Source organism: Syngnathoides biaculeatus, chromosome 12, assembly GCF_019802595.1.
Source record: "Syngnathoides biaculeatus isolate LvHL_M chromosome 12, ASM1980259v1, whole genome shotgun sequence".
In the NCBI taxonomy this organism is placed as follows: Eukaryota; Metazoa; Chordata; class Actinopteri; order Syngnathiformes; family Syngnathidae; genus Syngnathoides; species Syngnathoides biaculeatus.
The window spans coordinates 29,797,868-30,039,222 of record NC_084651.1 but is presented as its reverse complement, the minus strand read 5'-3'; the positions used below and the strand labels follow the sequence as shown (position 1 = coordinate 30,039,222).

The window sequence follows — 241,355 nt, the reverse complement described above, 5'->3', positions numbered from 1 at the left end:
CTCTTCATTCTCTCATTTTCTTCACTCATCAACTTCTCAAAGTATTCTTTCCATCTATTCGGCACACGACTGGCACAGTCAACACATTTCCATCTCTATCCTAAATCACCCTTACCTGCTGCACATCCTTCCCATCTCTACCCCTCTGTCTGGCCAACCTGTAGAGATCCTTTTCTCCTTCTTTTGTGTCCTACTTGGTGTACATATCGTCATATGCCTCTTGTTTAGCATTTTCTTCACTAATCTCTTTCCTTGTATGATTCCTGTATTTTGGTGTTCCTCCACCACCGCAACACAATCCGGAAAAGCAGTAGAAAATGGATGGATCGATGGGCAACCATGATGTTTGTCTCAACTTCAGACGTCACATTCCTTCTCGGGATTCTCCGCTGTGTGCACGGGTATTTCTGGCGAATTCAGGAATGTGCGATCAATTTTGGATGATAATCAAAAAATGTAAATGTTTCTGACATAATGGATTTTAGATTCAAATTCAGCATTAAAAACTATTATATTAGCAAAAGGTGCTTTTAATACTTAACATACCCTTGAAACATTTTTGGCCAATATGTGCCTTTTTTTTTAAGAACAGTCAAGGAGATAAACGATAAAGATCAAATTAGTAGCAATCTGAATACAGCTTCAATTAAGTTATTACTAAACCCAGGTTATGACCCCACTCTTCTGGCTAATTATTGTCGCTTATCCCTGATTAATGTAAATAAGATTATTTCAAAAGCCCTCCATGTGAGACTTGAAAAGTTATTACTAAACCCAGGTTATGACCCTACTCTTCTGGCTAAATATCGCCGCTTATCCCTGATTAATGTAAATAAGATTATCTCAAAAGCCCTCCATGTGAGACTTGAAAAGTTACTCTCGTTGATAATTCACTCTGACCAGACAGGTTTCATTTAGTGTAGAAGTTCCACAAATAATGTCAGACGTTTTGCTAAATTTAATCTGTATGTCACAGCGTAAAAACACAAGACTTAATTATTATGTCACTTGATGCAGAGAAATATTTTGTTAAAGTTGTTGTTTTCACGTGACGTCACCCGCTGGGCTGCCTCGAACGGCGGCCATTTTTTATCCCTGAGCTCCGTTACTCATACATAGGCAAGGCGGATGACAACATGTTTCGAACTGCATTTATTGAAGACGCGACCGACAGCACATCAAGCCCAGACTGACTATTAGGCTACACAGAAGCAGGAGCTGGCCGCTGGTGGAGCATCACTGGAGCAAGAGCAGGAGGTGGCTGCCACCGGCCGGGAACCACCGGAACAGGAGCAAGAGGTGGCTGCTGGGGGCTAGGCACCGCCGGAACAAGAGCAGGCACAAGGACCTGCCACAGTTGGTTGTGTGGTTAACAGGCAGACACTTGAGACAAGTCAAGATCCCCAGATGGTGTCCATGGAATCTCCATTGTGACATATCCATTAATAATTAGTACCTGGTGGCTTGAAATAGGTCCGGGCACAGTTGCTGAATAACATGCCCAGACGACCAGTCAATACGGGGGTTATATTATCTCAACCAATGGTTCCCCAAAACAAGTAATAATTCAAGGCATCAAAAACATTAAAAGTAATAAGGTCAGAGTGGGAATCTGGAAATTTCGGTTTGAGCATTTGGGTGTAATGCGGAATCTTCCCAAAGAACTGCTGTCTGAGGCATTGACATTGTGATAACGTTTGAGATCAAAGGGTCTAAGGTTCACGCGCCTAATGAGGAGAGTGTTTAGCAAGTTACCGTCAGAACCAGAGTCAATGAAAACTGTGTTTCCATTTCTTGATCTGGAGAACATAATGCAACTTGAGGAAGATTACAGGTAGGATCGTTCTGATTAGGATTCAGACTCACCATTCTGGTGCCTATGTTGACAGCACCGGCAGCCTTGACATAACAGTTACCCATGGAATGACCCAACAGCCCGCAGTAGAAGCACCCTCCTTCCCAAAGGTCGACATTGACGTACCTCGGGCAGGAGACCGATCCTGTTCAGTATCATGGGTTCAACCATGGTGGCGCTGGCCAGTGGATCGAAGCTGGCATCAGGTGTTTTGCCATGGTTCAGCTGGTCACCGGTCTCCCAGTGCATCATGACACTTCCGTCGCTGTCCAGCTCGCGATCTATGAGCTATTTGTCTAGCTTGATGGTGAAAGCAATGGGTGTCGGTTGGAAGGTCTAATGCAAGGGTCGGCACCCTTTAACACTCAAAGAGCCATTTCGACCCGGTTTCCACGGAAAAGACAACACTGGGAGCCGCAAACAGTTCTTGATATCTTGACATGATCCAAACACGTGTCCCACCATTTTTGGAACATGGTGCAGCCATAAAGTTCGTTAATGATTTGACATTTGATCATGTTTATCATTTTGAACTTTAAATATCTCGTATTTGTAGTGTATTCAACTAAATATAGGTAGAACATGATTTGCAAATAATTGTATTCTGTTTATAATGTTTAATACGTCAACCAATTACTTGAAATAAGGTTTGTACAAACTTAATTCCTCATCTTATTTGTTGTATTTTCTTTGTATGAATGGATGGCTTGGATTGTTCCCAACATCTGATTAAATTTTCTCGTCAATAAATTTGGAAATATATTTGAGAAAATAGTAGCAGCATGGTGGCAACGCTGTGGAGCATTGCCTTCACAGGTATGAGGACTGGGGTTCAAATCCCATCCCCGCCTGTGTGGAGTTTGCATGTTCTCCCCTTGCCTGCATAGGTTTTCTCCGGGCACTCCGGTTTCCTCCCACATCCCAAAAACCTTTAATTGCCAACTCTAAATTGCCCCTCGGCGCGAGTGTGGCTGTTGTCTGTCTCCATGCGCGCTGCGATTGGCTAGCGACCAGTTCAGGGTGTACCCTGCCTACTGCCCGATGACAGCTGGGACAGCTCCTGCACACCCACGACCCTGGGCGAGTCAGAAAATGGATGGATATTTCAGCTGCTGTATGAAAAACTATATGTTTTCAGTTATGACACAATTACTTTATATATATATATATATATATATATATATATATATATATATATATATATATATATATAATAGCCACACAAAATGCATGTATACTGTACTGGGAACAAAATGGCTGCATTAAAAAAAAAAAGTTAAGTCACACATTTTTTTAAACCACCTAATTAACACCAAAAGTCTACACATCAATAATAATTTTGTTCTAATGAAAATTCATTGTGTTCGGGTGTAGTTAAAAATAAACAAACAAAAAAAATATGTTCAAATCGTAGGTGGGAGTTCTGTGGGGAAAAAATCTTACAAACATAATAGTTCAGTCTCCAATTGTAATTGTAATACAAAACTTAACTTGAATTAACAGACAATGCCAGATGTAGGCAAGATACTTTAACTTGTTATACTTTAAAATGGTGAACAATATGGACCACTGTTACATGTATTTTGAACAGTCACACTAAAATGTCCATGTTCTGCATACTGTAATGAGAGTCAATCCAAAAACTGGATTAAAATCTCTGGCCAGGTAAAATGAACATGTTCTGGAAATCTCAGTACCTGATGGCTGACCATTGATCTTGTGATCTTGAACGAGTTCTCCTTGTTTTGGTTAGTTTGTGGACATTCTTAAAAAACGTATAAGATCCCGACAAACCAAGTGGTGTGTAACTTGGAAAAAAAAAATTGCGCTTGAAAGGTGCGACAAATATACAACTTGATTTCTCTAAATAAACACCCCAAGAGACACAGTGCCCTGTCTACGCTTATTATAGCGCTGACAAGGGCAGAGTTGCAAGTCGCACTGCATTTTTCAGGTGCCAACAAAGTTTGTGCACAGGGTGTGTGGTGTTGATATGGTTAATGTTGGAAGGCATTTGTAATAACATTTTCAAAGGATATTTAATACTGTCATTGGGAAAACTGCAGGTGCAGTGTGGGTGTTGAAAAACCCTTGTTGTCACACCTGTTTACGAAGCAATGAGTTGCGATGAGACCTGTATTATGAATACATTTCCCGAAGAACATTGAGTAAACCAAGTGGGAAAAATACTTGTCTGAAGAAAAAAGAAAAAAAGTGTAAAAATATATATTCAGGTCATTCTTATATAATTTCATTAATACCAGTCAAGGTATTTAAATAATTTCCTTTTGAAAAACACTTTTCCTTTTTTGAGCATTTGAATTATGGGAAGTTGTCATCAAAATGTTTTTGCTTCAAAGAAAAAAAAAATATTCCCAAGTAATATTCTTCAAACTTTTAATGCCAAAATGTCTAAACCATTATGTGTCAGAAAAAAATACATTCAGGATTTGCAACATTTCCTGAAAATGGTTCACTAAATGTTATTTTCTAGTTTATCAATTTTTTTAATGAAAACTAACACAAATGTATCTTAGTGTCTTAAATAAGAATTTTTTTTTCGGTCACTTTGTGACTCAAACTGTCTTCTTTGGCATTTATTTAATGTGCATTTAGGCCTGTTTTACTGCCACTTGTCCTATCTCCTACCTAATGCAGCTCTATGGGGGCACAAACCAGTGCAATCTGTAGGCCGGTCCCAAGATCATAAATATTGCGTCAGGAATAGCTTCATGCTTAAAACGTTGCGAAACAAATATGAGCGTTCATCGCAGATTGTAATGGACATGTTGGTGAAGGAAACAGGGATGCTGGTGTTATTCCCATTGATATTTTATTCACATATACAAACTTGTATACAAACAAGATTTGACATGGACCACTTCACTCTGAGTCCTCGTCATAAAGGATTCTCTTCTGACCGACCAGGTCACCATCAAAGGCTATTTCCCTGTGGCGCCTAGTCCCTTTAAAAGGATTCTTATGGGATCTTAATGAACATTGCACAGCACCAGACTGTGCCTTTTGTGGCTATACGGCTATATACGGTAATTGAACTTGACTTTTCCATTAATCCCACTAAAGAGAGCCTCATTATGTTGTTGCAATACACCATAGGAATCTATGACCTAACCTTGCCAGAATATGGCAGCCATTTTGCATTGACAAAACAGTAGGCAAAGATTATTTCTCAGATATTGTGCATGTCATTGCCATTATAACGATTGTATAAACATAAGAGTCTAATGTGGTGAATGATTAGTTCGGCTCATTAATGCACTTGTATTCGGAAAATTTGAAGGGCAACAAATGGAAATTGTGCAACTCACATGATTTTCTATGAAGCATTTTGCTCAATCACTGGGATTGAAAGTATTAACGTTACTATGAATTCTAAATATTTGAAGTCACCAATAAACAAGGTGTAATCCCTTTTTTTCCCCCAAAACAAAATGTCCTGACCGTTACAGATTAAATTATATGAAAATGACCCGTATATAAATTGGATTTAACAGAGGAAGGAAATACTTATTCCCCCACGCCCCCCCCAAAAAAAAAGTGTAAAAAAAATTACATACAGTGCATTTACCATTTAAACGTGACCCATTTGTATTTGAAAACCTACCTCAGCACAAACAATGGCAATTGACCCAAATGCTCATAACACAAAGAATTAAACAACGCACAGAATTAAAGAAAATCTAAGGATTGCCTCAAATAATTCTGAAGGAATGAGTTTGCACTTCACCAGTTAAGTGTTGATGTTCAACAGGCACATTATCTTTGCTATAATGTAGATCATCTCACCAGACAATAAAAACTGCTCCAAACTTGAATTTAAAGCAACAAAAAATAAATGTAAAGTAACGATGCTTGGTCAAGTAGTTGCCGCAAATGGGCTTTCTGGCAATATTCATACTACTCCAAAAGTGTGCTAAACTGTAAAACATTTTTTAGTACAAGACCAAATTTAAGATTATCATTATCTTGGCATTTGGCATGTTATAAACAAACAGAGCGCTCAAATTTAAACGAATCCTGAAAAATCTTCACCTATGAGAAAAGCTAATGTAATAACTTTATTTTTCTTTACATTAGATAACATGCTGCTCAAAAGTTAGTGTTCAGGGACAAAGGCCTCACATTATCCAGTTGCTGCTGTACATCATAAACTATATATCCCCAAATTTTTCTGAATTACTCAATTTTTAGCTCTCTCCGAAAATAATTTTTCAGTTTTAGATATTAAAAAAAAAAGAACATTTAGTGATTGATATGCTTTTTGTTCGACATCAAAACAATGCTCCTGATTGCAAAAATGTATGGAGCTGGCATTTTTCTTGGGAAAAAAATAAAAACAGCTTCCCCTTTACCATTTTTTCAGTAGAAACCTGGAAAAACAAAAAGAAATATTACGTATGTCTGACAAACAGGAATTGGAAGTGGATGTGCTGTGTTTATGCAGACTATATTGCCGGGGGTGGCACTCGGGTGGAAATGAGATTTCAGACAAAAAATTATAATGAGTGACTCAACCCAGCAGCAGTCGTGATGGATTCCTCCAGACCTTCAAATTCAAGGCGAAAACGTTGCCATCTCCAGGGAAATGCGTTGCCATAGTTCCTTAGTCTGTTTGCCTCTCTTCAGGTTCTGAAGTACATCGTTTAACTGCATAACACCAACAGGCGTGAGACAGAAAGCACTTCTAGCACTGCGGATGATGTTGACAAAGTCATCGTAGTCAGCAGGTGTCAAGTGGATGAGTCTGTGATGGATATACTGCAGAGAAAGAGATTGTCTTAAAAGGGTTGCAATGAATTGAACAAATCAAAGATACCGTGAGGAAAATAAGTACTTGAACACCCTGCGATGGCACTTTGAAATCATGGATGGGTCTGACATTAGCAGTTTATTTGCATGTCCACTGTGAGAGACAATCTAGGAAAAAAAAATCCAGAATGTACCCCTTTAAGAGCAGAGGGTGGCGGTGTCAGGCAAACTAGGAAGTAGAAGTAGGGTGAGCAGACACTGTGCACTTCCATGTTAAAAAGAAAAAAAAAAAACGTCAGGCTGTGGTTCACTGAGGTGGATCAGTTTTCATGTGCACTGAGAGTGTGCGACAAGTGCGCAATTGCGCAGTGGCGCATCCTAGAGGGAACAATGGTCAAGACTCCACAAAATAAGTGACGTCCTTCAATATCTATGTATTTCTACTCGTAATAAATTTTGCGCACGTCATTTTTCGTGCTTGACTGTGCAGATTTACGAGTGCGATGATGTGCGGGCGCATGCGCGCCCGTCAGATCACAGTGACTCTGTTCAGCTTCTTCCTTTTTCTAAAAATTGCTCCAACGCTCGATCTTTTTTCACCAAGCAGCTTGGTATTTACCCCGTAGCCCTTTCCAACCTTGTGGAGGTCTACAATTTTATTTCTGGCGCCTTTGGACAGCTCTTTGGTCTTAGCAATAGTAGTAGTTAATCTTAATGATTGTGTGGGGTTCATAGGTGTCTTTATGCAGCTTTATGCTACTTTTTAGAGGAAGACTAACAGGTCTTTGAGGGCCAATTTTTTTTTTTTTTGGATTGATTGGAACGTGTTAAAATGCTTACTCGCACCAGTAACAAATCATTAAAAAATAAAATCATACATTGTGTTTTCTGTATATTTTGTTTTTTTTAGTTTACCTCTCTCACAGTGGACATGTATCTAAAATTAAGTTTGGACATTGCATTAAACAAATTAAAAACAATGATAGAATACAACGCTTTCCAAATTTTGTTCAACTTATATTTAATTCAATACACTGCAAAAATAAGATAATGTTCTAACTTTGTTTTTAGCAAATAATTCTTAACTTTGAATTTTATAGAAGAAACACATTCCAAAACAGCTGGGGTAGGTGTCAAAAAAAGCTGAGAAGGTTGAGGAATGCTCATCAAACACCTGTTTGGAACATCCCACAGGTGAACAGGCTAATTAGGAAGAAGTGGGTGGTATGATGGGGTATTAAAGGAGCTTTCCTGAATTGCCCAGTCATTCACAAGAAAAACTGGGCAAGGGTCATCTCTTTGTGAACAAGTGCCTGAGAAAAATAGTCAAACAGTTTAAAAACAAAGTTCCTCAACGTACAAAAGCAAGGAATTTCAGGTTTTCTCATCTATGGTCAATAATATCATCAAATGGTTCAGAGAATCTGGAATAACCACTGCATGTAGGCAGCAAGGCTGAAAACTAACATTAAATTGCCCGTGACCTTCAATCCCTCAGGCGGCACAGAACCAAAAACCAACATTAGTGTGGAAAAGATATCACCGGGTCAGGAGCACTTCAGAAAAAATGTCAGTAAATGAAAAATGTCATGTCAGTGTTAAATCAGTAAGTGCTACTTAAAACTCCCCTAAGGTTAAAAAAAACATATATCAAAAACACCCGGAAATGCCACCAGCTTCTCTGGGCCCGAGCTCATCTGAGATGGACTGATGCAAAGTAGAAAAGTGTTCTCCAGGTAAAATTGTTTTTGGAAATTGTAAATGTCATGTGGCGGCACGGTGGATCAGCTGGTAAAGTGTTGGCTTCACAGTTCTGAGGTCCCGGGTTCAATCCTGGACCGGCCGATGTGGAGTTTGCATGTTCTTCCCATGCCTGCGTAGGTTTCCTCCGGGTACTCCGGTTTCCTCCCACATCCAAAAACATGCAACATTAATTGGACACTCTAAATTAAATCTAAGGTGTGATTGTGAGTGCGGCTGTTTGTCCCCATGTGCCCTACGATTGGCTGGCAACCAGTTCAGCGTCTACCCCGCCTCCTGCCTGTTGACAGCTGTGACAAGTTCTAGCACTCCCCGCAACCCTCGTGAGGATAAGCGTCAAAGAAAATGGATGGATGGATAGAAAACAAAGAGACAAAATATTTACAACAGTATAAAAACAATAAAAATAACAAAATATATATATATTTTTTAAAAAGTACAATCAAACTATGTACAGTACACGAAATATGACCAAATAGTGGAAACACTCGAAAAAGCATGAGAGAAAAAGACTTTTCAACCTGGATTTAAAAACATTCACACTTGGGGCTGACCTCACCTCTGTTGGCAATTTATTCAATTTGTGTGCCGATTAATAGCTAAATGCTGCTTCATCATGTTTGCTTTAGACGCTGCGCTCCACAATTTGACCTGAGTCGGTCGATCTCAGAGCTCTCCTGGGTTTGTATTCTGGACTGAAATCATTTAGTGACTTATAGACCAGTAGCAGAACTTTAAAATCAATTCTAAAGATGACTGGAAGCCAGTGCAAGGACTTTAGGATTGGAGTTATATGCTCTGACAGCTTTGCTCAGACCAGAACGCGAGCTGAAGCATTCTGAAGCGCTGCAGATGCTTAATAATCTTTTTGGGGAGTCCAGTCAGAAGACCATTTCAGTAGTCGTCCACATTAGCTAAAAGCATGGATGAGCTTTTCCTGGTCTGCTTGACACATACAACCCTTCACTCTAAACATGTTCTTCAGATGGTAAAAGGCAGTTTTTGTGATTGATTTGATATGACTGTTGAAAGTTAGGTCGGTATCAATGAGAACACCAAGGTTTCGGACTTGGTCTTTGGTTTTTAAAGATAGAGTCAAGGTGTTTACTCACAGCAATTCTCTTTTCTTAATTTCCAAAAATACTTGTTTCAGTTTTGTTGTGGTTTAGTTGAAGAAAATTTTGGCTGATCCAGTTATTTATCTGCTTTAGACAGTGGCACAATACCTCAATTGAACTTCAGTCATCTGGAGACACTGTTAAGTATAACTGTGTCATCTGCATAGCTATGACTGTCCAAATTACAGTTTTGAAGAATTTGACCCAAGTGTAGCATATTCAAGCTGAACAGGAGGGGTCCAAGAACTGACCCTTGAGGGACCCCATAGGTCATTGCCATTTGTTGTGATTGAGCACTTCCAATGGAAACAAAGTAGCTCTTTTCTTCCAGGTAGGACCAAAACCAACCATTTAGTACTACCCATGTTTCCAACCTGTTCAGCAGTATATTTTGATCTACCGTATCAAAAGCCGTGGTGAGATCCAACAAAACCAAAATCAACAACCTTCCTGAGTCAGTATTCAACCTTTTGTCATTTAGCACTTTGATAAGAGCAGATTCTGTACTGTAATGAGTTCGGAAACCTGATTGAAATTTGTCAAGAAGTTCATTTAAATTTAAGAAATTGCTGAGTTGATTAAAAATAACTTTCTCAAGAATCTTGGCTTTGAAAGGGAGATTTGAGATAGGGGTCTAAGTTGCTAACAAGGAATCATCCAGTGCTCTTTTTTTTTTTTTTTTTTTTAGAAGAGGTTCAACAGCAGCTAGTTTAAGAGCTTTCAGAAACAACCAACTGAAGTAAGCCATTGATTATTTGTTGCAAATCAGCAAGCACTGACTTGAAGTCCTTTGACAATTGAACACTGTAATCAGAAGTGACTGAGGCTCTTGTGCTGGCGTGAGGAACAAAGAAAGAAGAAAGAAACCACATGTGAAACTCAATAGCATTGTGTTGACAGGAGTGCGTAACAAGACCGGACGATAAGGAAGTGAGCTAGAGAGGTTGGCGGGGGAAAAAGCGAAATAAATATCACCCATGTCAAAAAGTACAGTTGGACTCTAGCCTACATTATTCAATAACATAACAGCAAGATTATAACGTGGTGTCAGAGTGGCGGTAGTATAACTACGGACTCACGGCGGGCGCGAGGGGGCAGGGGGGAGGGGGGGTGATTGGGGGGTGGGTCGAATGAGGACGACAACGAATTGACCACGACAGAGGTGTATGTTCGGTGTTTCAAGCCTGAGGATGGAATGGGACTCATCCAATTTACCAGATGCGTGGCAGAGATTCAAGCAATACGCCGAACTCATGTTCACAGGACTGCTTAAAAACAGAGCTGAAGAGGAAAAGTGCAGTTCCTCCTGCTGTGGATTGGAGATAAAGGATGGGATGTCGGCAATTCGTGGACACTGACTGGAGACGAAGGTAAGTTTCTAAAAACTTATTACGAAAAATTCTCTGATGACCTCACTCCAAAAGCAAACCCCATACATCTATTTGGTAGATATAAAGTGAAGATAAGTATTTGAACACCCTGCTATATTGCAAGTTCTCCCACTTAGAAATCATACAGGGGTCTGAAATTTTGATTGTTGGTGCATGTCGACTGTGAGAGAGATAATCTAAAAAGAAAAATCCAGAAATCACAATGTATGATTTTTTTAAATGATTTATTTGTGTGATACAGCTGCAAATAAGTATTTGAACACCTGTCCATCAGCTAGAATTCTGACCCTCAAAGACCTGCTATTGTGTCACCCAGTTGGGTGCTGATCAGGTTCGTCAGCAGCAAAATCGTGTTTGGACCCAAGATGAATGGAATTCAGATAACTTTGCTGTTGCTTTAGCAATTGTGGGAAATGGAAAGCCATTCCCAGACGGGGAGTATGCCAAAGCATTTGTACTTGTTGCCAAAAAACATTTAGACACCTTTGCATTAAGACATGCTTTGTCGGCAAGAACTGTTCACCATCATACCATCATGACGGCAAATCAAATTGAATCATGTTCACGATTAATTAAGTCTCAATGCCTGAATGAATCTTAATCTCACCATATATGAAAGACTATGAAGCCATCAGCAAAACCATGCAGCACCAGAAGTCGCATTAGGATAATGAGTACTTTTGTCATCATTAGTTAGCAACAGCGTAACAATGTTATTTAAAAGAATTAAAAGCCTGATTGTACTCTAAAAGTGTCTTACATAAATCGCAAATAAACCTGTATTTGTTTTTTTTAAATATTGTATGGCTCTTTGTGATCTACAAGCGCGGATGTAGGAGCATGCAGGTGGATTATATTTTGTGCAGACGATGTAATTTGAAGGCGGTTACTGACTGTATGGTAGTAGTAGGGGAGAGTGTAGCTCGACAGCATAGGATGGTGGTGTACAGGATGACTCTGGTGGTGGGTAGGAAGATTAAGAAGACAAAAGTAGAGCAGAGAACCATGTGGTTGAAGCTGGGAAAGGAAGAATGTTGTGCAGCCTTTCGGAAACCGGTGAGACAGGTTCTTGATGGACAGGAGAAGCTCCCAGAAGACTGGACTACGACAGCCAAGGTGATCAGAGAGACGGGCAAGAGAGTACATGGTCTGTCTTCTGGTAGAAAAGGGGAGAAGGAGACTTGGTACCGGAACCCCAAAAAAAGTAGACTCCTGCATTCCGCCTCAAGGTAAAAGGATGAAAGAGGGGATGTCACGTGGGAAATAAAAAGGCTGAGAGTAAAAGAAGAGCTACTCCAAAAGCGGGGTGCAGTTTCATGCACCATTTCTCATTGATATAGAAGCATATCCCACCCCCTTTTGTTTTCCCTGCCAGCTCCATGATTTGAGCCACCTGGTGAATATGGGACCCGGATAGCGCTATTGCTCGTTCGGGAATGTGCTCGCACAGCCAAGTCATGGTGAAGCATAGGGCGGTGGAATGTCTCACATCTTTGGTGGTCCTATCAGGAGATGACGCTCGTCTATTCTGTTGGGAAGGGAATATAGATTCTCAAGGTGAATTGATAGGAAGGCCAATCTGTGCCGTCTCCTGAGGAGTTTCATTTGGATTCTGCCTCGCGTCCCCGCCAACACGCTCTGAAGACCGCAGAGTCGCTGCTGTGGTGAGTAACTTGGGGAAAAGACTCATTGAATTTGCCGTAGGTGTCGTTGAAAAAAGTACGGTGAAGACTGAGATGATTAGCAGGTCATCTCTTGTATACTTGAGTCCAGAGACAACCCCAAAAGACAGAAATGTAAACAATACTAGGGAGCCACGTACTGAGGCAACTACGTGAGTAGGCGCTATCTTGGAATGATGAAAGCAAGTAACGATGCCATTAAAGACGCCATGTTGCATAGTGAGGATGTCACTCGGTTACACCTACCATCTCAAGAGTTTTGATGGACAAATTCTGATTTCTAAGGCATTTGAAATGGCACAAATTTTAGTTTTAACCTAAAATACTTGAACAAATGACATTTGAAGGAACTCCGGCATTTGACATCACTGACACTAAGTTTTCAAAACACCTGTTTGTACATTCCTGCTCTGCTAAAGATCTTAACTTCTACCACTCCAGGAGTTTCAGCATTGCCTCACTCCTCTATTGAAAGAACCAGGAGCTGCGCCTCTGCTCAAAATACCACTTCAATGGTTGCCTGAGGTCTTCCGGTGCGAAGGAATGGGTGAGTTATAAAAACAACCCACCCCAACCAGTGCTGTGCCTGCAAGTATTTGAAGTATTCTGACACATTTTTACTTCTTCTTCACGACGTACCTGCTGGACCACCAGCTTGTGGTCCTAAGTAGTAGTGACCTTGCTCCATACTGGTCTACTGGGCCCGAGCCCAAGACCACTCCTACCCTCCTGCACTCTGCCAACTAAGTCCTTGTGTCCAAGTGCTGTCTAAGTTTGGCGTACTCCTCTGCCAGGCTGGAAATAGGTAGGTGTAACATCCCTTTACCGTGCTGCTGAGGCACCTGGGAAGGCCAAGGCACTTCCTCACAAACGAGCTGATCAGTCTCTCCAGCTTTTCTATCTTTGAGAGTGGGATCTCATAAAGGGTTAGTGGCCAAAGGAGTCAAGGAAGTAACCCGTACCGCAAGCACCAGAGCTTCAACTTCCCAGGAAGCAGGGTTCTGATTCTTCCCAGGCAACTGTCCATCTCCTTTCTGGGCTGCTCTACTTGCTCTTTGTCGTTAAGAGAGGCATCGTACCACTGGCCTAAGCTCTTCACGTGCTTCTTGAAGACTGATGGAATTGGTTCCTCACCAATATAAAAGCAGTGGTTAGACAGTTTTCCCTTGACAGTGGAGATGCTTCTTGATTTACTCAGCTTGATCTTCATGTGAGCCAGCTCAATGTTTTCCTGGAGCTTTTTTAACAATCATGCAGTGCAGGCCTTGGTTGCGGTAAGTTTGGTGAGGTCATCCACGTAGGCTCTGACTGGAGGCAGCCTCACTCCAGGTCTTATTTGCTGCCCACCAACCACCCAGCGAGAGGCTCGGAGAATGACTTCCATGACCAGGGTGAATAGCAGCTGGGAGATGGTACACCCAGCCGTGATTCCCACTTCCAGGTGCTGCAGTGATGTAACTTTAACACAGAGCTTTTCTTCCTTCCTTCCTTCCTTCCGATTCCCACTTCCAGGTGCTGCAGTGATGTAACTATAACACAGAGCTTTTACTTCCTTCCTTCCTTCCTTCCTTCCATGAACTAGGTCTAGGTCTTCTTCCAAGTTTTCTGTCGCAACGTTGTGTGCAACCCATAGAGTTGTTGTCGTGGGACCAAGCCGCCACAGGTAGCTAGCCCCAGACTTTACAACGATGTAGACTTTACAACAGTGTACTACTCATAAAGCAACAGGCTCTATTAGTGGTGGTCAATGGAAGCCACTATGCGGCTGGCCTCATGGACAGCAACGCCACCAACCACTTCCAGTGGGTCTTTCTATGCTTTTCCTCTGCCCCTAAGGAGGACCTTGATATCTCATCTTTATCTCATACATTTTTGTTGACCATTGGACTCTCCTGCATCCCTGCTACGGGGGTTCCGTATTGGCGAGGAGATGGTTACAAGATTGTAGTGGACGTGGGTGGTAGACCAAACTGGGTTATGATGAACTGCCTAAAGCTTGATCATGTAATGAAAACACAGTTTGTATGTGGTTAATAAGGGAACATGACTGGTTCATGGCTTTCAAGAACATTCACCCATCTCCCGCCTGCATTTCTGGAGCTCACCAACAGTGATCTTTGGGTTCTTCTTAACCTGTCTCACCAAAGCTCTTCTTCCTCGAATGCTCAGTAGGACCAAGCGGACAGGTTCTGGTTCTCCCAAACGTCTTCCAGTTAAGGATTATGGAGATTACTGTGCTTTTAGGAACCCCAAGTACACCAAAATGTTTTTATAACCTTTACCAGGTCTGTACCTCGCCTCAATTCTGTCTCTGAGCTCTTCAAGCACTTCCTTTGACCTCATTATTCTCATTTGCTCTGACATGCACTGTGACCAGAAATGTCTTAAGAAGACAGGGCTGTGACTTTACTAATCAAGTTCAATCATTATAATCAAACAGCTGGATACCAATGAAGGTGTAGAACCATGTTAAGGATGATCAGAAGAAATGACCTGAGTTAAACTTGTGTCACATCAGATATTCAGAAAAAATTATGGCTGTGTAATCTTTCAGTTTTTCTTTAATAAATCAAAATTTTCATCAATGCAGTTTTTTTTTGCAAATATGAGGAGCTGTGTGTACGCTAAAAAGGGTTAGGGTTAGAAAAATGAATTTAAATGAGTCTAACAAATCGCTGCAAAATAACAGAGTGAACAAGTTATGGAGGCCTGAAAACTTTCTGTACACACTGTATTTATAGATTATTCTTGGACAAATTAAGTGAAACCATATTGAAAATAAGTTCTCATACCTGAAGGTAGAATTGTTGGCAGCGCTGAACAAGCTGGTGGAAGGCAGGTGTTCGGAGGTGAACATGAATGTGAGCGGGATTCAGCCTCTGAAGAGCTTCCATGATAATCTCCTGAAGAACAAATGGACTGAGGACACCTTTAGCTGCTCCCACACAGAACTGGTATACGTAGTTGACTCCTAAAAGACAAAAAAGAAACTATTATCCTAAAGAGAACAGAGGTGGACACAGTGAACATGAGGAAATGCAATGTTTTTAATAACTGCCAGTTTAATCCATTGAACTACTGTAACATGTAAGATACTCCACATAAAATTGCCAGAACAACTAAATAATGATTATGAGGATGAGCACATAGTGTCCTTTCAATTATCTACAGTATCTATAGTTGAATTTCTCTGAAACAAATCAGATGATGAGTATGTTAGTCTATATTCCCCATCTTCTTCTTCTTCTTCTTTTCCTTTCGGCTTGTCCCGTTAGGGGTCGCCACAGCGTGTCATCTTAGCCTATCTCCTGCATCTTCCTCTCTAACCCCAACTGCCCTCATGTCTTCCCTCACCACATCCATAAACCTTCTCTTTGGTCTTCCTCTCGCTCTTTTGCCTGGGAGCTCCATCCTCAGCATCCTTCTACCAATATACTCACTCTCTCGCCTCTGAACATGTCCAAACCATCGAAGTCTGCTCTCTCGAATCTTGTCTCCAAAACATCCAGCTTTGGCTGTCCCTCTAATGAGCTCATTTCTAATCCTATCCAACCTGGTCACTCCGAGCGAGAACCTCAACATCTTCATTTCTGCCACCTCCAGTTCAGATTCCTGTTGTTTCTTCAGTGCCACCGTCTCTAATCCGTACATCATGGCCGGCCTCACCACTGTTTTGTAAACTTTGCCCTTCATCCTAGCAGACACTCTTCTGTCACATAACACACCAGACACCTTTCGCCAGCTGTTCCAACCTGCTTGGACCCGTTTCTTCACTTCCTGACCACACTCTCCATTGCTCTGTATTGTTGACCCCAAGTATTTGAAGTCATCCACCCTCGCTATCTCTTCTCCCTGTAGCCTCACTCTTCCCCCTCCACTTTTCTCATTCACGCACATATATTCTGTTTTACTTCGGCTAATCTTCATTCCTCTCCTTTCCAGTGCATGTCTCCATCTTTCCAATTGTTCCTCTGCATGCTCCCTGCTTTCACTGCATATGACAATATCATCTGCGAACATCATGGTCCAAGGGGATTCCAGTCTAACCTCATCTGTCAGCCTATCCATTACCACTGCAAACAGGAAGGGGCTCAGAGCTGATCCCTGATGCAGTCCCACCTCCACCTTAAATTCCTCTGTCACACCTAAGGCACACCTCACCATTGTTCTGCTGCCATCATACATGTCCTGTACTATTTTAACATACTTCTCTGCCACACCAGACTTACGCATGCAGTACCACAGTTGCTCTCTTGGTACTCTGTCATAGGCTTTCTCTAGATCCACAAAGACACAATGTAGCTCCTTCTGACCTTCTCTGTACTTTTCCACGAGCATCCTCAAGGCAACTAATGCATCTGTGGTACTCTTTCTAGGCATGAAACCATACTGTTGCTCGCAGATACTTACTTCTGACCTGAGTCTAGCCTCCACTACTCTTTCCCATAACTTCATTGTGTGGCTCATCAACTTTATTCCTCTATAGTTCCCACAGCTCTGAACATCCCCTTTGTTCTTAAAAATGGGAACTAGAACACTTTTCCTCCATTCTTCAGGCATCTTTTCGCCCGCTAGTATTCTGTTGAATAAGTTGGTCAAAAACTCCACAGCCATCTCTCCAAATTGCTTCCATACCTCTACCGGTATGTCATCAGGACCAACTGCCTTCCCATTTTTCATCCTTTGTAATGCCTTTCTGACTTCCCCCTTAGTAATCATTTCCACTTCCTGGTCCTTCACTCTTGCCTCTTCAACTCTTCCTTCTCTCTCATTTTCTTCATTCATCAACTTCTCAAAGTATTCTTTCCATCTATTTAGCACACTACCGGCACCAGTCAACACATTTCCATCTCTATCCTTAATCAGCCTAACCTGCTGCACATCCTTCCCATCTCTATCCCTCTGTCTGGCCAACCTGTAGAGATCCTTTTCTCCTTCTTTCGTGTCCAACCTGGTGTACATGTCTTCATATGCCTCTTGTTTAGCCTTTGCCACCTCTACCTTTGCCCTACGTCACATCTCGATGTACTCCTTTCGCCTCTCCTCAGTCCTCTCAGTATCCCACTTCTTCTTCGCTAATCTCTTTCCTTGTATGACTCCCTGTATTATGGGGTTCCACCACCAAGTCTCCTTCTCCCCTTTCCTACCAGATGACACACCAAGTACTCTCCTGCCTGTCTCTCTGATCATCTTGGCTGTCGTCGTCCAGTCTTCCAGGAGCTTCGGTTGTCCATCGAGAGCCTGTCTCACCTCTTTCCGGAAGGCCGCACAACATTCTTCCTTTCTCAGCTTCCACCACATGGTTCTCTGCTCTACCTTTGTCTTCTTAATCTTCCTACCCACCACCAGAATCATCCTACATACTACCATCCTATGCTGTCGAGCTACACTCTCCCCTACCACTACTTTACAGTCAGTAACCTCCTTCAGATTACATCGTCTGCACAAAATATAATCTACCTGCGTGGTTCTACCGCCACTCTTGTAGGTCACTATATGTTCCTCCCTATTTTGGAAATAAGTGTTCACTACAGCCATCTCCATCCTTTTTGCAAAGTCCACCACCATCTGCCCTTCAAAGTTCCTTTCCTGGATGCCGTACTTACCCATCACTTCTTCATCGCCCCTGTTTCCTTTACCAATATGTCCATTACAATCTGCACCAATCACAACTCTCTCGCTGTCTGGGATGCTCAGAACTACTTCATCTAGTTCCTTCCAGAATTTCTCTTTCAACTCTAGGTCACATCCTACCTGTGGTGCATAGCCGCTAACCACATTATACATAACACCCTCAATTTCAAATTTTAGTCTCATCACTCGATCTGATACTCTTTTCAACTCCAAGACATTCTTAGCCAGCTCTTCCTTTAAAATAACCCCTACTCCATTTCTCTTCCCATCTACTCCGTGGTAGAATAATTTAAACCCTGCTCCCAAACTTCTAGCCTTACTACCTTTCCACCTGCTCTCTTGGATGCACAGAATATCAACCTTTCTCCTAATCATCATGTCAACCAACTCCTGAGCTTTTCCTGTCATAGTCCCAACATTCAAAGTCCCTACACTCAGTTGTAGGCTCTGTGCATTCCTTTTTTTCTTCTGACGCTGGATCCGGTTTCCTCCTCTTCTTTGTCTTCGACCCACAGTAGCTGAATTTCCACCGACGCCCTGCAGGGTAGCAGTGCCGGGGGCGGGCGTTGTTAACCCGAGCCACGACCGATCCGGTATGGGATTCTTTAGATGAACGCTCATATTTGTTTGGCACAGTTTTTACGCCGGATGCCCTTCCTGACGCAACCCTCTGCATTTATCCGGGCTTGGGACCGGCCTACAGATTGCACTGGTTTGTGCCCCCATAGGGCTGCATTGTCTATATTCCCCATATAAGAGAATATTCTTAATGAACCAAAACTAAAAATTCAATGCACTACAAAATACGACATAACGAACCTCGCGGTATTCCTCTTTTCTCCTCTCATTCATGCAGTCAGAAAAAAGCAAGGTAGCAAATACTGACCATGTACGTTATGGGAGTAGTGACCGCAAACATACTAAACTGAAGCTGTCTCGTGAAGTATAGAAAGATGTCAATGATCAATGATCAGTTACATAATAATTTAAGTGTGGTAACAACATAAAATGAAACATCACAGTTAATCATGTACAGTGCCGTGAAAAAGTACTGGTCCGCTTCTCAACATCTTATATTTTTGTATACTTTCAAATGTAAACAGAAACATACCACCCAAGTGAACTTAAATCAGTATTTTTAAATGATTGCATTGTTAAAGGAAAAATACATCCTGTATATACAAAGTTAACAGGTTGTGTTAAAAAAAAGTAATGACCCCCTAAACCTAATACCTTATTTTCCGGATGAAAGCATGCACCGGTTAACAGGCCACGCTCAATCAATCTTTGTTCACACCAAAGCTTCAGTCTCGCCAATTCCTGTCGATACACAGACTCGTCGCCCTCTTTGCTGAGGTCGATGACTCTGGTTTCATCTGCGAACTGCAGGAGTTTGACAGTCAGGTGGCTCGAGATTAAAAAAAAAAAAAAAATCCATTCATCCAACCGCTTAACCAAGGTTTGGTCACGGTGACAGATGTCCAGGAACATCAATAATTCCCTCTCCCCAGCCATTTCATCCAACTCTTCCTGGGGGATAACGAGATATACCCAAGTTAGCCGACAGACAGTCTCTCCAGAGTGTCCTGGGCCATTCCCGGGGTCTACTCCAGGAACACCTCACCAGGGAGGTGCATCGGAATCAGATGCTCCAGCCACCTCATCTGGCTCTAGTCTGAGCCCGGACAACATGCGGAGGAAACTAATTTCAGCCACTTGTATCCGGGGTCTTGTGCTTTTGGTCATGACCACGGGTGAGGGGAGGAACATAGGTCGACCTGTAAATGGAGAGCGTCGCCTTTTGGCTTGGCTCCTTCTTTACCACAATCGATCAAGACCAAGTCAGCATCACTGTAGATGCTGCCCGTCAATCTCCGAATCTATTCTTTTGTCATTCGTGAACATGACCCGAGAATACTTGAACTCCAGTTGGGGCACGATCTCATTTCCAACCTGGAGAGGGCGTGCCACATTTTTTTGACTGAAGACCATGGTCTCAGATTTGAAGTCATGATTATCATCCCAACCACTTCACATTCCGCTGCAGACTGCTCCGGTGAAATTTGGCAATCACGACTTGAATGAAGCTGATAGAACAGGGGTCTCAAACTCAATTTAACTGGGGGGCCACTGGAGGCAGAGTCTGGGTGAGGCTGGGCTGCATCAGGATTTCTACAAGAAAAGCTGTGATAAGAACATTCCGATGTACGGAAATATCTTTATTTATATATTTAAGATGACTCAGAGAATCGGGTGGTGGAAGTTGAGAAAGGAAGACTGTTGTGTGGCCTTTCAAAAAGAGGTGAGACAGGAAGAGCTCCTGGAAGACTGGAATAGTACTGCCAAGGTACTCAGAGAGGCAGGCAGGAGAGTACTTGGGGTGCCTTCTGGTAGGAAAGGGGAGATGGAGACTTGGTGGTGGAACCCCAAAATACAGGAAGTCATCCAAGGAAAGAGATTAGCGAAGAAGAAGTGAGACATGGAGAGGACTGAGGAGAGGCGGAAGGAATACTGTGAGATGCGACGTGGCGAAGGCTTAACAAGAGGCATATGACGACATGTACACCAGGTTGGACCCGAAAGAAGGAGAAAAGGATCTCTACAGGTTGGCCAGATGTGCAGCAAGTAAAGGTGATTAAGAATAACGATGGAAATATGTTGACTGGTGCTCGTAATGTGCTCAGTAGATGGAAAGAGTACTTTGAGAAGTTAATGAATGAAGAAAATGGGAGAGAAGGTAGAGTAGAAGAGGCAAGCGTGAATGACCGGGACGTGGCAAGGATTAATAAGGGGGAAGTTAAAAAGGCACTGAACAGAATGAAAAATGGAAAGACAGTTGGTCCTGATGACATACCAGTGGAGGTATGGAAGCAATTTGGAGAGAAGAAACTGTGAATAGAAACGATCAGGGTTTTTCCTAATCAGAAACCCTGGATGACCAGCCTGGTCTGTTCATACCTCATGTGTTTAGGTTATGTGACAGAAAACTTTACAACACAGCTCAAGCAGAAATGAAAAAGCAAAGCACAGCAAATTTATTTACATAGCGCATTTTATAAAAAAAGGTAATGCAGCACTATGGGGGCACAAGCCAGTGCAATCTGGAGGCCGGTCCCAACTCCGACTAAATGCAGAGGGTTGCATCAGGAAGGGGATCCGTCTTAAAACTTTGCCAAACAAATATGAGTGTTCATCTAAAGAATCCCATACTGGATTGGTCGTGGCCTGGGTTAATAATGCCTGCCCCAGCATCGTTATACTACAGGGTGTCAGTGGAAACTCAGTTACTGTGGGTCGAAGACAAAGAAGATAGGAAAGTGGAAAATGAGTTGGTCCTGATGATATACCTGTGTAGGTATGAAGGCAATTTGGAGAGGTGGCTGTGGAGTTTTTGACCAACTTATTCAATGGAATACTAGCGTGCGAGAAGATGCCAGAAGAATGAAATGAATGGAAGTGTGCCAGTCCCCATTTTTAAGAACAAAGGTGATGTTCAGAGCTGTGGAGACAATAGAGGAATAAAGATGATGAACCACACAATGTAGTTATGGGAAAGAGTAGTGGAGACTAGACTCAGGACAGACGTATCCGTGAGCAACAGTATATAACAGTTTCATGGCTAGAAAGAGTACCACAGATGCATCATTTGCCTTGAGGATGCTTGTGGAAAAGTACAGAGAAGGTCAAAAGGAGCTACATTGTGTCTTTGTAGACCTAGAGAAAGCCTACAACATAGTACCAAGAGAGGAACTCTGGTACTGCATGCGCAAGTCTGGTGTGGTGGAGAAATATGTTAGAATAGTACAGGACATGTATAAAGGCAGCAGAACAGCGGTGAGATGTTCCGTAGGTGTGTCAGAAGAATTTAAGGTAGAGCTGGGACTGCATCAGCCATCTGCAGCCCTTCCTGTTTGCGGTAGTAATGGATAGGCTGACAGATTAGGTTAGACTGGAATCCCCTGGACTATGATGTTCGCAGATGATATTGTGATCTGCAGTGAAACCAGGCAGCAGGCGGAGGAACAATTACAAAGATGGAGGCACACGCTGGAAAGGAGAGGAATGAAGATTAGCCGAAGTAAAACAGAATATATGTGCATGAATGTGAGGGGCAGAGGAGGAAGAGTGAAGCTCCAGGGAGAAGCAATAGTGAGGGTGGACGACTTCAAATACTTGGGGTCAACAACACAGAGCAATGGAGAGTGTGGTAAGGAAGTGAAGAAGAAGAAGAATGGTGTGCTGCATCCACGAGTGCCTTGCAGTCTGAGAAATGGAAAAGGTTTTTTCTGAGAGAGGTTGGCTTTCCATCACACGAGTTTTCTGCAGTTTTCTGGCCTTATAACTTCTTGTTTAGTACATTAAGCTCATGTGTGATGTCAACAAGAAAGGCTAAGTCCATGTGACATTTTGGATCACTTAGCACAAGAACAGTCACTCCATCCTTCTCCATGAAAGCTTTCACTCATGCTCTCAACTCAAAAAAATCTCTGCAATATATTTCCCCTGCTGAGCCAACGTTCCTCAGTGAAGTAGAGCATATCCCCATATTCTGACTCCATTTCCTCTAAAAAAAAAAAAAAAAAAGCACGGACCCTTCTGTGCTTTAAGCCCTGGGATCTGATTCAGTTGATACATTTTACAACGACGGACATCACATTGTCAAACTTCAGGCCTCTGCTGCAAAGGGCCTGCTGACAATAATAATAATGATAATGCAGTGCAGAGCTATGGCCTTCTCCACACCCTCCTCTTCCAGATTCTTTTGAAGAAGTGCCACAAGTCCATTTTTCCTCCGTCATTGATGGAACTCCATCAGTTGAGACTGAGACAGAGAGGGGACGTCAGCGAGATGCGACGCATGCGCTCGGTGCGCAATGGAGGACGCGCCCCAACTCGTTTCTCATTTGCTTCAGTTACAGTACTTTGTTTATTGACTCACGGTAGCATTGCTTGTCACACACCTGCTTACGGTTACGTTGTCTATCACATTTGCTGTGTTTGTTTTGTTTTGGACTGCCCTAAGTAAATAAAAAGAGGAGACGTGGCGATGTGAATAGAACGGGTTGGAAATGGTGAAAGAAACAAATCCCACGTTCTCCTCGGGAGAAAAAAATTTTTCTTGTCTTCCTTCCTTGAGAAAGCCTACTTTAAATCTCCTAGGTTGCGGGAACCTGGCACACTGTTGACTTAATCCCCGATGTCGTTCTTCAACTGTCATCAGTTGTGTAAACGTGACGTTCATCCCTGACCTTTCACTTCACTGCGGGGTTTGAAAAAAAAAAAAAAAACATGTTTGGGGCTGTGTAATAATTCCACTTGAAGTCAGTGTCGAGTTCAAATTTCAGTTTGTATTCGCAGGCGGCCACACGATGATTGAGATCGTTATGATCAGAGTCAGCAGCTTCACGGGTCTTCCTCAACCCAGTTGGTTGGGGGAATGAATGAGCGACCGACCGACCGAGTGAATGCAGCGAGGCATTGAACGTATTGAGTGCACGAGCGAGTAAAGGCGATGAGGCATTGGATATACTGATCTTGACTGTGTCTCGAGCGCTCTTCCAATGTCGCAAGTACGCAATAAGCTCGTCAGATGTCCCGCCCTCGAGAGCCATATACCTCACCGTGATTGGTTCATGCAGCTCTGCAAACAATAAGTGTCATTCTACGGGCCACACCAAAATTAATCTTTCATATTAGGACGGGGCCACAAACTATCATCCTGGGGGCCACAGTTGGCCTGCAGGCTGTGAGTCTGAGACCCCTGACCACTTCATCTGCAAAAAGCAGAGATGCAATACTGAGGCCACCAAATTGGAACCCCTCTGCACATCTGCTGTGCCTAGAAATTCTGTCCATAAACATTCTGAAGAGATTCAATGACAAAGGGCAGTCTTGGTGGAGTCTAACCCTCTCTGGAAACAAGTCAGACATTTTGCAAGCAATGCAGACCAAACACTGTCACTGGTTCTCCAAGGGCTGAACAACCCATATCAGGGATTGGGTTAGAGTTAGTTCGGTGGATCACCCTGGATTCCTCAGTGTTGGAGGTGTCCTGTCCACCAGGCTACTCTCAGGTGGCCTCCTGGCTAGACCCCACCTCTAAATAGGGCAGTCATTTGCTAAAAACATTTAAGCTCTTTTTTTCTTCATTTATGTACACGCAGCGTACAATATTGACAAAAAATATGGACTAGCTGAAATTTTTGCAGATCAAAAAAGAAAAATTGTAATATCACACATCCATAAATATCCAGACTCTTTGCATAGTATTGAGTAGAAGCATTCTTTTGAGCTACAAAACCCATTCTAATGAAGTTGGCTGCTGTGTTAAACAAATAATAACATAACAAAATGATCATATTAAACCGATATTTAATTGAATTAATGACAAAGAGAAGATATTTAATGTTCAAACTGACACAGTAGTGTTTTGGGCAAATAATCATCCATCCACCCATCCATCTTTTTTGCCACTTATCCTCACGAGTGTCACGGGAGTGCCGGAGCCCATTCCAGCTGTCAACGGGCAGGAGGCAGGGAATACCCTCCACAGATTGCCAGCCAATCGCAGGGCACACAAATTAAATTTGAATTTTATGGCTGGAACACATTCCAAAAAAAGATGGGAAAGGTGGCAAAAAAGCAAGTTAAGGAATGCTCATCAAAAACCTGTTTGGAAAATCCCACAGGTGAACAGGGTAATTAGGAACATGTGGGTGCCATGAATTGGTATAAAAGGAGCTTCCCTGGATGCTCAGTTATTCACAAGCAAAAATGGGGCGAGATTCACCTCTTTGTTAACAAGTGCTTAAAGGGCTACTGTCATGAAATGGATGATTTTTAGTATGTTATTCAGGAAAAAACGTCAGTCAATATGGGCCCATGCGTTTTTGACGTATACAGCTTTTTGTAACTCCCGCCATGAAAATCCTCTCGAGGGATTTGTTTTTGAGAAGAAGCAGGAAGTGACGTAAAGGACAGCGGCGCCCCCAAGTGGACTCGTTTGTTTCCATTAGTTTTACCTCCGGGAAGGTAGCTTGTTGTTCCTTCGTGTTAGCCAAAACGCCGGCTCAATGCATTACTGGACATTGCTTGAACACTCGGGAGAATGGATTTACCATTCATAAGTTTGCAACAGACCCGGTTTGTCGTAAAAATGGATTGCACGGGTGGAGAGGATGAGAGCTTCGTGGGTTCCAAATAACAGGTAGGTGTGTATACAGCTACTACAAAAAAATAATAGTTTTGTGCGGACCACATAATCGGTCTCTCATAACGTAACAAAAGATCCGCGTACGAAATATGTCGATGCTCGCATTGGACGGCGTCGGGCTGCTGCGCGGATGGCGGCGAATCTGAAGAACCCAGCCAAGAATGCCTCACTCAGCTGCGTGCTCGCAGTAAACCGCCCCGGCTCGACTGTGTTGTTCATCGCGTACTGAGGCATCTATGAACAACCCCCTAAAGCAGCACCGCTCGGCTGCATCATAAGCCACACCGGCCGGCTGCGATGAGCCGCGATGGCTCATCTCCACCGCGGAAGTGGATCGGATGGGGATGTGGTTTGGCCGTGATCACATATCATCTGAACATGGCTCGAAACAATAGTGAAATATTGCCCCGAGGGCTCGAAACAATAGTGTAATATTGCCCCGGTAACTTCACTTGGTTGTGTGGTGTTCTCCTTTTCGAAAAGAGCTTCTGTGTCAGAAGGGGTGCGTTTGTCTCCCATAGTTACGGTGCACCGCGTGTTTTCATTGGCAAATGTCCGGGTGACGTCACGGATGGAGGATGCAGCCAATATAGCGAACACTTGGATATCGTAGAATGACACTTCTGCAACTTTGCTCATGGATGACGCGCTCTTCGCTCACATTAATTTTTTCGTATAGACATTGAAGTGAATAATGTTATATGTATTTTTCATTACAATATCTATTTTAGAATGTTTATCGGGATGACACTTGGGCTTTAAAAATCGTCAAACAGTCTCAGGACAATCTTCCTCAACATAAAATTGTAAACAACTTCAGGGATATCATCAACTACGGTCCATTTGGGAATGCCAAAAACCAACATTGAATGCCCGTGACCTTCAAGACCTTAGGCTGCACTGCATCAAAAATTGTCAATGTGTGAAGGATATCACTACATGGGCTCAGGAACACTTCAGAAACCAATGTCAGTAAATACAGTTCGGTGCCATATCCGTAAGTGCAGGTTAAAACTCTCCAATGCAAAGCAAAAGACATTTATCAACAATACCCAGAAACTCCGCCAGCTTGTCTGGGCCCGAGCACATCTAAGATGGACTGATGCAAAGTTGAAAAGTGTTGTGTTATCTGACAAGGCTACATTTCAAATTGTTTTGCGAAACTGTGGACCTTGTGTCCTCCGGGCCAAGGCGGAAAAGAAACATTGCACGCCACCACCAAAAACATCATATACTTTTGTGTGCCCAAAGTTCATAAGACAGCGTCAATATCTGTCTGTGTTAGTGCCATTGGCATGAGTAACTTCCACTTCCGTTAAGCCATCGTTAATGCTGAACGGTACATACAGGATTTGGAAAAAAGTGCGAGTACAAGACTGCCCTGCCAGCAGTCCAGACCTGTTTCCCATTGAAAATGTGTAGCAGATTATGAAGCGTAAATAAACTACAGCAACAGAGACCTTGGACTGTTGAACAGCTAAAGCTGTATATCAAGCAAGAATCGGAAAGAATTCTACCTACAAAACTTCAACAATCAGTGTCATCAGTTCAAGATGCTAATTGAATGTTGTGAAAAGAAAAGGTGATGTAACACAGTGGTAAACATGACCCTCTCCAAGGTTTTTAGACCATGTTGCAGTCGTAAAATTCTCCATCAATGCTTACTTGCTATAACAAAGTTTATCAGTTTAAGCATTCAATATCTTTGTAGTGTATTCAATTAAGTTTCACTTGAATTTGATTTGGAAATCATTGTATTCTGTTCTGTTGTATTCTTTGTCTTGGTCCATTGTGCTAAAGAGGGAAGTAAGTCGAAACGCAAAGCTCTCAATTTACCAGTTGATCTACGTTCCTACGCTCACCTATGGGCACGAGCTGGGGGTCGTGACCAAAAGAACAAGATCCTTGATACAAGCGGCCAAAATGAGTTTCCTCCATAGGGTGTCCGGGCTCCCCTTTGAGATAGGGTGAGAAGCTGGGGAAAGGGAAGTCTGGGTATCCCTGCTGAAGCTATTTCCCCCGCAACCCGACCCAGAGAAGCGGTAGAGAATGGATGGATGTATTCTGTTTTTATTTAACATCGTAACTTCATTGGAACTGGGTTTGTAAATCCAGTCATGAGTCTTTTTGGGAATGATGCAACAAATTTTTCACACCCGATTTTGGGATCACCTGCAATTCCTCCTTGGAGATCCGCTCCGGTTTTGGCAAGTTAATGGTGAACATTGGTGGACAGCTATTTTCAGGTCTCTCCAGAGATACTCAATTGGGTTTAAGTCGGGCCTCTCACAAAGTCATTCAAGAACAGTCAAGGAGTTGTGTTGAAGGCACTGCGTTATTTTATCTGAATGCTTTAGGCCATTATTTTGTTGGAATGTGAAGCTTTGGTAAACCCTGAGGTCCAGAGCAATCTGAAGATCATTTTTGTAGGATATCCCAGTACTTGAACACATTCATCTTTCCTTCAATTTCAACCAGTCATCCTGTCCGTGCAGCAGAAAAACACTCCCACAGCATGATGCTGCCACCGCCAAGCTTCACTGTTGAGACTGTATTGGTCGCTGAATAGTTAAGGCCAAAAAAGTCAATCTTGGTCTCATCTGATCAGATAATAATCTTTCTCACGAGTCCAATTTGCTTTTTTAACCAAACTAACGACATGCGGGCTTTCGTGTATCTTGGTTTTAGGAGAGGCTTCTGTTGGGCCACTCTCCAAAGAAGCTCCAACTGGTGGTGGTCTGCAGTGATGATTGACATTTCTAGCACTTTCTTCCATCTTCCAACATCATCTCTGGAGGTTAGCCACAGAAATCTTTAGGTTTGTCTTAACCTGTCTCACCAAGGGTCTTCTCTCTCGATTGCTCAGTTTGACAGATTGACAGGTCACTGTGCTCTTAGGAACCTTTATGTTAAGCAGAATAATTTTTTTGGAACCTTGGCTAGATCAGTACCTTGCCACAATGGTGTCTCTGAGCTCTTCAGGCAGTTCCTTTGAATACACCTCAACGCACCTGGCTGATACACTCCTTAAGGTTGAAGATCACACCACATTCATCCAGTTCATCAAAGACAGTAACAAGCTTGCATATCAACAGGAAGTGGAGAGGCTGGAGCTTTGGTGTGGCCAACCAAACCTGGAGATGAATGCACTAAAGACTGTAGAGATGATTTTGGATTTCAGGAGGCATCCGCCACAGCCCCTCAAGCTGTCCAACTGTCTTGTGTCAATCGTCGAGACTTTAAAATTCTTGGGAATTACAGTCTCACAGGACCTGAAATGAGAGACGAACATCAACTCCATCCTCAAAACAGCCCAGCAAAGGATGTGCTTCCTGGGCCTTCTGAGGAAGCATGGTGTACCACAAGAGCTGCTGAGACAGTTCTACACAGCAGTCATTAAACCAGTACCAAGTACCTCCATCACAGTCTGGTTTGGGGCTGTCACAAAAAAAGACGAACTCCAACCATAACGGAGAATCAAAACTGCTGATCGGATTGACGGCGCCACCATTCCTACCCTTGTGGACTTGCAAGCCAACCAAACTACCACAAGAACAGACAGGATCCTATCTGAGTCTCCACATCCTGGCCAACAGCACTTCCAGCTACTTCCCTTGGGTACAGTAGATGCGTCCTCACAATAGAAAACAAAACTAGCAGGCATTCCAACAGCTTTTCCCTCTTGCATTTAAATTCTGAAACAGCTAAAGTACAATTCAACTGTAATATTTTGCCAATTATCTGCCTTGACTTTGTGGTCAGATTCTGCAGGTCCGATTAGTATTATACATTATAGATTATTCGTGCACTCACTGTAGTAGTCTGACCACTCTGCACCATCTGCACATCTGTTGTTGACCAATACGAGCCTCTCTTACTGGAGTAGCAACATTTGCACAATCGACAAGGTCCCATACTACTGCATGAATAGTCACTTTAAACTTTGAACTCGCAGAAGAGCGGCTCCAACTACCGGCGACAAATTCCTTGTGTATTGTTTACATACAGTACTTGGCCAATAAAAGTTGATTCTGAGGATTTTCATTTGCTCTAACATGCACTGTGAGCTTTAAGGTCTTATATAGACAAGTGGGAGACTTTATTAATCAAGTCCAATCATTGTACTCATACACAGCTGGACTCCAACGAAGGTGTAGAACCACAATGATGAGTCGAAGAAATGGAGCGCACCTGAGTAAAATATGTGTATCACAGCAAAGGGTCTGAATACCTATGCGGTGGGATATTTCAGTTTTTCTTTAATAAATCTGCAAAAATATCAAAAATTCCATATTATCTGTCAATAAGGGGTCATGGGTGTACATTAATGAGGGGAAAAATGAACTTAGATTCTTCAAGCAAATGGTTGGTCTCTCTCTCTCTCTCTCTCTCTCTCTCTCTCTCTCTCCCCCTCTATCACTCTCTCTCTCACAGTTCTGAGAACCCGGGTTCAATCTCGGCCCTCAATGTGTGGAGTGCGGAAACTCCATAACATGTAACATTAACTGGACACTCTAAATTGCCTGTAGGTGTGATTTGTGAGTGCAGCTGTTCGTCTTTATGCTGGCAACCAGTTCAGGGTGTACCCCACCTCCTGCCCGTTGATAGCTGGGATGGGCTCCCGCGACCCTTGTGAGGATAGCTAGCTAAGAAAACGCGTGTGTGTGTGTGTGTATGTATGTATGTGTGTGTGTGTATATATATATATATATATATATATATATATATATATATATATATATATATATATCTCAGTATATTTTTTTGTTTGTTTTTTTCCCACAGAGAGAGAGAGAGAGAGAGAGAGAGAGAGAGAGAGAGAGAATGTGGTACCTCAACTTACGAAAGTCTACTTACGATAAATTCAGCTGATGAAAAACCTCCCCGGAAAATTATTGTCTTTAGTTAAGAAAGAAATTCAGGATACGAAAAAAAATGGCACTGGAGTCCCCCGAATGTAAACATCCTGTACTGTATCTTGGTTTGAAAGCGGGACAATAAAGCTGCTCTCCCTTGATTTTTATACAGATAGATAGATGGAAAGAATACTTTGAGAAGTTGATGAATGAAGAAAATGAGAGCGAAGGAAGAGTAAAAGAGGCAAGTGTGAAGGACCGGGAAGTGGCAATGATTAGTAAGGGACAAGTTAGAAAGGCACTACAAAGGATAAAAAATGAAGAGGCATTGTCCTGATGACATACTGGTGGAGGTATGGAAGCAATTTGGAGAGGTGGCTGTGGAGTTTTTGTCCAACTTATTCAACAGAATATGAGTGGATGAGAAGATGCCTGAAAAATGGCGGAAAAGTGTGATACTCCCCATTTTTACAAACAAACGCAATTTGCAGAGATTTGCAGAATTATAGAAGAATAAGGTTGATGAGCCAAACAATAAAGTTATGGGAAGGAGTAGTGGAGGCTAGACACAGGACAGAAGTAAGTATCTGTGAGCAACAGTATGGTTTCATGCCTAGAAAGAGTACCACAGATGAATTATTTGCCTTGAGGATGCTACTGGAAAAGTACAGAGAAGGGCAGAAGGAGCTAGATTGTGTCTTTGTGGATCTAGAGAAAGCCTATGACAGAGTACCAAGAGAGGAACTGTGGTTTTGAACATAGCCACATCCTCATCTTAGCTGTTATTTTTACTTACACTATTTGAAAAGAGCTATGTAGACTTTCTACATCCACTCGCACTTCCCTTCTCTTTTGCTAATAGTTGTATTCCTGATTGTGTTGATTGTGTTAACAGAACCAATACAGAAGTTACATCAAAATTAGTTTACTCTTAACTGTATGATCAATTTAGGTGATGGGTGGGTTTTTTTTTGGCTTGGGCAACTGCCCCTAAAAATGTCTGGGAATGTGACTGTGTTGAGGTGTTAATGTAAATTACCAACACTGTTGAATAACTGGGGCAAATGTTTTGAATGACTCATGCAGCATTTCTGATCCCTTTTTTTCGACTGTGTAGTTGTCTCTCCAACTGGTTCCAACCCACCAAGCACAACAGTGAGATGCCCGCTTGGGATTGGGGCAGTTGATGAAGCACTTGGCATGCGCGCGCACGCACGCGCACACGCACGCACGCGTGCGCACAAACACACACACACACACGCGCACGCACACACACACACACACACACACACACGCTTGCTTGCTTGCTTTAAAACAAGGACGCAGAGTCCTTGAAATGTGGCCTTAAATACATCTCTCACTGGTGTTATGGAAGACCAGCGGATAAGGGGGAACGCTCTCCCATCCCTGTCAGCCAACTGGCAACCAAGGCTGTTTGTTCGGGAAGGGGAGAGTCAAAACGGCCACACCAACAAGCCACCAGACAGCTGGGCAGTGGACGAGACTGGAAACTGCTGGCAGACCTGGACAAGAAGCTCTGCTTTCCAGATGAGATTGGAACTACCACCCCAATTCACATGTTGTCAGTTAACCTATCAGGAGGTTCCAAAACTATTATTTCATCATCTGAGCTTCCCCATGTTCTTTCAAGACATAGTACTTTTTATGTATGTAAACTTTTGACCTCGAAGAAAATTATATACAGTAAAACCTCTCTAATTTGCTCTTCACCTATTGCGGCTTCAGTGCATCCCAGTCTCTCCCCCCCCCAGCTATATCGGCATACAGTACGTGTAATATTATTGGAAGGCACATTGATACAAGTCAACACCCCCAGCAGGCCATGGACCCATTCAGCATAAAAAAAAAATGATGGGCTGGACGTCCCCGGTGCTTAGCATTACAGACCATTCGTTCGAGCTAAGCCAAGATGCCGACTTGTTCTGCACCAAAACTGAGAAACGCACCCAAATTAGTCCTTCTTTAACCTCCCGTGGGGTCAACCTGACAGGATAAAGCTGTGGCTGTCACAGTTGAGGCTCAGTCATCAGCGGGGAAATTTGCACACATTTAATCATTACTAGTTATTAGCCGTTAAGATATAGCCTCTCGTGCTGGTACAGTAAAGCAACATACATTATGAGGCGCACCTGTTCAATCCTGGACTTCCGTGTGTGGAGTTTGCATGTTCTCCCTGTGTCTGCGTGTGTGTAAACTTCCCTCCTGCCCGTTGACAGCTGGGATAGGCTCCAGGATTCCTGCAACTATCGTGCGGCTAAAAAAATGGATAGATGGATATATACGTGTAAGCACACAACACTTCCCGGTTACTATTTATGGTGATGCGCATTCAACTGTGACAATCCGTGCCTGCGTGGGTTTTCTCCAGGCACTCCGGTTTCCTCCGGGCACTTCGGTTTCCTCCCACATCCCAAAAACATGCACGAATTTGGACACTCTCTATTGTCCCTACGTGTGATTGTGAGTGTGACTGTTGTCTGTCTTTTCCATGTGCCCTGCGAATGGCCGGCAACCAGTTCAGGGTGTACCCTGCCTCCTGCTCGATAACAGCTGGGATAGGCTCCAGCATTCCTGCGACCCTGGTGAGAATATGCGGGTCAGAGAATGGATGGATGGATGAAAATAATAAAATGATAAAAACCGATCTATTGTACCCAATCACAAACCAGGAATTGCATGATTGAGAATCAGGGATAAGCACATAATTTGTCTTGATGCAGACAAAGTGTGGGTCATTCTGTCACAACAGTATTTATCCCAAGAAATACTTCATGACTGATGAGCTCACCTAGCCTTGAAGCGAGCCCCAGCAGCCATTTTACATCTTCAGTGTAGGGTGGGCTTCGGGAAAAGTTGTTTGGGTGGTCATTATGAGCTCTCCTTCCCAGCATCTCCAGTGCTAACATACCTGAGCAAGGGAGGTGTCATTATTATTATTTTCTTTCTTAGTATTAGTAATGGAATAGCAGTAGATGTGGTAGTAGACATAGTAGTATTATTAGTACTTTTAGTAGCAGCGGTAGTAGTAGCTGGAGTGGCAGATGATTATTTCTTCAACTTTTGTTCAATAAACTGAAAATTCTCACCAACTCTATAGGCAGAATGGAGGTAGTGCATGCCCTGTTGGCTGATTGGCTGGTGATGCTGCTCTTCCTCTACTGGGAAGGAAGTGCTGACCAATGGACTGGGCTGGGAGGAAACAGAGGAACCCTGAATGGCCTGTAAAGTGGAGCCAGCATGGATACTCCCAACTATAAAACATGACAGATGAAGAACACTGTGCTTAAAAACATTTTTTAAAAAATTATTAAACGCATACACAACACAAAAAGACATGCACACACACGCACACATAAATACACACAGTCAAACATACACACGTGGAAACACACACACACACACACACACACACACACCACACACACACACACAGACACACACATATTTAACCTGTTACAGTGGTGTTAATTGGTAGACTGCTCTCAGAAAGGTAGGGATAGGAAATCTGTGTCAGAGATGGCACAGAGATTGCAGGGAAGGTCACAGCAGTGGCTGTCATGGAAGGTGAGGGAACGGGAGCCACTGGAAATGGGTACTGGGCACCAATAAAGGCTGAGTGCATACCCTGTGGGTAAAACAGAGAGCACTGTAAAAGAACAAAATATGAACAGATAAAAAATTAGACTTCAGCTTCCTCAAATATCTGTATATTATCCTTTTAAATTAGCATTAAAAAACAATTCCCTCCACGTTTGAAGGGGACTAGGGACATAAAAAGCAGAAGAAAATAAGTATTTGAACACCCTGCTATATTGTATGTTCTCCCACTTAGAAATCATGGAGGGGTCTGAAATTTTCATCGTAGGTGCATGTCCACTGTGAGAGATAATCTAAAAAGAAAAATCCAGAAATCACAATGTATGATTTTTTTAAAGTTCAAGTGTCATCCCTTTAAACATTCTAAAATAGATATTGTAATGAAAAATACATATAACATTATTCACTTCAATGCCTATACGAAAGAATAAATATGAGTGGAGAGCGCATCATCCACGTGCAAAGTTGCAGAAGTCTCATTCAACATCAAAGTGGTCGCAATATTGGCTGCATCTTCTGTCCGTGATGTCACAGTGGGACATTTGCCATTGAAAACACGCTGTGACACCTACTATGGGAGAATGAACACGCCCCTTCTGACACAGAAGCTCTTTTTGAAAGAGAGAACATCTCACAACCGAGTGAAGTGACCGGGCAATATTATACAATGGTTTCGAGCCATATTTAGATGATATGCGGATCATGGCTAAACCACATGCGGCCAAACCACCTTCCCGTCCGATCCACCTCGTTGCGGCAGTGATAAAAACAATGCCAACACCAGCGATGACGATGCCGCGGCCAAACCGCCTCCACAACCGATCCACCTGTGCGCGGCGGAAATAAAAAACAAAGCCGCCGACGAGCGACGACGGCGTCGCGGCCAAACCGCATCCCTGTCGGATCCAATTCCTGCGGCGGTGATAAAAACAACACCGCCCACGAGCGATGACGGCGCTGCGGCCAAACTGCCTCCCGTCCGATCCACCTCTGCGCAGCGGTGATAAAAACAACGCCGTCCCACAAGCGATGACGCCGTCGCGGCCAAACCGCCTCCCTGTCCGATCCACCTCCGTGCGGCGGTAATAAAAACAACACCGCATGGCGCTGCGATGAGCCACCCTGGCTGAAGCATTGATCGGCGGACGCAGCTACTGTACCAAATATTAACATTGTTTTTCTCAGGTGTTCAAATACTTATTTGCAGGTGTATCCCACAAATAAATCGTCAGAAGATCATACATTGTAATTTCTGGATTTTTCTTTTTCGATCATCTCTCTCACAGTAGACATGCACCTACGATGAAAATTTTCGATCCCTCCATGATTTCAGTGTGCGAACTTGCAAAATAGCAGGGTGTTCACATACTTATTTTCTTCACTGTATACTTACAGTATCACCTACAACTGAAAAAAACCCGACCTGAATTATTATATGGATCTGATGTCTAACCTGGGGGTATGCAGCTCCGGACACGGGAAAGACAGCAGGTCTGGGTGTGTGCTGCAGAGGATGACCCAAGTACTGAGGGGTGCAAACTGTGGGCAGATGAGTCTGGATGGTGGCATAGGGGTGAAGGCCATGGGCATGTGGATGTGCCATTACCTGCCCTGAAATGGCATGAGACTGGTACATGTTCGAGCCCACAGAGATAACGGGTACAACAGCTGCTGCTGTGACGGAACCTGTGACGGTAATCCCAGCCACCTCCACATTGGTTCCACCATCGAAAACACCACAGCTAGCCTCTGGGGGCCTTCTGTTGATACTTCCATTGGCCCTACACCGTCCAGAAGTCTCTCTTTGCTGGTTAAAGCCTTCTATGATTGAATGTTCATACAGCCAGTACCACTGATGAGCGACCTCAAACAAGACTTCAGGATACACACCTCCACCTTTAGCTGCTTCCTCTACTGCCATACAGGCTTTTTCTAGCATCATGTTGTCCTGAATAAAAGATGAGAACAAAAAAAGAACATGAGCTGCTTTGATTTGTTTAAAAGATAGTTGTATGTAGCCCAATGTAAATGTATTATAATTGTGTAATAGGAGAAACACATATACCATATCAAAGATCCGATAAAATTAATCACATCCCTGCTGAAATTAGGTTAAATTCATATTCATCACTCAAATATAAATATATATATTTACTCGCGAACTTTAAATAAACTTGAAATTAACTTGAACACCCCTCCATGAACCATCCCCTTATCATGATGGAGGGGTTTCTGTGTCAAAGTGATCCTAAGAGCTGTTGTTTGAGGCTTTATGCACCTGGCAGAGTCATCCATGACAAATAGGTCCCTGGCAAGGGACCAGACAAAGCACGGCTCAAACACCTCTTCTAATGTTGCCAAACAATGTGACTCTGTTTTCCCTTGCCCCAACACTTCTTGATTGAGTTAAATTGTTCCAACTTCAAACTGTTCAAATCAGTGCAAATAATTTAATTCATTCATTTTCTGCACTGATTTTCAGTCCAAATATATTATTAAATTTTATTCTACACCATATATTGTGTTTTTATTCTGGAAGCCAATACTGTTGACTATTCATAGCACAACTGTTTACTTTTAATGCTGTACATTCCTTTTTTTACCGTCATGAATAAACCCCACATAAAAGTCTTTTGAGCTTGGTCTTGTCCTTTTATAGACCTGTCTATATATTTGTTTCTGTCACCTTTATTCATAGAGGATGACTATGTGGTGGGGATAATTATGTCCCCAAAAATGTGAGCATTGTTCATTTTATGTATAATGTTGCACAAAATTATATTGTTGATGCTCAAGAAATATTAAATAAATACATAGATTATTCATGTTGTCCTTGGGGGCTACCTGCTGCTTCATGGAGACATAGCTTTGTGAACGCCACCCCAATGTTGGTGAAATGCTTCTGTGGTTCCAGCTACACTAGGCAGACCATTTTGTGGCGTTAAGGGGAAAAAAAAGGACAGAAGGATATGCTCCTATATCAACGAAAAATTGTGTACATCATGGAGCTCAGCACACACTTCAGCCCAGATTTGGAGTCACTGTTTTTAAACTGAAAGTTTTTGTACTCACCGGTGTGTTTGCATCTTTCATACTCGCATAGGTTTCTATTCGTCCTCAAGCTAACACATATGCCGCACTGGTAATACTCGCGGTGCAAGTAAAAGAAGGGGGAAAAAAAACACCCGGAGTCACAGGTCATTATTCTGGGAGGCTTGAAAAAAGCTGAACTCAACAACAAACTCCCTAAATACAAGCAACACACTAACTGCCCTAAGAGGGACAGAAGACATTGATAATACGCTCAATGATGATGCATATCTTGCGATCCACAAAGCAACTCTAGGCTTGGCTGATCACTGCTTAACTCACCTAATACCAACATATTGGGCAAAAACTTAAACGTACATAGCCTCTAGTGAAACATGAGTGAAAATCTAACTTCAAGGCTGTTTAGACTCTGTCTATGAAACAAACTAGCAGCCTGGATGACTATACGGACACCGTTATAACCTGTATCCGTTTTTGTGAAGATGTTTGTGTATCAACAGGTATTTTGCACGTTCAATCACAACCAAACGTTGTTCACTACTTACTACATTGCCAGGCTATAGAGGTTGCCGACTGAAGTGGAAGTAGATCCCTGTGTAGTTGTGTTAGATACCAGCTGACGTAAGAAATTAACATTGGAAAGAGAAATTATGCAGTAAATATAGAAAAACAGTTTACCACTAACGACTAAAATTGTGTGGCATGGATTGTAATGTCAAACCAATTACTAGCGAGAATCCCCCCCAAACTAACAACAATCAGGGACTGGCTGACAACTTGACCACCTTCCTCTCCAGATTTGAAAAGGACACTTTCACTTATGACACCAACCCAGCTGCACCATCGACCACGATCACACCTATTATTCCCCACCCCATGTGTTGACCATACACAAACAGGATGTGAGATGCATCTTAAAATAAGAGCCCAGAAAGGCAAGCCCAGACCTTGTGTCCTCATTTTGCCTTAAAGTCTGTGCAGACTGGCTCGCTCCAGTATTCACACAGGTCTTTGATAGATCTCGGGAACTGTGGGAGGTACCATCTTGTTTCAAATTCTCCCAAATCATCCCAGTCTGCCAAGAAACTTACAATCTCAGGTCTAAATGACTACAGACCTGTCGTCTTGATATCTGTGGACATGAAGTTCTTTGAACACAACTTCCTGGACCACCTCAAGAGTGTAAGTGCTCTCCTGCTGGACTCCCTGCAGTTTGCCGACTGAGTAAACATCTGCAGATGACGCAGTCAAAATGGTACTTCAATTACTTCTAGGAAACCTCAACAGTGCGGGGACCTCTGGGAGGGTCTTGTTCGTGGACTTTTAACACCATCATCCCAGAACTCCTTTTCCTTCAGCATCTCCACCTAAGTGCCTCACAACTGCTCTCTACGAGTGGATCAACAGCTTCCTAATGGGCAAGACATGGCAGGTGAGCCAGGGGGACACCACCTCATCTATATGCACTACCAGCACCCCAGCCCAAGGATGTGTCCTCTCTTCACTCCACTCCTTTCTCTACACAAACTACTGCACCTCAATGCACCCACCTCTCAAACTCATGAAATTTGCAGATGACACCACAGTCATCGGCCTCATCAAAATTTAGGGGGGATCCTTCGCCACAGCTACCCCTCACGCTGTCCAACTGCCGTGTGTCACCCATCAAGACCTTCAAGTTCTTGGGAATTACAGTCTCTTGGGATGTGATGAGAGAGACCACCATGAATTCCATCCTCAAAAAGCTCCAACAGAGGATTAACTTCCTGTGGGTTCCAAGGAATCATGGCCTGCCTCAGGGGCTGTTGAGGCAGTTCTAAACAGCAGTCATTAAAAAAAATCCTGCGTTCATCCAACACAGTCTGGTTTAGTACTGCCATAAAAAAGGACACATCCCAATTTCAAATGACAAAACTGTTCGAAAGATTTCAGTATCCCCCTATCTATATGAATTGAATCCGGCCAGAACTAAGACAATGTAAAATGGCCACTGCACCAGACTATTGTTCTATTCATAATTTCAAACTGCCGTAAGACTCGGATCATTTGCACAACTGTCCCCCCCACCCCCCAAATAGCAGTAAAATATTACTTTATTGCTCAGTGACTGTATTATTATTTTTTAATGTCTCAAAACTATTCACTGCACCCAAACATTTGTTTCATTGTTATCTTTTGTTCTGAAACCCAAATATCTTCAGCCTACACCAAAAACAAAATAATTTACCTTGCCCTTCCAATACCTTTGGAGGTGACAGTTAAAGTTCATCTTCAATTTTTCAAATGAAACAAATGAGCACAGTTGACTTTGAAAAAAAATTAACCCAAGAACTGCAATTTTAAAAAAATGTTTTGTTTTAACCTGTTCTTTGCACTGCACCAAGGCTCTCTGGATTTCATTAGGATTCAGTGCATGTGCATGAGGCAGGCAACTCAGAGCCAGTTCCGCAGCTGCACGAACCATGTTGAGGTCCCTAGCCCGTGATGCACGGTCAGCCAGTGATGCTACTTCTGGAGGTGTGAGGTGACCGTCCCAACACTCCATCAAAATGGTGAGGGCAGCACTGCCAATCTCCATTGCTTGACCTGAAAACGTATGACATTAGTGTAAACAGCAAATGAGAATATCATAGACAGTGAGTTAAGAACAGATATTGAAAACCATGCCCCAAAATCGTCAAGTGATAGTGTGCACATAAAACAGCAAACTCACAAAACAAAAGACAAACACTAAATGCACTGAGACACACCTGTAATCCATGACACATGTGAGGAGTAGGTTCTTGACAGCCAGTTGGGAGAGACAAAGTTGTGGAGACCAAGAGCATACAAGCCGATCTCAAAGGCACACAAATGCAGGTTCCTGTGGGGTCCCTGGTGAGCCCCACTAACAGAAGGCTGGGTGAAGATGGAGGTAGATGAGTTTCCCCCAGCTTTAATGAGCACAGTCTTGGCTAACTCAAAGTAAAAGTGAGCTGCAGCTTCTGATGGCTGGTTCGGCACATGAGGCACATGGCACTCTGGACGACGCCCTTTGTACCTAGACAATGGGGACACAGTTAAAAGTGTTATAAAAATCAAAATATAGGATCTATCCACCCATCCATTATTTGAGCTGGTTATCCTCACAAGGGTTGCAGGAGTCTTTGAGCCTATTCCAGCTAACTGCGAGCAGGAGGAAATACACTCTGAGCTGGTTACCAGTCAATTGCAGGGCACAGAGAAACAAACGAACCTTCGCACTCACAGTCACGCCTCAGGGCAATTTAGAGTTTCCAAGTAATGCGTGTTTTTGGAATGTGGGAGGAAACCAGAGTTCCCAGAAAAAAAAAAAAAAACACCGAAGCACGGGAAGAACATGCAAACCACAAAGACAGGTCTGAGATATGAACCCTGGTTGTCAGAACTGTTAGGCAGATTCTTTAACCATTTGTTCACCATGCTCAAATTTTTTAAAGGGAAAATCCAGTGGTTAGCATTAACAATATATTTGATAGGTCATGTAATATGTACTCTAGCTTGACAATGTAACGTTAAATCCTCTCTCATTTAATAGTGTTTTGAAAAGATTTTTATCAACAAATACGAATTTTCAGGGGCGCTGCCATTCTCGCGAGTCACATGACCTACGTGGGCGTATGTGACGTGTTACGTGCTGTTCCAAACGCTCGATTACATGGGACACCATTATGCCCAGCGCTGATTTCTTGGATTTATCCTCATCTGATGAAGAAATTGTAGTATCGGCTGATCGGAAGAATGAGGAATACTTTCATATATATCCGTGAGCAGCTCTCTGCCGCTCCGTTGATAGTGAAGACGGAGGAATACTTCCATACATAGCCTCCATCTATTCCTCCATCGTCCTGATCAACCAATACTGTTATTTCTTCATCAGACGAGGATAAATCCGAGAAATCAGTGCTGAGCATAATGGTGTCCCATGTAATTGAGTGTTTGGAACGGCACGTAACTGACTCGAGAAAATGGCAGCGTCCCTGAAAATTCGTAATTGTCGATAAAAGTTTTCTCAAAACACTAGTGAATGAAAGAGGATTTAACATCACATCGTCAAGATAGACTACATATTACATGACCTATTGGATACATTGTTAATGCAAACCACTGGATTTCTCCTTTCAATACTGCAAAAATGGTTAGGAAATTTACAACAAATCTTTTGACTGTTCCCTCGCTACAAAGCGGTTCGCTTTACGCAACCTCGCTATTACACTGATTTGTGAATGTGTATTTTTTTTCCTGTGTAGTAAGCTTTTTTTTTTTTTTGCAGCGCATGATTGTGCATTGTGTTTTTTATCCTGATGCGCTACAGTTCTGCGTCCCGATTGGCTAAGGGACTGTAGACCATTGTACCGGGCCAGATGGCCGCCCTTGTGGTGTTTTGACGTACCTGCACAACGCTTTGTCGAAAGCCGCAATGTGTTGTGCTTAGGATGTGCGATCCCGCGGTGGTGGCACCCGAATCCCACTGCCGAATGACCGCACCCGATTTCAGTCCAGTTCACATTAGTTCATTGGTCATGGTTGTCAAGGGATCAAGTGTTAGTGCATCCTCCTCCTATTTCTCAACACCTGTGTTTGCTTCTTCCTCAGAAAAGAGCCATACTGCTATCATTGAACAATTATGTAAATTAGGCAAGCTGAACGCATTATGTATTATACAGGAGACTTGCCATGGATGAGATTGACCTTCAGCTAACTGCACTGAGTTCAGTATGTATGCATTGTCACAACTATAACAAAAACCTGATATTTACTGCGCAGTGTTTCTCAAGTTAAAAGTGAGCTGAGATGACCAGATTTGGGCAGACACTGCCAAAAAAATTCTAAACTACACGAAAGCTGTTGTTTATGTTCATCTAAATGGAAACAGGTTGTGCTCACTTGCCTACATGGTCACAATGACCTTCCCAATGTGGCCCCAACGTAGGTACGATGTCCCCTGGCCCGGGCTGTCTTTTTTAGTTTTAATAGACTTGCTTAAAAAATAGTTGATAAATAAGGAATAATTCATCAATGAAAATAGCAACCGACATTAAGATCACTGTATTGTAGTAAAATTACTGTTACAGATACTTCTTAGCAGCAGAAGTGGCAGAAGTGTTTTTTCTGGTTTTTCAACTCCTGCGATTTATTCAAAGCAGATCCTGAGTGTGTAGGTGGCACCTCAGGCCAATGCTCCAGCATACTAGTCTGCCATAGAGTAATATTTACAATTACCGCATGTTTGTATGCGGATGGGGATTGTGTGGAGTGGATATAACTGTCAGCGTTCAAGACGTATATAATAGCCCATGACAACACATGGATCTAGATGATCACGCAAACGGCCTCTTTTGATTTCAAAACGGTGAATTTCGCTAAAGGACTGATTTGCATGTATAAAGTATGAACTTACAGGCTTGTGAGCCAGAAATCCTACCTAATTGGAGGCAACCAAAGATATATTTTCCACCATAATTTGTTATTAAATTCTTTAAAAATCAGATTATGTGATTTTCTGGATTTTCTTTCTCAATTTGTCTCTCATAGGTGAGATATATCTGTGATGAAAATTACAGGCCTCTCATATTTTTAGGTGAGATAATTTGCACAGTTGGTGGATGATGAAATACTTTTTTGCCCCACTATAGCTATTAAATTATAAATTCAGGTATTAGAGGAAATGTGCTGTTACCGGCTGGTATCCATGCTCTTGGCTCTGGCACCTCCTCCTGCCCGGTGAGATCCACTGGAGGAGGATGATCCCAGCGAATCTGAAGATGAGCTACTAATGCTGTCACTATCTTGACCACGACCCCACGACGTTGGTGCCCAGCCACCTCGTAATGGCCGGCGGCTGAGAGTGGGAGAACTGTCTGAGGTTGTCTCTGGAGCACTGCTATCAATACTTGCCATGCCTGTCCAAAAGAGATGTGTCAATTTGTTATTCTTTGATTGGAAAAAAAAAAAAATACATCAAAAACCCAATTACCCACACTTCAAGTCAAATTATTTATTTTGTCTTTTTTTCGTGGATGAGTTAACTAACCAAAGAGTGAATGCTGGTATTTAAATGTACAACATGTAAGATCAGTACCAATAAAAACAATTGCCAGTCAGAATTTTACCAGTGTGTTTCTTCTTCTGTCGGGCAGGAGATCCCCAGCAGCGTTGGCTATATCCACAGCGTGCCCCCAGCGCCAACCGGCTCGGCACAGTGCTGTCAATCTTAAATGGGGTTGATTCATTTTCACAGTCATTTCGATTGACCCCAGTGACTAAATGGAAGCAAAAAATATGGGATGTATTATGTATCAATAGACACTGTTAATTCAAAAGCCGGAAATGTTGTATGATTCAGATTTTGATCAAATCACTCAGAAAAACCTGTGGGAGACCAGATCAAGACTTAAATTACTTCAATGAATGATTAAGACACACACAAGCATGAGATACTCATACTTTTTGATGCTACATCTTTGGGCGCCACTGATGGTACACTCATATGATGTTGGTGCAGAAAGCATGGTTTCAGTTCCCACACAGTGACAGTGTCAATAATAGACCGTCTCTATCTGTGCCCGTTCAGGGTGAAGTCCGCCTTTTGCCTGAAGTCAGCTGGGATAAACGTTGTGGCCCTAATAAGCAGGGTTGAAAATGTATGGGTGTCTTTGGGTGCAATCCTTTCTGAGAGTGGGAGGCATAAAAGCAAAGCAAAGTATATTGTGCCCGTTCAGGGTGAAGTCCGCCTTTTGCCTGAAGTCAGCTGGGATAAACGTTGTGGCCCTAATAAGCAGGGTTGAAAATGTATGCGTGTCTTTGGGTGCAATCCTTTCTGAGAGTGGGAGGCATAAAAGCAAAGCAAAGTATATCTGTACTGTGTTGCAAAAATTACAATGACTAAGTGGCACTTACCAATGTGATGATGAGCATTTCTGATTTTGCTTAAAGTGCGACTGTCATGAAATGGATGATTTTTGGTGTAATTGGTATAAACCCACAGCCAATATGGTCCCATGTGTTTTTTCACCACAAAACATAATTTTGACGTATACAGCTTTTTGCAACTCTCGCCATGAAAATCCTCTCGAGGGATTTGTTTTCGAGAAGAAGCAGGAAGTGACGTAAATGACAGCAGTGGACTCGTTTGTTTCCATTAGTTTTACCTTCAGGAAGGTAGCTCGTTGTTCCTTCATGTTAGCCAAAATGCCGGCTCATTGCATTGCTGGACATTGCTTGAACACTCGGGAGAATGGAATTACCCTTCATAAGTTTGAAAGAGACTGTTCGTTGTGAAAAATGGATTGCACGGGTGCAGAGGACGAGAGCTTTGTGGGTTCCAAATAACAGGTAGGTGTGTATACTAAAAAAGTAATAGTTTGGGGCGGACCACGTAATCGGCCTCTCTCATAACGTAACAAAAGATCCGCGTATGAAATGTGTCGATGTGCACGTCGCCCAGCCAACAATGTCTCACTCAGCCTCGTCTTGATAGTGTTCGTGTACTGCGGTGGCTATGAACAACCCTCTAAAAGCAGCATGCCTCGGCTCCATTATATGCCACCACGGCGCCGAAATCAGCCACACCGGCTGAGGCGCCGCATTCGGCGGTCACATCTTCTGCGAAGGCTGCGCGGGCGGGCTTTGCGATGGGGGCGGGTCTGAAGAACGCAGCCGAGAATGCGTCCAGGCAAAGACCGTGGCCACGGCACTTGAGACCCTTTCCGGGACTGGGCCTCGACTTTGCGCCTGGAGGCTGAGGGTTGACGAGAAGCCGAAGGAAGTGAAGACATCTCTGTTGAGTAGGAAACTCCCACACTCATGAGGAATGAGTGAATGCGCGTCTGGGTGACTGCGGCGGAACCAAACCTCGAGAATACTAGTCACTGAATACTAGTCACTATCGAGTAGACTAATAAGTCTGTAAAACTGAGAAAAGGGCAAGGTGTGTCCTATTCGTGAGCTCCGTGAAATGTGTGCATGTGTAAAAGTGTGAGTGGAGGTTCGCTACCTCATTTGAACAGGAAATTGAGTGACAACTGCTTCAGGATGGAGAGGTAAGAATTCTCCGCCACTTGTGGTAGAAGCTTGAGAATTACCTCAACCAGAACGTAATTGTCACTCTGTTCAGGGGGAAGTCAGTATAGTCACCCTAGGTGAACCACTGACTCCAACAGGGAAAAAACAAAAAGCAAAATAGTTGATAAATAGCAAAATAGTTCAAACACAACATCTGAAAAAAAAATAATGATGTGTAAGGACTAGAAGACTTGAGAAAATCTTACCACTTAAATGGTGTGGAAGTACAATAAATTTGTATGACAGCAAAGTACTTTCTCACAGCAGCAGGGAGTTCCAGGGTTAATATCGCACACCTCTGCTAGATTTAGAAAAAAAGCAAATTGTTCTCCCATTGGAAGAGCAAAATAAAATAATGAACCATTTGAAGAATATAGAATTGGAATGACTGCATGTTTTAAAGCAGGTCTCAACAGGGGGAATGGTAGCCCTGGTACAAAGGCATTACATGATCCATGGATTTAACTTGTATGCAAAAACTTTTTTGTAGGTCTTGTTTGATCTGTGTGCGATATAATCCACAAGGGAATGTGCATATAAAACGTGGTCAGTTTCTTCAAGCTACACATCCATTCATCCCGCCACCATTTTCCACACAACGAGAGATAGACGAATGATGAAGGAAAAAAAAAAGCAAAAAACACACAAATAGGTCCCTTTCAGGAGTTATTAAAAAGCCCAAACAGCTTAAAAAAATTGCAAAAAGGGGTACTTGAGTTCATTTGTTAATTGTAGGAAAGTTATTGCTTTTGAAACCATTGTTAACACACACAAAACTAATTTGTTTTTATTGGCCACTTGTAAGATAGCTGTTCTCATTCCCACTGCCAAGGTCACTGTAGTCTGGTTACACATGGGAGTGAGACTGCTGTCATAATGGTGACTAAACGGTTGAATTTTACTGTTGGGTGTTGGATGAAAACGCTATCCGTTATTTTCATTTTTCTGTTCAAGTGGTACCTGTGGGAACCACTCAAGGTCCCACCCCCAAAAAATAAATAAAATAAAATAAAAACAAAACAAATTGGATAACTACATCCAAAAAACGTATCCAAAAGATTGTATTGTTTGCACAGATAATACCAATGCTATTAATTTATAGCGAATGCAAAAAAAAAAAAAAAAAAAGTTGGGTGGATTAACTTCTTTTGAAAAACTAAAAAAACATTGTTTTCTAATGGCGTGTCACTAGGTAATTTCACATGCATCCATTTGATAGGACTAGAAACAAAAAATGTAACAAGTTACTGTGCTTTAATAACCTTATTACTGCCATTTGTCTATTCATCCTGTCTGTTTATGAATTAACATCTACTGTACATGCAGTTTTACCCGAACACCAGCATAGACTGAGTAAGAGCTGAATGACATGGACAAAATAGTACAAAGAAACACGTGGATACACCTTACACACTGTAAAGGTCATCTCAGCTGAGTCACCCAAGGGGAAAGGTGAGCAAAGTCCAGCATACGGTCGGTGCAGATTTATAGTATATGAAAATACCTGAAGGCTGGTGAAGATTTAAAAGACACTTGACTCATTTAGGGGTGACTTGGTCGACGTGACTTGGCTAAATAATATGATAGCATGTTGGGCTGCAACATTGTCAGCCGTAATGATATTTTTCTTCATATGCTACTTTTGGACACCTGTAAAGCTGACAAAAATACATAACAACAGAACCAATAATTATACTCAGTCAACTATGCCTACCACACATAAGATAAAGAGGCGCAACCTCATTTCAAATAACATTGGTAAACAACTATGCGGGAGTCACCAAGGCATGAGAGGAGGACTCCATGTGTGCCTCCCAGCGAATCAGTTCAGCACTTATTCAATTCCTTGGCAGAGTCTAATTGCTGGGGATTCCATCTTTGGGCTTATGCTAAATGAAACCCCCACTTTCTTCTCACCATTTGCTAATTTAATGCTACCTTAAACCCGAATGCCACACAAAAGAGTACGTATACTATGGGAGCATTTTAACCGAAAAACCTAAGGAAAATTTTTTCATTATGATTATCTTTTTTACAAATAGGAAACAAAACTGGTTGTTATTAATGTAGAATGCAGCTAACAAGGTAAACTATAGTTACATCACATGCATGGGCCCTGGGCCACTAATGTGTGTCATTCCAACAGAAATCCCAACACAATATACCCTGGAGGTAATGACTAAAACAACTCCTAACACCACTTGTCAGAAATGGAAACGTGTTTATCCAACAACTAAGGCAGTAAATGATAAACTGATATTATCTACTAATGTTGCATTGGCTTATTTCTCCTGTGTTAGCTTTACAGGGACAGATTTTAAGGTGGGAAGTCTCAACAAAACATGGTGTCATGATATCCATCTGCAAACTGCCCCATTGCTCCCATGCAGCGATTAGTTGTGGTAGTGTGTTGGTCAAAAGTTTTATGACACACTGATAAATGCAGCAGGAACGTGTACACTGGTATCACTGATCTTATCTGTGACTGTGTTTCCATCCAAAGCAGAGGATATACAATTGGCCGCATCCATCTTTGGACCTCCCCTTGGGTTCTCCCGAAGGCGAAGGTCCTCTTGGAAAGATGGAGATCTGACATACATGGATGCAAATGGCATCCCAACTACATACCAGATGAGTATAAGTTGGTTAACAAGATTGATGCAGGATGGGAATCCATCTTGTTATGGATAACTCTGAATGAAAACATTGACAGAGTCAACTACATGCATTACAATGTACAGAAACTAGGTAATTATACGGAAGCAGGCTTTATTGCCATAAGGGAACAACCAGCTGCAACCTTACTCATGACGTTCCAGAGCCCCATAGCGGTCGATATGCTCCTGGCCGAGAAGGGTGGCGACTGCTCAATGTTCGGTGACCAGTGTTGTTTATTCCAAATATCACAGCACCTGATGGGTCACGCACAAGAGCCATTCAAGGCCTCCGCACCCTGAACCAGATGAAGAAGCACTCTGGTGTAAACACATCAGTCAGGTCTGAAAAAATTTTGGCAAATCAAAAAATTTGGTGTTCTCTGTCCTAGTTTCTATCACTGTTTGCAGCTATTCTTGCATTGTGTGGATGTTGTTGTATTCCCTGCATAAAGGCATCACTTAACCAACTTATAACCACTGCTATTGCCCCGACAAATTCAAAATTGGCAGAAATATATCCACTATTGGCACAACAGAGTAATGACAGTGATATTGTTGACCACGATGATGACGTTATGACTTTTCTTCCAGACCTGTTCTCTGTTCCAAAAGATTACAAGTAATTAGTGCTATATTTTCCTGCGAGTGTAAGCCGAAAGGGCAATCTATTAGATGATTTAAGGATTTGAGCAAATGTAGGATAAACAGGAGGATAATGTAGAAATAATTGTAAATAGTATTAAGTTACTGCTCTGCCTGCAATGAAGAAATGCTTTGCTCTGCTCCAATTGACCCCTCCATACAGGGCACTTAACCACGCCTCCTGAAGTGACGTCACGCCACGTGCGCTGACGTCAGACAAACAATTAGCAAAAATATTGGCGCAGCAAGAAAAGAATAGAGCGAAACTGTCCGATTTACCGGCTGATTTCTCACTGCATTCTTAGCTAACAGTAAAATATCGTTGAAAATCAGACAGCAGGGCTTCAAGTATTTCAGCGAGCGGTATTTCAATGGTATTTACATGCATATCGACGGAGAAACCATTGATATTAGCGCAAGATCTTTCCGGAGTCAGAGGAAGACCGAGAAGCCACATAATATAATATATTATAACCCAAAGACGAATTCATCATTGACAGTTTCCTATTTTCGTGTTACCTATCACACTTGTGTGCAGAATCTGTATATGTATCTGTATAGCCGTTTGTGAACCGCCGTATGAAGGAAAAGAAGAAGGCGAGGCTTGATTTACGAGTTGTTTCTCTCCTTTTCTTTGTGTAACGTCACGCGCTCCCCTCAATAATTATTCTTGAATTAGTGCCGAACCTACATAAGTCCCGACCGAGAACGACAATCACGACTTTCGTGTCCTCAAACATTCATCCTTCAGTCTTGGTGTCTCGGTGCACGTCGAAGGCTTTTAGGACTCGCGAGTCCGGTTTAGCTTAGCTCCCTAGCCGCCAAACAGAGACACATTCGTGCAGTCAGATCATCGCAAAATATCGCTCAACACAGATCAAATGTGACAATCATTCACACGTAGCTATATTATGCAAGCCAAGAACTGCTAATTCATTTATATGAGACATGTATTGAAAATCAAATATAGGGCATACCTTCGTGCTAACACAGTCCGGTTTACCATAGCCGCGAACAAAGGGACACGTTTGTGCAGTCAGATCATCGCAAAATATCGCTCAACTCAAATCAAGTGTGTCAATCACTCACACGTAGCTATATTATGCAAGCGAAGAACTGCTAATTCATTTATATGAGACATGTAATGAAAATCAAATATAGGACTTACCTTCGTGGAAACATATCCGTTCCGGTTGATGGATTCAGTTGATCATGCAGTCTTCCACAAAGTTTTATCCATCAAAGACATTTTTCGTACTCGGTCTTCTGTTCCGGTTGATTTTAGATGGATTCAGTTGATGATGCGGTCTTCCACAAAGTTTGATCCATCAAAGACATTTTTTGTACTGGGTCTTCGGTTTTGGAAACGGTACGAATTGAACTCCACCAATCAGCCTTTTAGGATACCTGTCGTCACTATTATAAAGTCCGTGACTTCACCTCTTAACCACATCTATTGTTAAAGAACCCAAAAACGCAATAAAACACCAACAGAAGCTATAAAGGACCATCCAGCGTTGTCTGAGAAAACTGCGGGTCGAAAAAAGGAGCGTGGTTTATGCAGATCTCTGGCCTCCGATTTGTCAGTGTCGCGGATTGCGCAATTTCTACGGAGGGGTCAATTCAGTTATTGCTCTGTCTGCAATGAAGAAATGCCTTGCTCTGCTCCAATTCAGTTACTGTTTCTCCCTGCAATGAAGAAATGCTTTGCTCTGCTCCAATTCAGTTACTGTTTCTGCCTGCAATGAAGAAATGCTTTGCTCTGCTCCAATTCAGTTACTGTCTCTACCTGCAATGAAGAATGCTTTGCTCTGCTCTCGAAAACGTGGTAGCAAATGTAGGACAATAAGGGGCGAAATTTTGGAATAATTGTGATCATAATTATCATACATCTGCTTACAATAATGAAATGCTTTGCTCTGCTCTAGATAACGTGGCAGCCTCCTAGCAGGAGATAGCAAGAACAAAAACATCTAATCATCAGAACTGTTAGAACTGGTGCCTGTTAAAGAAATGATGACCACACAAGTATTCACCAATCTTCCACACATGCACACACACATGAACAAACGTGTACACCTCTTTTTGCTTGTCGTTTCCTTTTTGTCACATCCATGTAAATAAGGGGCGTCTTAAAACTAAAATATAGAGGTGCTCAGGAGAGGATAATCAGAGAGTGCAGTGGTGAATTGTACAAGACAGTTCCTCTCCTCTCTCCTCGCGAGACTTGAACTGGTGTCTTTGCTTCCTTTTTTGTCCTGTTTAATGAATGTCTGATTGGCGAACCTGACAAATGCTGACCAGAACGTCATGGTGTGACGGGGCTATGAGACCGATAGTTGACAACTGTTAAGCACATCGACCTGACAGTTCAGAGGGTCATGGTTCAAATCCAGGCTCTGGCTTCCCTGTATGGAGTTTGCACGTTTTCCCAAGGGAACTCTGGTTCACCAAACAAATGCATGTTATGTTAATTGGAGACTCTAATGTGTCCTTAGCTGTGAATGGTTGTTTGTCAAAAGTGCAGTACCATTGGCTATGTCTTGTCCTGGGTCTAACCCAGACATGTCCAAAGTCCGGCCCCCGGGCCAATTGCGGCCCGTGGACAAATTTTTACCGGCCCGCGGCCTCTATCATGAAATCAATAATATGCGGCCCGCCAGCACTGTTGACCACAGTATAAAATACATGTGTACAAAAAGCTATTTTTCATTTCACCAGAAGATGGCAGTAGCCCTGTGGCCGCACTCTGGCCGCCGTGACCCTTGCGTGATCGTTTCAGCCCAGCCCATTTCTAACATGGCGTCTGTAAACAAAAAAAGGAAAGTTGACCGCGAGGGCCGCCGCTTCCAGGACAAGTGGAAATTTGAGTATTTTTTCACTGAAATACGAAACAACTGTGTCTGCCTAATTTGCCAAGAGACTGTGGCTGTTTTCAAGGAATTCAACATCAAGAGGCACTACCAGACGAAACATGCTAGCTACGACAAGCTAACTGGGAACAAACGCGGTGAAAAAGTGAAGCAACTGGAAGCTGTTTTAACGGCACAGCAAAGCTTTTTCACAAGAGTCCGTGAGTCAAATGAAAATGCCACAAAGGCAAGCTACGAAGTGGCAACGCTGATTGCAAAGCACTGCAAACCTTTCACTGAGGGTGAATTTATTAAAGACTGTGTAATGAAAATGGTTGAGAAAATTTGTCCCGCGAAGAAGCAAGAGTTTGCCAATATTTGCCTGGCTCGTAATACTGTGGTACGGAGAATTGAAGACGTTTCATTAGATATTAAGAGACAGTTAGAGGCAAAAGGAACTGAGTTTGACTTTTTCTCGTTAGCGTGCGATGAAAGCACGGATGCGTCTGACACCGCTCAGTTACTGATCTTTTTAAGAGGAGTGGACAATGACATGAACGTGAGTGAAGAGCTTCTGGACCTCCAGAGTCTGAAGGGCCAAACAAGAGGAACGGATTTATTTGTTTCTGTTTGTTCCACCGTAGATGACATGATACTACAGTGGAATAAAGTCACCGGGATTATTATGGACGGCGCACCTGCCATGGCTGGCGAGCGGAGTGGATTATCAAGCCTTGTCTGTAACAAAGTCAGCGAAAAAGGAGGCAGCGCTATTAAACTCCACTGTATTATTCATCAAGATGTTCTCTGTGCCAAATATATGAAATATGATAATGTTATGAAACCGGTGATAAAGACTATTAATTATATTCGCTCCAAAGCGCTGTGCCACCGCCAGTTTCAACAGTTTCTTCTCGACATCCAGGCTGAATACGGAGATGTTTTGTATCACACCGACGTAAGGTGGCTCAGTTGGGGGTCTGCCCTGCAGCGCTTCTTCTCTCTCAGGGAGGAAATTGGACAATTCTTGACTAAAAAGGGACAACCCATGCCACAATTAAATGATCCCGTTTGGCTGGCTGATTTGGGATTTTTAGTTGACATAACGCGACATCTGAATGCGCTGAACACAAGCCTTCAAGGGCAAAATGCAGTGGTAAGCCAACTGTATTCACACATCAAAGCCTTTCGGACCAAGCTGCTACTTTTCCAAAGACACCTGTCACAGGCGCAGCCCAATACCGCACATTTCCCGTCGCTGCAGGAAATTGTGACCAGTTTCCCACAGATCAATATCAGTGCGCAAATGACAAAGTATGCAGCAGACATCTCATCTCTGGTTGAGGAGTTTCAACAGCGCTTTCGGGACTTTGCAGCTATTGAAAAGGAGATCACGCTTTTTTCCTCTCCTTTCTCCGTGGACCCTGATGACGCTCCAGACCACCTGCAACTGGAGCTCATTGAGCTGCAGTGTGACGCCGAGCATCGCAGTCGGCACCAACAGCTCCCTCTTGTCAACTTCTACCGCCAGCTGGATGAAGGCAGGTTCCAAGCAATTCGGACATTTGCTAAGAAAATGCTGAGCTTGTTTGGCTCCACATACATGTGCGAGAAGACATTCTCCGTTATGAACATTAACAAGAGCCGCATGAGGACGAGACTGAGTGACTCTCACCTGCGTGACGTCTTGCGCATCAAAACCACTGCTCTTGAGCCAGACATGGACTACATACTGCAGTCAAGATCCCAGTATCACCCTTCACATTAGTGCAGGCAAGACCTTTGTTAAGTCCTCTGAGTTGAATAAATTCTTAAATCTCAGTTAATTAATTTTTTTGTGATGGTCAAAATCACAGTTTGAATATGCAGTGATCATTGTTTTGTTTTCAGCACTTTTCCTACAGTGAGCATATAATAGTGAATAATATGTAATGTTTCACATGAACTTAGATATCCTTTATAGTTTTCTTAATTTTTTGTGGTTTGTGATTTCGGTAAAAACCTAAATGTAAAAAAAAATGTAAAAGTAAAAGTATGCCATTTGTAATTAAATAAAAAAAAATCCCAAAAAGTTAATTTGTATTTAATGTTAATGGTTCAAAGAATGTCAGGCTAAATAGTCGGCCCCCACACATTTTCACCTTACCAAATCTGGCCCTCTTTGCAAAAAGTTTGGACACCCCTGGTCTAACCTGTCTTTCACCTGAAATCAACTGGAAATCTGTCCATCACATTCGTAACACGAATGAGGATCAGCAGGATAGAAAATGGATGAATGGATGAACAGAAGACCTGATGAATGCACATATGAAACTTACTGGGATCAGTACTTCTAACAAGGAGAAGAATCAGTGGTTGAAATTAACATTTACTGACTCTGATTTTATACGGCAGGATAAGGGGCTGAAATGTTTTAAATATTTATACAAGGAAGGGGTCTTCTGCTCTTTTTCGGACCTGGTTACCAAATTTAATGACCCTCCTATAATTTTAGAAATTTTCAGATGACCAACTACCATCTGAAAAAACCCTGGGGTGAACCTTTAGAAGTCAATCCATCACAAATCCCTTCTTCTTTTCCTTTCGTGTTTTCCTGTTATGGTTCCCACAGCGTGTCATCTTTTTACATCCAAGCCTGGATTTTCCTCTCTAACACCCACTGCCCTCATGTCTTCCCTCACAACAGCCATCAAATTTCTCTCTGGTCTTCCTCTCACTCTTTTGCCTGGCAACTCCATCCCCAGCACCCTTCGACCAATATACTCACTCTCTCACCTCTGGAGATGTCCAAACCATCGAAGTCTGTTCTCTCAAACTTTGTCTCCAAAACATCCAACTTTGGCTGTCCCTCGAATGAGCTCATTTCTAACCCTATCCAACCTGCTCACTCCTCGCGAGAATCTGAAAATCTTACTTTCTGTTACCTTGAGCTCTGCTTCCTGTCGCTTCAGTGCCACCATCCTTATCACCCTTACCTGCTGCACATCCTTCCCATCTCTCTCCCTCTGTCTAGTCAACCGTAGAGATCCTTATGCCCTTCTTTCATGTCCAACCTGGTGTACATGTTGTCATATGCCTCTTGTTTAGCCTTCGCTACCTCTACCTTGCCCTACGCCACATCTCAATGTATTCCTTTGGCCTCTCCTCAGTCCTCTCAGTGTCCCACTTCTTCTTCAATAATCTCGTTCATTGTATGACTTCCTGTATTCTGCAATTCGGCACTCCCGTTTCCTCCCACATCCCAAAAACATGCAACATTAATCGGACACTCTAAATTGCCCCGAGGTGTGATTGTGAGTGCGGCTGTTTGTCTCTCTGTTCCCTGCGATTGGCTGGCAACCAGTTCGGGGTGTACCCTGCCTCCTACCTATACATCTCGTTAGCTTGTGTTACATGCTACTAAACTTTGTACTACTATTTTATTGTTTTGTGTTATATTGAATAGTGTGTGTGATTAAATTGTCTTAAACGCAATACAAGTGCTTTGTTATATTTTGCCGGTTTGACCAAGGGTATTTATTCTAAATTCACACGTAACATATACTATAAACTGTGAGACAAATTAGTCCCCCACAAGTATTATTTTTTTAAATAGCTCAATACATATCTACCTGTCATTTAGAATGTACAAAGCTCTTGTCCTTTGCACCTGTGTAATCCATTTTTCATGTCGAGTGTTTGAGGAAAATCGAGCAATACAACGAGCCAGCATGTTGGGTAACGCAGAAAAAAGTGCTACTTTCCTGTCGGTAAAACACATATAAATACAAGAACCCGCCAGTGAGGGCGTCTGCAAAAAACGCCACTTCCTGGTTCTTCTCTAACACAAATTCCTCGAGAGGATTTTCAGCGCGGGAGATGCAAAAATCCATATACAACAACATCTTGACGTGTGGTGAAAAAAACAGATGAGTCCATTTCGGCTGACTTTGTTATATTAAAAACACACTAAAATTTATGTTTTACGCATCAGTGGCCCTTTAAATTCTTCTGTATCACTTACGGCACACCTTAATGAATAAAATTGTATTTTCTGAAACATGGATGACTGCATGGATGCCATAAGCAACACACTATTTTACAAGTGTAAAGATTTGTTCGATATATATGTATGTGTCGATATATATACATTCTGTCGAGGGTGTCTGGAGATCTTCATCTCAGAGGTCAAGAACTGTTTGCAGCTCCCAGTGTTGTCTTTTCCTTGGAAATTGGGTATAAATGGGTCTGAGTGTTCAAGGTTGTCGACCCCTGATTGAGTTCTTTCTAACATTTCTTTTTGAACTCTCGGTCACTTACCACCTGTGGTGCATAGCCACAAATCACATTATACATAACACCATCAATTTCAAGTTTCAAACTCACCAATCGATCTGGTATTCTTTTCACCTCCAAGACATTCTTCGCCAGCTCTACCGTTTAAAATAACCCCTATTCCATTTGTCTTTCCATCTTCTCCATTGTGAAATAATTTAAATCTACCCCTAAACTTCTAGCCATGGTACCTTTCCACTTGCTCTCTTGGATGCACAATATATATCAACCTTTCTCCTTAACATCATGTCAACCAACTTCTGGGCTTTCCCAAAATTCAAAGTCCCGACACTCAATTGTAGGCTCTGTTTATTTCTCTTCTTCCGCCGAAGAATCCACTTACCACCTCCTCTTTATTTTTGACCCAAAGTAGTTGAATTTCCACCCATCTCCTTCAGGTTCACAGTGCTTAACCTGACCCATGACCAATCTGGTATGGGATTTTTTTAAATGAACACTCATCTTTGTTTGGCAAAGTTTTAAGTCGGATGCCCTTTCTGATGTAGCCCTCAGCATTTATCCAGGGTTGGGACTGGGCGACAGATTACACTGGCTTTTGTCCCCGTAAGGCCGCATTGGAAAAAGTCTTGTTGAATTTCTTTGTCATTATGGGGGATTTTGCAGCTGTGCTTTGTCTGGTCCCACACAAAGGACATGTTTTCCGTGGATGAGCCTGCCTGGAATTCATTGGGACACACAAACCCATCCACCATGGTAAGAACAGAATAATTTCTAAGGATAACATATGACAGAGTAATTTCTTTTAACAATATATTTTCACGAAAACTTTCAAGATAAAAGATCGTGTGGTTGTCTTTTCTAATGCCACTGAAATCATGATGTGAGAGCGAGACCGTGGAACTGTTCTCACATATTTCAAACGCAGCCCTACAAAAGTAGGGCACATTTCCCAATCAATCCATACAAAGAATAATCATAGAATGGTGAACGTCAGAAAAATTATTTGACTTTTCCATGTATTGTGTGACATCTTAACACAGCAGTTACAGTGAAGAAAATAAGTATTTCAACACCCTGCTATATTTCAAGTTCTCCCACATCGGAATCATGGAGGGTTCTGAAATTTCATCGTAGGCGCATGTGCACTGGGAGAGAGATAATCTTCCTTTTCTTTTGGCTTGTCCCAAGAGGGGTCACCACAGCATGTCATCTTTTTCAATTTAACCCTATCTCATGCATCCTCCTCTCTAACACCCACTGTCCTCATGTCCTCCCTCACAACATCGATCAACCTTTGGTTTAGTCTTCGTCTCGCTCTTTGCTTGGCAGCTCCATCCTCAGCACCCTTCTACCAACATACTCTCTCGCCTCTGAACATGTCCAAACCATCGAAGTCTGCTCTCTTTCACCTTGTCTCCAAAACATTCAACTTTGGCTGTCCCTCAAATGAACTCATTTCTAATTCTGTCCAACCTGTTCACACCAAGCGAGAACCTTAACATCTTCATTTCTACTCCCTCAAGTTCTGCTGCTTGTTGTTTTTTCAGGCCCACCGTCACTAATCCGTACATCATGGCCGGGCTCACCACTGTTTTATAAATTTTGCCTTTCCTCCTGACGGGTACTCTTCTGTCACATAGAACACCAGACACCGTCCGCCAACTGTTCCACCCCGCTTGGACCTGTTTCTTCGCTTCCTGACCACAAACTCCATTGCTCGATTCACTACTCTTTCCCATAACTTAATTGTGTGGCTCATCATCTTTATTGCTCTGTAGTTTCCACAGTTCTGAACATTGCCTTTGTTCTGAAAAATGGGGTCGAGCACACTTTTCCTCCATTCTTCTGGCATCTTCTCTCCCGCTAGTATTCTATTGAATAAATTAGTCAAAAACTCCACAGCCAACTTCCACTGGTATGTCATCGGGACCAACTGTCTTTCCATTTTTCATTCTGTTCAATGTCTTTCAAACTTCTCCATGACTAATCAAAGCCATTTCCCGGTCATTGAAGCTTGCTTCTTCTATTCTACCTTCTCTCCCATTTTCTTCATTCATTAGCTTCTCAAAGTATTCTTTCCATCTGCTTAGCACACTACAAGCACCAGTCAACATATTTTCATCATTATCCTTAATCACCTTCACTTGTTGCATAGCCTTCCCATCTCTATCCCTTTGTCTGGCCAACCTGTAGAGCTCCTTTTCTCCTTCTTTCATGTCCAACCTGGTGTACATGTCATCAAATGCTTCTTGTTTATCCTTCGCCACCTCTACCTTTGTCCTACGTCACATCTCAATGTATTCCTTCCGCCTCTACTCAGTCCTCTCTGTGTCCCACTTATTCTTTGCAAATCTCTTACCTTGGATGACTTCTTGTATTTTGGGGTTTCACCACAAAGTCTCCTTCTCCCCTTTCCAACCAGAAGACACTCAGAGCCTCTCTGAATATCTTGGCAGTAGTATTCCAGTCTTCTGGGAGCTCTTCCTGTCCATCGAGTGCCTGTCTCACCCCTTTCCGGAAGGCCACACAACATTCTTCCTTTCTAAACTTCCGCCACCTGATTCTCTGCTCTACCTTTGTCTTCTTAGTCTTCCCACCCACTACCAGAGTCATCCTACACAGCACCATCCTATTCTGTTGAGCTACACTCTCCCCCACTACAACCTTACAGTCAGTAACCTCCTTCAGATTACACTGTCTGCGCAAAATATAATCCACCTGCGTGCTTCTCCCTCCGCTCGTCAGTCACTCTTTGTTACACTCTCTGCTGGAAATATGTGTTCACTACTGCCAATTGGATCCATTTTGTGAAGTCCACCACCATCTGCCCCTCAAAGTGAGAGCGAGACAATCTAAAAAGAAAAATCCATAAATCACAACGTATGATTTTTTTTAACGATTAATTTGTGTGATAGAGCTGAGGCCCCGTAGCTCAGTGGTTAGAGCACTGGTTTGGTAAACCAGGGGTTGTGGGTTCGTATCCCACTGGGGCCTCCACTCCCTGAGAAGGGTTGCGTCAGGAAGGTCATCCGGCGTAAAAATTGTGCCAAAGATATATATGCGTTCATCTGAGATGACACGCTATGGCGACCCCGAAAGGGACAAGCCGAAAGAAACACACATTTGTGTGATAGAGCTGCAAATAAGTATTTGAACACCTGAGAAAACCAATGTTAATATTGGGTACAGTAGCCTTTGTTTGCAATTACAGAGGTCAAACGTTTCCTGTAGTTGTTCACCAGGTTTGCACACACTGCAGGAGGGATTTTGGCCCACTCCCCTACACAGATCTTCTCGAGATCTGACAGGTGTCTGGGCTGTCACTGAGAAACATGGAGTTTCAGCTCCCTCCAAAGATTTTCTATTGGGTTTAGGTCTGGAGACTGGCTCGGCCACGCCAGAACCTTGATACGATTCTAAAAGGGCCACTCCTTGGTTTGCCTGGCTGTGTGCTGTCATGTTGAAAGACCCAGCCACGACCCCTCTTCAATGGTCTGGCTGAGGTAAAGAGGTTGTTCACCAAAATCAGAATATATTGGCCGCGGTCATCCTCTCCTTAATACAGTGCAGCCGTCCTGTCCCAATGTACAGAAACCCCCCTCCCCCAATCATTATGCTACCACCCCCATGCTTCACAGTACGGATGGTGTTCTTGGGATGGAACTCATCATTTGTCTTCCTCCAAACACGGTTCGTGGAATAATGATCAAAGAATGCCATTTTGGTCTCATCTGACCACAAAACTTTCTCGCATGACTCCTCTGTATCATCGAAATGGTCATTGGCAAAGTTAAGACGGGCCTTGACGTGCTGGTTTAAGAAGGGGAACCTTTCGTGCCATGCATGATTTCAAACCACAATGTCTTAGTGTATTACCAACAGTCACCTTGCAAACGGTGGTCCACTGGATCATGGAGACCCAACGAGGTGATATCTTGCATGGGGCTCCACTCCGATTGAGATTGACAGTCATGTTTAACTTCTTTCATTTTCTAATGATTGCTTCAACAATGGACCCTTTTTCACCAAGCTGCTTGGCAATTTCTCCGTAGCCCATTTCAGCCATGTGGAGTTGTACAATTGTGTCTCTGGTGTCTTTGGACAGCTCTTTGGTCTTGGCCATGTTACAAGTTTGAGTCTTACTAATTGTATGGGGTGGACAGGTGTCTTTAGGCAGCTAACGACCTCACACAGGTGCATCTGATTAAGGATAATACATGGAGTGGAGGTGGACTTTTAAAGCCAGACTAACAGATCTTTGAGGGTCAGAATTCTAGATGATAGGTGTTCAGAATCAGCACGTCTAAATCTGATACTATGGTCCTCAGTAGCAAAATGGTGGAATGCCCTTTCCAGGTCGGGAATAAGATGCTTTCCAAAGTGGAGGAGTTCAAATATCTTGGGGTCTTGTTCATTTGTGAGGGAAGAGAGGAATGGGACATTGACAGGCATATTGATGCAGCATCTGCAGTGATGCAGACTTTGTAATGGTCCGTTATTGTGAAGAAGGAGCTAAGCCGAAAGACGAAGCTTTCTATCTACCCGTCGTTCTATGTTCCTACCCTCACCTATGGTGACAAGCTGTGGGTTGTGACCGAAAGAATAAGCGGCCAAAATGAGTTTCCTTTGCTGGGTGTCTTGGCTCTTCCTCAGAGATTGGGTGAGAAACTCCCGAACTAAGGAGAGCCCGGACGTGACCTAGTATAAAGCTCGTGCATGTGACGTCACCATTTTCATGCTGCCATATTGCCGGTCAAAAAGAGCGGTTATTCAAAGAGGTCATTCTATAGAATACCAGCTGAAAAGACCAGAAAAGATTGATGGATTTGAGCAATTAAACGTGATGGATGGTGCCCAACCAAATACATGCGACTGTGTAGCGATCACAATCTCTAATTCCCAATAAGTATTTATAATGCCAAGTTGGCTCATTTGTGAACGATTAAAAAAAACACGCACAGGGACCACACGTTAAACTTTGGGAAACTTCTCCCTGACAGACTTTTTTTAAGGGGCCACTGTCATGAAATGGATGATTTTTAGTATGTTATTAATGAAGAAACGGCAGCCAATATGGGCCCAAGCGTTTTTTCACCACAAAACAAGATTTTGACGTATACAGCTTTTTGTAACTTCCGCCAAGAAAATCCTCTCGAGGGATTTGTTTTCAAAAAGAAGCAGGGAGTGACGTAAAGGACAGAAGCGCCCCCAAGTAGACTCGTTTGTTTCCATTAGTTTTACCTCCGGGAAGGTAGCTCGTTGTTCCTTTGTGTTTGCCAAAATGCCGGCTTGTTGCATTGCTGGACATAGCTTAAAGACTCGGGAGAATGGATTTACCATTCATAAATTTACAAGAAACCTGGTTCATCGTGAAAAATCGATTGCACGGGTGCAGAGGACGAGAGCTTCGTGAGTTCCAAATTACAAGTAGGTGTGTATACAACTACGATAAACAATAGTTTGGGATGGACCACGTAATTGGTCTCTCATAACATAACAAAAGATCTGCATACGAAATGTGTCGATGTGCGCGTCGGACGGCGTCAGGCTGCTGCATCGCTTCGCCAGCGAAGGCTGCACTTTGTGCTTGCGGATGGCTGCGGCAATGAAGAACGCAGCCGACAATGCCTCACTCAAATGTGTGCGACGAGAACGCAGTAAAACGCCCCGGCTCTACGGTGTTGTTCATCACGTACTGCGGCGGCAATGAACAACCCCCTAAAGCAGCACGGCTCGGCTCCATTATAACCCACCACGGCGCCGAAAGTGAGCCACACGGGCTGAGGCGCCGCGTTTGCCTGTCACGGCTTCGGTGAAGGCTGAGCGTCGGACTGGTCACCGGTCACACTATTCGCACTCTTTTTTTCCAGGATATATATTTTTTTATGATTGTGGTAGGAGGAAACAGACCTTCTGTTTTTAATGGGAACCAATTATTGATGGTATTTTCACTCATATTTTCATTTTTTTCATGGCAGTATCGTTCTGGGCATCAATCATTCCCAGATTTGGGCTATTCATTGTCAGGTGAATAGTGGCGGTCCACTATATAAACAGGTAGAGAAAAAAATGGACTAAATCAATTCATTAACTCATTGTTAGAACACAACAGTTTAAAAAAATGGTGATTTCTCACAATGCTTACCCAAATCAGAAGTGCTCCGGGCTGCTCTGTTTTTCTGGACTGATTTCTGCTCTTCCAGCTCTTCACAAGTCAATATCACAGCAGATGAGTTGGAAGAAGCAGCCACCAACGTAGTTTCAGAGGAACCTGAAGGGCCATGTTTTGACGGGCTGCGTTGGCTGCCAGCTGCAGGCTTGCTAGAGTAGAAGGAACTCAGGGTCTGAGGTTTGTGGGTCTGACTCTCTCTGTCTAGCAATTTATCAAGTATCTGAAGATGGACGAGAGAAGAGAGGCAATACTTTCTAGATAATTGATAAAAAACAAAGTACTCAAGCCAAACATACACACTGTACATATATGTATGTAAACAGAGTAAAGAGGATACAGTATTTCCATTACCTTTTTCTATTGAACAGTTCTTTCTCTTATTTCTTAAATACGTGATTGGTGTTACAGTATTAGTTGAAATACTCATACTTTGTTCAACCATAGACTTTCAAGGAGAGGGAACCATCGTGTTAGGAAGGCTATTGCAGGTATAAAAGTACAGTCGTTAAGAATGGGGTCCGGTTAAAAGTATATTATGGCAAGGGTGTCAGCAGTGGGGTACGGGGTGAGGATGTGGTGGTTGGTGGCCCAGACCCACTGACACCTCCTGTGGGGTATGGTAAAGGCACTTACATTGGGCTCGGGGACTGCCCTGGGTTCATGGAATTGAGTGATGTCTCCCTGGTTGATTCCCCTATGACATGGGTGGGCTGGTTCAGCACCCCCTTGTGAATGGAGGGAGATAGGCCAGCCCTTCTTTAGTGTGACTAACATGCATGTAATAGTGATTATTCACCAATGAGTTCCAGAGACAAGCTATCGGCTTGAATTACTTTGCCGGGACAGCTAACGATAACACAGGTTGTATTAAGTCAAAAAACTCAAAGGCTCATAAAGGTGTTTAAATAAAATAGAAGCATTCCAGCACACCATTCATCAGTAGCTCTACCTTGTTCATCTCCCACATCAAGTCCCACCTTGTCCTTTTTTGTCCATGTTTATTAAGAACATTATACTGGCATGGTGAATGGCAAATTCGAGCACCTGGTTCACAGTTCAAATCCCAGATGTATGGAGTTTGCATTTTTTCAACGTACCTGTGTGAGTTTTATCCCACATCTCAAGAACGTGCATGGTTGGTTAACAGAAGAACCACAATTGCCCATAGGTGTGAATCTAAGCATTTATGGTTGTTTGTTTATATGTGCTCTATGATTAGCTGGCAGTTCAGAGTTTACCCCGCCTCCTACCTGAAGCTGGGATAGGCTCCAGCATTCCTGCAACCCTTGTGAGCATAAGCAGTTTCAGAATATGGATGGATGGAAAACTATACTCAAATAAGCTTTAGAATAAGTCTGTAACATAGCAAAATGTGTAAAAATTGAAGGGGGGTGAACACTTTCTGGTCGCATTGTCCAATTGGTAAGTCACTATATTGTTGAACACGCACAAGAATGAAAATCACTGTTCAAAACGCAACCGTTTCATAAAATGAATTAAAAACCAACATTAAGGTGATTAATAACTAATACACACATCATATCAATCGGAACAAATGCAAGTAAATAGTAAGATTTAGCTACATTTTCTATAACTACAGCAAAGTAGTTAACATCGCCAAAAAAATTCTGGCTTCCCATTGTCCTTTTAGCCGATTACGTTGCCAGCAAGGTTTCCTCTAATTTTTTACGTGTCTGAGTAAATACACTAAGCCCCTGAACACTCCCTTTGACCACTGTGAGCAACATCAGACGTGTGCACTGTATTTAGGTCAGTGTCATTCATTGAAGTTGCATGGCTCATTAAAAGATTCCGATTATTGTATTTACAGTCCAATCATAACACTTTTAAGAACATTTTTATTTTTGCATTTTTGTCAAGAAATTAAACAAATACATTGCTAACCAAGGCAAACCAACTATGAACTACAAATTTGAAAGGCTCCTTCCAACTTTACTTAATTGTTTTTTTTAAATTCAAAATTATATCCCCATCTATTTTCTTGGTGTAAAACTGAACTATTGTTTACACAATATCTATTGTAAAGGATGCTGAAAGCTGAATGATGCCAAGGTGGAATTTTTATGTTACACATCGTCTCATTATGCACTTACTACTTTGAATTCACATCACATTTTTCAGACTAGACTTCTACTTTCTCACACAGAAAAGAGAAAATCTAGGTCCAGTTTCACTGCTTTTTCTTCTGTTATTCACATACTCCGACAATCATTGAATCTTAAAATAACAGCTATTCTTTTTTTTACTTTCACCATTATTATTGAGAATAAACATTAGGAGAATGTCTAGCTCGTCTTCGCTCTATGTTGCCGAGACTGTTTTGCTCACTAAAGCACCGGTGGTCGGTAGCGCACAAGGACGCTGTCATTGAAAAACCACATTGATGTGCTGCGTGAATACTGCAACATCTGTAATTATGAGTGTACCCCTTTAAGAGCGGAGGGGGACGGCATCAGGTAAACTAGACGAGAGGAGGAGAAGCTTGCCAAAGTGTTCAATAAAAAGTACCTAACAGAACATAGTGGCTTCTCCTTTTTTACAGTACGTATGGGAATTGTGGTATTGGCTGTAGCAACCAGTCATCGCTCACTCATTGAATCACATTACAAAATGCCACAAACTAAATAGTTGTACGTTATATTTTTAATTTGGGTGTCATGGGCATGAGGCAAGGGACTGGACCCAAATGCAGGGCTCCCGGGCAAAGGCATAATGTTGAGAGTGGTTTTATTCCAAACTGAGGTCATACACGGTTAAGCTGTCCAAGAAGGGAGAGGCACAAAAATGGCAGGCTACAGGCAAGGTCCAAAAAAATGAACGGCGAGGTCCAATAGCTTCAAGGCAAAACTTGGGTACATGAACAAACACCTACCAAGACTATGATGGCACAGGATCGCTGTAATGCAGGCAAGCACTACAAAGTGCTTGCGTACTCACACATGATAAAGCAGTGTTCAATATAAATAAGAACTGGGAAATGCAGAAGACACACTCATGGCTTAAATGCCTGGTCTAATTATTGTCCACGCAGCACAGGTGTGGGATTGCTCCCAGAGGCAGTTTCGCCCAGCGCAGTGGCTTGGCCATTGTCCTGACATTCGGGTTAGATTTTTTTTGTGCTCAACACAGAATGTCTGTGCGCAGAGAACACAGCGCAATTGTGCATGCATGCAGTTGGGAGGGAACATTGACTACTCGGATTGTCAAGTTTGAGGAACAGTGGACATGGTGAACAGGACGTGTTCACGTCATGCCTGCATGGCCTGTTTTTCATGTCACGCAAGCAGAGCACAAAGGCATGCAATTGTGTTTTAGAATTACAACACTACTCTCTCGCTCTCATCCAATGCAAACGCTTTTCCTTGATTTTCTTGCTTTGCCTCTGTTGACATTTATTCCTTGCTAATAAGCTAGTTTTTCCCCCCAAAAAATCTGAACCAGCGACTCTTGGATACTTTTAAACCTGTGGGACTGGATTTTTCTTTTTTGTGGATAATCAGTTTTTTCATCATTATGTGAGCACAGCCTGCTAATTACCACAAGCCTCGTGTTAGCAACAAGTCCAGCTGTCAAGATGCCTCCCTTCTCGACTGAGGACTACCACGGACTACTGTAGAGAATGTCAATTCTCGAATCGAAAATCTCCCGTCTTGAAGTCTATCATGGATTACTGCAGAGGATGTCAATTCTCAAATCCAAAATCTCCCGTCTTGAAGTCTATGTGAATGTAAATGGACAGTCGGGGAATGAAATCACTTGACCTATCTCTCAAAATGGTGAGAAGAGGTGTGCAAACAGACAGCCACTTTGCTCAACAACGAGGACAAATGGGGACTGTGGAAACAATATCGGATCCTCCAGCAGTTGTCCCTGGAATTTATGGGAGCAAAGCCCAAAGATATGGCACATCTAAAAAGGAAGACCCAACATCACCAGCAGATTAATGAGGAATCCGGCTGGCCTGCCTCTAACTAGAGTGAACGGCCATGGAAGGTCGTTACAGCAAAGAGCAAGAAAAAAAAAAAGAACGTGAGTCAATGCAAAACATTGAAATCAGACTTACAAAGCGATTTGAGCCACTTTTACAAGACCCTGGGCAAGAATGCTCATCCTCCACCACCACTAGGTATGAAATTAAATCATCCATGACCACAAATATTAATTGGTGGTAATGGAGCCATCAAGAATGTGAAATGCTTGTGCAGTTCTGTGTTTTACTAATGACACGGTGTCTCATACCTCTCAAAAAAATCCTGGAGATCACTGATCAGCACCCAACTGTGAAATATGTCATTATACATACAAGGGCCCTGGATGTTCTCAACCAGCAATCAGAGGTATGAAGTGAAATTTCATTGATCTTCTTACAAAATTAGAAGGTTTGGATGCTGAGGTTTTTAAAAGCGGACCTTTCTAACGTGTACGATGTGGAGATTAACGTTGCTCGAGGCTCCGTCAATTGAATAAGTGATTAAGCGAAGTGTGTACTGCACTATCCGTGAGTTTCAATGACGATTTCTGGATTTTTTGGGAGCGTAAACATCTTTGAAAATCAGACGGTTTCTGTCTATATAGACAAGGAGTTAAGTTATTGCTCCCAAAATGTTTTACTGTGTACATTATTCACTGCCCTGGAAAGAAAATAACAAAAATGAAGGACGAAAAGATGCTTTTGTTCCTAAAAATCGCCGGAACAAGAGACAAGACAAAGGGCAGACAGACTCATTTGGGTCATCCAATCAGAGGGGCAAATGACAAATGAAATGTACCAGCAATTTAAATCTACCACACCTGTTTCCTGCCCTATTGGAGCCATCCACACATCCCCCCTATGACTAAGACAACCAAACAATTTGCAGTAGATGATGGCTCCCTCTCACCCAGCCTGTATGCAATGTTGGATTTGATGGCTAGGATGAAGACTATTGTCAACAGTGGAATTTAGTCCATACGGCAAGATTTTCCCTCTATCACTCCTCACCTGAAACCACCACATAAATCTGAAAGGCCCCTCTTCCACCCATGAAGACTCTTATCTGTAATCTGACTGATATTCTTGGGTCTTTTCCAGAATAACTCAGACCCCTATGGAGATCAGGCATTTTTCATCCCTGTAATTACAAGGGACAGAAAGTTGGTAAAACAAATAAGGTGCAAAAAAGTAGAACTTCTAACTTACTGAGGATAAAATGTGAGTCCATCAAACCATTATCTCATTTATCTCTGCGAGACTACCTCTTTTTAATATCAGGTCACTGGGTAACAAATCAATGTTCATTAATATCATCATTACAACCTATTATCTTGACTTTCTGTTATTATATGAAATGTGACTAACAGAAAGTAGCTATAATTGCATTTTAAAAGAGGCAACACCAGCAAATCTTAATTTATGAATTAGCGTCGTACGGAAAAGGGTCGTGGTATTGCTGTTATTTTAAAATCTTTTTTGAATATCTGTTTTTTTTTTTTTTGAAGGTGAGTCCAAAGCATACTCAAGGTCACATCTAAGAACTAGTAATTTCTAAGGATGTTGAAATTCTATTGATTGACATTCAGGATATGTCTACTTTTGACCATTTTTGAGTCGTTTTTAATTACAGATTCTTCCAAAATTTCAGGCAACCTCTATCTCTATTAGAAAAAGACACAAATGAGAGAACTCCAACTAAGTTTATGGAGACCGTGGCTGTGCCAGACTGTGAATGCTGAGACAGTTGATGAACCTTTGGACAATTTCACCTGGAAAATCTTAAATGCCATGAATGCTGTCTTAAAGCTAAGACCATCCTGAGGCAACTTAGAACACTGTGGAGGAGCAAAATGACGGTCAAGAGCTCTAACTCAAAGTTTAGGAATACATAATTTTTTTTTGAGAAAAACTAAACTCCAAATGGACTATGACCATTATAGACTGTCATTTTAACCAAGAGTTAGTTAGGGCTAGTCAGCAACACTTTTCTGAACTCATCAGTAAGAAGTAAGTGAGTTGGGGCATTGTCAAGGACAAGAAAACCTGCTGGAAAACCCAGAGAATGTTCTTGCTGTCAAGAACAAGTTCAAGACCTACCTTTTTAACTTAGCTTTTATGTAAATAATATTTGATTCACTTTAGCTTCCACTTTTAATTCCTGATTTTATATTCTTAGGTCTGTTATTGTAGTGATTAAGCACAGCTTTTTCTGATTTTGTTGGGCACCAAACTGCTTGTCGTCTGCTTTATTATTTCATGCTGTACTGGGCAGCTTCTGGAGGGAGACTTAATCTTGCATAACTACAACCAATCCACAAACAAGTAGGTTTAAAGAGCCTGTCACATCGAAAAGCAGGTATCTGATTATTTCTGGTTCGACCAGTGGAACTTCTGTCTCCACACCTGGAGAATCCTTTCGTCTGACAATTTCTGGTTTCGATTCTTTCTTTTTACTCCACCAGTGCTTTTCAAATTTCTCCTCACCATCTTCCTCGCCCAGCCTAGTGCCAGACTGACTCAAGTCTCCTCAACCAACCCAAGATTCTCCTCGGCTCTCGGGGAACAGCTTGCTTGCCTCACCCCAGCAATCCACCCATTTGCTGTACAGTCCATGTAATCTCCCTTGATATATTAAATAAAACATCCATTATAACCATAAATAAAACATCCATTATAACCAAACGTCTCCTCTTCGCTTTTGGGGCCACAACTACAGCAGTATAGACAACTGCAACAGTTGTTTTCTTAATTTCATCTGTCTGTTGTTACACATTCTGTACAGACCCTTTCCAAAATTTAGAACACCATGGAAAACCTTTTCATAATTCCATTCAAAAGTTAAACTTTCATAGATCAAAATTCAAAGCCCGCAATTTAAACAATTTCAGGTCTGGTTTTATTTTTCCACATAATTTGGGCTTCGAGCTCATAAAACCAGGAATTCAAAAAATTTGAATATGCTGAAGAAATCAGCCCAAATTTTGAAGGCCATAATATTTTAAACTGAGTGTCACATACAAACCAACTCCGAAACTGAAAGCATCTGCACAGGTTTCCCCAGCTGTCTTTAAATTGCTTCAGTTTGGTTCAATTACATCAGTTGGGTTTAATACAGGAAAGACTGCAGACTTGACAACTGGCCAGAATATGATCATTGATACCCTCCATGGGATGGGGAAACCACAAATGTTGATAGCTAAGGAGGCTGGCTGCTCACAGAGTGGTGTGTCCAAGCATATCAATGTAAAGTCGAGTGGAAGGACAAAATGTGCCAGGGATGCACCAGCAGATTATCAAACATTGAAGATTTAAGAATATAGCAGAAATTCCAAAATGAGTGGAATGAGGTGGGGGTCACAGCTTTAAAAACAACTACAGTCAGACAAATGTGGGAGATGGGCACCAACTGTAGGCGTACTTGGGAACTGCCACTTATGAGCTCAAGCCAACATTGCAAGTGACTCAACTGGGGAAAAGAGAAGAAGGATTGGACTGTTGGTCAATGCTCCAAAGTCCCCATTTCCAATTAAAGTACAGTAACCCTTTCATTTGGGAATCAAGTTCCAAGGCTTTGGAGAAAAACAGCTGAAGACCATAACCTGAGCTGCTTGAAGTTCACTGTGAAATATCCATTTAGTCATTTTTTGGGGTGCAATGTCTAGTAGTGAAGGTGTAAGTCTGCTTTCTTAAATCCAAGGTCATTGAAACAGTTCAACAGAATGTTTTCGAGTAATTCATTCCTTCTGGTGTGGATTAGAAAGGCGATGCAGATTTCATCTTCCAGCAGGACGTGACCCCTGCCCATAATACTTGAAACACCAAAACCTTGTTAGATGCCCAAGCGAGTGCAAGAGAGCAAGCACAGTGGTTGACCGGCCAGGCAACTTGCTGGATCGAAACCCCATTGAGAATCATTGCGGTATTATCAACAGGAAAATGAGGGGCACCAGACCCCAAAACAAAGAAATCTGGGCTTCCATAACTCTAAGGCAATACTTGAGAGCCTCAATTTCACAGTGCATCAAGGCAGTAATTAAAGCAAGGCTTCCCACACTTTTTAGCCCCAAGATCTACTTTTCAAGCAGCCAGCCTCTTGCGATGTACCAACAAGGGGAAGCTTGCTAGAACACACCTTCATATGCACATGCACAGTGACACAAAAGATGCTAGGATTGGTCAAAAACGGACACCTAGACAATCGACGCACACAATCGACATCTTGGCCACACCTGAATCAAGTCATGAGATGGATGATAGGCTGATGTCTTTTTTCTGTATTTTTTACACGCAGTCACCCAATCGACCAAAACTGCCTTGGAGATCAACTGGTAGATCGCCTTCGACGTATTGGGCACCCCTGAAGAGCAAAGGGATTCCCAACCAAATATTGAAAATGAACATTTTATTTTAAAAGAACCATATTTTCATTAATTTAATGTGACCCAAATTTTTTTTTAAACAAATATTGAGATGTAAAATAAAAGTAACTTTTTTGCTTACTTCTTTACAATATTTTTTTTAAAGCCCAATTCCTATGTGTGCAGACACTTGTGATGTCCATGTCGGTGGTCTGCAACTGTGGCTGCTGCCCTGGTCCAAATGGTTGTTACAGTTGGTTTCTTCACCTTGGTGCTTTGTGCCCACCCACAGGTTTCTCAGGTCAATTTGGTGTTGGTTTTGGACTAGTACATGTGTGAGCCAAGGTTAGTGGAGCAGGTTGGATAGGTTTAGAAATTAGCTCATTAGAGGGACAGCCCAAATTGGGTGTGTTGGACAAAAGGTTCGAGAGATCAGACGATGGTTTGAACATGTCCAGAGGCGAGACAGTGGTTATATTGGTAGAGGGGTGCTGAAGATGGAGCTTCAAGGCAAAACGGCTTAAGGAAGACCAAAGAGAAGATTGATGGATGTTGTGAAAGAAGATATGAGATCAGTTGGTGTTAGAGAGGAAGATGCAGGAGATTGTCATCTTTTTCCACGTAAGCCTTTCCTTTTCCAAAAGGAAGAGAAGATAGCAAGATGGTGCCTACCAGTGTGAGTACCTTGGGTACGTGCTCCCTATGACGTTTACGTTTGTGTTTTTCAGTCGTCTCAGGACTTAAGTACACAAGAAATGATTTGCAAACCATCAAAGAGTCTTTTCCGGACTTTTATTTTTCGACGACTCTCACCATTTTGCTGAATCTTTTTCCGGAGTTACTCCTCGGCGCACTCTACAGAGCGCTGTGCTGAAGATGGCACAGAGGCTCAAGTTCAACTAAGCTGGAGGGGACACCGACTGGCACTTCCTTTGATTTATCTTGCGAATATCTTGCGAATCTACGCTCCATATCCAACAAAATAGATGAACTTCAGCTCTGAGAAAAACATGCAAACACTTAAGACGTTCTGCTGCCCTGTGCTTCACGGAGACTTGGCTTGGTGGACTCATCACCGATGCCGTTACGCTACCCTGTTTTCATCTTCATTGGGCGGACCGCATTCCGGAGCTACCACGGATGTCAAAAGGCAGTGAAATATGCTTCAAAATCAATGAGAAATGGTACAGGGACGTTACACAGCTCAGAACACACTGCAGCTCGCTTTTGAAATTGCTCGCCGCTTCAATTTTCCTGTTTCATTCTTGGAGGTGTTTACATTCCACCCCAAGCTAACATGAACGCAGCAATGTTAATGCTCGTTGAGAAGGTAAACAAGATTCAGAAAAAAATTACCCGGATTCCCTCTTCGCTATCCAAGGAGATTTTAACACGGCTAAACTTAAAAGGTCAAGTGTCGTCCCTATAAACATTCTAAAATATTGTAATGAAAAATATGTATAACATTATTCACTTCAATGTCAATACGAAATAATAAATATGAACGTCATCCATGCGCAAAGTTGTAGAAGTGTCATTCTACAACATCCAAGTGGTCACCATATTGCTGCATCCCGTCTGTGACGTCACCCGGACATTCGCCAATGAAAACACGAGGTGGACCGTACTATGGGAGATGAACACCCCCCTTCTGACACAAGCTTTTTTCGAAGAAGAGAACATCACACAACCGAGTGAAGTTGCCTGGGCAACATTACCCTATTGTTTCTAGCCATATTCAGATAATATGCATCACGGCCAAACCGCCTCCCCGTCCGATCCACTTCCGCGATGGAGATGAGCCATCGCGGCTCATCGCAGCCGGCTGGTGTGGCTCATTTTCGGCGCCGAAGTGTCTTATCACAGAGCCTCACCGGGCTGCTTTAGGGCGTTGTTCATAGCCGCCCCAGTACGCGATGAACAACACTGTTGACCCCGGGTGCTTTACGGTGTTGTCGTCGCACGCAGCTGAGTGCTTCTTTGTCCGCAGCGTTCTTCAGAGCCGTCGCTGTCCGCAGGCCCGAGGCGCAGCCTTCGTCGAAGCAGTGACTGGCGGAAGCGGTGCCTCGGCAGGTGTGGCTCATTTTCGGTGTCGATCTGGCTTATCATGGAACCGAGCAGGGCTGTTTTAGGGCATTGTTCATAGCCGCTGCCGTACGCGATGAACAACACCGTCGAGCCTGGGCGCTTTACGGCGTTGTCGTCGCACGCGGCTGAGTGCGGCGTTGTCCGCAGGGTTCTTCCTTCGGTGGCAAGGCGATGCAGTCGGTGGCAAGGCGATGCAGGAGCCTTCGCCGGTGAGCCCGACGCGGTTCCTTTGAACCCACAAACCTATCGTCCTCTCCAAAGGTCAATAGACATTCAATTTCTAAACTAAATATTCATATAATCAAATCATTTTATTTAGTCATGATGCATTGCTACAATCTAGTGTAATTTACGCGCAGTGGCGCAGTTGAGAGGGAACATTGGTCAAGACTACACAAAATAAGCGACGTCTTTCGATATCTATGTATTTCTACTCGTAACAAATTTTACACGTGTGATTTTTCGAGATTGACTGTGCAGATTTGTGAATGCGATGCCGTGCGGGCGCATACACGCCCGTCAAATCACAGTGACTGGTTTACTAATTGATTTGATTTATTTTGACATGTGTTTGTGTGTCAATGTTATATCAAGATGTGGGCCAGAGCAATGTGTATTGAAGGAAATGTGGAAGAAGAGCGAGTTGTGCTATTGTGTTTAATTGACCCATCAGAAGATATCTTGTACTGGCCAAATTTAAACGAGTGAACAGCTCTGAAGAAGAAACAGAAGCCAGTAAAGGGCTACAAATGGTGGGAGTTAAAACTCCTTAAAATAAAGTTCACATCAGGTATTCATAGAAAATGTTACATTTCATTCATAAATGTCCTTTTCTCTAGCTAGAATCAATTCTACAAACTTGCATATTTTTTCATTCCCGTGAACGTGACGACTACGATATAACTACTATGGAGGGTGAGGGTTGTACCTGAAGCAGAAGATCAAGAAGAGAACCTTTGAAGATTGTACAACAGTTTTTTATCCTCCCTCCCCAGCATTCAAGTTTTCCTCTACTGTTTGTATAGTAATCCAAATGTTTTTTTTTTGTATTGAAGGCAGTCTGAGGAATTGTTAGAAGATGGAACACAGAAGTGTCAAGCTCTGCTCCAGAGTCTAAGTATGTGATTAACTTGGTCATGGTTATGTAATATTTATGTATGTGATTAACTTGGTCATGGTTATGTAATATTTGTGGGAATTCCCATGTTGAGAATCAGATGAAGATTTTGCACTTGTTTTAATTTTCAAACAATATTGCATTTATTAATACAATTGAAAGTAATTTGTGTGTTGCTTTCCTGACAGATGCAGTGGCAGGAAACAGGATGGGAGGAACCCAGATGGACAGTAAATGAGAGAGACATAGTTAAAGTTCACATAGTGGAATATTAGATTATATTTTATTTGTAACATACTTTAAGAAAAAAGTTATTTGTTCTACATGTTAAACATACATGGATTACTGTGGGCTGTATGACCTAATTTTTGTAATTGCTTGTAGTTTGATTGAAAAACAGTGGTTTCATAGTGCATAATAAAGGTTTCAATCTATGTTTTAATGGCTCAATTTCCTTGTAGCATGTCAATGTTCATTATATGTTGGATTGTCACGTTGATGCAATGTATGAGTACAATGTAAACGCAATGTTGTTCCAACATTGTTAGACAACCTGGATTGTGACGGCGCAATTTACAAATACAATGTAAAACCAACGTATTTTCAAGGTTAGACTTGGACGTTGCTTCACCGTTGACTGCCAACATTGTTTCAACGTTGTATGACAACATGGATTGTTGGTTGGATTGTGACATCATCACAATTTACAATACAATGTAAGAACAACATATTTTCAACGTTATACCTAGACGTTGTTTCAATGTTAAATCAACGTCTTGTGCCCGCTAGGGTGTGTTTTTGAAAATTCTATGAAAAGCCTAGATGAATTCACGGATATCGTGACTGCGCATGTCAGTTTTTGTGATGAGGGGTGTGTACCAACAAAAACCTTTTGCACGTTTAATAACAACAAGACGTGGTTTGCAGCCAAACTTAGGCAACTCAGGCAAGCATAAAAGGTTGCATAGGGGATAGGGCCTTCTACAATCACACAAGAAACTAGCTGACTAAAGAAATTCACATTGCAAAGAGAGATTATGCAGCTAAACTGAAAAAACATCTTGGCACTAATGACTCCAAAGCAGTCTGACACAGATAACAATAGCTGATTAATTACAAGCGACGCTCCTCCCAGTAGACAACAATGGCAGGCTAGTAGACGACCTCAACAGCTTTTACTCAGATTTGAAAAGGACTTTTTCACTCCACACACGCATGAAGTCGCACTTCAACATCTCTAACTCCATCGTTTAACATCCATGAAAGGGACTTTAGGCAAATCAAAGCAAAAGATCAACAAAGTGCAGGGGAAAGACCTTGTGCTCCCATGCTGCCTCAAAGTCTGCCCAGATCAACTTGCTCCTATCTTCACAAAGATCTTAAACAGGTCTCGAGAACTGTATGAAGTACCAACCTGCTTCAAACGCTCCACCATCATACTAGTCCCCAAAAAAGTAGCACTCTCAGGACTTAATGACTACAGGTCTGTTACCTTAACATCTGTGGTCATGAAGTCCTTTGAACTTTGTGCTGGAGCACCTCAAGAGCGTCACAAGTCCCCAGCTGGACCCACTGCAATTTGCCGATAAAAAAAAAAAAAAAAAAAAAAAAAAAAAAAAAAAAAACATTTTCGGACACGATCTTTGTTTTTTTAAGATAGAGTCCAGGTGTTTACGAACACCAAATCTCTTTTCTTTATTGCCAAAAACAATTGTCTCAGTTTTGTTGTGGTTCAGTTGAAGAACATTTTGGCTCATCCAGTTATTTGTGGGACAATACCTCAATTGAACTGTCTCATCACTTTCATTTGACCTTAAGTTTAACAGAGATTAGGTAGTATGCAAATTGTGTATCTTTTGTACTGACTTTGTTTATTTGATTGCTTCTTTTGGATTATCTGCAGCCCGTTGGGCAGAACATTATTGTGCTACCTGTCGGGCGGTCCCAAGGCCGGAAAAATGCAGAGGGTTGCGTCAGGAAGGGCATCTGGGGTAAAAATGTGCCAAACATATATGAGCGTTCATCAAACGAATTCCATAACAGATAAGTCATGGATCGGGCTATCTACGCACGCCCCTGGTACTGTAAATCTGCAAGGCGTAGGTAGAAGTTGAGATCATGTAGGTTGAAGACAAACAAAGAGGAGGAAAGTGCCTTAGTCGGCAGAAGAAGAGGCATGCACAGACCCTACAACTGTGTGTACTTTGAATATTGGGACTATGACAGGAAAAGCTCAGGAGTTAGTTGACATGTTGATCAGGCGGAAGGGTAATATATTGTGCATCCAAGAGAGCAATGGAAAGGGTGTAAGGCTAGAAGTTTAGGTGCAAGGTTTCAATTATTTTATCATGGAGGAGATGGGAAGAGGAATGGAGGAGGAGTTATTTTAAAAGAAGACCCACCGAAGAATGTCTTGGAGGTGAAAAGAGTATCAGATCGAGCGATGAGGCTGAAATTTGAAATTGAGGGTATTGTGTATAATGTGATTAGCGGGTATGCCCCACAGGAAGGATGTGACCTCGAATTGAAAGAAAAATTCTGGAAGGAACTAGACGTAGTAGTCCTGAGCATCCCAGACAGCGAGAGAGTTGTGATTGGTGCAGATTGTAATGGTCATATTGGTAAAGGAAACAGGGGCGATGAAGAAGTGATGGGTAAGTACGGCATTCAGCAAAGGAACTTTGAGGGGCAGATGGTGGTGGACTTTGCAAAAAGGATGGAATTGGCAGTGGTAAACACTTACTTCCAGAAGAGAGTGGAACAAAGAGTGACCGACAAGAGCGGAGGTAAAAGCATGCAACTGAATTATATTTTCTACAGACGGTGTAATCTGAAGGAGGTTACCGACTGTAAGGTTATGGTAGGAGAGAGTGTACCTTGACACCATAGGATGGTGATGTGTAGGATGACTCTGGTAGTGCGTGGGAAGACTAAGAAGACAAAGGTAGAGCAGAGAATCAGGTGGGGGAAGTTGAGAAAGGAAGAATGTTCTGTGGCCTTCCGGAAAGAGGTGAGACAGGCTCGAGATGGACAGGAAGAGCTCCCAGAAGACTGGAATACTACTGCCAAGGTATTCAGAGAGGTAGGCAGGAGAGTACTTGGGGTGTCTTCTGGTAGGAAAGGGGAGAAGGAGACTTGGTGATGGAACACCAAAATACAATTATCCAAGGTAAGAGATTAGGACACGGGGAGGGCTGAGGAGAGGCGGAAGGAATACATTGAGATGTGTCGTAGGGCAAAGGCTAAACAAGAGGCATATGACGTACTCCAGGTTGGATACAAAAGAAGGAGAAAAGGAGCTCTACACGATGGCCAGACAGATGGATAGAGATGGGAATGATGTGCAGCAGGTAAAGGTGATTAAGGAGAGCAGTGGAAATATGTTGACGAGTGCCAGTAGTGTACTCAGAAGATGGAAAGAGTACTTTGAGAAGTTCATGAATGAAGAAAATGGGAGAGAAGGTAGAGTAGAAGAGGCAAGCATGAATGAGCGGTATGTGGCTTTGATTAGTAAGGGAGAAGTTAGAAAGGCACTGAACAGAATGAAAAATGGAAATACACTTGGTCCTGATGACATATCAGTGGAGGTATGGAAGCAATTTGGTGAGGTGGCTGTGGAGTTTTTGACCAACTTATTCAATAGATTACTCATGGTAGAGAAGATGCAAGATGAATGGAGGAAAAGTGTGTTCGTCCCCATTTTTAAGAACAAAGGCCATGTTCAGAACTGTGGAAAATACAGAGGAATAAAGATGAGCCACATATGCCTGAAGAATGGAGGAAAAGTGTTCTAGTTCCCATTTTTAAGAACAAAGGGGATGTTCAGAGCTGTGGGAATAAAGTTGATGAGCCACACAATGAAGTTATGGGAAAGAGTAGTGGAGGCTAGACTCAGGACAGAAGTAAGTATCTGGAGCAACAGTATGGTTTCATGCCTAGAAAGAGTACCACAGATGCATTATTTGCCTTGAGGATGCTAGTGGAAAAGTACAGAGAAGGTCAGAAGGAGCTACATTGTGTCTTTGTGGCTCTAGAGAAAGCCAATGACAGAGTACCAAGAGAGGAACTGTGGTACTGCATGCGTAAGTCTGGTGTGGCAGAGAAGTATGTTAAAATAGTACAGGACATGTATGATGGCAGCAGAACAATGGTGAGGTGTGCCTTAGGTGTGACAGAGGAATTTAAGGTGGAGGTGGTACTACATCAGGGATCAGCTCTGAGCCCCTTCCTGTTTGCAGTGGTAATGGATAGGCTGACAGATGAGGTTAGACTGGAATCCCCTTGGACCATGATGTTCGCAGATGATATTGTGATATGCAGTGAAAGCAGGGAGCATGCAGAGGAACAATTAGAAAGATTGAGACATGCACTGGAAAGGAGAGGAATGAAGATTAGCCGAAGTAAAACAGAATATATGTGCGTGAATGAGAAAAGTGGAGGGGGAAAAGTGAGGCTACAGGGAGAAGAGATAGCGAGGGTGGACGACTTCAAATATTTAGGGTCAACAATCCAGAGCAATGGTGAGTGTGGTAAGGAAGTGAAGAAACGGGTCCAAGCAGGTTGGAACAGCTGGCAAAAGGTGTCTGGTGTGTTATGTGACAGAAGAGTCTCTGCGAGGATGAAGGGCAAACTTTACAAAACAGAGGTGAGGCCGGCCATGATGTACGGATTAGAGACGGTGGCACTGAAGAAACAACAGGAAGCAGAACTGGAGGTGGCAAAAATGAAGTTGTTGAGGTTCTCGCTCGGAGTGACCAGGTTGGGTAGGATTAGAAATGAGCTCATTAGAGGGACAGCCAAAGTTGGATGTTTTGCTGAAAAGGTTCGAGAGAGCAGACTTCGATTGTTTGGACATGTTCAGAGGCGAGAGAGTGAGTATATTGGTGGAAGGGTGCTGAGGATGGAGCTGCCAGGCAAAAGGGCGGGAGGAAGACCAAAGTGAAGGTTTATGGATGTGGTGAGGGAAGACATGAGGGCAGTTGTGGCTAGAGAGGAAGATGCAGGATATGCTAAGAGGGCAAAAGATGACACGCTGTGGCGACCCCTAACGGGACAAGCCGAAAGGAAAAGAAGAAGCCACACAATGAAATTATGGGAAAGAGTAGTGGAGGCTCGACTCTGGACAGAAGTCAGTATCTCCGAGCAACAGTATGATTTAATGCCTAGAAAGAGTACCACAGATGCACTATTTGCCTTGAGGATGCTCGTGGAAAAGTAAAGAGAAGGTCAGAAGGAGTTACTTTGTATCTTTGTAGACCTAGAGAAAGCCCATGACAGAGCACCAAGACAGGAACTGTGGTACTGCATGCGCAAGTCTGGGGTGGCGGAGAAATATACTAGAATAGTACAGGACATGTATGAGGGCAACAGAACAGCGGTGAGATGTGCCGTAGGTGTGTCAAAAGAATTTAAGGTGGAGATGGGACTGCATCAGGGTTCCGTGCTGAGCCCCTTCCTGTTTGCGGTAGTCATAGATAGGCTGAAAGACGAGGTTAAACTGGACCTTGGACCATGATGTTCGCAGATTATATTGTGATCTACAGTGAAAGCACGGAACAGCCGTAGGAACAGTAAGAAAGATGGCAGTACGCACTGGAAAGGAGAGGAATGAAGATTAGCCGAAGTAAAACAGAATATATGTGTGAATGAGAGGGGGGGGGAGTGGAAAGAGGGAGGCTCCAGGCAGAAGAGATTGCGACAGTAGACGACTTCAAATACTTGGGTCAACAATCCAAAGCAATGGTGAGGGTGGTCAGGAAGTGAAGAAAAGCGTCCAAGGAGGATGGAACAGCTGGCGCAAAGTGTCTGGTGTGTTATGTGACAGAAGAGTCTCTGCTAGGATAGGATTATAAATGAGCTCATTTAGTGGACAGCCAAAGTTGGATGCTTTGGAGACAAGGTGAGAGAGAGCAGACCTAGATGGTTTGGATATGTTCAGAGGCGAGAGAGTGAGTATGTTGGGAGAAGGGTGCTGAGGATGGAGCTACCAGGCAAATGAGCTAGAGGAAGACCAAAGAAAAGGTTGATGGATGTTGTGAGGGAGGACACGAGGACAGTGGGTGCGAGAAAGGAGGATGCACAAGATTGGCTTGGATGGAAAAAGATGACACGCTGTGGCGACCCCTAATGGGAAAAGTCAAAAGAAGTCATCTGCATAGCTATGATAGTCAAAATCAAAAGTTGAAGTTTTAAAGGAAAGCATATACAGGCTGGACAGGAGGGGTCCAAGAACTGAACCTTGAGGGACCCCATAAGTCATTGCCATTTGTTGAGATTGAGGACTTCCAATGGTTACAAAGTCGCTCCTTTCCTCCAGGTAGGACCTAAACCATTTAAGGACTGTTCCATTTAGTCCCACATCCAACATGTTCAGCAGTATATTATGATCTACCGTATCAAAAATTGCGCTGAAATCCAACAAGAAAATTGACACCTTTCCTGAGTCAGTATTCAACCTTATATCATTTAGCACTTTGATAAGAGCACATTTCGAACAGTTATGATTTCGGAAACCTGATTGAAATTTGTCAAAAAGTCCATTCAAATTCAAGATATTGCTGAGTTGAATAAAAATAACTTCTCAAGAATCTTGGCTATAAACAGGAGATTTGAGATTGCGCTGAAATCCAACAAGAAAATGGACACCTTTCCTGAGTCAGTATTCAACCTTATATCATTTAGCACTTTGGTAAGAGCACATTCCAAACAGTGATGATTTCGGAAACCTGATTGAAATTTGTCAAAAAGTCCATTCAAATTCAAGATATTGCTGAGTGGAATAAAAATATCTTCTCAAGAATCTTGGCTATAAACAGGAGATTTGAGATTGCGCTGAAATCCAACAAGAAAATGGACACCTTTCCTGAGTCAGTATTCAACCTGATATCATTTAGCACTTTGATAAGAGCACATTCCGAACAGTGATTATTTGGGAAACCTGATTGAAATTTGTCCAAAAGTCCATTCAAATTCAAGATATTGCTGAGTTGATTAAAAATAACTTCTCAAGAATCTTGGCTATAAACAGGAGATTTGAGATTGGTCTACAGCTTGCTTGCATGGAATCGTACAGTGCTCTGTTTTTGAGAAGAGGCTGGACAGCAGCTACTTTAAGAGGTTGAGGAAACTCACAAGACTCAAGTGAGCAATTGATTATTTGCTGCAAATCAGGTAGCACTGATGTGATATTGAGTCGAGACAGCTCATTGATAGTTTCAATTGGTGAACAGTTTTCTCAACAGTTTTTTGGTCAAGTGTATCAAATTCTGACAAGTTAATACAGTTTTCCCTGTGTGGCTTCAGATGTAAAAAATCATTTTATCATTTTGCTAATTTGTACTGACATTTGACTGCATGGATTGTATTTTTTCACCAAAATAATAACTCATTGCATTAGTCAGCTGTTACGTGTTCTGGATCTATCTGATTCGGGGAGGTTGTGAGCTTGTTAACCACAGCAAACAGCACATGACTGTTGTTGAGTTTCTTACTGGTGTTTTCAGAAAATTGTTGCTGTCTAGCCCTAACTAAGTCTTGGTTAAAATTACAAGGACAGAGGTCCTGGTCAATTTGGAGTTTAGTTTTTCTCCACTTGACTTCTGCTTTCCTACATTATGATTTCGAGCTCTTAGCCACCGTTGTGCTCTTCCACGGTGTTTTAGGTCTCCTCAGGATGGTCTTAGTTTTAACAGGAGCAACAGCATTCATGACATTTGAGATTTTCGAGATGAAATTGACAATTTCAACATGCGACCATGTGACCTTGAGTCCGTGTTGGACTCTAGATATGTTGAGAGAAGTCCAATATGTCTTATATTGCAGAAAATTCTTTGGATGTTTTGTCCATGTTATAATGAACTTGAACGTAAAAGTCACCTGTTGTGACAAAATAGTTGTACTCAGTACAAATAACTGACAGCTCTGAGGTGGGCTCTTCTATCTCTGGGGTTGAGGTCACTGAGGTGGTTAAAAAGCTCCTTGGTGGCAGGGCCCCGGGGGTGGATGAGATTCGCCCGGAGTTCCTAAAGGCTCTGGATGTTGTGGGGTTGTCCTGGTTGACACACCTCTGCAACATCACGTGGACATCGGGGACAGTGCCTCTGGATTGGCAGACTGGGGTGGTGGTCCCCCTTTTCAAGAAGGGAAACCGGAGGGTGTGTTCCAACTATAGAGGGATCAAACGCCTCAGACTCCCTGGCAAGATCTATTCAGGGGTACTGGTAGAGGAGGGTCCATTGGGAAATCCAATCTCAGATTCAGGAGGAGCAATGTTTTTTTCGTCCTGGCCGTGGAACAGTGGCCCATCTCTACACCCTTGGCAGGATCCTCGAGGGTGCATGGGAGTTCGCCCAACCAGTCTACATGTGTTTTGTGGACTTGGAGAAGGTGTTTGACCGTGTCTCCGGGGAGTCCTGTGGGAGGTTCTCGGGACTATGGGGGACAAAACCCCCTGATACAGGCTGTTTGGTCACTGTATGACCGCAGTCAGAGTTTGGTCCGCATTCCCGGCAATAAGTTGGACTCATTTTACGGTGAGAGTTGGACTCCGCCAAGGCTGCCGGTTGTCACTGATTGTGTTCATAACTTTTATGGACAGAATCTCTAGGCGCAGCCGAGCCGTAGTGGGTGTCTGTTTTGGTGGCCTCAGCATCGCATGTCTACTCTTTGCGGATGATGTGGTTCTGTTGGCTTCATCAAGCTGTGATCTCCAGCTCTCACTGGAGCGGTTCACAGCAGAGTGTTAAGTGGTTGGGATGAGAATCAGCACCTCCAAATCTGAGACCATGTTCCTCATTTGGAAAAGGGTGAGGTGTGCCCTCTCCAGCTTATGGATGAGATCCTGCCCCAAATGGAGGCTTGTTCACGAGAGACGGAAGAATGTAGCAGGAGATCGACTGAGGGAACGGCGCAGCATCTGATGCGGACTTTGTATCGTTCCATTGTGGTTAAGAGTCGAAAGGCAAAGCTCTCAATTTATCAGTCGATCTACGCTCCTACCCTTACCTATGGGGACGAGCTGTGGGTCATAACTGAAAGAACAAGATCCCGGATACAAGCGGCCGAAATAGGTTTCTGCCGCAAGGTATCCGGGCCCTCCCTTAGAGATAGGGTGAGAAGTTCGGTCATCTGTGAGGGGTTCAGTGTCAACCTGGTGCTCCTCCACAATGAGACGAGCCAGATGAGGTGGCTGGGGGATCTGATCCGGATGCTTCCTGGACATCTCTCTGGTGAGATGTTCCGGGCATGTCCAATCGGAAAGTAACCCAAGGGACGAACCCAGGACAAGCTGGAGAGAATGTCTTTCGGCAGGCTTGGGCACACCTCGGGATTACCTTGTAAGAGGTGGAAGAAGTGGCTGGGGAAATGGAAGTCTGGGTATCCATGCTGAAGCTACTACCCCGCGACCCGATCAGGAAAAGCAGTAGAAAATGAATGGATGGATGGAAAATATGGGACTTTAATGCGGTTTGAAATAATCTAAATGAAGAAGACTGCATCTTGCACAACTGTGGCTTTCATGATGATTAATTTCCCATTAATTCATTGTCTATCGTTCTTTGTTATAATTTATATATTCTTCTTCGCAGTACTCAACCTGAATGTCGTACCAGAGCAGCACCAACTGCCGGTGTCAAATTCCTTGACAGAGAGAGAGTTGTGATTGGTACAGATTGTAATGGACATGTTGGTGAAGGAAACAGGGACAACGAAGAAGTAATGGGTAAGTACAGCAGACAGGAAAGGAACTCTGTGGGACAGATCGTGGTGGACTTTGCAAAAAGGATGGAAATGGCAGTAGTGAATGACTTTTTCCAGAAGAGGCAGGAACATAGGGTAACCTGCAAGAGCAGGGGTAGAAGCACGCAAGTGAATTACATTTTGTGCAGATAATGTAATATGAAGGAGGAGACCGACTGCATTGTCGTGGTAGGAGAGTGTGTAGCTTGACAGCAAAGGATGGTGGTGTGCAAGATGACTCTGGTGGTGGAAAGGAAGATAAATAAGACAAAAGTAGAGCAGAAAACCATGTGGTGGAATGTGAATGTTGTCCTGCCTTTTGGAAAGAAGTGAGACAGGCTCACGATGGACAGGAGGAGCTCGCGAAAGACTGGACTACTACAGCCAAGGTGCTCAGAGAGACAGGCAAGAGAGTACTTGGTGTGGCTTCCGGTAGGAAAGAAGGAAAGGAGACTTGGTGGTGCAACCCCAAAATGCAGGAAGTCAAACAAGGAAAGAGGTTGGCGAAGAAGAAGAAGTCGGACAATGACAGGACTGAGGAGAGGCGAAAGGAATACATTGAGATGTGACGTAGGGCAAAGGTAGAGGTGGCGAAGGCTAAACAAGAGGCACATGACGTATAAACCAGATTGGACACAAAAAAGGATAAAAGGATCTTTACAGATTGGCCAGATAGAGGGATATCGATGGGAATGATGTGCAGCAGCCATGGGTGTAAAGGACCATGATTTTCGCAGATGATATTGTGATATGCAGTGAAAGCAGGGAGCAGGTGGAGGAACAATTAAAAAGACGGAAGCATGCACTGGAAAGGAGAGGAATGAAGATTTGCCAAAGTAAAACAGAATATGTGTGTGAATGAGAGGGGTGGAGGGGAAAGAGTGAGGCTCCAGGGAGAAGAGATAGCGACAGTGGACAACTTAAAATACTTGGGTGAACAATCCAGAGCAATGGTGAGTGTTGTAAGGAAGTGAAGAAAAGGGTCTGAAGCAGGATGGAACAGCTGGCGGAAGGTGTCTGGTGCGTTATATGACAGAATAGTCTCTGCCAGGATGAAGGGCAAAGTTTATAAAACATTGGTGAGGTCAGGCACGGTATACAGATTAGAGAGGGTGGCACTGAAGAGACAACAGGAAGCAGAGCTCGAGGTGGCAGCATGAAGATGTTGGGGTTTTCTCGAGGAGTGAACAAGTTGGATAGGATTATAAATTAGCGCATTAGAAGGATAGCCAAAGTTAGATATTTTGGAGACACGGTTTGAGAGAGCAGACTTTAATGGTTTGGATGGTTTTCAGAGGTGAGAGAGTGAGTACATTAGAAGAAGGGTGCTGAGGATGGAGCTGCCAGGTAAAAGACAGAAGAAGTCGAATAAGAAGATTGATGGATCTTGTGAGGGCACACATGAAAGCAGTTGGTGTTAGGAAGATGTAGGAGATTGGCTGACATGGAAAAAGATGACGCGCTGTGGCGACCCTTAATGGGACAAGCCGATAGGAAAAGAAGAAGACACTGTATGAACAAATACAGTAGTACATAGTATGAACAAATACAGTAGGACATAGTACAACCAGACTCAGGTTTCAGCGAATTAAGCACAAGCATTTTCGACCCGACTACCTCATATTGACCCAAATGTGAAAGTCCCATTTGAGAAGTTTGTAATATAGCTCTCTCTCTCTCTCTCTCTTTCTCTCTCTCTCTCTCTCTCTCTCGTGTGTCCCGATGAGTCTAGGAGCTAAGTTGACTGGGGCTTTTGTCCACAAGAACCCCACAATCATCACTTAAATAACTTGAAAATAGTGAAAATGAAACTTGCTGCAATGCAGTTTGATTAGACACAATCCTTCTGGGACAATTTTCTTGTGTAAATACTCAATACTTACAAAATACTAGATTTGAGTTGTGGATATTTCTATAATGCATGTACAATGCACTCTGTGTCCTTCAAATCATCAATAAAACATTTGCAATTTGAGAACCTAACTTTAGAATGGTTATACAAAAAGGGATCATTTACTATCAATCCATCTACCCATTAAGAAGACAACATAGAAATAAAATCAAGAGGAACGTCAGTATAAACTGTTCTTACCTTCTTCAGGTTGCTCTGGTCATCTTTATATGTGATCATGAGGGCTAGAGCAAGATCTCCCTTAACTCTTCTTGTTCCTTCACAAAGCAGAGGATGCTCTGCTTCACTTACTGTTGTCTTCATTCCTGCATAGAAAAAATATAATCAGGTCTGGACAAAAAAAAAGAAAACTGAGCAGAAGAAAGATGGGAGACAAAATAGTGCATAACAAGTGAGAGAACTGTTGAAAAATGCAATAGACAAAGCTACGGTGCGACCAGAAAGTATTCAAATCCTTCACTTTTTCCACATTTTGCTGTTGGACTTATTCTCAAACTGACAGTTTTCTTTTGACATTGGTCCACAAAACATCTCAAAATGTAAAATGTAAAAACAATTTCAGATAGTTTTATGAAGTGATTGAAAATACAAACATTCCAAAATAATAGGTACATAAGTATTCAGACCCTTTGCTTTATACTTTATTGAAGCACCTTTGACAGTATTCACAGCCACAAGTCTACTTGGGTATGTCTCTATAAAATGAGAACACCTCTTTTATGGCATTTTCTCCCCTTCTTCTCGACAGATCCTTTCAGTCAGTCAGGTTGGAAGGGCAGAATTGGTGGACAGCCATTTGTAGGTCTTCCCAGATATGTTCGATTGGATTCATGCTGGGCCACTCAAGGACATTCACGAGCTGCTCCTGAAACCAGTTTTTTTTGTTATCGTGGCTGTGCTTTGGGTCACTATAATGTTCAAAGCAGAATTGACATACTAGTCTGAGTTCCAGAGCACTCTGGAGCAAGTTACCTTGAACAATTTCCTCTAAATTTGGCAGCTGTCATCTTATTCTCTGCAGACTAGTCGCCCAGTTTCTGCAACAGAGAAACACCCCCCCCTCCACCACACAGCATGATGCTTCTACCACTGTGCTTTACAGTAGGGATGCTGTTAGCCAGGTGATGAGCAGTGCCTCCTCTTCTGTGGATATATATATATATATATATATATATATATATATATATTGTAATTCAGGCCAAAAGGTTATATTTTGGTTGCATCTGCAAATTTAGTTTTTTCAGGTTTGAGAATCCTTTTGGCAAACTAAAAGCGGGTTGCCATGTGCCTTTTTGTGAGAAGTGGCTTCAATCAATCATAAAGCCCTTATTGGTGGGGTGCCTTAGTCATGGTTGAACATCTGGATGGTTCTTTCCTTGCATGGGAACACTGTAGTTAGTTACCATTGTTTTTTTGTTCACCCCTCTGACCAAGGCCCTTTCTTCTCCAGATACCTAGCTTGGTGGGACAGCCAAATCTTGGAAAGGTCTTTCACACGGCTTTTCAGGAAATTACGTGCTGTTGGAATTCTTTTGTATTCTTCCCAGGAGATTTGCTTCAATACAATCTGGTCTCACAGGTCTGCAGACAATTCCCAATACATCATCAGATATGTTCCCATTACAAATGATGGTGAATGAACTGAATTTACCACAAGTGGACTCCACTCAAGATGGATCAGTGGAAATTAGATGAAAGTTTGAATGTCATAGAGGAGGGTGTGAATACTGATCTAACTATTGTTTGAATGTTTTTTTTAAATTTACACAAATGTTTGAAATTTTTTTTTTTGCCATTACGGGATATTTTGTTGATTTTTTTTTTAAAGAAAACGACACTCAATTCAGCTTTAAAATCAGTCTATAACAGCAAAATCTGGAAAATGAGAATGAAAATGAAGAGTTTCAGCTGGCACTTTAAATACGCTGCACCATGCATGAAATATACCGTATACGTGTGTTTGTGTTTGTGTGTGTGTGTGTGTGTGTGTGCGTGTGTGTGTGTGTGTGTGTGTGTGTGTGTGTATGTACCAAGTGCTGCAACAGCTGCCCCAAAGCCAAGCTCTTCATCACCGGGCATCTCACTGTTGTGCTTGCGGCTTGGTGGGTTGGAACCAGTTGGAGAGACAACTACACAGTCGAAAAAAAGGGATCAGAAACATTTGCCCCAGTTATTCAACAGTGTTGGTAATTTACATTAACACCTCAACACAGTCACATTCCCAGATATTTTTAGGGGCAGTTGCCCAAGCCAAAAAAAAACCACCCATCACCTAAATTGTTCATACAGTTAAGAGTAAACTAATTTTGATGTAACTTCTGTATTGGTTCTGTTGACACAATCAACACAATCAGGAATACAACTATTAGCAAAAGAGGAGAAGGGAAGTGCGAGTGGATGTAGAAAGTCTACATAGCTCTATTCAAATAGTGTAAGTAAAAATAACAGCTAAGATGAGGATGTGGCTATGTTCAAAACCACAGTTCCTCTCTTGGTACTCTGTCATAGGCTTTCTCTAGATCCACAAAGACACAATCTAGTCTTTTCCAGTAGCATCCTCAAGGCAAATAATTCATCTGTGGTACTCTTTCTAGGCATGAAACCATACTGTTGCTCACAGATACTTACTTCTGTCATGTGTCTAGCCTCCACTACTCCTTCCCATAACTTTATTGTTTGGCTCATCAACTTTATTCTTCTATAATTCTGCAAATCTCTGCAAATTGCGTTTGTTTGTAAAAATGGGGAGTAGCACACTTTTCCTCCATTCTTCAGGCATATTCTCATCCGCTAATATTCTGTTGAATAAGTTGGACAAAAACTCCACAGCCACCTCTCCAAATTGCTTCCATACCTCCACCAGTATGTCAGGACAATGCCTCTCCATTTTTCATCCCTTGTAGTGCCTTTCTAACTTCTCCCTTACTAATCATTGCCACTTCCCGGTCCTTCACACTTGCCTCTTTTACTCTTCTTTCGCTCTCATTTTCTTCATTCATCAACTTCTCAAAGTATTCTTTTCATCTATTTAGCAAACTACTGGCCTTTATCCTCACCCTTGGCTGCTGCACATCCTTCCCATCTCTATCCCTGTCTGGCCAACCTATAGAGATCCTTTTCTCCTTCTTTCGTGTCCAACCTGGTGTACATATCGTCATATGCATCTTGTTTAGCCTTCGCCACCTCTACCTTTGCCCTATGTCGCATCTCAATGTATTCCTTTCGCCTCTCCTCAGTCCTCTCGGTGTCCCACTTCTTCGCTAACCTCTTTCCTTGTATGACTTCCTGTATTTTGGGGATCCACCACCAAGTCTCCTTCTCCCCTTTCCTACCAGAAGCCACAACAAGTACTCTCCTGCCTGTCTCTCTGATCATCTCCATCCATCCATTACTGTCTGCTTAACCAAGGTTGGGTCACGGGGGCAGTAGCTTTAGCAGGGAAACCCAGACTTCCTTAACCCTCATGGCTTCATCCAGCTCTTCCAGTGGAATCTTGCACTGTTCCCAGGTCAGCTGGGAGACATCGCCAGGTCACCCCCAGTGTTTCCTCCCAGGAGGGGTCCAAGACGCATCCTAATCTGATGCCCGTGCCACCTCATCTACCATGTGGATGTGGACCAGATCTCATCTTGAGCCACTCCCACATCAGCAAGCTTCTCACCCCATCTCTTGTGTAGAGGAAAACCTATTTCGGCCATGGGATCTTTTTCTACCAGTCCCACCGCTCGTGACCATAGATGAAGGTAGGAATGTAGATCAACTGGTAGCATTATCATTTTCACCCTTACTCGCAATAACTGTACCAAGCCTGCAACCCACTAACTTTACCGGACTGTTGCCTTCTTCATTTGAAATGCTTTTCCATGCCCAACTACAGGCTTTTAGTTCTGCCTTGTTTGTGAGGGTTTTTTCCTTGAGTCTCCTCTTCAGGAGGTAAAATACATGATCTCTTGGGTTCAGGTCATTTACTCCCTCCTCTGATGAAGTCCTTTGTTGTGTTGACAGTGTGTTTTGGGTACTTGTCTTGTTGCATGATGAAGCTTCTCCCAATTAGTTTGAATGGCCTTTTTTTGTAAATTGCCAGACAAAATTATTTTGACTCCAGAATTCATCCTGCTGTCATGAGTCACATCAATAATAAAGCTTAGTCAGCCCGTACCACCAACAGCCATGACATTACCTCCACCATGCTTCACAGATGAGCTTGTGTTAGGTTCATATCCAGATCCTTTCTTTCTCAATACTTTAGCCTTTCCCTGGTAGAGGTTAATGTTGGTCTCATCAGTAGATAAAAAAAAAAAAAAAAAACTTTGTTCCAGAACTTTTGTGGCTCTTGTCTGTACTACTTTGCAAATTCCAATCTGACCTTTGATTCTTCAGTGGCTTGTGATACCTTCACCCCTGCTCTGTGGAGGTTGGCAGTAATGTCACTGACTCTTGTCATAGGTCACAATGTTCCTGTCATCAACTGATGTTGATATCCTTGCCTGAGATGTTCAACATCTGTTGCTCAGTACACCAGTAATTTCTTTTCTGGACATTTCAAGTTGTTGTCAAGTAGTGCTTGAGCCTATCCCAGCTATCTTTGGGCAGGTGGTGGAATACACCCTGAACTGGTTGCCAGCCAATTGAAGGGCACATATGAACAATCATTCACTATCACATTCACACCTATAGCCAATTTAGAGTCTTCAATTAACCTACCATGCATCTTTTTCAGATGTCTGTGGAAACCAGAGTGCCTAGAGAAAACCCATCCAGGAACGGGGAGAACATGCAAACTCCTAAATCAATATATACATAAATACATGGCCGTCAGATTTTAAAACACTTTGGATGGAATTGGTGAGAGAGGGTTACTTTTTTGAATATTGATTGAAGAAATGTGCAGCAGTAAAAAGGACACTTTTTTTTCTCCATTCAGGGCAGAAATGCTGGATCTTCAGCACCACTTGGAGTCAATGTGTACATGGAGCTGTCGCCACAGCACTACTCTGTGAAACACCGTCAAAGGCAAAGATCAGGTTTTCAGTTTTACTCAACAGACCACGCAACATAGGCAATCCCAAATGGAATGGACTATCGGAAAAATTCAACAGTTGGCTACCTACACCCCCTCCTCGAGCTGTCACCTTATCATTGTGGAGGGATTTGTGTGTCCTGATGATTCTAGAAGCTAAGTTGTCTGGGGCTTCACGCCCCTGGTAGGGTCACCCATGGCAAAAAGGTCCTAGATGAGGGACCAGACAAAGTAAGACTCCAAAACCCCTATGATGAGTACAAATGTTGGATCCTGGTTCCCTTGGCCAGACACGGGTCACCGATGACCCCCCCCCCCCCCACACACCCCCGTCTGGATCACGGCCTGGAGGTGGCGGTTGAAGGAGAGCGCCTAGTGGCCGGGCCGGCACCCATGGGGCTCGGCCAGGCACAGCCCGAAAGGGACAGTGTCTTCTAGCAATGCAAAACCATCGATCATCGGCCAGGCATGATAACTTGCTCCCAAACCCCCACACAGTATTAATCAGATAGGTATGGCCGCCAACACTGTTCACTCAAAAGCTAACGCAGCAATACATTAGGAAAAAATAGAAATGCAAACGCCATAACATTAACACAAAACAAATGTGGGTTATCGCATTGACAGTATTTGAGTCCTGGGAGAATTTTATATACGCTTCGGCCTTAGCACTATATCAAGCCCCCTGTCCTCTTTAACTCACTATATGGAATGTAACAATGACAAATCAGATGGTTTGAATGAGCTGAACATTTTGATGTATCGTGTTGAATAACATGGCTGAATGCTCTTCATTCCTGAGAGAACTGAAAGCTTTACAACGAAGGCTTGAACAATCAGTGTAGAAACTCAATAAGTGTAATGCAGCTTTGGTACAGTAACAGAAGGATTGAAACAGATATGGTTCTTACCTGGGGCACAAAGGACATCAAAAATAAAGCTGGCCAACATGAGAGGAAGGACAGGTCTGTAACCACAGTAGTTTCCATCTCTGAGTTGCTCAGCTCTTGCTCTGATAACTGACATTTCCACAAGACCCATAGGAAGTTTCTTCAACAGAGCCACAATATCTGACTCTTGGTATCCCAGCTTCACCTGGTTAATTGAAACAGACTGTCATGTACTATATGTTACATATTCAGATTTCCATTTTTATTAGTTGTGGTATAACTCAAACTCAAAAAGTTTGTCTCAGTTAAAATTTTGTGCTATTGCCATGAACAAGCAATAATCATTTGGTTACCAATCAAACACAAAGAGCATCCCATTTACAGTGCTGTGACAAAAGTATTGGGCTCCTTCTGAAATTCTTACATTTTTCCATTCAATGTTTAAGATCATCAAGAATGTGTAAAAATATGACAAAATATAAAATTAATTTTGTCATCACAATTTTTGGTCCAATCAGTGTACTGATCACACGCAAACCTGCAGAGTGTTCAAGAAATCAGTAAAATTCAAGACAAAAGATGCAACACAATGACATCCATCCATCCATCCATCCATCTTTTTAGCCACTTATCCTCACAAAGGTCACTGGAATGCTGGAGCCTATCCCAGCTGTCAACGGGCAAGAGGCAGGATAAGCCCTGAATTGGTTGCGAGCCACCTAGGGGCAATTTAGAGTATCCAATTAATGTTGGATGTTTTTGGGATGTGGGAGGAAACCGGAGTTCCCACAGAAAACCCATGCAGGCAGGGGGAGAACATGCAGACTCCACACAGCTGGGGCCAGGATTGAACCCGGGTCCCCAGAGCTGTGAGGCCAACGCTTTCCAGTGAGACAGTGCTGCCATAAAATTACATGATCAAAGAAATTCCAGAAAATGTAAGAAATAAAGAACAGGTAATTGAAATCTGTCAATCTGGAAAAGGTTAAAAATGAGATTTCTAAAGCTTTAAGATTTCAGTGAACCATATAGAGAGCCGTTCTCCTCACATGGAGAAAACATGAAAAAGTGACTAGAAATGGCCATTCCAAAAACAATGACCCAAAGAGAGCAGCACTGATTAATCAAAGAGTCCACAGAGAAACTCAGGGCAAGTTGTAAGGAATTACAGGTCTCCATTGACTCAGTTAAGGTCAGTGGTCATCACACAACAAGAAAGATACTGAGCCCAAATGGCATCCCTAGAAAATTCTAAGGTGAAAACTGCTTCTAACCAAAAGAACATAAAGGCTTGTCTTGTCTTGTTGTTGCAGAAAAACATCCGAATGATTCCCAAGATTTTTGGAAGGATATTATATGGAGTGGGGAGATGAAAGTTGAGCTTTTTGGAAGGTGTGTGTAATAACTGGCATAATTGTACCACAGCATTGTAGAAAAAGAAATCCAACCAACAGTCAAAAATGGTGGCGGTAATTTGATGGTCTTGGGCAGGTTTGGTCCTTTAGGACCTGGAGAAGTTGGTGTGACTTAGAGAACCATGAACTCTGCTCTTTACCAGAAAATCTTATCAGCTCGTAATCACAGGCTGAAGCACACTTAGTCAGTAGTCTCAAACTTAATTCACCTCACGGCCCCTGGAGGCACATTCTTGCTGAGGCTGGAATTTAAATGAGAAATCTAAAAAATGTCTTTTATATTCTTTAACAGAAAATAATAAGCAAGGAAGCTGGTGTAAAGAAGTTGTATGCAAAAATACAAATAAAAAAGCTCCATGGCAACACCACTGTAACTTTCGCTGAATGAAAAATGTTTCTCTGCTTGCATCAAGCCTGGTCGATGTCATGCCCCCAAGAGCCAGATCCCCACCATGATTGGTAGGTTGGTCACCTCCACACACACAACAGTGGAAAAGTGTCATTCATATAAAACTTTAGGGCCACACTATCATTTACCTTTCATAGTAAGAAAATATCATTTTGGGGGCCGCAAATGGCCCGCGGGCTGCGAGTTTGAGACCACTGATTTAAAGCATTTTAAGATCCCTTGGAGGAGATTTTTCTGATATTTACATTTGTTTGATGATAATAAACACTAGGTTAAGAAAACTGCAAAAATTAGGAAATATTTGAACGGGGTCAATAGCTTTTCAGAGAACTGTACCCTTCATTCTCGTTAAGATGTTTCAGTTCAGACTGTGACATACTCTGGTTGGCTTGAGCTCATGTGGAGTCAATTTTTCCCAAAGACACGTAGTGTTATAGTGACAGTGTATATTACCAAGTTAAAGCTCGCTTGCTTTTTTAACAAATAAAAACCTGAAAAGTGGGGCGTGCAATATTATTCGCTGTGGAGTTTTTGACCAACTTATTCAATAGAATACGAGCGGGAGAGAAAATGCCAGAAGAATGGAGGAAAAGTGCGCAAGTCCCCATTTTTAAGAACAAAGAAAATGTTCAGAGCTGTGGAAACTATAGAGGAATAAAGATGTTGAGCCACACAATGAAGTTATGGGAAAATGTAGTGGAGGCTGGACTCAGAAGAGAAGTATCTGTGAGCAACAGTATGGTTTCATGCCAAGAAAGAGTACCACAGATGCATTATTTGCCTTGAGGATGCGAGTGGAAAAGTACAGAGAAGGCCAGAAGGAGATACATTGTATCTTTGTGGTTCTAGAGAAAGCCTATGACAGCGTACCAAGAGAGGAACTGTGGTATTGCATGTGCCAGTCTGGCGTGGCCGAGAAATATGTTAGAATAGTACAGGACATGTACGAGGGCAGCAGAACAGTGGTGAGACGTACCGTAGGTGTTTCAGAAGAATTTAAGGTGGATGTGGGACTGCATCAGGGATCCGCGCTGAGTGCCTTGGTGTTTGCGGTAGTAATGGATAGACTAACAGTTGAGGTGAGACTGGAATCCTCTTGGACTATGATCGCAGATGATATTGTGATCTGCAGTAAAAGCAGGGAGCAGGCGGAGGAACAATTAGAAAGATGGAGGCATGCACTGGAAAAGAGAGGAATGAAGATTAGCCGAAGTAAAACAGAATATATGCGCATGAATGTGAGGGGGCAGAGGAGGAGGAGTGAAGTTCCAGGGAGAAGCGATAGCGGCTGACTTCAAATACTTGAGGTCAACAATACAGAGCAATGGAGAGGGTGGTAAAGAAGTGAAGAAACGGGTCCAAGCGGGGTGGAACGGTTGGCGGAAGGTGTCTGGTGCTCTATGCGACAGAAGATTCTCCGCTAGGATGAAGGGCAAAGTTTATTACACACTGCTGAGGCTGGCCATGATGTACGGATTACAGACGGTGGCACACAAAAAACAACAGGAAGGAGAACTGGAGGTCGCAGGAATGAAAATGCTGAGGTTCTCGCTTGGAGTGAACTGGTCGGATAAGATTAGAAACAAACTCATTAGAGGGACAGCCAAAGTTGGATGTTTTGGAGACAAGTTTAGAGAGAGCAGACTTAGATGGTTTGGACATGTTCAGAGACGAGAGAGTGGTACGGTATTATTTAGATTAACGCTCATATTTGTTTGGCACAGTTTTACGCCTGATGCCCTTCATGACGCAACCCTCTGCATTTGTCCGGGTTTAGGACTGATTGCACTGGCTTGTGCCTCCCATAAGGCTGCACGTACCTGTATCCGACAATACAATGTAATTTTCTTTTTGTATTTAATCTTCTTTTCTTTTCCTTTCGGCATGTCCCGTTAGGGGTTGCCACAGTGTGTCATCTTTTTCCATCTAAGCCTATCTTGTGTATCCTGCTCTCTAACACCCACTTTCCTCATGTCCTCACTCACAACATCCAACCTTTTCTTTGGTCTTCCTCTCGCTCTTTTGCCTGGCAGCTCCATCCTTAGCACCCTTCTACCAATATACTCACTCTCTCGTCTCCAGTTCTGCTTCCTGTTGTCTCTTTAGTGCATCTGTAATCCATACATCACCACTGTTTTATAAACTTTTCCCTTCATCCTAGCGGAGACTCTTCTGTCACATAGAACACCAGACACCTTCCGCCAACTGTTCCACCCCGCTTGGACCCGTTTCTTCACTTCCTTACCACACTCTCCATTGCTCTTTATTGTTGACCAAGTATTTGAAGTCGTCCACCCTCGCTATCTCTTCTCCCTGGAGCTTCACTCTTCCTCCTCCGCCCCTCACATTCATGCACATATATTCTGTTTTACTTTGGCAAATCTTCATTCCTCTCATTTCCAGTGCGTGCCTCCATCTTTGTAATTGTTCCTCCACCTGCTCCGTGCTTTCACTGCATATCACAATATTGTCATGAGCCAGGTTGGACCACGGCCAAGAGGGGCGTGGTTACTTCTCTGGGGGGTAACACCTCTCACCGCTGTTTCACATTGGGACAGTAATTAGACTGTGTATTTAAGTTTGAGTTTTTGTCACTAACAAATTTCTCCGCTACACCAGACTTGCGCACCTTTACTTGCTGCAATTCCTTTCCATCTGTATCCCTCTGTCTGGCCAACCTGTTGAGATTCTTTTCTTCCTCTTTCGTATCCAACTTGGTGTAATGTCGTCATTCTTTTTGTATTTAATCTATACCTAAATATACTGCATTCTATTGCTCTATTATCTAATTTTGCACATTATAGACAAGAATTTACAGTCGCTCCATTCGCTCTTTGATCATCCTTCAGCTGATCATTGGCTGAGCCTTTGCCATTTTGGTTATTCTGTGATCCATTTTGATGGTTGTCTTCCGTTTTCTGCCATGTGTCTCTGGTTTTGCACTCCATTTTGAAGTCTCAAACATCTTTGCCTATAATTTTTTGCACTTCACAAATTTTCCCCTCGCCAATCAAACTCTTAATCAAGCATGCCATTCTTCTGAATAATGTGTTGAATGACCCATTTTCCTCTGAATTTCAAGGAAAAATGCACATTCTGCTGACTTCATCCTTAAATCGGACCAAAACCTGATGCACACCTGTTTTTCACAAAATAGATGACCTCACTGATTTAATGCTACACTGCCATTTTTTAACACGCCCCTCTCAACAAATTGCCCAATTACACAGGCTTAAGTGTTTTTTTCATGAATTCTGGGTCTTGTAGGTTTTCCAATAATCTACTGCACCTCCTGGTAACTTGTTTGACAAGCAAAAATATGAAAACATGGGCTAATCAGGTGAGTCACTGGTATTATTTTGAACACTATAACATGGGCCTGCATTAAACACGTTAAATTAGAGTCAGGTTTGTATTTAATTGAAAATGAACATTTTTTTAGGATTCTTATTATTCGTGGAATATTAGTAAACTACGTTTTTTTTTTTGACTAGGTTGTTCAACAAAATTCTGCTACGTGAGAAGATGTGCCCATTCTTTTAAGGACAAAGATGATGTGCAGAGCTGTAAGAACTATCGAGGAGCTACACAATCAAGTTATGGGAAAGAGTATTGCATGCTAAACTCAGGACAGAAGTAATTATTTGTGAGCTACAGTCGATATGCCGAACAAAAAGTACCACAGATGCGTAACATACATTGGGGTGTCGATGGAGAAATATTGAAGAGGTCAGAATAAGCTACATTGTGACTTTGTGGATCTAATGAGAGCCTATGAGCACACAGAGAGGAACTGTGGTGCTGCATGCAGAACTCTAGTGTGTAGTAGTGTGTGTTGTATATTTGAATAGTTCGGGACAATGGTAACACTTGTGAAGAGAGCTGAAGGCGCTCCCAGCATGCCTCCTCCTTAATTCCGCAAAAGCATGCTGGGAGGATGTAAATAGCGTTTAAAGTGTATGTTCTGTCTCAATTATTTTTTAGTCTGTGTTTTCTTTTATTATTCACTAATTATGCTATTTTATTTGCTGTGGTGGGATAATTTAAATTAAATGTGACACTGAGTGCGCACATCTTTAGTCATAACTTGCGTACACTGCCCGTGTGGGGTGATGTAAGCTTCTTCTGCTTACATATGTAAAGTCGCAATTGTTCCTCACTTGTCAGTACCATCATATGATAGCTTGCATCCATCCATCAATTTTCTGAGCCACTTGTCCTCAGGGCGGTCACGGGAGTGCTGGAGCCTATCCCAGCTGTCATCGGGCACGAGGCAGGGTACATCTTGAACTAGTTGCCACCCAATTACAGGGCACAGGGAAACAAACAACAGTTGTAGTCACAATCACACCTAGATGCAATTTAGTCTCTCCAATTAATGCATGTTTTTGGGTTGTGGGAGGAAACTGGAGTGCCCAGAGAAAACCGACACAGGCATGGGGAGAACATGCAAACACCATACAGGCGGGACTGGGATTTGAACCCCGGTCCTAAGAACTGTGAGGTCAACGCTCTACAGCTGCGTCACCGTGCCACCTATAATAGCTTGCATAAACACAAAAACATGCATGCTAACAATGCAACTGGGGTGTTCAGATGTTCTTCATTGGTCTAGTCACACAACAACACTTACAGGATCTTGTTGTGCACTTAAGGTGTGGTCTCCATTTTGGAGAAAATTTGAAGACTTTTAACTGAACCTTATGGTCACAAAAATATGGTATGCATCATAAATAGGTATTTTAATACTGCCTCCACTATTCACAGATTTTCGTGATTTGCAGAGAAGAAGGAGGGGTGAGGAAGGTAATCCCCACGAATAAACAGGGAAGACTCGTCTTTTAGCGAGGGTTAGATAGATTCACAAAGTTTGTTTTTGTTTTTTTCCAAATCTGTTGGGCACTTTAGGTCCCGGAAAATAAAACTTGGAAATTGCATTGATTTTTAGGCTACAAAAATAAGGGGTAAATCTCATCAAACTAGAAGATAAAAACCAGACATGCACATCTTTTATGTTCATTGGACTGAGTTCAAATTAAATTTAAATCATCATGTCCAAAAACAAGACATTTAATTAAATATTTAAGGGAGTAACCTCTAAAGCTTTTGTAGAAGCTGGCGGTCTCTGAAGTTCCAAGGAGAACATGCCGGTGTTGAAGGCCAGATTATGGAGCTCCAGTCGATCACTGAGGACAGTGAGGAGGAAGGCTGCTTTCGACAATGTGTTGGTGGCTATCTGTGTCTGACGGCCTGTCGACACTTTATTCTTCTTACCCTGAATACAAAATCCAATGTGAATTTATTACAATACACAATACATCCATACATAAATGTAAATACAGTTGAAAGCAAAAGTTCTCATATCTTAAAAAGACAAATTTTTGTCACACTGAAGAAACATTTGAAGTACTATATTGCAGTATATCCACTGCTCCGTGAGCAGTCTCTTATTGTGGTGGAGGGGTCTGTGTGTCCCAATGATCCGAAGAGCTAAGTTGTCTGGGGCTTCACGACCCTTGTAGGGTCAACCATGGCAAACAGGTCCTAGGTGAGGAACCAGAATAAGCACGGCTCCATAAACCCCTGTGATGAATAAAAATAACAGCTCTACGTTTCCCGTCCCCAGATGCAGGTCACCAGGGCTCCCCTCTGAAGCCAAGCCTGGAGGTGGGGCTCGAAGGCGAGCACCTAATGGCAGGGCCCGCACACATATCACTCGCCCCGGCACACCCCAAAAGGGGTAACCTCGGTCCACCTTCCCATGGGCTCACCACCTGTGGGAAGGTTTGGGTCCAGTGTGAGCTGGACAGTGGACGAAAGCAGGGACATTGGCGATCCAATCCTTGGCTACAGAAACTGGTTCGAGGGAGAGGAAATGTCAACCACTCTGGTACAGAACGAGCCCGAGCTGGTGTGTGAGGTTGAGAAGTTCTGACTAAGTATAGTCGAACTCACCTCCACGCATCCATTGGCCTCTGGTACCAGCCTTCATGAGAGGGGTTGGACTCTGTTCCATTGTGGAGTTGCCCACGGTGAGAGGCACCAAAAAGGTGTGGCTATAAATTATTTCCCCCTGGCTTGGCGCCTGTACGTTCGGGTTCACCACAGTGGATGAGAGGATAGCTCTCTCTGCCTTCGGGTGGAGGGATGGGTCCTGACTGTTGTCTGTGCCTATGCACCAAACAGTTCAGAGTAGCCACCGTTTTTGGAGTCCTCGAGGGCACTCCCACTGGGGACTCTATCATTCTGCTGGGGGATTTCAATGCTCATGTGGGCACAGACAGTAAGACCTAGAAGGGCATGATTGGGAAGAATGACCCCCAATCAGAACCCAAGCAGTGTTCTTTTATTGGACTTCTGTGCTCATCACAGGTTGTCCATGACAGCATGTTCAGGCAAATGGGTGTACATATGTGCATTTGGCACCAGGACACCCTAAGTTGCAGTTCGATGATTGACTTTATGGTCGTGTCATCGGACTTGCGACCACATGTCTTGGACACTCGGGTGAAGAGAGGGAAGTCATCTGATCACCAACTAGTTGGGAGTTGGCTCCCACGGTGGGGGAAGATGGCTGTCTGATGTAGCAGGTGTGAGTCTTGTGTGAGTCTGCTGGGAACACGTGACATAATCCCTAGATAGGGGTTTCAACTCCCACCTCTGACGGAGATTTGCTCATGTTCTGAGGGAGGTGGCCTGTGGGACTCCCAAGGCTGAATGTTAAAAGTTGGCCAAGTGGAATGCAGCACTGGTGGTTGCTGAGGCAAAAACCGGGGCAATGGAGGAATTCGGTGAGATCATGGAGAATGACTTCAAGACACCTTCATGGAAATTCTGGACCACCGTCCAGCGTCTCAGGGAGAAGGAAACAGTTCACCATCAACACTGTGTATATATCTGGGGTTGAGGTAACAAAGGTTGTAAAAAAGCTCCTTCGTGGCAAGGACCCAAGGGGTGAATGAGATCTGCCCACAGTTCCTAAAGGCTCGGGATGTTGTGGGGTTCTCCTGGTTAACACACCTCTGGAAGATCATATGGACATCAGGGACAAAATCTTTGGATTGGCCGACTAGGGTGACGGTCCCTCTGATAGAAGATGTGTTCCAAATAGCACTCCTCAGCCTCCCTGGTAAGGTCTATTCAGGAGTGCTTGAGAGGAGGGTCCATCAGGAAGTTGAATCTCAGATTCAGGAGAAGCAATGTGGTTTTCATCCTGGCCGTGGAACAGGGGACCAGCACGACACCCTTGGCAGAGTCATCGAGGGTGCATGGGAGTTCACCCAACCAGTCTACATGTTTCGTGGACTTGGAGAAGGTGTTGACCGTGTCCTTCAGAGAGTCCTCTGGGAGGTACTATGGGAGTGTGGGATAGTGAACCCCAGATACGGACTGTCTGGTCCCTCTACGACCAGTGTAAGAGTTTGTTCCACATTGCCAGGAGTAAATCGGACTAATTTCCGGTGAGAGTTTGAGTCTGACAAGGCTGCACTTTGTCACTAATTCTGTTCATAACATTTCTGGACAGGGATTCTGTTCACAACATATGGACAGAATCTCTTGGCACAGCTGAGGCGTAGCCTCGATCCGGTTTGATGGCCTAAGTAGTAAATCTTTTTTTTTTTTTTTTGTGAAAATTATGTAGTTCTGTTAGTTTCATTAAGCTGTGACATCCAACTTTGGAGCGGTTCATACAAGTCGAGTCTGAAGCGGCTGGGGTGCGAATGAGCACCTCCAAATATGTGACCATAGTCCTCAGCCAGAAATTGATGGCATGCCTTCTCCGGGTTGGGGATGAGATCCTGCCCCACGTGGAGGAGTTCAACTATCTTGAGATCTTGTTCACAAGTGAGGGAAAAATGGAGCGAGAGATTGACAGGTGGATTGGCACAGCACCTGCAGTGATGTGGACTTTGTGTAAGTCCGTTGGGGTAAAGAAGGAGGTAAATCAAAAGGCAAAGCTCTTAATTTACTGGTCAATCTGTTCCTACCCTCATCTATGGTAACGAGCTGTGGGTCATGACCAAAAGAACACGATCCCAGATACAAGCGACTGAAATGAGTTTCCTCTGCAGGGTGTCCGGGCTCTCCTGAGAGATAGGGTGATAAGGATCCAGGAGGAGTTCAGAGTCAATGCACAGGAGCGACTGCTCCTCTGCATTGAATGGATACAGATGAGGTGGGTGAGGCATCTGAGTCGGATGTCTCCCGAATGCCTCCCTGGTGAGGTGTTTCAGACAGGTCCCACCAGAAAGAGACCCCAGGGACGACCCTGGACATGATGGAGAGACTACATCTGTCGGCTGGCCTGGCCACACCTCGGGATTACCCTGTAAGAGCTGGATAAAGGAGCTGTGGCAGGGAAAGTCTGGACATTACTGCTAAAGCTACTGCCCTCATTCAAGTTTAGAGAGAAAGTCCCCACCCATAGATACTTGAACAATTGGTAGATACATCTGAGCTGCATGCCACAACAACACAAACCTAGTGTGAGTACAGTGTCAATGCATACCATGTAATTAGGGATGAGACAAAAACCAAAATACGGATGTCTGCAGACTCTATGATGATTACACCGAGTTATTGATATGTCGGTTGCAAACAAAACAGCTCATAGAGCTGCCTTCTAATTTGGAGCCACCAGACCACAAGACAACAAATCCTGGTAAACAGTCGAGTTAGAAAAGTGAATGCAGAAAATAGATGAAAATATGACTGATTTTGTTAATAATTCGAAAGCAGAGTAGTTAGCATGCAAAAACTATCTACAGAACAGGCTTCATTAATTAACGTACACAGGAAATAACTAACTACCAGTACAATGAGTAAAAAAAAAGGGATAAAAACAGGCAGTGAAACTTTCAAAAATTAAGATCCCAGTGTTTCTACTACAGCTGTTGGTACTGATACTGTATTGGTTTCGATATCATGCATTACACCACAAGAACAAAATTCAGAAGTTTAAAAAAAAAAGTGTCATTTTTTATACATTTTTTACGTACTATTATGGTGAGTAACTTAAGAGTATTTACATAATATCCATCCATCCATCCATCCATTTTCTGAGCAACTTATCCTTACGAGGGTCATGGGAGTGCTGGAGCCTATCCCACCTGTCAACGGCCAGGATGAAGGGTACACCCTGAACTGGTTGCCATCCAATTGCAGGGCACATGTAGACAGACAACAGTCACACTCACAAGGTACAATTCATAGTCTCCAATTAATGCATGTTTTTGGGATGTGGGAGGAAACTGGAGTGCTTGGTCCATATCAGGAGATGAAGCTCGTCTATTTTGTTGGGATGGGAGTGTAAATTTGCGAGATGAATCGACGGGAGCACCAATCTGTTTTCTTTTCTGTGAATTCTGACTTGGATCCCGGCCTCCTTTCATATGCAGCGTCCTTGCATCCATGCTCTATAGACCACAGATGCTGTCGCAATCGTTGCTCCAATGGTCAACAAACTGGGACTCATGTTCCACATTAACTTGAAACACCGCTGTTCTTACGATCCACAAAGTGAGAGAATAACTAGTACAATTAGGAACAGACTGAAGAAATGCATGGAAGAAACTAACAGACCATGGGCACAATGTATTGATTTAGTTAAAACTATACATCAACATTACAAGCACGACAGGTGTCACTCCATTCAAAGCACTGTTGGGAGATCATACAAATTACCGATATTTTCCACACAATGAGAGATAGACGCATGATGAAAAACAGGACAAAAAAGGAAGTGAACTTAAATTACCAGATGATGATCTTACTTCTCAACAGGATCAGCGATTGGTGGTGCCAGGCGACTGGTTGTTGACACGCACCATAAAGAAACAGCACTGGCATGATCCAAAGTGGGAAAGCCTGTTCCAAGTATTGCTGACTACACAGACAGATGTGAAAATAGCAGAAAGAAACATGTGGATACACCTTACACACTGTAAAAAGGTCATCTCATCTGAGTTACCCAAAGGGGAAGGTGAGCAAAACCCAGCATAGGTGGGTGCAGATTTATAAAATTTGAAAATACCAAAAGGCTGGTGAAGCGATTAAAAGAGAACGAACTCATCTCGGGGTGTCTCGGTCGACATGACTCCAAAACGGTCAAATAATATGATATGTTGGGCTGCAACATTGACAGCCATAATTATATCTTTGTTCATATGGTACCTCTGGGCACCTATACAGCTGGGAAAAATACATAACAGAACCAATGGACCTTTCCGACTGGTGATCTTCAGCTCCGCCCACCTTAGCAACAGTTCCCATGCCCCACAATTTTCCAAAATGGCGTGTGAACAATACATGTTTGAAGTGGATTCTCTATCACGTATTCCCGGTAACATTGAGGTATGTTTTTTGCCAAATGCAGCAGACTTGTCCAACAAGGTTCTACAGAGTGTTTTCAACTATTTAACCCAAGAATATGTTCATGCAATTAAGATTTTGGACGGAGCAGGACACAATGTGAGGGTTACAGCTAAATGTTGGTGATCAATGCTAAAAAGGTTGGCGTCTCACAAACTTCATATTGAAATCTAACAGGATAAAATACTGGAATCGTACTACGAATGTAAAGCAGAATGAGTACTTTTTAATTGGAAAGGTCACGAGTAATATAATTGTAGTCTTTATAAGTGAGCATGCCTTGGACACTCGGGTGAAAAGAAGGGCTGAGCTGTCAACGGATCACCACCTGGTGGTGAATTGGCTCCGATGGTGGGGGAAGATGCCTGTCTGACGTGGCAGGCGCAAAACGTCAGACATTTCAACTCCCACCTCCAAAAGAACTTTGCTCATATCCCAGAGGAGGCATGGGACATTCAGTCAGAGTGGAGGATGTTTCGCGCCACCATTGCTGAGGCGGCCGACCGGAGCTGTGGCCGTAAGGTGGTCGGTGCCTGTTGTGGTGGAAACCCCCGAATGCATTGGTTGCCACCAACAGTGAGGGATGCTGTCAAGCTGAAGAAGGAGTCCTATCGGGCATTTTTAGCCTGTGGGACTCCTGAGGCACCTGATAGGTACCGGCTGGCGAAGCCGAATGCAGCTTCGGTGGTCACTGAGGCAAAAACCCGGGTGAGTTCGGTGAGGCCGTGGAGAATGACTTTAAGACAGCTTCGAGGAAATTCTGGTACACCGTCCAAGGTCTCAGGAGGGGGAAGCAGTGCACTGTCAACCCTGTGTATCGTAAGGATGGGGCACTGTTGACTTCAACTCAGGATGTTGTGAGTTGGTGGGGATAGTACTCCTCCTCAATTCGACCAACATGCCTTCTGATGAGGAAGCTGAGTCTGGGTGCTCTGAGGCGGGCTCTTTTATCTCTGGGGTTGAGGTCACCAAGGTGGTCCTTGGCTCTCCAGGCTGACTGATGGTGGTAGTTAATTTATTTTGGTGCAAGACCAGTTGTCCTTTGTCTCAGCTTTCGTTGCTGTTTGTGCTTGTAATTCTCTTAGACACTTATCTCAACAACAAGGACGGATGTGGACTGTGGAATCAATAACAGATCATCAAACAGTTCTCCCTGGAATTCTTTGAGAGCAAAGCCCAAATATATGGAACATCTAAAAGGGAGGACAGAATACCATCAGATTACCGAGAAATCCGGCTTGCCTGCGTTGCGAGCTGTGCCAACCCCAAGTGAGTGGCTATGGATGGTTGCTAGAGTGAAGAGCAAAATAAAAGGTGTCAATGGAAAATATTGACATTAGACTTACAAATAGGTTTGAGTCACTTTTCCAAGACCCTGGACAAGAATGCTCAACCCCCACCACCACTGAAACGTATGAAATTAAACCATACAAGAAAAATTGGGACCCCAAACGTTAGATGCTGGTGATGGAGCTATCAAGGATGTGAAACGTTTTTCCAATTAGATAAACACCATTATGCTCTGTTTTAACAATGATACTGTATCTGATATTTCTTAAAAAATCCTCTAGATCACTAATCTGCACCCAATTGTGAAATCTGTCACCATATACTGTTGAAAAGACACTCGTCCGGAGCATCCAGATAGAGTGAAGAATGAAGATGGATGAAAACTGATGACCCCAACGACTGAGTTGATCTTTAATTGGATACATGTTCAAAATGTCTGTGATCAGTCGTCGTTCTGTCTAAAAACAAAAGACAAAAAATGTAATGCTCAGCCTCGACCACGAGTTGGAGGCATAAGGTAGAAATGTATCTAATTTCCCACCAGATGTGGAGAGAAAGAGATGTCACTCAGCAATCAAAAGATTATCCAGTCTTAAATACAATCATGCTTGGAATAATGCTTATTTGCAAATATATAACCTGTAACACCTTAGATATTATTGTTTTGATTCAAGTAAAAAAAAAAGTCATTCTGCTTATATTAATGTTTTGAACACTCAACACTTGTGAGAGAAAAAGTAACAAGAAGATAATAATTTGTAATTTTTAATGTACTGTAATCCATTTACTTAATTCAGGATCTATTCAGAAAGTATTTTACAATAAAGTAAACAGCGTATGTTAAAGTTTAACTTTGTTCACAGTGAAATTATTTGACGAACAAACTTGTGGTAAAACAAAATGAAGTTACTGATGTGCTGGCACGTTGGGAGGGAATAACTTTTACTGAGTCAACATGTTTTCATTAGATTAGGGAGGACATATGCAGTGATGACTACCAAAAAAGGGGGAATTTTAGCCTTTAGCATACCTGTCAACTCGTACGGTTTGGCTGTAGTTCATACGGATTTTGTGGTGAATCTTACGTATACGGCCGTATATCACAAATCATACGAATTCTGAAAATTTCAGTTTGCTTTTGCCCAGAATGGCGCTAGTCTACTCTATTGTGGGGAAAACCCAAAGCTGGGGAATTCCAAACGTAGCCTGCATCAAAGATTTTTGTTGCAGCAGCCATGATGTTTAGCACAGCGACAAATGCTGATTTAGATTACCAAAATACTTTAATTTCTGGTAACTTTCCAGTAAATCCTTGGCCCGGAATGAGCACCGCCGAGCCGGACACCTCACCACAGGAAACATGGAGGCTGTGGCCAAGGAGCTGCTGGCCAGCTCTCTGCTACCTGTCACAATCGATCAAATGGTTAACGATACGCTATTGGTGACCCTGACCTATTGAGATAGGAGCTATACGGGGATATTACTTGACTGCAACAAAAAGTTTCATTTTTTTATCTTGACTTTGATCATTTGTGGCTCAACTTAATTTGACTTAGCTCGTAGCTAATGTAGCGCGCATGCTAACAAGTTAGCCGCCTGGGCCTCATTACAAATACATGTAATTATTGTATCTGACATTGTAGCTCTCTTGCTAGCATTCCAGCTCATGGTCGTATTTTTATAACAACTGACAAAAATATAATTGAATGCTGTGTTTTGACCACAAGGTATTGTTTGTCAAGATAGACGTTCCATTTACTAAAATTGAGAATGGCTTCATAGGAACAATAGGTAATGTCAGTGAGTTCATCTTTAGTTTATCATTAAGATCAGCCTCTTCCTTCACTAAGGAATAAGGAATTGATCATTGGCATTCAGTAGATATGTAATCTTTCAAAACATTTTTCTTTTCCCATCACTGATTCTCTTTGGGAATCTCTTACAAATATTTGAGGTATTGTAGCCTGGCTGATAAATAGCCATTTTTTTCATTATTCTACTTAGTTGAATTAGACATTAACTTCAGATATTATCATTATGGAGATCTACAGTAAAAATCATTGAAAAACTGTTTTTTCCCTCTGTTATTTTGACATTTAATTTGTTATATGGTTAGTGATAGGTAATGTTATAAGGATTTTTTTGGTAGTTTATACAGGTTGACGCTCCAAAAAATTGACGAGTATGCCTTAGAAAAGCGAAATGAGAATAGATGGTGAGGCAAAACAATGATGTCCGGGATGTCTTGTGATCAGTGAGGTAATGCTCGACACCTTGGTGCAACACAATATAAGAAAAAATATGAGGAATCGGGGCTTTTTGCTCTTCAGGAGAGGCGGGTTACAGAGGTCTGCTGTTGCACGTTTCTCATTTCATTATTTTTGTGATACTCATTAAAAACTAGAGGCAGCAATGAATTGGAAAAACTAACTGAGAATGGTGCTAGGTAATATCAGGAGAGATAAGCCTATTCTAGGATATTAGGCATTTGATCTCCCTCTCCTGATTCCCAAACCTATTCTCTATTCTCTATTTGATTTTCAGGAATGTTTGACCTGATCAATCAGATATTTCTCATTTTAACTAGGTTTAAGATTATTTTTTATTTATAGATGTTACACCTTTCAGACCTAAACAAGATTTCAACATTTGTCATTTTGAATGTAACAAAGTACATTTTAATAGACTTTTTTGTGTTTTACATTTCACGAAAACAATATTGAACTTTGTAAAACATCAAGAGTAAGTATTGCTTTTTTCTCAATTGGTACACTTTATTCTTTTATTTGGGATCTTCTATATTTTGTTCTCATGTTCAATTATAATGTACTTTTATTTTATTTTCAATTGTCCCTTTGCTCTTGCTAAACTGTCAATTAAATTAAAATCTTTTAGCATTTGAAATGTCTCTTCCATTTTTCCATTTTGTGCCGTGTTGTCTATGTTAAAAGATTTAATAACATATCAGCATGAACATTAAGAATTCTACTATATCTTTTAAAAGTTATTTCGGCTTTTGGACACAATAACAGACACAATAAAGACAGTCGAATTATGCCTAGGTTATTCCAAGTGGAAAGCAGGCATAATGTGAGGAAGCCTTAAAGGAGTGTGGTTTATATTGTATTTAATATCCTATGTTACTCTAATGAGTATTTTATCTAACGGGAGCAAGGTCGATGGTCCACAAGGTCTCCAAGTACCTCGGCCTATTTCTAACTATTCCAGTTTAAGCAAAGTTCCCATCACTTCCTGCTGCTCGCTGAGCGACACACAAGAGCAACGCGGAGTTTTAATCCTTTAAACAGAGAGCTGGCTCAGATTATTTCAATACTAAATGGTGCTAAAGTATTTATCTAAAACTGGGGATATCAGGATCTGGCTCATGGTGCCCAACGTGGGTATAGATAGTGTTTAGGGACAAATTAAAACTTAATTGCTGACTTAAAACGTAAAACAAAGAGTTATATTGTTTTACTTCTCAAACACTGTGAAACTCTACTAACTGATAAAATTGAGTCAGCAGACCTTGAGTAATTTAAAATAATGGCTTTGAGGAACAGTAAGCCCTGGAAAAGTACTTTTTGCCATATCTCTGAAAAAGGGGTGCCACAAAGAAGTATTACTCTTAATCTGTAAGAAGCTGCATGGATGAACTAACCAGTGATCTGCTCTGCTCGTTTAGTGTTAGATTTTTTTTCAATTTTGGCAATTGTATAAAATGCTAAATTAAAGCAAAATAGGAGAAGATGAAAAAATTGGAACAGAATTCTTGGCAGAGAGGTAAATCAGTTGAATAACAGCTCGCCCTCTGAAGAATTTGTTTACATGAAAAGATGTTGAAATTGTGAAGAATCTTGGAGAAGTTCAAGGACAGCTGCCGGGAGGACATTGAGTACAGTACGACAATTTTCAAAGGAGTTCCAATAACAAGCTGTTGAGGTGTGACGCAAGGATGGCATCGAAGGATCTTATGCTTGTAGTCCAGAAGTGAAGGAGAACCTTACAAGAGTAACTGAGTAACCAGGAACTGTAGCACATCCCTATCCTAGGTACCACAGGTGGCTTTGAATGAGAAGCAGCTGACACTACAAATACAAACAGGTTGGAATGACGACACCATCAGCCCAAGCAGCAGAAGACAACCCAGTTGAGGTGTCTTCACCTAAAGCCCAAGAACGACAGTTTGCCCGTACAGGTTCTACTCTATACAGTGGATATAAACAAGTAAGTACAATCAATGAGAGAAAGATTTGCAAAATTAAATCCTTCCACACCACCCAAGGAACTTCTGGGAAAAAGTGAAGAAAATGATTGCTGAATATTGTGTTTACTGTTGAGAAATATCCGAGAGGGTTGGGAAGAATGATGAGGTGATGTTGATGTCTCTCATTCCTCACCCTCCAGCCCCGGTAACAAAAAAGGGAAACTGCGAGTGGATCCAAAGGTGGACAGAGAGATTAAAAATCAGCAACAGGACCAAATGTATAACGGATAATAAATGTTTATTATAGATACGATCCTATAGAGAAATTACTGGCACAAGAGAAGTAGAAGTACATGAGGAGAACATTGCTAATCTGAACTCCATGGCTGTCCCCAACTGATCTACAGAATATGGACCAAAAGAAGTGAGAGGGGCTAGGCGCAAAGGTACTAAAAAAAACACGTAGGAGTGGTAGGAGATTGGCAAGCCTCAAAGAAAATAGATAAGAGACTGGGATGTGTAGAGACCAGGAAAGGAAGGAGAACTTACATTCTGAAAGCTGGACAAAAATACCACATCATACAAGAGGCATCATCTGATAAGATAAAACCAGGAATACTGTTCATAAAAAGTAAATAGGGCGATTAAGCAATTTTTTTTGATGACTGCCTCCTGTCATACTTAAGTGCATTTTACGGACCTGATGAAAAATTGTCGTCACAGAGCTAGCTGTAATATTTGCAGGAAAGGTGATCCTACACCCCTTCATGAAGATTATCCGCAAGGTGAGACAGCTGGAAAGCCACCACCATCAAAAGAAAACGATTCAAACGTGAGAATGGACAATAGTGATAGCACTTCAATGATCGTTCCTGTCTGCCTGTCTTGCACAAATGGTAACAACCATCGATTTCAGGATGGCGCAAGTGCAGCTGCCTTCGGTACCTGTTCCTTGGTATTATTTACGTGTGTGTGCTTCTCGGTCGTCTTGGGACTCAAGTACACAAGAAATTACTTGCTAACCATAAGAGAGTTTTCTCCGGACATTTTTTTGGACAACTTTCATCAATTCGCTGAATCTTTGTCTTGAGTTATTTGTCGGCGTTTGGTTTGGAGCGTTGCGGCAAAGATGCCTCAGACGCTCGCAATCCAGTACAAAAGTTAAACTGTGCAGGAGGGGACACAGACTGCTGCTTCCATCAATTAATGTCGCAAGTCAATACTCCGTAGCCAACAAAATGGATGAACTTCAACTTCAGATCAAGAACTGCAAAGACTTTGGATGTTCTGCCGCCATGTGCTTCATGGAGACTTGGATTTGTGGACACGTTCCCAACTGAGGCGTTACACTATCCTTTCATCTTTATCGGGCGGATCGCATCACGGAGCTAGCACAGAAATCAAAAGTGGTGGAATATGCTTCGATATCAAAAGAGGAGAAATTGTGGACAGTTACACGGCTCAGTACACACCGCAGCCTGTGTTAGGAGTACACAGTTGTTTTATTTTTAACTAACGTTTTACTCACAGCTTGAGTTCACCTCTTTTTCATTCCATAGGCTTTTCGCCCCAAGCCAGCATGAACGCAGCACTTCTAACGCTTGCCGAGCAGGTAAACGAGATTGAGAAAAAACACTCAGAATAATCCCTTATTTCACTATGAGACTTTAACATAGCTGAACTTAAACACAAACTTCCCAAATACAAGCAGCACAAAAAATGTCTTGACAAGGGAAAATAACATTTGAGACCATAAACACGCATATCTCGTAATTCCCTGCACTCTCCCTTGGGCTCCTCTGATCACTGCTTAAGCTACTTAATACCTTCAAACAGTAACATACTTAAAGGTCAAGTATCATCCCTATAAACATTCTAAAATAGATATTGTAATGAAAAATACATATAACATTATTCAATTTAATGTCAAGATGAAAAAATAAATGTGAGCAGAGAGTGCGTCATCCATGCGCAAAGTTGCATAAGTGTCATTCTACGACATTCAAGGGGTCGCCATATTGGGTGCATTCTCGTCATGACGTGACGTCATTCGCTAATGAAAACACGCGGTGCACCTTAACTATGGGAGACGAACATGTCCTTTCTGACACGGAAGCTCTTTTCGAAAAGGAGAACACCACACAACCAAGTGAAGTTACCGGGGAAATATTACACTTTTGTTTCGAGACATTTAGATGATATGCATTCACAGCCAAACCGCCTCCCGTCCGATCCACTTCCGCGACAGAGATGAGCTATTCCGCCTCATCGCAGCCGGCCACTGTGGCTCATTTTCAGTGCCGAGGTGGCTTATCGCGGAGCTGTGCTAATTTAAGGTGGTTGTTCACAGCAGCCGCTGTACGCGATGAACAACAACGCTGAGCCACGGCGCTTTACTGCGTTGTCGTTGCACGCGGGTGAGTGAGGCAGAGCCGAGCCGTGCTGCTTTAGGGGGTTGTTCATAGCCGCCACAGTACGCAATGAACAACACCTTCAAGCCGGGGCGCTTTACTGCATTGTCGTCACACGCGGCTGAGTGAGACAGAGCCGAGCCGTGCTGCTTTAGGGGGTTGTTCATAGCCGCCGCAGTACGCGATGAACAACCTGGCCGGGGTGCTTTACTGCGTTGTTGTCGCATGCAGCTGAGTGCTGCATTGTGGCAGCGTTCTTCAGAGTCGCCGCTGCCCTCCGCGAGCCCGAAGCGCATCCTTCGCTGGCGAAGCGACGCAGCAGCCCGACACCGTCCAACGCGCACATCGACACATTTCACACGCGGATCTTTTGTTACGTTATGAGAGACCGATTATGTGGTCGGCCTCAAACTATCATTTATTTTAGTAGCTGTATACACATCTACCTGTCATTTGAAACCCACAAAGCTCTCGTCCTCGGCACTAGTGCAATCAATTTTTCACAAACAACTGGGTCGCTTGCAAACTTATGAAGGGTAAATCCATCCTCCCGAGTGTTCAAGCAATGTCCACCAATGTAACGAGCTGGCATTTTGGCTAACACGAAGGAACAACGAGCTACCTTCCCGGGGGTAAAACTAATGGAAACAAACAAGTCCACTTGAGGGCGGGTCTGTCCTTTATGTCACTTCCTGCTTCTTCTCGAAAACAAATCCCTCTAGAGGATTTTCATGGCGGGAGTTACAAAAAGCTGTATACGTCAAAAACGTAAGTACTGTAACATCTGTTATGTGATTATGAGTGTACCTTTAAGAGCGGGGGGGGGGGGGTGTAAACTAGGGAGGAGAGTGTGTGGCTGAGTATCATGTCGTTGATGGAAAAAGTTCCATGTGTTGCTGTACAGAAGCGTACTGCTGAAATGTTCCAAATGTTTTTTTGGGCACGCCGTCTCACGATTGACCAAAACTGCCTCCATCGACACATTGAGCACCCCTGGCCTAATGAATTCATGGATATTGTTATTGCGTATTTCAATTTCTGTAAGAAGGTGTGTGTACCAACAAAAACTTTTTGCATGTTCAATAAAAACAAGCTATGGTTAACAAAAGGAATATTGAGGAATGCTTCACAGAAAACAACTCGAAAAAAATGTGGGCGGGATTACAACACATCACAAACTACAACAATAAGAACAAGATGTGGGCTGGAAACACAGACAACTTGCTGGCAGAGGAACTAAACCATTTCTTTGCCCGTTTTGAGATAGACAGATCAAACCAAGGCTCATCACAACCACGACCCATCAGCAGCACAGTGACGCTTCAAGTACATGAAGTCAGAGGTTTGGTCAGGACTGTAAACACCAGGAAAGCCGCTGGCCCAGACGGAGTGCCGGGGAAGTTACTGAAGAACTGTCCTTATCTGTCGCCGGGTGTTTTCACAAAAATCTTCAACAGATCCCTGCAACAATCAACCATTCCCAAATGCCTGAAATCTGCAACAATCATCTCTATCCCCCCAAAAATCAGCCATTGACAGTGTAAATGATTCCAGGCCTGTTGCACTCATACCCGTGATCATGAAGTGCTTTGAGAGGCTGGTTGCACGCCACATAAGGGGCTCACTTGCTACCTCACTCGACCCCTACCAGTTCCCCTACAGAGGAAACCGGTCCACCACAATGTACTGAGCCAACTGGAATGCCAAGGGAACTACGTCAGGATGCTTTTCATAGACTTCAGTTCAGCCTTTAATACCATCATCTCAGGTATTTTGGTTGACAAACTCCCCCTCATTGGGCTATGTCCTTTCATTTACTGCTGGATTGTGGACTAGATTGTGACTTCCTCACAACCCATCCATAGTCTGAACGTCAAAACGAGATGAGTCTGCCTACAGAGACAAGATTGGAAATTTGTCAAAGTGGTGTTCTGCAAACAGTCTCACACTAAACACCACAAAGACGAATGAAATCATCCTGGACTTCCGGAAGTGCACCGTCGACCCGGTCCAACTCTTTGTCAATGGGGAGTGTGTGGAGAGGGTCCACTCCTTCAAATTTCTGTGAGTCTGCATCATGGACAAACTCAACTGGACTGTAAATACCACCGCAGTGGTAAAAAAGGCCCAGCAGCGACTCCACTTACCGACAGTGCTCAGGAAGAATAACTTCGAAGCTCAGCTGCGGCAGGCTTTCTAAAGAACCACCGTGGAGAGCATCCTCACATACCGCATCACAGTGTGGTATGCTGGATGCACAACAGCAGACAGGAAAGCTCTGCAACGAGTGGTCAACAGTGCCCAGAAGATCACTGGCTGCTCTCTGCCCTCCTCAGAGGACATTGCCAACTCCCACTATCACAGAAGAGCCACTTATATTGTAAAGGACTCTTCACATCCTGGTCATCACCTCTTTAACCTGCTGCCCTCTGGAAGGAGGTACAAGTCCCACGAAACATAGACAACCAGATTGAAGGACACCTTTTTTCCCCAGAGCCATCAACTCCTTGAACTCAAAACCACTGAACATGGAATATTGTGTGAGTGCACTTTTGTGCATATATTTATTTATTTTAGCAATAACTGTGCCTTGATGTTTTATGTGTTGTTTTTATCTAAGATGTTCTTCTATTTTTATTCTATTTCATTGCACCTTGCACCGTGTGCACAGCATATAATGACAAAAGCTTTTGATTTATTGATTGATCGATCGATCGAAGGTGTTCTTCAAAGACAATTAGTGATGAGCACAGTAGTCCAGTATCAGAACACCACTCCGGTTCTGATCGGGGGGTGGGTGGGTTGGGGGGGGGTGTTCTTCCCAATCACAGCCTTACAGGTCTCACTGTCATTGCCCACGTGGGCATTGAAGTCCCCGTCAGAATGATGGGAGTCCCCAGAAAGCGTGCTCTTCAGCACTCCCTCTAAGGCCTCCAAAAAGGGTGGGTACTCTGCACTGCCGTCTGGTGCATAAGCACAAACAACAGTCAGGACCTGCAAGGCGGAAAGAGGCTACCTTGTCATCCACCGGGGTAAACCGTAACATACAAGCTCCGAGCCGGGGGGCAATAAGTATACCCACACCTGCTGGGCGTCTCTCACCGTGGGCAACAATCCAACCCCTCTCAAGAGAAGTGGTGACAGAGCCCAAGCGGTGTGTAGAGGCGAGTCCGACTAATTCCGATCTAGTTGGAACTTCTCAACCTCAAGCACCAACCCGGGTTCCTTCCCTCCCAAAGAGGTGACATTCCATGTCCGTAGAGATAGTTTCTGTAGCTGGGGATCGTATCGTTAAAGTCCCCTTTGTACACATCTAATCATTACTGGTTATTAGGTGCTTAATTATAACCTCTCGTGCTAATACTGTATAAGCAATAACATATTTTATGAGGCACGGTGGCGCAGCAATCCCGGACTTCCGTCTGTGGAGTTTGCATATTCTCCCCATGTCTGCGTGTGTGCAAACGTGCCTCCCGCCCATTGAAAGCTGGGATAGGCTCCAGCATTCCTGCGACTATCGTGCAAGAAATGGATGGATGGATATATACGTGTAAGCACACAACACTTTCCGGTTAGTATTTACGGCGATGTGCAAAGCAAACTTGGCAAAGCTCGTTTTCCTACTTCCTCAAGTGGAAGCAGACACGTTAGTCCAAGCATCCACAATCCTTTCAGAAATGGTGGCGTAACTCGCCAGGGGCTGCCTCTTAACGTTGTGCTCGCCATTTGTCATCTATCGCTCCCAACTTCACTTATTTTGTTCACGGTGATGTCCAGCGAATGAAGCTGGTACCTTGTTTTTTTTCTATGGCGATCATTTGTTCTTTGTTAATTAATCCAATGCTCGTGTTGTGTTTTTCCAACTGGAGCCACCTCGGCTTGTAGGCTCCCAATATGACAGCAAGTTCCAAGTTCATTAGCTGCCCTTGTTTGTTCAGGGCGATTGTGTGTTCTTTGTAAGCATATATCTTTGTTGGTGCCATTTTTGGAGAACCTTAGCCAAAGCTATGTTGTTAAACACAAAACACATACCGGAATTATGTACCTTCTGGGGGGGAGGGGGGTGCGTCCTCTCCACGTTCACACTATCTCCTGTAACTTCCACATGCTGTCCTCTCACAGGTCCACTTTTCCTTTATATAATAAGAGTGTCAGCAGGAAATGCTTCCAGTTGGTTACAAATTTTGGACAACGGTTCACGTATAAGGCACACCGCATTATAAGGCGCCCAGACCGTTTTGGAGAAAATTCAAGACATTCAAGTGCGGCTTACAGTCGTGAAAATACGGTAATCTGAAAGAGGTTACTGAGTGTAAGGTAGTGATAGGGGAGAGTGTAGCTCGACAGCATAGGAGGGTGGTGTGTAGGATTACTCTGGTGGTGAGTAGGAAGATTAAGAACACAAAGGTAGAGCAGAGAACCATGTGGTGGAAGCTGAGAAAGGAAGAATGTTGTGCGGCCTTTCAGAAAGAAGGGAGACAAGATCTCGATGGACAGGAGGAGCTCCAGGAAGACTGGACTATTACAGCCAAAGGATCAGAGAGGCACCCAGGAGAGTACTTGGTGTGTCTTCTGGTAGAAAAGGCCCCAATTGCACAGCCTTAAGAGTGTGTATATCAAGAATGCTGCGTCACGTTGGTGTTCTGAGAATCTACTGCACCTACTGGTAACCTAACATGTAGCAATAAAAAAATATCCTGATAATGTGGATTAATCTGGTTAGTCACATTGGACTGCTATTGTTTTGAACACTACTGTACATATAGCTGCTGAAATTATTTAGGATGTCACGACTTTACAACGCCCCTGTCTTGTCCGCCATAATGGCCCCAGCACCACAGTGTTTCTGCTTTGCTCATGCATATTGTTTATCTGTGTTTGTGCACTGGGTGTTTATTTGCCATTTTTACCCACCTGTTTAGACATTACGGCCCAAAAGTAGAAAGCTGTTTTTTTTTGTTTTGTTTTTTAGGAATACTGGGCCAGCCAAAGAAAAGCAATGACCATGGAAACAAAGCTTAACATAAAAAAAAAAAAAAAAAAAAACAGAAAGCATTAACACCGACAGACATAACGGACATAAAAACTTGGGCTTCAGTCGGATGACCATGGTAATTATTATTAAGGAGAAGGCCTATATTTTAGCACACGTGATGGGTTTCCCCCTAATGTATGGATATAGTGATCACGAAGCAACTTTTTTGTAAAGAAAAAAAAACGAACCAACGTTCTTTGATCGTTGCCGAGATGGAAAGATTACTAACATTATGGATCGAGGATCCGAATCAATGTAGGCCTAATATCAGCCTCATGATCATTAAGGGAAAAGGCAAGGTGTGTTTTTATAACTTCGAAAGAGCAGAAAGGAGAGGACGCTGAGGAGGAATTTACTGCGAGCAACAGCTATCTGCACTTGCTTACTTAGCAAAAGCTGACCGCAGCCTCCCTTCATTTTTCACCATCCCAGCCTCCCTTCGCTAATAGTAAGTGAAGCATCTTATTTTTTACTTTAATGGATTTTAGTTTTTTTATATGAAGTACCCACACCCACACATTTTTTGAGCCGCTTATCCTCGTGGTCGTGGGAATGTTGAAGCCAATCCCAGCGGTCACTGTAAATTTTGACTTTAACGGTGAAATCAAACTTTAGTCGAAATTTGAGTTAAGTCGCTACTGTAGGAATGGATCTCAGCCGTGGACCGAGGATTCCTTGTACAGTAATCCAAACATTTAGAAAAAGGAGAACAAAAACATGCAGTGAAAGTAGAACAAATAAGATCAAATTAAATTGTGTCTTATGTGTGATGACAGGGAAAAGTATTGAACACGCCCATTGGTGTTTATTTGTGTGTAATGACAACTTCAATGTCTCATGTATGGAGAAACTAGTCCCACATATTGCTCTGGTGTGATATGGCCCGTTTCCCCACACGCTTTTTTTTTTTTTTTTTTTTTTTTTTTTAAATGGCCCTTTACTTTCAGTTCTTTCCACTGATTTCTGATTGGACTAAAGCCAGGTGATTGACTTGGTCATTCTAGCAACTTTATTTTTTTTCTTTGAAGACAGTTGAGAGTTTCCGTGGCAGTGTGTTTTGGATCATTAGCCTGCTGAAATGTCCACTCCTGTTTCATTTTATTTTGCAAAGATAACAGCAGATGTTTGTCAAGAATGTCTCTGTACATTTGGTCATTCATCCTTCTTTCAATTATGAGTTTATCAGTAAGTACCATTTGCTGAAAAGCAGTCCTGAACGATCATGTTCCCACCTCTGTATTTGTATGGTGTTTTTCGGGTGACGTGCAGTGCCGTTTCCCCGCCAAATGTGATGTGCATTAATGGCATCCGAACAGTTAAATTTTGGTCTCATCCGACCAGACCATGTTCTCCCAGTATTTCACTGGCTTGTCCAAATGTTGTTTTGCAAAGATTAAATGAGGTTAACATGCTTTTTTTCCATCAAAGGGGTGTTCTGCGGTGAGAATGCATACAGGCCATACTGGTGGGCACAAATAAACTTAGACAACCATTTGCAATAAAATTCACACTGTGACTGAGCGGGAACTGAACCCATGCTGCCTGCACCAAAGTCAGGAGAGTGTCCCACTACACCATTAATGAGTATGCTATCATTATGTTTTGCAACAATTATTTTGCGGTGGTCTTGAGACAGCTCTATACTCTTCCTGAGCTGTGCCTTGACATCTTGGCAATGAGACCCTTTTGTTGGCTATCAATTAGGACAGAACCATTTTATATTCATTTGCATTGACAACGGGCTGGATTACCATTTGATTGATAGATTTCAGGTGTCCTGGGATGCCTTTTTGCACCTCCCTTTCTTCGTGTGCTCAATACTTTTTCCTTGTGTCATTTCAAAGTTTTACATAACTTATTTTGTGAATTTATTTGTATGTATGGATTACTTGGGTATTTCCCAAAATCTGGCAAAACTTAACGTTCAATAGAGTATTTGGACGTACATTTAGAATGAAACATGTTGACGTGCTATACGCTGAATATTCTACTGATGTAATTTGGACACTGGAACCTTAATTCGAATGACATCCCAAATGACCTCTCAACTGTCGATAAATATATTAAGGGGAACCTAGCTGAGTGGATCTTTTCACGTGAGGGGAAATTACTGTATTTGACCGACGACAGACCGCACCAGTGAGTAAGCCGTGCTCATTCTGTGTAGTGGTTTTTTTTTCCCCATACAGCAGTTGGGCCTGATTATACGCCGCAGCTATATACCTTGTGTACCAGTACGCTGTGAAATTAGGTATTCACACAAAGATTTTGTAAATTTTTATTTACAAATCTTGCTTCCAAACAGTGACTGTAACACGGCAGTAAAACCTTTTTTTTTTTTTTTTTTAATTAAAAACATACTAAAAATCATGCTTTACATGTTGGTAGACCTTGAAGATCCACTGGCAGACCTCAGAAAAGTGTGACCTTTGCATGCGGACAGTTTTTGTTAAAGATTTTAAATTAAATAAAAAATATATTTTGCGGCACGGTGCTGCTGTAGAGCGTTGGTCTCACAGTTCTGAGGACCAGGATTCATATCCCGGCCATGCGTGTTTGCATGTTCTCCCCATGTGTGTGGGTTTCCTCCAGCCACTCCGGTTTCCACCCACATCCCAAAAACCTGCATTAATTGGAGCTTCTGAATTGCCCCTAGGTGTGACTGAGTGCGACTGTTGTCTGTCTTCATGTTGCCTGTGATTGGCTGGCAATCAGTCTAGGGTGTACCATGTCTCCTGCCCGATGACAGCTGGGATTGGGTCCAGCACTCCCGTGACCCTCATGAAGATAAGTGGCTCTGAAAATGGATGGATGGATATATTCTGCGCTCGTGCTGCATTCTCTATCAGCACGCCAAAATCTAGCTCGGTCTACGATGCACATTTGAGGTAGCTTTGTCTTCTTCTATGCAGGCTTGAAGTAGATTCTTCTTCTTCTATGTGAGCTGAAGGTAAAGACTTTTTGTTGTACAACTTGGAGGCATCTGAGCATGCCCAAACCCAAGTGCTTTATAGGAACAAGCCATGTTTTAACCATTACATTCGAACAGGTTTTTGTTGTAATAAATGTAATAATTTTGTTTAAACTTAAAGCTGATAGCAATAAATAAATATTTTAGTGGCTTCATTAAATATGCCTCAGTGTTCACAGCGCTGGAAAAAGTAGCAACTTGTCATCCAGAAAATATACAATATATGAACAACATTTCACCAGAATCAAGGGTACTGTCTCAGAGCATAAACATATTTGAGTACACATGCATACAGAAACATACACAAGCAAACTCGCAGAATCACATCAGAAACTTCTCCCAAAAAAACTAAGAATACTGGCTATATTTCTCAGTTTGCAAGATGGAATTAATTCAGGTCACGTACAAAATTATTTCAAAAGTCAAAGGTTAAAAAAAATGAAACAAAAAAGTGTAAGATTATTGAATTCGGATTCATCAACAGAACAACAAAATAAAAATCTTTAAAGACGCTGAGAAACTTAGTGAACTTACTTTTGTCTGGGGCTGTTCCACTTTTAGGTCTGGAGGGTTTGCCAAAAGCTCATTTGCTAAATCCACAGCCAGTCGACATGCCTCGTTCTTGTATCCATGAGCATGCAGGGCCTCAGCACATGCAAACAGCACCTATTCCAAACAGCAGTATTTTAGGTCATCTATTTTTTGAATATTTTATAAAGTGGTGCCTTGACTTACAAGTTTAATTTGTTCTGTGAACACGACGTAGCTCAAATCACTCATTGTACATCAACATTTCCCATTGAAATGAACGGGAATGGCAATCTCTTTAATCCCCACATCCCTCCCAAAAAAACCCCCCAGCAATTTCGATGGTTTTTTTTAATAAGAATTTTATCATTCATGGTATTGTAGTGCAATAACACCTTGAAAGCCTGGTTTTTTTTAATAAGAATTTTATCATTCATGGTATTGTAGTGCAATAACACCTTGAAAGCCTGTGTTTCCAGTTTTAAAATATTTTTCCTGTATCATGCATTTTTTTTCCAACTACCGGAGACTGGACTGGAGAGAGAGAGAGAGAGAGAGAGAGAGAGAGAGAGACACACACCACACACACACACACACACACACACACACAAATTTTCTGAGCTGTTTCACCTCACGAGAGACGCGGGAGTGCTGGAGCCTATCCTACCTATCACCGGGCAGGAGGTGGAGTACACCCTGAATTGGTTGCCAGCCACTTACAGGGCACATAAAGAAAGACAACAGTTTCACTCACTATCACACCTTTGGGTAATTTAGAGTTTCCAATAAATGCATGTTTTTGGGATGTGGGAGGAAACTGGAGTGCCCAGTGAAAACCCATGCAGGCACAGAGAGAACATGCAAACTCCACACAGGCAGGGCCGAGATTTGAAACCCGGTCCTCAGAACTGTGAAGTCACGGCCCCTCCTGCCTGACATAAATCATTGTATTTTGCATACAATAAATTCAAGTCAAAAAATTAAGATTATTTTCATTGTCTCTCCTAGGGAATGTTGCTCAACTCACCTCCATGCGGCCCTCCTGATCTAATGGTTTGATGCCTGCAAATACATCTGGATTCTCTTGGTAGTTGTCAACCAGCTGTCGGTCAGTTCCGTCTTCCGAAGCAGGGCTCAAGTAGTAGACCTGATAGTCATCTTCAAACATAGCTACATCAATTGCATTAGCGGCTTCTGTTTCTTGTTGGGCGATTCCAAACACAGTGGGTGTACTATTGTCTGCTGCGATAGCAGCACTTGTTTTGGGAATCTTGATAGAAAATGAATTATTGCATGAACTGGCAAATGGCTGGTCGCTGTTAGATGAATCCACATCTTTGTTCTGTTCTGAGTCCGCCTCCTGTTCCTGCTGACCCTCTAATCTCATTGAAGTATCAATCAGAACCATGTCTGACTTTTTGAGAAGTAAATTGGGTGGCAGGGTTTCTACAGCATGACAGCCATCTACGACTTGGCTATGTTTAATGTCCAATGTCTTGGTCCTATTGCTGCTGTATGCATTACTGCATGACTCAGGAACCAGTGGACTCAGGATGGGAAACATCTCTGGTGTCGGGGGAAGAAATTCAAATGTGTTGCTTGCCTCAGCCCCCAAAGCCAGATTATGTCCATCATCTAGGCTGAGTTCAGATAGGTCTGGATCTAGAGAGCTATCTTCGCTGCTGGCTCTTTGCTTGGAATTTATATTTTTACATCCTCCTAAAATCCCCCCCTTCCCAAAGCCCTTGATCAGTTTCAGTTTCCCCCCAGAGGTACCACCTGGCCCTTTGTAGAAACACCTCCCACCTCCATCTTCTCGAGATAGTGAGAGACCCCCTCCCAGACGAACCAACATAGTTCCGCCTCCATTCACAGAAAAAGCCTTCTTTTTGGTTAACATTGTCTCCTTTGGTCTCACTACAACTTCTTCCTGAAAAAAATGACCACTTCCTGTTGCTTTACAATCTGGTCCTCCTGGTTCAGGAGTTTCCCCCATACCTCCTGCAGAAGCTCTTGCTGCTCTTTGTTGTTTAATTCCCCTCGGCCAGCAGAAGTTGGCAGTCTTCTTTTCAACACTGCAGTATGTGATGCCTTCCAAAGGGTAGGCCATCTGCCAGTTGAAATAACAGGACTCCACAGCAGGTTTAAAGCCCTGGAAAAGCTTCTCCAGGGACTTCCGATGTTGGCCACGCTTCACGATCTCGATAACTTTAAGGTGCCAGTTCTTCAGGTGATTTGCCAGTTCCAGCCGCCTACAAGAGAAGACAGTCTGTATTTTAAACAAAACTTCGTTTAAAATTAACTTTTAGATAGGGAGAAATGAGACAAAAATATTACATTTGTTGTGATGATCTCTGTCCAAGGGTTAACATTACTAAAACAACAGATCCAGAATATTTAACTTGTAACAGACTCAAAGGGATGCTGCCATCGAGATCGTGCCACATTACACTCAAGGAAACAGCCACAACTGTTGGAAAAATTGCAGTGCATTCCCACCCCGGCCGAGAAAAGAGCCATTTGTTGTGGAGAGCAACAAAGAGGATCTGAAGGAATTTATTTTTCCACATTGCCTTTGACATCACATGAATTGAAAAGGCAGAGCATCATCCCGTAGAAAACAGGAAATTCATTGTTTGGTATAAAGGTTAATCAGATGATGACCAAACTACCTATATACTATGTATCAATACACAATTGACTGGGTGAATAACTGAGAAGCAGTGGCCATCCAAGCTGTAGATGAAGTGGTTCAAGTTCCGCACCAGGTCCCTTATGCCGGCACGCATGTAGAGTTGTGCCAGTATTGCCATCCTGAGGACCAGGGATCCTGAGGCTGCTCTCAACCTGGCTGAGGTGGTACTTGAGGCCCTCACTCTGCTGGTATCACCCTTATTTCTGGGTGGTGGGTTGGCAGCAGTGCTGGTGGGTCTCAGGCCTGTACACTCTTCTTTTCGGGGGCACGCTGCATGAGTCAACGCCTTTCTCTCCTTCAGGTTGTGTGTCAGCAGCCTAGGTCTGGCCCGTATTCTCGCTTTGTTGTGGTCACTGAGCTACTGCTGTGGGGCAGGTGCCAATTTGGATCCCAGCATATCTGTGCTGGTTTCTGGTCTGGTTTTCTCCATGCCTCCCGACACTGTTATGTCAGTCCTCAAGTTATAATGCATCATACACTCAACTGTGTGGGGAAGGCAGGGTCAAGGTGGGGAAGACACTCGACCAGGTGTCAAAGCACTCCACCCTGCTCTCTGGCCGCCATGACTTTCTCCTGCAGAGTTTTAATGCACGACAAACTTTTGCACATTCTTGGGGTGCTGTCCCTGGAGGTGGGGCTAAAAGGCGAGCACCTGGGGGTCGGGCCTGCACCAGTGGGGTTTGGTTGGGCACAGCACGAAACGGTAACATGGGTCTCCCTTCCCATGGGTTCATCACCTGTGAGAGGGCTCATTGGGGTCAGGTGCAACATAAGATGGGCGGTAGCCAAAGTCAGAGACCTTTCTGGCAAGGAAAGAGCCTGAGCTGGTGTGTGAGGTCGAGAAGTTACGACTAGATATAGTCAGACTCCCCTCCATACACCGCTTGTGCTCTGGTACCGGTCTTGTTGAGAAGAGTTGGACTTTCTTTCACTCTGGAGTTATCCACAGTGAGAGGCACAGAGCAGGTGGGGAATACTTGTTGCCCTCCAGCTCGGCACCTCTATGTTGGGGTTTACTGTGGTGGATGAAAGGGTAGCCTCGCTCCGCCTGCGGGTGCGGGGACGGGTCCTGACAGTTGTTTGTGCTAAGCACCTTTTTGGAGTCCTTAGAGGGAGTGCTGGAGAGCTCTCCCTCAGGAGACTCCCATCGTTCTGCCGGAGGACTTCAATGCTCATGTGGGCAATGACAGCGAAACCTGGAAGCGCATGATTGGGAAGAACCTGCCCCCTTTTTGGAGTCCTTAGAGTGAGTGCTGGAGAGTGCGATCACCACCTGATAGTGAGTTTGGCCCAATGATGGGGGAAGATACCAGTCCAACGAGGCAGGCCCAAACATATTGTGAGGGTCTGCTGGCAATGTATGGAAGAGTCCCTTGTCAGAAGGAGTTTAAACTTCCACCTCCCAGAGAACTTTGCTCATGTTCAGGGGAGATGGGGGACATTGAGTCATAGTGGACCATGTTCTGCATATCCATTGGTCAGGCAGCTGACCGGAGCTGTGGTTGTAAGGAGCGTGTGTGTCGTAGTGACAATCCCCGCAGTTCCCAGCTAATGAGAACTGGCTGGCCAGGTGGATTGGCTCTTTGGCGGTTCTTTTTGTTTTTCTTTCGGCTTGTCCCGTTAGGGGTCGCCACAGCATGTTATATTTTTCCATCGAAGCCTATCTGTGCATCCTCCTTTTGAACAGCCACTGTCCTCATGTCCTCCCTCACAACATCCATCAATCTTTTCTTTGGTCTTCCTCTCACACTCTTTTGCCTGGCAGCTCCATCCTCAGTACCCTTCTACCAAAAGACTCACTCTTCTTCTTTTCCTTTCGGCTTGTCCCGTGAGGGGTCGCCACAGCATGTCATCTTTTTCCATTTTAGTCTACCTCCTGCATCTTCCTCTCTAACCCCAACTGCCCTCTTGTCCTCCCTCACCACATCCATAAACCTTCTCTTTGGTCTTCCTCTCACTCTTTTGCCTGGGAGCTCCATCCTCAGCACCCTACCACCAATATAATCACTCTCTCGCCTCTGAAAATGTCCAAACCATCGAAGTCTGCTCTCTCGAACCTTGTCAGCAAAATATCCAACTTTAGCTGTCCTTCGAATGAGCTCATTTCTAATCCTATCCAACCTGCTCACTCAGAGCGAGAACCTCAACATCTTAATTTCTGCCACCTCCAATTCTGCTTCCTGTTGTTTCTTCAGTGCCACCGTCTCTAATCCGTACATCATGGCCGGCCTCACCACTGTTTTGTAAACTTTGCCCTTCATCCTAGCAGAGACTCTTCAGTCACATAACACACTAGACACGTTTCGCCAGCTGTTCCAACCTGCTTGGACCCATTTCTTCATTTCCTTACCACAATCACCATTGCTCTGGATTGTTGACCCTAAATATTTGAAGTCGTCCACCCTCGCCATCTCTTCTCCCTGGAGTTTCACTCTTCCCCCTCCACCTTTCTCATTCATGTACATATATTCTGTTTTACTTCGGCTATTCTTCATTCCTCTCCTTTCCAGTGCATGTCTCCATCTTTCTAATTGTTCCTCTGCCTGCTCCCTGCTTGCACTGCATATCACAATATCATCTGCGAACATCATGGTCCAAGGGGATTCCAGTCTAACCTCATCTGTCAGCCTATCCATTACCACTGCAAACAGGAAGGGGCTCAGAGCTGATCCCTGATACAGTCTCACCTCCACCTTAAATTCCTCTGTCACACCTAAGGCACACCTCACCATTGTTCTGCTGCCATCATACATGTCCTGTACTATTCTAACATATTTCTCTGCCACACTTGACTTGTGCATGCAGTACCTCAGTTCCTCTCTTGGTACTCTGCCATAGGCTTTCTCTAGATCCACAAAGACAAAATGTAGCTCCTTCTGACCTTCTCTGTACTTTTCCACTAGCATCCTCAAGGCAAATAATGCATCTGTGGTACTCTTTCTAGGCATGAAACCATACTGTTGCTCCAGATACTTACTTCTGTCCTGAGTCTAGCCTCCACTACTCTTTCCCATAACTTCATTGTGTGGCTCATCAACTTGATTCCTCTATCGTTCCCACAGCTCTGAACATCCCCTTTGTTCTTAAAAATGGGAACTAGAACACTTTCCTCCATTCTTCAGGCATCTTTTCGCCTGCTAGTATTCTGTTGAATAAGTTGGTCAAAAACTCCACAGCCATTTCTCCAAAATGCTTCCATACCTCTACCGGTATGTCATCAGGACCAACTGCCTTTCAATTTTTCATCCTTTGTAGTGCCTTTCTGACTTCCCCATTAGTAATCATTGCCACTTCCTGGTCCTTCACACTTGCCTCTTCAACTCTCCCTTCTCTCTCATTTTCTTCATTCATCAACTTCTCAAAGTATTCATTCCATCTATTTAGCACACTACCGCCACCAGTCAACACTTTTCCATCTCTATCCTTAATCGCCCTTACCTGCTGCACATCCTTCCCATCTCTATCCCTCTGTCTGGCCAACCTGTAGAGATCCTTTTCTCCTTCTTTCGTGTCCAACCTGGTGTACATGTCTTCATATACCTCTTGTTTAGCCTTTGCCTCTCCTCAGTCCTCTCAGTATCCGACTTCTTCTTCGCTAATCTCTTTCCTTCTATGACTCCCTGTATTTTGGTGTTCCACCACCAAGTCTCCTTCTCCCCTTTCCTACCAAAAGACACACCAAGTACTCTCCTGCCTGTCTCTCGGCTTACCTTGGCTGTCGTTGTCCAGTCTTCCGGGAGCTTCTGCTGTCCATCGAGAGCCTGTCTCACCTCTTTCCGAAAGGCCGCACAACATTCTTCCTTTCTCAGCTTCCACCACATGGTTCTCTGCTCTACCTTTGTCTTCTTTATTTTCCTACCCACCACCAGAGTCATCCTACACACCACCATCCTATGCTGTGAAGATACACTCTCCCCTACCACTACTTTACAGTCAGTAATGTCCTTCAGATTACATCGTCTGCACAAAATATAATCCACCTGTGTGCTTCTACCTCCACTCTTGTAGGTCACTATATGTTCCTCCCTCTTCTGGACATAAGTGTTCACTACAGCCATGTCCATCCTTTTTGCAAAGTCCATCACCATCTGTCCCTCAAAGTTCCTTCCCTGGATGCCGTACTTATCCATCACTTCTTCATCGCCCCTGTTTCCTTTACCAATACGTCCATTACAATCTGCACCAATCACAACTCTCTCGCTGTCTGTGATGCTCAGAAGTACTTCGAGTTCCTTCCAGAATTTCTCTTTCAACTCCAGGTCACATCCTACCTGTGGCGCATAGCCCCTAACCACATTATACATAACACCCTCAATTTCAAACTTTAGTCTCATCACTCGATCTGATACTCTTTTCACCTCCAAGACATTCTTAGCCAGCTCTTCCTTTAAAATAACCCATACTCCATTTCTCTTCCCATCTACTCCGTGGTAGAATAATTTAAACGCTGCTCCTAAACTTCTAGCCTTACTACCTTTCCACCTGCTCTCTTGGATGCACAGAATATCAACCTTTCTCCTAATCATCATGTCAACCAACTCCTGAGCTTTTCCTGTCATAGTCCCAACATTCAAAGTCCCTACACTCAGTTGTAGGCTCTGTGCATTCCTCTTTTTCTTCTGACGATTGATCCGGTTTCCTCCTCTTCTTTATCTTCGACCCACAGTAGCTGAATTTCCACCGACGCCCTGCAGGTTAGCAGTGCCGGGGGCGGGCGTTGTTAACCCGGGCCACGACCGATCCGGTATGGGATTCTTTAGATGAACGCTCATATTTGTTTGGCACAGTTTTTACACAGGATGCCCTTCCTGACGCAACCCTCTGCATTTATCCGGGCTTGAGACCGGCCTACAGATTGCACTGGTTTGTGCCCCCATAGGGCTGCACCAAAAGACTCACTTTCTCGCCTCTAAACATGTCCAAACCATCGAAGTCTGCTCTCTCTCACCCCGTCTCCAAAACATCCACTTTTGGCTGTCCCTCTAATGACCTCATTTGTAATCCTATCCAACATGTTCATACCAAGCGAGATCCTCAACATCTTCATTTCTGCTACCTCAAGTTTTGCTTACTGTTGTTTCTTCAGAGCCACCGTCTCTAATCCGTACATCATGGCCGTCCTCACCACTGTTTTATAAACTTAGCCCTTGATCCTGGCGGATACTCTTATTACATAGAACACGAGACACCTTCTGCCAACTGTTTCACCCCGCTTGGACACGTTTCTTCACTTCCTTACCACACTCTCCATTGCTCTGTATTGTTGAGCCCAAGTATTTGAAGTTGTCCACCTTCGCTATCTCTTCTCCCTGGAGCTTCACTCTTCCACCTCCGCCCTTCACATTCATGCACATATATTCTGTTTTACTTTGGCTAATCTTCATTCTTCTCCTTTCCAGTGCGTACCTTCGTCTTTCTGTTTCTCCGCCTGTAGCCTGCTTTCACTGCAGATCACAATATCATCTGTGGACATCCTGGTCCAAGGGGAATCCAGTCTCACCTCATCTGTCAGCCTCTCCATTACTACCGCAAACAGTTGAAGCAAAAATGTGGCCCTGGGAAGAGTTTCGTGAGGCCATGCTTTCCCATGAAGAAGTAGAGTCTGGGTTATCTGAGGCAGGCTATCCTATCGCCACCATGGCGATCCAATCCTCGGCGACAGAAACTAGCTCATGGGACATGGAATTTCACCTCTCTGGCAGGCGATGAGCTCGAGCTGGTGCGTGACATCTAGACGTTCCTAATCGATATACTCGGACTTACCTCTATGCACCACTTGGGCTCTGGCACCACTCGTCTTAAGAGGGGTTGGACTCTGTTCCACTCTGGAGTTACCCACGGTGAGAGGCGCCAAGCAGGTGTGGGTATACTTACTGCCCCCCGGCTCGGCACCTATACGTTTGGGTTTACCATGGTGGATGAGAGGGTAGCCTCCCTCTGCTTTTGGGTGGGGGGACGGGTCCTGACTGTTGTTTGTGCCTATGCACCAAATGGTAGTTCAGAATACCCACCCTTTTTGGAGTCCTCAGAGGGAGTGGTGGAAAGTGCTTCCTCTGGGTACTCGACCATTCTGCTGGGGGACTTCAATTCCCACGTACGCAATGACAGTGTGACCTGGAATGGTGTGATTGTGAAGAACCCCAAACCCCCCACGATCAGAAGCCGAGTGGTGTTCTGCTACTGACTTTTGTGCTCATCACGGATTGTCCACAACAAAAACCATGTTCAGGCATAGGGTGTGCACATGTGCACGTGACATCAGGACAGCCTAGGTTGCATTTAGATGATCGAATTTTTGGTTGTGTCATCAAACGTGCAGCAGCAATTCTTGGACAGTCGGGTGAAGATAAGGGTGGAGCTGCCAAATGATCACCACCTTCTCCAAGTCAACGAAACCAATATCGAGTTGTTGGGCAAATGCCCTTATTCATCGTGACTTCTCAATTGCCAGCACCAGAACTAAATTTCTTACCCACCTCGGTGGCGCAGACAAAAGGTGAACATTTTCTTGGATATACCTACAACTACTATAGTTACTACGCAGGTTGAGTAAGGGAAAAGAACACCCACACAGTGGTTTTCAATGCTGATATCTGTAAATTTTCCCACATGACAAGGCAACAGACACACAGCAAAGACTGTGTGCGGCAAGTTATGATGCAACTTGAGTCAGGTGCACACAATATATGGGAATGCTTCCTGCATCCTGTGAAAAAGCTTGTGGCATTGCACTGAAACATATATTTATATTATGTACAGTTATAAAGACATTCATTATGATATTGCATCACATCAAGCCAATGGCCAATTACTCTTTTTCTCTTCTACAGTTGCTACTTGGATGCTCGTCATCGTCACTGTTTAAACGTCCTGATCAGATCAAACATATGGTTTGACAATTCCAAGTAGAGTTGGAAGCTCCTGTATGTCAAAAACCTCCTCCACATATTCCAACACGTTGCTGCCCATTGCATACAGCTTGGCCTTGTCAACTAGGCTGGTGGCGATTCACAAGGCCTGCAGAGGGCATCCTTCAGCGGCTGCTGCACAGAAGCCTTCCAAAGCACACATCAACACATTTAGCACCCCTGACTTACGGATTACGCTACTCCCCCAACTATTGCTTTTTTGTTAGTAGCTGTATACACACTTACATGTCATTTGGAACCCACAAAGCTCTTGTCGTTTGCACCTGTGCAATCCATTTTTCACGACGAACCGGATTTTTGGAAAAGTATGAAGAGCGAATCCATCCTCCCGAGGGTTCAAGCAATATCCAGCAATGCAACAAGCCGGCATTTTGGCTAACACGAAGGAACAACGACCTATCTTCCCGCAGGTAAAACTAATAGAAAGAAATGAGTCCGCTTGAGCGCGCTACTGCCTCCAATGTCACTTCCTGCTTCATGTCGAAAACAAATCCCTCAAGAGGATTTTCATGGCGGATGTTACAAAAAGGCATATAGCCAAAACGTCTTCTGTTTGGGGTCAGTCAGGATCACCAAAATTATTTAATTTTCTTAAATGCCACACCAATGTGGGAGAATTTGATATTATTTTTTTTCCGAGGTCAAAAGTTTATATACAATTCCTCAGTATCGAGCAGCATTTATTTTGAACTGCATGACTCAGGTCTAACTTTTTGGCCCATTCCTACTGACAGAAAGAGTATAACTGAGTCCGGTTTGTCGGTTGACTTGGCCACAAATTTTTGATGGGATTTAGATCAGGGCTTTGTGATGACCACTTTAAGACACTGACTTTGTCATCATCAGTCACTTTTAGATCATTTTGGCAATATACTTCGGGTCATTGTCCATTGTCCATAAGAGACACATGACGACATGTACACCAGGTTGGACACGAAAGAAGGAGAAAAGGATCTCTACAGGTCGGCCAGAAAAGAGATAGAGATGGGAAGGATGTGGAGAGGGTAAGGGTGATTAAGGATAGAGATGGAAATGTGTTGACTGGTGCTGGTAATGTGCTCAATGGATGGCAAGAATACTGTGAGAAGTCAAAGAAAATGAGAGAGAAGGAAGAGTAGAAGAGGCAAGTGTGAAGGACCAGGAAGTGGCAATGATTAGTAAGGGGGAAGTTAGAAAGCCATTAAAGAGGATGAAAAACCGAAAGGCAGTTGGTCCTGACGAAATACCCTTGGAAGCAAATTGGAGAGGTGGCTGTGGAGTTTTTGACCACTTATTCAACAGAATGCCAGTGGGCAAGAAGATGCCTGAAGAATGGAGGAAAAGTGTGAACAAAGGCGATTTGTGGGAACTATAGAGGAATAAAATTCATGAGCCACACAATTAAGTTTTGGGAAAGAGTAGTGGAGGTTAGACTCAGGACAGAAGTATCTGCAAGCAACAGTATGGTTTCATGCCTAGAAAGAGTACCACAGATGCACTATCGGCCTTGACGATGCTAGTGGAAAAGTACAGAGAAGGTCAGAAGGAGTTAGATGATGTCTTTGTGGATGTAGAGAAAGCCTATGACAGAGTACCAAGAGAGGAACTGTGGTACTGCATGTGTACGTTAGAATAGTACAGGACATGTATGAGGGCAGCAGAACAGTGGTGTGGTGTGCTTTAGGTATGACAGAAGAAAGTAAGGTGGAGGTGGGACTGCATCAGGGATAGGCTCTGAGCCCCTTCCTGTTTGCTGTGGTAATGGATGGGCTGACAGATGAGGTTAGACTGGAATCCCCTTGGCCCATGATGTTCGCAGATAACATTGTGATCTGCAGTGAAAGCAGGGAGCAGGTGGAGGAATAATTAGAAAAATGGAGGCATGTACTGGAAAGGAGAGGAATGAAGATTAGCCGAAGTAAAACAATGCATGTGTGTGAATGAAAGGGGTGGAGGGGGAAGAGTGAGGCTCCAGGGAGAAAAGATAGCGACGGTGGACGACTTCAAATACTTGGGGTTAAATAATCCAGAGCAATGGTGAGTGTGGTAAGGAAGTAAAGAAAAGTGGGTCCAAGCAGGTGGGAACAGCTGGTGGAAGGTGTCTGGTGTGTTATGTGACAGAAGAGTCTCTGCTAGGTTGAACGGCAAAGTTTATAAAACAGTGGTGAGGCCGGCTATGATGTACGGATTAGTGACGGTGGCACTGAAGAGACAACAGGAAGCAGAGCTGGAAGTGGCAGAAACAAAGATGTTGAGGTTCTCGCTAGGAGTGAGCCGGTTGGATCGGATTAGAAATGAGCTCATTAGAGGGACAGCCAAAGTTGGATGTTTTGGAGACGAGGTTTGAGAGAGCAGATTTCAATGGTTTGGACATGTGGAGATGCAAGAGAGTGAGTATATTGGTCGAAGGGTGCTGAGGATGGAGCTGCCAAGCAAAAGAGCAAGAGGAAGACCATAGAGAAGGTTGATGGATATTGTGACATGAGGGCAGTTGGTGTTAAGAGAGGAAGATGCAGGAGATAGGCTTAGATGGAAAAAGATGACACGGTGTGGCGACCCCTAAAGGGACAAGTAGATAAAAAAATTGTCCATTTAGAAGACCCATTTGCACCTATGTTTTAACTTCCTGGCTGATGTCTTGAAATGTTGCCTTAATGTCTCCATGTAATGTTCTTTCTTAATGATGGAATCTATTTTATGAAGAGCTTCAATTCCTGCTGCAGAAATACAGCCCCACAACATGATGCTTCCACCTCCATGCTTCACAGTTGGTATGATGTTCTCAGGTCAACAAGTTTTCCCCTTTTTTTCCTCAAGATGTAACATTGGTCATTAAGTCCAAACGGGTCAACTGTTGTTTCCTGAGCCCACCATGTCTCCAGAAGTTAAGAGTTTTTGTCTTGGTGTCTTTTTGCAAACTGTAATGTTTTTTTTGTTGTTTCTTTGAGAGAAATGGGACCCCACTGTGGAGCAGCTGTGGAGTGCTAGCCTCACAGTTCTCAGGACAGGGATTGAAATCCCGGCCCGCCTGTGTGGGGTTTTCATGTTAGTCCCGTGCCGACGTGGTTTTTTTTCTAGGCACTCCATTTTCCTCCCAAATCCCAAAAACATGCATTCATTGGAGACTTTAAATTGCCCCGAGGCGTGTTTGTGACTGCAACTGTTGTCTGTCTCCATGTGCCCTGCGATTGGTTAGTAACCAGTTCAGGGTGTCTCCCGCCTCCAGCCCGATGGCAGCTATGATAGGCTCAAGCAATCCCGCGACCCTCATGAGGGATACGGGGCTCAGGAAATGGATGGATGTTTGAATAGATGAACATGGCAACTTCAAGCATCTAAAAATTGCACCCAAGGATGAGTCAAACTTGTGGCACTCCATGATTTTGATAATGATTGATGATGATTCCTGGCCTTTTTTTGTTCCCCATAATTTCAAACAAGGAAGTGTTTCAGGTATGTGCTTAAATACACCCCCCCAGATGTGCCATCAATTAACTCATGTCAGTTAACCTAGGCTTGAGGATAACCAAATCAATGCCTTGTTGTGGGCATGACAAAGCACTGACCTGAATCCCATTGAAAATTTGTGGGCAGATCTGACAAGGTGTGTGAGCAAAGCAACTGACAAAACTGAAACAGTTACACCAGGTCTGTTGGGAGGAATCCGCCAGGATTCCAACAAATCTGATTTGACTTCAGACAGTGAGACTAAAAATGCGTGTGCTGTTGAACATGTGAAAGTCAACTTCTGGCTTTAACTGTATATAATCCAATATTTTTCAATTAAAATGATGTTGATGTAAAAAAAATCTGACCTGCAAGGGCTCATAGTTGGGTCTAGCACTGCTAACTTCCACAGTATCACTATTTCATCACACATGCTGGCACAGGCATGTGCGGCTACCTCCGATTGGCAGTTGCTCCGTGCAGTGTGCCCACTGGCACTGCTGTGGGATGCAGACGTTCTAACACTGTACCACCAGCTGATTATCTGAAAAACACAAACAAATCAGATGTGAAGTGTGAAACAAGACTGACAAAAACAATAAATGATTTGTTTAGCTCTCAAGAAATATAAAAAAAAGGATCCATCAAGTATGACAATTGTGGGTAGGACACTGAGTTGTGAAAACACTTCAGGAGTCCAGAAGATAATTCTGTTTTTCTTCCTCTACTTCCATCGCTCTTTGTTTCACTTTTTGTGTCTATTTTTAATTTTTGAGAGGGGAGTTGTTTTCGAGGCTTCATGGGGATCTTGCACGCACTTCACGTTTTATGCACAGTGACGTGGCTGCGAGGCGGGAGAACATGGGAAGTTTTGGTGAGCTCTCCAGTGTTTAACTCAGTTTCTGTTGACCCGGCGTTAAAATCAATCACTAAATACAACATTTATCCACCTACATTGGACATCCTTGAACGCACCTCGTCTTATGTACGGCGACGTGCCTGCCTATGCTAAATCAATAGCGCAATATAGCGTTTATCATCTGAAATATCAATGTTTGAGTATCCTTGCGTATTTTCCTGACTATTTCTTGTGCTATTTTCAATTTTGTGTGACAGGCTGCAGGACATGGGAAGTTTTGGTGAGCTCTCTGGCGCTTAACCCAGTTTCTGTTGACCCGGTGCTAAAAGCGATCACCAAATACATTTATCCACCTACATTGGAATGTGTGTGTATCTTTTACCACTTTTTTGACTGTTTCTTGTGTTCTTTCAACTAAACACTTTTTTAAATTACTCAACTGGACTCAGGATGCCTTCGCTACCGAATTAGCTTACTCGCCAATGTTGTTGCCATATTTCAATATTTTCCAATACCATCTAACCATTACATGAGAGCTTCACGCAAATTAATAACCATCAAGATGCCTCCCTTTTCAATTAAAGTCTATAATGGACTGGTGCAGAGGGTGTCAATTTTTGATACGAAGATCCACCTTCTTCAAATGTTGTGAATGGACAGTCGAGAAATGAAACAACTCTAGTGATGTCTCATAATGATGAGCAGAGGTGTGCTAACAAAACAGTCACTTAGCTCAACAAGGAGTACAGACGTGGAATGAAGACTCAATAACAGATTATCATACAATTCTCCCTGGAATTCATAGGGAGCAATGCCCAAAGATATGGGAACCCTAAAAGGGAGGTCAAAACCACAGCGTATTCCCAAGGAATCCGGCCGGGTGGCCTAAGCTGTGGGCCACCTCATCCACAAGTGAACGGACATGCATGTTCACTACGGTGAAGAGCATGAAAAAAGGTGAGCCAATGGAAAACATTGACACTATACTTAGAAATAAATTTGAGCCACTTTTACAAGACCCAAGGGAAGAATGTTCATCACTTAAAGGTATGAAATTGATTAATACAAGAAAAAATTGGGATCCCAATGGTAATAGTTGGTGATGCAGCTGTCAAGGATGTGAAATTTTTTTGCAGTGAGAAAAACACCAAAGTACTATGTTTTACCAATGACACGGTGACCTCTCAAAAAATCCTTGAGCTCTCACTGTTACACAGTGGGGCTTGGATGTTCCCAAGCGGCAATCAGAGGTACTGAAGCGAGATTTCATTGATCTCCGGACAACCTCCACTTGTAAGATTTGGAGATGAACGTTTCTTCAGGCTGAGTGAATTAAATAAGTGGTTAAGCAAAGTGTGTACGGCACTATCTGTGAGTTTCATTTCTTCACTTTTTGGGAGCGCAGACATCGTCACAAGGCAGACGGTTTCTGTCTAAATAGACAAGGAGTTAAGGTATTGGCTGCTAAGATTTTTTTAACCCAAAAAGAAAATGATGGAAATGTGTACATAACTAAAAGACAAAACGATGAAGCTGTTCCCAAACAATCAGAGGAACAAGAGATAGGGCAAAACAGGGGGCAGACAGACTCAGAGTCATCCAAACAATGAGAGGAGCAAATTCTCAAGGGTCAGTCTTTGGACGCTCGTATACAGCATCTATATGCTACCCTTGGTCAACAAGGAGTACAGAATCTGCCACACAACTCTGCCCCTGTTGAAGTGTAATCAATGTCGCTGCTGCTTCGTGTTCGGGCGAGGCATACTGGAAAACTTGCATCATGGCACATACGAAGGAGGCCCAGGAGTGGCACGTTACGGAGTTACGACTCCACTCTGCTGTGGCCCATGCCTCTGCTCTTCCCGTCAGGTGGGATATGACAAAGGCAATTCGTGCACGGTCCGTCGGGAAGGCGGAAGCCTCTAGCTCGAAGTGGAGGTCGCACTGGGTGAGGAAGGGTTTGACGTTCCCTGTGTCGCCGGAAAAGCGTTCAGACCGGGAGAGAGGTGTGGCCCCGAACCGCTGAAACTCCGTGAATGGCGGGGGAGTCGGAACGGACGGACAGAGGTAGGACATGACGTTAGCGGCGCTAGCCTTAGATGCTAGCCATGGCTCGAATCGGGCACAGATCTCGAGAAGTCTCTGGTTGGTAACCTGAAGAGTAGTCTCCTGCTCAGCCAGGCATCTGCACTGGATCTGTAGAGACCAAAATGCACGACTCTGTAAACAAGGAGGCAGTTAAAGGAAGGTCTTTATTCGTTCCAAGGTCATATCCCGGAGAGTCAGTCAGAGAGAGCAGCAGTATCAAGAGTGTCAAGGGGAGGCGGAGGTCGGTACACAGGGGTTCAGGATCAGGACCAAGGAAGTGCGGGACCGAGGCATGGATGGCAACGATCTGGCAAAGCCAGACCGTCCGCAGGGTCCTATATATACTAGGGTTAATTATCCCAGATGAGGCGCAGGTGTGCAGGGGACCTGCACCGCCAGGGCTGCGACCGGAAGGACCATGACAAACATACATAGAGTGAAGGTTGGTATGTGTCAAGCAGACTAGGGAAATTTTTCCTCCATGCTTTTACCTCAAGTAGACTTGATCACTATAAAGGTCTTCTGACTGGACTCCCCAAACAGAGCATTAAACAACTACTGCTCATTCAGAATGCTGCAGCTCGTGTTCTGACCAGAACAAAGAGGTCAGAGCACATCAGAATCAGATTTAATAGACAAGTGTGTAAAAACACACAAGGAATTTTTCTCCAGCAGTCGGTGCTGCCCTGCTACGACATACAGAACAAGGAACAACATCAAAACAAGAACAAAGAATAAGAGACATTTCTGTTTTTAGGGAGTATTCCTGATAAGATGTGCAAAATGTAAAATCTGTACAAATAAGTGTATTAATGTCAATTGTGCAAAGGGAGCGCTTTAAAGTGACAAATCGTATATATTAAAAAATAATAATGATAAAAAGAAGAAGAAACAATATATATTACTAATACTGATTGGACCAGCAGGATGTGAGTGAATGTCCAAACATGGCACAAGGCAGAGAGCGCAGAATGTCCCCATCCCACCATTGTGACAACACTGTTCCACAATTATTGGCACCCTTAACAATTCCCAGGAAATAAATATAATAGAAGCATTTCTGTCATTTCTACAGTAGTTTACAACATTTACCAGAGTATGTAGGAACATTTAATTAGTAATCCATCAGTTCCTGTTTCCCTGGGGTATAAATATGACATGACACAGAGGCCATTTTTCGTATCCACTCTTAAACACGGGAAAGACAAAGGAACACAGCATACAAGTGAAGGAGATGTGCGTCGACCTTCACACGTCAGGCAGAGGCTACAAGAAGATTGCCACTCAAGTGCAACTGCCCATATCCACTGTGAGAGGAATAATTAAGAAGTTCAAAACAACTGGAACAGCGGTAAACAAGCCTGGACGAGGACCCATGTTTATTTTCCCACCATGGACAGTGAAGAGGATGGTAAGAGAAATCAAAAGATCTCCAAAGCTCACTGTTACAGAATTCCAACAAATGGAAGCATCCTGGGGTCACAAAGTCTCCAAATCAACCATCACGCGCTCTCTACACCCCAACAAGCTGTTTGGGAGGCATGCACAGAGAAAACCTTTCAAAACTCAAATCATAAACGCAGACATCTGGAGTTTGCCAAGCGGTATTGGGGCTTCAACTGGGACTGTGTGCTTTGGTCAGATGAGACCAAGATTGAGCTTTTTGGTGGGTCTGGCGTGCCAGGAAAGATGCGGATGCTGAAAAGCACCTCATACCCACTGTGAAGTATGGGGGTGGGTCAGTGATGCTCTGGGGCTGTTTCGCTTCCAAAGGCCCTGGGAACCTTGTTAGGGTGCACAGCAACATGAATGCTTCGAAATACCAGGACATTTTAAATCAAAACCTGTTGCCCTCTGCCTGAAAGCTGAAGATGGGTCGTCACTGGGTCTTTCAGCAAGACAATGACCCTAAACATATGGCCAAATCTACAAAGAAATGGTTCACCAGACACAAAATCAAGCTCCTCCCATGGCCATCTCAGTCCCCAGACCTCAACCGCATTGAAAACCTGTGGGGTGAGCTGAAGAGGAGAGGACCCAGGTCTCTGGATAATTTAGAGAGATTCTCCAAAAAGGAATGGCTGAAGATCCCTCTTTCTGTCTTTTCCCATCTTGTGAAACATTATAGGAGAAGATTAGGTGCTGTTTTGTTGGCAAAAGGGGGTTGTACGAAGTATTAACACACACAATTTCTTTATGTGGGATTTTCCCCCCATTGAATCGAAGGGTGGATTTTTCTTTTTTTTTTTCTTTAAGGTCCCATATTATTGAGAAGAAAAAAAATTAGAAGCTAAAAAAAAAACATTTTAACCAGGGGTGCCAATAATTATGGAGGGCACTGTATATATGAATTTGAATGATACTGATGAATTCTTTGTGATACAATTGTATTAAAATAAGAAAAACAAAAATCACACATTGAGACCATCTGAGGGGAAAAAATGAACGAACTTCAGGGGACAAAAAACAAGGTATAAGGATGACCAAAAATAGTAATTAAAAGATGAACCTGTTCATATGTTAGACATTGCTCAGTGAGGATCTCCAGAAGCGGTGCAGCATTGCTATCTCGTCTCTTGAACATCTCCCTGACAATAGATAGAAGGTTCCAGATGCCCTCGGGCTCTCGGCCTCGTAAAGGTCTTAGGAGACAGGCCCATTCAGCAGCAGCTGGTGGCTCAGTGGATGACAGATACATGGAATTTACATCACTGAGGACATGAAGACACACACACACAGACACACACACACACACACAAAATTAACAACAAAGTAAACAAGGCTCACGATCAAAGCTTGTTTCATTGTGATTACAGGAGCAATAACGTGAGAGGGTGATGGACATGACTGGGAGCAACTGGCCCACAAAACCTGAACACCATTGTGCTTTGCACTATTGAACTTCTGTTCATCACAAATTCTCCAATGTGGACCTATTTAATCATCATGATCAGATATTATAGATACAGTTTGTGGTCCCTTTCATCGGACTTTCAACGAATTCTTCAATGTGGGTAACAAGAGGTGCAGAGCAAGCTGACACATGAGGCCTCCCTTGTGGTGTAATGGCTGTAGTGGTGGGGTGGATGTCAGTCAGAGCTGGGAAACCTAAATGTATTGTGTGGGTCGGCTAGAAATGTCTGGCAGGTTGTTTCAGCTCCTTGCTAGAGGAGAACTTTAACAAAGGTGAGGGACAAAGGGCCTCTTGTTGTTCTACCAACAACACCCACATTGCATGATGTGATGCATTACTGATGTGGCAAAACTGTTTTTGCACATACAGTGAATAAAGTAAGTATTTGAACACCCTGCTATATTGCAAGTTCTCCCACTTAGAAATCATGGAGGGGACTGAATTTTTCATTGTAGGTGCATGTCCGCTGTGAGAGACAATCTAAAAAAAAAATCCAGAAATCACAATTAATGATTTATACAATTTATTTGTGTGATACAACTGCAAATAAGTATTTGAACACCTATCAGCTAGAAGTCTGACCCCCAAAGACCTGTTAGTCCGCCTTTAAAGTGCACCTCCAATCCATGTTTAATCGGGAATCTTATGCACCTGTGTGAGGTTGTCAGCTGGATAAAGACAGGGAGCTCCACTTCGCCTCTGAGTATTCTCGGTTATCAAGGTCATTTCATTCTCAGAGCATTGATTTAAATTGCAACCAGACTGTGATGTGCACTTTAATTCAAAATTTTTCACATGTATTTGACTATTGTTTGAGATGGGAACCTAAAATGAAGAATTAATGAGAATCGGTTCTAAAGTTCATGATTCAATGGAATCGTTCACTGAATTTTGAAGCGATTCTCTATTAGAATAATGCCATCATGACAGAATGTATAATAGACATCCCCAAAGTTGACCTCAAAATTCTGAAAACACTTCTACTCATATATAAAATCAATGATTTTGCTTATACCCATATGATGAAAAGATGAAGCATTAGCAAATAATTATTCTGAAGTTAAGCACGTTTTTGGAACACAATTTTTTTTTTTCGGGTGCTCTTACCAAAGCAAAGCAATTTTTTTTTTTAAATGGCACATTTCATACACAAGGTAACTCAATGTGCTTTACATGCTCTGCACTCCACTCTTTGACCTGACACACTCAATCTCAGAGCTCGACTGGGTTTGTATTCCGTGAGCATTTCTTTCATGTATTCAGCACCTACACCATTTAGTGATTTATAGACCAGTAGGAGAACTTTAAAATCAGAATCAGAATTAATTGGCCAAGTGTGTAAAAACACACAAGGAATTTTTCTCTGGCAGACGGTGCTATCCTGGTACGACAATCAAATTCCAACGCTGACTGGAAGTGAGTGTCATGACTTTTAAAATGGAGTGATATGCTCTGACATCTTTGTTGTGGTTAAAACGTGAAGCGCTGCAGCTGTTTAATGTTCTTTTTGTGGGGTCCATTCAGAAAACCATTATAGGAGTCAAGTCTACTTGAGATAAAAGCACGGAGGAGCTTTTCCTGGTCTGCTTGACACATACAAGCCTTCACTCTAGACATGTTCTTCAGATGGTAAAAGACAGGCATTGTGATTGATTTGATATAACTGTTGAATGTCTGGTCGGAATCAATTAGTACACCAAGGTTTTGGACTTGATCTTTGGTTTTTAAAGATACTGAGTCCAGGAATTCACTAACAGCAATTCTCTTTTCTTTGGATCCAAAAACAATTGTCTCAGTTTTGTTGTGGTTTAGTTGAAGAAAAATTAGGCTCATCCAGTTATTTATCTGCTTTAGACAGTGGTACAACACCTCAATTGACCTATGGTCATCTGGAGACACTGCTAAACGTATCTGTGTGTCATCTGCAAAGCTATGCGAGTCATTAGTTTTGAAGAATTTGACCAAAGGGTGGCATATACAGGCTGAACAGGAAAGGTCGAAGAGATCATGCCATAGGTGATTGGCATTTGTTGAGATTGAGCACTTCCAATGGTTACAAAGTAGCTCCTTTCCTCCGGCTAGGACATGAACCATTTAAAGACCGTTCCAGTTAGTTCTACCCACATTTCGAAGCTATTCGGCAGTATAATGTGATCAACTGTATCAAAAGCCATCCGGAGATCCAACAAGACCAAAAATGCCACCTGTACTAAGTCAGTATTCAATCCGGCAGTCGGTGCTGCCCTGGTAGGACATGCAGAATAAACAACAAGGAACAACATGGCGACAAAAACAAGAAACATTTTTTGTTTGTAGGAACTATTCCCTTGAAGACGTGCAAGATGTAAAATCTATACGTGTCAACAATGTCAATTGTTCAAAGGGAGCAGTTTAAAGTGACGAATCGTACGGTCTGCAAAATATAAAATATGTATAAATATATAAATACATAACTAATTGTAATGTCTTTAGACAAAAGATTTATATATTTCATAAGACGTTGGTTAAAAAGTTAAAAATGTTTATTTCATGATGTGTCACGATGTGTTAAAATGTTTTAAAAGAAAAAGTGTCAGAATGACACCTCTTGACCTGTGAGGATCATTCAGTTTCTATGCGGAGTGAGTGCTCTGTATGCCAATAGAAGATTTTTTACGTTTCTCCAGTGAAATTTATAGCATATTGAACATTAAGTCTGAGAACAACTCATAACTACACTGAATGTATTCGAAACGTTTGAACCTTGGGAAACTTTCGTCTTTGTAAATATTGTATGTTCACAGTCATTAGGTTGAGGTTATGTTTTTTATTTGAAAGCTCAATGTAAACGAATGATCGTTAATACAGTTATTGTTGTGTTTAGCATAAATAAGCCAGCTACCTGTACTTTCCACAATGGCACACAGTGCACAGTGCAATGTATATTTTTCTGTATCTTTCAGTTACATTTATTAATTCATTTACCACAAGAGACCTCCATAAAAGCAAGAAAAGAACACCTTGTGTATGGAGTTTCTTTGTTAAGTTTGCTGGCTGTGTAGCTTCATAGTAACGTGTCTTGAGGACAGCACAGTATAAAGACAGACAGCACAGTGGATTCAAGCAACAGAGAGCTACATTAAGTCAACATAAGTCTACACTCAGGAAAGAACTATCTGAAAGATCATGAGCAGCAGAATGAAGTTGACACAGACTCTAATCCAGACGTCGGTGGAGCTACAGATCAACCAGGCCCTGCAGTCCAACCGTCGCCGGAGGAGCAGCAACCTTCACCTCCACACAGCACCAGATCCAGGGCCCCCAGCAGGAGGTCGCTTTCATCACCACCATCATCAGGTTTTTCAGCGACAAAAGCCTTTGCCAAACCTCAAGCAGGGAAAGCCCAGCTCGTCTTTGCTGAAAAGAGGCAACCACGATGAGGCAGAGAGCAGACTTAGAGGCAAGTGCATTAAAGCAAAAGGTTGATTTAGATGCCAGTCTCCACATTCTGAGATGTGGAAAAGAAGTAGCAGCAGCCGAGGCTGAAGCTGCAGCCTATGAAGAAGTGGTAAATCAGAGCGGAATATATCACCAATGTATGATTTTTTTTAACAGTTTTATTTGTGTGATACAGCTGCAAATAAGTATTTGAAGACCTAAGAAAACCAATATTAATATTTGGTACAGTAGCCTTTGTTTGCAATTATACAGGTCAACCCTTTCCTGAACTTGTTCACCAGGTTTGCACACAGGAGGGATTTTGGCTCACTCCTCCACACAGATCTTCTCTAGATCAGACAGGGTTTGTGGGTTCGTATCCCACTGGGGCCTCCACTCCCTGAGAAGGGTTGCGTCAGGAAGGGCATCCAGCGTAAAAATCATGCCAAACATATATGCGTTCATCTGAGATGATACGCTGTGGCGACCCCGAAAGGGACAAGCCGAAAGAAACACACACTTTCAGAGACTGATTGAATATTCCTTGCAATGTTTCATGAATATGTTGGTATTTGAAGTGATATTATTATATGAAGCAGGGAGTGTAATGTCTTTAGTTAAAAGATTTGTATATTTCACAAGATAAATATGTTAGATAAAAAGTTAGTTAAAAATTAGAAATTTTATTTCATGATGCGATGTGTTAAAATGTTTTAAAAGAAAAAGTGTCAGAATGACAACTCTTGGCCTGTGAGGATCATTCAGTTTCTATGCAGAGTGAGTGGTCTGTATGTCAATAGAGGATCTTTTGACGTTTCTCCGGTGAAAATAGCATGGTGAACATTAAGTCTGACAACTAATAACTACGCTGAATGTGTTCTAAACGTTTGAACCTTGGGAAAAATTCGTCTTTGTAAGTATTGTATGTTCACAGTCATAAGGTTGAGGTCACAATTATATTACATTTGAAAGCTCGATGTAAACGAGTGATTGTTGATACAACTATTCTTGTGTTTAGCATAAATAATAAATAAAATAAGCTTTGCACAATGGCACACAGTCCACAGTGTAGTGTATATTTTTCTGTATCTACCAGTTACATTTATTAATTCATTTACAACAAGAGACCTTCATAAACGCAAGAAAAGAGCGTCTTGTGTACGGAGTTTCTTTATAAGTTCATTGGCTGTCTAGCTTCACATAGTAACGTGTCGTGAGGACAGCACGCTAATCCTGATTGGGCCAGCAGGATGTGAGTGAGTGTCCTAACATGGCACAAGGCAGAAAAATAGTAGGTTCGCTGATCAAGAATTTAATGACTTAATTGCCAGAGGGAGAAAAACTGTTCAAATGTCTGCTACTTTTGACTTTCCTTGATCTGTACCGTTTTCCTGACGGAAGGAGATAGCCAGAATGAGTGTCTGAAAGGATCCTGCCTGCTCTGGACTTAGTTCGCGTTGCTTGCAAGTCTTTGGTAGTGGGGTAGCATGTTCCCGACAATCCATTCAGCGGTTTTGATTGTCCGTTGCAGTCTGAGTTTGTCCTTTTTGTGGAGGCCCCAAACCAGACTGTGATGGAGGGACACAGTACTGATTGGATGACCTGTGTAGAACAGTCTCAGCAGCTCTTGTGACATGCCGTGCATCCTCAGAAGCCGCAAGAACTACATCCTTTGCTGGGCTTTTTTGAGGATGGAGTTTATGTTTGTCCCCCACTTTAGGTCCTCTGAGACTAAAATTCCCAGGATCTTGAAGGTCTCGAGTGTTGACTCAAGACAGTTGGACAGCGTCAGGGCAGCTGTGGTGAAGGATGCCTCCTGAAGTCCACAATCATCTCCACAGTCTTTAGAGTGTTCAACGCCAGGTTGTGTTGACCACACCAAAGCTCCAGTCTCGGCACTTCCCTTCGATACGCAGACTCGTCTTAGTCTTTGATGAGGCCGATGATGGTGCTTCAACTGCAAACTTCAGGAGTTTGACAGTCCGATGCCACGAGGTGCATTTGTTCTTGTAGAGCGAGAAGGTGCCATGTTGCTGATAGTGCGCGTGGATGAGGTGGTGTCCCCCAGCTTTACCTGATGTTTCATGCCCATCAGGAAGTTGTAAATCCACCAGGAGATGGCAGGCAAAAGAAATTTGGAGGAGAGGAGTTCAGGGTTGATGGTGTTGAATGCAGATCTGTAGTCTACGAACAGGATCCTCCCAAAGGTACCCTCGCTGTCAAGATGTTCAAGGATGAAGTGCAGACCCATGTTGACGGCATCATCCACAGTATTGGTTCAATAGGCAAAAACTGCAGTGGATACAGTTGGGGACCTTCGACAACCTTCTGTTGTCATACGTAACAATGCGCTTTGCTCCGGCTATATATAGCCTACAGAAGGAGTGCCAGAAGTAGAACCCACGGGCCATGTCCAGCCTGCCATCCTTTTTTTTTGTGTAATAACATTAAAACTGGCCCACAACCGAAATTACCCCTGCCTCGACACATTGCTGTGAGTTTTTTCCTCATCTCTTTGCTTCAAAGGGAATGGAGTACAAGATAATTCACATTGCGGCTAGGCCTTAGCATGGGCATTTTCTTTCAGTAGAATGAACGGGCAGGATTTCTCACCAGATACTGACTCTTTCTCTGTGTTGGGGCAAGAAGGTAGTGTCTATACAGAAGAAACAGTCACTCACATGAGCAACATAAAGAGCAAACAGATAGCAATTTCTAAAAAAGTAAGTCAGTAAGTAAATAGTTTTTTGGCATGTCCTGTAAGGGGTCGCCACAGCGTGACATCTCAGATGAACGCTCATTTTTGTCTGGCACAGTTTTAACGCTGGATGCCCTTCCTGACGCAACTCCTCTTGGGGAGTAGAGGCCCCAGGTGAGATACGAACTCACGACCTCCGGTTTACCAAACCAATGCTCTATCCACTGAGTGATGGGGCCTCTTGAGAAAGCAATTTCTCAAGCCAAATGCAAAAAAAAAGACCCTTGTGTGACTATTTTGGCTTCATACCACATTGCAAGGTAAGAGGATTTAAATTATTTTACCAGACAGTCAATGGGAAGAGAAATAGAGCAGGGGTTATTTTAAAGGAAGAGCTGGTGAAAAATGTGTTGGAGGTGAAAAGAGTATCAGATTGAGTAATGAGGCTGAAACTTGAAATTGAGGATGTTATGTATAATGTGATTTGCGGCTATGCCCCACAGGTAGGATGTGACAGAGAGAAAGTTGTGATTGGTGCAGAATCTAATGGACATGTTGGTGGAGGAAACTGGGGTGATGAAGTGATGAGTGAGTACGGCATCAAGGAAAGGAAGTTTGAGGGAAAGATGGTGATGGACTTTGCAAAAAGTATGGAAATGGCAGTAGTGAACACTTTGTTCCAGAAAAGTCAGGAACATTGAGTGACCTATAAGAGTAGAGGTAGAAGCACGCAGGTTGATTACATTTTGTGAAGACCATGAAATCTGAAGGAGGTTACCGACTATATATAGTAGTGGTAGAAGAGAGTGTAGCTCAACGGCATAGGATAGTGGTGTGTAAGATGACTCGTGGTGGGAGGAAGATGAAGCAGACAAAGGTAGACAGAGCAGAGAACCATGTTGTTGAAGTTGAGAAAGGAAAAGTGTTGTGCGGCCTTTGGGAAAGACGTGAGACAGGCTCTCAGTGAACAGGATAAGCTCCCAGAAGACTGGACAACAGCCAAGGTGATCAGAGAGACAGGCAGGAGACTACTTGGTGTGTCTTCTTGTAGGAAAGCGGAGAAGGAGACTTCCAAGTCATCCAAGGAAAGAGGCTAGCAATGAAGAACTGGGACACAGAGGACTGAGGAGAGGTGAAAGGAATACATTGAGATGGTACGTTGGGCAAAGGCAGAAGTGGAAAAGGCTAAATAAGAGGCATATGATGACACCAGGGTGGAAATGCAAGAAGAAGAAAAGGATCTCTGCGGGTTGGCCAGAGAGAGTGATAGATATGGGAAGGATGTGGAGCAGGAAAGGGTGATGAAGGTTAAAAATGGAAATGTGTTAAGTGGTACCTGTAGTGTCCTAAAAAGGCGGAAAGACTAGTTTAAGAAGTTCATGAATGAAGAAAATAAGAGTCGAAGAGGCAGGTGTGATGGACCAGGAAGTGGCAATGATTACTAAGGGGAAGTTACAAAAGGACAAAAGAGGAGGAAAAATGGAAAGGCAGTTGGTCCTGATGTGGAGGTATGGAATCAATTTGGAGAGGTGGCTTTGGAGTTATTCACCAAGTTATTCAACAGAATACTAGTGGGCGAGAAGATGCCTGAAGAATGGAGGAAAAGTGTGCTTGTTCCTATTTTTCAGAACAAAAGTGATGTTCAGAGCTGTTTCAATGAAATTCTGGTCCACCATCCTGAGTCTCAGGAGGTGGGAACTGGACAGACTGATCGGTGCAGCATCTGCAGTAATGCGGACCTTGTATCGGTCCGTTGTGGTAAAGAGGGAGCGAAGTCGAAAGGGGAAGCTCTCAATTTACCAGTCGATCTACGTTACTACCCTCACCTATGGGTACGAGTTGTGGGTCGTGACCGAAAGATCCCGGATACAAGCGGTCGAAATGACTTTCCCTCGCAGGGTGTACGGGCTCTCCCTTAGAGATAGGGTGAGAAGCTCGGTCGTCCGGGAGCGGCTCAGTGTCAAGCCGCAACTCCTCTGCATTGAGAGGAGCCAGATGAGGTGGCCGGGGCATTTGATTCGGTTCCCTCCTGGACGCCTCCATGGTGAGGTGTTCTGGGCATGTCCCACTGGAAAGAGACCCCGAGGACGACCCAGGACACGCTGGAGAGACTATGTCTCTCGGCTGGCTTGGGAAATCCTCGGGATCCCTCCGGAAGAGCTCAAAGAAGTGGCTGGGGAAAGGGAAGTCTGGGTAGATAAGCGGTAGATAATGGTTGGATGGATGGATATAAAGTGATCACATTTTTAGTAGTTGTATTTCAGTGCCACTTTTCAATGATAACAATTCAACTAGCAACAATTCGCTGTCTGAAATTCATTTGGCTTGAGGTCAGAACCAAACAGCCAGCCAATCCAGTTACGCTTTCTTAGTATGTGACGTCACATAACTAAGAATTCGAAACTGCGATTGGCTGGGTGTTCGGTAACACTGCCTTGTGCCACAGACGGTGCGAATTGTAGCCGGTTCAATTTCAGACAGCAAATTAGAGCCAGTTGAATTGTTAACATTGAAAAGTTACACTGAAATACTACTATTGAAAATGTGATCACTTTACATTTCAAATTCAAATCCTGTTTTCTGTGGCATTTCAAATTCACGTCCTGGTGGCCCCTTTCTTACTTCCATACTTTTCATGTGCGCTGAATGTACGCAACAAGTGCGCAATTGCATTGTTTAAGACTACAAAAAAAGCGACCTCTTTCAATATCTATGTATTTCTACTTGTAACCAATTTTATGCATGTGATTTTTCGTGCTCGACTGTGCAGATTTGTGACTGCGATGCCGCGCGGGTGCGATAGCGCCCAAATCACAGTGACTGGAAATGCCCCCATAAACTGCCTCGAATACAATAAACGTATTCATTGGTCAAATGTGGAACAGATGCGTATCAAATTTTCCGCCTCGCTTGCAAAAGTCGGATCGGAAAATGAACGAGTGTGGATTCTGGCACAAGTTACGGTCGGAATATTGCAGAAAATCAGAAAATGTATATTTTTTTATCTGTGCAATTTAAAAAGATGAATTCCGCCTATAAACGGAAAAATCACATCAGAGTTGTAAAATATAGTGACACAGGCCGAGGTGCACACAACGGCCAGTGTCATCATCCATAACTGTATTTTTTGTAGTGTATGGAAGGTCCTCAATGCACGTTTTTGCTAATATTATACAGTTTTTTTTCTGCAGAATTCAAATCTGAAATCCGTTATGAAGGAAACATTTTTTTTTTCCCCGATTATCAGCAAAGAATGATCGCACGTTGCCGGCTTCGCCGGAAAAAGACCAAAACGAAGCAGAAACAGCCAAGTGGGAACGTGATGTCAGAACTAGTGACAACAATGGCGAACATTGAAATACATTGTAAGAACGACGATGGATTGAAAAAATATTTCAAGCGATGAATACTATTCTGAAGGGTCCCATGAAAACGGTGAAGAATGAGGTTTATAAAGGCGTTAAAGATTTTCAATTTGAGCCAGTTCGACGGCATACACGTTCGAATGCAGACGAAATAGCTGGCCATGAAGAAAGTGCAGTGCACGCAGGGAGCAGGACATGCCTTTGTTGGAAACAAAGACTGGTAAGCATTTGTGGAGTTCTTGTTTGGTTTAGTGAGTCAAATTGTTAACTACTAAAAAGTTTGATATTCTGAATGTATACACGAAGTTTTCAGTCTTGTTTTAACATTATATAAACGGTGTGTATTTAGTAGGTACGCGACCACCTGGCCGTTCATTGTACAACGCGTGTGCTTGTATGAGAAACTATCTGAAGTACGATGTGTTTACCGGTAGTGAGGTCAGAGGTCAGCCACACGTGTTTTTCAGGCACGGGAAACTAGGTAAAAGTTCACGGACTTTAATTCATAAAGACTTATATTGAAAGGTTATGCATTTTATGGTACAGTTGAACATATATTTTTGTATAGTTAAGACAATTTGCGTTAGAAATTAGACATTTCATACACTTTAACATGAATTAGAGTGTTTACAAAATTTCTCAAAAATTGGGTGATCATGATGAATGAACCTTTGCTGAGAAATGTGTGCTATTGAACCATTGAAAGAATGATCTGAGGCAGTAAAAACATTAAAGTATGACAAATTAACCAACAAAAGAAACAAACACCTTGATATGTGGTATATGTGTTTTAGGATTTGTATGAGAATTAAATAACCTGAAGACAACAGGTGAAGGCCCACAGAATTTATGTAATGTCTTTTTGATGTTGTCACTGAGAGTTGATTCGTCCAAATACCAGGTGCTCTGATCAGAGGCTGAAGGTCCAGCAGTGGGGTCTTTAAACAAAAACACAGACGGATATGTTTCATTATTTTTTTTTTTTTACTGTGAGTCACTGAGTACAAATTCATGCATTTTACCATCTTATTCCAATTGAACAGAACTGCAAGTAAACAAGGTTGAGAACAATGTGATGCTTTGGGATGTTTTACCTGGAGCTCCACACATAGTGTTGATTGCAGTAGACTGAGAGGATAACAGCTCATCAAGTAGTCGTTGGGCTGTGGGTAGAATCTCCAGACAGAAAACAAGTTGATACATTAGTAAATATCGAATAGTTCAATGAACAATTCCTATGCATGATCACGTTAAACTTCTGGAAAGCTTTTCCACAAGATTTAGCAGTGTGTTCATGGGAATTTATGATAATTTTTCATGGTGGAACAGGAAGGGGTCATCTGAACACTTTTCCAACATAGTTTGAAATGTCCAACATATTAGACCCGGAGATTCACTGAAAGGACTTGTGCATGTTTCATCATACCAAGAGATTTTTGACAGTCAAACAAGAGTGCGGATTACCCCACCCTGTTCCAACATGTCCGTGCACTGGTGCACAAAAGAAGATCCAGAAATACATGGATGAGACAATTTAGTCTGAATAAATATGATTGGGCTGCACAGAGTCTTGCACTAAAAAGCCAGGTCATTGACCAAGTCGTGTCGTGTTGTCCTGGGCTGATTCCTCACCTTTCTAAGGATCATGGAAGGTGATATCTTGCATGGGGCTCCACTCCGATTGAGACTGACTGTCATGTTTAGCTTCTTCCATTTTCTAATGATTGCTATGGACCTTTTTTCACCAAGATGCTTGGCAATTTCTCCATAGCCCTTTCCAGCCGTGTGGAGTTGTACAATTTTGTCTCTGGTGTTTTTGGACAGCTATTTGGTCTTGGCCATGTTACAAGTTTGAGTCTTACTGATTGTATGGTGTGGACAAGTGTCTTTATGCAGCAAACGACTTCACATAGGTGCATCTGATTCAGGATATCACATAGAGTGGAGGTAGACTTTTAAAGGCAGACTAACAGATGTTTGAGGATCAGAGATCTAGCTACTAGAACGCTGTTCAAATACTTATTTGCAGCAGATTCTCACAAATAAATCGTTAAAAAAAAAAATCATACATTGTGATTGATGGATTTTTCTTTTTAGATTCTCTCTCACAGTGGACATCCACCTTTGGTGAAAATTTCAGACCCCTCCATTATTTCTAAGTGGGAGAACCTGCAATATAGCAGGATGTTCAAATACTTATTTTCACACAAACATGCACACGCACACACACACACACACACACCACACACACACACACATCACAATCTAAAGCCAGTAATATTCTAATCTTAGATGTTTCCATCCCCTGGGTCTGACTTATAAGCAAGAAGGAATATCTTAACCATACACAGATTAGTTTATGATTCTTCTTTTTCCATTATTTTCTCTAGGAAATGTCGCAATTGCAAAGATCTATAAAAGTCTTGTTTAATATAAACTGCCTCTTTAGTTCCTGGAATTGTCCAAGTGCACCCGCCCTTCATAAAGATCACGATGTAGGATGAGTCCCTTTTCTGCCTATTGTTTCCATTTTATGTCAAACCCGTTGGGTGGAAAATCTGAATCATATCCAATCCATTTTATTATCCAGTATGGTTCCTTACGCTTGTTTTCATGATTTGATTCTAAAGCAACCCCTCCTCGAGCAGTCACCTTATCGTGGTGGAGGGGTTTGTTTGTCCTGATGATCCTAGGAGATAAGTTGTCTGGGGCTTCGTGCCTCGGTAGGGTCACCCATGGCAAACTGGTCCTAGGTGAGGGACCAGACAAAGTACGACTCCAAACCCCTATGATGAGTACAAAAATTGGATCTTAGTTGCCCTTGCCCGGACGCGGGTCACCGGGGCCCCCCCTCTGGAGAAAGGCCTGGAGGTGGGGCTCGAAGGCGAGCACCTGGTGGCTGGGCCTGCACCCACTGGCCAGGCACATCCTGAAACGGTAACATGGGTCCCCCTTCGCATGGGGTCACCATCTGTGAGAGGGGCCAGAGGGGTCGGGTGCAATGTGATCTGGGCGGTGGCCAAAGGCGGGGACCTAGGCGATCCAATCCCCGGCTACAAAAACTAGCTCTAGGGACATGGAATGACACCTCTTTGACAGGGAATGAGCCCGAGTTGGTGTGTGAGGTCAAGAAGTTCGGAATTGATATAGTGGGACTCGTCTCTACACACTGCTTGGGTTCTCGCACCACTCCTCTTGAGAGGGGTTGGACTTTGTTCCACTCTGAAGTTGCCCACGGGGAGAAACGCCGAGCAGGTGTGGGTATACTTTTTGCCCCCCTGCTTGGGGGCTGTACGTTGGGGTTTACCCCGGTGGATGATAGTGTAGCCTCCCTCCGCCTGGTGGTGAGTTGGTTCCGATGGTGAGGGAAGATGCCAGTCAGACGTGGCAGGGCCAAACATATTGTGAGAGTCTGCTGGGAACGCCTGGCAGATTCCCCTGTCGGAATGAATTTCAAATCCCACCTCCGAAAGAAATTTGCTCACATCCCAGAAGAGGCGGGGGACATTGAGTCAGAGTGGACGATGTTCCACACCTCCATTGTTGAGGCGGCCGACCGGAGCTGTGGCCCTCATGTGGTCGGTGCCTGTCATGGCGGCAACCCACAAACAGTGAGGGATGCTGTCAAGCTGAAGAAGGAGTCCTATCGGCCATTTCTGGCCTGTGGGCAGCTGATAGGCATAAGTGGAATGCAGCTTTGGTGGTCGCTGAGTCAAAAACCCGGGCGTAGGAAGAGGTCAGTAAGGCCATGGCGAACGACTTCCGGATGGTTTCGATGAAATTCTGGTCTACTGTGAGGGAGATAATCTAAGAATAAAAATCCAGAAATCGCAATGTATGATTTTTTTTTTATGATTTATTTGTGTGAAACAGCTGCAAATAAGTATTTGAACACCTGAGAAAAACAATGTTAATATTTGGTACAGTAGCCTTTGTTTGCAATTACAGAGGTCAAACGTTTCCTGTAGTTATTCACCAGGTTTGCACACACTGCAGGAGGGACTTTGGCACACAGATCTTCTCTAGATCAGACAGGTATCTGGGCTGTCGCTGAAAAAAATTGAGTTTCAGCTCCCTCCAAAGATTTTCTATTGTGTTTAGGTCTGGAGACTGGCTATGCCATGCCAGAACCTTCATATGCTTCTTACGGAGCCACTCCTTGGTTTTCCTGGCTGTGTGCTTCGCGTCATTTTCATGTTGAAAGACCCAGCCATGACCCATCTTCAATGCTGACTGAGGGAAAGAGGTTGTTCCCCTCCATAATACAGTGCAGTCGTCCTGTCCCATGTGCAGAAAAAAAAAACCCAAAGCATGTTGCTACCACCCACATGCTTTACAGTAGGGATGCTGTTCTTGGGATGGAAATCATCATTCGTCTTCCTCCAAACACGGTTTGTGGAGTTCTGACCAAAAAGTTCCATTTTGGTTTCATCTGTCCACAAAACTTTCTCATATTACTCCTCTTTATCATCCAAATGGTCATTGGCAAACTTAACGGGCCTTGACATGTGCTGGTTTAAGCAGGGGAATCATCCGTGCCATGCATGATTTCAAACCATGACCTCTTAGTATATTACCAACAGTCACCTTGAAAATGGCTGATTCCTCACCTTTCTAAGGATCATTGAGACCCCACAAGGTGATATCTTGATTGGGTTCCACTCTGAGATTGACCGTCATGTTTAGCTTTTTCCATTTTCTAATGATTGCTCCAACAGTGGACCTTTTTTCACCACGCTGCTTGGCAATTTCTCTGTAGCCCTTTCCAGCAGTGTCAAGTTGCACAATTTTGTCTCTGGTGTCTTTGGACAGCTCTTTGGTCTTGGCTATGTTACAAGTTTGAGTCTTACTGATTTTATAGGGTGGACAGGTGTCGTTATGTAGCTAACGACCTCAAACAGGTGCATCTAATTCAGCATAATACATGGAGTGGAGGTGGACTTTTAAAGGCAGACTAACAGGTCTTTGAGGGTTAGAATTCTAGCTAATAGGTGTTCAAATACTTATTTGCAGCTGTATCACACAAATAAATCATTCAAAAAAAAAAAAAAAAATCATACATTGTGATGTCTGCATTTTTCTTTTTGGATTATCTCTCTCACAGTTGACATGCACCTAAAATTTCAGACCCCTCCATGATTTCTAAATGGGAGAACTTGCAATATAGCAGGGTGTTGAAATACTTATTTTCTTCACTGTAAATGGGTCTCCTGCAGTTGTAGTACATCATCCTATCTTTTTTCATTTTCCCCAGTATTTTACTCATTATTGAATTAAGTACACTCTTTACATTACAGGATGTTATCCTTATTGAGGAGATCTAATTTTCCATCATGGTTCAAATATCACTTCTAAAGTTATTAACCCTCCACTCAAACAGTAACAGCATAAATAAATGAAAAAAGGAGAGAAAAAAATAGAGAAACCAAAAAAAAAATAAAAAAAAATAAAGGAGACGAAACATAAAAATTTAACATTGTATATTGAAAAGACTTCACCAGTGACTCAGCTTGAATTTCCTATTTTGAGGTCATGATTATGACCCTATAGGCGCCGTGATGTTTTATCAGCTCAGAGCGGAAGACTCTACACGTCACTGACTGTAGAGGGCCCTCCTTTAAGTATTCTGAACAGTCCATAACTTATATTTACTCAGATCTTCCCCAGTCCTATATACTTTAAGAATGTCTTAGAAGTAACCTAAATCTAAAGTAATGGTGATTTTTTTAATTTAATTTATATTTTCCCCCCGATCGCCATCACCTTGCCTCTTTACCATAAACAATTCTTTGTCCCAATAAATTTAAATTTACCGGTCAGTCCGTCTGATGATGTGTAGTTTCTTTTTAAAACCTTCCCATGTCTTCGCAGCTTGCGGCGTCCCTTCTCTCAGGATTCAAGGTCTGTTCCACACCAAGTTGTTGACTCTGTTAGCCCAGCTTACTGGAGGTTGATATATCGCCATGGACATACCACCGTCTTTTGTAGCCTCCTCTGCTGAGTTGTACGTGCATGTTTCTCCCTCGTATAATACCGTCATTCTGGCTGGCAAAGGAGTTTGGAACCGTATATTTTTCTCCTGTAGCACCCTCTTGACCTCTGCATACCCCCTGCTCTTCCTAAGTATCTCCAGTGCATAATCATGGTCCATGAAGACTTTTTTGTTTTGTTTTGAAGTCTGCTCTCTCTAACCTTGTCTCCAAAGCATCCGACTTTGGCTGTCCCTTTAATGACCTAATTTCTAATCCTATCCAACCTGCTCACTCCGAGCGAGAACTTCAGCATCTTCATTTCTGCTACCTCCAGTTCTGCTTCCTGTTGTTTCTTCAGAGCCACCGTCTCTTATTCGTACATCATGGCCGGCCTCGCCACTGTTTTATAATTTTTGCCCTCCATCCTAGCGGAGACTCTTCTGTCACATAGAACACCAGACACCTTCCGCCAACTGTTCCATCCTGCTTGGACCAGTTTCTTCACTTCCTTACCACAATCACCATTGCTCTGTATTGTTGACCCCAAGTATTTGAAGTCGTCCACCGTCGCTATCTCTTCTCCCTGGAGCTTCACTCTTCCTCCTCCGCACCGCTCACTCACTCATATATATTCTGTTTTACTTCAGCTAATCTTCATTCGTCTCCTTTCCAGTGTGTACCTCCATCTTTCTAATTGTTCCTCCACCTGCTCCCTGCGTTCACTGCAGCTCACGATATCATCTCCGAACATCATGGCCAAAGGAGAATCCAGTCTAACATTGTCTGTCAGCCTATCCATTACTACCGCAAACAGGAACGGGCTCAGCGAGTATCCCTGATGCAGTCCCACCTCCACCTTAAATTCTTCTGACACACCTATGGCACATCTCACAGTTGTTCTGCTACCCTCATACATGTCCTGTACTATTCTAACATATTTCTCTGCAACACCAGACTTGCGCATGCAGTACCACAGGTCCCCTCTTGGTACTCTGTCATAGGCTCTCTATAGGTCTACAAAAACAATGTAGTTCCTTCTTACCTTCTCTGTACTTTTCTACGTGCATCCTCAAGGCAAATGCATCTGTGGTACTCTCTCTAGGCATGAAACCATACTGTTGCTCACAAATACTTCTGTCCTGACTCTAGCCTCCACTACGTTTCCCCATATCTTCATTGTGTGGCTCATGATCTTTATTCCTCCGTAGTTTCCACAGTTCTGAATATTTCCTTTGTTCTTAAAAATGGGGACGAGCACACTTTTCCTCCGTTCTTCTGGCATCTTCTCTCCTGCGAGTATTCTATTGAATAAGTTGCTCAAAAACTCCACAGCCACCTCACCAAATGGCTTCCATAGCTCCACTGGTATGTCATCAGGACCAACCGCCTTTCCACTTTTCACTCCATTTAGTGCCATTTAGGGACTAACTGTCTTTCCTTTTTTTCCCCCCCATTCTGTTCAGTGCCTTTCTAACTTCTCCCTGACAAATCATTGCCACTTCCCGGTCATTCACGCTTGCCTCTTCTACTCGACCTTCTCTCCCATTTTCTTCATTCATTAACTTGTCAAAGTACTTTTTCCATCGACTGAGCACACTACTGGCACCAGTCAACGTGTTTCCATCACTATTCCTCTGTCTGGCCAACCTGTCGAGATCCTTTTCTCCTTCTTTTGTTTCTAACCTGGTGTACAGGTCGTAATACGTCTCTTGTTTAGCCTTCGCCACCTCTACCTTTTCCATACGACGCATTTCAATGTATACCTTTCGCCTCTCCTCAGTCCTCTCGATGTCCCATATCGTGTTTGCTAATCTCTTTCCTTGGATGACGTCCTGTATTTTGGGGTTCTACCACCAAATCTCCTCCTCTTTCCTTCCAGAAGACAACCCAAGTACTCTCCTGCCTGCCTCTATGAATACCTGGGCAGTCGTATTCCAATCTTCTGGGAGCTCTTCATATCTATCGAGACCCTGTCTCAGCTCTTTCCGAAAGGCCACACAACATCTTCCTTTCTCAACTTCCACCACCTGATTCTCTGGTCGACCTTTGTCTTCTTAGTCTTCCTACCCACTACAAGAGTCACCCTACACACCACCATCCGATGCTGTCGAGCTTCACTCTCCCCCACCACTACTTTACAGTCGGTAACCTCCTGCGGATTATATCGTCTGCACAAAATATAATCCACTTGCGTGCTTCTACCTCCGCTCTTGGAGGCCACTCTATGTTCCTGTCTCTTCTGGAAATAAGTGTTCACTACTGCCAATTCCATCCTTTTTGCTAAGTCCACCACCATCTGCCCCTTAAAGTTCCTTTGCTGAATGCCATACTTACCCATCACTTCTTCATCGCCCCTGTTTCCTTCGCCAACATGTCCACTGAAATCTGCACCAATCGCAAATCTCTCTGTGTTTGGGATGCTCAGAACTACTTCATCTGGTTCCTTCCAGAATTTCACTTTCAACCCTCAGTCACATCTGACGTTTGGGGCAAAGCCTCTAATAACATTATAGATGAGACCATCAATTTAAAGTTTCAGCCTCATCACTCGATCTGATACTCTTTTTCACTTCCAAGACATTCTTAGCAAGCACTTTTAAAATAACCCCTACTTCATTTCGCTTCCCACCTACTCCATCCATCCATTTTGTTTTGACGCTTATCCTCACGAGGGTGGTGGGGAGTGCGGAGTGGGAGTGGTGGGAGAGGCTCCAATCTCAGCCGTCAACGGGCAGGAAACGGGGTACACGGTGAACTGGTTGCCAGCCAATCACAGGCCACATAGAGACAAACAGTCGCACTCAAAATCACACCTTGGGACAATTTAGAGTGTCCAATTAATGTTGCAGGTTTTTGGGATGTGGGAGGAAACCAGAGTTCCTGGAGAAAACCCACTCAGGTACGGGGAGAAGATGCAAACTCCACACAGGCGGGTCCGGGATTGAACCAGGGACCTCAGAATTGTGAGGCCAACGCTTTACCAGCTGAGTCACTGTGCTGCCCCATCTACTCCATGATAAAATAATTTAAACCCTGCACCTAAACTTCTAGCCTTACTCCCTTTCAATTTGCTCTCTTGGATGCACAATATATCAACCTTTCTCCGAATCACCAAGTCAACTAACTCCTGAGTTTTTCTGTCATAGTCCCAACATTCAAAGTTCCTACACACAGCTGTAGGGTATGTGCATTTCTCTTCTTCTTCATCCTCCTCTTTTTTGTCTTTGTCCTACATTATCTGAATTTCTACCAATGCCTTGCAGATTAACAGTTCCGGGAGCGGGCGTAGGAAGCCCGGGCAACCACCTCACCATTATGGAATTCGTATGATGACTGCTCATATGTTTGGCACAGTTTTACGCAGCTTGGGACCAGTGTGACGGTCTCAGTGCTCCCCGTGCTGAAAAGTCCCCTTGGGATTAATGCGCATGCAAATTTTTCTACTTCCATGCCAGTATTAAAGTTCCCCATCCATGCTTCTTCCACGTGTTAAGTGGGGATGGGGCACCGTTGACCTCAATTTGGGATGTTGTGAGTCAGTAGGAAGAATAATTTGAAGACCTCAAATCCACCAACACGTCTTCCCATGAGGAAGCTGAGTCTGGGTTCTCTGAGACGGGCTTTTATCTGTGGGGTTGAGGTCACCGAGGTGGTTGAAAAGCTCCTTGGTGGCATGGCCCTGGGGGTAGATGAGATTTGCCTGGAATTCCTTAAGGCTCTGGATGTTGTGGGGCTGTCCTGGTTGACGCGCTTCTGCAACATCGCATGGACATCGGGGACAGTGCCTCTGGATTGGCAGACTGGGGTGGAAGTCCCCCTTTTTAAGAAGGGGGATCGGAGGGTGTGTTCCAACGATAGGGGGATCACACTCCTGAGCCTCCCGGTAAGGTCTATTCAGGGGTGCTGGAGAGGAGGGTCCATCAGGAAGTTAAATCTTGGATTTGAGAGGTGCAATGTGGTTTTCATCCTGACCGTGGAACAGTGGACGAGCTCTCCTCCCTCAGCATGATCCTCGAGGGTGCATGAGGGTTCGCCCAACCAGTGTACATGTGTTTTGTGGCCAAGGAGAAGGCATTCCACTGTGTCCTTCGGGAAGTCCAATGGGGCGTTCTTTGGTAGTATGGGGTACCAAAACCCCTGATATGAGCTGTTCGGTCCCTGTACGACCATTGTCAGGGTTTGGTCCGCATTGTCGGCAATAAGTCTGACTTGTTTCCTATAAGTTGGACTCTGACAAGGCTGCCCTTTGTCACTGATTTTTTTCCACAACTTTAATAGACAGAAGCTCTAGGAGCAGCCAAGGCATAGTGTGTGTCCTGTTTGGTGGCCTCAGCATCGCATCTCAGCTCTTTGCAGATCATGTGGTTCTGTTGGCTTCAAGTCGTGATCTCCAACACTCACTGGAGCGGTTCAGAAGCGCGTGAAGCGGCTGGGATGAGAATCAGCACCTCCAAAGGTGAGACCATGGTCCTCAGTCAGAAAAGGGTGGCATGCCCTTTCCGGGTCAGGGATATGGTGAGAAGCTCGGTCATCCAACTTTGGCTGTCCCTCTAATGAGCTGATTTCTAATCATATCCAACCTGCTCACTCCTAGAGAGAATCTCAACATCTTAATTTTTGCCACCTCCAGCTCTGCTTGCTGTTGTCTCTTCAGTGCCACCGTCTCGGGGTTGTACATTATGGTTTGGCTCACCACTTTTTTCTAAACTTTGCCCTTCATCCTAGCAGTCTCCTTCATCTTCCTCTCACACCTACTGCCCTCATGTCTTCCCTCACAACATCCATCAAACTTCTCTTTGGTCTTCCTCTCGCTCTCTTCCCTGGCACCTCCATCCTCAGCACCCTTCTAACAATATACTCACTCTCAAACCTCTGGACATGTCCCAACCATTGAAGTTCGCTCTCCTGAACATCCACTTTGGCTGTCCCTCTAAAGAACTCATTTCAAAACCTATCCAATCTGCTCTCTCCTGGAGAGAACCTCAACATCTTCATTGCTGCCACCTCCAGTTCTGATTCCCGTTGTCTCTTCAGTGCCATCTGTACATCATGGGCAGCCTCACCACTATTTTATAAAGTTTGACATTCATCCTAGCAGAGACTCTTCTGTCACATATCACACCGGACACCTTCTCCCAGCTATTCCAACCTGCTTGGACCAGTTTCTTCACTCTTTACCACAATCACTGTTGCTCTGGATTGCTGACCCCAAGTATTTGAAGTCGTCTACCCTCGCTATCTCTTCTCCCTGGAGCTTCACTCTTCCTCCTCCACCCCTTACATTCATGCACATATATTCTGTTTTACTTTGGCTAATCTTGATTCCTCTCCTTTCCAGTGCGTGCCTCCATCTTTCTCATTGTCCCTCCACCTGCTCACTGCTTTCACTGCAGATCACAATGTCATCTGCGAATATCCAAGGGGATTCCAGTGAAACATTTGTCAGCCTATCCATTACCATACCAAACACAAAAGGGGCTCAGAGCTGATCCCTGCTGCAGTCCCGCCTCCACCTTAAATTCTTCAGTCACACCTACGGCACACCTCACCATTTTTATGTTGGCCTCATACATGTCCTGTAGTATTCTAACATATTTTTCTGCCACACCAGACTTTTGCATGCACTACCACAGTTCCTCTCTTGTCACTCTGTCATGGGCTTACTCTAGATCCACAAAGAAACAATTTAGCTCCTTCTGACCTACTCTGTACATTTCCACGAGCATCATCACGGCAAATCATGCATCTGTGGTGCACTTTCTAGGCATGAACCTATATTGTTGCTCGCAGATACGTATTTCTGTGTCTCGCCTCCACTACTTTTTCCCCATAACGTCATTGTGTGGGTCATCAACTATATTTCTCTACAGTTCCCACAGCTCTGCAAATTGCCTTTGTTTTTAAAAATGGGAACCAGCACTCTTTTCCTCCATTCTTCAGGTATCTTCTCACCTCTTCTTTTCTTCCTTCTCTCATTTTCTTCATTCATCATCTTCTCAAAAGTATTCTTTCCATCTGTTCAGCACACTACTTGCAACTGGTTTTTGGGGTTCCACGACCAAGTCTCCTTCTCCTGTTTCCTACCAGAAGACACACCAAGCACTCTCCTGCCTGTCTCGCTGATCCCCCTGGGTGAAGTAGTCCAGTCTTCCGGGAGCTCCTCCTGTCCATGGAGAGTCTGTCTCACCTCTTTCTAAAAGGCCGCCATCATTCTTCCTTTCTCAGCTGCCACCACATGGTTCTCTGCTCTATATTTGTCTTTTTAATCTTCCTCCCCACCACCTGTGTCACCCTATACACCACCATCCTATGCTGTCGAAGGACACTCTCCCCTCCCATTACTTTCCAGTCATTTACCTCCTTATATTGTCTGCACAAAATGAAATCCACCTGTGTGCTTCTACCGCCACTCTTGTAGGTCACACTTTGTTCTGGAAAAAAGTGATCACTACAGCCATTTCCATCCTTTTAGGAAAGTCCACCACCATCTGTCCCTTAAAGTTCGTTTCCTGAATGCCGTACTTACCCATCACTTTTTCATCGCCCCTGTTTCCCTCACCAACATATCCATTACAATCTGCACCAATCACAACTCTCTCTCTCTGTCTGGGATGCTCAGAACTACTTCGTCTAGTTTCTTCTAGAATTTCTCTTTCAGCTCTCGGTCACATCCTACCTGTGGCGCATAGCCCCTAACCACATTATACATTACCTTCAATTTCAAGTTTCAGTCTCATCACTCGATCTGATACTCTTTTCAAGACATTCTTAGACAGCTCTTCCTTTAAAATAACCCCTACTCCATTTCTCTTCCCATCTACTCCGTGGTAGAATAATTTAAACCCTGCTCCTAAACTTCTAGCCTTACACCCTTTCCACTTGCTCTCTTGGATACACAATATATCAACCTATCTCCTCATCGTCATGTCAACCAACTCCTGGGATTTTCCTGTCATATCCCCAACATTCAGTCCCTACACTCAGTTGCAGAATCTGTGCAGTCCCCTTCTTCTTCTGGTGACAAATCCACTTTCCTCCTCTTCTTCGTCTTTGACCCACAGTAGCTGAATTTCCACCGGTGCCCTGCAGGTTAACGGTGCCGGGCGCTGTTAACCCAAGCCACAACCAATCAGGTATGGGATTCTTCTGATGAACGCTCATATTTCTTTAGCAAAGTCGGTTGTCCTTTCTGGTGCAACCTTCTGCATTTATCCGGGCTTGGGAATGGCCTACAAATTGCACTGGCTTGAGCCCCCACAGGGCTGCATTACTTATAATCTGAAAAATTAAGTATATATATTTTGCATTTGTGAATGTCATGCAGCATCCTCCCTTCCGGGTGCCACCTTCTTCTACGGACAATTGCAGTGGATTTTTCTGCTTCTATGGCCAATTCATGTACATTCTTTTTCTTCTACAGCCAGTTGACATACATTCTTCCTTCTTCTCTGCCCGCTAAAAGTAAAGCCTTCTTCTTCGATACATGTGAAGACTGTGCATGCCCAAACCCGAGAGAATTTTTGTGGACAGCCAAGCTTGAACCATTTCATTCAAACACGGTTTGGTTGTACTTTTAAACTCATCGCCGTTGGGGAAAAAAAAATATGTATATATCATTTAACCGCATTGGAAAACAGACTGCGGGGTTCATGCCGTCCAGAAAATCCGATCGTCTAATTTTGGCCCTAATTTTGGCCTTCTTTATGATGGAACAGTCATTTATGTGGCTTGACACATGAAGTGATACAGACTAAATTTTGCATATTTGCCGTTAGGTCAACAGTGGGCATTCTGGATGAAGACTCTAAATTTCCCTTAGGTGTGATTATTAAAAGTGTAAAAGTGTTTTTAATTTCGATTAGCCCTGAGATTGGTGATCAGTTCGGGGTAAGCCTCAGCTCCCTCCCTGGGGATGGCTAGGATGAGCTCCAGCGCTTCCGCGACCCTTGTGAGGATGTGCGGCTCAGGTAAGGTGGGATGGTAAATAAGCTTTCCACCAGTGGTATATCTATTGCATTTTACACAAATGACAAGACTTGTAGGCTGTATGTTTTCAAGGGAACACAGCGGCCTAATTTAAATTAGAACAGATACTGGAATGCAGTCATCAAAGAAACATTGTAACGGTCATCTTCAAAACTACATTTCTAAATTTCAAACCTCCAAAATTCAAATGATGGCTATGACAATTGAATTGTTATTTTTCAGCATGAAAGTTAATTCTAAGTCCTGAATCAGTTTTGCATTATTAACTGACTATCATTGGCATTCCCTGAACAAAGATGCTGGGGCAGATTTTCTCAAGCGGAAGGAAGTCCATCAATTATCAGAATACTCAAAGGCCTTCACTTTACATGACCTCGTGTTGACATAGATACAGATTTTTGGGGAAAAGGAAAAGTACCTACACGGAAAATTTCTTCCCCTCTGTTTGTCATGTGTCCAGAGTACTTTTTGTTGTTGTTGTATAATGTTTTGATTAACGGTCTCAGCACTAATAATAAAGTATGTTAGTATAAATTGATAATGGATATCAGAATCAGATTTAATGGCCAAATATGTAACAACACAAGGAATTTGTATCATGTTTACACTATACTGACAATGGTGAAATAACGATTGATGCACTTATAAAACACTGTATGGTAGACATGTTTCTGTAAGAATTGAAGTAAGTAGTAATAGCACAGTTGACCAAACAATTTATTCTGAGAATCTTATAACAGTTCTTTGAAAGCTTTCCTCTGAAAATAATGTTCTGACAGATTTCAATTTGACCTAAAAACGCATGGTAGTTGCCACTCGCGAATCGATACAGTGAAGAAAATAAGCATTTGAACACACTGCTATATTGCAGGTTCTCCCACTTGGAAACCATGAAGAGGTCTGAAATTTTCATCGTAGGTGCATGTCCACTGTGAGAGAGATAATCCAGTCAATCACATTTGATGAGCGCGACCGCACTCGCACGCCTTCGCACTCGCAAATGTGCAAATTTGAGCACGAAAAATCAAGCATGTAAAATTTGTTACGAGTAGAAAAACAGATATTGAAAGAAGTCGCTTATTTTGTGTAGTCTTGACATTAATTTATGTGTTTATTTCATAAACATTGTTAACAAAATAAGCCAGCTACTAACCAATCAGTATTCACCCGGAAACAGGAAATACAAGTTAACTGTTCTGAGTATTTTCGGAAGTTAGGCCAAAAGCTCATCTTCGGAGCTTTCTCACGTACTGCGAGCGCATTTACATTGAAAGTCATCAGCATTATGAGCCTCGCCAAAGGAAATTTAGTGAACTGAAAACTGAAAACATTTCTGGGATATAACACAGGTAATGTTTCAGTATCTAACTACAATAAGTATGAGATTGTGATTTACTTTGACTTAATCTAAGTTCTAACGTTAGACTACTCTGTCCATATATCTAAATGCGAACGGTCATTTTCCTCATGGTACACGTTCTCTTGAAGTTGAACACTTATCCCCTCTACATGCTTTAGGAAGCTATAGATCAACTGGTCGCTTTCATTAATGGATTGACATTAGATACCGCCGTAAATTACGCTAGATTATAACGATAAATCATGATTGCCGACAGGAATGCAGGGATGAGAAGGACCAATTTGGAAAAACACTGAAAATGTCTGCCTTGGGGGGGTGTTCAAAGGGCGTTGTCTGGTTACTTCTAACGGTGTAAATACAGGGCAATCATAATATTCCAGTCCAAGCAACCAAACTTCAGACATAAAAATGTACACTGGATGATATATCAAATAGGCTACTGTACTTACAAGATATACTTCGGAAATAAGTACACAAGTAATTTGTTTATATGAGAGAGCGTGAGAGACAGAGAGAGTGCGAGAGAGAGAGAGAGATCATGAAATGTAAATTTGAACAATAAAACGCGTGATCTTCAGGGCAAGTGCTGCAGATAGGCCTAATCTGATTAACAGTTGTCAATTATATAATATTTCAGAAATTTACATCCAAACTGACCTTTGTGTTTCCTGGTTTGTATATGCTCCTGGATATTTTTGGCTACCATCGGAACACAGAGTGCACAGAACTTTGCCGGGAACGTCCACTTTTTGTATGTGTTCGCTTAGACATGTTGATACCATTTTCAATCGTTTCTGCATGGTTACACTTTTTTCAGGCCATGCCCATCTGAAACAGTTTTTTACCCCGTGGTTTTTATCAATTTGCCTGGCACGATCTAATTTTTAATACTTAATAATTTTTCACTCGAAGACTTTTGCCAGACTGACAGACGTGCAAACCGCTCAATAACATATGCGTATGTATGTCTATAGGTTATAACTATACCATAGTAAACAGAATGCTTCTCTATGAAATATTATCAGAGTGAAAATACCAACAAAATACCTCAAAAATTCTGCCGGAAATCGGAATGAATGTTAATGCAAACAGATAGCAATTCCGTACACAGATAGCAATGCCGTTTTCCGCTATCACAGCTGTGACTAATTTCACGATGAGTGTTGGCGATAGATGCTGGCAGCCGATCTTGATCGCAGCCCCGCCCCGCATCAAGCTGAGCACCCCCCAACAAAAAAAATTCTCAATGGATTGACATGTTTCCTAAAAATGATAATTTCAGATGAAAAAACTCTGAATTCCACGAATCCGCAGAATATTCTCATCCCTGAGGAATGTTTGTTACAAGATATCGCTAGCTTTTTGCCACTAACACCGATTATGTAAACTAAACTTTTAGCATTTTCAAAACATTGCAGGTACAGACAGTTTGTGTTTATTCCTTGACAGGCCAGTGTATTCAACTATTTTCAGATAAAAATTTGTCAGATCAAGAATTTTTATTCTTCTTTACCTTTCGGCTTGTCCCGTTAGGGGTCGCCAAAGCGTGTCATGTTTTTCCATCTTAGCCCTATCTCGTGCATCTTCCTCTCTAACCCCAACTGCCCTCACCACATCTATCAACCTTCTCTTTGGTCTTCCTCTCGCTCTTTTGCATGGCAGCTCCATCCTCAGCACCCTTCTACCAATATACTCACTCTCTCTCCTCTGAACATGTCCAAACCATCGAAGTCTGCTCTCTCGAACCTTGTCTCCAAAACATCCAACTTTGGCTGTCCCTCTAATGAGCTCATTTCTAATCCTATCCAACCTGCTCACTCCGAGCGAGAACCTCAACATCTTCATTTCTGCTACCTCCAGTTCTGCTTCCTGTTGTTTCTTCAGTGCCACCGTCACTAATCCATACATCATGGCCGGCTTCACCGCTGTTTTATAAACCTTGCCCTTCATCCTAGCAGACTCTTCTGTCACATAACACACCAGACACCTTCCGCCAGCTGTTCCAACCTGCTTGGACCCGTTTCTTCACTTCTTTACCACACTCACCATTGCTCTGGATTGTTGACCCTAAATATTTGAGGTTGTCCACCCGTGGTATCTCTTCTCCCTGTAGACTCACTCTTCCCCCACCACCCCTCTCATTCATGCTCATATATTCTGTTTTACTTGGGCTAATCTTCATTCCTCTCAAGAATTTTTATTGATGAAAAGTTTAATACCATTTTTCATGTACCATTTCATGTTCTACTAAAATCACTTGAAATTTGAAATGATCATTTCTGAGTTTGAAATTTTTGTTTTCTATTTTAGTTATGTAATTATTTTCATTTTTAATTTAAAGTTATGTTCTATTCATCCAGTAAGTTATTTTGAGGTCTTGAGAGTCCATCCCAATCACACCCGCAACTTTTTCTGCGAGCAAGACTGACTACAACTGTACACTTTTCAAATGTGACTGGATAATCTAAAAAGAAAAATCCAGAAAGCACTATGATTTTTTTTAAACAATTTATTTGTGTGATACAGCTGCAAATAAGTACTTGAACACCAGTCTATCAGCTAGAATTCTGACCCTCAAAGACCTGTTAGTCCACCTTTAAACGTCCACCTCCACTCCATGTATTATCGTGAATCAGATGCACCGGTGTGAGGTCATTAGCTGCAGAAAGACACCTGTCCACCCCATATAATCAGTAAGACTCAAACTTGTAACATGGCCAAGACCAAAGAGGTGTCCACAGACACCAGAGACAAAATTGTACAACTCCACAAGAAGCATATCAAGGTTCTGGCATGGCCAGCCAGTCTCCAGACCTAAACCCAATTGAAAATCTTTGGGAGGAGCTGAAACTCCGTGTTTCGCAGCGGCAGCCCAGAAACCTGTCTTATCTAAAGAAGATCTGTGTAGAGGAGTGTGCCAAAATCCCTCCTGCAGTGTGTGCAAACCTGGTGAACAACCACAGGAAACGTTTGACTTCTGTAATTGCAAACAAAGGCTACTGTACCAAATATTAACATTGGTTTTCTCAGGTGTTCAAATATTTATATACTTATGTGCAGCTTTATCACACAAACAAATCATTCAAAAAAATAATACATTGTGATTTCTGGATTTTTCTTTTTAGATTATCTCTCTCACCGTGGACATGCACCTACAATGAAAATTTGAGACCCCTCCATGATTTCTAAGTGCAGGGTGTTCAAATATTTATTTTCTTCACTATACTATGAAGTCAATTGTAGGTATATATTAGGATGTGCGTTTCCCCTATTTTTTTTTTTCAGATTATTTATGCAGGCAGGCCATTTGGGTCCCCCAAAGTTAGATCTGCCGATTGACATACAAATCAGTCGGGGCAGGCTGACCCCAAAAGACAATTCGGTGGATTCGTGTTGACAAAGAAGGCTTCTGCCGGACAGCGTGGTGACATCGGTGCTGGCAGAGGCCTTTCCAAATCCTCCTTGTAACCAACACTGTAGTGAAGGTCACTGAAAGAGCTGCGTAGGTTCATGGTTCACACTGCAAGAAGATCCCGACACCTCCTATAGACCCAACTCCTCCACTTCCCTCACCTTCTACAACAGATGACTGTAAAGGTTGGCCTAATGAAGCTGAGCAACGACAGTGGTACTTTTACTTACGAAATTAATCTGTTCCGGAAATCGTTTCATCGTGTGAATATTTCGTAAGTATCAGCCCATTTTATTTGTAAATATCGTAATCCGTTCCAAGACCACTGCCCAAAATAAAACTTCAAAGTACATAATGTAAAGAATAATTTTAAAAAAAGGCATCGTCGGGGATGGAGGAGGAAAACTTTGACAGCTGTTAGAAAACACAAGTATGAACGTATGCATGCACACAACTTAATTCCACTCGAGTTTCTTGGGGCCAAGGTAAAGAAAGATGAATAAACTTGCAAAAAACACTAATGAAAAAGTTGTACTTTTCTAATGTGTGTTAGCTTATGACAGTGTGTGACAGTGCTAGCATGATTCGGTGAGTGCCCAAGGGAATCAAAAAGCATCATGGGGAAAGAGTGATGTCCCCTTAGCCAATGGGATTCCAGGAAGATGCTATGGCGATAGCCAATGGGAGAACAGCGCTATTGTGCCACACAAACCAAGATACAGGATGTTTTAGTCCGGTAGAAATTGGGAATCCAGTGATGACCCTATTTTTTCCCTTTCATACACTGAATTTCCTTCCTAACTCGAGATAATGTTTTTTCGAAGAGGTGTTTTGTAACCTGGATTTTTTTGTTACTAGAGACATTTGTAAGTAGAGGTGCCATTGTACCTGTAAGAAAACGGATTCACTTTTGGCTTCCATCAGTGCTGGCAACTGATTGTGTGCTGATAAGTCAAGGTTTGCCGTTAATTGACATGATTATTGAGACTACAGTGTGCATTGATGCTCCCACATTGAGACTTCACGCGATTCTGTACTAGATGAGACATGACGAGCTTTTTTGGTTCCATACATTCGCCACTACTTTTGTGAATGGCTCTTCCTACACCATGAATCTTTGGTTTCTATGCATAAACTTAAAAAAAATGCCCAAGGTGTATTTTTAGTCTTATTCCCCTTGTCCAGGCCTTGGTAAAATTATTAAAACCAAGGAAAGCAAAGGAGAAGACCAGTTGCATAATTTTTCATCACAGTACTGTTATGTTAAGTGGTTTTAAAATCAAGGAGTTGATGGCTCTAGGAAAAGAGCTGTCCTTGAATCTGCTTTTCTGTGTTTTGTGGGACCTGTACCGCCTGCCAAAGGGCAGCAGGTTAAACTGTGCTTGGGGACACCACATCATCCACGTGCACTGTCATCACTGGGGCACCCCAAGGTTGTGTTCTCTCCCCTCTGCTCTTCTCGCCATACACAAACGACCTCTTGGCATCTGACTGTCAAACCCCTGACGTTCGCAGATGACACCACGGTCATTGGCCTCATCAAACATGGCGACAAGTCTGCATATTGACAGGAAGTGGCAAGAGTGGAGCTTTGGCGTGGTCAACACAACCTGGCGTTGAACACTCTAAAGACAGTAGAGATGATTGTGGACTTCAGGAGGCATCCTTCACCACAGCTGCCCCTGACCAATTGTCAACAATTCTCTCTCGCTTCTCAAACAGTGCAGACGCTTTTTTTCTTTGCTCTTACTCTGCTTGCTTTGCTCCTTTGAGACTTTTTTTTTGTTGTTGATGAGCTCGTTTTCTTCCATCAAGCCATCAAGGATGTGAAACGCTTTTGCAGTGAGAAGAACACCAAAGTACTGTGTTTTACTAATGAGACTGTCTGATATCTCTCAAAAAATCCTGGAGATCATTGATCAGCACCCAACTGTTTAATCTATCATTGTACACACAGGGGCCCTGGATGTTCTCAAGCAGCAATCAGAGGTACTGAAGCGACATTTTATTGATTTCCTAAGAAAAATGCAAGGGATGGATGCTGAGATTTTTATAACCAGACCTCTCCCACTTGTACGATCTGTAGAAGAACGTTTCTTGAGGCTCCGTCAATTGAAAAGGTGGTTAGGCAAGGTGCGCACTGCACTATCCGTGAGTTTCATTGATAATTTCTTCCTTTTTTGGTAGGGTAAAAATCATTACAAAGCAGACGTTTTCTGTCTGAATAGACAGGGGGTTAAGTTATTACCTGCCAACATTTTCTACTGTGTGCGTCATTCACCACTCTGTAAAGAAAATATTTTCAAAAACCAAAGACAAAAGGATCCAATTGTTCCCAAACAATCGGAGGAACAAGAGATAAGGCGAGACAAGGTGCACACAGATGCATTTGCGTCATCCAAACCATGTGATGAACAAATGACAAATGAAATGTGCCAGGACTTAAAATCTCCCACACCTCTTCTTGCCCCATTGGCGCCATCCACACCTCAGAATCTCCCCCCTATGACTACAACAACCACACAATCCAGAGTAGATGTTGACCACCCTTCTTCTAGCCTGAATGCAATGTTGTTGAGATGAACGTAGACTTTTGTGAAAATTCCTGAAAATACAAATGCGACCACTGAAGGTGTGAAGTCCTGCTAGGGGGATCCGGGGGCATGGCCCCCCGTGAAATTTTTGAAAAAATGGATGGCTGTGGTACATTCTGGCGATAGCTGAACAAAAGTCAAAGTCAAAAATTTAAAGTAAAATTGACCAAAAAAAAAAATAAAAATTGGGCAGAAGTTCCCCAAGGGCCAAGCCCAGATTTTTTTTGCCCCAATCCCTCGATCACTGGATAGCACAAAATCACATTTGTCATTAAAATATGCATAAAATATGTCAGCTTATCTCAACACAAATGAAGTGAACTATTCAGTAAAAATACATCTAAAATTGTCCTTTTCCCCACATTATAGATATTATAGTATAGATATACAATATACATGAAAATATATACTTGGATTTCTACACCGCAAAGCAAAACATGTTAAAAAAGTTTATCTGTAGTAATTGTTTAAGTCTCAAACTTGTTACATAGCGTTGCACTGATACACTCGACCAGATTGCTAATTATCTTAGATATAAATCTAATAATACTAATAGTATAATGAGTTGCCTTTAATATATATATATATATATACACACACACACACACACACACCACACACACACACACACACACACACACACAAGCAGTCACATTTGAAAAATGTACAGGTGTGGTCAGTCATGCTCGCAGATAAAGTTGCGGGTGTGATTACGGATGGCCTTAAATTAACTTACTGGATTAATACAATATAACTGTAAATTAAAAATAAACAAATACATTACTAAAATACAAAACTTAAATTTCAAACTCAGAAATGATCATTTCATCTGATTTTAGTAGAACATGATATAAAACGGTATTTAAAATTTTTCATCAATAAAAATTCTTGATCTGACAAACTATCTGAAGAAAAGTTAAATGCACTGGCCTGTCAAGGAATAAACATGAACGGTCTATACCCACAATGTTTTGAAAATGCTGAAAGTTAACTTCAACATAATTGGCCTCAGTGGCAACAAGCTAGCAATACATTGTAACATTCCTGTCGGCAATCGTGATGTGTTGTTGTGGTGGGAGCACGGATCGCAGCGATTGCCGTAAATAGGAGGCTGGCTTGCTAGAACGCGTCTTTATGTGCGTGCGCTCGACGGATTGGCCACACCTGAATCAAGCCATGAGGTGGATGATAGTCTGTCTGTCTTATTTATTTATTTATCCATTTCTTTATTTATTTTTTTATTTATTTAATCTGTCACACTGCCTCGCGATCGACGCAATGAGCACCCCTGGTGTAACTGAATTTCCTTTGACATGGTTCATGATGCTGATGACTTTCGACGTAAATGCGCTCGCATTACGTGACGCAGTTCTGAACATGCGCTTTCGTACATGCTCCGTACGGTTGCTTTGCATTTCCTGTTTCCGGGTGGATAGCGGTTGTTTTGGAGCAGGCTTGTTTAGTTAACAACGTTTATGAAATAAACACGGAAATTAATGTCAAGACCATAGAAAATAGGCAACGTCTTGAGAGAATGCGAGGGGAGGGGCGTTATTGTTACTAGTGTGAGTGCCTCAACATGGCTACGCTCGTGAAAGCAAAACAACAAACTCAAACCCATGTTGGTTCAATGTTGTCAACTAAAATCCGGATTAATTTTAGGCTATTTTTCCTCAATTTTCCATAGGAATTTTCATGAAAATTTGAAAATCCAAAATTCTGGGAAAATCTGGAGGACTTTCATCACTGAATTTTGGGTCTGATGGATAGGACGAAGACTACTGTCAACGATGGAGTCCAGCCCATACCATGTCAAGATCCTCCTCCCATCCCCCCTCGCCTGAAAACACCAGCCACTAAGAAGCGAAAGGGCCCTCCTTCATCCATGAAGACTATCTGTAAATCTGACTGATATTTATCAGGTCTTTTCCAGAATAACTCAGACCCCTATGGAGATCAGGCATTTTTCATTCCTGTAATTACAAGATATAGAAATTTGGTCAGAAAGATATGGCACCAAAAAAGTCGAACTTCCAACTTAGTGAGGATAAAATGTGAGTCTATCGAAGCATTCTCTCCAGCCATCTCTGCAAGACTCGCTCTTTTTAATATCAGGTCTAAACAAGTGTCGTACAGGGAAAAAAGGTGGTGGTATTACTGTTATTTTTTAATCATTATTTCAATGTAAATAAATTATACTGGGTGATTTTAGCTCTTTTGAATATGTGTGTTTTAGTTAAGGGTGACCCAAAGGTTATAATTTTAACCATTTATAGATCTCCAAGACACAATGGAAAATTTACGGAGGATTTTCCAGAACGAGTTTTTGTCATAACGGGACTTCAACATTAATGTTGACAATAACACAGGAAAAATATCTAAAGAACTTTCAGCAATACTAGACACGTTTGACCTCTCAACATATTAAAGAGTCCAACTCACACTCAAGGTCACATCTTAGACCTGGTCATCTCTAAGGATGTTGAGAGTCTATCAATTGAGATTAAGGATATGACTATTTCTGACTATTTTTGTGTATTTTTTGAATTACAGATTCTTCCAAAAGTTCAGACAACCTCTATCTCTATTAGGAAAAGTACATAAATGGGAGTACTGCCACTAAGTTTATGGAGACTGTGGCTGTGCCACAGACTGTGAATGCTGAGACAGTTGATGAACTTTTGGACAATTTCACCTCGAAAATCACAAATGCCATGAATGCTGTCGCTCCTGTTAAAACTCAAACCATCCTGAGGCGACCTAGAACACTGTGGAGGAGCACAATGATGGTCAAGAGATCTAAGTGTAAGAAAGCGGAACGCAAGTGGAGAAAAACTAAACTCCAAATTGACGATGACTTCTACAGACAGTGTATTTCTAATTTTAGCCAATAATTAGTTAGAGCTAGACAGCAACACTTTTCTGAAATCATCAGTAAGAACCTCAACAATACTCGTGCTCTATTTGCTGTGGTTGACAAGCTCACAAACTTCTGAATTAGATTGATCCAGAACTTCTAACAGATAAATGCAATGGGTTTGTCTGTTATTTTAGTGAAAAAATACAATTCAACAGGTCAAATGTCAGTACAAATCAGCAAAAAGATCTCACATTTGAAGCCACCCAGAGAAAACTCTATTAACTTGTCAGAATTTGATAGTTGACCAAAAATGTAGACAACTGTTCAGCAGTGGAAACCATCAACGAGCTGTCTCGACTCAATACCATCTGACTTTTTCAAAACTAGTGTGAAGTCAGTGCTACCTGATTTGCAGCAAATATTCAATTGCTCACCTGATGAGTTTCCCAAAGCTCTCAAAGTAGCTGCTGTTAAGACTGTTCTAAAAAAACAGAACACTGGACGATTCCATGTTTAAAAGCCATAGACCCAACTCAAATCTCCTATTCATAGCCAAGATTCTTGAGAAAGTTATTTTTCATCAACTCATTACCATTAGCTCCCTGTAGATAAAGGGGTCTCTAATAGACTGCAAGGACCTCCAAATCAGGAGAGCAACACATGTCAATGATCCTGCTTTGAGAACATCAGGTATTGTGCACATAAATACAAAGCCCTCCTCTGCCATCTGGATGGCAGTACAGATGCATAAATGGATAGCACTGGTCCACGCCCCGTTTTTTTTTCTTCTGTTTGAGCTCATGAACCGTCAGTCTGGGATGAAATTGCCAGTGAGCCACAAAAACAAGGCATGACACCCCACTATTTTCAACATAAGCCTCTTTTTTTTTCCTACTTAATTTTTCTCCATTATTTTTCCTGCTTAAACAAAACCTACCCCTTTGCTCCTGAGGACCAGAGAAGACCATTCCATCCGCAGGCGTAATTCACACAATGCAATGATTGCTAAAGGTGACAACACCAGTATCTCATACTTTTGAGGAAATTACGAGCTTCACATGAAGTTTCAACGGTCCTCAAGTGCAACTAAATGCATTAAAAACTAATACACATTTATCCTAACCCAGCAGCCACACATCCTCTTTTCCATTTTTGTGCACCTGATTTTCTTTTTTTTTAAATTGAGTGGGTTTTTTTCTTGTAATCTGTAGTTGTAGCTGGGTTTTGATGTAGATTCTATTAAATTCCATCTAAAGATTTCACAGCCTGTCGTGTGTGCCAGAATTTTACTACAGCCTATGAATGTCTTGAACTCCTATTTAAATTGTAGCAGTTTTGATTTTTTTTAGACTTATTAATAATGAAGTGATATGGTCTCGTCCAGACAAAGTTTGATTTATAGCGCTTTAAAAATAACGCTAACCCCGCCAGTGGAACACTTGGATTCAACTCTGCCTATATTTCCCAAATAAATAACGTTTTTAATCAAACTATATATGCTACAAATGTTCCTAACTATGAACTATTAATTAATTGTGAAAGAAAAAATGGACTAAAATAGACTAAAATTTTACTGAATGTACATAAGATTAAACTATTCCACAATGAAATGACTAAAATGTTCGAAGACATAAAACAAAAATGGCAGCCCAAAACAACAGTACCACCTCTACTATGTAGTAATGAATTTAGTGTGGTCCTTGCAAAACGAATTTATTGTGGAATGAAAAAAAAAAAAAGTTCCCTATTGATGCTGGAAATCGGAAAGCTGTTAGTACTTGTCTACAACCCAACAACGGTAGCTTTATTTGCTTTCCAACTGAATTGTACTGAACTGAATAAAAGCGTAAATTTTATGAAAAAAAATTACCTGTTGAGGCAGCTCACTAATGAGATACTGGGCGAATTTTTGGAGCTGATCCCTCTGCAGTCGGGACAGAGACTCTGAGACTGGGGCCCTCAGACAGACAGATGAAGCCTGTACAGGAAACAATTCTTAAGTATTGTATAACAATATACAGTGCCATGAAAAAAGATTCACCTCCGTCCTGATTTGTTTTTTGCTTATCTATCACACAAATTTTTCAAATTTTAAAATCATCATCCCCGAACTCCTCTCCTACAAGCATCTCACCTGCCATTTGCCAGTGGATCTACAACTTCCTGACGAGCAAGACACTGCAGGAGAGATACCACCATCCACACACGCCAACCTTGAGGCACCCCATGGTTGTGTACTCTACAAGCTGCTCTTCTCGCTTTCCACTAATGACAGCAGCTTAAGGAACCTGAGTGTCAAAATCCTGAAGTTTGCAGATGACACCACAGTCATTGGGCTCATCATTGACTGGGAAGTCAACGTATCGACAGGAAGTGGACTGCCTAGAGCTTTGGTGTGGCAACACAATCTGGAGGTGAACAGAATGAAGTGTGTAAAAATGGTTATGGACTTCAGGAGGCATCCAATAGCTGCCCCTCACGCTGTCCAACTGTCTTGTGTCAACCGTCAAGACCCACAAATTCTTGGGAATTACAGTCTCATATGCACTGAAGTGGTAGACAGACAAACTCGATCCTAAAGAAAGTCCAGCAAAATATGTACAGTGAAGAAATTAAGTATTTGAACACCCTGCTATGTTGCAAGTTCTCCCACTTAGAAATCATTGAGGGGTATAAAATGTTCATCCTAGGTGCATGTCCACCGTGAGAGAGATTATCTATAAGGAAAAATCCAGAAATCAAAATGTATTATTTTTTTAATGATTTATTTGTGTGATAGAGCTGCAAATGGGTATTTGAACACCCAAGAAAACCATTGTTAATATTTGGTACAGTAGCCTTTGTTTTCAATTACAGAGATCAAACGTTTTCTGTAGTTTTTCAAACTGGTTTGCACACACTGCAGGACGGATTTTGGCCTACTCCTCTTCACAGATCTCTAGATCAGACGCGGATCTGGGGTGTCGCTGAGAAACACGGAGTTTAAGCTCTGAAAGGAGTGTTAATTAGTGATGCTTCCCATAACCGTTGAATACCCGAATGTATTGTATCTCATTTGTTTTATCTGGTTCAAAGACAACATTGTTGTGGGATATCTTGACTGTTATCTCACTTGTTTTTCTAGTCAAGACGTCTAGACCGTTTCACACTCACTTATCTGGTTCAAAGACGACCATTGTTGTGGGATATCTTGATTGTTATGTTTCTCAGAGCCTGAAGGACACACTTAGGTGTCAAATGTAAATTGGCTACAATTGTTGCGGCGCCAGGTGGGACGGGTAGGCCACCCGCCCTTTCTCTCGCACGCAACTGAAAAGTATAATAGAGAGATGCAGAGCACAAACAGGTAGAGTCTGCTGCGGGTTTCGTACGGACGCCCAGTTGGTTGACAAAGCGGACCTCTACCTGGGTGACGGCTCTCCACCTTCTCGGCATAGGTAAGAGGCTCATATGATTGATTTCACGCAATGTCAACCGTGTTTTGAGAACTTGCATTTGGTCGAAATAAATATGCCAGTTATTGAGGCTAAATAGCATTTGGGAACGTTGGTCTTTTGTTGAGTGTCATCTTTGTCTCCTGAGCGCCGACCAACACCGATCCTTTCAATAAAACAAGCTCCCTCCAAAAATCTTCTACTGGGTTTAGGTCTGGAGACGGGCTAGGCCACGCCAGAACCTTGATATGCTTCTTACGGAGCCACTCCTTGGTTTTCCTGGGTGTGTGCTTCGGGTCATTGCCATGTTGAAAGACCCAGCCACGATCCATCTTCAATGCTCTGACTGAAGGAAAGAGGTTGTTCCCCAAAATCTAACAATACATGGCCGCGGTCATACTCTTCTTATTACAGTGCAGTCCCATGTGCAGAAAAACACCCCCAAAGCATGACGCTACCACCCCGGTGCTTCACAGTAGGGATGGTGTTCTTGGGATGGAATTCATCATTTGTCTTCCTCCATACATGGTTAGTGGAATTATGACCAACAAGTTCCATTTTGGTCTCATCTTCACATCTCATCTCAAAACTTTCTCCAATGACTCCTCTGTATCATCCAAATGGTCATTGGCAAACTTAAGACGGGCCTTGACGTGCTGGTTTAAGCAGGGGAACCATCCGTGCCATGCATGATTTCAAACCATGACCTCTTAGTGTATTACCAACAGTCACCTTGGAAACGTTGGTCCCAGCTCTTTTCAGGTCATTGACCAAGTCCTGCCGTGTAGTCTTGGGCTGATTCCTCACCTTTCTAAGGTTCATTGAGATCCCACGAGGTGATATCTTGCATGGGGCTCCACTCCGATTGAGATTGACCATCATGTTTAGCTTCTTCCATTTTCCATAATGAGTACTCCAACAGTGGACCTTTTTTCACCAAGGTGCTTGGCAATTTCTCTATAGCCCTTTCCAGCCGTGTGGAGTTGGACAATTTTGTCTTTGGTGTCTTAGGAAAGCTCTTTGGTCTTGGCCATGTTACAAGTTTGAGTCTTACTGATTGTATGGGGTGGACAGGTGTCTTCATGCAGCCAACGACTTCACAGAGGTGCATCCGATTCAGGATAATACATGGAGTGGTGGTGGACATTTAAAAGCAGATTAACAGGTCTTTCAGGTTCAGAATTCTATCTGATAGACAGGTGTTCATATACTTATGTGCAGCTGTATCACACAAATAAATCATTGAAAAAAATTCATACATTGTGATTTCTGGATTTTTCTTTTTAGATTATCTCTCTCACAGTTGACGTGCACCTACGATGAAAATTTCAGACCCCTCCATGATTTCTAAGTGGAAGAACTTGCAATATAGCAGGGCGTTCAAATACTTATTCTTCACTGTACTTCTTACGACTTCTGAGGAAGTATGGCCTGCAACAAATGCTGGTGAGAGAGTTCTCCACATCGGTCATCAAATCAGTTCTGTGTAGCTCCATCACAGTCTGGTTGGGACTGTCACAAAAAAGGACAAACTGACTGCAAAGACAATCAAATCCGCTGAACAGATTGTGGGCATGAAGCTACCCACTTTTGAGGATTTATACGACACCCGAACTAGGACAAGAGCCAGTAGGATCTAATCCGACCGTCCACATTGTGCCCACCAGCTCTTTCAGCTCCTTCCATCGAGTAGGCTTTACTGATCAACGCAAACAAAAACCAGCAGGGATTCCAACAGCGTCTCTCTTGCAATGAAAATTCTTGAACAATTAACTTACAATTGTGCTGTAATATGCTGCCAGTTTTCTGCATCGAGTAGTTGTTACACCCCACTGGGTATTAGTATTACTGTGTTTTCTTGACTATAAGACACAGTTAAAAGTCTGAAATTATCTCCAAAATGGACAGCCCGCCTTACAATGTGGAACGCTATGTGTGTGCGCCGAGTTCCAAAATCTGTAACTGGGAGCGTTTCTTACCAACATGCTGGTATAAAGAGGAAAAGCGGACGTGTGAGAGGACAGCAAGCGGACATTAAAGGGGAAAGTGTAATTGTGGGAGAGGAAGCTCGAGGCCCACACCCCAGCGGGTATATAACGACAGTTTTGCGCAAAAAAAAAAAAAACTGTTCTGGTTAATAAGTTGGAAAATACAACTAACCAAGAGACACACTTGCGAAGCACAGTTTAAAATGCAAGCTATCAGTTGAGCACAGCAAATAACGCGGATTTTGCCATTATTCTGGCAGGCTTGACAAAAGAACTCTCACCAGTGGACATCGGTCTAAACGGGATGCTTAAAGTGAAGTTGCAAGGGGCGTGGAAGCGATGGATGGAGAACTTGCCCAGCTGTTCAATTTGGATACCGAAGATAAGGACTTTGTTGGATTTGTGGATGAGGATTAATAAAATCAAGATAAAATAATGTATGTACATTCTTAAATATTTGAATAAAGTAAAACCAAATCACTGTTTATATTATCCAAAAAGACATGAAGACATGAGGGCAGTTGGGGTTAGAGGAAGATGCAGAAGATAGGCTAAGATGGAAAAAGATGACACGCTGTGGCGACCCCTAAAGGGACAAGCCAAAAGGAAAAGAAAAAGAAGATTGTACCGTCACTCAGACGCTGGAGGCGCTCCCAATGCTTTGCGGTGCCAAACATACATACAGTAGTGTTCAAAATGATAGCAGTCCTTTGTGACTAACCAGAATAACCCACGTTGTCGATATATTTTTTTTTATTAATGATTTACTAAATGTCAAACAAGTTACCAGTAGGTGCTGTAGATTCTCAGAAAACCAACAAGACCAGCATTCATGATATACACACTCTTATGGCTGTGCGATTGGGCAATTTGTGGAGTCTGCCGTTGACTTAAACAAAAAGTTTGTTAAAAAACTTTTTGGTTTCTAGGCTTTACCAATCCTTTGAATCACTGAACTATTATTTAGTTGTTTGATGTTTCACATCTGTGTGGCATGCAGTCAACAGTCTTGTGGCACCTTTCACCTGTTATTCCGCTACAAGATTCATAATGACATTGGAAAATTCATTTACATTTTTGGTTTTGCTTCAGAAACAGGATTTTTTTATGTCACTCTACAAGTTCTCCATTGGGTTAAGGTTTGGGGATTGGGCTGGCAACTCCACGATGTGAATTTCGTTGGTTTGGAACCAAGAATTTGCATGTTTACTAGTGTGTTTGGTGTCATTGTCCTGTTGAAACACTAATGCAAGGGATGTCTTCTTCATCATAAGGCAACATTACCTCTTCAAGTATTTTGACATGTGCAAACTGATCCGTGATCCCTGGTATGGAATAAACAGCCCCAACACCATAGTAGGAGACACATGCCCATATCATGATGTTTGCACTAACATGCTTCACTGTCTTCACTGTGTACTGTGGTTTGAATTCAGAGTTAGGTGTTGTGTCAAAAACTGTATGTGGCCCCTGGACTCGAAAAGTACAATTTTACTCCCATCAGTCCACAAAATGTTCTTTCATTTATCTTTAAGCCAGTGGATATGTTCTTTGGCAAATTGGAGCCTCTTCTGCACATGCTTTTTTTTTTTTTTTTTAAACAGCGGGACTTTACGGTGGATACTTGGAACTATATTAGTGTCACACAGACATTCTCACTGCCACATTACTGACAGGTAACTCCAGACTGTCTTTGTTCATCCTGGAGCTGATCATTGGCTGAGCATTTGCCATTCTAGTTGTTAGGCAATCCGTTTTGGTGGCTGTCTTCCATTTTCTGCTACGTATCACTAGATTTGTTGCTCCATTTGAAGGCATTGGAGATCATTTTAGCTGAACAGCCAATCATTTTTTGCATCTGTTCATCAGGATTCCCCTCTCCAATCAAACTTTGAATCAAAGTACGCTGTTCTTCTGAATAATGTGTTAATGACCCATTTCTCACAGGGTTTCAAGGAGAATTGGATGTACAACGGGTGCTGCCTCTCATCCTTAAATAGGGGCCACCTGATTCACACCTGTTTATACAAAATTGACCTCACTGATTGAATGCCATACATTTTTTTTTTTTTTAAACGCACGCCTTTCAACAAATTGTCCAATTGCACAACCTTTAAGAGTGTGTATATCATGAATGCTAGGTTTTGTTGCTTTTCTGATAATCTACTGCACCTACTGGTATTTTGTTTGACATAGCAATAAAAAATATTCTGTAAACATGGATTAATCTGGTTAGTCACATTGGACTGCTATTATAGCGAACACTACACTAAATAGGATTCGAAGTGCTTGTTTTGTATCCATTTCTTTGCTCATCGTTTTTGTTGTTTTGTTGACTGGTGGTTATGCTGTTCTGTTTGCTGTGGTTTAAGGATTTTGGTTTGGTGTGACAGAGAGTGAGGATGACATGTTGACTGGTGACCTGTTTGCACTGGTGGCAGTGGGGGGAAAAAAGCATTAGCTTGTTTTTCTACTTTCTAAAATAAAGGTGTCATGGTGTTTTACTGTCTTGTGAGCACCACCATGTCTGCGCCCAATAATCCATTGAGCCTTGTGTATGTGTTAAAAACTGAAATTTCACCAGCAACAGATTGTGCCTTGTAACACGTTACGATGCGCCTTATGGTCACAAAAATATGATATGTACAATAGACTACAACACAACTCATCACTTTAAACTGCATACAATCGAAGTCTTGACATCCTTTGCACAGTTGTCATTGCACTGTCATTGCACTTAAACTGCTTTCAATGCTAGAGTACTGTGCATCCTTGCACAACTGAGCTCTTAGGAGAAAAAAAATGAAAAAAAATTCCTTGTAAATGTTGACTTGTTTTTCGTACACAAGATTTGTCATACTAGGGCGGCACCAAGTACCGGTGACAAATTCCTTGTGTGTTACATACTTGGCCAATAAAGCTTGATTCTGTTTCTTATTCTGATCAAACTAATTTTAATTTCAGAGACAACACAGGAAAGAGAAAATGTAGTTATCAAATGACAATTGAATTTATTAGGGCACAAAAAAAAAAACAACCTTCGTTGACTGTGAAAAAGTAATTGCCCTCTGAACCTAATCACGGGATGCATCTCACTTGGCAGCATAAACTGGTGTGTTTCGGGTCTTTGTCCTGCTGCATGATCAAAGAGCACTTGTGTTTGAGGGCATGAACTGATGACCGGACATTCTTCAGGATTTTATGGTACACAGCAGAATTCATTGTTCCATCTATCACGACAAGTTGTCCAGGTCCTGAGGCAGCAAAGCAGCCCTTAGACCATAACACTGCCACCACCATGCATCACTGTTTGCATAATCTAACAATAATAGATGAAATGCTGTACCAATTTACAGTAGAAATAACGAGCCACACACCTTCCAAAAGGTTTTATTTTTGATTAATCAGTCCACAGAATGCTTCTCCAAAATACTTAAGGATCATCAATATGTTTATTGGCAAATCTGGAGGAGGGATTTTTGCCTGGGATCTCTCCTGTGGATGGTATTTTTGGCCGGTGTCTTTCTTGTAGTAGAGTCATGAACATTGACCTCAATTGAGGCCTGGAAGGTCTGCAGGTCTTTTATGTGTTGTTTGGGGATGGATGAGTCATCATCGAATTTTTGTAGTGCTTTTAGTTGGTCTTCCTCTCCTGTGAAGGTTTGCCACTGTTCCCCCAGTTTGGTCCATTTGTGGATCATGGCTCTGGCAGTGGTTCACTGGAGCCCCACAGCCTCGGAAATTGCTTTGTAACATTTCCAGACTGATGAATATCAATCACATTTTTCTCATTTCTTCTTGAATTTCTTAGGCTTGGACCATGATGCATTGGTTCTTGAGATCTTGCAGCCAACTTCAGGTTCTCTGACAGATTCTATTTAAGTAATTTCTCAAGTATAGTGGTAACCAGGTTTGGCTCTGGCTTGTAAAATTGAACTCATCTTTCCCAAATTTCTGGTTAGTCATAGTGACTGTGATTTAACAAAGGAGGGAGGGGCACAGTTATCTTTTCATAGAGGATCAGAAATGATTTTTTGTGTGCCTTAATAAATTGAATTGTCATTTAAAAACTACATTTTGTATTTCAATGAGTTGTCTGAGTGATAAACCTGCTTTGACGATTTGATATTTGTGTGTGATAGATATGCAAAAAAACGGAGTAAATACTTTTTTCACGGCACTGTATTTTAATTTTTTTTATTTGTATTAAAATTTTAAAAAACAAAACAACGGTCATCAACGGCACCTCTGTTGCAACAGGTAACCATTTTTGACGGCGATAGAAGAGAGGGCTCCTCTCTGTCTGTTTACATATGGAGCAGATTTCGAACTATATTTAAAATAGCCAATTGAATGAATGACACATGAACAATCACCGTGTGTACATAGGCAAGGAAAACCAAACCAGTAAATTAAGTATGGGCAGACGTCTGCCTCATGGTTGATTTAAAATAAAAAAAAAATAATAATAATAAAAGATACTGCTACGGTGAGGGATTATAAATAAATAACAATAAATAATGATTTAATGATTTACCATCATGATGATTGATGATTTAATCATTCTTAACAGGATAACTAAAATAAAGCAAATTAGTTGTACTTTGTTTTACACTAGTTACTGGATGCACACATGGACAAAAATGTGAGTACCGCTCTGTTAATGAACGAACTCATGATAGTTGCTAAAATATATTGACAGTGACAAATAGGTAAACAGTTCATTAATTATAACCAATGAAAATCAAACTTAGCTTTTGACTTCTGGTTCAACAAAATTATATATATAAAAAAAAAACTTAAATAGGTCTGGAAAAAACACTTTTATTAGAATTAAATAAGCACACGGTCCATACATATATTACATGAAATTTCAGTACCTCCATTCACAGTATCACAGGGATTATGGACATACAGGGTTCCCTCACTAATTCGTGCTTCACTTTTTGCGGCTTCAGAGCTTTGTGGGCTTTTATAAGCCCGTTGTGGCCTGGGTGAACAACGCCCACCCCGGCACTGTTAACCTGCAGGGCGTCGGTGGGAATTCAGCTACTGTTGGCCGAAGACAAAGAAGAGGAGGAAAGCGGATTCATTGGCAGAAGAAGAAGAGGAATGCACAAAGCCCACAACCGAGTGTAGGGACTTTGAATATTGTGACTATGACAAGAATACGTCAGGAGTTAGTTGACATGATGATTAGGAGAAAGATTGATATATCGTGCATTCTAGAGAGCAGGTGGAAAGTAGTAAGGTTAGAGGTTTAGGAGCAGGGTTTGAATTATTGTACCATGGAGTAGATGGGAAGAAAAATGGAGTAGAGGTTATTTTAAATGAAGAGTTGGCAAAAAATGACTTGGAGGCTAAAAGCGTATGAGATCGAGTAATGAGGCTGAAACTCGAAATTGAGGGTGTAAAATGTGATGAGCATTTAACATGAGCGTCTAATCCTAACCCTAAACCCCACAGGTAGGATGTGACCGAGAGTTCAAAAAGAAATTCTGAAAGGAACAATATTAAGTGGTTCTGAGCATCCCAGACAGAGATAGGGTTGTGATTGGTGCAGATTGCAATGGACATGTTGGTCAAGAAAACAGGGGCAATGAAGAAGTGATGGGTTTGTACGGCATTCAGGAAAGCAACTTTGAGGGACAGATGCTGGTGGACCTTGTAAAAAGGATGGAAATGGCAGGAGTGAACAAATGTTTCCCAGAAGAGGTAGGAACATAGATTAACCAACAGGAGCAGTGGTAGAAGCACGCAGGCGGATTACATTTTGTGCAAACGATGCAATGTGAAGGAGTGTACTTACGCCTTGGATGCGCCTACAAATTCTGTCCATGAAAGTTATGAACAAAATCAGTGAAAAGGGCAGCCTTGGCGGATTCCAACTCTCACCGGAAGAGAGTCCGACTCATTGCCGGTAATGCGGACCAAACTGTGACAGCGGTCGTACAGGAACTGAACAGCTTGTATCGGGGGGTTCGGTACCCCATACTCCTGAAGATCCCCCCACAGAACACTCCGAGGGACACGGTCGAATGCTTTCTCCATTTCCACAAAACACATAGACTGGTTGGGTGAACTGTCATGCACCCTCGAGGATCGTGCCGAAGGTGTAGAACTGGTCCACTGTTCCACGGCCAGGACCAAAACCAAATTGCGCCTCCGGAATCCGTGACTGAACTTACCGACGGACCCTCTCTCCAGTACCCCTGAGTAGGTAGACGTTACCAGGGCGGCTGAGCACTGGGATCCCCCTGTAGTTAGAACACACCCTCCGGTCACCCTTCTTGAAAAGTGGGACCACCACCCCATTCTGCCAATCCAGAGGCATTGTTCCCCATGTCCAAGCGATGCTGCAGAAGCGTGTCAACCAGGACAGCCCCACAACATCCAGAGCCGTCACACTGCCTCGCGATCGACGCAAGGAGCACCCCTGGTGGAATTTAATTTCCATTGACATGTCTCATGATGTTGATGACTTTCGATGTAAATGCGCTCGCAGTAAATGAAACAGCTGTCAACATGCGCTTTCAGCATAACTGCCATACATGCTCAGTAGGGTTAAGTTGTATTTCCTGATTCAAGATGAATACTGGTTGTTTTGGAGGAGGCTTGTTTAGTTAACATTTATGAAATAAACACGTAAATTAATGTCAAGACTACACAAAATAAGCGACGTCTGTCAATATCTATTTTTTCGACTCGTAACAAATTTTACGCGTGTGACTTTTCGTGCTTGACTGTGCAGATTTGCGAGAGCGGTCGCCGCGTCAAATGTGAGCGACTTCAACTACTACTGTCCGTTTTTATGTTCATTAAAATTACTCTGAGCCAAATCCTTTGGCGAGATTTTTCATCAAAGCTGTTTTATGTCAATGGGGAAATAAAGCATGAATGACATATTTTTACATCATTGGGATAATCTTAGTGGGTTTTTAATGACGTAGAGCTACATCATTGGTCTAAAACGAGTTAGTGTACTGATTGACATCAAATAGAAGAATTTGTTCTGTCTCTATGCCTCACTCAAATAAATAGATGACCAAAAATACATTATTTTTTCGAGAAATTAAGTACAAAGGTATATACAGTAAATAAACAGGTCATTTAAAAAAGGCACAGTGCTCCATCTTGTAATCCTCGGTGATCAGTTATCCTTTCTTTTTAAACTCGCTAGATATTAGCGAGAGTGCCATTCGTTTGGTGTTTTTCTCATTAGTAAAAAGATTCCCATCCTTGACAGCTCCATCACCAATGACTAACATTTGGGTTCCAAACAGTTTGATTTCATACCTTTCAGTTTTGGTGGGGTATGAGGATTCTTGGCTAGGGTCTTGTTATGGTAGCTCAAATCAATTTGTAAGTCTAATAATGTTTTGGATTGATTTGCATTCTTTTTTCTTTCACTTAACTTTAGCACTGTACCAAAGCCGCTCACTCAGGCTTGAGACAGCCCACAACGTAGGCCAGGCGGATTCCTTGGTCATCTGCAGGTTTTGTGTCCTCCCTTTTAGAAGGCCCATGTCTTTGGGCTTTGTCCCTATAAATACTAGGTAGAGCTACTGGATAATTCCTTACAGTTTCCACAATCCACATCTGTCATCTTTGTTGAACAAAGTGGCTTTCTGTTGGCACACTTCTGATCCCCATTTTGAGACATCAGAAGTGTGGTTTCGTTTCCCAACTTTCCATTTACATCCACATACACTTTGAGAGAGTGGATTTTCAGTTCCGGGAATGACATCCTCGGCAGCAGTCCATGATCGTCCTCAGCGGAAAACGTGAGGAAACTTGGCGGCTGCTCTTGTTGCAAATAAAAGGCTTGTACTAATTGGTAGGCCACCCTCACGTAATGGTGAGAGGGTAAGTCAATTCTTTGACTGACCTTGAATTCTGATTGAGGGTAAGTCCATTCGTTGAGTCATAAGTCCTTTGTTGAGTTAAAATAAGTCAGTAATATTATTGACAATATGAATTCATTGGTAATGAACTAACAAAAAACACCTCTGTGAGATGCCTTGCAAGGTCTGGGGGCGCAATGATCCAGCATCCCAGCTGGAGAAGAGTATGAAACTAGTGGTGCATATTGATGGAAAATCATATGACCTAAAATTGATCCATCCATTTTCGTCCATTCATCTGAGCTCAGGTCACGGGGGCAGTAGTTTTAGCAGGGAAGCCCAGACCTCCCCCTATTCCAGCTCTTCCAAGTGGATCCCATGGCATTCCTGGGTAAGATGAGTGACTTAGTTTGTCCAGCATGTCCTGTGTGTTCCCCAGGGTGTAATCCTGGTGGGATGTGGGCAAAACACCTCACCAGGAAAGAGTCTTGGAGGCATCCTAATCCGATGCCCGAGCCACCTCTTCTGGCTCCTCTCAATGTGGAAGTGCAGCGGTTCTACTAAGAGCTTATCCCAGATGACCAAGCTTCTCACCCTCTAAGGGTGAGCTCAGACATCCCGAGGAGGAAAGTCATTTCTGCCACTTGCATCAGTTATATCTTGTTCTTGAAGAACCAGATGCCCAACCCACGTCATCTGGGTCCTCTCAATGCGGAGGAAAAACAGCTTTAGGCTGAACCCCTACTGGATGTCTGAGCTTCTCACAATATCTGTAAAGAAGACCCTGGAGACCCTGCAGAGGAAACTATTTTCGGTCACTTGTATCCGGGATCTGGTTCTTTCGGTCACTACACACAGTTTGTGACCATAGGTGAGGGTAGGAACATAGATCACAGGGTAAATCGAGAACTTCACCTTTTGGCTTGGCTCCTTCATCACATCGGACCGATACAAAAGATGGATCACTGCAGACCTTTAAAATATCTGCATGTCTATTTCTAGTTCCATTCATTCCAAACTCATGAACAAGACCCCAAAATATTTGGAATGGATGACCAGCGACCCAAGGAAATCAATGGGAGGCACAAACCTTTGTACCAATTGATGAAGACTGTGTTGGTGGCTAGTGACAATCTTAAAACAAGTGGAGCTCTATATGCTCAAAATAAAGATGATCCAACCTTCTTTCACATGCTCTTTTCAAATGTGTTTTACTTGTAAGCCAATTCTATAAATATGGGAGTAAATTTCAATCCAACATTAAATCCACAAATAATTCAAATCTTAAAATAAAAATCAGCCACAATGTTCTAATACATTAAAACAGTAATTTGGAGGTTGAAAAAAAAACATAAAAAGAGAATATACATTTTTCTCATCAGTTCACCGGTCTTACGAATAGATTTCTTTCAAACAATTCAGGAGCTCAAAGGATAACTCACAAAGTGCATCCAATCATCAGCAATCACGCACCATTTTTTCTTATTCTAAAAGGTGAATCAAATTTGGGACCCTCACATATATGGCACTTCAATACATCCCATTTGAAGGCCCCTGATTTTTGTTCTTTTGTGGGTAAGGAATGGGATCCTCCTCCTCTCTTTCTTTCGGCTTGATCCGTGAAAAGTAGCCACAGCTTGTCATCTATTTCCATGTAACACCTCTCATCGCTCACGGCTGTTTCACATTGGGACTGTAACACTCACTATTGCTCTGGATTATTGACCAAGTATTTGAAGTCAACCACCCTCCCAATCGCTTTTCCCCGGAGCCTCAGTCTCCCTCTCTACCAATCTCATTCACACACATATATTGTTTTACTTTGGCTAATATTAATTACTCTTCTTTCCAATGCATAGTTCCATCTTTCTATTTGTCCCTCCACCTGCTCCCTGCTTTCACTGGAGATCAAAATGTCATCTGTGAACATTATGGTTCAAGCGGATTCCAGTCTAACATCTGTCAGCCTATCCATTACCTCATCAAACAGCAAGGGGTTTAGAGCTGATCCCCAAATGCACTCCCACCTCCACCTTAAATTCTACTGTCACACCTACGGGACCCCGCCACCACTGTTCTGCGGCCCTCATACAACATCCTGTACTATTCTAACATAGTTCTCCGGCACACCAGGCTTCCGCTGCAATACCACAGTCCCTCTCTTGCTACTCTGTCATGGGCTTTCTCGAGATCCACAAAGAAACAATGGAGCGCCTTCTGACATCCTCTGTACTTTTCCCTTAGCATCATCAACCCAAATAATGCATCTCTGGTATTATTGTAGACATGAAACCATACAGTTGCTCACAGACAGTAGAAATCTTTCCATCTATTTAACACACTACTGGCACCAGTCAACACATTTCCATATTTATCCTTAATCATCCTTACCTGCTGCACATCCTTCTAATCTCTATATCTCTATCCGGTCAACCTGTAGAGATCCTTTTCTCCTTCTTTCGTGTCCAACCTGGTGTACATGGCGTCATATGCCTCTTAGTTAGCCTTCACCACCTTTATCTTTGCCCTGCGTCGCATCTCAATGTATTCCTTTCCCTCTGCATTTATTCGAGCTTCGGACCGGAAGACTGGACTACTACAGCCAAGGTGATCAGAGAGACAGGCAGGAGAGTACTTAGTGTGGCTTCTACAAGGAAAGAGGAGAAGAAGACTTCGCGGTGGAACCCTAAAATACAGGAAGTCATACAAAGAAAGAGGTTAACAAAGAGGACTGAGGAGAGGCGACAGGAAAACATTAAGATTCGACGTATGGCAAAGGTAGAGGTAGTGAAGGCTAAATAAGAAGCATATGACAACATGTACACCATGTTGGACACGAAAGAAGGAGAAGAGGATCTCTACAGGTTGGCGAGAAAGAGGGAAAGAGATCAGAAGAATATGGAGCAGCTAAGGGTGATAAAGGACTGAGATGGAAATGTGTTGACTGGTGGGAGTGGTGTGCTAAATAGATGGAAAGAATACTTTTAGAAGTTGATGAATGAAGAATATGAGAAGGAAGAGTAGAAGAGGCAAGTGTGAAGAACCAGGAAGTGGCAATGATTAGTAAAGGGGGAGTTAGAAAGGCATTAAAGAGGATGTAAAATGGAAAGGCAGTTGGTTATGATGACACCCCGGCGGAAGTATGGAAGCAATTTGGAGAGGTGGCTGAGGAGTTTTTGACTAACTTATTCAACAGAATACTCGTGGGGGAGAAGATGCCTGAAGAATGGAGGAAAAGTGTGCTAGTTCCCATTTTTAAGAACAAAGGCGATATTCAGAGCTCTGGGAACTACAGAGGAATAAAGTTGATGAGCCATAAAATGACATTATGGACAGAAGTAAGCATCTGCGAGCAACAGTGTACCTAGAAAGAGTACCACAGATGTATTATTTGCCTTGAGGATGCTGGTGGAAAAGTACAGAGAATGTCAGAAGGAGCTACATTGTGTCTTTGTGGATCTAGAGAAAGCTATACCAAGAGAGGAACTGTGATACTGCATGCGTAGGTCTGGTATGCCGGAGAAATATGTTAAAATAGTATAGGACATATATGAGGGCAGCAGAACAGTGGTGAGGTGTGTCGTAGGTGCGACAGAAGAATTTAATGTGGAGGTGGGACTGCATCAGGGATCAGCTCTGAGCCCCTTTCCTGTTTGCTGTGGTAATGGATAGGCTGAAAGATGAGGTTACACTGGAATCGCTTAGGAGCATTATGTTCGCAGATGATATTGTGATTTGCAGTGAAAGCAAGAAGCAGATGGAGGAACAGTTAGAAAGATGCACTGGAAAGGAGAGGAGTGAAGATTAGTCAAAGTGAAACGTGTGTGTGTGTGTGTGTGTGTGTGTGTGGTGTGTGTGTGTGTGTGTGTGTGAATGAAGGAGAGGGGTGGAACCGGAAGAACGAGGCTCCAGGGAGAAGAGATACCGAGGGTGGATGACTTCAAATACTTGGGGTCAACAACACAAAGCAATGGTGAGTGTGGTCAGGAAGTGAACAAACGGGTCCAAGGAGGTTGGAACAGCTGGTGGAAGGTGTCTGGAGAGTTATGTGTCAGAAGAGTCTCTGCTCGGATGAAGGGCAAAGTTTACAAAGCAGTGGTGAGGCCAGCCATGATGTATGGATTAGAGGCAGTCACACTGAAGAGACAACAGGAAGCAGAGCCGGAAACGAAGATGTTGAGGATGTGTCTGAGTGAGCAGGTTGGATAAGATTAGAAATGTGCTCATTAGAGCGACAACCAAAGTTGGATGTTTTTGGTGACAAGGTTCGCGAGAGCAGACTTCAATGGTTTGGACATGTCCAGAGGCGATAAAGTGAGTACATTGGTAGAATGGTGCTGAGGATGGAATTAACACGCAAAACAGTGAGAGGAAGACCAAAGAGAAGGTTGATGGATGTTGTGGGGGAAGACATGAGGGCAGTTGGTGTCAGAGAGGACGATGTAGGAGATAGTCTTGAGATGGAAAAAGATGACACGCTGTGGTTATAAAATGTAATTTGCAAGTAAAAGAATTTACATTCCTTAGCAGTTATAAACTATTCTATGACTAGTATGTAATACAGGGAGTCCTCAGTCTACGACTGAGATCCATTCCAACAGTAGTGATTTAACTCAAATTTCAACTTACGTCAGATTTCACAGTTAAAGTCCAAATTTACGACGACCGCTGGGATTGGCTTCGGCATTCCCGCAACTCTCATGAGGATAAGCAGCTCAGAAAATGGGTGGGTATGGGTACTCATGTAAAAAAGGTAAGGTGCAGAGTGAAGCCCTTTATTATATTTTTTTAACATTACTAAGACATTAAGTCTGTGGCATTAAAAGAGTGAGTTTTTGCAGACGTAATTTTCCATTTGTGGCAATACATGGAATTTTTAGCAAATTAGGAAGAATATATGCCTATTGTTTAATTGTCTGTGTTACTATGGCTTTTGTGTGTAAGTATTTATTTAAAGGTAAATCGCTACCGTGAGCTAATGTAATATTAGGAAGCTGATTAATAGTTCTCTCTTTTGACTGATTGAATAAGATGCAGTGGTGTTCTATTCGTTAACGAGTCGTTTTCAAGAATGAATCTTTTTAGTGAACAAAGTAAACTGTATCAGTTTATGAAATAATTCATTTTTCTGTCCGGCCAGCGCCTGCTGGCGTGTGGCTAGCAAGTTGCCTCTGAGTGGAAATGGAACTGTTGAATCGTTCTGTCACTCCTGAATATTCAGCGAATTACCAATAAGAAAACCCACGTGGCAGACTTTGGTGTCAGCGATGCTCTGCATTGGAATGCAGAAGAGTCATTCCAGCTGGCAAGAGCCTCGCTGTATGTAAGCGGACGTGAAAGGATGGCTGGTCGCTGAGCTTGATGCACCCAATGTTTTTTTTTTTTTTGTTTTTTTTTTTTTAAATCTCCCTGCCTTTCCTACCTTAGAATACCAAGAATGCATATAGTGCTTCAGTAAATGTGTTGAGCGGACGTGAACCTCAAGGATGGATCATTAACGGAATGAGGCCACGCTTAAACTATTTCATGAAAAAGAACTGAATGATTTTTTTCAACAAATCTTTTGAAAGAAGCTTTTTAAGAAACTGATTCGAGTGATTCAGTACACTCAAAGGAACTGTCATGTCCATCACTATCACGTTCTTTATTTCTAAACCAATGTGTTTTATATTCAAATATTTAATATGAGTAATAATTTTGCTGTGCATTCAGTTTCTCAACAAAATCCAACTTTGTTGTCAATAAACAGCTTAAACAGCTTGCTGGAGTTGGCGTAGCCTAACAGGCATCTGTGACCCAATAGTTAAAGGAGAAGTCCGGTCATTTGGATGAACAATGTATCCAATCGGTCATGTCATTTGTGCTGTACCTTGAAAATTTGAAGTTAATCCTCTATCATCTAATGGTGTTTTGAGAAGATTTTTATCGACAATTCCAAATTTTCATGGGCGCCACCATTTTGGCGAGTCCACATGACCTAAGTGCGCAGATGTGACGTATTATGTGCTGCAACAAAGCCTCACGGATTTATCCTTACCTGATGAAGAAATAGCGGTATCGGTTGCGCGGGTAGACGGAGGAATACGTCAATACAAATTTGAACATGTGGCTGTAAATCTTGAATATTCGGATGGTTCTTTGGACAGGAATGATGCGAGTCTGACTACGCAGAGGCCGACGTGCAGGACACACCATTCATCCATCCTATCGATTTTGGAGTGCGTTTAGGCCAGCCAGCCGAGGAATGCACTGAGGACAGAACTCGTGGCCATGAAGGATGGTAGAACCAATCAGTAAAAGGTAGGCCTTATAGTGTGGGAGAGGTAGTTTTAGCCAACAGAGTGGCCGGGGTCCAAGTGATAATGAAATGATCATTGGCTTGCTCCAAGTTAATAATGTCTCCACAATAGCGGCACGGTAGCTGAAAAAGCGTTGGCCTTACAGTTGTGAGGACCTGGGTTCAATTTGTGTGCGTGTGTGAATGTGTGCGCATGTGTGGAGAATTGTGGAGTTTGCATGTTCTCCCCCTGCCTGTGTAGATTTTCCTCCAGGCACTACGGTTTCTGGTCCTTAAATGATGCTTTTTCTTAATGCAGCCCTATGGGGGCACAAACCAGTGCAATCTGTAGGCCGGTCCCAAGCCCGGATAAATGCAGAGGGTTGCGTCAGGAAGGGCATCCGGCGTAAAAACTGTGCCAAACAAATATGAGCGTTCATCTAAAGAATCCCATACCGGATCGGTCGTGGCCCGGGTTAACAACGCCCGCCCCCGGCACTGCTAACCTGCAGGGCGTCGGTGGAAATTCAGCTACTGTGGGTCGAAGACAAAGAAGAGGAGGAAACCGGATCCAGCGTCAGAAGAAAAAGAGGAATGCACAGAGCCTACAACTGAGTGTAGGGACTTTGAATGTTGGGACTATGACAGGAAAAGCACAGGAGTTGGTTGACATGATGATTAGGAGAAAGGTTGATATTCTGTGCATCCAAGAGAGCAGGTGGAAAGGTAGTAAGGCTAGAAGTTTGGGAGCAGGGTTTAAATTATTCTACCACGGAGTAGATGGGAAGAGAAATGGAGTAGGGGTTATTTTAAAGGAAGAGCTGGCTAAGAATGTCTTGGAGGTGAAAAGAGTATCAAATCGAGTGATGAGACTAAAATTTGAAATTGAGGGTGTTATGTATAATGTGGTTAGCGGCTATGCACCACAGGTAGGATGTGACCTAGAGTTGAAAGAGAAATTCTGGAAGGAACTAGATGAAGTAGTTCTGAGCATCCCAGACAGCGAGAGAGTTGTGATTGGTGCAGATTGTAATGGACATATTGGTAAAGGAAACAGGGGCGATGAAGAAGTGATGGGTAAGTACGGCATCCAGGAAAGGAACTTTGAAGGGCAGATGGTGGTGGACTTTGCAAAAAGGATGGAGATGGCTGTAGTGAACACTTATTTCCAGAAGAGGGAGGAACATATAGTGACCTACAAGAGCGGCGGTAGAACCACGCAGGTAGATTATATTTTGTGCAGACGATGTAATCTGAAGGAGGTTACTGACTGTAAAGTAGTGGTAGGGGAGAGTGTAGCTCGACAGCATAGGATGGTAGTATGTAGGATGATTCTGGTGGTGGGTAGGAAGATTAAGAAGACAAAGGTAGAGCAGAGAACCATGTGGTGGAAGCTAAGAAAGGAAGAATGTTGTGCGACCTTCCGGAAAGAGGTGAGACAGGCTCTCGATGGACAACCGAAGCTCCCGGAAGACTGGACGACGACAGCCAAGGTGATCAGAGAGACAGGCAGGAGAGTACTTGGTGTGTCATCTGGTAGGAAAGGGGAGAAGGAGACTTGGTGGTGGAACCCCAAAATACAGGGAGTCATACAAGGAAAGAGATTAGCGAAGAAGAAGTGGGATACTGAGAGGACTGAGGAGAGGCGAAAGGAGTACATCGAGATGCGACGTAGGGCAAAGGTAGAGGTGGCAAAGGTTAAACAAGAGGCATATGAAGACATGTACACCAGGTTGGACACGAAAGAAGGAGAAAAGGATCTCTACAGGTTGGCCAGACAGAGGGATAGAGATGGGAAGGATGTGCAGCAGGTCAGGGTGATTAAGGATAGAGATGGAAATGTGTTGACTGGTGCCGGTAGTGTGCTAAATAGATGGAAAGAATACTTTGAGAAGTTGATGAATGAAGAAAATGAGAGAGAAGGAAGAGTTGAAGAGGCAAGAGTGAAGGACCAGGAAGTGGAAATGATTACTAAGGGGGAAGTCAGAAAGGCACTACAAAGGATGAAAAATGGAAAGGCAGTTGGTCCTGATGACATACCGGTAGAGGTATGGAAGCAATTTGGAGAGATGGCTGTGGAGTTTTTGACCAACTTATTCAACAGAATACTAGCGGGCGAAAAGATGCCTGAAGAATGGAGGAAAAGTGTTCTAGTTCCCATTTTTAAGAACAAAGGGGATGTTCAGAGCTGTGGGAACTAAAGAGGAATAAAGTTGATGAGCCACACAATGAAGTTATGGGAAAGAGTAGTGGAGGCTAGACTCAGGACAGAAGTAGGTATCTGCGAGCAACAGTATGGTTTCAAGCCTAGAAAGAGTACCACAGATGCATTATTTGCCTTGAGGATGCTCGTGGAAAAATACAGAGAAGGTCAGAAAGAGCTACATTGTGTCTTTGTGGATCTAGAGAAAGCCTATGACAGAGTACCAAGAGAGGAACTGTGGTACTGCATGCGTAAGTCTGGTGTGGCAGAGAAGTATGTTAAAATAGTACAGGACATGTATGATGGCAGCAGAACAATGTTGAGGTGTGCCTTAGGTGTGACAGAGGAATTTAAGGTGGAGGTGGGATTGCATCAGAGATCAGCTCTGAGCCCCTTCCTGTTTGCAGTGGTAATGGATAGGCTGACAGATGAGGTTAGACTGGAATCCCCTTGGACCATGATGTTCGCAGATGATATTGTCATATGCAGTGAAAGCAGGGAGCACGCAGAGGAACAATTGGAAAGATGGAGACATGCACTGGAAAGGAGAGGAATGAAGATTAGCCGAAGTAAAACAGAATATATGTGCGTGAATGAGAAAAGTAGAGGGGGAAGAGTGAGGCTACAGGGAGAAGAGATAGCGAGGGTGGACGACTTCAAATACTTGGGGTCAACAATACAGAGCAATGGAGAGTGTGGTCAGGAAGTGAAGAAACGGGTCCAAGCAGGTTGGAACAGCTGGCGAAAGGTGTCTGGTGTGTTATGTGACAGAAGAGTGTCTGCTAGGATGAAGGGCAAAGTTTACAAAACAGTGGTGAGGCCGGCCATGATGTACGGATTAGAGACGGTGGCACTGAAGAAACAACAGGAAGCTGAACTGGAGGTGGCAGAAATGAAGATGTTGAGGTTCTCGCTCGGAGTGAGCAGGTTGGATAGGATTAGAAATGAGCTCATTCGAGGGACAGCCAAAGCTGGATGTTTTGGAGACAAGATTCGAGAGAGCAGACTTCGATGGTTTGGACATGTTCAGAGGCGAGAGAGTGAGTATATTGGTAGAAGGATGCTGAGGATGGAGCTCCCAGGCAAAAGAGCGAGAGGAAGACCAAAGAGAAGGTTTATGGATGTGGTGAGGGAAGACATGAGGGCAGTTGGGGTTAGAGAGGAAGATGCAGGAGATAGGCTAAGATGGCAAAAGATGACACGCTGTGGCGACCCCTAACGGGACAAGCCGAAAGGAAAAGAAGAAGAAGAAGAAATGATGCTTTTTCTTACTGGGCAGAAAATGCCACCGAACATTTTGCGGATTATTTGCCATCCAGTAAGCTATTTTATCGTGTCCAATCGTGGTGGTACCGCATGTGAAGACACTACAAACAGGTGATGATTTCTTTGTTTGCGCACGTAATAAGTCACATCCGCGCACTTAGGTTATGTGACTCGCCAAAATGGCGGCGCCCATGAAAATTCGTAATTGCTGATAAAAAGCTTCTCAAAACACCATTAAATGATAGAGGATTAACCTCAAAATTTCAAGGTACAAAACATATGACATGATCTATTAGATACATTGCTAATCCAAGCGACTGGACTTCTCCTTTAATAACATTGCCTGCAACCATGGGTGACATAGGATCAAGACACCAATCGAACAATCCCCCGGATTCAGGGTTGGGTGTCCTTGAGCAAGTCAATCACATCCCAATCTGCTTCCCGGATGCCTCAGTTGTCCCCTGCTCCCGCATGTTCCACTAACAAGTGTGTGTTTTCACTGTTATGGGTAAAATGCGAACAAATTTCATGTTCATGCATGCATTGTTCATCTACAAGTTTGACCCCCACCCTTGCTGCTTTAACTGTGCAGGAAAGCTGTGTCATAATTGGTCCAAAAACTTTTAATACAAAAAAAATTGCACTCAACAGCATTGTGTCCGAACACAAAGGAACAATCAATTGGATATGAGAGATTCCTCCGCATCAAATGCTCAGGTCTTCTGGAAGATGCATCTCCGTTATCTTCTCCGGCAATCTTTTATCCACAGCTTTAAATCATCGCAAACACCGAGTTGGTACTATTGCATTTTAATTTTGCATTGTATTAATTGTTCACCGGTATGGCTATGGTGTTTTCCATCTTACGTTTGAACGACGCTGTTGTTGTTTCAAGTGTGCGATGTGTCGTTCTTTTTTAATTTTGCATTGTATTAATTGTTCGCCGGTATGGCGATGGTGTTTTCCATCTTATATTTGAACGACGCTGTTATTGTTTCAAGTATGCAATGTGTCATTCTTTTTATTTTATAGTTAGTATTCCAAGTAAACCCCAATTGGTAGTGGCAATGTATATCTTGAGGCCTCGTTTTGTAAAAATATTAAAATTAATTATCACACAGAGTGAAGGCATGGTGGGCCCACCAGTCAATTAATCCATCCATCCATTTTCTGACCCACTTATCCTCACAAGGGTCGTGGGAGTGCTATAGCCTGTCACAGCTGTCATCGGGCTGGAGGCAAGGTACGCCCTGAACTGTTTGCTAGCCAATTGCGGGGCACATGTAGACACACAAAAGTTGCACTCACAATCACACCTAGGGGCAATTTACATGGTCTAATTAATGCATGTTTTTGGGATGTGGGAGGAAACTGGAGTGCCCGGAGAAAACTCACGCAGGCACAGGGAGAACATGCAAACTCCACACATGCGGTGTCGGGATTGAGCCAACGCTTTACAGCTGTGCTACCGTGCCAGTCAATTAAAAATAACGCAAAAAAAAAAAAGGTAAATTACTAAATTAAAATAAGTTTTAGTGACATTCCAACTGTGCTCTATTTTGAGTCCTGAGGCGTACACACTTCTTCTCCTTCTTTTGGCTTGTCCCTTTCGGGGTCGCCACAGCTTGTCATCTCAGATGAACGCACATATATATATTTATTAACAAATGCAGTGTTGTGACAAAGTATTGCTCCCCTTCTCAAATCCTAATACTTTTCCATAGTTTTCATCACCTTGTTTAAACTCAAACAAAAGTAAATAGCTAACCCTCGCGGAATTAGCATTAGCTTTCGATTTGAGGTTAATTCAATGTCTCTTTATACAGTAAAGCACGGGCCAGTCACAGCTTGTCCTCGCATCGTTACAACATTCTGAGAGGATAGTCCAAAACTGAAAACGCACTTTTTGCCATTTTTGGGACGCAAACATTTTCAGTGACTTTGAAATTTCTGCTGGCCAGTCCATACGTCAGTGGGTGCCTGAGACAGCAGCATAGTGGCCCCGGGCCATATTAAAAGCAGCCACTGTCGGGTTCAGTTTTATACATTTCTTCACTTTGTGATAAATGGGCAATCATCAAAATATACTGTGATGCCAAATATATATCAATGATAATTGGTTTTAAGTATTTCACGTCAATCAGGCTTTTATAACTTACATTGTGGATCCTGAAGAGACAGAGTGCCACAACATGGGCACACCATTTTGCACCAGCACCACAGGTACAACTGCAGGAGGTGATGCGGCAGCGATCAAACATGACTGCCACATTGTAGGCGCCTTTAGACTGTCCAGACTGACTCGGCACAACTGTAGCACTGAGATGGAACCCTGAAAGAAATGACAAAAAGGGACACACCAAATACAGGGAGGGTTAGCAAAATAAAAAAAAAATTAAAAAAATCTATGGAATTTTATTTCATATGTGGCATGGTAGGACAAGTAGTTAGAGGTCTTGTGGTTGAGGAGTCAACAAGAGGGATCGCGTTGCAATGGCAGGTTTGGCCTGAAGAACATGATAATGAATTTATTTATTAATTGTAGTTGATCTATAACTATTTTGTACTTTATTCAATGTTTATAAGGATTAGATTTTTTTTTCTTCATAACAGAAAAGAATTGAGAAGCACTGAACTAAACTCATTGTCATGTTTTGCTCCTAGATACATTAAACACAATTGTAGGTAAGTTCTGAAAATGAGGAAAGACTGGGAAGCACTGAGTTTTGAATTGTTGAATATAGCTTTGGAGTAGGTATGATCTTGCAAAATGAGAGGGACTATAGCTCAATCTAAGAAAAAACACGACAATACTTGCTCGTGAGTTTCACATGTGGCTTGACTATTTCTTACTCAGGCACAAGTGCATCAATCACCTTCGGTTACAGTGTTCGTTTGTCAAAAGACTAACAAGGACCTTCAAAACAAAAGTTCAAACAATTACGGTAACAAAACATGACATCTTCCTTTAACTTCTCCTTTCAGCTTGTCCCGTTAGGGGTTGCCACAGCGTGTCATCTCAGATGACCACATATTTGTTTGGCAAAAAATAAATACATAAATAAGATGTGCCTTTGAAAACAATCAAAGGGCTTGCGGAAGACCTGAGAGTCTTGAATAACTATTCAATGCCATTGAAAGTCATACTAATTTTTTTTTCAGCGCAATTCACTTGATAGAGATGAAAGTGGACTTTCGTGAAAATTCCTGAAAATACAAACGTGAGCACGAGGAGGGTCCGTGAAATTTTTGAAAAAAAATTGATGGCGGTGGTGCATTCTGGCAAAATCTGAACAAAATTCAGACAAAATTTGAAAGTAAAATTTCTAAGTCCTGACCCAAAAAAAAAATTGGGCAGAGGTTCCCCAAGGGCCAAACCCAGAATTTTTTTTGCCCCCCATGCTCCTATCACTGGATAGCACAAAATCACATTTGTCATTAAAATATGCTTAAAATATGCCATCTTATCTTAACACAAATGAATTAAGTGAACTATTCAGTAAAAAGACATCTAAAATTGTCCTTTTTCCTATATTATACATATTACAGTATAGATATAGAATATACACGAAAATATATCCTGGAATTTCTACACCGTACAGCAAAACATGTTAAAGAAGTTGATCTGTAGTGATTACTATTAACGTTTAAGTCTCAAACTTCTAACGTCGAATTGTACTGATATACCAGACCACATTGCTCACTATCTTAGATATATATCTAGTAATACTAATAGTATAATCAGTTGTGTGTATATATATATATATATATATATATATATATATACACACACACATATATACACACACATACACACACACGCAGTCACTCACATTTGAAAAATGTACGGGTGTGCTCGCAGATAAAGTTGCGTGTGTGATTAGGGATGGCCTTAAAATAGTTTACTTGATTAATGTAACGAAACTGTGAAGTAAAAATAAAATAAACAAATACATAACTAACATGGAAAACTAAAAATAAAAACTCAGAAAAGATCATTTCAACTGATTTTAGTAGAACTTGATATAAAACGGCATTAAAAATCTTTCATCAGTAAAAATTCTTGATCTGACAAACTTTGTGAAAAAAAGTTAAATGCACTGGCCTGTCAAGGAATAAACACGAACAGTCTATACTCGCAACGTTTTGAAAATGCTGAAAGTTTAGTTCAACATAAACGGCGTTCGTGCAACAAGTTAGCGATACATTGGAACAAACATTCCTGCCGGCAATCCTGAAGTTTTGTTGGGAGGGTAGCACACATCGCGGGACTGCCGTAAATAGGAGGTTGGCTTGCTAGAACGCGCCTTTATGTGCATGCGCTCGACGTATTGGCCACACCTAAATCAAGCGACAAGGTGGATGATAGTCTAACGTGTATTTTTTTTGGGGGGGGGTGCACGCCATCACACTGCCTCGCGATCGACACAATAAGAACCCTTGTAACTGAATTTCCTTTGACATGGCTCATGATGTTGATGACTTTCGACGTAAATGCGCTCGGATTACGTGACGCAGTTCTGAACATGCGCATTTGTACGTGCTCCGTCCATGCTCAGTACGGTTAAGTTGCATTTCCTGTTTCCGGGTGACTAGCGGTTCTTTTGGAGCAGGCTTGTTTAGTTAACGTTTATGAAATAAACACGTAAATTCATGTCAGGACCACACAAAATAACCGATGTCTTGAGAGAATGCGAGGGGAGGGGCATTACTGTTACTAGTGTTAGTGCCTCAACATGGAACGTTCGTTCAATGTTGTCAACAAATATCTGGATTAATTTTAGGCAATTTTCCCTCAATTTTCCAGAACAATTTTCACAGCTTTACAATTTAAAATTCCGGAATTTCGGGAAAATCCAGAGGTCTTTAATCACTGACTTGAGAGCATGATACAATATTGTTACAATTGTGGCAAATTATTATTATTATTTTTTTTCCAAGGACAGCGATCCACCTACACCCTGTACAATCAATTATAAGTTGAGGATTTGCCTGGGCTTCATCATACATCTAAACCTTGTGTATTGGCAAGGCTCAGCATAATCAGGTACGCACTCGCCCTGGTGTGATGTTGTGCATCTGGGTCCTGTTGCATAGTACCGGAGTTGCCCTTGTTGGTCTCTGGTTATTGTCTGGTAGTTGCGCTATTGTCCAGCAGGTGTTGCGGGTTACGTCTGAAGAACTGGCTATCACTGGTCTGGATGTAGTAGCTTCAGGGTGTCTCAGCTTGTCGAGTGAGTGTTGTTGGTTTTCAGGTGCCATCTTCCTGCTGGAAACAGACGGGTATGCCAGCACGTAGCGTTGACATTGGCCTAGTGGATTTGTCGTATGGTCGGTTCTGGTTCTGTGGACAGTTCTCCCTCCTTGCATGGACAGAAGCTTTCTGAGCCACCTGAGGTCAATGTTGTTACGTTGTCGCAGGCAGGATGGAATGCAGTGTGGCTCATTAGGATCTGGGCCAGTGATTTGATGCCGTTGACAGGTGTGCTTCTATACTCCAGAAAGCAGACATATGGGTCTTTCTTATCCTCTTTGGCCTTGGTGAGGATTCACGTACCAGTTTGGACAGTTTTGTCTGCCAACCAGCTGCTCTGCGGGTAATGTGGGCTCGAGGTGACGTGCTGGAAGCCCCACAAATCTGCAAACTGCTTGAATTCTCTGGAGTTGTAACATGGCCAATCGTCACTGACAACCCGACGGGCAACTCGTCCTCTTCATCTACGGATTTCTTCAACAGTGTCCACACTACACACACTACCAAACCCGTTCTGAAATACCCGAAAAGTATTTACGGAATTGGAAACTTGAATGGGTTTAATTTTTTTACTTTTATGGTAACTCTCGTTATAACGGCTTACGAGATCCTTTACAACGTCAATGTGTTTTTGGCCGTGGAATACCTCGACATTCTTGTTTTCAAAGTTCTGTTGAATCTTTCAACTAGCGAGGCTTTTAGATCACTGGCTCTAGCAAAATGGATAATGCAAGGGTGCTCAATGCATCCATCGTGATCGACAGGAGGCAGTCTTGGTCGATCACAGGGAGCCAAAAAAAATAAAAAAAAATAAAAATCAGCCAATGTTCCCTTTAAACTGCGCGCATGCGCAATTGTGCACCGCTGATGCATTCTCTTAGTAAATATTCTGCGTTGCATGCAAAAAAAAGAAAAAATCCAATGCAAATTGAAAGTATAACATACAGCGATTCAGTTTGTGGCATTTTGCAATGTGATTCAATGAGTGACGGATGACTGGTTGTTAGATCCAATGGCACAATTCACATATGTACTGTAAAAAATTAAAAGAAGCCACTGGTTTCTTTTAGGCAGCTCACAGAACTTTCTCCAACAATGACCGCTGCTCTCCCACACTTTTTTTCCCCCTAGTTTACCTTACACCCGAACCCCATCACAACTATTAAAAGACGTACACTCAATTACAAATGTTACACTACTTACGCAGCCCATCAATGTTTTATAATGACAGCGTCCACCATTGCTGCTTTAGTTCACAACACAGTCTGGGCAGTGTAGAGCAAAGACGAGCTAGACATCCATGATGTTTACTTTTGATATTAATGGAGAAATGTAAAGAAGAAATTATGTTGTTTTAAGATGCAATGACTGTCGGAGTATGTGAATAATCGAAGAAAAAGATTTTCTCTTTTTGAGTGGGAAAGATCTGGTCTGAAGCCAAAGTAGAAAGTGCAGGATGAGATGGTATGTAATTTTAAAATTCCACCTTGGCACAGCCTGATAGCACAGACAATACAGTGCACAAAAACCTAATTCTGTATTTTACAAATACATTTATAAACAGTACATCACATAACCTGAATAACATAACATTGGGAGCATCATCATCCTCATCATCTTCATCAACACCCCCCTGCCCTCATCAGTAGCTCACGAGAGGCTGGCTGCTTGAAAAGTAGATCTTGGGGTAAAAAAGCCTGGGCACCCCTGCGCTAATGGATAGATTCTAAAACGTTGACTACATACTGAGATGTCTTTGTCCTTCAACATGCGTCAAAAAGCAATTTTAGAAAACATCTATGACTGTTAGTAAATATTTAAATCCATTATTGCATTCTGCTTATCGCATAGATCTGCCTAAGAGTGATAGAGCTTTCAATAAAAACACTTTGCTTCTGGGGAATTTCATTCAAGTGCAGTGGTCTCAAACTGGCAGCCTTTGGACCACAACATTTTGTGGCTCCCATCTTAATATGAAAGTTTAATGTTCGTTCAGCCCCCGAGTTTTACATGAATGGTATTTTTACAGTATTTTGTTCAAAGCCAACCAATCATGGTGGGGTATATGGCTCTTGGGCACGTGCAAACAGAGAAATGCTTTTCTGAGTGAAAAATACAGCAGCGTTGCCATGTAGCATTTTACGAGTAGTTTTGTACACAACTTGTTGACACAAGCATTTTTTTGTTTCTCTTTCATTCATTCATTTTCCAAGCCGCTTACCCTCACCAGGGTCGGTCGGTCGCAGTGGTGCTGGCGCCAATACCAGGTATCATCGTGCAAGAGGTGGGGTACACTCTAAACTGGTTGCCAGCCAATCGCAGGGCACACAGAGACAGACAACAACTCGCAATGACACCAAAGGCCAATTTAGTGTACCTAATTAATGTTTTTGGGGATGTGGGAGGAAACTGGAATGCCTGGAGAAAACCCACGCAGCCACAGGAATAACATGCAAACTCCACACAGGCGAGGATTTGAATCCCGGACCTCGGAACTGTGAGGCCAAAGGTCTAACCAGCTGCACCACTGTGCTGCCCCCTAGTTAATCTTAATGTGTTTAACTTATTAAAAAAAAAAGTTTGAGATTTAATTTTCTTTTAAATTTTTAATTGAAATTGGCCGCAACTGCATGTGCACCGCGACTGGATGTGCATCGACACTGCGGCCCTCCCTCAGCCAGGCGCTGCCTCCAGCGGACCGCTGGGGTCAGTTGCACTTGACAGAGTTGCTGTGGCTGTACACTGCCGTTTCTCGTTCCATCCAATCCCATTGGAACTTATTTTTGACATAGATCAATTTCTTCCTTGTCTTTCCTCGCAATCACTCACATTTGAAAAATGTACGGCTTTGGTCAGCCATGCCCAGAGATATAAAGTTACGGGTGTGGTCTGCCATTGATGGCCCCAGATATAAAGTTATGGGTGTGATTAGGAAAGGAATTTCAAGCCCTTAAAATAACTGACTTAGTTGTTATACCCAAGTATGTAGTTGTTACCTAATACTATAATCATAATTTATTGACACTGCAGAGACATACATTTTTAAAGAGATCAATAGACATTCAATTTCAAAACTAAATATTCATATAACAAAATATTTTTATTTCTTAATGATTTATTGTTATATTCTAGTGCAATTTACAGCAGTATCTATTGTCAATCCATTGATGGAACCTGGCAATCGATCTACAGCTTCCAAAAGCATGTGTTTTCAACTTCAAGATAATGCTTCCACAAGGGAAAATGACCGTTCGTGTTGAGATATAATGACAGACTAGTCTAACATTATAACTTGGATCAAGTCAAAGTAAATCACAATCTCATACTTAATAGTTGGATACTGAAACATTACCTGTGTTATATCCCGGAACATTTTTCAGTGTAACTGAATTTCCTTTGACATGGCTCATGATGCGTATGACTTTTGACGTAAATGCCTTCACAGTACGTGAAGAAGCTCTGAACCTGTACGGTTGACATGCATTTCCTGTTTCCAGGTGAGGACTGATTGTTTAGAATCAGGCTTGTTTTGTCAGCAAAGTTTATGAAATAAACACGTAATGTCAAGCTCAACGTTCCCTCTAATTTTTTACACGTTTGAGCAACACGTTTGAGCGAACACACTAAGCCCGTGAGCGCTCCCTTTGACCACTGTGACCAATATCAGACGTACGCACTGTGGTCAGATCAGTGTCATCCATTGAAGCTACATGGCTCATTCAAAGATTCAGATTATAGCATTTATATTCCCATCAATACAGAACCATTTCGTTTTTGCAAAGTTAGAATGACAATGTTAATGTTCGCTAACCAAACCAAGCCAACTATGAAAGGTCGCTTGCAACTTTGTTTCCTTTTTTTTTTTTTAACCCACAGTGATATCCCTGTCTGTTTTACTTGGTGTAAAACTAAATTATTGCTTGCAGAATATCTTTGGCAATGCATGTTGAAAGCTGAATGGTGCTACCAGTTTTAAAGGTCAATGTTATGTTGCCTCCTATATTTAAAATACAGAATTAGCTTTTTGTGAACTGTATTGTCTGTGCAAGGTGGAATTTTAACGTTACAGACCATCTCATCCTGTACTTTCTACTTTGGCTTTAGACCAGACCGTTTTTACTAAAAAAAAGAGAAACTCTCATCGAGATTCACCACATTGTCTTCTATTATTCACATACCCCGACTTTCATTAAAGCAACAGCACTTTTTTTGTTTGTACTTTTACCATTAATATCAAGAGGAAAAACAAGCAGCATGTCTAACTCTCTTTGCTCTACGTTGCCCTGACTGTGTTGCCAACTAAAGCACTGGTAGTTGACAGTGTTTGTAATTATTAGCGTACCCCTTCCAGAGCCGGAGGGGGGCGGTGTCAGGAAAACTAGGAAGTAGAAGTAGGCTGAGCAGGAGACAGTGTGCTTCTGTGTTTAAAAAAAAAAAAAAAAAAAAAAAAAAAAGGACAACAGGGTGTGGTTCACTGCGTTGGTTCGCTTTTCATGTGCGCTAAGAATGTGCGACAAGTGTCCAATACACAGAATACACAAAATAAGCAACGTCTTTCAATGTCTATGTATTTCAACTCGTAACAAATTTTATGCACGTGACCTTTTGTGCTCGACTGTGCTGATTCTGTGAGTGCGATGGTGCGCGCAAATGGCCCTATAAACTGCCTCGTATACAACAAGCGATCAAGCAATGAACAAAGGCGTATCAAATATTCCACCTCGCTTGCAAAAGTCGGATTAGAAAATGTGGTGGATTCTGGCACGGGTTACGGTCGGAATATTGCAGAAAAACAGATTGATTTTTTTTAATCTATGCATTTAAAAAGACGGAATTCCGCCAATAAACGGAAAAATCACGTCTAGTTGAAGACGAAGCCGGAAGTGACTTATTGTGCAGACATCTACAGCTGCAAAGTTGAGTGTATTTACCTCTGTCACAGGCGAAAAATGAGCTGTTTTTCCGCATGAGATAAAATGCGAGCTTGTTCTGTTGCTGAATTTTGCTCCAAAAGACCAGATTCGGCGTGAAAAATAGATTGACCAGATGCAAAGGACAAAGACCTGTGTGTGTTCCAAATGACAGGTAGGTGTGTATGGAGCTATTAAAAAAAAATAATAGTTTAGGTCGGGACTAATTTGTCCCACAGTTTATAGCATATGTTAGGTGTGAATTTAGAATAAATCCCCTTGGTCCCACCTCCACCTTAAATTTTTCTGACACACCTACGGCACATCTCACCGCTGTTCCGCTGCCTTCATACATGTCCTGTACTATTCTAACATATTTCTCCGCCCCACCTGACTTGTGCATGCTGTACCACAGTAATTCTCTTAGTACTCTATCATGGGCTTTCTCTAGATCCACAAAGACACCATGTAACTCCCTCTGACCTTTTTCTATATTTCCACTAGCATCATCAAGGCAAATAATGCATCTGTGGTACTATTTCTAGGCATGAAACCATACTGTTGCTCGCAGATACTTACTTCAGTCCTGAGTCTAGCCTCCACTACTCATTCCCATAACTTCATTTGTGTGGCTCATCTTTATTACTCTATAGTTTCCACAGCTCTGAATATTGCCTTTGTTGATAAAAATGGGGACGAGCACACTTTTCCTCCATTCTTCTGGCATCTTCTCTACCGCTAGTATTCTATTGAATAAGTTGGTCAAAAACTCCACAGCCACCTCTCCAAATTGCTTCCATACCTCCACTGGTATGTCATCAGGACCAACCGCCTTTTCACTTTTCACTCCATTTAGTGCCTTTCTAACTTCCCCCTTACTAATCATTGCCACGCCCTGGTAATTCACGCTTGCTTCTTCTACTCTACCTTCTCTCCCATTTTCTTCATGCATTAACTTCTTAAAGTACTCTTTTCATCTACTTCGGACACGACTGGCACCAGTCAACATATTTCCATCACTGTCCTTAATCACCTTTACTTGCTGTACATCCGTCCCATGTCTATTCCTGTCCGGCCAACCTGTAGAGATTCTTTTCTCCTTTCATATCCAACCTGGTGTACATGTCGTCATATGCCTCTTGTTTAGCCTTCTCCACCTGTACTTTTGCCCTACGTCCCTCTCAATGTATTTCTGCTGCCTCTCCTCAGTCCTCTCCAAGTCCCACTTCTTCTTCGCTAATCTCTTTCCTTGGATGACTTCCTGTATTTTGGGGTTCCACCACCAAATCTCCTACTCCCCTTTCCGACCAGAAAGCACCACAAGTACTCTCCTGCCTGCCTCTCTGAGTACCTTGGCAGTAATATTCCAGTCTTCTGGGAGCTCTTCCTGTCCATCTAGAGCCTGTCTCACCTCTTTCCGAAAGGGAACACAACATTGTTTCTTTCTCACCTTCCACCACCTGATTCTCTGCTTTACTTTTGTCTTCTTAATTTTGCTACCCGCTACCAGAGTCATCCTACACACCACCATACAATGCTGTAGAGCTACACTTTTGCCCACCACAACCTTACAATTGGTAACCTCCTTCAGATTACATCGTCTGCACAAAATATAATCCACCCGCGTGCTTCTACCTCTGCTCTTGTAGGTCACTCTATGTTCCTGTCTCTTCTAGAAATAAGTGTTCACCACTGCCAATTCCATCTTTTTTGCGAAGTCCACCACCATCTGACCCTCAAGGTTTGTTTGCTGAATGCCGTACTTACCCATCACTTCTTCATCGCCTGTTTCCTTCGCCAACATGTCCGTTGAAATGTCCACCAAAAAACATATCTCTCCGAGTACACAACATGCACGAGATTTGTGAATGGTTTAAGAAATCGAACAATTTTGGGCCAGTCATTTAGAAAATTTAATCGGGTCCCTTGTCCACCTAGTCTATCCGTGGGGAGTCTGTTGTTGGTTAAAAGTGATCCGCATATCGTCCAAATATGGCTTGAAACATATGGTAAAATGGCCCCGGTCGCTTTACTTGCTTCTGAGATGGTTTCTTCCTCAAAAAGAGCTTGAGTATCAAAAGGGCCGTCAGAAAAATCTGAAAATCGCTCTCATTCATCTGCCATCACATTGGGCACAGCGTGTTTTCAATGCCAAGGATCCATTGTGTTGTCTGGACATAGCGTCACAAATATGGCCGCCACTGGGATGCGCGTTGTGTCAAGTCAGATTTACGCAACTTTTTCTTTAATAAAATGCTTCCAGCTCACTTTTTCCGACTGGTATTATCAAAGTGACAAATATGTAGTTTGTAGTTTTTATAACAATACCTTTTTGAAAATGTGATTTTTGGTGTCAGGGGCACTTAACTGAACTTAACTTGACTATTTGTTAAAGCACCTGTTCACAAAGTAGTGATCCCCCCCAAATCCAACAGCTGAGTCCCTGTCCTCTTTTTTTTGTTTTGTTTATACCAAATTATGGCACTCACTGTTTCCAGTTAACAATTACACTCACCTATTTCCATTTAACAAACAGGTATTTATTGAGCATTCCTCAACCTCTGTCTTTGGTTGGACCTCTGCCAGATTTTTTAAACATGTTGTAGGCATCAAAATCAAAATCAGAGAATATTTGCACAAAAAAGTCCAGTTTGAACATGTCACCACTGAAGTGTATTCCATTGAATATAGGTTAAAAGGACTTGCAAATTATTCAGTTTTTGTAATTATTTTTACAATGTCCCAATTTCATCAATATCCTCACTCGTGATGATTGGAGCAACAAAATGAGCTCAGAAGTCTAGAGAACCATTTTTTCATATTCTGTAAAGACAATACTTTGATCAGTGAACACAATTTGTATTTTGCTTCCAGAGTGCTTGCTCAGTTGGTTTTCTTAAATATGTGAGGACTAATAATATGCCTTCATATAACTTCTGTTGCACTAAAACAACTATACTGACTATTATATTCATCATGCGTTTCGAAGAGGTTTGCGAAGCTCTATGGTTTTAATACTGCAGGAAATCCACAATATTCTCTTTTGTTTAATCAATACTGAAAACCTTTCACAACTGATCTACCACCACAAATTGCAAGACATCCATGACTGGTGAATAAATGCCAACTTTTGCCTTGTCTTAAAGTCAATTAAGACTGACAACATAACACACCAATTTGCAGAGGGTCTTTTACGGCTCTGATTCGGTGCAACTGCTCACCACGTTGAAATTCATCTGGACTTCCATTTGCTAAGCATGAATACAACCTGCAATCAGAGAAGGTGGAGAGAGAAAAAAAATTAAAAAGCAACTAATTAAACTAGTGATAATTTCTTGGACATGATTCTTGAAACATTTTGACAGACATCCTATCAGCACTTAGAGAAACATTACATAGAATTGCAATAAGTATGCAAAGCTTTATGAATGACCATAATTAATCTTGAAAAATGTTTTTGCTAAAAATTCATATAAAAATGGAAGGTTCATTTTAATAGGGAAATTACCAACATTTGTGACAATGTATTGTATGTCAAAAACAAGGAATTTGTCCTTGGTAGTTCGAGCCAGTCCATTATAACAATTGACAGAATAATTTTGAAAAATGAGAGAATACTTTTGAGACAGACATTTTTTAAAAACAAGACACTGAGCAATAAAAGTTTGCTCGCAATCTGGTAATGACTGTACAGATTTGTTTTGTGTTGCTTGGACAATTGTGCAAAAATTTGGAGTCTCCAAGCAATTACAGCAGTTGGAATGACTAATGAACCAAAAGTGAAACAAAGACTATTGTGCAAAGGGCGAAGAGACTTCAAGAAATGTATGCAGTTTAAAGTGACAAGTTGTGCGATAATCTGGAACAATGGCGATTGTGAAAATCTTACAGATACGTCTCAGTCAATTGTGCAAGTGGTGCATATGGTACTCGAGCAGATGTGTGGCTAGAATTGGTCTAGAACATTTATGGAAATAGTGCAGCGTGGTGACATGACCACAGTGAGTGCACGAGTAATGTATAATCGCCCATCAGAAATGTGACAACAAACTCAAGACAAAATTGGCAGCATCCGGCAGTGAAATTGTAAGTTAGGAGTTTAAGAAGATAATTGCAAGAGGGAAGACGGTGTTGGACTGCCTGCTAGTTTTAGTTTGCATTGTACAGTCGCACCTACCCAAGGTAAGCGATATACATCCATATATTGGTACCAAGGCGTTGTGGAAAAATGTGTAATTTCAGTCCAATATATGTTATGTCAATTATTACAAATGTATAAACAATTTTTAGCTGCTCAAGAAGAATCGTGTCAGTCTCATTGGCGCTGCCACCCTCGAGTTGGCTTCGTAGTTAACTATTCAACAGAAACGCTCACCTGTGAAAATGTCAGTGTTCCTTTGTTGAATGTGGGGGTTATGTTTCAAAAACTACCCGCGTTAAGTAAAATGCATGTCAAACATAAGCAACGCAAAGCCAATTTATTATTACTGCGCATTTCATACACAAGGTAACGCAATGTGCTTTACATGATTAAAAGTATTTGAATGCAAATAAATTAAACATTTAAATCAGGGGAAAAAACAAAAAAATTACAGCAAAGTTATATATACAGTAATCCCTCATTTTTTGCAGTTTATTGGTACCCAGAGCCACCCACAAAAAGTGGAAAAAAACACAAAGTAGCAGGGGATATATTATGTATTTTTATGGAGGTAACAGAATGTTTAAAATATGTAAACAGTTTTTGTAATTTGCATATTTTAAAGCGATTGTGAAATATTTAATGATAAAACCTTAGAAATATAATATATACAATATTATAAATACATAATAGAACTATACATTGGAATGCAGCTATATGGGGGCACAACCCAGTGCAATCTGTAGACTGGTCCCAAGCCCGGATAAATGCAGAGGGTTGTGTCAGGAAGGGCATCCAGTAAAAAACTGTGCCAAAAAAATATGAGCGTTCATCTCAAGAACACCATACTGGAACGGTCATGGCCCGGGTTTCACAACGCCCACCCCAGGCACCGTTAACCTGCAAGGCATTGGTGGAAATTCAGCGACTGTGGGGCAAAGACAACGAGGAAAGCGGATCTGTCAGCAGAAGAAGAAGAGGAATGCACAGGGCCTACAACTGAGTGTTGGGACTAAGACAGGGAAAAGCTCAGGAGTTAGTTGACATGATGATTAGGAGAAAGGTTGCTATATTGTGCATCCAAGAGAGTAGGTGGAAATGAAGTAAAGCTAGAAGTTTAGGAGCAGGGTTTAAATTATTTTACCAGGGAATAGATAGGAAGAGAAATGGATAAAGGGTTATTTTAAATGAAAAGCTGGCTAAGAATATCTTGGAAGTGAAAAGAATATCAGATCAAGTGACTATGTGCTCATTTTTAGCATATATATATATATATATATATATATACACACATATATACATATATATATATATATATATATATACACACACACACACACACACCAAGGTTTGGACTTGGTCATTGTTTTTTAAAGATAGTGAGTCCATCCAGTTATTTATCTACTTTAGAAAGTGGCACAACACCTCAACTGAAGTACAGTTATCTGGAAACTGCTAAATATAACCTTTCAAAATTTGACACAAGGGTAGCATATACAGGCTGAGCAGGAGGGGTTCATAAACTGACCCTTCAGGGACCCCAGAGGTCATTGCCATTTGTTGAGATTGAGCACTTCCAATGGTTACAAAGTAGCTCCTTTCCTCCAGGTAAGAGCTAAACCGTTTAAGGACTGTTCCATTTAGTCCTACCTCGTTTCCAACCTGTTCAGCAGTACAGCGGTACTGCTTATGAAAGTCTCTACTAAAGAAAGATTCAGGTTGCAAAAAGCCTCCCCAGAAAACATATGTCTCAAATGACAAAAGAAATTCAGGATACGAAAAGGAAAAAAATGGTGCTGGATTCAACCAGACTTAAACATCATCTACTGTATCTTGGTTCGAAAGTGGCGCGATAGAGCTGCTTGCCCATTGGCCACCGCTGGAGGACTTTCCGAGCATCACATTGGTTAAGAGAGATGTCAATTTTTGTCCATGACACACATCCTGTCTCTTAGTATGTGTGGCCCAATAGAGCTATTGGCTGACATGTAGCATCTTCCTGGTATCACAGCCCTTCATTGTTTCAGAGCTACATCAATTTATCTATTTTAAATTTATTTTGGGGGTTGGGAGTGAGTCAAACTTTACACATGATCCACTTCCTATATGTTCGTCATTGGTCAATTGACATGCTTGCACACACTTGTCAACTTCTTCACTGATTTATCTTTTTTTTTCAACATATGCCCCAAGAAATTCATGGACAGTGCCATCATGCTGCTGCCGTGTGGTCTCATGCCGCTGCTGCTGCTGCTGTTGAGTCACTCGAGGCGCCTGAGGATGATCCTCAGAGGGCTAGAGATGTGGGAGGCTCTGTAGTTCTCCGAAGGAGAATCCCAGTTGGCAGTGGTATTGGGAAGCCTAAAGTGCAGGGCACCAAAGCCAGAGGTGGTTGGCCGATTCTTCTTCCTCACCGCAGAGACAGTACGGGTCATCATCGCACTTCCCCGTCAAATGTTCCCATCTTTGGACGGAGGGGTGGTGGCCGGACCAGAAACGGATAAGATTGACAAGGTCTTTCTTGGACAACTGTGACTCTTTCTCTCGATCAAGTCAGCAGGAGGTAAGGGAAAGAATACGTGAGTGCGTGGATGGAGAGAATTTGCAACTCCTGCAGATGATCGCTCGGTGCGTTTGGGCGTCGAGTGGAGTGATAGCTTGGGGAAGGGAGGAACCGAAATTGGCCTGGTCGTCTGCAAGGTCATTTCCAGGGAGGTTGCAATGGCCTGGGACCCAAATTAGTTGTATCTTTTTGGTGGGAAGAAAGGCCGCAAGGTTGGCATTGATGGAGAGGTCTAAAGCAGTGGGGTTGTCGAGGGATTGAAGGAGGGACGTGCAGTCTGTGATGATGGCGGCTGAAGACCAGTCGTTATTCTGTCTGTGCCGTTAAAAGTGGAGGCATCAGTGAAGACGAACAGGTCTGTTGGGCCGTGTGCCGCAAGAGTTTCCGTAGCTCCAGCTAATTGTTGGGAGGAGATGCAGATTTCGGAATGGGTGTGAAGTGGATGGGAGGAGGAGGAGGCAGGGGCCATGTAATATTGTGAGTCGGCATGAGGTTGAGGTTGAATAGCATACGGGTGGTGAAATTTCTCTGGTTGTCATGTTTTAGGCGTTTTGGCAGGTGCGTCTGGTATAGCACCCTCCTGTCATAGTCGTGGGGAAGGTGGAACCAGTCATCTGCCTTTTTGAGACAGACCAAATTTAACCGGGGGGAGATTGGTGGTAATTGGGCTTCATGCAGGACAGCCAATCGCACTGCACAAGGAAACAGACAACGGTCGCACTCATAATCACACCTAGAGGTAATTTAAAGTGTCCAATTAATGTTGCACGTTTTTGATGTGAGAGAAAACCAGAGTCCCCAGAGAAAACCCACGCAGAACACTCTCGAGCTCTGCCAGTGAGTCGCCAAACCCTTTGGCCAACAATGCAAATCCAACTGTTACAATTTTGTCATTATAATTTAGACACGCAGCAGAACCTTCTCTCTCTCTCCACAAAGGCTGTCCATTATTGGCATTCTCATCTTTTTTTCTTTGAGCGATCGTTGTCAAAATCGTTTCCACAATTAGTATTTCAAACTATCTGCATTTGACACTTCTGCGCCTGTGCACACCGACTGCCACAGCAAACGGCAACTCCAGAGGAACAAACTTTCTCTGCTTGATTTGTGTTGCCTACGTGACAGAAAAGACATTTGCAGTATGTCATTATGAAGGCTCTGCGAGCCATACGCAACCATCAAAAGAGCCAGATGTGGCTCACGAGCCATAGGTTCCTGACCCCTGCTCTATTCAGTAATCCCTCTCTACCTCACAATAGACCTATTGCGGATTCATCACGTTTTTTTTTTCCAGCCCAACCAATGTTCCCACTGAGCTGCACAATTGCGCACTTGTAGCACATTCTCAGCGCACATGAAAACTGATCCAGCGCAGTGAACCACAGCGTGACTTTTTTTTTTTTTCCCCATCACGAAAGTACACAGTCTCCAGCTAGTTTACCTGACTCCGGCTCCCTCTGGCTCTGAAAGGGGTACACTCATAATTACAGACACCACCAGTGCTTCACTTAGCAACACAGTCTGGGCAACGTACAGCAAAGACAGTTAGACATTCGGCTTGTGTTTATTCGCGATAATGGTAAAAGTAAAAAAAAAAAAAAAAAAAAAGTGCTGTTGCTTTTATGAATGTCGGGGTATGTGAATAATAAAGTAAAAAGTGGTGAAACTGGATGAAATTCTCTTGAGTAAAAAAAAAATAAGTCTGCTCTGAAGCCAAAGTAGAAAGTACAGGATGATATGGTGTATAATGTTAAAATTACACCTTGCACAGCCTGATCGAGGATGAAAGCACAGACAAGACAGTGCACAAAAAGCTGATTCTGTATTTTAAATATAGTAGGCAACATAACATCAATCTTAAAACTCCTTGGAAGCATCATTAAACTTTGCATTGCTGAAGATATTCCGCAAGCAATAATTCCGTTTTACACCAAGAAAAAAGACAGGGATATCATTGTGGGTTAAAAATAAAAAAAAGAAACAAAGTGACCTTTCCAATTTATAGTTTATAGTTGGCTTGGTTTAGTTAGCAATGTATTTTTTGTTTGTTGACATATTCATTGAAAGTTTGCCAAAACACAAAATTGTTCTTAAAAATATTCTTATGAGAATGTAAATGCTGTAATCTTAATCTTTGAATGAGCCATGTAGCTTCAATGGAAGACACTGACCTGACCACGGTGCATACGTCTGATGTTACTCACAGTGGTCAAAGGGGGCACTCACGGGGTTAGTGTGTTTGCTCAGACACGTAAAAACTTAGAGGGAACGTTGACCCCAACCCAAAAAAAAAGACAGATTGTCTTAGACGATCCATAACAAATATTTAGGTTTCCTGTAACCCGACCGACCGTAAATATTCAAAAACAGATAAAATTGTAGGGTCGGCAATTTTTTTTCCCCCCACGAAGGGGACGTAAGTCTGGACAACGGAAATAAACCGGGTCATCTCTCAAGTATTAATCAATCAGGAAGTGATTTTCTCGCCGTCTGCCTCACGCTACCGGCTATCATGGCAGACGGCGTGCAGTTTGCTTTCTCACTTATTTTAAATAGTGAATACATTGTGAGTAATAAGTTGAGAAAGGTGAGCCCTTCTTTAACAATCCGGACAAATTGCCCCAGAAGAATTTGGAGATGACATGCTGTCTGAGATAAAAGCACTGCGGCTGGGGAAAACGCACAGTGGCATCCAATGGAAATGTTCTCATGATTATTACAGTTCGATCCGGATCTAAGGGTAGTGATTTTTCATGCTGAATGGCCCAAAATGGATGCATTTGTCAATATGATGGCAGCTGCCAAGGAAAAGTCAAGACCTTTCATTCCAGTTAAAAAAAAAAAAATATGGTGATCTGAGAAACCACCACCTTTTTTCACAAATTCCGGGAAGAGGTCGACCAAGCCAGCACCTCATTCCAAAGTTCAGAATCCAAAGAAGCTACGTGTGTTATCCAGGTATGCACATCAGTGATTTCAAATCATTATTGGGAAGTTGAAAATCTGAATAAATAAATATTTGTATAATTTATAGCTAAAACGTTATCTACATTAACACACTGAATATATTTATTGGTAGTATACGGGTCATATCTGCAGAATATCATGGAACGGATCTTTGCAAATAAATAAATGAAAAAAAATTCCCAATTACTCATTTTTTCCCCCACTCTTGTTTCTGGAAACCAAAATATTTTTATGGATGGCTTTACAGTAGGCACTATAGTACGTGAGGCAGATTGATACAACGCAGATTGATCAAGGCAAGTCCCCAGCGCAACACGTGGAATGAAGCAAAATAAATAAATAAATTGTTGGTTGCTGTCTCGACATCGACCGATGAGCGCATGAGCGGCAATTTCCCTTGTCCCGCCCATTTCCTCGTCCACGTTGTTGACTTTTTTTAAGCAATATAATTTTTTTATTGTGTAGTTACAATACTGGACCAAGGGCATTTATTCAAAATTATCACATAGCATATGCTATAAATTGTGATGTATACTCATGTTGAAATTCAAGAGAACCCACCTTAAAGAACAGCATTGCATGCCCGAAAAAGACAACTTATGGGGACGGTACCCAGACTTCTTTTACGGACATGACACATTTAAAGCTCCTTGTATCCAATAGACACAATGCAAAAGGTTGACAGGCTCAAGCCCTATTTAGGGGAGCATGTATTGTGATTTACTACTTAACTGTACGACAAGCTAGACTTCAAACCACCTCTGGCTGAAAATTGGATTCGCCACTTCGTGTGCGACACGTTTCAAATTTCCAACACTTTGTTCAAGGAGAATCCCAAATTGGTTCCATGAACCGATTCCCTTGCAGGAGTAACCCTGGAAGAGCCCCACCTTCTTACATTTGAACTAAAGCAGCCATGCTCCATGAACAGTGGGTACAGTAAATATTAAGACTGCATTAAATCTTTCACTTTTCTATGACAGGCCAAACGGTAGGCGACCAGTTAACAGATCTACCTCACAGTTCTGAGGACTGAGGTACAAATCCTGGTCTACCTGTGTGGAGTTTGCATGTTCTACCCAGGCCTGCATGGATGTTCTCAAGCACCAATCAGAGGTACGGAAGCAAGATTTCGTTGATCTAACAAAAGTGCAAGGTTCGGATGGTGAGATTTTTATAAGTGGACCTCTCTCACTTGTACGATCTGGAGATGAATGTTTCTCGAGGCTCCATCAATTGAATAATTGGATTTTGAGTCATCCTTTGCAACTTTGCACTTTTATAAAACACTGCCAGCTCACTTTTACCGACTAATAGACTACCTTCCTGAGTACACTACATCATCTTTTCTTTTCGGCTTGTCCCGTTTGGGGTCACCACAGCGTGTCATCTTTTTCCATTTAAGCCTATCTCGTCCATCGTCCTCTCTAACACCCACTGTCCTCATGTCCTCCCTCACAACATCCATCAACCTTTTCTTTGGTCTTCCTCTTGCTCTTTTGGCTTGCTGCTCCATCCTCAGCACCTTTCTATCAATATACTCAACTCTCTTGCCTCTGAACATAGACAAACCATCAAAGTCTGCTCTCTCTCACCTTGTCTCCAAAACGTCCAACTTTGGCTGTCCCTTGTCAAGTAAGTTGCCATGCTACAAATAGCAATGTAGCAAATTGATAGCAAATGGCTTGTATGGCTTGGGTTCATGTGTTGAGCTGAGCCCTAGAACCAACTCTCAAATTGAACACCAGATGTCGCCAAACAAAATTATACTTGATTGGGTCACCAGCACGGCAAAGATCTCTCTGATAGACGTAACTTTCCCACTTAGCATCTCACTGCATTGCATACATATACCAAAGTTAGTAACCTTATATAAACCTGATTATTTTTCATATCTTTGTATTACATACATATATTAGGGTCATATTTTTGTATTCACATCTTGTTTTTGACATAAAGACATCAACAGGATGCAGCTGCTCACACCCTGCAATTTACAATGGTTTTTCAACGGCGAAGCACACGGGCCTGCAAGATGTTTGTAGCATCACTGGGTTGCAGGAAGCCCGTCACACTTGAATCACCACAGAGGATGTTTGCAAGCGATTGATTTTAACTATTTTTCCATTAAACCTTTAGCAGAAAATATGCTTTGAAACGGCTTTGTGAAAAGAATATAACCTGTGTATGACTGTCTCTCTCTGACAAGGCAACACATGATGAGCAACCAACTAAAACAAGCCTGAGAATGCATGAGAGAATTGTATTCCCAAGAATGTTGATACATTTATGCTGTTGCTCAAAAAACTAGGGTGAAACTGAACGCAGGTTTGTGGTTACATTTTTAAAGATGCACTTATTGATTAAAGGGAAAATGACAGTTGAGTTTGCGGGCGCCTGGCCCAAAATTGAGTGAAGCTAAGAGGGGCGTGACAAGTCAACCCAAGGATGGCGAAAGGGGCCCAATAGATCACAACCTGAGCCCTTTCCACTCGGCGTGGATTCAGCCAACATTTTCCAGAATGTTCCACCAAAAAGCTATAAAAACCTTGGATCCAGAAGTCTGGGGCTTTTTTGTTCGTTTCTCGCTGACAAAGAGACAAGGTCCTTCTATAGGTGTAATAGTCGTGTGGCAAGCTGGCGAGGAGAAGTCTTTGAGCAACTTGGGATGCTTAGTTTTGACTACTCCATTTAAGATTGGGCGCAAGTAAAACAAATACTATTATAAGGTAATGGCAGGATAATACCAGCGATATTACATGGTTACCTATGAAGGACAAGTTGGCTTGACAATTTATCCTGAATCCCGAAAATCCTTATTACTAAATTAGGCTTTGAGTTATGTCGGACTTGATCACCCCAAACAGGCTCACTGAAAAATGTCTTTTTTCCTGAATTTCTGATGTTTTTGAATGCTTTCAATCTTACTTCATTTATATTACTTTTTACTATTTTTATCATTTATCTCATCCTACTTAACATCAGTATTATCATTTTAATTATTTTTCCTTTTATTGATTTATGTTCAATTAACATCGAATTTTGCCTTAACATCGCAACCGCACCCCGCGTCTGGCGGGAATGACTGTCGAGTAATGAATGTTATCTGGACAATTTTTATCATTTTATTAAATACTTAAAACTTCATTCTTATATTGAGTTGTCTCATTATTACCATTCTACCTCATTAAAGATCGAGCGTCAACGACATTAACATTTAGTCGTAAAATTCTATTTTAATCAGTCACTCATTGATAATCTCCATCTTAATATAAAACAAATCCGTACGATCCTAACAAGGATTGTTAAATTTACTATGTCAATGACAAGTGCAATCGATTCATAAGGGATGAGGCTGCTGTAAAAGCGAAGCATGACTTTGTCACCCTGTTACTCTGTAAGGTTACTCGACAAGGGCTGATAAGTGAGGGTAGACCGGACTGGCTCTGCAAAACTAAAGGCAGTTAGTACACCTCGGCAAATTCATCTCGACACTGACTTAAGAAGCTCCCGTCCTCCTGCATGCACGGCGTTAAGAGTTGGCTGGGGTAAAGGGGTGGCTTAACTCTTTAGCTGGAGAGTCGGTCAGGACATTTCTCCCAATTAGTCCTGCAGATGAGCGGAATCTGACACCCTCTAATGAGCTCATTTCTAATCCTGTCCAACCTGTTCACACCAAGCGAGAACCTCAGTATCTTAATTTCTGCTACCTCAAGTTCTGCTTCCTCTTCTGTAAATCTGATATTTACCGGGTCTTTTCCAGAATAACTCAGACCCCTATGGCGATCAGGCATTTTTCATCCCTGCAATTACAAGGGACAGAAAGTTGGTCGAAGAGACATGGCACAAAAATAGTAGAACTTTCAACTTTGTGAGGATAAAATGTGAAGCTATCTCTGCGAGACGAGCTCTTTTTAATATCAGGTTTAATTACATCATTACAACCTATGATCTGGATTTATTGTGATTATTTTATATTATTATTACCAGTATTTTTGAATGATTGGGCAGTCCCAGAACACATGAAAATATGTCGCCTTATTCTCTCCACAAGCTCTCCAAGCAGGAGGTATTTGCTCCCGGCGAGATGCTCTGAGCTGGAACTATAAAAATATCTATGTTTTTCCAACCAAATTCTCTCCAGGATAAACCAAATGTATTTTTCCACTGGTTGGGAGATTATCTTTTCCCAAATTTCCGTTTGCTGATTAATGTTACTTTCTTTTTCCCCATTTCTCTTATATATATATGGAATCATCACCTTCTAACTCCTGTAATATTCTATAAATCTTAGATATTTTTCCACCCCCTGGGTCTGACTTATAAGCAAGAAGGAAAATGTTAACCATACACAGATTAGTTTATGATTCCTCTTGCATTATTTTCTCGAGGTAATGTCTCAATTGCAAAAATCTATAAAAGTCTTGGTTGGTTTGTCTAAACCAGGGGTGTCAAACTAATTTTTCTTGCGAGCCACATTGTAGTTCCGGTTTCCCTCCAAGGGCCGTGATGACTGCGAAACAATAAAACTATGTAATTGTCTCATCAAACATACATCATCAATTTATGAACTCATTTTGGAATCAGATAAAGGGTAATGCGTTTTTCAACTATTCATGTTCGAACAAAAATGCTTGTAATATCTTAACTTTATCATTTATGATATATTTGAAATTTTGGTACAGATTTTTACAGGAAGCATGGAAATTGACACTCTAGATTTGGCTTCACGGGCCAAATAAAATCAATCAATCATCAATCAAGCTGGCCAGATGCGGGCCTTGAGTTTGACACCCGTGGTCTACACCGATTCTTTAGCTCCTGAAATTGTTGAACTGCGCCTCCTTCATAAAGATTACTGTGTATGATGAGCCCCCTTTTCTGGTAATTTTTAGAATCTTAGGTCAAACCCGTTGGGTGGAAAACCTGAATTATATCGGATCCATTTTATAATCGAGTATGGTTCCTTGTGCTTGTTTTCATTAATTATTCTATGCCAAATCTTGATGGAAAGTTTTATTAATGGGGTGGGCCTATGTCCCCTATGATTGCTTATAATGGAATATCACTTGATATCATATATCTTTCTATCTTGCTTTGTAGGAAGGGTTACAAATATCAACTTGAGTTTTTATCTGCACCTCTTGATCGTAATTTTTTATATTTGGGAAAGCAAGGCCTCCTTTGTAGACTACGCCATGAATTCGTATAGTTTCCAATCTTGCTCTTCCCTTTTGGTCAATTAGTTTGTCTTCAACTTAACCTGTCACTTTAGCAGCTCCCTCATAGCTTCCCCAAGTCCTTGCACTCTTTTCCTCCGTGATTGCGATTCTCTGATCGGCTTCATCCAGTCTGTTGTTTATGACCTTGATATCCTCTCGTTTTCGCTGGACGACCCATCTTCAATGCTCGGACTTAGGGAAAGAGGTTGTTCCCCAAAATCTCACAATACATGGCCGCGGTAATCCTCTCCTTAATACAGTGCAGTCGTCGTGTCCCATGTGCAGAAAAACACCCCCCAAGCATGATGCTACCACCCTCATGCTTCACAGTAGGGATGGTGTTCTTGGGAGGGAACTCATCATTTGTCTTCCTCCAATCACGGTGAGTGGGATTATGACCAAAAAGTTCCATTTTGGTCTCATCGGCCCACAAAATTTTCTCCCATGACTCCTATGTATCATCCAAATGGTCATTGGAAAATTTAAGACAGGCCTTGACATGTGCTAGTTAAAGCAGGGGGACCTTCTTTGCTATGCATGATTTCAAACCATAACGTCTTAGTGTATTACCAACAGTCATCTTGAAAATGGTGGTCCCAGCTCTTTTCAGGTCATTGACCAAGTCCTGTCGTGTCGTCACCTTTCTAAGGATCATTGCGACCCCACGAAGTGATATCTTGCATGGGGCTCCACTTAGATTGAGATTAACCGTCATGTTTAGCTTCTTCCATTTTCTAATGACTGGTCCAACAGTGGACCTTTTTTCACCAAGCTGCTTGGTAATTTCCCCGTAGGCCTTTCCAGCCGTGTGGAGTTGTACAATTTTGTCTCTTGTGTCTTTGTGCAACTCTTTGGTCTTGGCCATGTTACAAGTTTGAATCTTACTGATTGGATGGGGTGGACAGGTGTCTTTATGCAGCTAACGATCTCACACAGGTGCACCTGTTTAAGGATAATACATGGAGTGGAGGTGGACTTTTAAAGGCAGACTAACAGGTCTTTGAGGGTCCGAATTCTAGCTGATAGACAGGTGTTGAAATACTTATTTCCGGCTGTATTACACAAACAAATCGTTTAAAAAAAAAAAAATCATAAATTGTGATTTCTGGAATTTTCTTTTTAGATTAACTCTCTCACAGTGGACATACACCTACAATGAAAATTTCAGACCCCTCCTTGATTTCTAAGTGGGAGGACTTGCAATATAGCAGGGTGTTGAAATACTTATTTTCTTCACTGTGTATCATAAACATTGGTAACAAAACAAGACTGATCCTAAACAAGCAGTTTTCACCTAGAATCTGGAAATGAAAGTTAACCGTACTGAGAGATGATTGTGGACTTCAGGAGGCATCCCCGACCAAAGCTTCCCCTGACGCTGTCCAACTGTCTTGTGTCAACCGTCAAGACCATCAAGTTCTTGAGAATTACAGTCTCAGAGGACCTGAAGACGAACATCAAGTCCATCCTCAAAAAAGCCCAGCAAAGGATGTACTTCTTGCGGCTTCTGAAGAAGCACAGCCTGTCAACAGAACTGCTAAGACAGTTCTACAGAGCGGTCATCCAGTCAGTACAATCAAGAAGACTTTATATATTGCACATCTGTGACTCTTATAAGGAATAGGTCCTATAAACAGAAATGTATTTTGTTCTTTGTTCTTGTTACTTTGTTGTTCTTTGTTCTGAATGTCATACCAGGGCATCACCAACTGCAAGAGTAAAATTCCTTGTGTTTTTACACACTTGGCCAATACAGCTGATTCGGATTCTGATGTGAAGCACAGATGGAAGAGACTGACAATGAAGAATTTCTTCAAAATGAGAAAAGGACCCGGAGTCTGTTACAAATAAAGTGGGATGTACCGTGAATGTGGCCTCAAGTGCGCTGCGAACTCCTATAGAATGTAATTGGAATGCTTCACAGCTCCTTCCTTTTACTCAGGATGTAAATAAGATGCATATTGACAGCTGATGTGAAGAATATCGGCACAATCTTTTAGACAATCCAAATAGGAAGAACTGGTTCACGTTCGCCAATCTGACAGTCAGGTGATCCTGTTTAATCACATAAGAGGGTGGGTGTCGTAAATGCTCCTAAGTGCATTCACTCTCAGAGAAACCTTACAAGTTCATTCAGATCTGTCAAAGTGACTTTGTAAGTTGGAACATAAGCTATGCAGAACATAAGCTATGCAAACATTTTCAATATACTGATACAAGGCAAAAGAAACCATAAAGTTCCTGTCCTTCTTACATTCAAGATCCTTTGTTCAATGGAAGCCTTGGAAAAACGACGGTGGGACTGTGGTGTGCCAGATGACAATCCCTTCTTTTGACAACCTGAAGCAGAGACTTAGTTGAGGCGATCATATGCCATCAGATGGATTATAAAGGAATGTGGGGCCAAGCATCCTGAATCTCTGTCCTCACCCAAGTTGCAAAAACAAGTTTCCACACTGTCTACAATCCTAAACCTAAAGGCCAATTTAACAAACAATGTCCGCATTGCATCACATGACCTACGTCATTACCCCGTGTAGCACCTCTGCGTAGCTTCCCGTGCAACCTGAACACATAGTTGCTGGTCTACAACCGCTCATCTATCGAGAGCCTGCTGACATACTGTGTATCAATTTGGTATGGGAGCTGCACTGAAGCAGACTGAGTAATGCTTCAGAGGACAATCAAAGCAGCACAGAAGATCGTTGACTGCCCTCTCACCTCCGTGGCAGACATTTATTCCTTTTAGTGCCTCAGCAGAGCGCGGAACATTATTAAGGACACTAAACACAAGGGTTATCAACTGTTTGAACTCCTACCAGATGCACAAAAATGAGGACCAATAGAATAAGGAACATTGTTTTTTCCGACAACCATCACCATCCTGAATTCTCATCTTTCTTCTACCCACGCTATTAATACAAAAGAACATTATTTTTTATCAATTTTGCTTTTATGGATGACGCAGGAGAGGATCTCCAATTTCATTGTAGTTCTGTGTGATGACAAATTGCATTCATTGATTCATTATTTCTAAAAGAGGCAGGAACATAGGGTGACCAATAGGAGGAAAGGTAGAAGCACGCAGGTGGATTACATTATGTTGAAACGAGCTCCAGTTATCATTGACATTTTTCTTGTGAAGTTGTCCTTTTCAAAATTACATGAAAAGCTGTTCAGGTCACCGCCTAGCCTACTATTGTTCTCAACTTGGGGGCACCATCGCTTTAGCTGGTTAGCAATTGTAAAGCACGGCAGGATGATTTGTAGTCATTAGCGCTAAACTCTTTCTCCATCTTTGTTGCATACTTCTTCTTAACAACGTTAATTTATTAAGTAAGCTATTTTCTAATCCGATTGTCCAGGGATCTATTCCTAATACAATATGGGAACTTTTTAGCCTGGAGAAGTTGCTTAAGTTTGGTAGTGAACTACAGCTTGTTATTGAATGGGCAAAATGACTATAGGGAGCCTAAGTCCACCATTTTGAAAAATCCACTTCCAGTGGCAAACACATGGATCCGCGAGAATTGCAGCTGTTCACACTGGTGAAATAGCTAATTCCATAAAGTACTCGGCTAATTACACCACTTATCAGCCAAAACTACAACTGAAATGAGAGAATTCTGTTTCTAGTGATCATGTTCTTATGTCTTAGCCGTTGTTTAGGCATCAATGCGTGATAAATCGCACAAAGTAAAGGTAGGTGCTCGGCTGGCTGCAATCACCCCTAGGGTCCATCTACCCTTCCCCATTTTGAAATAGAGAAAAAAAAAAAAATCCAAACACAAGCTGATTTGCTTGTCTGATGGCAGTTCGTGTCAAACAGAATGCACATGGAAAAGGGCAGAGCAACCCCCATTTTGCTCTCTCCCACACACGTTCTACACAATCTTCCTTCTCTCTGTCTCTCCCATACAACTCTGGGAACAGTGCAATACAAAAGTCATCCTTGTATTTGAAAACAGTATCGTTGTTAACATCGTGAAAGTACAGAAAATCCGTTAATAGTGAATTTTGTATGGGGGGGCGAAGGGTTGATGTTTCTTCTCACAAACATGGATGACTCCAAATTAAGTTATAACAAAAAAGAGTTATTACAAACCTTTTCAGAGCTCAAATTATACCGATTATACCAAATGTATCCATTCACCAATGTTCAAATTTGTTATTTTTTTGTCGCTGTTCTCATCATGATTTGTTTGCTACCGGAAGTGCGAAATCTAGTTAAATCTCAGAAACGAGTTTACGCACCCTGTTGGTACACACACTTCACAGAAATTGAACTAAGATGTGTCTGTATATTTGTTCATGCTTCAGATGAATCTTTAAAGACTCCAGTTAGTGCAGTTTAAAAAGCTTAGAAAGAACATTGTTGAACTTTTTCACAAATTTTACAGAAGGCTTTGCTGTCCAGTACTTGCCCTAATGATAGTAAAAAGCAGATTAAACCATTATCAGAGGATACCAGGGCTGCATGAGGTACTGCACAGTATGCATGGTTTAATGTAGGAGAGCCGTTGTCTCAAAGGTTATTTTCGATGCACCGTGTGTATTTAGGGAGTTCATGGTTCAGTTTAGCTTTGTTAAAGTCTCTGAGATTGATGAGCGGTCAGGGTGTTTTTTTTCTCTCAATTTCGTTTACTGGTCAATCAAACTTCAGCAGTGCTGCATTTATGTTTGCTGAGGTGGAATGTAAAAACTTGCAAGTATAAAGGAGGCAAACTCGAGAGGCAAGTACAATGGCTTGCAGTTCAAAAGTGGGTTTATCAAAAAAACAGCATGAATATTTATCCATTCCTTGTTTTGGGTGATTTTGCCAAAATTTTTAAAAATAAAGTCACAATTACTTCACTATGAACAATTACCTTTTTTTTTTTTTTTTTTTTAGTATGCCAAACTAAATTGACTCACCTGATATCTTCCTCATTTTCAGGAAAGCTCCAGTATGCAATTCGAAGTTGTAGCTGTTCTGGCACAGGAGGGAAAACCTTTTCCACGACCTCAAATGGGATATGAAAGGCTACTTGTTTGGCTGACAACTCCACCAGTGGAGTTACCTGACCATCTAAAGAAATTAAACAAAACACAATTTCAGACGTATATATAAGATGCCATTCCTGAAAATTTAGCCCTGACCATTAAATACAAGTTTGAGGCCTAAAATTGTACTTTTTATCATCAAAACAAAGTTTGAAGAAAATGTTTTTCATGGCAACGCCTGAGGGCTTGACTATAAAGAGTCATTCCAATTCCTAACTTTGCGTAGGACACTATTCAGCACATAAGCAAAAAAATAAAAGGTCCATCCATTGATCCATCCATTTTCTACCATTACTCAGGGTCGGGTTGCAGGGCAAGTAGCTTCAGCAGGGATATGCAAAATTCCTATTCCACAGCCACTTCCTTCAGTTCTTCCTGATGGGATCGTGAGGCGTTATCCAGGCCAGCCGAGAGACATAGTCTCTTGGTTTCTGGGTCTTTTTCTGGTGGTAGGGTGAGGTAACCCTGGCTCCTCTCAATGCGGAGGAGCTGCAGCTCAACACTGAGCTCCTCCCGGATGACCGAGCTTCTCACCCTATCTCTAAGGCAGAGCCCGGACACCATGCGGAGGAAATTTATTTCGGCCACTTGTATCCGGGATGTTGTTCTTTCAGTCACGACCCACATCTCACGGAAATTGGTGAAGGGTAGGAACGTAGATCGACTGGTAAATTGAGAGTTCCGCCTAATGACTAAGCCCCCTGTTTACCACAACGGATCGAAGTCTGCATCACTGGAGCCGCTGCACTGATCATCCTGTCGATCTCCTGCTCAATTCTTCCCTCACTCGTGAACAAGACCCCAAGCTACTTTAATTCCTCCACTTGGGGCAGGATCTCATCCCCGACCCGTGGCGGACACGCCACCCTTTTCAAACTGAGGACCATGGTCTCAGATTTGGGGGTGCTGATTCTCATGCCAGCTGCTTCACACTTTTCTGTGAACCGTTCCAGTTGTGTGCTGTGCCCCATTTGTGCAGACCCGGCCACCAAGCCTTTGGCTTGGTATTGTGAAGGTCTGCTGGGAATGTCTGGCAGAATCCCGTCAGAAAGAGTTCCAACTGTCACCTGCGAAAGAACTTTGCACATGTTCCAGCGAATGTGGGGGACATTGAATCAGTATGAACCATGTTCTATGCCCCGACTGCTGAGGCCGCTGACTGGAGCTGTGGCCATAAGATGGTCGGTGGATCTCGCAGAGGGAATCACGAACCTGTTGGTGCACACAAACAGTAAGGGATCCATCAAGTGGTAGAAGAAATCCTATTGGCAATTTTTGGCCTGTGGGACACCTGAGGTAGCTGATAGGTACCGACTGGCCAAGGAGGATGTAGCTTTCGTGGTCGCTGAAGCAAAAACTCATGCATGGGAGTGAGGAGTTTGGTGAGGCCAAGGAAAAAGACTTCCAGATGCCATTGAGGAAATTGTAGTTCAGTAATTTTTTGGCCTGTGGGACACCTGAGGTAGCTGATAGGTACCGACTGGCCAAGGAGGATGTAGCTTTCGTGATCGCTGAAGCAAAAACTCATGCATGGGAGCGATGAGTTTGGTGAGGCCATGGCGAAAGACTTCCAGAAGCCTTTGAGGAAATTCTAGTCCATCATCTCGGGTCACAGGTGGGGAAGCAGCGTCAACACATCTAGTGAGCATGAGCTGTAACTGACTTCGACTCGAGACGTTATAAGTCGGCGGGAGGAAAACTTCCAAAACCTCAATTCCACTGACATGTCTACCCATAAGGAAGCAGAGTCAGGGTTCTCTGAGGCGGGCTCTCCTATCTCTGGAGTTGAGGTCACAAAGGTGGTTAAAAAGCTCTTTGGTGGCAAGGCCCTATAGGTGGATGAGATTCACAGAGTTCCTAAAGGCTCTGGATGTTTTGGGGCTGTCCTGGTTATCACGCCTAACATCGCTTGGACATTGGGGAGAGTTGCCTCGAGACTGGCAAACTACACCAAGGTTGACCTTTGTCACATATTCTGTTCATTACTAATATGGACAGAATTCCTTTGTGCAGGAGAGACAGAGTGGGTCCGATTTGGTGGCCTCAGTATTGCATCACTGCTTTTTACAGATGTGGTACTGTTGGATTCATCAAGCTGTGATCTCCAACTCTCACTGGAGCAGTTCACAACTGAGTGTGAAGATGCTGGGATGAGAATTAGCACCTTCAAATCTGAGACCGTGGTCCTCACTCGGAAAAGGGTGGCATGCACTCCCGAGGTCAGGGGATCAAATATCTTGGGTCTTGTTCACAAATGAGGGAAGAATGGAGCAGGAGATCGTCAATCAGATTGATGCGTTGTCTGCAGTGATGCGGACTTCGTATCAGTCCATTGTGGTAAAAGAGGAGCTAAGTCAAAATGCGAAATTCTCAATTTATCAGTTCATGTATGTTCCTACTCTCACCTATGGTCACGAGGTATGGGTCATAACATAAAGAACAAGATCCCAAATACAAGCGGCAGGATGTCCGGGCTCTCGCTACGAGATAAGGTGAGAACTTCAGTCATCCGGGAGCGGTTCAGAGTCAAGCCACTGCTCCTCAACATTGAGAGGAGCCAGATGAGGTGGCTGGGGCATCTCATTTGGATGTCTCACAGGCGCCACCCTGGTGAGGAATTCTGAGCACCTCCTACCGGAAAGAGACTCCTGGAATAAGCCAGTACACGCAGGGGAGACGTTGTCTCTCCTTTGGCCTGGGAACCCCTCAGGATCCCCCTAAAAAAGCTAGATGAATTGGCTGGGGAAAGAAAGGTCTGGGTGTCTCTGCTCGAGGTACTGCCCCCGCAACCAGACCAGGGTTAGCGGTCGAAGATAGCTGGATGGATGTAATTTTGAACTAAGTTCAGTGTTCTAAAAATGAAATAGCTCAGAGTTCTTTTTACTCCAAATACTGAATGCCCCTAATGGCGACCCAATAAACATTTACTATTCTTTACCCCATTGTTGCTACCCATTCAGCCCACACTTGCCAGCTGGAGCTTTGCCTATATAATGCCAAAAACAGAAAAAAGAAAAAAAACTCACTAATGTAAACATTGAATGTCTCATATTTTGTCTTATTAGACGTCCAATGAGTGACTCTCTAAGATGGATTATGGATACATATACAAGTGTTAATTTTAGCTTTAAATTTTTTTTTTTTAATCAAACAAGTGTTCAGAAAAAGTGGCCTTTGACAGCTACTTATGTTAGACCCAGTCTTGGATTCCCTTTTTCCATTTGCAAAAACCGCTTCTTTTCCTCTAATTTGGTCACTCCGTGTAGACGTGCAACTTGTGAGAGCACAGGTTTGTTTCTAACTGCGACGGCTGGGTCAGAGGAGAGAGGTAGGAGGAGAGCTCCTCGAAAGATACGAATGACCTGATTCTAGTAAGTAAGTTTCTTTCGGCTTGTCCCATTTGGGGTCGCCACAGCGTGTCATCTCAGATGAACGCACATATATGTTTGGCACAATTTTTACGCCGGATGCCTTTCCTGATGCAACCCTCCTCAGGGAGTGGAGGCCCCAGTTGAAACTCAGGAATGTGTGAATAATTTTGAATCATACTTCATGTTCACCAATATATTTGGAATTTAACTCCTGATGAAAATGACACATAGAGACTGAAAGACAAATGATTTGTGACAGATTTTCTGAGGCTGTTCAAGTCTGATACTGAAGACAACGACTAGTGGTTTGAGTAGACAGGAGGAGGGAAATAAAAATTACTTTTGTTAGGTTTGAGCTTTTTCATTGTTTGCTGGGCGACGTGCACAGGGACACATTTCATACGCGGATCTTTTGTTACGTTATGAGAGAGCGATTACGTGGTCCGCCCCACACTATTATTTTTTTTAGTAGCTGTATGCGCATGTCAACACATTTCATACGCGGATCTTTTGCTACGTGATGAGAAAAAACACACGGGACCATATTGGCTGTGAGTTTTTCATTAATAATATAGCAAAAACCATCAGTTTGACAACACTTGACCTTCAAGGTTTAGAATATAGTCTAGAGAGAGCTCTTGACCCTCATGTCTAACTATTCGTACCACACTCAAACTAACCCACAGGTTGGTATTCTACTTTTTGTGAAGTGGAAGACAACTGGGAGGATGGGGTTGCAGTCCTGACCTCTATTAATTCTATACATGTGAACTGAATGATACTTTTGTCCAAGAAGTCACCAGAAAACAAGTCTGAGTCTTTTAAATCTTGGAAGAGCTTCATTCCAAACTGTGCATGTTGCCTCCTTAAAAAGCACCACTAGTTCTCTATTCTTTGGTTGTGATTGCTCGATCCATACACAGAATGTGTGCAAAAAGTTGTCCAGATGGTTGTGCCTCAAGAACCTCTGCATTTGCTCAATGAAACAGTTCCCGGTGCCAAGTTCTGAACGAATTCGGAGAGAAGTCCCATTCTTTGATGACACCTAATTAATAAAGTATCCAGCAATTATCTTTGGATCACTGTTTGTTAAGTAAGCATGTAGCCATATCACCATGCGTGAAAACGCTTCTATTGCACCATTGATGCCAATCCTATATGGTTTGAATTTGCCATAGTAGTCAACAAGCCACACAACGTTTGGGCCGGGATTCTGGTACATACGCCCATTCCCCTTCCCAATCATTAAATATAAAGCAGAAGGGGCTTCGTGTACAAAGCAGCTAGACCTGAGTTTGATACATTTATTAATTTACTCAATATTGTATACTCAACATTATGTACATAACTGAGGCACCCATAATATTGAACATCTCAATGTATAATAATGTACAATAATGTAGAAGAAACATACTAGAACCACAATGAAGAATGTTAAATCAATACATATCTAAAATGTGTAATCAACTTTGTTTAACCAAGCAAAGGCTGCATTTTTGGTGCAGTCAGGCTTTAAAACAGCAAGAAGATATACAGTGGGGGGTTGAGGGGGACATGGTTAACTTTCACATTTTGATTACAAGAAACTACGTGTGTTTCCCAAACCTTTAGTCTTCACGGTAGGTGATGTAGGTCCCGCAGATTGCTTCCTCCACCCTCTCCAGTTTTGACAGAGGCTCTCAGCCTCTGATATGAAGGAGCACAGAGAGTCCTCCTCAAACCGGTCAGAATCTTCAAAAGAAAACCTCTCACCATCTTCCCACTCAGCAAACATCAATTCCATTACGTTGATTTATATTTTCAACCGCCCACAGGTCTTTGATTTCAGTTTACATCGAGTCCTTTGTCGACAAAAACGAGGTTGAGACTTTGGGGAAAACCCTCAGACTTTGAGAAATCAGACAACTCGAGAACCAAAGAACGTGGCACACCACGTGTTTTAAGTGTTTGTTTTCAGAAAATCAAAGGGCCGAAGCAATTGCGTGACTAAACAGACTTTCGGCTTTACGGGTTCACTATCGACTGAATAAATACCATCTGCTTTGCGACCCTTTATCAGATATGGCCTCTCGCAAAACAACTAAGGTTCCGTCTAGATTAACTCAATGTGTTTACATTTACACACTAGCACAGTTGATCCTATTTGGAACGCGTATTCCCATTACGCGTGTATAATTCAGTTCCTTTAGAATGGCGTCTCAATATTACGCATGATTACCTGAATCATTTGCATGTTGTTTGTTATTTTGAAAGAGTTTCTTGTTTTGTAAGCGTTGACGATATCCTCAACTATTTACACCATTTGACAACCTATTCCTTTACGTCTCGTTCCCATCCCCAAATGATGTCTTCGTTTACGTGTGTAATCCCTAGTCTAAAAATAAATGTTGATATTTTGATATTATCCCCATGACGTTGGTACAAAAAAACCGAGGACCAAGAAAAATGTGTCGAGCTTCTACCGCAAGGATTTTCCACCAGCTCATGGTTATAAAGGGTTATCCGATAAACAACTACAACTTATTATTTTTCTTCTTCTTCTTCTTCTTCTCTTCTTCTTCTTCTTCTTCTTCTTCTTCTTCTTCTTCTTCTTCTTCTTCTTCTTCTTCTTCTTCTTCTGCTTCATCTTTTTCTTCTTCTTCTACTTCTGCTTCATCTTTTTGCGGGGGAGATTTAAACAATACAAAATATACGTCAGTAAAACATATTCGTGTGTTTATTTAGAATTTATTGTTGTGAGAGTGACTTGTTGTGTGTCTATATGTGCCATGCAATTGGCTGGCAGCCAGTTCAGAGTGTGCCTTGCCTGCTGCCCAATGATAGTTGGGCTCCAAGCATTCCTGCGACCCTCGTGAAACAGAAAATGGATGGATGTTTTTAATTTACATTCACGCGTTTTACGGTACCAGTGAGATGAGAATGGCGCCATAAACAAATTGCTTGAAGAGAAGACCGGCTAGAGTAGCGACCTAGAGCAGCAGCTAACGTGGCAGCTGCGTCTGGAAGGTCGATGTTCCCATCAAATACAATGCATTGGGTCTGGTTGCACCGTGGAATTGTCCAGAGTAGAGTATTTTCAGTGAGATTGTTTAATTCTGAACACATCCCTGGTTATGAGAATATTTTCTTTTTTTTAAATTTGTGCAGTTATCATCAAGGTGAACAAAAGTGGATAACAATGTTTAAAGAATAATACAAAGGGCGCCACAGTGGTTGAATGGTGAGGACATCTGCCTCAAAGTTCTGAGGACCAGTGTTCAAATCTTGATTTGAGCTCCTGTGTGGAGTTTGCATGTTCTCTCTGTACCTGTGTGGGTTTTCTCCTGTCACTGATTTCCTCCCACAGCCCAAAAACATGCGTAGCCGGTTGACTGGGGACTCAAAATTACCCGTAGGTATGAATGTGAGTGCAGATGGTTGTATGTATTTTGTGTCCTGAAATTGACCAGTTCAGGGTCTACTCTGCCTCTTTTTCCCAGAGGCTCTGGTACTGCTGCAACCCCTGTGAGGAAAAAAAATGTATGGCTGGACAAACAAAATCAGTGATTTCCAACCTTTATGAAGCCAAGTCACACGTTTTACAATTGATAAATGTCACAGAAACCAACAAAAATCTCACAAAAATTGGATACTTTAATTACTTTATGTAGTTAGGGTTGGACCCTAACTCGTTGATTTTAATACAAGACCTGTTATTTGTTCTGTCTGGCACTATGGCTCACTGGCATAAATAGACAAATATTATTTCTTAACATGGACATTATTTCTTGTAAACAATTAGTTTTTGAGCAATTCTGTGAAATGTTATAGTTTCTATGGAACGGTGGAGCAGCTGCAAAGTGTTGGCCTCACAGTTCTGAAGTCCAGGGTTCAATCCCAGCACCGCCTTTGTGGAGTTTTTATGTTCATGTTTATGTTCACCCAGACATGTGTAAATCCAGTTGTCCAAGACAGGGAAGCGAATTAACAGTCAAATTTCTTATCGGCGAAAACATCAACTTCAGCATTAAATATGAATCCTCTATGCCAAGTGCCTCTAATTTTTCCAGGTAACTTTGACTATCACGTTCTAATTGTTTAACGGCATCGGACAAAATTCTGGGTGTTATTCTATAAGACATATTTTTGTTTGTTCTCAACGGAATTAACTTTCAACAATGCTTTATTTGCCCGGGAATATGGCAATGTAAACAAAAATCACATATTATGACGTAGGTGCATAATCTCTATAGGCGCCGCTCTTAACCCACTCATTGTCTCATTTGCCCAAATAGTGTCCTTTTCAAGTGGGCAAGGGACTCCCTGGGTGGCCAGATCCATCTAGGGTGCTGACTAATTAGGTTAGCACCACAACCACAAGCCATGGCTGTCCAGTCTCCTCTCTGATGTCCTTGTTGGCAAGCCACTTCATGTTGGAGTGCCACAAGAAATGTGCAGTCTCCTTGTTTTTTCATTCCCGTGGGAACATGGGCCTCATGGAGAACTGCGGGGTGCCATTTTCATGTCTCTTGTTCGCTACACCATCACCCCCTGCAGCTCGTCCACAGGTAAGATCCAGCGCAGACTCAACACCTCCCTGTGGAACTGGCTGTTGGACTTCCTGACGGGGAAACCCTTGGCAGTTTGGGTCAGCAGCAACACCTCCAACTCTATCATGCTGAAAACTGGGCGCCCCCAAGGATGTGTGCTAAGGCTACTCCTCTTCACTCTGCTGACCAACGACTTCATCAAGTTGCATTACAAGTCGCTGGTCAACCTTGAGGGCCAACGCGATGAGTGCGTCCAGCGAAGGAGGGAGATCCACAGCGATGAGGAGAACCCGGATTTGGGAGGAAAGCCCCTGGAAAAAGGCGTCGTGCAGGGCATCCTCGTTCCATCGACTCTCAGCGGCGCAGATCCGGAACTCAATCACGTAGTCCGAGACGCAACGACGGCCCTGGCGAAGCGTCAATAGGCAGGCCGCAGCTTTACGTTCCGGCACCGCATACTGGAACACCTGGGTGAGTGCGCAGATGAATGACGTCCAAGAACGACAAGTTACGGAGTTACGACTCCATTCAGCCTTTGCCCAAGCCTCCGCCCTTCCCGTCATGTGGGAAATGAGAAACGCGATCCTGGAGCTGTCTGTGGGAAAGGCGGACGCCTGCAGTTCAAAATGGAGATCGCACTGAGCGAGGAAAGGCTTGAGGTTCCCCGAGTCGCCTGAGAATCGTTCCGGTCAGGAGAGCGGGGTAACACTGCTACAGGAGAGCTCCGTAGCGAGTGGTGTGGGCAGAACCGGTGGTGCCGGTTGAGTGGCCACCGTTGTCGTGGCAACCACGCTAGCCTTGGAGGCTAGCCACGGCTCCAACCGGGTGCAGATCTCATGGAGCCTCTTGTTGGTTACCTGGAGAGCAGCCTCCTGCTCCACTAGGCGTCTGCCCTGGACTTGCAGGGAGCGACGGATAGCCTCTGAGTCGGCTGGGTCCATGTTTAGGCCAGATCGTTCTGTCATGAACGGGGCTCGAGGGTGGACCCAAATGGACGACTCCAGAGACAAGCAGACAGTACAGAGGAAACCTTTATTCGGTCCAAGGTCAGGGATCAGGGAAACTAGAGTGCTGGAACAGGAATGAAGCTCAACGAACTGGAGCAGACCAGTCGTCATCGGGGTCATATAAATACACATGGTAATCAGCCGCATGAGGTGCAGGTGTGCGCCTCCCAATCAGCGCAACCGCGCGGGCACCCGCGCAGCCTGGGGTGGAGCGGCAGGATCATGACACCGATTGAGATTGACCGTCATGTTTAACTTCTTCATTTTCTAATAATAGCTCCAACAGTAGACCTTTTTTCACCAAGCTGCTTGGCAATTTCTCCGTAGCCTTTTCCAACTATCCAGAGTTGTACAATTTTGTCTCTGGTCTCTTTGGACAGCTCTTTGGTCTTGGCCATGTTACAAGTTTGAATCTTACTGATTGTATGGGGTGGACAGGTGTCTTTATGCAGCTGACAACCTCACACAGGTGCATCTGATTCAGGATATTACATGGAGTGGAGATGGACTTTTAAAGGCAGACTAACAGGTCTTTGAGGGTCAGAATTCTAGATGATAGACAGGTGTTCAAATACTTATTTGCAGCTGTATCACACAAATAAATCATTAAAAAACCATTCATTGTGATTTCTGGATATTTCTTTTTAGATTATCTCTTTCACAGTGGACATGCACCTAAAATGAAAATTTCAGACCCCTCCATTATTTCTAAGTGGGAAGACTTGCCATATAGCAGGGTGTTCAAATACTTATTTTCTTCACTTTATGGCGGGACTGTGGGTCAACTGGTAAAGCGTTGGTCTCACAGTTCTGAGGTCCCGGTTCAATCCTGGACCCACCTTGTTTGCATGTTGTCCCCGTGCTTGCGTGGGTTTTCTCCGAGAACTCCATTTTCCTCCCACATCCCAAAAAACACGCAACATTAATTGGACACTCTAAATTGCCTGTAGGTGTGATTGTGAGTGTGGTTGTTTGTCTCGATGTGCCCTGCGATTGGCTGGCAACCAGTCCAGGGTGCCCCCTGCCTCCTGCCCGTTGACAGTTGGGATAGGCTCCAGCACTCCCTGCAACCCTTGTAAAGCGGCCATGAAAATTTATGTGTATATATATATATATGTTAGATGCAATCATGTCAGTTTTATATTGTGCACGGATTTATTTTCAGAATTCACAAAATGGCAACTTATTCCATCATTGTTCTAGCAGAATTAGAATTTGTGTTCCGTTTTAATGTTGTTTTCCTGTGCTGTACATATATTGACATTATTTTATAAAGTGTATTTGGCATGTTGTTACGATGACACGAAACGGGATAATTTCAGAGCAAAGATTGACAAGACAAGGAGGCAGCCTAATAGTGTTGGACCGCGGCCTGCATTCGGCTATTCCTTTCGGTCACCTTCTTATACACGATAAATAAAAGGATGTAGGTTTGATCTTGCGATGATGATCTTGGATTTAGGCATCGGCCAATGTCTTTTTTTTTCACGGAGACTGGACCTTGGGATAAAGAACACCTTTCGACTGGACTGAACTCATTGGAATTTGAGACTTGGCTGGACAGTCTAACGACACTAAGATGAACCGGGTAGCTGTGGTTACCAGGCACAATGGCCTCGTAGCTCCGCTGGGTAACAACAACTCAAGAGCTTCGAGCATCGTCTCGACATCCCAAAGGAGAGCAATTTCCACCTGTACCGACAGATGTATCAATGAGGGAAAGGAATGTTTATTGAGTACTCATCGATGCCCCACAGACAAACCTGAGCTGGTTTGCAAGTGGACAGGCCGAATATCCTCAAGACAGAGGTCTGGGCGGACTGCTCCTTATGTCTGCAACCAAAGTTTTAGCTCCATGCACGACCTAGTCGACCACGTCAACGCTGAGCACGTAGCAACAGGGCTCGACACTCTCAGTCATGTCTGCATGTGGAAGGAATGTGTGCGCGAAGGGAAGGCGTTTAAAGCCAAATATAAACTTATCAACCATATTCGCGTGCACACTGGGGAGAAGCCCTTTTTGTGTACATTTCCCAACTGCGGCAAGATGTTTGCAAGATCCGAGAACCTCAAGATTCATACTCGCACGCATACTGGTAAGATGAACGATTCTGTCTTAATTACTTTGTGATGTTTTAATTACATTTTAGTTTCGCAATTAGTGCCCAACTGACCGCTAGCAACTATATAAAGGGGAAAAAAAAGACAATTCAAATGTGTAGGATCGCCACCGTGTACAAAATGGCACGGTTCACTTATGATTAACATCCGTCCTTTGCACTTACGATCCTAGAGGAAAAATCCAAGCCCAAACCCAAACCATTAATAAATGGAGTGGGTTTTTTTTTTCATATAAGGACTTTGTGTTGCAAGACAAATTTTCCTTGTTTTGAATGAAACTTAGCTGCGTATAGTAAAATTCTCTGAAATACTCTTGTTTTCAATCTTTAAGATGGGGTTCAGGTTTGGAGTCATCAATTAAATAGTTGCGCTTCTCATGGCAAAGCGACAAATCTGTAACTTTCACCTAATGAACTCCCGTTTTCAATATTCAAGTAGTTATTTAAATTGAATTCCTTTGTTCAAGGCTCATTGCAGTCCTTCTGCAGTTATTTCAATGGGTTTAATCTGAAAAAAGATGTTCAAGTGTGTACATTTTTCAGATGATTTAAAGGTGAAGTATGCCAGACGCAAAATACTAGAAAGATTTGAACCTAGCCGCACTCCCCCTCCTTCAGTGTCGCTGGCCGAAGCCACGCCCCTCATCTATTTGCACGCACAAGTCACCAGCTGGCTTTCTCGTGGTCACCTAATAGCAAGTTTGTCATTTCCAGCACATCTCTTTCACCGGTAAGTAATAAATAAATGAATAGATAAATAAATAAAAATTGATTTTGAGTTTGTATTGCCAAATTAACTCAAGGCTGTGTAGTTAAAAAGTTAACAGCATTTATGTTACATCTGATTGATAAACTACCTATTAAGCAACAGCTCACTTTATGAAAGCTATGAACATCAATACTCCACATTGTAGTTGATGAAATGTCAGGTCGATTGATCATATCCTTTGTTGTTCAGAGGCCACAAGAAGAGGAGAGGATGGCTATTTGTGACCCTGACCACAAATCTGTGCCAAATAAAACGCGGTATACCAGTCAGTCATGGCCGGCCCGAGAGGCAGAGCGGCTCACCCAGGAACCCGGACCACAGGTTCAGTTAGAGAACGGGGTGTGCATTACCATGTACCTCAATCAGTGCTGCTGTTGAAGTGTTATGGCAGTCAAGGGAGAAGAAGGTTGAATCATCGCACACAAGGTGGTAGGCTCTGCACTGTTATAATAACACAATTTGTACAGACAAATGGACACACACATTTTTAGTAACTGTACATCACAAGTGAAAGCAAATTTTATGTAAACTTCTATTTCTCTTGCCAAACTTTCCATATTGTAATAAATGTATTGTTGAGCTATTGAAAAATAAATGTGTTGCTACCAAACCGCTTTTTACATCCATCCATCCATTTTTGAGCTGGTTATCCTCGCAGGGGTTGCAGGAGTGCTGGAGCCAATCCCAGCGGTCATTGGCCAGGAGGCAGGGTACACCCTGAAATGGTTGTTAGCCAATCGCAGGGCACGTGGAGACAGACCACAGCTGCACTCGCAATCACACCTAAGGGCAATTTAGAGTCTCCAATTAATGCATGTTTTGGGGATGTGGGAGGAAACCAGAGTGCACGATGGAGAGACTATTGCTCTCGAGTGGCCTGGGAATGCCTCAGCATCTCGTCGGAAGGGGTGGATGAAGTGGCTGGGGAAAGGTAAATCCGGGCTTCCTCGCAAAAACTCCTGCCCCATGACCAGATCTGGGATTTGTGAGTGAATTGGCTATCAAAACAGTATGGCCTGAAGGACATATGTATATACATAAATAAAAAAATGAAAATATACATACATATATACATACATACAGACATACATACATAGAAGTAAAATAATCTAGAAAAAGGGTGGCACGGTGACTCACCTGGAAAGCATTGGGCTCACAGTTCTGAGGTTCCGGGTTTAATCTCGAACCCGCCTGCGTGGAGTTCGCATGTTCTCCCCGAGCCTGTGTGGGTTTTCTTCAGGAACTCAGTTTTTCTCCCACGTCCCAAAAACATGCAACATTAATTGGACGCTCTAAATTGCCCCTAGGTGCGATTGTGAGTGCGGCTGTTTGTCTCGATGTGCCCTGTGATTGGCTGGCAACCAGTTCAGGGTGAACCTTGCCTCCTACCCATTTACAGCTGGGATAGGCTCCAGCACTCCCGCGACTGTCGTGAGGATAAGCGGCTCAGAAAATGGATGGAGGGATGGATGAACTAGAAAAATAAAAAATACAAATATAAAAAAATAAATGAAAAATAATAAAAAAAATTAATTATGACAAATTCTGACACACTCAAAGGGCAGAAAACAAGATTGAATTTTTTTCCTTGATAACTGTAGAACCCCTTGATAAATCACTTCTGCTGTTTCAAGCGATTATATAGCAGTTACATTATACAGACATACAGCAGTTAAATTGATAAATATGATGCAGAATGCACCTTCAGCTTTTTATATCAAGCGCCTTCCGGTCTTCGGCTCACTTTAGTACCGCGACGTCACACGATCCAAACAGCCTGTTCATTTAGCATTGTGTGGTATTTTTCCATGCTGTTGTTCCTGTCCTTGTACGTTTGTTGTTATATAATTAAGCAATTACCAATAGTCATGATGATGTATTTTATGGAATTTGGTTGTACAGAAGGTTCAGGTGTTGGAATTTTTTTTTTGGAGGGGGCTTTCCAAACGAAAAATAATTTGTCACCAGTGGATAGGGGAACTCAATCAATGGGGTAGAAACTCAGTTCGCTATGAATACCTCACAAGTCTTCCAAACTGTTCTGATCACTTTGAACCAGCGTGTTTTGAGAAAGACTTAGCAGAAAGCATTGGAGACAGAGGAAGAGGCTGAAACAAGTTGTGGTGCCAACTTCCTACGGCCATCTGAACCTCAACCACCACCAAGAGAACTAAATTTTGGAGCTGCCATGGCACAGATGATGTGAAGAGTTTCCCTGTGTATCCCTGAAACTTAAATTATGGTTAATATGCAAGGCGCGAGTTGCAGGTTTCCACCGTGCTTCCATGGGTTTTCTCCAGGCACTGCGGTTTTCTCCCACATCCCAAAAACATACAATAACCGGAGACTCTAAATTGCCCTTAAGTGTGATTGGGAGTCCTACTGTTGTCTGTCTCTAAATACCCTGCGATTGACTGGCAACCGGTTCAGGGTGTACCCCGCCTCCGACTCAATGATATCTGGGATAGGCTCCGGCACTCCACGACCCTTGTGAGGATAAACTGCTCAGAAAATGGATGCATGGATATGTATGCATTTTGCTCATCTGTGTTCCTGCAGTGGAATCGCCCACATTTTTACACATTATGGCCCAAAAGATGAAATCTGGGTTTTTTAGCATTGCTCGTCCAGCTAAAAGAGAAGCAATGACCATGGAAATGAAGGTCAACATGACGATCATAAAGACTTGGACTTCAGTTGGCTGACCGTGGCAATTGTTATTAAGGACAAAGCCCGTATTTTAGCACGCGTGAAGGGTTTGGCCCATGTGAGGGATACAGTGATCACGAAGCAACATTTTTTGTGAAGAAAAAACAAAAACAAAGCAACGTTCTTCGATCGTTGCCAAGATGGAAAGATTACTAACATCATGGATCGAGGATCGAAATCAGTGCAGGCTTCATATCAGCCTAATGTTCATTCAGGGAAAAGCCACGGTGTATTTTCCTAACTTTGAACGACCAGAAAGGGCAGGACACTGACAAGGAATTTACCGCTAGCAATGGCTACCTGCATATGCTTCCTTAGCAATAGCTAAGTGCAGCCTCCCTTTATTCTTTGCCATCCACCTCTCGCAGTAATGGTAAGTGAAGCATCTTATATATTTTTTATTTTGATGTATTTTAGTTTTTTATATGAAGTACCAACAACCATCCATTTTCTGAGCCGCCTATCCTCACAAGGGTCACGGGAATGCTGAAGACATTCCCACCGGCCATCGTAAATCTTGACTTCGACGGTGAAATCCGATTATCCGGTGAAATTAGAGTTAAGTCGCTCGCGTAGGAACGGATCTTGGACGTAAACTGAGGACTCCCTGTGTACCGCATAGTCATACTAAAAAATATTGGCACCTCTGAGATGCCATTATTTCAAGTCACGAATGGATAAAAATACTTTCTTTTAACACAGTTTCACATCAAGCCAGTGACCACTCTCTTTCTATTGTAGAGTTCCAACTTGGTTCCTCGGCATCACTGTTCTGACTTTTTTATCAGGTCAAACGTATGGTTTGACAATGCCAAGTTCATGCTCCTGTATGTATCTCATATTTCAACACGTTGCTCGCCATTGCATATCGTGCGCTGTTTGTCAATTGCAGCGTCACTTGTGGTAGCCCTTGTGGTGGATAGAATAACCCTACCCCAGTGTCTTGAGCTTCGAGTATGTTCGGGGAGCGCGTCATAAGAACCCAATTTTTTGTTTATGGTTGAAAACTTGCTGGAAGTTAGAAGTTGCTGTAAGTATTCCATCACATTACAAACAAGGCAAATATTAATTATAACTGACTTCATAAAATCTTTCATATTTCATATGTCATTGAGTTCCTCTGCCTTTATGTCCGCTGATCACACACACACACACCACGCATGCACGCACGCGCACACACACAGTTACATGTTGCTGAAATTCTTTGAGAATCAGGTTGGTCATCAAAAACCGATTGGAACCGAGACTAACACTGTGGTTCTCTGGGTTTCATTTCCATCCAGTCATCCATTTTCTGAGCTGCTTATCCTCACAAGGTTCACAGGAATGCTGGAGCCTATCCAAGCTATCATCGGGTAGGAGGCCAGGTACGTTCTGAACTGGTTGCCGGCCAATCGCAGACCACATAGAGACAAACAACAGTCGCACTCACAATCACACTTAGGGGCGCTTTAGAGTCTCCAATCAATGCATGTTCTTGGGATGTGGGAGGAGCCCACGGAGACACAGGGAGAACATGCAAATTCCAAAAAGACAGGGCTGCGATTTGAACCCCGGTCCTGAGAACTGTGAGGCCAATGCTCTAACCAGTTGCTCCACCATATTGCCGGGATTTGTTTCATTCAAATTAAAACTTTTCGATTCCCAGTTTTGATGCATACAGACCGCTGACCCTGAATAAAAAATGGACAAAAACCAACATATAAGAACACACACAAAGACAATGCCTTTTTGGAATTGGCATATTCTCCCAGTGCCTGTGTGGATTTTGGTTCTC

The 241,355-nt window shown here is 42.6% G+C and overlaps 1 protein-coding gene across 6 annotated transcripts; it reads right to left on the bottom strand.

The window, feature by feature from the left end:
- Nucleotides 1–4,671: 4,671 nt before the first annotated feature.
- Nucleotides 4,672–231,006, bottom strand: zswim8 (zinc finger, SWIM-type containing 8). Of its 6 annotated transcripts, none has more exons than XM_061837430.1 (27): nt 230,050–231,005; nt 224,945–225,098; nt 208,311–208,405; nt 197,133–197,305; nt 173,829–173,936; nt 148,869–148,950; nt 148,592–148,712; nt 137,890–138,091; nt 132,802–132,977; nt 120,411–121,635; nt 119,390–119,521; nt 97,666–97,845; nt 90,768–90,951; nt 86,867–86,965; nt 85,017–85,141; nt 61,603–61,849; nt 43,081–43,230; nt 42,648–42,870; nt 39,700–39,989; nt 39,312–39,535; nt 35,585–35,846; nt 35,352–35,509; nt 33,752–33,926; nt 33,388–33,552; nt 33,090–33,209; nt 15,370–15,548; nt 4,672–6,634 (listed from the first exon to the last, which is right to left on the bottom strand). In XM_061837430.1, the coding sequence occupies exons 1-27, from the start codon at nt 230,225–230,227 to the stop codon at nt 6,431–6,433; spliced, it is 5,631 nt and encodes a 1,876-aa protein (XP_061693414.1). In that variant the 5' UTR covers nt 230,228–231,005; the 3' UTR covers nt 4,672–6,430. The 6 variants fall into 6 exon arrangements, with proteins under 6 accessions (XP_061693414.1, XP_061693413.1, XP_061693412.1 ...); XM_061837429.1 differs by having other exon boundaries at nt 4,672–6,246; nt 6,392–6,634; nt 35,352–35,846; nt 230,050–231,004; XM_061837428.1 differs by having other exon boundaries at nt 35,352–35,846; nt 230,050–231,004.
- Between the last annotated feature and the right edge of the window lie 10,349 nt (nt 231,007–241,355).

Bases quoted from the DNA above. Each gene is read 5' to 3' on its own strand.
- zswim8 (XM_061837428.1), bottom strand. From the start codon at position 230,227: ATGGAATTGATGTTTGCTGAGTGGGAAGATGGTGAGAGGTTTTCTTTT. The intron at 132,978-137,889 runs GTTCATCTTTTA...TGTGTTTTTCAG, and splicing joins AATGTCTAACATATGAACAG to ATAATCAGCTGGTGGTACAG. The intron at 39,990-42,647 runs GTAACAGCACAT...CCCATTGTCTAG, and splicing joins AAGAGCATGGATACCAGCCG to GTACAAAGGGCGTCGTCCAG.